At 39.2% G+C, this 263,630-nt stretch overlaps 8 protein-coding genes and 1 long non-coding RNA gene across 19 annotated transcripts; 6 read left to right on the plus strand and 3 right to left on the minus strand.

The window, feature by feature from the left end:
- Positions 1 to 3,043: 3,043 nt before the first annotated feature.
- Positions 3,044 to 46,547, plus strand: hhip (hedgehog interacting protein). The gene is made up of 13 exons (XM_066718418.1): positions 3,044 to 3,751; positions 9,741 to 9,936; positions 14,218 to 14,374; positions 16,697 to 16,898; positions 26,348 to 26,499; positions 27,436 to 27,609; positions 28,079 to 28,222; positions 28,770 to 28,891; positions 31,126 to 31,249; positions 32,524 to 32,654; positions 34,644 to 34,725; positions 41,286 to 41,434; positions 42,647 to 46,547. Exons 1-13 carry the CDS (start codon positions 3,482 to 3,484, stop codon positions 42,838 to 42,840), a joined length of 2,097 nt encoding a protein of 698 aa, XP_066574515.1. The 5' UTR covers positions 3,044 to 3,481; the 3' UTR covers positions 42,841 to 46,547.
- An 11,957-nt stretch (positions 46,548 to 58,504) lies between these two features.
- Positions 58,505 to 59,630, plus strand: LOC136764156 (uncharacterized). The gene is made up of 3 exons (XR_010821160.1): positions 58,505 to 58,595; positions 58,879 to 58,971; positions 59,573 to 59,630. It is a non-coding gene; the product is annotated as an uncharacterized LOC136764156 (long non-coding RNA).
- Positions 59,631 to 70,935: 11,305 nt separating this feature from the next.
- Positions 70,936 to 81,995, minus strand: anapc10 (anaphase promoting complex subunit 10). 4 transcript variants are annotated; one of them, XM_066718422.1, is made up of 6 exons: positions 81,808 to 81,951; positions 79,199 to 79,294; positions 78,361 to 78,475; positions 76,460 to 76,550; positions 75,674 to 75,794; positions 70,936 to 71,423 (listed from the first exon to the last, which is right to left on the minus strand). In XM_066718422.1, the coding sequence occupies exons 3-6, from the start codon at positions 78,473 to 78,475 to the stop codon at positions 71,193 to 71,195; spliced, it is 558 nt and encodes a 185-aa protein (XP_066574519.1). In that variant the 5' UTR covers positions 79,199 to 79,294; positions 81,808 to 81,951; the 3' UTR covers positions 70,936 to 71,192. The 4 variants fall into 4 exon arrangements, with proteins under 4 accessions (XP_066574519.1, XP_066574520.1, XP_066574518.1 ...); XM_066718423.1 differs by lacking the exon at positions 79,199 to 79,294 and having other exon boundaries at positions 81,905 to 81,995; XM_066718421.1 differs by lacking the exon at positions 79,199 to 79,294 and having other exon boundaries at positions 81,808 to 81,959.
- A 27-nt stretch (positions 81,996 to 82,022) lies between these two features.
- Positions 82,023 to 92,850, plus strand: abce1 (ATP-binding cassette, sub-family E (OABP), member 1). The gene is made up of 18 exons (XM_066718419.1): positions 82,023 to 82,161; positions 83,171 to 83,342; positions 83,687 to 83,772; positions 84,013 to 84,110; positions 84,446 to 84,563; positions 85,888 to 86,025; positions 86,839 to 86,908; positions 87,502 to 87,598; positions 87,748 to 87,837; positions 88,438 to 88,559; positions 88,839 to 89,060; positions 89,435 to 89,494; positions 90,872 to 90,930; positions 91,018 to 91,128; positions 91,515 to 91,657; positions 91,795 to 91,917; positions 92,045 to 92,156; positions 92,376 to 92,850. The coding sequence occupies exons 2-18, from the start codon at positions 83,240 to 83,242 to the stop codon at positions 92,421 to 92,423; spliced, it is 1,800 nt and encodes a 599-aa protein (XP_066574516.1). The 5' UTR covers positions 82,023 to 82,161; positions 83,171 to 83,239; the 3' UTR covers positions 92,424 to 92,850.
- A 1,023-nt stretch (positions 92,851 to 93,873) lies between these two features.
- Positions 93,874 to 114,269, minus strand: otud4 (OTU deubiquitinase 4). 2 transcript variants are annotated; one of them, XM_066718426.1, is made up of 22 exons: positions 113,774 to 114,267; positions 113,450 to 113,533; positions 113,304 to 113,354; positions 112,782 to 112,828; positions 111,846 to 111,918; positions 111,435 to 111,516; positions 110,703 to 110,853; positions 108,501 to 108,570; positions 107,368 to 107,470; positions 106,986 to 107,050; positions 105,147 to 105,247; positions 104,794 to 104,903; positions 104,053 to 104,236; positions 103,105 to 103,234; positions 102,573 to 102,696; positions 102,114 to 102,169; positions 101,932 to 102,027; positions 101,647 to 101,818; positions 100,533 to 100,796; positions 98,751 to 98,791; positions 98,237 to 98,474; positions 93,874 to 94,553 (listed from the first exon to the last, which is right to left on the minus strand). In XM_066718426.1, the coding sequence occupies exons 1-22, from the start codon at positions 113,918 to 113,920 to the stop codon at positions 94,333 to 94,335; spliced, it is 2,610 nt and encodes an 869-aa protein (XP_066574523.1). In that variant the 5' UTR covers positions 113,921 to 114,267; the 3' UTR covers positions 93,874 to 94,332. The 2 variants fall into 2 exon arrangements, with proteins under 2 accessions (XP_066574523.1, XP_066574522.1); XM_066718425.1 differs by having other exon boundaries at positions 94,414 to 98,474; positions 113,774 to 114,269.
- A 14,098-nt stretch (positions 114,270 to 128,367) lies between these two features.
- smad1 (SMAD family member 1) lies at positions 128,368 to 158,673 on the plus strand. 2 transcript variants are annotated; one of them, XM_066718428.1, is made up of 8 exons: positions 128,368 to 128,616; positions 137,155 to 137,827; positions 144,568 to 144,834; positions 144,972 to 145,094; positions 151,831 to 152,052; positions 152,493 to 152,749; positions 152,997 to 153,036; positions 155,562 to 158,673. In XM_066718428.1, the coding sequence occupies exons 2-8, from the start codon at positions 137,428 to 137,430 to the stop codon at positions 155,597 to 155,599; spliced, it is 1,347 nt and encodes a 448-aa protein (XP_066574525.1). In that variant the 5' UTR covers positions 128,368 to 128,616; positions 137,155 to 137,427; the 3' UTR covers positions 155,600 to 158,673. The 2 variants fall into 2 exon arrangements, with proteins under 2 accessions (XP_066574525.1, XP_066574524.1); XM_066718427.1 differs by lacking the exon at positions 152,997 to 153,036 and having other exon boundaries at positions 128,370 to 128,616.
- A 9,891-nt stretch (positions 158,674 to 168,564) lies between these two features.
- On the plus strand, positions 168,565 to 180,705 carry mmaa (metabolism of cobalamin associated A). 4 transcript variants are annotated; one of them, XM_066718432.1, is made up of 8 exons: positions 168,627 to 168,787; positions 169,935 to 170,381; positions 170,530 to 170,652; positions 172,785 to 172,955; positions 173,964 to 174,049; positions 174,584 to 174,733; positions 178,139 to 178,464; positions 180,094 to 180,705. In XM_066718432.1, the coding sequence occupies exons 2-7, from the start codon at positions 169,976 to 169,978 to the stop codon at positions 178,424 to 178,426; spliced, it is 1,224 nt and encodes a 407-aa protein (XP_066574529.1). In that variant the 5' UTR covers positions 168,627 to 168,787; positions 169,935 to 169,975; the 3' UTR covers positions 178,427 to 178,464; positions 180,094 to 180,705. The 4 variants fall into 4 exon arrangements, with proteins under 4 accessions (XP_066574528.1, XP_066574529.1, XP_066574527.1 ...); XM_066718431.1 differs by lacking the exons at positions 168,627 to 168,787; positions 180,094 to 180,705 and adding an exon at positions 168,565 to 168,620 and having other exon boundaries at positions 178,139 to 178,714; XM_066718430.1 differs by lacking the exon at positions 180,094 to 180,705 and having other exon boundaries at positions 178,139 to 178,714.
- A 7,931-nt stretch (positions 180,706 to 188,636) lies between these two features.
- LOC136764400 (uncharacterized) lies at positions 188,637 to 204,488 on the plus strand. Its single transcript, XM_066718434.1, has 7 exons — positions 188,637 to 189,129; positions 189,711 to 189,778; positions 195,188 to 195,264; positions 198,118 to 198,193; positions 200,855 to 200,949; positions 201,307 to 201,379; positions 201,990 to 204,488. Exons 1-7 carry the CDS (start codon positions 188,849 to 188,851, stop codon positions 202,175 to 202,177), a joined length of 858 nt encoding a protein of 285 aa, XP_066574531.1. The 5' UTR covers positions 188,637 to 188,848; the 3' UTR covers positions 202,178 to 204,488.
- A 299-nt stretch (positions 204,489 to 204,787) lies between these two features.
- znf827 (zinc finger protein 827) lies at positions 204,788 to 263,416 on the minus strand. Of its 3 annotated transcripts, XM_066718437.1 has the most exons (15): positions 263,166 to 263,416; positions 242,213 to 243,460; positions 240,755 to 240,927; positions 239,794 to 240,268; positions 230,896 to 231,138; positions 225,346 to 225,582; positions 224,446 to 224,500; positions 223,803 to 223,903; positions 220,937 to 221,074; positions 220,124 to 220,295; positions 219,458 to 219,624; positions 215,295 to 215,504; positions 212,254 to 212,431; positions 209,081 to 209,131; positions 208,623 to 208,754 (listed from the first exon to the last, which is right to left on the minus strand). In XM_066718437.1, the coding sequence occupies exons 1-14, from the start codon at positions 263,206 to 263,208 to the stop codon at positions 209,083 to 209,085; spliced, it is 3,489 nt and encodes a 1,162-aa protein (XP_066574534.1). In that variant the 5' UTR covers positions 263,209 to 263,416; the 3' UTR covers positions 208,623 to 208,754; positions 209,081 to 209,082. The 3 variants fall into 3 exon arrangements, with proteins under 3 accessions (XP_066574533.1, XP_066574532.1, XP_066574534.1); XM_066718436.1 differs by lacking the exon at positions 209,081 to 209,131 and having other exon boundaries at positions 204,788 to 208,754; positions 220,124 to 220,256; XM_066718435.1 differs by lacking the exon at positions 209,081 to 209,131 and having other exon boundaries at positions 204,788 to 208,754.
- Positions 263,417 to 263,630: the final 214 nt, after the last annotated feature.

Genomic DNA, 263,630 nt, shown 5'->3' on the forward strand with positions numbered 1-263,630 from the left:
GATGAGAAGGGGAGCATCAGGGATACTTGGAGCTCAGGATGGGGCAACCACCGAGGGCAATTGGAAAGGGGTCGTAACCAGCCCCAAACCAGCCTGCACTGGGATGAGTCCAGGCATCCTGGCTGTGCACAATGTGGTTAGAGGTGCCATATTCTATATAATTATCCCCGGAGAAGAGAGAAGCTTCCTTTAAATTCCCACCTCCAACCAAATGTGGGTGCAGGTGTCAATGGAAAATGGGATTAAAGGGCGATACAGTAATGCCTTTATTAAATCGGGGAGTTTTCCAGGGTTGGAAGTGGTCCCAAGACACACTTTAGTAAATCACTCTTCCAGAAGTATTTATGGCCAATCAGGAGAGATTTAGGTTATATTGTCCTAGATCATTTAAGCTTCAAGTAGAACAATACCGTACAATACTTAGCTTCTGTGTTTAATTCACAGTCCTGCACTCTGCCTTATCTGCAGACTCAACCCAGATTACACCCATATATCATTCAATGTTACGGCTAACAAAGGCCCGGGTTTACAATAAACCTCAGATTTAAAAATACTAACACAGTTGGAAAACAAACACTAAAGCCATGCAAGGTGTCAACACCCAGGCTTTTTCTCCAAAATATATTGTTAGTTTTTCCATGACAATCAATAATCAATAAAAGAACCCAACAATATACAGACAGTGCACAGCATAGCCGAGTAGCTAATGCATCTCAACTACTACATAACGTTCTCACCTGCCTTCCAACAAAATAAAGAGCCTTCCAGTAATCTCTCGCCTACTCTGACTATGCTAAAAACTTGCTGCAAATCATATACAAAGAAATGGTATAATCCTCTTGAAAAAGCATACAAATTGTATTCACACAGAACTCTATAAGGAAATCCTACATTTAAATAATTTCAAGAATACATTATACAAATCATGAGGTACAGTAGCAAGTGTGGGAAATGTAGTTCAGTTCTGGATTGTTCCTATTAACCACCTAGGCAATGAAAACTACAAGCGCAGAGATTTACATTTTTGACCCAGCGTTGTAGGGGTTAATTTGGCACCATTTCTAATAAACTAGACAAATCTAGTTTAGACAAGTCTATAAAACAATAGACTAGCTAGCATTAGCCACCTCGTCATTAAAACAAACTTACAGTAGACTGGGCACATGATCGACTGGAATGTTTATGCACAACGAGAGAAGTCTAGCACAGACTACACCGATGTTCTAGGAGGCAACTGAAGATTAAGTTCAACAGCGCTTACTTCATTGCTAAAGAGGAAATTCCATTCGTGAAGTTGTCCTCCATTTGCACTCCACCATAAAAACAATGTCGACATCAACCATACATATAACAAATCATGTCCGATGTGCCAAAATGATTGATCAGATTGCGGAATATTGCATTGAAGATTAACCAATTATGATGTGCCACACACTTTTTAATGCACCCCTACATTTTAGTATGTGCCCCTATATTGTATATATGTTGGGGCACAGTGGTCCTAAGGAAAGGTAGGTGTGGAGTCCTGTAGACCTTCAGATGCTGATCAGGGCCCCCTACCAATCGGCTAGAGCGTCTCCACACAAGCCACGTCAAAGGACTCCAGGAAACCCCAACACCTACATCATAATGATGAAAGGGGAACGAGAACACACACAACAGAAAAAATAAATGACCAAAGTGGTCCAGCAATCCCTACTGCTTCCAAGGTCCCCTTTTAAAACTGAACTCTGATTCTTCTTTCGAGGCTCAGGTGTGGGGTTGCAATCAGGGGCTATGCACCTGCAGGCTTACTCAGGGGGGAAACAAGGGCTCACACAAACAGCAGTGCAAATAATCAAGCAATTAAATACAACATCCCCACAAGTAAAGAAAAATATAATCCATAATATTTTGTCAAAACACAGTTACCCCTGTGACCCACCAGAAGAGCTACAAAGAGCAGAAATACAGCACTATACATAAATCAGTCAAGTACAATTAAACAATCAATTAACCCTCATAAAACCCTTCATCAGCCCTGTGACATTAGTATAGGCTCCACATGCTACACCTAACAGAACAGAAAAGAAACCCGACCTTCTAAAAACGACATTCTGTAACAGATTCCCTCAAAGCAAGTATTAGGGTCAGTAATATTAAATACAAAATCCGTATGGGATCATTCCTTTCTAACATAAAGAAATCGTTAGAACTATCAGTTTATACATTCAATGATTTTTACACGTCACTTTTAAATGTTCTATTTATATGAAAGAAACGGTATTAAATGTCCTATCGTGTGTTTTGATTTATTTATGTGATTGTCTATTGTGTTGCTTTGTATATGCATTTAGCTGACGTCCTTTCCATCTGGCGACTCACGATCACAATCACAATCACAATTACGGTAGACAAGGAACTCTCTTACATCCAAACTTATGGCTAGCCTACATGAACATGCTTACATGTGCAGCTCTTCCTGATATTATTAACACATGATGGTTTAGGATGAGTTAACTGTCCGTTTAAAACAACAACAACTAAAAGTGATTGCTTAGACTTGTATTTCTTGAACACACACACACATGCATAGTATTTTGTGGTGACATGCGGTTAGACGATTATTTTAGGTGCTAGATTATAACAGGCTCTATACTGAAATAGAATTTGAATAACGAACTCGACAACTACAGTGATATTTGGGGCCGGAGGGAAGACATAAAACGTTTTATTTAAAATATGAAAAAGACAACAAGTTATGCCCACTGCGGGATTCTATACACATGCATGTGTAACCTCCTGTTAGCGAAAGAAAGCACCCTGTCAAAGAATAATAATCCGAAAGTGAGATGCAAGCGGGAGACTGTGTCCGTCCCAGCCAGGATCTCAACCCTTTAACTGGGTCCGAAGCAGATCAAAGCCGCGCCGCCGCTCTGACCGCTCATCCGTCCCCAGCGTGCGCGCGCGCCGGGGCTCTGTGACGTCACGGGGCTCGCGCCTGTCCTCTCCCCGCGCGCTGGTTAAAAAGAAGCAGAAAAGACCCAAAAGAAACATGTGAGCGTGTGTGCAGAGCCAGAGAGTCAGTGCTACTGTCTCACCTAACGCACCAGCCCCTGTGCACCCACAGCAAGCAACAACGTGCAACTGACATCAACACACTGTTTTGGTTTTTTTGCATTTTTAATCTGCCAGATTTTTCTTTTTTCTTTTTTTCTTCTTCTTTATATTATGCCATCTAAGCAACAGCACTTGTCTTCATTTATTTTACAAACTAATTTTTTTTTTCTTTCAAAATATTTAATTTAGAGTTCTTTTCATGCATATGTAAATATTTTCTTAACTGATCATTGGCTTACCTCTGGACACACATTTGTCGTGGGATAAGAAAAAAAAAAAAAACCCAAAAACTTTTTCTATAATTTGTACTTTTTTTTTTTTTTTTTTTTTTTTACCGTAGTGATTATTATTTTGATTTCGTCGGTGTTTAATTTTTTTTAACATGAAACATCTGAAGTTCGTGCTGGTATTGGCAGTGGCGGTGAATGTGTGGGAATGCGGTGATGCGAAGTTTGGTGAAAAAGGTGAAATTAGTCCAAGGAGGAGGAGATGTCTGGATGGAAGCACACCGAGGCGCCTGAAAAAAAGAGAGAGAAAACTGTCACTGGACAGCAGCAGCAGCGCGGAGCTGTGTCACAGGCTGTACCCCCGGGTGTCCTGCTGTCACACCAGACGCACCGCCTATCAGAACCTGCACCTGCGGGACGCCCGGGTATGTACGGCACGCTTTGATCTGTTTGAGTCCTTATGAATGCAGACGCTAGTGTGCTGTGTTGTTAACTTATATATTGCCAGGGCATTCCCTTGAAGGAAATGCATGCATGCTCATCAGTTTTCATTCTGTACTGCTTTTACAAAGAGTCCAACTTGGTCCATTAAACCTCTGCTACTATAACCTCGTGGGACAGATGTTTAGATCGTTCCCATTTGATTATAAAGCTGCATGTTGCACAGCGCCGCAGAAGGAAACCCCGGTGCTGTTGGGAGAGGGGGCTAAATGGCAGAGGTAGGGGACCTTTCTTGTCTCGAGCGTGTCCAAAGCGTTCCACTGTTACCATGGTTATCCTTCTCTAACCTTTCACGTCCGCGCCGCGCAGAAGCTCAGCAAAGACGTGGTGCGAAGCTGGCAAGCTTGCTATGCTTCGTTTTGGACTGATTGCAAAATAATGTCATAACGATGTTACACTTTTTTTTTTTTTTTAATATATTTGCGTTTATTTGCATTCCTCCAACTCATCCTGCTGCTTATTCGAGTATATCCCAGAGGCATGCACTGCTAAAACTCAGTTTTCACATGCAACCCAGTGGCAGGTTCCTATCGCTGCCAACAGTTCATTTGTAAGCATCCTCATGATTACTTGGATTACTACTAAACAAATGTCATATAAATGCGTATTAAGCCTGCAACCATTCCAGCGGTAGAGTAGCTAATGTTAACATATCAAGACGTTATCTACTGCTGGGGTTTCAGTGGTTGGCTTTCAACGTAAGTGGGGGGGGAAAAAAAAAAAGTTTGGCTAGTGGCAGAACATCATTAAAAATCTGAGCACGTGAAATTAACCATCAGGTGTCTTTTCACTGTGGCATCAGGGCCTTTTAATGAGAATTTCCACACTTACAACACTGTAGCTGTCAAATACCGGCGGGGAATCTGGCCTTTAAACATTCTTCCGTTTTAGTCCTTCTGGCTCCAGCACTGAATCGAGTTTTCTGCTGAGTTCACGGTAGAATTCACTCTATTCTCATGTAAACAGGTTCAGCGAATCAACATATGTGTCTGGGTGGTATCTCTCACTTTGTTTTGTGACAAAAAGCCATATTGCATCATTTAATTTGCTCAAGTCATGCAAATAGGAAAAAATCAATAGGACAAAAAGGGGTCGACTTATCCTCCTCCCCACTACACTGCTGCCCACACACGGAGCCCTGTTGCTTATGGCAAAAGAATAACAACAACACCATTGTGTTTGTTAGTTGGTTCACTAATGGGTGAAACTGGAGAACATCATTCTCTCTCAGTCTTTAGCTCTGTCCAAGTGTTCATGCCTTTGAGTGAGCATTTGTCCTGCACCCCCCAACCCCCGCCAACCCCCTCACAAAGTTTTTATTCCCAGATGAGCAAAAGTGTTTTGCTTAAAGCTTTTGAGCTCCAGTGTTGGTGTTCTAGTGTGGCGAGGCATTCTGTTATGTTTTGAGAGAAACGAGAAAAATGGAACAGGGCTATCAATGGAAAGAAAATGCAATGTTCAATGGAAAATAGTGAGGGAAAATGGTCGTTTTCACTGGAAGATCACATGATAAGATATAAAATCAGTGATTCGGAAGATTGTTTTTTTAATACTAAAAAAAAGTCATTTAATTTCCTGAAATTAAATTTTACTGCAGGTATGACTTATATGACTTATAATACCCCAAATTCCTTGTAAAACATTATGTGGCTAGAATCACTTGTGATTCCTTATCCTGAGATTGTCTCAGTCAGTGCTGTCAAAGAATGGGTGACAAGTAATTGTTTTCAAGTGTGTCCTTGTACATTGATATGTTTGCTCTGGCAATTTCACAGACAAAAGCTATTGTTGTGCAGATCCAACATAACAAATAACTAATCCTGGGGTATCTTTAACAGCTGCCTCTGTACAATGAACCATTTACATATTGGTCTTTTGATAAAGGCATTGTAATGACATAATCCAGCAAGGAGCAGCACACCAAAAAATCTGTGCCTTGCTCTTCATGTTTGAGAAGTCTAATGGCAATGATACATGCCTTTGTTTCAGTCTCTTTAAATCTCCAATCTGTATACAGTTATGAACATGTTTTGGAAACAAAGAGACATTGCAATAATTCCTGCTAATATCTTTTTGATAAACATGAAACATCAACAAGGAGAAAGGATACTTAAAGTGATCTAAGTAAAACATTATGCAAGTCAAGATAAAAATGTCAAATTTCATAATTCACTGTGTACAAATAATGGACACAAGGTTCGCCCATCGGAAAAGACTTGCCTTTGACTGTGACTGCATCCAGCTACATAAACAGATTAGCATGGCATTTTATTTATTTAAAGTAAATAAAAACACAAAAAATACACTACAGTATAATTATTCTTACTGTAGGTCATTATGAATGGCCTAATTGTTTAATGTAGATATAATAACATATACATTATTACAATCTTCATCTTGTGGTTACTTTGACTTATTATTTAAAAGGGGGGTCAATCGATGGCAGACATTTTTGCCAGGTGACGTCTATTAATAAATGTCTAGCATGTATATATATTATTGTATTTGACTTTTTTTTCATATCTTGTGCCCTTTTAGTCCAAACGTACTTGCCACTTAATCTATGTGCTTTAACCTAGATCTGATTGCGCACGGTGCTCTGGTTGTTACGTTTGTATAGAATGACCGAAACTGAAACATTTGCTGCAGATGTTTTAAATTACTTAACAGCAGTCGAGCTTCTAATGTGTTACTATAATGTTATGAATTTAATTTTGAGTGTTAAGTCACAGCTTGGCAAAGTGAAGGTAGTACAATCTGTACTATATACTTTTTTTTTAAGGAATGAGTGGGTGGGGGAAATGCTTTCTATTTCCATTGTATAAAAAAGGCTTTCTAAAGTTTTAAGAGTTTCACAGCTGAGGTTTTTGTTTATTGTTGAATGAAGAAAAAGCTGTCCTTGTCTACCCAGCCAATGCGAAAGGCCGGTGTTGCAGGTTTAGCCAGGAACAGGTTTAATTGACTTCGACAGACTGTTAGTTTGTTGATACCAAAGCTGGAATGATGGCTCTATCTATCTCCAAATGGGTATTTACACTGTGGACCTCACACAGTGCAAAGTGTTACCAGCCTGCTGTGCCAGAGCAGCATGGATTTTTGAAAGAGGATAATATTGTATTTCATTTAAGTTAATTTATTGAATCTCTTTCTCCTTAATCTTTTGTTTAGTTTTGATGTGACCAACATCACATTCCAACAAATTTTGAGGACGACTTCATTCTATAGGGGTTTGTGCTTTGTGGAAAAAAAAAAAAAAAAAGTGGGGGTCTGTGTAATAAAATGAGGATGAGAACTTCACCAGATGACAGCTGCTAGGAGGATTGAAAGCCTTTTGATTTGGATTTAGTCCATATAAGCCATTTCTCCAAAGATATACAGTGACTGTATATGGGCACACAACCTTTCAGTGTACTGTTTTGATGCAGAGTTGCATCAAAAAACAAAGCAGTAGCTGGAGCCCCCCCCGACGCACACACACACACACACACACACACACACACACACACACACAAAGCTGTGGATATACAGTGAGGTCCATAAATATTTGGACAAGGAGACAATTTCCATAATTTTGGCTCTGTACGCCACCACAATGAAATTGAAAGGAAATTCCTTTAAGTGTTCTTTAAGTGTAGACTTTCATCTTTAATGTGAGGGTAGTTACATCCAAATTGGGTGAACGGTGTAGGAATTACACCCATTTTTATACGTGGTCCCCGCAATTTTACGGGCTCAAAAGTATTTGGACAAACTAACATAATCATGAATTAAATTGTGAGTTTCAATACTTGGTTGCAAATCCTTTGCAATCAATGACTGCCTGAAGTCTGGAATGCATAGACATCACCAGATGCTTTGTTTCTTCCCTGGTGATGCTCTGCCAGGCCTGCACTGCAGCTGTCTTTAGTTCCTGCTTGTTCTTGGGGTGTTTTGCCTTCAGTTTTGTCTTCAGCAAGTGAAATGTATGCTCAATTTGATTCAGGTCAGGTGATTGACTTGGCCAATGCAGAACATTCACTTCTTTGCCTAGGGTTGGGTTGGTCTTGGGTTGCTTTCGCAGTATGCTTCGGCCCATTGTCCATCTGTACTGTGAAGCAACGTCCAATGAGTTTTGAAGCATTAGGTTGAATCTGAGCCGATTAATATAACCCTAAACACTTCAGAATTAGTCCTGCTGCTTTTGTCAGCAGTCACATCATCAATAAATACAAGGGAACCAGTTCCCTTGACAGCCACACATGCCCATGCCATAACACCATTTCCACCATGCTTCACAGATGAGGTGGTATGCTTCAGATCATGAGCAGTTCCTTCCCTTCTCCATACTCTTCTCTTCCCATCATTCTGGTACAAGTTGATCTTTGTCTCATCTGTCCATAGGGTGTTGTTACAGAACTGTACAGGGTTCTTTAGATGTTTTTTGGCAAACTCTAATCTGGTCTTCCTGTTTTGGGGGCTTACCAATGGTTTACATCTTGTGGTAAACCCTCTGTATTTACTCTGGTGAAGTCTTCTCTTGATTGTTGACCTTGACACAGATACGTCTACCTCCTGGGGGGTGTTCTTGATCTGGTCAACTGTGAAGGGTTTTTTCTTCACCAGGGAAACAATTCTTCTGTCATCCACCACAGTTGTTTTCTGTGGTCTTCCGGGTCTTTTGGTGTTCCTGAGCTCACCAGTGCGTTCTTTCTTTTTAAGAATGTACCAAATAGTTGATTTGGCCACACCTAATGTTTTTGCTATCTCTCCGATTGGTTTGTTTTGATTTTTAAGGCAAAACTGAAGGCAAAACACGCCAAGAACAAGCAGGATCTAAAGACAGCTGAAGTACAGCTGGCAGAGCATCACCATGGAAGAAATCCAGCATCACACAATTTAATTCAAGATTATGTTAGTTTGTCCAAATACTTTGGACCCCCTAAAATTGGGGGAACCACATATAAAAATGGGTGTAATTCCTACACCGTTCACCCAATTTGGATGTAACTTCCCTCAAATTAAAGATGAAAGTCTACAATTAAAGAACATTTCCTTTCAAATCCAGAACCAAAATTATGACAAGTGTCTCCTTCTCCAAATATTTATGGATTTATAACTGTATGTTTGCATATATGTATACTAATCCAATCCACTCAAGATTATAAACGTAATGTAATAATAAGAATTACAAATCAATTACACAATTACATTCTGGATTAAAATTTGTTTCAGTTTATATGTATTTTAACATGGGGACATATATAATCAGAATTCTGTTTGCAACATGTTTCATATTGTTGTTCTCTAATATTCCCATGTTTATATATATTGTTTTATTTATTTATGCGTAATAGTGTTCCCTGATTACTGTGCCATGTAAGCTTTGTGTTGTGCCACAGAAGGGTGGTGAACGTTTACTAGACTCTTGCCATAATACATGCAGTATAACACAGAGTTTACTCCACCCAGGCACTGAAATTGCCTGGTTTGGGAATTCATATTTCAGTATATCCTGAAATCTGATATTTGCTGAAAACAAAACAAGATTTATGTAATAACTGGGAAGGCAACATTATAGGTACATGTGGACATATTTTGCCAAGAATTGAGGATTCTCAAAGTAAACCACAAACAGTGCTACAAGTCTGAACTGAATGAGCCAGGGAGCTGCTGGTTGTGTGTAAAGACAGGGTTTATCTCCAGAAAGGTTAGACCTTAATATGAGCATATTTAGAATGATAACTCGTGTTCCTTTGTGAAAATGTTCTAACAATTGCCTTTTTAGAGAAAACATGAATGCTCTCCAACTCAACCAGGAGAAAAGAGCAGTGAAGCCTGTTTGGCTTAGATTTTTCTCACATCTGTAGCCCCCCCTTTTTTGTTAAAATGTACACACAGTCATTTGTTTACTTGTTTCTGGTTTGTGGCTTTCAGATATTTTCTGTTACCAACAACACAGAATGTGCAAAGCTGCTGGATGAAATCAAGTGTGCACGCTGCTCTCCACATGCTCAGGTTTTATTTCATTCACCTGACGCAGAGGAAGCGCCTGACAGAGAGCCAGTTCTGCCCAAGCTGTGCAGAGATTATTGCAGAGAGTTCTACTACGCCTGCAGAGGTCACATACCAGGTAATAAACCATTTAACTGGAACTAATAATAGTTTATAAACGTTTGGGCCTTTATTAATACCAGATGATAATGATGATGCAGAATGGAGGGTGCTGCCCAAATGCTGAAATACAGTTATCTAATATGCACTTAGGGATGCTACTAAAGCCAAGAAGAAAGCTGGAAAGCTTTATAAAGCATCAAAATATCCTCAAAGTGGAAAAGTCCTGTCTTGTTGGCTTGTTTCTATACATTTCTATTTCATTTGTTATGTTTTGTTTTGTATTATATTGTATTAAATTGCTTTGCTTTACCTATGTTTTGTTTTGTTTTGTTTTGTTTGCTTCAGACAAACATGAGACCTGCATGTTGTTTGGTGTAGTGTTGATTTTTTTTTTATACAAGTTTGATTTGTGAAATAACAAACGATTTCAGTGTTTGTACACACTGGCATGTGTTCAAGAAGTAGATTATTACATTAATTAGTCCTACTTTAAGGAGCAGTTGAAAAAAACAACTAAATAAAAAGGCCCTCACCCACTCCATAGCTCAGTCTCACAACAATGTTTTTTTTTGGATGCTCATATGTATTTAGAAAAAATGATGGAACACCCCTCTAAATACATTTTTGTCTAGACATGTTCACAGGTATACAACATCAGTATTGTAATACATAATTTGAATAAAATGTGTATATGAAAGTTATATTGTACCTTGTAGTTAGCAGTGAATGAACATGGGATGTCTCAAATGGGTTTCTTTGTTAGAGACGACGCTCAATTCAGTCAATGAGAAATCAGAAATCAGAAAATGCGGGCCTGGATGCTTAGGGAACTTGTGGCAGGCTACTCCTGAGGTGTCAAAAGTTTCTTTTTTTGGCACAGAGGCAACCCCAGAAATGTTTTAAACAAGATTCTAGTGTTCGAGACATAAATGGGTGTAGAGAATCTGATTTTGATTGGCTTTTGGTAAAATGGATTTGTGCCTGTCAAAGTAAATAAAAGGTGTATTGATACTGATATATACTGAGGCATTCATGGTGGCTTAGCTCCTTGTGGAGGAAGGCAATTTGACATTGTGGTTTCTTACCTTTATCAACACAGCTACTAAACTTTGCAGACTGCAGGCCTTGTAAATTAGTGGCTTTATGACCAATGTATTCCTAACCTTCCTCGGCAGTCCCATAGGCCTGACGTCAATCCTGCTGTATGGATTGCGGATGTGTAAGAATCCTGAGTAAGGTCTAGACATGACTGACCCTGGCACCTTGCAGAACAACGAGTGGCACTATTTAAGGAGTGGTAGCTGCACCGGATGCATATCTAGACTTTATAATAGCATCAATATTATTTCTATCTATTTTTTTATTGGTGGTTACTTGAAAGATGTAAATTAATTAAATGGTCTTTGTAAACTCCATCCTCAATTTTGGTTTATTTTTTATCCAAAACCTCAAAAGAAATTGGAAATAATGTTATGGTATTGTTGGACTCAATTTCTTTTTTCTAATTCTTCAAACTAAAGTTTTCTTAGTACAGCTGTTTCTTGCTCTTTATCACATTCCCAAAAGCATTGGGTTCGTGAATTCACTTGCCAAGTCTACATGCTAAGTAGTCATAACAGATCAGATCTTTAGAGATATGCTTCTCAAATAGAATGTTTTTTTCCAAGGTATGAAACTCTCCCTACACCCAGTCCTGCTCTTCACCCCGAAAACATTTAAAATTGCATAATTCTTTAGCCCCACTAGCAATGTAAAGATGAGTACCCTCAATTAAATGATTGCTTGCCAGAGAAAAGAAAAAATAGGCAAGGAAAATGACAGCAGCTGAGATGAGAAGAGTTAAACACAGTGTACTGAAAAGAACAGGAGCTGGAGCCAGGGGAACCTCACTCCTCAGATCAACATATGTGGTGACGAATGACAAATTTATTTTTCTACAAAGTTTGTGTATATGTAAAACTGCTGAAGTGCATCAAGATGTCAAGTGCTTTGGGTGGCCACCCAGGTTGTCTTGGAAGATAACCAGATGGAAGTATAACTTTAGCACTGGGATGTGGACATAGCTTTTGGGCAGTGCGAAAAAACATGAGGGAAAAAAAAACTAAGCAGACTTGCAAGGGCCTGACTTTTTTGCCTTCTGTTTATGTTAACATTTCAATATCACATTTTAAAATTAGATATTGTTCTTTTATTTAGTATGTAGAATGCATTTTTATTGTAAAAAAAAAATCTACTCTCGTCTTTATTAAGTCAAACTATAATTATAATAATACATTATGATATATTGTTAATTGCAGTTTTGGATCAAGTCATTAGTTTAAACCATGTAATTCGTTGTTCTGTAATGATTCATGAATTGTTCTGGATTATGAACCTGAGAGGATCTCCAATCAGAACAGGCATAGCTCAAGCTAGAGTGAATACAAGAGAAAATATCCACCTGCAGGATGTATTTATATAGCGTATTATACAAATTATACATTTTATACTAAAATGATAGATGTATTGCCAGAGAAGGTCTTGGCTATTGGATTGCATTAGAATAGCAACACAATGCTGTTAATAGATAGTTAATTTTCATATGCTGAAACATAGATATTTATCTACTAAATGGTTTTGATTTAGTGAACAAAACGTTTCCTACGGGAAAGTATGTCACAGTACTGTAGGTTTTTGCAGAGTTGTGCTTCTACAATACCAATAAAGGCAGGAAGGATTGACACCAAGTCTGTGTAACTGAGGTATTCTCTGCCCAGACTGAGTGTCTCATTATATCTCAAGACCTGGTTGTCCCAAAGCAAGATTGCCTGGTTGACTGACCAGCGGATGGGTGGGTGGTTAACTGGGGAAGTTTTCACAGATAAGAAAATAAAGCTTTGCAGGTTTTAGATCATTGTGTTCTATTTACTTTTTTTGTAATGTTATCATCTTCATTTTAATAAGTCAGCCCTCTTTTCAGTGTGGGGGTTCAGCTGTGATCAAAGGGAAACCTTAGGCCATGTTTGTGTTTTTATCACTGGTATATTTGTACTCCTCCTCCAAGGGCTTAGACAGGGGAACTGATATTTAGGTGGCCAAAGCACTGAAGGTTGTTTTTATTTCATGTGGGCTTACCACATAGTTGTATATTCAAGACATGAAGGAAGATTTTTAGAGACTTTTAGAATTGTTTTAAGACTACTGAATTTGCTAATGAGGGATTGATCATTAAATGTGATAAAGTCTGTATGTTTCCAATGCTATGCACATACTAATTGTAATATTTTGCTTGAACTGTTAAAAAAAAAAACTTTAGATATAAAACAAATGACCATTTATGAGTTGTTATAACCTTATAAATGCCAGGGTGCTTTTAGAAAGCCCTTCAGGGTGACTAAGATTTATACATTAGAAGTATCTCTGTGTGAAACTCATATCTGACTTTCACCATTAAAAAGAAATACTGTTCACAAAGGACATGAACTTATATGAAGCCAAGGTGCATTTTAGGATACACTATTTATTCATGTCCAAGTTTTAAAGGACTTCATTAATTCTTGCAGTGGTTAATCTTTGGATTTGTCTTTACCACATAAATGAGATATTGCTTTCAACAAGGTTATGTGAACAGTTAAACTAAGGATGTAGTTCTTTTTCAAGCACTTTTAAACATGAGCGCTAATATATCAACTATTTAAAAAGATTTTAAGGTTGTTTTCTTGCTTACGCTTTCAAGTTTTCAACCTAATTGTTAGATGATGTATAATGCATTAAATTGTTTCTTATAATGCAGACAAATATCAGTTTTCAATATGATATGCAATTAGCAGCAAGTTTGAACCACTCCGGATGGGACACGCACGTATTTTTAATATTGGCTTCAAATAGGTTGTTATATGTTTGATAGTTGAGAAAGATATTGTCATAGGCCAACCTGAGTCTATCAGCATCTTCATTCAAACACTGGGATGTGACTTGCACATTTGCATTCTGAACAGCAGGGCTGCAGCTTACAAATGTACAGCATAGTCCCTCCTGGAGTAGAAACACAGCCCCAACTCATAACCTGAACCGTAACCTTTCTCTTACCCCCTAATTCTATCTAAAATCCTCCCTCTCAAGTTGAATGGGTGTGTATAGAGCATGGGAACTATGGATATTTTGGATACTCCTGGAGAGTTGGTTAGTTGTGACAGATCTGCATTCCTAATTTTAAAAACATGCATAACCTCTGGTAATGGTTCAGGATTTCAAAGTTCAAAATCCATCTGTAACCATTTGTTTTCTGTCCTCTCCTTCCTTTTGTTTTGTTTTTTAGAACTGTTCCAGGCTGATGTAGATGAGTTCTGCCAGTATTATGGAAGAAGAGATAACAGTTTGTGCTTTCCAGATTTTCCAAGAAAACAATCACGGGGACCAGCCTCCAACTATTTAGACCCGATGGAGGATTATGAAAAAGTAGAAGATATTAGCAGGTTCATAAAGATATATTTTTCTATCTTTTTCTGCCTTATGTTTATCAGAAAATGTCATAGTTATGAAAAAAGAAACCATACCATGCCTGGAGCTGCGCATATGTGTAGGTTTTTATGGGGAGCTCCTAGGCAGAAGGGGAGAATAATTGGTGGTGATCGCTCGGCAGTATCACAGGAACTGGTTTGGAGATTTAACTAGGAGACTCATAAGATTTCAGCCTGTTTTCTTTTCTCCATTTAAATGGGGCATTCCCAATAAAGAGGGGGAAAAAACATCAGTACAATCGCACTAAATTGCCACTGGTTCTTCATCAATCTTTCTCATAAATCTCTTGTCAACAATGTTACCATAATCTCTGTTTTATGACACTGCAAAAGTTTATATACTTTGTTGGAGTACATAAACTAGTGATAGTTTTATCATTATTCCAGGGTTTTCTCGAGCATGCACAGAACAACTTGTTTAAAGGTTCTATCCTGTGTGCTGTTATAAATATTTTTAATGAGAAACAAAATGGTTATAAAGAGTTCACATTTCCAAATCATTCAAATGGGTTGTTTCAAAACCTCTTAATTTATTTTTGAAGACTGCAATACACCATATATGGCCATATCATTTTGATTGAACAAACCTCTAGGCAGCATTAATAAAAATGGGTAGTTCTGGAAGTCACTTTACCTGCAGCTGAAGTGATAAGAAGTAAACATTACCTCATGTTCACCCCTTTAACTTCTATGGAAATGCATAATTAAGGTGAAATTAATATTTACAATTATTAAACTGATGGTTAGCTGACTTAAGTTACAGTACCCATTCCTAGTTTTTTGTTTTTTAGCTCATATCCCTGAAGTACTTGCCGATTCAGAGTGAACATAGGCAGATTTAATTAAACAATGAAAGTGCTTATACTGCGGCTCACCACCCCAGACTAGTACACTAAAGCTTTGACCTTTTGTATGAGCAATTCTGGGCTGAAATTCACGCTCTGCAGCTCAGATGAGACGCTGAACTGGATATGTGACAAGTTTCCTATCTCAATGGCAAACAGTGGGAGACTGCGTTTCTTGTTGATGGAGTTTGATGTTGGCTTCTTACTCAAAAGAAAAAGTGTGGTAATTACAAAGATCTTACGGAGTGGTCGGGTGGCTGGGTGCTGTTATAAAGCTGCTTTTGGCAGACACTGATCTAGTGGGAATCTTTGGCTGTTCTCTTCTAGCTGTGTATCTCCAAGCAGTGATCTCCTTAATGGGACACATAAAGTATAATAATGAAGAACAAAAATTCCTGTGTGTATAAAAGCACTGTATATACTGCCGTTGTGAGATAGTGAAGATACACAATAATTCTTAATCAGACCTCCCACTTCAAAAGTTTAATTCATCTGAAAGGTTAGAGAAACAGCACATCTGCTTTGAGAATTAGTTTGAATACATTTCAATCCAGTCTAGCCAGAAAACTAACTATAAATAAAGTCTGTTTCCAGTTAATCATTCCACTATCTCTCATTAGAAAATCATGGTTTGTTAAGAGTATAATCTGAGGTTTGATAGTTAGTTAGTATGTTATAAAATGCTTTAAAAAATATTATTATTAAACACAGCATTTGTTATTGATATATATTGAATATTACAGCCAGACATAGTACACCAGTACACCAGAGTGCATATATATATATATATATAGTATATTCCTCTTGTGCCTTTTAAAGACTGCAAAAGGTTTTTGCTTCTATCAAGTGCCTTATTATCCACTGATATTAATGACATTAGACAGAAGCAAGACATGTGGGTTGCGGTATTCACATCACATTTCTACTGTGGTTCCTGGAATCACAACTTCAACTTCTTGCTCCTTACCACACCAAATGAGCAATGCGGTCTTGAAGTGACATTTAAGGCTTAGCATTTCAGTAATGAGAAAACACATGTTTGAAGGCTAGAAGGCCTAAAGGTTCATGGGTTCAAAGGTTTAAAGTTAAAAAATTACAGTTGAAAAATATACATCTACGTTTTATACAATGGTTCTTAGCATGATTGAACAACCTACTATTTTATATATGCCACTTTGTTTATGGATATACTGTATACTCCATTGGTCCATCAAAAACCCCAGGGAATGCAGTGGGCTGCTAATATTTGTATTTTATTATTATTATTATTATTATTATTATTATTATTATTATTATTATTATTATTATTATTATTATTATTATTTGTATGATATTATTTAAAACGTATATATCAATGGCCTTAATGTAGATGCTCACAGTTAATGGGCATCAGGCACCTTTTGGTAACACCATGTTCTTTGTTGTTGTTTAGAAAACACAAGCACAATTGTTACTGTGCTCAGGAGGTCCTGAGGGGGCTGAGGCAGTCCGTGGGGATTGTGAACTGTGGGGATGGCTCACAGCGCCTCTTCATCCTGGAAAAGGAAGGTTTTGTGAGGATTGTCACCCACAACATGGAGCTAGTCAAAGAACCCTTCCTCAATATCCACAAATTGGTCCAGAGCGGGATAAAGGTGAGAGCATCTTGTTTTGGGAAACATTTGTAGATTGTAATTTCATCTTAACTCACAGAATACTGTTCTGCAAAAGGAAGATATATTATGTGTTGAACACATTAAGAGATTTAAATGTGCAGAGATTTAATGTGGATTATTTTGTTAAAGGCAATGTTAAGAAAAGAGCAGTAATCATAGGCTGCAAGGTTTGATTAAGTTCATATAAGACTATTAATATATTGGTTAATCAAGTGTAAAGAATTGCTGAGAAGCAAACATAGAGTTGGTATCCTGTGATTTTTTTTTAATGATTTATAATTTAATAACCGGCAGTATTACTGATAAGGGGTCTATCTAAGACATTTTTCACTCACCATTTTCGGATGGGTGACATTTGCATGAATGGGGAGAATATGCCTGTTATTCACAGAGACTTATTGCCTTGGATGTAAACTAATATGAATACACTTCACAAGACTAAAGATTAATTATGAAAAAAATTTAAAAATAGTAAAATGGAAAATGCCATAGCTTTTTTTTTTTGGTTATTACAGCAAGATCAATTATTGAGAGAGTACATTTGAGATCCTACGGAAGTCTGGGTTATATGTAAAAGTAGTTTGGTGATTCATTTTAATTTCTATTAAACTAAATTAATCATGAAATAACATTTTTTCAAATGAAGGGTTTTAATACAAACCCAGGAAGATGAATTGTCCAAGAGGTCGCTAAAAACATATACTGACAGCCAAGCTCATACAGGCTTAGCAGAATCTGGAAACATTAGTTCCCGAGAGAACACCACAATGTTATCTGAATCAGGAGGGCATCAACTGATAAACCAAAGTGGAAAACTCTGCTCAAGAACATAATGAACGCTCACAGTATTCCAAACTTAGCACACTCAGAATGCCAGAATGGACACAGAGCTGCCTTTGACAATATCCTGTCATTTGAGATTTTGTTGTTTCTGATTCTAAGGAACAGCGTTCAGATTTAGACTACATATGTTGGCTTTTCAACCAGTTATTTTGATAGCATTTTTCTGCATGATACCGTAGAGGTAAACTTGCAAAATATCCAGTGATGTTTAATCAAGTCCGCAAAACTGTACAGTGACACTGAAACTCCACAAGTGAGATTTTCTGAACATTCTCTGAGTTTGAAGGATGCCTGATAGTGAGGTTTAATAAACATTGTAAGAGGGTTGGATAAAGCATGTGACTTCAATTGAACATTCTCAAGGTTTCGGTGAGATCTGTGAAATTCTATAGTGATATTTACTGTTAACCAAAACAACATGTGAAGGACCCATTACTTAATTTGCACACACCTGTTATATATACACATTTATTATGTTCAGCCTGCAGTCCATCCATCTTTCCTTTAAATGTTCCTTTAATGCACAAAAAGGTTGTTATTATAGTTTGCTTGCAGCTGGTTGTTCTCTTGTTTTCTTTTACTAATCCTTTGGAATTTAAATATGTGGTTTTGTTGCAAACTATTCCTTTTATCCCGTCCCAGTTTGGAATGTTGAATTGTTATGAAGTCAGCTCACTGCTTCAACCGTCATACTATCACTAGACAGACATAGTTAGACACATGCTCCCCCAAAACCTGTACTGGAAAGCCATTAGCTTCTTTTCACACTGTAACTCTGTGGCACAAGAAGTAGAGCTGCAGCATTGAAGGGAGGACTAATGTAGCTTTAAATGATAACACTGCAGGCTTACAGGCATCAAGTTAGCCACAGGGGTCATTGTTGTGTGACAAGCAGAGGAAACCATATCAAATTTCAAGCCAGCCCATCCCCAACAGCACTTTGCCAAAGGTATTTGGCCCACTGGTGAATCTCAGTCTGATACAGACCCACTTCAATCTGTAATATCTGGACTGCAGAGCACAACCTGCAATCCCAGCACAAACTCTTTTTTTTGAACATTTGTGGACCATGTTTCATAGCTGCCCACAAGTGTTGAATAGAATATACTTGAACTGCTTCAGTAAAGATGAAATAATACCCGGGACTGAGAAAATATAAAGCAACACAAATGCATACAGCGAGAAGAAGTTGATTTTGATTTTACTCCATGCATACTGGTGGTTGTTGATCAGGTATTCAAAAGACAATAGCTGTAGGCCTATATATTCAAGAAACGGTGAGCCTTGAGGCAGAGGCAGAGTGACTTGGAGACAATTGTTTTGTATACAATCCAAGAAACAATTTACCTTGAGGGGGAGGCAGGGTAACATGATTTTGGTAGATTTAAAGTAGTTACCACGAAGGGGTAAATACAAGCAAATGATTGCTTCATAGACAAAACTGAAACAATTAATACTGTAATAACATGAAACAATTAATGATATAGAAATAATATACACAACATAATAAAAGTAAATTTTCCCACTACAATACATAAAATGAGCTCAATTATAAATTGTATAATTTGTTACTGAAGAAAAATATCAGTCCCTGTATAAATATAATTAAAATATTTCAACTGAATGTGTTTTGATTAAATGTTTTGTCCTTGTGCGTTTAGATGGTGTTCTCCGGATATGAGTTATGGGGGTTACAATGTTATAAAAACACTCGTGCAGACTTCTAGCACAGCCGCGGTGGTTTGATTAATGATCTCTTTGTCTTAGCATAGGCCACCTAGTGGCATCCAGAAGTAAATGTAAAACATATGCATTGAATTGGTGTTTGGGGAGCCTAATATTAATATGCTAAACTTTAGATAAGTGCATAAGAAAATACCAACTTTAATTAACATTTGTTATTTACATTCGCTCTGTTGATTTCAGATCCTTTCAACTTCTTTCTGGTTTGGTATACCCACATTTCTCCAACTTTGGGTAATTACAATGTCCAAAAAATTAGAGTAGGAAGGCAGATGTGTGTGCTGTGATGTCACTCTTTGACCAGATCTCATTTTCGCCCTTCAGACTTCATTAGCTGAAACTGTCAAGCCATTGAGCCCTGGAAGAATGAGGTCAGCCTGAGCATTCTGCAGCCTGGCCTCTCTGGGTTCCATACGGATCCCTATGTTAGGATAAGGCATATGAACTCCACACGAGTACACATAGTAAGAGCGGAAGAGCCTGGAAATGTCAGATGCATTTGTCTCAATGTGTTTATCAACAAATTACACACAAAGATCTTTTTCAATTGAAAATTCCATTTACCAATGTATTTGTGTGCATGGGTGCACTGCCCTGTTTCTAAAGACCCCTTTTTGCAACCCCTAAAGACTTCTGCAACTGTTTTTTTTTTCCTGTGTAAAGAAAAATAAATGTAATGCTGCACCATTTCAACAATGTAGCACAGGACACAATAGGCTAGTCTAGGTTTTTGAAAGAATTTGTGCCAAACCCAGATTCCCGGACTACGGTCTACCATTATCATAGAATTGTGTTTTCCACAAAACTAGATGTTGTCCTACTTTCTAAAATATATATTTCATAGCTTAGATTGGTTTGGCATAGGAATATGTGTGACTAAAAAAATAGTAAACCAAAAATTACATTTAAAATAATTGTGTTGCATGTGTATTTATATGCAGAGATATACATAGATATGGTATGGTATGCCACTATTTTTGTCACAATTATGAAGTCACCTAGAAACCTTATTAAAATAAATTTAAGAAAGGTATGTATTTCAGTATAACTAAGAGTTTTGTGCACAACAGAGCCCTTACAAAAATTACTTAAGTACACTTTAAATATGGTTATGTATACTGAACTATACTTATACTGAAATTAACTGCAGTTTTCTAATCTAAACATCATACATTTTACGATGGTTAAGATCAGGCAAGAGGGGATACCGGTGCATCAAACTCACACTGTGTTGTGTCAGTGCCTTAGAGTTACATGCATTTTAAATGCAAAAAAGTTTAAGCAGAAAAAAGTTTTTAATCGTAAAACAAATGTATGTATTAAAAATGCAAGACTGACATATCATTAGATAAGTCTCCACCCCACTGAGTTAATACTTGGTGGAAGCACCTTCAACAGCACTAACATCTGTGACTTTGTTGGGATAGGTCTCTACCAACTTGGCACACATAGACTGCGCAATATTTGATAATTCATCTATACAAAACTGTTCAAGCTCTCTCAAGTTTCTTGGGGAGCATTAATGGTCAGCAATCTTCAAGTCATGCCACACATTTTCGATTGGATTTAGATCAGGGCACTGACTGGGCCAATCAAGGACATTTATCTTTTTGTTCCTTTGCCATTCTAGTGTAGTTTTGGCTGTGTGCATCAGGGTGGTGGTCATGCTGAAAGGTGAACTGCTTTCTTGCAGGTGTTCCTCTAGGACTTTTCTATACTTTGCTCCATTCATTTTCCCTTCTGTCCTGACAAATGCCACGTTACCTGCAGATGAGAAATATCCCCATAACATGATGCTGCCACCACCATGATCCACAGTAGGGATGTTGTTCTTTGGATGATGATCTGTGTTGGGTTTCTGCCAACATAACACTTTGCATTTAGACCATGCGTGTTTTTGTTTTCTTGCATACTTCAAACCGGATTCAAGGTGGGCTTTCTTGAATACTATACAGGCCAGATTTGTGAAGTGCTTGGGACATTGTTGTCACACTTTGACGAGTGTTGGCCAAAAAGGTCTGTAGAAAAATTGCCATTAGCCTCTTGGTGGCCTTTATGATCAGTCTTGCTCAGTCATCCAGTTTGGAGGGACGGGCTGATTTGGGCAGGGTCTTGGTGATGCCATACACCAATAATACCAAGTAAAGAAAGTAAATGTAATATTTGTAATTTATTTTAGAATTCACTTCTATCAAACTAAAATATTGTTAACATACATGCTCAGAATACGTGAACATTTGCTAGTATTATTATGAGCACTATATTATTTCAAGATATGCAATTTTGCCAATTAGGTGATAGACATCTCAATGATTTTTGGATGATTTGTTTGCTTTCTGTGGATGGTACAGCAGTAAAAGTTTGAAAATGCATTGTTTATAAAGTATGCATTGTTTAGATTGTGTTCAGAAACAGGAACATATTTGGACAGGAAGTTTATGTAGTACACATGCCTCCCGCTGGCTTGTTAAGGAAAGACTGCAGTGGCTCTCGCCGACATACAGAAAGGACATGCAACAGCTCCACTGGGAAGGCTCTGCGTCTTATCATCATTAAACTTAATTGTTTGTGGATAAAATAATCATTATGACAATTATAAGTGGCTTAAGCCCAGTGCCCCTGGAGTCCTGTTCTGTGCTGCTGCCTGTACCATCGCTTCTAATGGGGTAGGGTTGCAGCAGTTGGGAAGGGGCTGCCTGTTTACTCAAATTCAGATCAACAGGACGTTATGCTTTATGCTGATTCTGGGCTGATTCCCTAGGGTTGTGGATGGCTTTGAGTGAAGAGAGGAGATAATATTTGATCATTTTACATGCACATGCTTTGATTGTAATGATCTGTGTTTCCTTCAGCAGAATCCCATGGTGCCAATTAACCTAACTTATTCCAAAACAATGCTCTGTTTTGGAAGGAATCATTTTCAGTGTGGGTGTTCCCTGCAACTGAATGCCTCCTACCCTGTTATTAGTGCGTTGTGTGCTGCGCGTTTCAGAATGCCAGGTTCTTTTTCCAGTAGGCCGCCTGTTAATTCCGAGATCACAGCCCTGTCCCACACACAGAGCCCTCCTCTGCCTCTTCTGTTTTTCCCTCAGTCTATTGCCTTTTTTTCCTTTTTCCAAAGTGTCATAATTGTTATTTAACATCAAGTAAAGCCTTTGTTTAGCCATTAACTGGTCAATTATTTTTTATTAGACTTTAATGCTGCATGGCGACAGATTTTAAACTGATACAATGTTGAGGTTCAGATGTTGTGGAACAAAGACTCTTTTACTGATAACTCCGAGGGCAGCAGACGGATTCTGATCTTGCACTTGTATTACTGTTGCCTTCACATCTGGGCACTTAGTTTACCTCTGCTCAACTTCATATGAACTCTGAAAAGACCAAAACTTTAACAACAAAGCAAACTTGTAAGCTGTTTAACAATAATCATTGTCAAATTAGATTAATTATTTATAGATTCAAATAATTAAAGGCTAGTCTTTAGTCTTCAAGTTTAAAACAATATGTGAAATATCTGGTGCATGGCTCAAGGTGCTTTTATTTGCTTTTGTATTTAAAATCTGATTACATAATACAGTCATCATTCATACAAATTCAATATCAGTTTAATAATTTGTGCTTACTCATAGTAGAAGTGCATCTGTCTTGTACAGACCATTATTGTAGTTGCCTCCAAATGCAAGCTGCGCTCGTATGATGGCATGGTGGAGTGGGGGGCCAGTTGCACAAAGAGGTCCAATTCTGATCAAATACATCTAGAAGAAGCAAGTGTTTTACAGAATGTTGTTCTTTCTGTCCCATTAGTAATACAGCTGTTACATTATTTCAGACCAGAATGGTGCCAATGTTTTTTCTTCTGTCTGTTATTAGCTTTAGAGTTAGGATAAAGTTAATAACACGTTATTAATATCACAAGTTAAATGTGCAGTGATTAAATATTAACATTAACACTCTTAAAGTAAACACAAATCCTTAATACACTTTACATTTCCTCTTCCTGTATCAGAACCAGCTTTCATTTATTAATTTGAGGAATTTGTCATTATATACAATAAGTTTTTAATAAATGTAAATGTAATTAATACAAGTGTTTAGGGTTAGGGTCTGAAAATGTAGGTTATATCTCTTACATTTCCAATTTAATCATATAATAATAAGGTTACTTAATGTACTTGACAGATGGAGAAATTATTAAAATTTGTGGTTTTACATCTTACATGTGCATGATAACACTGTTATTAGCGTGGCATTCTGGGATTGGTTTTGAGGTATAAAGACCTCTTTTACACTGAATGAGTTTTGTGGATTTGTTTTTGTTTCATTTCCTGAATAAATTTTCTGAGCATAGAGTTAATTTTTCTTTCTGTGTAACTGCATGCCACCACAGCCTCTATTTTACAGAGAGGGTCATTTCTCTTCTCCCCGTCTTACTTCATATGCATGGTGACTTTTGGATTTAAAAATGTGATTAAAACAGAAAGAACAAGACTGAAGAATGAACCATTCTCCTTCATTTAAAATAAATGATCAAATGATGCTTCCCAGCAGTTTTGAAAGTCAAACCATGTGTCCATGTGTCATATAGCCTGACAATAGCCACCTCTAGGACTGGAAACAGATTTATTTCTGTACCAGCAGCAAGTAGACCAGTTGGATTACAGGAACAAACTTCCAGTAGAATGTGATGACAATTCAGTAACAGAACGCTCACTGTTATAGCGTGAATAGAAAGTTAGCAGCAACAAGATTAAAGCTCTTGCACACTTTTACATGAAGAATCTTCTCATATGCAAGATTGAGGAAAACGTTCCTGTAGCTACTTTTATGCTAAGCATTAATGATAAAATAAATACAGCCAAATTGCTGCATATTATATAAGTGTGTGTGTGCATTTGTTTGCTTGTTTTTTTGTGTGTTCATTGTGTTTATGTACAAGGAAACTGCAGGGGTTGTTTAAGTTATGTGTGTGTGTTCATAATAAGGAACAAAATAGCAATGTCCACCTCCCAATTACCAAAATAGCATATTTCTCATTATAATATTAACTATATAATGCAACTTACAGGTGAAAGTTTTTTTTTTTTTTTTTAACAATGCCGTGCACAGACATTTATTTGAATATCATAAATTGAGTGATTAATTTAGTTAAAATCTGTTAAAAAAAATCTTTCCTTCTGTTTTCTGAATATGATTTATAGTATTTCCTTCATAAGACTATTTATTCGTTTGTAGTCTTCCTTCTTCTTTATTCTGTAAGAAGGATCTTTAGTAAAAGCTAACATCTCTGTGCGTTTCCAATTGTTTCTCGGTGGTCCTGGAGTTAAAAATGAAAGGCCTTTATCTTGACACGTTGTTTCAGTGTTTATTTTGTTACATAGGTCACTGAATCTGAAATTGAACGTACTGTACGGGGTCAAAAATAACACATTTCAAACGTAAGACCAAAAAGTCATTCAAATGGAGTAAGACGTTTTGTCTTTCAGTCAGATTATAAATAGACGTGAAAGCTACGACTTGGTTACTAGGTGTTGATGGAGAAAAACTACTCTCTCTAAATACACAACCTTCTTATTATTCTTATTTATTCCTTTGACACAGTGGGACATGCCAGGTGCTCTGTTTTTCTGAATAGTGTCTTGGCATGAGGGGTCCTTCTGCTGTCAATGATTTTCTGAGCTTAAACATAGCTGGCAGTACCAGGGCGATAATTCAGTTCTCCCTGACTTACCCTGCAGACCTCAATCGTCTGAGTAAAATGCAATTGTCTGAGCCTTCTTTTTCCCCCTGCCTTTCTATTCTGCTGTTCACATTCATTCAATTTTACTATAAAATTCCTTGTAGATTCTTTTCAAAACATATGGTACGTGGATGGAAAAGATTGTGGGGGGAGTACTCAGCTGCATGGCATGACAGCAGTGCAGACTAATTCATTCAGGGTGTTATCACTGCAGGAGACTGTTAGCTCCATTTCATAACAGATCCCAAGTTTTGTTTTATTTTGTTTTGTTTTTAATCCCTACCCTTACCTTATTTAGATCAGGGAGTGTGTTCAATGTTGTTTGTGTGTGTGTCTCTGGGGAGGGGGGGCTTGAACGTGATAAACTTCAACTGAAACAATGGCCTCGGGATCATGTTGTAAACATTCTTAGCATAAAAGCTCAGCGTTCTGTTCATTCCTTTCCTTTATTTAAAAAAAAAAATGGGAAAAGAGAAAAAAAAAAACTAAAAAAAACATGATTGCCATGCCCAGAGACTGAAACGATATAGCTGCTTATTAGAGCTAACTATGATGAACGGACCACCAGAGTAGTGACAACTGATGTAGTTGCCTCCAGGGTAAAACAAAGGTTTACGTATTACACAAGCAATTTAACTGTTTTCTAAACATGTTGCCAAGACAGTGGGAGTTGGCAGCGAACTCCATGTTTTAGGTTTTTTGGTTTCTGCATGGATTAAAAGTGACTGAAGATTCTGGACTTTTGTGTCTTCTATGAACTACAAGCAACCTAATAAATTCTTTTAGGCACTTAAACCAGTATTCATGGATACCCCCCAAAGATTACATACACAAATCACTTCACAATAGGCCTGTAAGAGGGCCTGCTCATAGATAAGCCCCGAAGACAACTGTGTGCGCCCTGGCTATGAGAGAACCTTGCCTGAAGTAAAATGTTTTATAATCATTTTTGATGCTGTAGGAGAGAAAGGAAAAGGAAAGTTTGGGCACAGATTAGCCGTAGAGAAAGAGAGAGAGCGAGAGGGAGAGGGGGGCTCTAACAGCAACACAGTAAAGAACATAATTAACTTCACGATTCTTTGTGTTTTTCATTTGACTGCAGGGAGGAGATGAAAGGGGACTTTTAAGCCTTGCATTCCATCCCAATTACAAGAAAAATGGAAAGCTCTATGTCTCTTATACCACCAACCAGGAGCGCTGGGCCATTGGACCACACGACCACATTCTTCGAGTGGTGGAATATACAGTCTCCAGGTACTGGTCAGCACTGAAAACTGTGTCATCCGCTATTATTATCTTGCTATTTGTATTATTGCTATTGATATTGCAATTATGATCCTTACGCAAAACAATTAGGATATTTAAAATAACGGTTTGCACCAGATTTTATCATCGTTATGATTAAAATTATGTATTATGATTATTATTATTATTAGTAGTAGTAGTATTATTTCACATTTTCATATTTGCATTAGGTGATATATCCCATATAATTAAATACTCCATCAAGTGGTTTGGCAACGCTCTTAGGGCGGTACGAAATGATGAAAATGATGTGTATAATATTACACTGCAGGTAAATGTGGCATTTACCTTTGGGCACACTAGAAGGTAAAATAATATGTTTTTTCATCATTATAAATGCCCTGCCCTATCACTTTACTGAAAGATGGCATTTATATGTGATATTGTAGTGGTTTTCTTCTCCATTCACTTCCCTCGGGACTTGGAAAGGCCTGAACCTAAAGTTGCCAAGCGAACTGAGTAGAAACACGTTGGTTCAGAGCCCTTGTTCTTAGTTCCAGGGCTATCTGAGCAAGACTGAGCAGTCTGTCTAGATTTGTCTTGTACTTAGAGGAAGATAAAATGCATTTTACGATTGTAATAATTTATAATACTTCTTTTAGTGTAGTTATTTTCCATATTTTGAATGCATTGGAATATATTTTCAAAAACATTCCCCTCATCTGCAACGGTCTTTTGTGCACTGTCCAATAACATAGAATACAAAAGGGTGTGAGTGATTACAATTGTTATAGATGTGTCCTAATAATAATAATAATAATAATAATAATAATAATAATAATAATAATAAAGCTAATTCTATTAATTGAAAGATGCTCTGATTAGTCATTAATTTTAAAGTTGTGTTTTACTGAGCTCATGTGTGATGACTTTCTTTTGTTTTAGGAAAAACCCCAACCAAGTAGACCCCAGGACAATGCGAGTATTGATAGAAGTTGCTGAGCTGCACAGAAAACACCTTGGAGGGCAGCTACTCTTTGGGCCTGATGGCTTCCTGTATATCTTCTTGGGAGATGGGATGATCACTCTAGATGATATGGAGGAGATGGATGGATTAAGGTAACTAGAATAGTATTCATTTGCACATAAATGCCAAAGTCAAACACCTGCATATACCTGTGGCTGCTTATCTGCACAAAATCAACTTCTTCAACACAGTAAACCAACTTGTGGTGCAACAACATCTTAACATTCTGCATCTGAGGGCAATACATTCTTGTTGCCATTTTTGTGGAACAAGGGGTGAATCAGACCAACAGAATCATGCAGCTTGACTGTGGTTTATTTTATAGTCCCTTCTTTAAAAAATTTAAGTAGCAACAGTAATCTATTCTGTAGAGTAATACTGTGGAAAAGTTGTTTAATGAAGTCTTGTCTGAAACTTCAAATATGAGAAAAAAAATCAAATGCATTTGGTAAGCGTTCTTCAGCATGAAAGGCATTGTAGGCTGATCTGTGCCACCACTGTAAATTAGGCATGATGTTTCCTGATTAAAGGTTTTATCCCTAAACCATATGTTGTTTGTAGTGATTTCACAGGCTCAATCCTGCGGGTTGACGTTGACACAGAGAGCTGCAGCGCTCCATACTCCATTCCCAGGAATAACCCCTACTTTAACAGCACTAACCAGCCTCCTGAAATTCTCGCACACGGACTGCATAACCCAGGCAGGTAAGTGGGTACGTGCTACGTTGTCTTTTAAATGGGGGGAGATGGTTGTTCAAACACATCTTGCTAGTTGAGGAGGGCTTTATCTTACAAAGAAGAAAACGAAAACGATACCCTTATACCCTTAACCAGATTTCCACTTTTCTTTGAGAGTAGCTGCAGGTCTCATCAATGGAGGTGAAGTGACTTCCCTGCTGTCCCTTTACTTACCTTCCACAGTGGTTCACACCTACCTCCCACACCTGTACTTTTTTTGTATGTGCTTTGAGTTTCAAGCTGCTCAAGTTTGTGGTTGATCTGGATCTGAGGCGAGGAGCAGGAATCGGACATTTTTAATTGGGATACGTGACATATTTATAATCCTGAAAAGACAATGTTCAGTTTTCAGATTAATTCGTAATTGCTTGTGAAGATAGTTGCAATGGATTTATTGTAGGTTTTTTATACATTCTTTATGATCAGAAATCCACTTGGTACGCCATCCAGCGAAAAGCATGTGTGAAGACGTGTCTTGCCTGTAAAGATAGTATACATTTCTGCCATTTCACAGGTGTGCCGTGGATCGCCATCACCTTGATATGAATGGCAGCCTGTTGATACTCTGCACGGACTCCAGTAGCAGGAATTCATCAACAGGAAGAATACTGCAGATTGTAAAGGGTAAAGATTATGGTAAGTTTGCCAAGAAGCTGATTTATGGATGTATGTGATTTATAATCACATTTTTGGTTTGCTTGGTTTACTACTGGAGGACAGTACTTGGCATTTTGTGTAAATCATGGACAAAAACAGATACAGTATACAGCGACTTTAACGATTTTAACAACAACCCAAGTGTCTAATTCTTCTTAAAACCATCGTCCACTTTGTACAAATGATGAGGTGAATAATAATCCTGCTATTTATACTCACAATATAGACATATAGAAGCTTAAAATGCAGAGCAAAAAACAATATGCTGTAATACACTGTACACAGCATAATACACTTCTTTGTTAGTGAAAAGGATTGAAGTTTGCAAAAGCCTCGGGTCAAAGCTTTAGGGCTTGGCTGTATGGTATATAATTATTCAAGTCAAAACTATTAATGATCTTAAAAACAATGCTTTGGCAGTGTTACAGATTAAATGGATACAATTATATTCCTCTGTGGATATTGCTGAAAAGTGAAACCAATTTAATCAAAACGTTTATTATCAGAACAATGGTGTTTCCTGTGGAAAAAAATATTAGACAGGTTACTGTTAGAATTGCTTGGTTTTAATTACAAAATAACACTGGTTTCTCACAGAGAAACTATTTGAGCCACCCCACAAACCTAGTCTAAAGCCCCTCAGCTATGATAAAAACCACTTCCCTTGTTATGCAGTCTAGGGCCTCTCCCAGAGAAACCGCAGATTGGGCCAAATTATGGAGAGCTTCATAGTAGATTTTGCTATATGGAACTGAAAGAAAAACTACCTCTCTTTGAGTATATATTATATGCCCACCAACATTTTTTTTTTTTATCTCTGGATGTATCCCATAGTGTGATTTATTTAAAGATTTTTAATTAACACAGTTTGTTTCTTATTGCAATGTGATTTGGAAGCATTTGTGAATTAAACTAGTGAAGGAAAACCTAAATGTGGGCAAGAGCAATCTAATAAATATGGTGGAACAAATGTTACACTCAAATCTGAAAAAGTTAAGTTAGATTTTTGTTAAAATAATGAAATCCTATACAATATATATGTAAACACACAACTGCCACCTTTAGTTTTAATGTCTTGACTGATCTGCCTTTGCCATAGTGTTTACCCAGTGCCTGTGTAGATCAGCTTATTTCCCAGAAAGAAAATGGAAAACATGAACTACATATGCTCAGTGTAATTTGTAAAAGAAAGGGATAATGCACTCACATTAATCTAAATTCCATTCATGTGTTTCTCACTTGTTCCATAGGTTTCAGATGAATTCATATGTCTTGAATTCAAAATGTATCAAACTGTTAAACCTCACAATGGCTTATTGCTAACCAGTGCAGATCATTAAACCCAATCTGTCCTATATTAGCACTGGAAATATGTGATCTACACTGAAATATAGCACTTCTGACTTTTGTGGGATAAGCTAAGCAACAGATCAAGATCAGGCATTGTGATCTTTTAACGTGCTCTGAGCCATCAATGCTGTCTTGGCTTTTCCTGAGCCCTTATGCAGATGTGCACACTGAAATGTTCTGGAACTGGTTTCAATATACAACCAGGGTTCGTGCAAAAACCCACAACAAACTTCTTAAATAACCCTATTCTACAGCATTATATCCCTTGTGCTAGAATCAGGCTCCAGATACATGTTAAATGACTGGATTGAAAAATGTTTCCAACATAAATGAATCACGCTATGGTGTGTTGTCTGCATATGGTGTTGCTGAATGTTTTGTTTTTTTAAGATTCACTTGTTCCAAAATTACATGTTCTCTTTCTTTTGTTTTAGTTTCTTTCTGCTGAGTGTTGCAGTTTTATTTTCCTATTTGTGTTAGAAAAAGCTCATTATAAATATTATAATAGGCATAGTTTTGTTATTCCAGACTTGCATTACAAGAAATTTCACCGAAGACCCTTGCAATTCTTGAAAATTGTTTTTTAAAGGATTTTATCAAAGTTGTAATTTCAGCTAGTTTAGTGAAATTGCAGTTGCAGTTTAATTGCAATTGCAGTGGTCCCAGTAAAATATTCTGCTAAGGATCCTTGAACATAGCATTTATGACAACTCCCAAAGATCTGAAGCCTGTCTGAAGACTGGAGCGTCCTTACTGTGTCTCCACTAACCCTCTTGTACCCTAAAACAGAATGCAGGGTAATCTAATTGTATGTGCCTAATTATCTCATATATTTTAGCTGTGTCTCCCTTTGCCTTTTACAGAAAATGAACCTTCACTCTTTGATTTGAAATCAACCAGTAGCGCACCCCCAGTTGGTGGATTTATATACAGAGGCTGCCAATCCAGAAGGCTGTATGGGAGTTTTGTCTTTGGGGACAGAAATGGGTAAGTGTGAGAAATTTAAAGGAAACACTGTCATCTCAAGGTTACCCCCAAACGGATATTATGCATTTATGGAAAGCATAAATGAAATGTAATGTGATATAAATTAGGCATTACTCTTTTTTGTTTTAAACAAAATCAGAACAAGTGTGCTCAATTACCATTAGTATTACTGTGCTGGTATTAATAGTTAAACTGTCGTTCTTTTTCTGAAATACAATAACAGGATAACAACTTAAGCTAGTGAGCTTTCATAATTGGGCTTAGAAAATGATCCAGCCATTGCTGTGAGTGCTAATGTATGTATACCAGAGTTCTGCAGATGTGAGTGTTGATATAAAACATAAGGTTTTCCTCAGAAGGCTAGTATGTGAAGATTGATTATTGATTCATTGGGTGGACTTATACCACAGTCAGCTACCTCAAGGAAATAAGACTGTGGTGTGTTTGCTACAAACTGATCATTTCTATATATGGGATATACATTGATTTTGTTTACATTTTGTGTAGCTTTGATACACATTAATTTCATTATAATATTCAGTCTCCCTATGGAATTCAATATGTGGTTCTTGTGTAAACAGAAGACAAAATCCAGAACAGAAAAATCGTCTCATTAATTCTTATCCCTTAATTTGAGGTTTAAGTCCTTCGAGTGCAGTCAGAGTGTCAGAGGAGATTATATAGGGAAAGAAGAATCAGTGTTTAGTGCTCGAATAAGTTAATTTGATTTGAAATTGTATATGCACACTGATGTCTTGTGCCTACTTCAGTCTTTACAGTTAGTATTGTTGGGCTATGAATTCATTGAATATTTACATAGAGGTTGTATAAATGAGGTATCCATTATGTTTTATACCATGACAAAGATATCAAAACAGACATGTTTCATGCTCCAAAACCAAAATGTGCTCCATTTTTCTGAAACTGTTAGACTTTAAAAGCATATTAATGGTTATTTATATATTCAGATAGACAGAAAAAGTAAGATGTTAGAGATTAAATCACTAGGACATAGTTTTGCAGAATTATCTGGAGTTCATTTGGAGTCAGAAAAACTGGATTGAATTTTGCACTGCAGCAGCCAGCTTTGGAAGTGGCCTCCGAGAGCGCATTAAATACTGCAATCTGAAGGCATCTGCGATTCCAGTGTGCTTTTCATCACCTGAAGCAGCAGGCTTGTTGCTTTTTGTTGTGGCATCACGAAGCAGCAAATTACTTTAATCAGTCTGTAATCCAGTTCATTGATGCCAGGGATGTATTGTGTATTTGTACAGGAATTTCAGAATCCTCCAGAAATCCTCAGCAGGCAGAATCTGGCAGGAGAAGGCCTTGTGTCTTGGCAGCAGCGGTTCGTGCAGCAGCTCTCTGGTGGGTCACATCTTGGGCTTTGGAGAAGATGAATTAGGTAAACCTCGTCTCTGCTACACTTGTGGAAATCCTGCGTTAGAAGCGTTTTCTTTTCAACAAACAGTATTGTAAGGAATATTTTTTAAGCGTGCTGGAAGTTTAAATTATTTTAAGAAAAAAACTGTTGAAAGTGGAAGGGCATACTGTCTTGTGATGGAACTAATCTAGAGAGCCACTAAAGAGCCACATTGAAGTCATTCAGAGCTGTATCAGAAGTAAATAGACACCCTCAATAAGAAGACAAATCTATTTTCATAAAAACACTTGTGGCTTTAATATACAATAATTGTAATAAAATGTATTGAATATAGGAAGTTGCTATTGAAACATTCACTATGGGCTTTAAATAGTACTCATTCATAAAAAATAAACATCGTCAAAAAACTGTATCATTATATAATTGTTAAGGTATGTAATTGTGGAAATTATTTTGCAAAAGTATTAAATCTCCCCTTAAGTAATTATTATTTTTACTAGTGATGGAGAGGTTGACAAAAGAGAATAAAAACAACTTCTCAAATTCAAGGTGTTGTTCAACTGAAATTCATTTCTCATTGCCAGCAGAGCAGATAATGCCTGTGAGGGGAAAGGTGATATCCTTCTGTAGCCCTGCTCTCGTTCCCAGTTAACTGTTCAAACATTTTACATTCACTTCCATAAAATGAGCATCCAAAGATGACTGTTCTCTTCTAAACACATTATGACGAATTCTAACAAAAAGGCATTGAGATGTACAACATTTTCTTGGGGCTGTTTTGGGACATTTAAAAATAAAAGAGAAAATTGCAAGGTTACGAATCATATGGCATTATGAGTCCAGATGAAGCTTTTTAAGCAAAATACATTTGATTCATGATTTTATATAGTTAACATTGTCTTTACTTTGTCAATGAGCATCAAAACTAGTCCCCCTTTAACTGTAAAGTCCCACTAATGGCACAATGAAGAGAAATAGGCAATGCGCTTGTATTTCTTTATAACTGTTCAAGTTCAACTGTTTGCTGTAGAAAAAAGAAAAAGTAGGAATGTTAACTATGGAAAGGCAAATTGCTTGTATTTGACTTGAACAGCTGTAGCAATAGTTGGGGAAGTGTATTTCACTTACTTTCTTTAAAAGCTTTGAGACACTAAAACAAATGACCTCATTACAAAAATATGAATTAGCAGATTTTACATTTTCTCATAGCATTATTTTTCATCATTCTGTGTATGTCTTCCCTATCTTTTCCTATTAATCCATAACACTTGTAACACTGGCTGAACAAAGAGCAAATAGACACATCAGAGCCACAATATTGTGTCCTCTACAATATCTGAGGCAGGTAACAACTCATCAGAGGGCACGGTGTTACCCACGTTTCAACAATGGCAATGAATTAGTGTCCCTGTATATATGTAAATACAGGCAAGGATCAAATGAGATATTAATATTGCTTGTCAACCCCCAGCAGACATTTAAATCTTTAAGTGGGGAATCAGAGCATCTGTATCTGTTGAATATAATTGGCCACTGTGTGAAGCAGTGACACAAGTCTTACCACACCAGCTGTGCTTTCGTAGACTAATTACAGCTGTGTAATACTTAATTTTCAAAGCACAGTGAATAATAAGAGCATATGATTTAGGGTTCAGTAGAGATCCTAATGCTGGCCAGATCTTTGTTTCAAAATTCAAGCTAACATTTGGTCATAATTTGCTAGTGGAAGGTAATCTGAGTTTTCATCCTGGAAGACAGAAAAATCACATGTGTTTACCATTTCCCCCCCTTTTGTGAGGGCATATGCTGTACTGCATTTACTAGACAGCTTCACTGCTGTATTTCAAAGTATTCTGATGATTCTAGTGCCAAGCATTTATTACCATGCCTAAGAAATCACCCTCCTCCATTACAATCACCCCAACATGTACACCTATAGAGACTTACCAAAATACCTATCCACCTGTCTAATCTATCATTATTAAATCATGTCATTCTTCTCTCTCACAGGTGAGGTGTACATTTTGGCAAGCAGCAAAAGCATGACCCAGTCGCACAGCGGGAAACTTTACAAGCTGGTCGACCCAAAAAGGTACGTTACCTTTATACAATATTGCGTAGGAGAGTCCAGTCTTGCCTAACAGTTGCGTGATAAAGAATAAAGCAAACCGAGCTGCCCAGCACTTGGGTTTCATTAGCTGTGTAATCGAAAGCAGGAGAGAGTAGTAGACCACTATGGAGAACGTTTCAATCTCATTAATGGTACTAACGAGAGCCTTTTGGGTGATTCCTGCGATCTGTGTTGTATTCATCCTGTACTGTTTCTGTGAAAACATTGAAACGGAGAGATATTAATTGCAAACAATTACGTAATTACACTGAAGTTAAAAGAGAAAGCAGGTTTCCACCTCAAAGCTAATTTTTCACACTTTTAATCAGGAAGTATCACTTTGCTCAATCTTTTTTTGACACTTTTTGACAATTTGATAATTAATTTCCCACAATGCATTGTGCATATGGGGTCTTATTATTCAGTATGTTCTAATACTGTATATTTGGACTCCATGTAAGCCAAAATTATAATTATTTCTGTGGGGTGGCTATCACAGGGGAATTGTGTAATTTAACCGATGTGCTTGATTCTGTTGGAGGAAAACAGATGACTGTAAGTTTGGCAAGCTTATTTAAAGCCCTCTTGCACCTTCCCAGTAACATGCCATACCTTATCCTTAAACAAAATATCCCCCAGCTGGTTCCCTCTCTCATATAAATGACAGTAATTAAAGGGTAAGCATATGATTTCAAAATGTTAGTGTAACGTGTTTCTTATACCAACATAAGTGAATGGTGAATGTTTTCTGTTCCATAGATTATTGAAGAGCACATGTGGTATATATACAACATAGCTCAAATCTCTGACAGGATTTATACACTGTGGGGAAATGAGGGCACCATTTGACAGCGATTTATAACACAAGGTGGACTGTTTTCTGTAAAGTGAAACAAACTTGAGATGTTCCCTACTTTGTGTGATGGACTACAGATATTAAGCACGTTGTCACATTCCCGTTAATTCGTAATTAACTTTAATTTGGACGGAGTGATTTCGCGATAGATTTAGAATTGTAAGAACACTTTGATTCTAAATTTAATTGTTTTGCTGCTTGTATCTTATTATCTTTAGTTTATTTTAATGTTAAGTATGGTTTGGTACCATGATTATAAATACATCTTATGATTTGTAAATATTACATTAAATTCATCCCACTGCTAAAAATGATCACGGATGACTAACAATCATACAGTCCTTCAATCTCAAGAATATATACAGTATTTTGGAGACCTTAAAAAGCATCTGCTAAATAGTTTGACTAGCACAAAAAGCTAAATGTAGATGCAGACATAAAATAACACTGTTCAAGTCAAGAATGCCAAGAGTACAAAATAAATTAAGAAATCAGCACCAAGTGAATAATTATTCCACATGCCCCCGCCAGGAGAATTATGGGAGCACTCCATTTTTGTGAGCTTTATCTGTAGTCCAGTGCTGTCAATATTAAGGTATGGATTAAAGAGTAAGGAGTGGATAAATAATTCTTCCCGGATTCTCCTCCTCTCTTCTCCACACCTCTGTGGAATGATCCCAGGAGGCAGTATTGCTGAGGTCAGTAGCTCTCACAAATTATACCTATTCAATAAAGAATAGGAGAAGGTGGACCGGGCTTCCATCTTATGATCAGCAAAGAACCATATTTAGGGCACTCCATATTTATAAAACCCTTCGGTCATTTTTTATCACATGTTCACTAGAAACAAAGGCAAGCAAGATTTATATTTGAAAAATAATGTCATACAAATATAAAACTTGAGGGGTGATCTGAAAGTGGTTAGACTTCTCATTGCTTCTACAGAGTTGTTTCACTCCAAAATGCCATAAACAAAACATGCCTTTTCAATTAGGTGTGAGCATTAATTTAAAACATTGCACTGTTTGAATCAAATGAATAAAACCACAAGGCCAATAAAAATCTATTAGTCTGCTAATTCCCTTCCCTTTTACCACAATGAATTACAGCTTTTAAATAGTGTGTAAAAATAGACATGCTTAAGAATTCACAAATGCTGCATTGAAGCCAATGGCAAGTGAGCTAAATTAAAACATACAGCTGAACAAAGTAGAGAAAACTCCTCTTTTCAAGTTTCCAAAGGGAACCTGCCCTTGTAGGGTTAAAGTGTCCCAGGCACATTTTTATTTTGGGGGGGGGGTTGTGTGTAAATTACAATAGAAATTGATCCCGTGCTAATTATTTCTAGGTGATGACAGTACCACCCAAGTCTAATGCAATTAATTAGGACACAGATGTTTCTGCCGTCCCCAGTCAAGGCCGTTGTGTTACTTTTTATTTATGTTTTCTGGCATTGCAGCATTTTCCGAGGAACAATTCTTTCCACCATCTATTGGGTTGTTTAGTCTGTTGGTCTGTGGGCCACGAGTTACTTTTACACATCGAACCCATTATTAGTATCTAATTACATGGGGGCTCACTTGTCTGACCCTGGCTTTGTGTTCCTGCTGCCTGTTCAAGTAGGGTGGTCTTTTGGTGATATACCTGAAACACTGGACCTCCCATTGTAGCGTGTATGTGTATTGTGTTGCATGTTGGGGAGGTTTGGAGGCTTACATGCACATAATGTTTTGATCATGACAACCAAGCTGGGTGCACACAGAAAAGACGAAAAAATATGACCTAAAACTTGTGGGACATTTCAGTAAACAGTTCCCACATAATTTACTTTATTTGTACTTATTTGTTTGTCAGTTGAGTAGAGCAGAATATAAATAGGCCACCATGTATGAGAAATATACGGGCCTGCATCCCATGTGTATCGCCATGTTGTGATTGTTGACATGTTGCTTTTTGTAGAAATGATTAAAATATTTAAAATGCCTTTAAGCACTGTTTGGTTAAACCCTCTGCCATGTGGGCCTGACGGCTTTTCTGAAGCTTTGCAAGGGAATTGTAGTATGTTTTGCTATAATTAGAGCAATGTAATGTCTGATTAAGACGCTGCATGCTTCATTGAAAATTCCTTATCTCAATTGCCTTGCCACACGCAGTCGCAGTCCCAAGTCAGTTATAGTAATTTACAAATAGAATTGTATTTATTCCTAGTGCTGAAACTGAATCTCGAAACGGAAAGGAGAAATCTGTTAAGCAATATCTGATGAGAAGCAGAGTAAAAAAGATAGTACTGACTAGCCAAATTGCTCTGTAAACCTTTTTTCCATGGCATATTGTAGGGATAAAACAGAAACAATGGGTAGTTTACATGAGTATCTAGGAAACTATGCATGTTCTTTCTCTAAAATATTATAAAATTTAGTCAAACCATGAATAAAAGTACACATTATCTAGTTAACTATGGTCTGAGAAAATCTATTTGAGTCACATCCCAAAATAATTGAAGATTAAAGCCAAATCATGTTTTTGTATGTACAAAAGATTATACTTGTGGCCAAAATGTGCATAGCTGAAATATATCTAAGGAATATACATACATTTATTCAGGTGCATGTCAATTATTTGTATGAACTTCAAACGGGACTAAAACTTGAAATAACTTTTCCAGGGACCTCTTTATAATATGCATGAGTTAGAGAAGTAACAAATTACATAGTCCAGTGGACTTCCAGACTTGACACTTCTGCAGTGTCAGTACAACCCCTGGACCTAGAGCCCTTATTCATCACAAAGAGTCTCTTATTTTGTAGTGTCACCTAAATCTTAAAAAAGACGGGGCACACTACTGTGTGACCCTAACAAAGCTCTATAGCACATTTACTGAATGACTCTGGTTAACAATACACAGTAAATTATTTTGTACAATTTAAACAATGGATTAAACCATAAAAAGCTTCAACAATAGAAAAGGAAAAAAGGATCAGGGGCTTTGTTATTAAGTTATTTTTTTAGCTATACTCTAGAATAAAATATAAAATAATTTCTTAGGTGCCAGTCTATGCACGCAGTGACATTTTTTCTTTGTTTCTTCATGTTTCATAAAGACCGAATAGTTATCTGCCTGGTATTCGCTAAGATTAGATTTGAATTACCGTGAAGCATTTTTCATGATAAAAGTACACTGAATTATTTAATTAGTGCTGATATCACAGGGGGTATTCTAAGACATATTCGGAGTTAGTGGATGAAAACAAAGGTGTGAAAGCACATACAATAATTATAATGTATATGAAATTAAACCTACAAAACAAATAGTATTGAATGGTTTTATTGCCTTATTTCCCATGTTAGACTTCTGAGTTCTGCAGTACACATTGGTGAAGTGTCTCCCGACTGGAACAATAGTTTTGTATGCCATCTAGCATTAGGGCAGCTGATTCCTTTCCCTCCTATTCATTTCTAGAAGAGGCATACATAGGACAGTCTTAACCTAATAAGCCAGCCCTCCTTTAATTTATCAGTCTGTGTTTCATGCAAGTGGCCTCCCGAAGTTGATCAATTCCCACAGTGCCTGTTGACCCAGCTGCTTTGTCAAGTGCTGGTACAGCAGGTGTTGTTTTCATGGCCACCCTGACAGTAATACAAACTGTTTAGTAGTTGTGTTGACCTCTGTGCTATTAACAGTGTTACAGAACTCTCTGGGGACTTTTTCTTTTTTTCTTCTTCTTTTTTTAAATGCTACATGGCCTATCACGTCGAAACCCCATTACACACAAACTGCAGTAAGTATTTATCTAAAGAAGTCATGTATGTGTGGAAAGCCAGTGGAGAGCATGGGAACTAGCCTCCTGTTCAGCCCCTCAATGAGGCTGCAGTGAAATAGCTCAGACCTCAGGTTGTCCCTCTGCTGCCAGATTTGTGTGGAAACCATGCATTCACAAAATGTATTTTTATCTCTCCCAGAATGGTAATTTGTCAAAAAAAAAGCAATAGACTGCTCTTAAAATAATCTGTTTGGGATCTTTAATATCTATTTATATATATATATATATATATATATATATATATATAATATATATAGGACAACACTAATCTGTTTTCTTTTGATAATGATAATGAGCTTCACGTATTATAAAATTACCTAACCTCAGTAATAACTCTGTTGGATTGAAATGACTATTCATTATAGACAATAAACTGTAATTTAACCTAAATTACGTCCTTGAAATGAAAGAGTTGTAGCCATATGTGAGACAAAATATGTTTGCATATGATGGAGTTTAAAAAATAAAAGGGTACCATCCAAAAGTGAATCTCATATCAAAACAAAGTTAATAACAGTGATATTTTAAGTTGATTTCATGTTAGATAGTCACGACTGTGTTTTGTTTTGAGCAGAAACATTTAATCTGCAGTGCAAGTGAAACTGATTCTGAGTCTGGAGGTTCTGACCAAGTGTTTAAAATATTATGCAGCCAGTTTTGCAAATAGATAGCGTAATCAGTTTGTTTTTTCCTTTGCTACTAAGATATACGTGCACTGCTTAACTTTCCCATGCATTTATCACAGTAACATACACAGGATGTGAACTTGTTAAGAACACTTCACTTTCCATTTCCCATATTGCTACTATTAGCTAGTCTAATTACAGTATGTGCCTGTTAGATGCATTAACAGTTCAGCAATTACAAAAACAGGGAGAACCTAGCCCTGTAGGACTTGCAGCTCATTACCCCATATATATTAATGCACTGAAGTGTGATTTTTAAGGAGTTTATTCAGCTCATAAAATATATCAAAGGGTATCACATTTTTTCTAATTGAATCCATGTGGCAGCAATTTTGCACCAGCTGAATTTCAGAAGCACTTGCTGTTATTTATCTTTAGTGTTTTTATAGTAACACAAGTATAATCATTCACTTATTTAAATAAATAAATACATAAATAAAAAAAATGTTTGTGTTGTCTGTCTAATCTAGGTCAGGTGAGTTTACAAATACTGAACTCGTTTTACACCTCTGAAAAGCATGTTTTTGTGTACTACATTCCAGGGGAGCAGGTGACCACATACTTGACATACACAGCATGACTTTGTGGATGTGATATACAAAGATGTTTGCATTATTCTAATTTTCTGTGGATGCTTTCAGTGTGTTTTGCTACTTATGGACCTAAGAGCAATGATAGTGATTCAGCCATACTATAGATTCATTCTTAAGATGATTCATTCATTCTTCATTCTCCAATCGATTGTACCAAAAATAAGATATACATCATATCTCCAGACCAAATTACATTATGTTATCAAACAAGTGTTATGAACTTAACTGTTACCTTCAGACTTATCATTTTAATCGATGTAGTTTAAAAGCAGACATTTTGATTAGATTATATGTTGTAGGTAACATCATGTTTTACTTAACTCTCTCATTATCACTGCGATGACTAGTGTAAGTGCGTTGTTTGTTAATAATAGTCTGCAACGTGGAACAATTAATCTCTTATCTCTCCTTAAAGCAAACAAGGATCACACTTTTCCAGTGATTCTCCCAAATCAACCACATCATCAAAGATTAAATAAAAATAGAATACAAATCCCGAATGCCGGGGAGAATGGGGATTGTTTTGGTGTTTGCATTCACCTCGGACATTCATTCATCCTGGGCACTGTCCTCCCGTGTCGCGCAGGCCTCTGGTCCCAGAGGAGTGCAGGCGGACGGTGCAGCCCCCCGCGCCGCTGCTGACCGAATGCTCCCGCATGTGCAAGAATGGCTACTGCACCCCAGTAGGCCGGTGCTGCTGCAGCCCCGGCTGGGAGGGTGACTTCTGCAGAGTGGGTGAGTGTCGTGCTCTCTCTCCCTCTCTCCCTCTCCTCTCTTGTCTCTGGTTGCAACTCACTCAACTACCTTCCCAACAGGGATATCAGCCACACACCTGTGCAAAGATAAACCCTACAACTCATTTCATTAGGGTGTCCACAGCCAACTTCCCAACCATTTGTTTCATAGCCGTACATGATCACTTGTTTTCTGGACATGTGTTAGTGTGTCTGTCTGGTTGGCCCTGTTGTCTGTCAATTAACTGAGGTATGTTTTTTGTGTGTTTTTTAACTGGGGAAAAAATATTGTTGGTTGTTGTGTGGGCCTGAAATACATGTAGTAAAACACAAGCACAGCTGAGAGCTAATTGGACTCAGAAATCAAATGAATCATTGGGAATCTGGAAACATAAGAAGGTTTACAGATGAGAGGAGGCCCCATCTAAATATGACATATCTTCCAGGCCTGGTATCAGTCTAGTTAAACCCCCAACCCCCCCCCCCGGACTTTTTCCAGTGCTGCAATATGCTGTAGTATTGTCACCAGAAGTGAAAAATACTACATACACACACTTCAGCTGTCTTAATATCTGCAGTGACATACAGCTATAATGGAGGCAGCAGGATTGTCTGAATAATTTAGTGGGATAGGAGATTGTTAATATCAGCTATATCTATCCACTTCACATTTTGTCCTCTGCTTTTCTTCAGCTGTCTCATTCCTCTGTTTAAGCCTTGAAACCCCTGTGTTTCAATAAGACTGAGGAAATTAGAAATACATTTTCCAAGGTTTATCTTAGGCTATACTTTCTGACATGATTCATGTGAATATTTGGATCTTACAAAGAATTATATACATATATATACTGTATGTATTTTTAAATGTCAGATATATGTCAAATGACACACTTTTCTTTGATTTAAAAAAACCTTTACAGACAAGATCAACATGTTTTCCTTCATAAATATTACATTGCAAAGCACATCCATGGTGTTACTGCATTCAATTTAAAGTGTTTAAACACATTTTTATGGATTTTCCTTTGATTTTGTTTCAAATTTGTGGCACAATCCCAATTGGAGTCACAACCCTAGGTTTTGGAACCACTGATGTAAAATGGTTTTTAAAACGAACCTGTTGTCAGAATGATGTTATTTGGTTGATTCTTACAAAACAGCTCCTGACAAAAGACCTAATGTTGCTGACTTAATGTTTGTCTGTTCTTTGCAGCCAAATGTGACCCAGCATGCCGTCATGGTGGGGTCTGCGTTAAGCCAAACAAGTGCTTCTGTAAGAAAGGCTACTCAGGAATGCAGTGTGAACAAACAGACCACAGTGTTGGACAAGAATCCAGAGAAGGAATCCTGGACCAGATCATAGACATGACATCATACCTGCTGGATCTGACTAGCTACATTGTATAGGCAAACTCAACCTGTGTTTCTTCATCCCCAAGCTGTATGAAGAAGCCTTAGTCTGATCTTTGTTCATCAACACGACTGTTCATCTGGACAGCCAGACACTATAGACCAGTGCCAGTTGCACCATGGACATTTCTACTCTAGTTGATAAGCTATGTTCTGCTGTTTTCAGAATGGACATCGCAAAATAGATTTCAGGAACCAGCAAGACGTTTGGAGGCATTGTTTTTGAAGTCCATTTTGAAGTTTGGGACATTGTTCGTATTTCCCCTTCAGGTCTCTAAACCAAGAGTCTCAGATGCTTTAACATAGATACGACATCTTTAAGGATTCAGCTGAAGGTGTTTGCTTATGCATTAAACCATTGTTTTCAGCCGACACTGTATGTTTCTTGTGGGACTTGCTAAGAACAGCCCCTTGTGTAATGTGGACAACTTCACCGAACTGCTGTGTTGGCCCAGTGTGGTCCACTAACTCTCTCGCTGAAAGCAAAAATGCTCTTTTAAAGATAAACCCTCTAAAGGTCTTGTTATTAGCTTTGCACACCTACCAAGATCATTAATGAAAAGCATGAGGATGACATTCCCAACTCATTATGACAAGTGGCCCCCGTTCCATTTTAAAGTTCATTAGAAATCAAGCAAGTTATACTTTACATTTCCATAATCTGTGAAAAAGGCTTGCTGGGTGTCCCAATGAATTCTTTATGCTTCCGTCAGAAGGAGTCTGAGCAGGTAAAAAGAGACGTGCATCCAAAACAGCATATAACAAAGCAGATGGATTATTGTCTTAGATAGTACCTTCAGAGAAGATTCATGGCAGAACTTGAAAAGGCTATTCATTGCTGTATTACATCTTGCTGTAGAGGAGTGAGAAACATAAGAGCTCTTGAATATTAATAATGCTAGACTGCTGTCTCCACATTGAAGTGCACAAAGCAGACAACCTTTTATTGTTGTGCCTTACCTGTAAACAAGGAAGAAGAAAAAAACAAGATATCAGTCCTGGGTTGAATTTTCTATTCATATTTTTGAACACTTAAGTCTTTCATAAGGGCCCAGATACAACCGAAAATTGAATGTTTCACTGCATTAAACAGGTAAGCAAAAGCAATATGGTCTTCTTAGTACTTATTAGTATTGTGTACTTAGTATACAGTATCAAATTCCACAACGTGATCCTGTTTTGGGGCAGAAACCTTTTTGTTTTGTTGTGTCTCTACTTTGTGTTATTGCGAAAGAACAAGAGTAAGCATCAGTTAAGATTGTACTAAATTATAAAGGTTGAAGTGTATTAGAACAGCAATGTGCTAAACAAGGTGTTGTATTTATTGCAATGATACAATAAAAAACAAATAGGAAATCACATATATCAAGATTTCATTCTAATATGTCTTGGTTTTGTTAGGTGTTGCTTTTCTGTATACAACATGAAATTAAGAATAGCACATCCTTGTATGAATAAAACCTTCCTAACTCTTTGATACATCACCAGTTTTTATGTTGACTGCCCCCTAAACACAGAAACTTTATCACAGACCACATAATAGCAGTCCACTTCAATGATACAGCTTCACAAAAGAGTATTGACAACAAAACAGTACAGAACTGCCAAATCCCTGGGGCTGGTATTGCATTGTAATGTGTTCAGCATTCAAAAAAAGGGAGAGTTCAGTGTGACATGTATTTCACACTGAATGAGAATACATAAAGATGGAAAGTAATTAATAATTTGTTCCATGTTTTTATTTGTAAAGGTATAATAATATATGGACGGTGGGTTGAGGTTAGAAAACTGACTTACCGTAAAGCTGTACATCCATTCACTCGCTGTTGTATTTACTTATACAGTGTATCTTTATTATATGAGACCTCCAATACATATATCATTCCTTTGTCCAGGAAATATGCTCCATGTAAATTAAACAAATGCTTGTAAACGCGAATAGTGTAACACTGAGGGCAAAGAAATGAATGACACGTTTTAACCTCTTCTGTCTTTGCTGTTGTACATCTGCACCACTAAAGAACTATTTGTATTATTTTGTATTTATGTTTTTAAGTCTTCCGTATATAGAGAGATGTATGTGCAGTGTAAGGGAAAATGCATTTTCTGAACAAGAGAGCACAGACAGAAAATATAGGCCACTCGATTTCAATGTTGGATTTAAGACAAATTTACCACATTTCGGAAACATGTTTAGGATTCCAATTCAGTGCAGAAAAATATTTGATTAGGATTCTTTGGTTGCTTTGTAAGTAAAGAACTGCTGCAAGCATCGAATGGTGTGAGATAAAGGGAACTCGATTTTGAAAGCTGCAGTGCTCTAAGCCAGTATAAATGTGATGTACTGAGGATTTATTTTATCTCGGCAACGTTAGGATCTTAAGGTCGGTGTAGTGAAATAAAAGCAACACCATTCAAACTGAACACGGTCACAACTGATTTTCATGCAGTAGTACTAAATAGACCCTTTGAAAGTGAATGTTTTCTTCTTTGACAGAAGTTTATTTATTTTATAGGAATCATGCATACTTTCATGCCCAACAGATAATTGTATACCTTTTCTTCAGTGGAGTCAAGGCATATTCTGTCCTGAAGGTACTTTTAGCAACAAGCACCATCCGTCTTGTGAGTCCCTAACTCCACTCTAAACCCAGCCCTGCCATTACTTTAACCCAAAATGTAGGAAGTTTTCAGGAAATACTTCACCCTGCGAACCACATAGCTGTCTCGTGATTTTGTTGACAGCCTCTCTTACAACACCTACTTATCACCTCGCTGAATTTTATAGCCAAGAGTCGATGTGGGACTTGGTTTATAAACTCCAGCATAAAAAAAAAAATACTTGAGGTAGAGTAAATAAAGTACTGAAATATAAGACTGATCACTAATGTAAAAATTACAAAGAGAAATATTCACAGTTAGTCTTTCTATTCACTGCGTCATTGGAATACATTTTTTTGCAATATGTTCACCTCACTTTTGAATGTCACTCACTCTCTGTTGCGAGTTTTTGGGGGTTTGCTCTTCAGAGTATGAAGTATGTTTTGAATAACCAGGTCAATAGTTTTCCTTCATTTAACCTAACACTGCCTTGGACGGTAGAAAAGCAGTGAAACTATGTACATTTTTGCATAGGTACCATTTCCAATTGGATTTTAAACTATTCTCAAGCTTTTTACACACGCTGTAATATATGTATGATTCAATTTTCTATTTGTGTTGTGAGAACAAATGTAATTTGCTCTGCGAAAATAATGCTGTAATAGTATTGTTTACAAATCTCTTCATGGGAATTCAATCTGCAGCAAAAACAAATGTATTTTATTGTTTTTGTGTTGTGTTTTGGGGATTTTTTTTATTTTTTGAGAGGGGGGTTGTTATTTCATACATGTGTGAGCTATTGATTATACCTGGTTTATTACTTAATGAATTTTATGCTGTAAGTTTAAACTCTATGTAATGTTAGCACTTAATGTGAAGCTTTTATTGGGGCTGCTGAGAAGACATTGTGTGAATAGAGCAAACTCTGTTTCATTGCTATTATTGAAATAGTTACGCAAACGTTATTTAAAGTCCTGTTTCTACATTTTGTTCATGTAAAGAATTTGATAATGTATTGTAAATAAAACTAGGGTTATTGAGACAACATCTGAGTTGGCTCTCAGAAATATCAATATGTCTATTAAAGATTAGCATGTTTTAAACCTCTGTGTCAGGTTGTTCATTGTTTAAACAGAAAAACAAGCAGGGTACAGTTGCTCTGTGGAGTGGGGTTTCCACACAGAGTGCGTTCCAGGTGCTTGAACCCCTCTCTTATGGAGAACTGGGAATTATCACTAGATTTGGCTTTAATAAAAGCAGATTAAAAGATAAAGGCACGAAGCGACAGCTGCAGTTGCCCGTGCTCCACCTTTCATAGGAGAGTTTTGTCCGGTTCACAGTCTAGAGTTGACTTTTTATTGAAACGTCACTTCACTGGTGGACCCTGTGTGTGTGTGTGTGTGTGTGTGTGTGTGTGTGTGTTAGAAAACTAAGGATCAGAGATCGTCTTCTTTCACGCTGCAACTTTGCCAGCTGTGTCACTTCATCCACCACACCTTATCAACACCTTATGTTGGGAAGGAGGAAAGGAGGGGAAAACTCCTGGCCATTGAGTGCCTTCCTGAGCTGGAATCCAAGTGAAAGAGGAAAAAAGTCTGCACCAGTCCAGTATATACTATGTTATTAGGACAACAGAGAAAATACAAAACCCAGCTGTTGATAATAGTGTCCAGGCCCACCCTTGGCCTTAATTGGCGGCTGCAATCTTTTAGATTGATGGCGGCAGGAATATTGTGCCGTTTCCCTGCCCTGTCACTGTCTCTGAGGTTTGATTTGCAGTGAAATGTGTTTGTCCAAATGTTTTTTTATTGAAAGAAAAAACAATTCTGAACTCTGAAAAGGAAATGTAATGTGAGATCCAGTGATTAACAAAAAAATGACACAGGCATAATATACATAAATAAAAGCAATCTGTAGAGAAACTGCCACACACTTTCAAGAACTTTCAGATTCTATTCAAATCATAAAGGTATATTTTACATTGGGAGTGAACACGTAAGGGACAATCTCTTCTAAATCTGACTAAAGAAGATAAATGAAATATATACCATTGATTTATTCCAGGTTTGACTTTTAAAATATGTGTGAAAATAACAAAGTGGCCCTATCTTAAAAACATATCTGGATACTTCAGTAACTGGAAGAGACTCAAGCAGAAGGCTATGATATATTAGTACCATACCACTTTTTATGTCAACACCGATTTCGAAACCTTTAAAGAAAAACACAGACTTTTACATTCCAAACGACAGCCCTGGCTGATGGCATTATTAAATTTCTTCCAGAATATCAATCTGTTTTACTGGTTGCAGTGGTAATGAAGACCACCCACTCACTTTAATTCCCTTGACTTATTTATGGTAATGCAATACTAAGTTATCTGTGCAATGTTTTGAGCCAATCAAAATTGCATAAAGTGGAACAAGGCAATTGTGCTTTAAGGTTCAGAGTACGTTTTAGTTTAAACACTATCCAGGGGCACGGATCATTACTGTTCATTAAGGATACTTTTTCCATGAAAGAACCTAGTCTGGATATCTTTAATAAACATTGTAACCTTAGAATTTGACAACACATTGAAAGTGTGTATACAGTACTGAGCATCTTCACTATACTACTTATTTAAATTGTGTATAGATAGAACTGAAATGCACAGGTTTTTTTAAATCAGATAGATAGATGAGATAGATTATGCTTTTGACATTTACATTCTGCTTACATAAAGGAAGTCTCTTAAAGACCTGAAATTCTTGAAATAATTGAAGGAAATATGCGTGACATTAGCTCATAAAGGCTGATTGGCACTGATACATCAAAGGGTTAAAGTTCAGCCCCAGAGCTAGAGTAACTGCAGGGGGGGGGGCTTTAACAGACTCTTTTGTTTCTGAGGTGCTGTTGTGAAAGACGTGTGTAAGCACTACCTGTACGAAAGGCACAGGAGGAGAGAAATCAGGTCAGTGGAACTACTGTGTATGCCAAAAGGAAAGGGTTTGGAGCACAAAGTGTGTGTGAGTGTGAGACCTGCTCCACTGCAGCTTTAATTACTGTGTGTACCATCAATAATAGCTGCCTATTGCCATCCCAGTTTCACTCAGGGTTCAAACATCATCTTGGCCTGAGCCCCATTCCCCATCCTCCTCCCGCTTAGCTGTAGTACAATGCCAACTGTAGTGTAAAAACCCGCACTCAGAGACAAGAAAAGTTGGCATTGGCTGCAAGAGATACAGATTTTAATGTTCCGTATTGCTGAGGGAATACATTATGATATTGACTTTTTGTCAGTGCCCCTGCTATCAAAGGATCACAGAGAGGAGTTGTGGAGGTTTCCTTCTGTGTATGCTATCAGTTCCAGATCTTTACACAGCTCTATGGAGCTGCTGTCGATTGAAACAGACCACCTAGGTAAATGTAGGCTCTATGGATACAGAGAGATTTTTCACAAACATTAAAATAGATGAACGGAGGTGTGTGTGGAAGTAGAATTGGGGGAGGGGGGTTTGGATGAGTTAAGTAAAGGGTTACATTTCACTTAAGATGTTATTCAAATTCCAAATAAGCGTTTCTTCACTGACATTGTACCAAAGCACGTCTGATTTAACTGATGCTGATTTGTGGCAGGTAACGCATTTTACAACTTATTCTCCAGACTCAGTGAATTGAATACCAGATATTCAGCTGTACTACCCAAGAAAACTTTGAAAACAGTATATATATATATATATATATATATATATATATATATATATATATATATATATATATATAAAGAAGAGGTAGAAAAGGAAATTAATGGAATGTGAGAACAGAACAAAATATGTATATCATGAGTGAAAATGTTAAAATGGGCCGGACACATGGCAAGAAGAACAGATCAAAGGAAGCTATCGAATGGATCCCAAGAGATTTAAAAAGACCTAGAAGAAGATCACGTAAAAGATGTGATGAAACAATATACTTTGCAGGTGTGGCAAAAATGCAAAAGCAAAGTTATAGTTCAAAGTGGGAACATCTTGGGGAGGCCTTCATCCAGCAGTGCATCAATATAGGCTAAAGATGATGATGATGATGATGTAGATATATATATATATATATATATATATATATATATATATATATATATATATATATATTAATCTGTAGAAAAAATACAACTGTTGATTAAAAAAATGATAAATAAATATAACTGACGATATTTAATGTCAGCATACATATTTTTGCAACCACCCTAGTCACGTTTGTCCATTTGCAATGGATATTTGCCTTCCAAACACCAGCACAATTTGACCGTATTCCAGTTTTACTGTGTTTTTTGGCTAATCTGAAGTTGAGCCACAACCTGCAACATCCAAATACAGTCCTCGTAGTGCGAGATGCACGCAAGCACCTTATCAGCATAAACATGTCTGTATCAAAACATATTCATGCAATCTTATCTGACAACAACAACCTCATGGCAAAGGTATCTTGTAAACTGCCACTAGTGTCCATGGAGTTGGTATCAAGTTCTTATATCACAAACAATTGGAAGCTTAATCTCTAGGAGCACTCAGGAGAAAAGCTGTCTACATCACTTGACTTTCTCCAGAATGCTCCGCAATATAAAATCTACCGCTGTACAGTCCTGGACAAGTGTTTGGACACCATGCATAAATACAGAGAAATCTGTCACTGTAGCAAACGCACAGGAAATATGAGAGGAGAACCGGCAGGCGAGAGTCAAAATACAGTGTGTTGAAATGGACAGACAACAGTTTGACAACCCTGTGCTCCAAGACTACAGTTTTCCAGACATTTATTAGAAAGCATTTAAAATATGAAGGGCAAAGTGACTCGGAGTTACAACACTGGAGAAGGCAAAGGCCCACACACAAAGCGCTGTCATCACTGGAAAAGCACCATCTTCTTACGTCTGCACTGTAATACTTATCTGAGGAATTATCGCCAGAAGTATTTCAGTCATACAATATATGTTATATTCAGTTTATTTTACACAGTATTACTTTCCATTGTGGTTTAATATGTTTTTATATCATTCTTTCCAATGTAGTTGAGTATGACCAATGCAATAATGTTTTTACCACACCAATTCTTCCATAACCATAATTGAGGTCTTATATATATATATATTCATTGTAGTGTCTGTATCAAATATGCGCTTGATTTTCAGGATAGGTCTATCCCTTGTTTGTTAGTGAAGTTTGTCTGTTCTGAATGCCATTAAAGCACAGGTTTTGATAGGTCTAGTGTAAAAAATAAAAAAAGAAACAGGAAAATGGGCACCCCCTAGTGGAGCAGTCCTGCATTTCATTCTTTAATAATAATAATAATAATAATAATAATAATAATAATAATAATAATAATAATAATAATAATAATAATAATATTGTCATGATGTGCAATACAATGAATAAACATTCCTAAATGTCAAATGCATTGCTAGTATATACAGACGTGCGGCAAATTAAAGGAAAAACCTGAATAAATGAGTAGAGGTGTCCTGCATGATAAAATTAAGCAATTAACATCCTAACATGCTCTGTGGCATGTATAAAAATGTTGAGCAGACCCAGCTGACCTCAATTTTGGATCAAGATGGCAAGAGGAAAGGATGGAAGTGACTTTGAAAGAGGGGTCATTATTATTGGGGCACGAATGGCAGGAGTTTCAGTCACACAGACGCTCAACTGGCTAGTGATCTCGACAAGTAGGCGAGTGCATGTGTGGGACACCAAGAGAACAGTACAGGCCTGACTGCTTGACCAATACAGTGAGGGGGTCCAGAGGCTCTGTTATGCTGTGGGGGGCATTTTCCTGGCATGGTTGGGGTCCACTTGTCCCCTTAGAGGGAAGGGTCACTGCAAATCATTACACAGTTATTCTGAGTGATCACCTTTATCCTATGGTGAAACATTTCTATCCTGATGGGAGTGGTCTCTTCCAGGATGATAATGCCCCCATCCACAGGGCACGAGGGCTCACTGAATGGTGTGATGAGTATGAAGATGATGTGAATCATATGCTATGGCCTTCGCAGTCACCAGATCTCATCCTAATTGGACACCTATGGGAGATTTTGGAGCGACGTGTTAGACAGCGCTCTCCACCACCATCATCAAAACACCAAATGAGGGAATATCTTTTGGAAGAATGGTGTTCATCCCTCCAGTAGAGTCCAGAGACTCGTACAATCTGTGCCAAGAGCATTGAATCTGTTCTGGTGGCTCGTGGTGGCCAACAACTTACTGAGACACTTTATGTTGGTTTTTTCTTTAATTTGTCACTCATCTGTAGCTATATGTAAAAACTTTGTTTATAACTTATGGAACATATTGATTAAATAACTAACAAAAGAAAGAAAGAAAGAAAATAAAAAATAAAAAAATGCATGTCTAAGAAACTGATATTTTAAAAATGTTAACCCATCTCCAATACATGTACTGTTTATATTCTAAGTCACAATTAGTAATCTGTCCAGTTACATCACACTTCTATTCTGAAATATCAGTATCTGCAAAATAAAAGTATCTAATTACACAAAAGTACCCTTATGTTCAACACATATTTGAAAGGTTTTTCTGCCATGCTGATTTACACGACTGTCTTCTCATAATATTGAGTGCAATTCTTAAAATTAAATCAAAAAGTAACCAAACAGATGTATTTCTCATGCACAGTAGACCACGTCTGCCTTTTATGAAAGACGCAAACCTTCCAAAACCAGGCAGGAGGTGGCAGTGCTCCCACACTCCCAGTCTCTCTGCTGTGTCTGTTCACTTCACTGGAGAGAAACACAGAGAGCCTCATATTCATAACCACTCTGCATGAATCTGCACTCTCTAAAAAATGTTTTTCTGTACACATTCACATTCACTCATTCATTTTTATTTATTTTTAACTGTGTCCAGCTTCCATGGTCTACCAGGCTACATAACGTCTGTGCTTGGCTTGCATGGTTTGTATTTTCCTCACTGCAGGAGGACAGTAAATAGGAATTTATGCAAAAGTGTTGAAAAAACATTTAAGTCTACTGACTGAGATCATCGTCAACACTTCACAGGCAATTGAGAAGGACAATGTAATAATATCTGTACACTACCACTATCATGAATGACAGATTTTGTTGGGCTGTAATTGGACTGAGTTCATCAACAAGCTCTGACAAATATTGCCCTGGGATTTTGAGAGAAATTAAAACATATATATATATATATATATATATATATATATATATATATATATATATATATATGGATATATGCACCGATCAGCCATAACATTATGACCACTGACAGGTGAAGTGAATAACACTGATAATCTCGTTATCATGGCACCTGTCAGTGGGTGGGATATATTAGGCAGCAAGTGAACATTTTGTCCTCAAATTTGATGTGTTAGAAGCAGGACAAATGGGCAAGCATAAGGATCTGAGTGACTTTGACAAGGGCCAAATTGTGATGGCTAGACGACTGGGTCAGAGCATCTCCAAAACTGCAGCTCTGGTGGGGTGTTCCCGGTCTGCAGTGGTCAGTACCTATCAAAAGTGGTCCAAGGAAGGAAAAGCAGTGAACCGGCGACAGGGTCATGGGCGGCCAAGGCTCATTGATGCACGTGGGGAGCGAAGGCTGGCCTGTGTGGTCCGATCCAACAGACGAGCTGGTAACACCATGGGAACACCATCCCTACTGTGAAGCAGCTGTAATTGCTGCCAAAGGTGATTCTACCAAGTATTGAGTCAGGGATGTATAAGTCAAAGGGGAAAATAATACAATTTTAAATGCATCAGCATTTCAGGTTGTAACACAACAGAACGAAAAAAAGTCCAAGAGGGGTGAGTTCTTCTTATAGCCACTGTATTACTATTAAAGGGGTGACATGGCAAAGGGAAGCTATAGATCAAAGCAAGTAGTAACATTTTGTGGAGGTCTGCAATCCAGAAGTGGATCGATACAGGCTAATGATGATTATAATATCAGAGTATATATATTTAATCTTATATATATATACTTACTAAAATAAATTATAATAACAATAATAATTCCTCTGAGCACATTTGTACAATAATATCTCAGACAGGATATTTGAGGTTTGCCAGGCCATAATGTTTGTGTGGCATGCCTCTCGCGGACCGCAGCAGCTGCTCTGGTTTTTCAGAAGCACATATTGCACTTGCAGGCCAGGAGAGCTGTTGGTGACTGCTTCCCCTCCACCCCAAGCTCCCACACGGCTTCCACCCCCCTCTCTACTGGCCAGGACTAGGGACCTAGCTTGCAGATGCTCCTCAGTCCCATCCTCAGACCAAGAGTCTGAGCACTGCCTGCTGGGGTTCTCGATTCAAGACACCAACTGGCCACAGAGAGTAGATGCAAGGGAAAGAGTTACAGTTTTTCTGGTCGCTTCTCTGTGGCCTCTGAGGATGTGGTTCTTGGCACTTGTGCTGATGCTGCACAGGGAGTCATGGCAGATCATTGAGGGTGGACCTGCTGTCTCAGAAATGTCCAGAAAGTCCAGAAAGTTAGCTAAGAAAAAGACAGCAGAGAGGCGCAATGTACCATACCATGAACGTGCTGCACGAACCTGCTGCACTTGCCACACACCAAGCTACACAACAAGTTACATTCCGCTTCCCGTACTCCAGCTCACAACACATTATTTTTTTAACAAGCCAGATTATGTTTAATTATATTATAATGATAAATTGGGTATGAGGTTTGGATGGCAGTCAACTCAGATCATGCAAGGCTCTGAGATGGTTTCCCCGTTGCACGTTGTGGAGAAGTGCACTTGACAAAACCACGACGGTTGGCTCTGTTTCCCCTGAAATTATTTAATCATTAAAAGATGAGAGTTGAGTCTTTGTGTGGCTCCAGTATCGCAAAGCCTCACACATGTTTCCAAAGAGGTGGATAGGGAGCTGTTTTTCAATGCAATCTGTACCCCTGGGCAACAGCACTCTCATAATTAGCACAAGGGCCTCATAAGTTGCCAAAAATGTGTCATTTAAGCCTTTGCTTGTTTCCAGGCCCTATAAATTACAGTGTTGCTTTGGAACGGCTTTCCCTTTGCTTGCTCAACAAAAGCACTGCATGTGTGTGGAGATTTGATCAACACAAAGTTCACCTGGAAGCTACTTTAACCTGGACCCAGCTGTATGACTGAAACGCAGCCCAGTCTGTGAGGTGAAGTAATGACCCCTCCGCGAATAGCTATTAATCTCTGAACAGTCTCGGAAACAAATATGATCTCTTATCTCTGCTCCCTGGTCCATTCTTGCGCTGTAATTCCTATGTGGAAATGTTCCTCTATGAGAGCCAGCTCCCCACTGGCTCTTATGGGCACCACCTATGCAGTATTGGCTTCTGGATGTTGTTGACAGCAAATCAAAAAATGTCTAAAAACTAGAGAAATACATAAGCAATGGCAACTTATTATGAGCTTATTCTTGTTATCATACACACATCGGCTGCACAGCCAAGCACAGAACTTTGTTGCATTGTGTGAAGAAATGTGTGTAGTGTGAAAAGTTGGCAACCAATTGCCTCTATACTGAGCTTCTGCCTTAAAGCCCAAACACACCCAGTACTGCTATATGCCACCACCATTATCCATCTATTTTCTGCTGCTATAGCTACTTTCACTCTGTTTACATAATACCTAGACATCTGTAGTCCCATCCAGCAAGCAAACTTCTTGTCACACTGAAATCACGTGTGCCTTACAGATATACGTTATAATTCCCCAACTGTTTCAAATAATAAAGAAGTTATGGATTAAACTAATTATTACTTCAGTTACGTGCTTCGTTAACTGAAAACTCAGCTGGCATAAGCTGAACAGTGGGTCTGCAGGACCAGGGTTGAAAATTCAAGCATGACATTTGGCATGACTGAAAAGCTCATGAAAGTGCAGCTGTTGTTGTCTCCTGACATGCGATTTTTCAGTTTCTTGTTTGGGGTCTTAATCTACATCATCAGCTATGTAAATACAATTTTAAAAAATGAACAATGTTGGCAGGTACTTTAACAGTCCTCAGTTTGGCTGTTTGAACTTCACAACCATGTCATTAATGGTAACATGAAAGATTTTAAACTCTGTGTTTTTAAATACAGACTGAGCTACTAGCTGCCTGCCATGGTGCTCAGTTTATGGGACAGGTTTTGTCAAAGAAGGGCCTTTCCCATTGGATTCCCACTGGATAGAAGACACCATTGCTATGGCCTATGACTCTGGTCTACTCTCTGCCTAAGAGAGAAAAGGGTCAAAGATCACACCAGTGGTGCACAGCATCTGTACTGAGACAATTTTTAATTTTACTATGAAAGAAACTTGCCATGACGTAAAATGTAAGAAAGTAAAAATAAAGCCTTCAACTATACTGTAGCAAAACTACTGAATACTGAATGATAATGCTTTTATGTGATGTATTCAGCTTTGACTTTCATTCAAATGACTACTTAATACTGACTTCACAGGGAATGAATACAATGCCTATAACCAAGAAAATAATACAACAGACAATAAAACATAAATAAACATCTCTTTACACAACGAATAGTTGACAGATTGGAAATAAATAAATAGGTAAATAAGGTTACTGGAGGGATATCAATGGACAGTGTCAAATTCCATTTTAATAAATCTCTCGAAGTAGGACAACTGATTTTAACAAATCAGAACAAACTCATACACGCAGCAGAACATCAAATGAATGACAAAAAGATTAAAACATGAATGTCACACCTGACTCTAATAAAATCTGAATGCGTACTAATCGTTTCTTGGAAGTGCATACATCTGTATAGTTCGAAGGTATTCAAACTGTCAGTCCACATTTCCCAGCTTAAGATTACATTTATGTTAAATTAAGAACTTTTTCCCCTACAATTAAGTCTGTACTAATACTTTACTCAAATGTATTTTGTAAATGCCTTCATGAGACATTTCCTTAAGGTATTTTCTCACTGAACACACAGTCATTGACTAAACAACAATAACAAAATACAGTATATATACATTCACACACACAGATGGGTTTTTTTTCTTTCTTAAGAGAGCCTTTTTTACTGCAACACATTTGAGCCTTAGTTAGTTCTGTTCCATTAAATTCATAAATTAATTTGATTCCTTATTGTTGGTCTGTACACCAGTCTATATGTCAGTCCTTTCCCTAGTGCAGGGCAGTTTACAGAAAGACTGAGGATTTTCATCTCCTCCGGTGCTGATGACAAAAACCTTTTTTAGTTAACATTTATGGTTAACTAACTGGAAGAATGAAAAATTAAATATAGTTCCCCCCATCTCCAATCCCAAGCACCTGCTGTCCCTGCTGCTGTTTTAAAATTAGTTTAAATTAAGATGTAAGACTCTTTTGTTTTTACATTAATTCATTTTTCCTAATACACGTATGTGTGTGTGTGTGTGTATATATGTATATATATATATATATATATATATATATATATATATTCTGTAAATCATTAACAATAAAAGATTGGACAACTCTTCACCTGTGGAATGATAAATACACCATGATAAATACAGCCTTTGCACAAAAGACTGCTATCTGACTGCTCTCCCCTACATTCAGTGTAGACAGATGAACTGTTATTTTGAAGGGTCTGTTCACCTTTCTTAACTCTTTACCATCCCAGCGATGGCCAGTCCTACCTTAAGATTCAAAACCTTAGACTTGTTACACAGCGTGTGCCAAACCGGACCCCTGCAGAGGCCCAGAGAAGCGTCTGAATCGCACAGGACAGCTGTGAAAGCACACCACTTTATTTTGCAAAGCTCAGACAGTAGCTGTAGTTTTACACTGTTGACTGCTACCTCTAAACCATGTCTCGACTGCTCACCACCTGCTATTTTCTCTTTCATTTCATAACCGTTTTTGTTGTCGCTCTCAGGATGGCTCAGCAGCCTGACAGCAGGTAAATCTAATCACTAAATATAGTATAATACAAAGCCATTGATATTTATTTTCAATGTTTCAATGTAGGCTATAGAAGATGTTTGCATTTTTTCGTACTTCCATATTATTTATTATGTAATTCATTTTGACTGAAAACGTTTAATCTTAAGCAATAATTGGAGACTTTTTTTTCCTTGTAGATTAGTAAGTTTAAAAATGCAATGCTCTTGTAATTATCATGTTGTTGTTGTTATTGCTGCTTATTCATTCTGTGTAACAGTTCATTATAGTAAGCACGCACCGTTTAATAAAAACATGTTTTGAAAGATTACACATTCATAACATCTTTGGTGGTAAAAATATTCGGTGAATAATATATGTATAATAATAATAAGCCTGTGCTCAAAGTTATTTAAAAACATATAATTTGGTGAATTTCTGTTGTTGGCAACAGTTTGTTTGGTACCTTATTATAATACCTGTGGTGAAAACTTATTAGGCTTTAATCTACTAAAATCGTTTTTTTGTTTGTTTGTTTTTGCACATGTGGGACACCTTCAGTTAGACATGACCTGGATGTCACAGAAAAGTAGCTTTCAGACGATTTTTCTACTACTTTCTCACATTAACAAAAGGCCTTTTACTAAATATTGCAGGTCTTTGCAAAGGAATCTGCAGAGCATAATTGCAACAGCTGCAAACAGATCAAATGACAAAAAAAATCCTTCTGCATTATTTTACTTCCATCCTGCCTTATCCCCATTCATATTTTTATGGTAACACGATTTGAATGTTAATTGGAGTCGGAAGCCTGTTGATCTCTCGTTTATCTGTAGATTGCTGTTAAAACCAGAAAGTCAGCAGAAACCCAAGTTCAATTTAGAATATTTTTTATTTTTATTTCATTGTGCCATACATTTGAGTTTACTCTTTAAATCGTTAGCCACAGCCACAAATTATTAAAGCAATACTTTGAAAAGAAAAATCAAGTCAACTGTTAATGTGCAAAGAGGGTGGCAAAGTGACACCATGTACGGGTGGATGGATTAGTGTTACCTTGGCAAAGCAGCTCAGTGTCAGTGCCCCCGTCCCTCGCCTCTGTCCCAATGCTGCTCTTTGTTCTGCAGGTCAGTGCAGGATGTGTCCAGGCAGCACAGCAAACAGCCTGTGGTGGGAGTGTGCACTTATGGCCAATTTGTTTCCTGCTGTTACGGCTGGAAGAATTTGAATGGAGTTTGTCAGCGTAAGTCCATAAAACACCTGGACCAGCGAAAAAGACCACAAGCCATTGCAGCTGACTTATTAGCCATTTCTAGAATATGGTGCACTGGTATGGGTGGACGTCAATTCCTGGAAAGCACGTCTTTCCATACAAATTAGGATGCTATCATGTATAGCATCTGTTCTTGTGCACTACACTACAATTTTTTAATAGTTGTTTTATTTGAAGGCATGATATTTCTTTTACTGACAGAAAAAGGATGATCTTTGGATATTTACTTCTTTGTTTCTTCTTTGCTTTGCAGCCATGTGTAAGAAACCATGTAAAAACGGGATCTGTGCTGGTCCTAACAAGTGCTCCTGTCATAAAGGGTTTATGGGAAAATACTGTGAAGAAGGTAACCACACTCACATTTCACTCTTTCACTTGTTCTTGGTTTCTTTTATGTGGGGCATGACTGCATGAAGTTTGCTCTTGAGAGTAGAGCTTCAATGGACAGCTTTGGCCAATACTCACTAGCCACAAAGTAAGAACCATTATCATCATGAGGATCACATGTGCCTCAGAAACTGTTTAAAGCAGCAGGAAAGCATGTGATTCAGCAGGCCGACTGTCCAGCCATTGACCAGCATCTTCAACCAAGGACAGAGGAAAGACTTTTGGACATTTAGTCCATTCATGAACAAAAGCCTATAGAGTGCTTTGCATAGTATGTTCCTTTTCACACAAACATGACTAGTGCAATGAGTATAATATACAAAAAAAAAAACTAAATAATTTCTGGTTAATTTTTATTCTTAATTAATTAATTTGTGTTCTTAGAATTTGAATTATTTGCCACAACTAATAGTTCATGTTTACGAGGAGTCTGTTATCTTTGACTCAGTATTACACAGGTTTCAATGCTCTGCATCAAAGGGCTGAAGGTATTGTACATTGCTAATTAAACCCCTAACCAAAAGGTTATTTCTAATATGTTGTATATGTATACATTTTAGATATAAACGAATGTGGATTCCTTCCCAGACCTTGCTCCCATACCTGTATGAATACACATGGAAGCTATCGCTGTTACTGCGACAGTGCATATTTGCTTAATGCAGATGGAAAGTCCTGTTACAGTAAGTATTTTACTCATTTTCATTAAGAGATTGTTGTCAATATTTTGATTATTGTATCCATCTGACTGTCTGGCTATCAATCTAATATTATTACTACTATGAATTGGTTTGCATTCTTTAAATCTGTGTTTTAGATTTTTAATGGCAATGTGATATTGATGTCATGTTTATGAACTACTCTTCCTCTTTAAATCTACACTTGTAGACAAAGGAAGCAACCTAGTTGTCATTACTTTTAAATACCCAGAATGAGGCCTAGAAGTCCAGTTCTCATTGGGACAGAGATCAGTGAAGGTCCATTATTGGACATAAGCTGGTAGAAGAGTGTTTGCTGAAGAGTAAAGAGTAAAGAGGCTTTCTAAACTGGTTATTGAGAAGAATTAGGGGAAAATGAAGCAACTTCTGTCACCCTGGCCTATGTATCTACTGCCAGACTGGGGTCCAATGGATTTTCAGATACCTTCAGGATTTTGTGCTCTTCATTCATCAGGGTGAGATATCTAATCAAAGACACTTCCTTAATCAATATAGGGCTGAATACAAGCTTAATGGTTCACTGAACAAAATTCCATTAGACATAATTATCAGCTCCATATCAACATTAGCTGCCAGCAGACTCATCTTTCTCTCACTGCCCAATTATGTGACACATAAGGACAGCAACCCTACTCCCAGTCTCTCAGTACTCTCTATTTCAAGAGTTTCACAGGGGCTGGGGTTGCTCATTGTGTTTATGAACACATTATGGTGACACAATCCCTCTCTGAATTCAGCAGAGTGAATAAATCTCCTATGGCGGGAGACCAGTCTCTCAGTAGAGCGGGTTTGTCACAATGAAGTTGATGCTGCTTGGTCACTAAGGAGGAGTTTTGTAAAAGTGGGGCTAATTGTGTGTGGGCGTTGTTCAAGGTGGACGGAGGACCCTGGAGCTCAAAGCAAAATGTATTCATTTGTGGGTTTCCGCCCAGAGGAAAAGCTGGAATTTAGCATTCCATATTGGAAGGGGGCAAAAAGCTGAAGTGGATTCTTACTTAATTTGAAGAAAAAAACCAAGATGGAGGTAATGAAACAAAGCACAGAGGGGATCACTTACCTAAGTGTATCTAATATCGGGTTGCTCTTTCATTATCCTGTACATTTTGAGAGGCCAGGTAAAACACTGGTGAGGACAAGACAAAAAATATAGGTGTGTTTTATTAAAAAAAAAAAAAAGCTTTTATGTTGTAGATGTGCTTTTGTCTCTCTGTGGGTCTAGAAGCCTCCATGTGCTTGGACACCCGTTGCCAGTTTGGATGCCAGGTGTTGGAGGAGGGGAGGGAGTGGTGTCTGTGTCCTCCAGGCCTAAGCTTGGCTCCTGATAACAGGACATGTGAAGGTAGGCCTATAGGACGCCTTCTGAGAAACATCACCACGTCAGGTCACCACGGTCATAAATATGACAACCGCAGTGCGAGGGGAAAATGCAGAGCTGACAAAGCCTGGGAGGGCAGGAAAAACAAATTGTCCGTTTAATTAGCGCCATTTCCAAAGTACGGTTTTCAAGTCCTTTCATTACCCTAACATGGACTTCCCACACACCGGAAAAGAAGAGTAAATTAGTATGTCAGCTAGGCCATTGCTGTGTACATAGCTGACTTACTAATTAGGTCCTCCAGTTCTGGTAAAGAAATCCAATCCAAGTTGGAGTGCCTTGATTGAAGGTTGTGCTTGAATTGGTCCCGAGTTCCCTTTAAATCTCTGTAATTAGCTTACATTACAAAATAAAACTATGCTGTGCAGTGATGGAGTGTAGACTGCACAGTAGGGATCTGTCCAGTCCTTTGTGTCACTGAGTTGCTATCCAGTAACTATCCAGATTTTCTCTGTGAGCACTTAAGATGGAAAGGCCTATTAATCACAGATGACAGATGATAGCTAGACCTATTATTTAATATCTGTTTTAATTATCTGTTTCCAACCCATTTGGGCTCTTGGTGATACACTGGTGGTGCTCATACTTTAATGATTTTCAACACAGTAATAGACTTCTATCTGTCAGAAATGTGTTGTAATCATAAACATTATTGGTATGTTTTCATTTTCAGGTCTTAAGTATCTGATGAATGAGAGATATGAAAGATGAAGCGTGATAGATGTTGATTCTGATAAACTATACTTCTAGAAGGAATGTTAAGGAATCAATAAAAAACTGTTATTTCCAAAATAATCTGTATCTCTCTATCCAGAGGGGCTCATTGTCTGGGGAGTTGAGGGAGTTAATGAAAGCTGTGGTTGTGTTTCTGGAATTGCAGACATTGATGAGTGCCAACAGGGAATGGATATCTGCACACAGAGCAGGACCTGCAGAAACACTTTTGGAAGCTTTGTGTGCGTCTGCAAGGATGGCTTTGTGATGGGAATGCTCCAGGACAAAATTAAGTGTAGAGGTATTGGTTTTAAGCTTTGTTTTATTTTACTTAGGGAGTAGACCATTACTGGGGAATTGCAACTGAGTTATATTGAGGTTATTATATTAGATGACATGAAAACCATAATGGTAAAAGATAAAAGACTTGGAACTTGAGCAGGTTAACAAATTAAATTGTTGTTGTTGTCTGTACTTCTCAATTGTATGTTCTGTTAAAATGTTTTTCATCGTATTAAACATTTGGGCACACATTTTATTGGAAACAATCTGGTGCAGAAGCTATTCGCAAAAGCCAAGAACAAAAGTCTGTTTAGTGTAAAACATTTCCAAATTAAAGGTTTACAACAGACGTTCACAAATTACTGCATACACGACAACTAAATGGCTTATATGAAGATATGTGTCTGGCACACAGAGTGCATGTGGGATCATTCAAATTGTGCTACATTGGCTCTTTTAGAAGATTATTTTTGATGTGAAATCTGCAGTTATTTTCCCCTAATTTGGAATTGCTAATTACTGAACTCAGATCACTCTGCCCGTCTAGAAGGGATGAAACAAGGCACATGTACTTTGACACAAGAGTTTATCAAAACCATCTGCTATTTTTTGCACTGCGAGTTTAGTATTGCACAGCCCTGCCATTATACCATCCGGAGGATTTGATATAGCTGCAAACTGCTAACAATTTGAAATTTGCAAGTGCTCAAGAAGCTGCAGTAGTGGGAAACTACCCTAGCATGCTGGGTGTTTCTAATTGGCTGGTCTATGCCATTGCCAGCAGGGCAGTGCACAATTGGCCAAGTGCCACTGGGAAAGGGTGGGTGAAAGCCAGCTAGGGAAACTCAGTTCTCTGCATACCAGCGACTCCGTTGACTACATCTCAGACCAGTTTTGTCTGTTCCATCTACATCAAAATGCTTACAGTGAGGGAAAAAAGTATTTGATCCCCTGCTGATTTTGTGCGTTTGCCCACTGACAAAGAAATGATCAGTCTATAATTGTAATGGTAGGTGTATTTTAACAGTGTGAGACAGAATAACAACAAAAAAATCCAGAAAAACGTATTTCAAAAAAGTTATACATTGATTTGCATGTTAATGAGGGAAATAAGTATTTGACCCCTTCGACTTAGTACTTGGTGGCAAAACCCTTGTTGGCAATCACAGAGGTCAGACGTTTCTTGTAGTTGGCCACCAGGTCTGCACACATCTCAGGAGGGATTTTGTCCCACTCCTCTTTGCAGATCCTCTCCAAGTCATTAAGGTTTCGAGGCTGACGTTTGTCAACTCGAACCTTCAGCTCCCTCCACAGATTTTCTATGGGATTAAGGTCTGGAGACTGGCTAGGCCACATGCAGGCCTGTACATGTGCTTTCTTGAGCAGGGGGACCTTGCGGGCGCTGCAGGATTTCACTCCTTCACGGCATAGTGTGTTAGCAATTGTTTTCTTGGTGACTATGGTCCCAGCTGCCTTGAGATCATTAACAAGATCCTCCCATGTAGTTCTGGGCTGATTCCTCACCGTTCTCATGATCATTGAAACTCCACGAGGTGAGATCTTGCATGGAGCCCCAGACCGAGGGAGACTGACAGTTATTTTGTGTTTCTTCCATTTGCGAATAATCGCACCAACTGTTGTCACCTTCTCACCAAGCTGCTTGGCGATGGTCTTGTAGCCCATTCCATTTGGAATCTGATTGATTGATTGCTTCTGTGGACAGGTGTCTTTTATACAGGTAACGAGCTGAGATTAGGAGCACTCCCTTTAAGAGAGTGCTCCTAATCTCAGCTCGTTACCTGTATAAAAGACACCTGGGAGCCAGAAATCTTGCTGATTGATAGGGGATCAAATACTTTTTTCCCCTCAATGTATCTCACTAGTCGTGCCTCCCTCCTGTTATTTAAACACATAATTTTGGAGGCTTTTGAAATGGTCTCTTCCAGACAATAAGGAAAGCATAATAGAAAGTGATCTTGTGACCTCTAGCACTGAATTCAAACCTGTGTTCTCTAGATTTCACCATTAAACATGAACTCTATGTAGATGCTTTTCCTGGATGAGCAACTGTGGAACAAAGGGATTCTTCCTCATACAAGTATCTATGTTCCAAGATACAGATGTAATGTACTTTAGAAAGAGGTCATCTCCTCTTGCAACTACAGTGTAACTTAAATCACGGAAAAGCATGAATACAAAAGACACAAATAACCAGAAGAAGAAATTAAAAAATACTGGAAACCAGGAGGATTCTGGTGTGCATCCATTAATGGTTGCTGAACAAAATTAAGGACTGCATCTGCCCGAGCTGTCATTATTATGTAATGTTTTTGTCTTTTTTTCCTTGAAATGTAAGTGTTTTTTGTCATGGTTTTGATATTTCAGTTATAGATTAATATGTTCAAACTGTACCTCAGTGAACTTCCTGTGTGGCGGAGCATTAACTAACATCTTTTTTGGCAAAAGCCAGTTTTGAACTCAGAAGTCACTATTTCCCATATTTTCCATAGAAATCCCAACCCTTGTTGATATACAGGGTGGAGTTGTTTCTGTTTTATCCATCAGCAAGCGTTGCTGAAATGTCCTCTGAGATATGAAACCAGACTTTGTTATGATTCATCACTACATCAAGGACAAGGCTGAATAAACTTATACTGTGAAAGCTCCTCAGTGTATAATATTTCAATGTCTTCAGGATGACTCCTCTGTTTTTCAGATCAAAATGAGTGTCTAACGGGAAGTCATCAATGCAGCCGTCACGCATACTGTCTCAACACATTGGGGTCGTACGCATGCAAGTGTCAAGAGCACTTCTTTGGTGATGGCTTCAACTGCCAGCAACAGAAGATAATCCCGTCACTAGAGTCCCTGTACTACCAATATAAACTCTCTAAAAGAAAACATCAGAAGAAACAACTGTGATACTAACATGTACAAAGTAACAGACATAGACGTGTTTTTTTTGGGTGTACGCATGTGTCCTGTTTGTTTTGTAGTTTAGAGCATGTACAAATGTAGTAATTGTCTTACTGGGCTTCTAGATAAGAACAGACTGAAAGATGAAGATATGACCGAACTGAAGGCTTTTAATTTAGTGTAAATAAATGCTAACAATTTGAGTGAGTGCTTTAAACTTGGAACAGCTTTTAACCTGTTATTGCCTTGAGATAATTACCTTTCCAAGGTCAAATACAAATACCAAAGTGCAGAAGACCCCACTAGGAATGATGCACATTGTTTTCTTGTTTGATGTTAGTCCAGGCCTTTCATTTAATGCAGACCAAAGACTATTACATGTACTGTACTTTATTATTTCCAGACAGAGGGGCAGAAACAAGTATAGCCAAAAAAAAAAAAAAAAAGCTTTAACTAAGAAAAAAGCTGCTTCAGAGTGTGCCTGATTAATCAAAGGTTGCATGCTGGTACTGATGCAGTTTTAATTTTTTCTTCTGTTTTTAAACCCGGAAGACAAATTTGCTTTCCCACCGATAATCCAGTTAGCGATCTTCAAGAGTTCTACAAGAGGATCAGTGGACAGTAAAAACAGCCATAGCTAATCCCTAAACGCTAGAAATACATTTGATGCTGCCATACTCAGCTCAGAAAACGGCCCATTTGTGGAGAAAGAGAAAGAGGAACACCACAGGTTCCGAGTCACATGGTTTATCACACTGCTGACGAAGAAAGGCCTATTCATTTGTTGTACCTGTGTGGAGTCCTAGTCTCCTGTACTTTTGAAGGTATCTGCAGTCAGAGGGCACAGTGTGTTATCTGGCACATCATGGAAGAACAGGTTCCATGGCAGTTTAATTACAATTAAAGCGACAGAGTGGCTGGATGTGTGTGGGTCAGGGTAATGAAAAAGCTGTGTCTAGACAATATTAACAGCTCAGGACCGCAGGCATCCCTTTAACATGTTAAGGGCAAAAAGTGAAATGCACAACCACTTTTACTCAAAGCTTATCAGTTTCAGCAAGTTTACCTTGATAAATGTATTATAGGATTTTTGCACTTTTAACATGGTTTTATTTTAATTTTACCATTTTAATTTAACTGCTGTGGTTTCATATTGGTTCAGAATGCTGCATGCTGTACTACACTGAACTATACCATGAAGAATACCATGATATACCATTATAAATGTTTCTAAGGGATATTAGTTATAGCACACCATATTTTCCTACTGTTCCAGTTAAGTAAAGCACAGTGAAGGCATGCAAACCTACGGTAAAACCATATTAAAAAGTACAAAAATCCTATGGTAAACCTGCATATCACAGTCCTATGAAGGCAGGTCAATTGCTGTGGTCTATGTCCAAAATGTACTTTGGTTGTAGGCGTGGTGTAGTGCTGGTAGGGCTGGTAGGGCAGGAAGGGGCTCACTTCTTGTGGGCAGGCAGAGCGACGTGTTGATGATTTTGTTTTGTTAACGTAAGAATAAAACAAAACTTGAAAATATAAAATGCCTCTGGTGTCATTCACCCTAAATCTAACACTCTTCCATGCTGTCCACACAGTCCGTCTTTCATTCCGCGCTGTTATCCTTCCCTCAGTCAAATTCTAGTTAAAAGAGACAGGGAGCAGGTACAGTGAAGGAAAAAAGTATTTGATCCCCTGATGATTTTGTACGTTTGCCCACTGACAAAGAAATGATCAGTCTATAAGTTTAATGGTAGGTGTATTTTAACAGTGACAGACAGGACCTTAATGTGCTTCTTCTTGAGCCACTCCTTTGTTGCCTTGGCTGTGTGTTTTGGGTCATTGTCATGCTGGAATACCCATCCACGACCCATTTTCAATGCCCTGGCTGAGGGAAGGAGGTTCTCACCCAAGATTTGACGGTACATGGCCCCGTCCATCGTCCCTTTGATGCGGTGCAGTTGTCCTGTCCCCTTAGCAGAAAAACACCCCCAAAGCATAATGTTTCCACCTCCATGTCTGACGGTGGGGATGGTGTTCTTGGGGTCATTCCTCCTCCTCCAAACACGGCGAGTTGAATTGAGCTCGATTTTGGTCTCCTCTGACCACAACACTTTCACCCAGTTCTCCTCTGAATCATTCAGATGTTCATTGGCAAACTTCAGACGGGCCTGTACATGTGCTTTCTTGAGCAGGGGAACCTTGCGGGTGCTGCAGGATTTCAGTCCTTCACGGCGTAGTGTGTTACCAATTGTTTTCTTGGTGACTATGGTCCCAGCTGCCTTGAGATCATTAACAAGATCCTCCCGTGTAGTTCTGGGCTGATTCCTCACCGTTCTCATGATCATTGAAACTCCACGAGGTGAGATCTTGCATGGAGCCCCAGACCGAGGGAGACTGACAGTTATTTTGTGTTTCTTCCATTTGCGAATAATCGCACCAACTGTTGTCACCTTCTCACCAAGCTGCTTGGCGATGGTCTTGTAGCCCATTCCAGCCTTGTGTAGGTCTACAATCTTGTCCCTGACATCCTTGGACAGCTCTTTGGTCTTGGCCATGGTGGAGAGTTTGTAATCTGATTGATTGATGGCTTCTGTGGACAGGTGTCTTTTATACAGGTAACGAGCTGAGATTAGGAGCACTCCCTTTAAGAGAGTGCTCCTAATCTCAGCTCGTTACCTGTATAAAAGACACCTGTGAGCCAGAAATCTTGCTGATTGATAGGGGATCAAATACTTATTTCCCTCATTAACATGCAAATCAATTTATAACTTTTTTGAAATGCGTTTTTCTGGATTGTTTTGTTGTTATTCTGTCTCTCACTGTTAAAATACACCTACCATTAACATTATAGACTGATCATTTCTTTGTCAGTGGGCAAACGTACAAAATCAGCAGGGGATCAAATATTTTTTTCCCTCACTGTATATAGTACCACCACGGGTTGGAGCAGGGGTGGCCAACGCTGTTCCTGGAGAGCTGCAATGCTGCAGGTTTTCCTGGTCTTTCTACCAAACACTGGATACCTTGAACACAGGAAATTGTTGCCTAATTAAGCAGTTAACAATCCGGATAGAACAAAAACCTGTAGGCCCTGTGGCTCTCCAGGACCAGGAGTTCAGCACACTTAAAAGACTGTCATGTATATAACAGTGAACATCTTACACTTCAGACAATAGTAAATTACTTTAGGAAAGTAGTGTATGAATACTTGTTAAGACAATTACTGTATACACACGTACACAAGAGTTTAATCTATCTGAAAATAGTTTTCAAAATCCAAAGGTACAAAATCTGAAGTGCAATGCATCAAGGTTTGATCACATTCTTGCAGTTTTTCAATGTGTATTACCTTGCAAAAACTGACAGGCCCTTCTCGGACTTCTTCAGGTTATTACTAGATGAACAGTGTTGATATTGGAATTGGCTTAGTTACATTCTCGACACATCACTATTAAAATAATGCAGTTTAATAGTGGATAAGCATAGGAATTATGAAAACAGGCATTTCTCGATTTATTTACTTATACTGTATATGAATGGGTTTTGGTCTAGTGTCTTGTATACTATTACTTTAGAGTAATACTGCAAAACCAGATTGTCTGAATTTGTAATCGTAGAGCTTTCAAATATGGTACTACAGTAGTCAGATAAACTGCATTACTGTATGGGGAAATGGGTGAGGGGGACAGATAAATAGCGACCCTTCACTTCATTTCACAGAAAAAGCACTACAGCACTGATAACAAGGAATAGGAATCTTTGCCAAAGGAGGTGTAGAAGGTAGGAATAACAGTGTATCCAATGTAATTTAAATGTAGTGTCTAGTACTCATCTCTAAAGGCCTAATAATGCCAGTTTACAGTCCTGGTGATCAGGAATACATGGATTGAGAAGTCTGATCAATGCTTTGCAGTTTTTAAATTATTTTAACAAATAAGCCAAAGGATTCTTCATTATATCCCCGCTGAATTTGAATTCCAAGGTTTTTGTTTAATTCCATTTTGTGTCTCCTTGTTCCTTGTCCTCAGAGACAACAAATACTTGAAACACAGGGGAATACAGGGTACAGGTTTGGGGCCCAAGTCCAGAAAAATTGTATACATATATAAATTGAATAATTAAGGCAGCTACAGAAAGAGCACATCACAATTTCTAGAGTGTCTTATTCAGCTGTGATAAACGCTCTGCATAATTAATCAAATAAGTCACCTTAGAGCATCACTTGTCCAAAGCAGCAGCTGACAGTGAGGATCAAGGAAAAAGAAACAGGGGGACAGTGGTGCTAAAATGCCGAACATTTATCAGTCGTCTTCAATTAAAATATAATGGACAGATTTGCTGGGAATCCAGATGCTAAGTTTCAAATGTTCTTTCTGGGGAGAACAGACGTCTTGGCTTGAGGTATGAGTGGCATAGTTCTTAATTCAAGCAATAAGTCAGCAATTAGACAGATTATGGCCTTTAGATCATATTTCAGCCCTTTTGAAAGCCAAACATACCATGCACTGTAATACCTAGGAATAGGGCCTGCTAGGTCTAATAATCTTCTTCATGCTTTGCAGTTGCTGTGTGGTTCTCATGGGACGCTGATCTCTGGAAGAAGACTGCGCTTGTGAAAGAATACACAGAATCGGAGCCAATGTGTCTGTCCACCTGTTCTAAATCCCCAGCTTTGGTCTCATTGATACAGCCGGACTTGTTCATTAAATTGAGCTTCATCCAAGTGTTTGGAACAACCTGTAAATGATTTCACTTCTCAACAGCATCAAAGCCAGCACTGTGTTAATCTTCTGCAATACTAGTTATTTTGTCAGACCTCTGTATATACAGCCTAAGAAATAAGTATAAGACAACTTCTAAATATCTGTGTACTACTAGATAACACAGATACAAATCTATTTATAAATATGTTAAAAATATATATATTCCATCATATTCTTTTTTTAAAAGGGTCTTGATTTTTGCACAGACTTGTTCCCTTCCTCAGTCAATTAAGTTTGTTCTGCTTTTTGTTGTACCATTCTGATCAAGAATTCAGATGAACTCTCGAAAAACACTGATCAGTAAAAAAATATTCTGTGTCACTATTCCTCATCTGTAGGCTTTTAAATAAAATAACTAAATACTACTATTGAGAGAGAGGGGAGAGTTTTGCCATTTAAAATCTGGATTTTCAAGCATTTACAGATATTTATTGAAGAAACATGTATGGGCTCTTAGCTAATTGTACTTATATTGGGACTGAAGTTGTATATTGTATGTTCTTGTTCACTGAATGCTTTGTGACAATTAACTTGACCTGGGTAAGGACAGTTGCAAAGACTTAAACAGCAATCCTTGAGTTTTAATCGTTTTTTATCATGACATGCTCTATTACAAATGAATGAATACATCTAAATAAAAGTAGTTTTTCATTTTCTGTTGTAAGGTTGTAAGCATGTTAATTCATCTACAAAGGAACTGTTAGGATGAATAATAAGTATCTGTATTGAATTTCTCCGGCCATTTCATTTCTCTGTAGCTTAGAATTGAATATTTTTTAACCTAAGCCATCCATTTCTTTCATTTGATGAAGAATGCTCACCGACACAAGCAGTCTAAAGCTAAAATAAAACATGTCAAATTGCTCTTCCCGTTAAACTGATCGACTCTGGAACAAAGCCAGACTGAAGGCAGCACTTGGTAGATTTTTTTTTTTTTTAATAGAATAGACTGACCTCTGCTGGCCAAATAAAGTAGTACCATAACCTTTTACGCCTAACATTTTAAATGGATAGCTGGTTTAATGACATATTTAATGTACGTATTCCTTATTCTTAATTGAGCAAGCCGTCATTATACACTTGTGATGAAGAAAGAATTAATGGATCATATAAATTCCCAGCAAGAAGCCACTTATGCAAGGTAAGCATCTGTGGGGAGGTCGTTTATTAAAGCATTACCAACCTGCTCAGATCACAGTCAGTTCTGATAAGACACATGCGTAGACACACAGGATCCCCATTGTTTGGTATCACGCTGTTATAGGCCATATCTGGAGATTCTGTATTAGTCTTCTTGAAAGGAAAACCTACAACCTGTGCCAAGGAGGCTTGAATAAAATCACTCCAACGATCAATGATGGTCTTTCTAAGATCTTGTCGGGGGGGGGGGGGGGGGGAGGGTCAATCATCTGATTGTGCGGTACATCATGAAGTCCACTGTGGTGCATCTTGGGAATTTGCCTATGGAGCTTTCCTCCACTGGCGTATACACCTTGATCTGTCTCATGTGTGTGTCTCTGCCGTTCTGGTGGTTAGCCAGCACTGCAATCTGGATCATGAAGGTGCGAATGGGGTTATTGACAATGTCCAGGAGAGGAATGTGTATCCACCCACTGGGCTCCACCAGCTCCAACTGCTGTAAAGGGAAATATAAACGACATTCAACACAAAATTCGGCATTAGATAAATAATACAAATGAAATTAATACATCAGAGATCATTATTTACCAGCATTAAAGGAGAAATAACAAAAGGCTTGGCAGACAAGCTTTTGGACAAAAGCAAAAAACAAAATTCTCCATGAGAAATGTATTATACTCTTTCAACATGCTAATCAGGTACCTGATACTCTGATCACTTGAGGCATTTCGAAATATGCTTCTTTGTGAATAACGTTTATAGCTCTATCAAAGTGGATGATAAAATGAGGAGTACAGACAAGCCACATGTAAGTACTGTAAATCATTGCAAGGCATTTTAAGAGGTCAGTCTGTGACAAAATAATGCTTTAAATCTCAGTCCATTAGCAAAAGATGGAATAAATGTTGGGAGTTTCTGGACCTCAGCCTCCCTTGGCTTCAGCCCTGATATGTATGGCAGAGGGGAGAATGCATTCTCCCCACAGAAAAAAAAACCAGCGCTGGTTTATCAGCTGTTTCTGAACAGCCAGCTTTGGCACTGAGTGGCAGGGTCTGGAGCGTGAACTCGCAGCTGCTACAGCCCTGCTACTGACCCCATTCATCCCCACAGCAGGTGTCAGATACACGCCAGCACTGGCTTCACACACTCAGAATGGGAAAGGGGATACAAACAAGAGAAACCTGGAACTACTTATGAGAAGAAAAAAGAAAAAAAAAATATGCAGTTTTTTTTTTTTCAAATGAATGTTACCACAATGCTAAAAAAAAAAACAAGAAAAAAAAAAACACAGCTCCAGAAAAGGGAGAAACCGGATTTCTTTCTTATAACACAAGGTTGAAGTTTTCTTACAAAAGCACAAACAGAAAACATTTTTTTTTTTTTAAAGGATAAAAGGTTCCAGATCCCTTTTATAAAAGGACCTCACACTAAGTTGTGTGTAATTCTTACCAGAAACCAGTTTATTTACCAAAAAATAATAAGATTTAAAGCCAAAGACTGTGGTACAAATAAAGGGCAACAGGAGAAAAAAGAAAATAATGACAATATGGAAAGTTTTTCAGTTGTGCTTGTTATTTTATTTTCTTCTATTTACATGACACACTTTCAGGATTTAAGTTGTGGTTAGAAAAAGACCAAGACGTAAGGTTTCTAGTGGACTGCAATGAGAAAGAAAACGATAAATATGTAAATCTAATTTAGAAATTTGCAATTACAACTCCTCTTCGCCTATTTGGGAATTCAACACGGATCTCAGCTTTCATTATAAAACAATATTAACATTTTCCAAGCGGCTGAATGATGACTCTGGCAAGTGTGAAGAGCCAACTACAATACACGAGATGGTAGTATAACCTGCCACCCACGTTGCTGAAAGAACAGCTTTCAAACACATGCACTGAACTGCAAAACCACTAAATCCTGTATTACCCATAATGTCGTTTTCACTTAAGGTGAAATAAACCATCCTTTCTTCCCCTCAGATCCGCACAGCTTTCCACTGCAAGTCGACATTATTCTTAACCAGGCATTGCTTTGACACAGAATGGTTTTAAAAAAAGTGCTCTTGTGAATGAATTGCAATTATTAATACCCAATTCATCAGATAAGTTGGTTAGCAAGGACTGCATTTTAATTGAATTCATCTTCATTTTACCTTCCAACAAACAATACATATATGAATCATTAAACCTTTTCATAACATGGGTTTTTAATTAAAGCATCTATTCATTCTACAGAAGAAAGAAGGACATTTTCTATACCATTCCCAATATTGAGCCTGTACTTTCAGTCTACATACTTACTCTGTAGGTTACATTATACATAATTCCACCTGGAGATGAACAGGGTAAAAGTCCTTTATGCAGCAGCTTATGTTCAACAGAACTCAAAGATCCTAATGAAGTTCCCAACTAATATGTATTTTTAAATTGTATCCTGTCTAAGTGTATACAAATAATACCCACAAAAGGATATACACCAACTAGTAAAATGACCATGGCCTTTATTAACTTTAGATGTTTAGACTTGTGCCTTAAGAAGTTGTTGTCTTCCTTACAGTGCTAGTGCTCTGGAATCTGGGAATGAAATAGTAATTCAAGGTAATCGCTTTGTGAAAGGTGCAGCTATGCGGTAGGTGAAGCTGGGGAACTTAATTAAAAAGAACGCTCAGACTATGCAGAACTTCAAGCTTCTTAAAACGGCACCAAGAGCACGTAGACCTTCAACAATCACAAGTGTAGCTCTCTGACTCAAAGTTCAAACCACTTCACTTCTTTGAACACTATGCTCTTCCAGTCTAAAGTATTAGTTTAACCTCAATTTGTAATGTATTAGTTTAATTTATTTTGTTATGTTCTCATTTTAAAGAGATTTTCTTTCTTCTAAAAAATAAAGTTATGCACACATTAACAAATGTGTAAAGTTCAAAGAAGTACCATGGTACAGTACATTTAAATCATGTCAAACTACTCTTTGCACAAGCTGGCCTATTTTGAGGATTTGGAGGATTATCCACAGAGAGCAGGAAAGGTTTAAAGCTAATCTATACAGGAATGTCATTCGAAAAACAAATGCTGAAAAATAAATTTTGACCTAGAACTGTGTAAGGTAATCGTGGCACACGGAGCACGCACACACATATATATATTTTGTCATATAAAAGGAACAGTCAAAATTAAACTCAAGCGAAGTTAAATGACAAGAGGATTTAAAGAATACGTTAAGAATGTGGTTAGTTTTTATTTTTGACCTTAAAGACTATAAATAAAATGCATGTTTTCATGAGAATAACAGTCTCTGTCTATCCTCATTTGGGATTGATTAAATTAGAATTACATTAATAGGAAAGGGGGGAAGCGGCTTGTCAATAATGCAATACAAATCTATTCCAGAAGTATCAGCTCAGTGATAATAAAGATGCTGGAGGTTTTACGAGCAGAAGTGGAAATTGTAATGTTGGCCAGGCTCAGCTTCAATTAGTACCATATTCAGTATGAAAAGCTGGGAATGTTCAGTGCAGTGTAGGGCTGACTTTTTGGTTGCTCTGGTGGCTAGAGATATAGCAGTTGGCTTATTTTGAGATGTGGTCTGGATCCTGCCGTTGCTAGTTTTAACTCTTTTAGAGATTCTTCAATTTCCATATTATTTAACTTTGTAATGATGCCATTTCTGTGTTTAAAATGATAAGTAGGAAACAGGAATGGTCTTTTGAAGTCAGCTAAAGCTCACTGGTAATTGATATAAATGAATCTGAAAAGAAAGATGGCCTAGACCAAATCAACACTTTGGCCTACACGGAAACCACAAATTACAAACCTGTACCCTATTGCGTTTTAATATCCAAGTAGCAGAAAGGGGCTTTAATAAGTTTGTAATTTGCGATTACCTGGTAGTTAGGTGTAATTTCAGTTATAAAATATAGTATATAGGATTCTATGTTGTGTAAACTGTACAAGTGAAAGTTTATGCAATATTGCATCTTGAGTTCTCCATCTCTTAGTTACAACTGTGACAATTCAAGCAATTATCCAGCACTGACAATTCTACTGCATTGTATTAGGGTTAAATCTGGAAAAACTGTTTACTGTGAAGTGAATACCTTCAGAAAAGATGTCCCAAGTTGTGTCCTGCATGCCTGCTTGTCTGTAATAATTGTATCACCTAATTAAAGTGACACATTGCAAAATAACTAATGACTGGATCATTCAATTTGTTATATTATAGATGGAAATGGAATATTACATTTGTTCTACTAGTTGCAGTAAGTAAGTTTCAATAACCAGCAATACAAAACCATAGTAAATGATCTACAGCAATGGTGACATCTAGTGTCCACAAGAAGCTGTTACTTCCTGTACTGTGAGAAAGCAGAGGAATGTGAATCAGGAGTGGTCAGACCCCGAGCCTAGGCCTGGAGAGCTACAGGATGTTCTGGATTTCATTGAAACCAACTCACCATGGCAATGGAACCACTTGTGGCTTAAATAGACAATATTCATAGTTTATTTTATATATTTTAGACATATATTATATATACTTAGAAAACTGGAAGGATTGGACCACTCAAGGATGGGGAACAGCAATCAATGATTTAATTTTGATATCCATTAAATGTGATATTCTGGCTTGTTTTTAATGTGAAGGACCCAATATCATAAGCATGTATTTGACTGTTTAGCCACTGCCACTGTGGTCAATATTGAGCTTCTTATTGCTGTGATTTAGATTGCTGTGAAAGATTCCTACCCTTATCTCCTGAAGATTGTGGAAGTTATTCCCCACTCGGACAGAGATCTTGCTGGGGGTGTAACTCTCATCTGATTTGTAATCTGCGTAAATGCAGAGCATCTTTACTGTTGTTTTTCTTCTGCAAAATATAAAATAAAAATGGAAGCGTATCAAACAACTTTAAGCTTGGATATTAAGGAAGAAAGTTCGCTATGATCCCATACAGAAATCTCTCCTTCCCTTCCCCAGAGTAAAACACTGTAAAATGCTATTCTACCCTACTTTCTCATAGGATCGCTATATTCTGTTTGAACAAAATTAAGAAACAAAACATCAAAACTATTCATTGCCTCTGGTGCGCTGCTCCTACAGCATTTTTTCTTATTGCAAACTGTTATCATTATAGCTGTTCTTAAACAGTTCTGAACCTGTGGTTTATCTGAAAACTATTAAACGCCCTTTGTTTTTTTCATTTCTGAAATTGTTTGGTTTGGTTCAACCGATTTTGGCTGAAGGCAAAACAAATGCCTATTAATTACTCATTTAAAAGAAGCCCTGAACGGAGGATGAAAAGAAGTTCAAATTCACACTGTTGATCCAGCATGATTAATGTTGTCCTGCCTTAAATTTTGGAAAATAACGAAAAATACACAAGTTAGAGAAATGTTCCACAGCAGTAAAGTATATTAACTCTGCTATGATGTTAATGGCAATGGAGATAGAATGCGATCCTTAATCATTTAAGAGTGTGACAGAAGTACTGTAACTGCAGATTCAGTTTTGGGGGAGTTCTCTGTACACTACCTGAACTGAATGTTGACTAGGTGCGGTTGAGATCCGTCTGACTGCCAATATGTTTCCAGGTTATCATCCCGAAGCTGATCAACTCCAAAACCTGAGGAATAAAAAACACTGTAAGATATCCAATTGGCAAGACTGAAGGACACTCAGTGGTAAAATGATACAATGTCCCACTCACTTCAATATTACCTAAATTTTTACATTGCCAATTGTTCATAAATCATCATGTTGCTAATTTGTTCCCAGAAACTGTCCAAATGTGTCACTCCAAAGAAGAACACAGAACTGTTCTGGGCCAACCATTTCTGCCACATCAAATTCAATGGAAATTCATTTTCATTTCCTTAATACAGTAAGGGAAAAAAGTATTTGATCCCCTGCTGATTTTGTATGTTTGTCCACTGACAAAGAAATGATCAGTCTATAATTTTAATGGTAGGTGTATTTTAACAGTGAGAGACAAAATAACAAAAAAATAAAGAAAAACGCATTTCAAAAAAGTTATAAATTGATGTTGCATGTTAATGAGTGAAATAAGTATTTGATCCCCTATCAATCAGCAAGATTTCTGGCTCCCAGGTGTCTTTTATACAGGTAACGAGCTGAGATTAGGAGCACTCTCTTAAAGGGAGTGCTCCTAATCTCAGCTCGTTACCTGTATAAAAGACACCTGTCTACAGAAGCAATCAATCAATCAGATTCCAAACTCTCCACCATGGCCAAGACCAAAGAGCTGTCCAAGGATGTCAGGGACAAGATTGTAGACCTACACAAGGCTGGAATGGGCTACAAGACCATCGCCAAGCAGCTTGGTGAGAAGGTGACAACAGTTGGTGCGATTATTCGCAAATGGAAGAAACACAAAATAACTGTCAGTCTCCCTCGGTCTGGGGCTCCATGCAAGATCTCACCTCGTGGAGTTTCAATGATCATGAGAACGGTGAGGAATCAGCCCAGAACTACACGGGAGGATCTTGTTAATGATCTCAAGGCAGCTGGGACCATAGTCACCAAGAAAACAATTGGTAACACACTACGCCGTGAAGGACTGAAATCCTGCAGCACCCGCAAGGTCCCCCTGCTCAAGAAAGCACATGTACAGGCCCGTCTGAAGTTTGCATTGAAAATGGGTCGTGGATGGGTATTCCAGCATGACAATGACCCAAAACACACAGCCAAGGCAACAAAGGAGTGGCTCAAGAAGAAGCACATTAAGGTCCTGGAGTGGCCTAGCCAGTCTCCAGACCTTAATCCCATAGAAAATCTGTGGAGGGAGCTGAAGGTTCGAGTTGCCAAACGTCAGCCTCAAAACCTTAATGACTTGGAGAGGATCTGCAAAGAGGAGTGGGACAAAATCCCTCCTGAGATGTGTGCAAACCTGGTGGCCAACTACAAGAAACGTCTGACCTCTGTGATTGCCAACAAGGGTTTTGCCACCAAGTACTAAGTCGAAGGGGTCAAATACTTATTTCCCTCATTAACATGCAAATCAATTTTTAACTTTTTTGAAATGCGTTTTTCTGGATTTTGTTGTTGTTATTCTGTCTCTCACTGTTAAAACACACCCATCATTAAAATTATAGACTGATCATTTCTTTGTCAGTGGGCAAAAATAGTAGGAATGTATTTTTTACAGATTTTAAAGGGGAAATTTAAAAATAAAATATTAGCAAAGCAGTGACATTTAAACAATATTAGGTCATGGCTTTAAACTGGTTTAGTCACATACAATCAAACTCAGCACTGTAGGCATAGGAGGGGGGGGGATTAAGGGTCTTTTGCAGGTTTTGTAAATCAGCTAAGAGAGGGAGGAATTGCTATAACAGTCTGGCTGAATGTCAAAACTGAAAACCTGAGTAGCTCCAAGAATGGCCACTGGAGCACCGAGCTCCACAAATACTCACCAGGCTTACAGGATGACAGGGACCACACGGCCTGTGAGCCGATCTCTCTCACTGTGCCCGTCCGCTCCAGCTGCTTGGGGTCTGCGCCAGGGGGAGTTTTGCTTGCTGTAGCCATCTTCAATAAGAACAAAAATATTAGTTTTACAAAGTTACACTTTACAGTTGTAAAAACATTACTGGTTGATCTTTTGCTTCAGGCAATCATATGTTGCCAGACACAGCAAGGTGTTGTGTGTACAGGAACCTATTTTTTTTTTTTCATTTTGGCCAACCAAGTACTGCACAGAGATATGCTACTCAAGAATCTTTCAATGCTGTAGTTCACATGTGAAAAGTTTACAGATTTAACCCATCAGATCAGAGTCCCTTATTACCTAATAACATAACTTAATGGCATTGATCCCAGGAGGACAGGGTTTAGATCAAACCAGTTATGTCTGTCCCCATCTAGCATTTCCCTAGAGGAAGTAACGTGGTCAAAGGTAGCACATACAAAATCCTAATTTTTAAAGCATTATGAAACTGTAAAAAGAGGCCAGGAAATACCTGAAAATATTAAAAGTGTAGAATTTAAACTCCAGAAAGTAAGATAAGTCATGATTAAACTTTAATATGCACTATTTAGACCTAATCAGGAATACTGTATTCAATTTCAGTCGACACAAATTATGAAAGTAATCACTATATAGAGGCAGTTCAAAGGAAATGAACCGTTCTAATTACAGGTCTGAAGAGAATGTTGTGCCTGGACAGATTAAGGGGATTGACATTTCTGGACTGAAACAGAGAAGAATACATGGGGGATTAAAATCATTAAAGGGATTGACCATGTCAATACCTGCTCAAGATCAAGAATGATACAGAACCCAGAGCCACAAATGGACTTCAGAACAGAGAACAGGAAATGTTTCTTCACACAAGAGTTGTGGAGATCCTGGAATTAAATCATCAGACACACTGTTGATGACGATTTCAAAAACAGAACGGGTGTTATTCCTGTGTCATAAAAAATTATGATTCCCCTACTCAGGGTCGGTGTAGGACCCCAATTGCAGATTTTGCAATTTTAATTATAAAATGAATGGATATGCTACTATTATTTACAAATGTACCTGCTATTGCAATTTGCGTAGAAATTAACTAACTAAAACTAGACCTAAATTAAAATTGAACATTTGGCCTAAATGTAAAGTGTTAGCCTATTTTTGGTGCAAACCCAATACACCGCATCACCAAAAAAAAAAAAAAAAAACACCCCTACTGTAAAGCATGGTGGTGGCAGCACCGTCATATGGGGATTTCTCTTGATCGAGTAGTAGGGAAAATGAATGTAGCAAAGTACAGGAAAGTCCTTGAGGAAAACCTGCTGTCCTCCGCAAGAAGGCTGAATCTGGACAGAAATTAGCTTTTCAGAAGGACCATGTCTGAAGTAAACAGCCAAAACTACACTAGAGTCATTGAGGAACAAAAATATGTTCTTGAGAGGGCCACTTAGAGCACCAACTACAAAAAGATGTTCTTAGAGGGCCACTTAGAGCCCCAACTGCTGTTCATCAATGCTCCCCAAGGATGTTGACATAGATTGAATGGTTGTGTAAAGAAAAATTGTCAAATATCACCAGATCTAGGCGTAGAGTCCTTTGGTAAAGGCCTATGCCAACAGACTCACAGCGGTCATTTCTGCCAAAGGTGCTTCCACCAAGTATTAACTCTAGGGGGTGGAGACTTATCCAATGATCATATTACAGTTTTGTGTTTTTCATTTATATATAATTTTTCCGCAATAACTATTTCCATGTAGCAGTGTGGAGTATGGTGTAAAGATAGTGGAACAAATACTTGTTTAAATGCATGAAACTCTGAGACACTGACAACAAAATGTGAAAAAAGTTCAAGGGGGTGTAAACTTTCTATAGCCACTGTATGCATTAATAGGCAAATTGATTAGGGCAGATTATCAGTAGTTAGTACTGAAAAGATCAAACTTTGGGGAACTAATGCTTTACAGAGGCCTCTCTCTGACAGGAGCATGTTGCCAGCTCTGAATACCCATACCATCCAGATACAATGCAGACTCACATGGGTAATCCTGAAAGGGAAATGCTGAGTCTGCAAATTAATTTACTGTCATGTCTTTACAACCTAGTCCTCATCATCCCCCCATTGCCTAATGCAGTTTAAAGATACATAACTGTGTCTCATTCATAAACCATCTAATCTATTTTAAGGAATAAATGTTCATTTTATGCACAACACCAGAAGGGTTGCAAAGGAAATTAGGTCATAGTTTACCTATAGAACAATCTGAAGAAGGTCATTAGAAGGTGACACTGAATTCAAAGCACATTGGATATGAAGTCATAAAGTTGTATACTTGATAATTTCATAACTGTAATGTCGACAGGTTCCTACTGTGTAGTGATGTAAAACTGTACAACAGCGCCCCCTTTATGAAAAAAATAATTAAAAATTAGGAAAGTTGTTTTGTTATTGACTACAAAAGACTACACCTATGTCTGCTGGTAGAAACAACTGAAAGCTGAGCTGAAACCAATGGACAAGGTTGAAATAACACAATTAGATCATCTAACAGCTTCTTGGGAACCATTGGTCTACACAGCTTCCAAAAGGCTGTAAAGTCTCACCTTTAACAGAGGAAAAAGAAAACACCAGATACTCATAATTGTAAACATATTGAAATAAATCATGTTTTACAATTTTAATAATTTAATTTTAATCATTAAAAAAAATACAATTTGGTTTGAAATTCGGCTACAGCATATCTGTATGAATTGGGACATTTACTTATATAGCCCTAAATATCTATACATAGATGTATTGGCCATTGTAAAGTAAGTAATCAGATAACCTTGTTAGACATAGTATGCATGTATTGTAGGTTATATAGATATAATTCACATATTGCTTTATATTGGGTATATAAGATTCATATATTGCTTTACACTGGGTACGTGTGTGTCTATTATATCATACATTGTGGGAGATAGCCTATACAGTGTAAAGATTATACAGTATTTTGATTAAATAATTTGATGGAATAATGCTGTACAGATAGAAACAGGATAGACGTTTAGCCACAGTTTATATTGCAGATATTGTGAACCCATGAACAAGGAACACGATTCCCAGAATCACGACCATTTACAGAAGGTTCATTCAAATAAATTGTGATTCCCACATTCAAAAAAATACAACAACGTACCTAGATATTAAACTATATCGGCTGCTACTGGACTTCAAGCAGGGTTTGCTTACGAAACGTACCGCGATTAAATATGATTTAAGGCAACTGTTTAAATACATCATTATGTACTTTTGTTGAGTGCCAGTTAGAAATTACAAACTAAAAAACATCAACATTGCACTGATTCCACTCATATTACTCCCGTATATAAATATACAAAGGTAAGCAACATAAATGTCAACCTGTTACTTGGATAGTCTCCTGTCCGTCTTGCTGGAGTTATATGAGAGTTTCGGGATGCGGTTTAAAGACTCATAGTTGAATTTAAATTAACATTACATTTCAAAAAACAGCACCGCAGTCACTTCGAATCTCCCACCCGCCCGGCCAGCGTCCGTCGCGTTTGATGACGTCAACAGGAGCGGCGCTCTGAACTGCCTCTGAGCATGCGCAGTGGAGCGCCATCTTTCTTCCCCGGCTTTCTCTCTCCCGAGGAGCACACGTTGGACGAAAAGGGAGAAAAAAAGCCAGAGAAGCACAGATTGCCATTGAAATCCACAGTCTGGGAAACAGAAAACGCAGGAGATCTGTCCAGGGTGAGTTGCTCTAACACATGGCAGTGTCGATGGTCTCCAGTTGTAATTGTGTGTGGAAATTTAGATGAAGTTGCGGCCGTGGTGGCGAGTTATTTGGTCGGCCCATGTGTATGCTGTGTCTGTACCTAGTCCGCTTGTGGGTTCGGGCCCAAGGCCTAATGTATTTTATTTTCAGATGCAAGTAAGAGTTTATCAGTCGATTTATTTTGTGCGGCATTTCCTAATATAGAAATATTAATAACACGTTTGATAACGGTTATCGTGACCAATCGATCTGTGTACGAACGACAGGCCTCAGCAGAATTAATATCGTTACTGTCGTCATCATTCCGTGTGTATTCTGTGCTGCCGGCCGATTACGTCTCCGTTTTATGGAATAAATGTCATGTTTTACACGCAGTTTGTCGACACCTAATCAGCCAGCTTAAGTATAAAGGCTTCGAGTATTTTGCATGCAGTTGCATGCATCTCATCAGTTTAATGTACGTGTTAGCAGTAACTACAAACTACAGTTGATTCGCCTGATTTTGACAGGTACCATGGCTGACACGTGTCCTGTGTAGATTTAATGTATATATATATATAATTTTTCTGTATGTATAAAGTGTGTACGTTTGCTTTAAAATGATCGTCGAGAGTTAAGATGGTTCTGCTGTTGGGCGATCATTAGCTGAGCTCGTTTTTTAAATCTATTGATCTAACAGTGTGTGTGTGTGGTGCACCAGCATCAATCAAGAATGATAACATTTCATGCTGAAATAAGCAGATGCTATGTATTTTCCTCACTTTTAATTTGACCCTATTCGTGTGGATTAATTAATCGTTGTTTACGTTTTTGTTTAAATCAGCAGGTGCATGTTTCATAATGACGATTTTGTCAATAACTATATAGTTCAGTCCCATCTGTTAACTAGCCGTGACTGTTCGTTCTGCAGTATAAACCCAGGGGAGGGTGTTGCTTGGCCAGTGTCTCAGACTGTGCATTATGCTCTCTGTTATCTCTCTGTAGCTCGGGTGTGGCCTGCCGTTTTGGGGAAATAAGATCTGTTCTGCCCGGGTGTAAGAAGAGGCAGGCAGAATGTCAGAGAAGCCGACCAGGATCGCCATTGTCAATCATGACAAGTGCAAGCCCAAGAAATGCAGGCAGGAGTGCAAGAAGAGCTGTCCCGTGGTGCGAATGGGTAAGGACCAGTTGATAGCAAATTAACCATGAGCTGTTCGACCATTGCTGACAAGCCACCAGTTTCAGTTTTTTGCCAGCTTTACCTAAATGATTGCAGATCTGTCTAGGGACTACTTGGCTGAAGTCCTCCTGGGAGCAATCGGGAAAAGAAACGCATTACCTGCCCAGTGCATGAACATGAACGAGAACATACATTCAATTCTAAACATAAGATTGTCATTTTTCCACGCAATATAAAGAATATCATGCTAATTTCACATTCTCAGAACAATGTTGCTTTACTTGCTGCTATTGAGGAAAGTTGCAGTTGTTTTACTTTCTTTCCATTGGCTTTTTTTCCAGGGAAACTGTGTATAGAGGTCACATCACAGAGCAAAATTGTATGGATCTCTGAATCTCTTTGCATTGGATGTGGTATCTGCATCAAAGTAAGCCATTTCTTTCTGCACTGTTAATACATACATTAAAAGCTTTAGAAAACAAACACCTATATGCACAGTACATACATGACTGCTGCTACCCTGTCATTGAATGTAAATGTATATATATTTCAATTTGAACAGAACTGTGGAGGGATGGTAATATTACACTTAATTGATATAGGATGTGTATTTGGAAGACTTTCAGTAGGAAGAATACTGGCATCTAAAGTTTTGGGTACTTTTCAGAAATGTCCTTTTGGGGCTCTGTCCATCGTTAACCTGCCAAGCAACCTGGAGAAAGAGACCACCCATAGATACTGCGCCAACTCCTTCAAGCTTCATAGGTATGTTCACCTGGATGGTTTTCTTAGTAGTCCATTGTACCCTAATTAGTGGCAAAATTATATACACACTTGTCATTGTTGTATTGCTTTGACTGTCTAAATTGTTGGAAAGCTATTCTATCACTAATATATGTGTATATAATCTTATCAGTCGACTGGTAGCCAATGTTTTTTCCAGGATTTCCAGCTTCCTGACATGTGAGATTAGTAGTCTAGGTAGATCTTTAATGTAGTTTGTATTTGCAGTGAAAAAACAAACTGGACAATGCAGAGAAATGTCTGACTCCTGTCTACGGCTCTCTGAGGAGGCTTATTGCTCTCGCTCTGTGTTTCAGGTTGCCTATTCCCCGACCTGGTGAGGTTCTGGGTCTGGTCGGAACCAACGGTATTGGGAAATCAACAGCTCTGAAAATCCTAGCAGGGAAACAGAAACCAAACTTGGGAAAGTTTGATGTGAGTCTTACTGCAGGAAACAGTGTTGTTGATTTCATTACTCATTATTGAGTGCATTACTCATGTTGACATGTAGGTCATTAATTGTAGATAAAATAAATTGATAAGTTGTTATAATGCTATCTTCTTTTGGTAAAAAAAAAAAACGATTTATTTCCCTATATTATACCCTGTATTATATTCAGTCCACTTAAGATATTGAAATATCTTTATATAATATCACCTCTAAAGTCATTAGGCAGATAATCCTATAGAGAATAGGTTTCTATAGATTATGCAGTGTAAAACATGCAGCCTTGTAAGAGTAGAGCTCAGGACATACCAGCGCATGTCAAGATTTCTCCCAGAGCAGTTTTTGACGTGACGCTTGAGAGATGCATGGCTCTCGACCAATGGCAGTCCAAATATAGTGGTGACATCAATCAGAGTGTTGTACATTATGGCACAGATGTATTAAGTAGTTTATATTATTATTATTATTATTATTAACTGTTTTTTTTAAGTTGCCTATGGGGTTTGAATCCAATGTCTCCTTCATATTAGGAAAGGAAGTTGATCCATATTGCCTGTAATTAATACATATCCCTTCTCCACATCCACCTTAAGTTAACAAGGTAAACTGTATTATTAAACTGTATAATCGCCGATCGGCCGGGAGATTTGTTTTAACCGGGAGGTGAGTCCAGATCAAAACAGGACATAAAGCACACACAAACAAAAAAATAACTTATCCATGTTTAAATACACATAATATGAATGATTATTAAACTAAGGTAAATGTTCTTTATTTAAAAAGTCAATTTCCCAACCCTGTGGCTCCATCTCCTCCTCATCTGTTGATGATTCAGTGGGGTCTTCCCAAAATGATGACATTTACTTTTACTTTTAACTGTAAAATATAGTTCTGTAATTGTATTGTTTTGCGCAAAATGGAATCTCTTCCTTTTGACACTTGGGAGACGCGTTGGTGTGGCACTGTCCGCGGAGCGTCAAGTTTGAAGCGAAGCGACGTGCTGGTGTGTCCTGGGCTTAAAAATAAATCTTGAAGCTGATTATTTTTCCAGTGGGGGAAAAAATAATTATGCAGTCCCTTAAGTCCCATAGAAGCAATTTATTGTTGAAGCTAGAATTTACATGGGACCTGCATGATCAAATTAATGTTTATTGATTTACAAGAGGAATACTTCCCTCAAGAGTTTATCATTTGTGCTGATAGTGATCGGTCATATGTTTCAGAACCACTCAATATATTGAATACTTGATGATTTTTAATATAAATACATTTTTAGTTAAATTAACTTACAGCGTTGCTCCCAACTCTCAGGCTCCACCAGACTGGCAGGAAATCCTCACCTACTTCCGAGGTTCTGAGCTGCAGAACTACTTCACAAAAATCCTGGAGGATGACCTGAAGGCCATTGTCAAGCCCCAGTATGTGGACCAGATACCCAAGACAGTCAAGGTTAGTGCTGCTCAAGCAGAACAACAGGGCAATACAACCAGGCTGTGTGGCACCAGTTTGTGCTGTTATATGCTTTTGTGTGCTTAGTGTGTTGAAGCTTAAAGTTTTTGTTTGACATTGTAAAGCAAAATATAAAGTGAGAGTTTCCTTTGTGCCATCAGTCAGATAACTGACCTATGGACATTTCCTCAGTTGTATTTCATTTAATCATAGGATTTGGCAACTTTTTCAACCAAAAAAAAAAAAATGAAAAAGAGGGAGTATAAATATGTTTTAATGTTTGGCTTAATAAAAGGGGTCAGTCTGGGCTTAATGATGTGCCAAGACTAGTCATTCAGACTTGCTGAATTCTAGTGCCCTGATTTGAATAAGTTCTGATAGTTTTCTGTAAAATGCAAGTTAATTAATCCAGTTGCTTGTGTAGTGTGATATAGGGTAAATGCATACATGTGTGCAATATTTATCCAGTAGTTTGTCTTAATCTATCAAGTATAAAGTAAATAATAAAAATAAACTACCTTCTGACTTAAACACAATCATACACTTCTTATTATTGTGGTTCAGTATTTGTCCTATGACAAGTTTACATAGTTCAGTAATGAGAGAGTCAGAATAATATACAAGCTACATTAGGGCCTGTTTGTAGGTACATAGCATTACATTGAGATTTCAAATCCAGAATAGTTGTGAAAGTTAAATACGTTAACAATGGGTTGGACTATAAATACGAATTGTAAAGTTATTTTCTTTTCTGACTATGAAGGTGGGGAAGGCACTTCAGTTTGTAAGAAACATTTTTGCTTCTGTCAACAGGGTACTGTGGGTTCTATTTTGAGCAGGAAAGATGACACCAAGACAGAGGATATTGTTTGTGCTCAGCTTGGTATGTGCTTTTATTATAATAATTATATAATACAAAACATCTAATTCCATAACTGATTTATCTGAATATTCACCATGAGCTTGTAATACGAAGAGCTATAAATAACCAATCCTAGAGCATATAATTAGTCCAGAAAATTCACTGCACTTTTCAATGAAATTCACAAACGGTCTTGGAGAAAAACAGTAGAATTACAGTGCGTCATGGTAACATTTATTTTTAATTAAAAGTATTAAAAGGATATTTTTGTAGGTCATGAACATTAACACATACCAAAGGCACGTTCAGAACTGAAACATTTTAACATCCCTAAAAGTAGTTTGTAAGGTTGGAAATTACAATTCAGACGATGTTTTTAAATGTATTGAACGATCGATGAAATATTTAATTATACCTTAAACCTATTAATCCTCCAATCTTAAAACACGAAAGACACTCAGTATTGACACTGTATTAAATAAATTAATTCAGCGACGTGTTTGAATTTGAAGTGAAACCAGGGGTTTTATCCAGTGTCAAAGAAGAGACATTTAAATCAAGTTGTTGTGAATTAAAAAAATAATAATAATCCTTTGTGCCTTCCTCCAAACCAGACTTGACCCATCTCAGGGAGAGGAATGTGGAGGACCTGTCCGGAGGGGAGCTGCAGCGTTTTGCGTGTGCTGTGGTGTGTATCCAGAGAGCGGACATGTAAGTCATGGTCATGTTCTCCATCCTTGTTTTAATTCTTATATCCACCCCCACCTTTGCCTGACTTATGTACGAAGGCCTCTACACAATGTCTGTTTCATTGCAGCTATTCGGAGGCTTGAACCTTTCCTTTGCTCTTGTTTTTGCAGTTTTATGTTTGACGAGCCATCCAGTTACTTGGATGTGAAGCAGCGCTTGAAGGCTGCCATCACCATTCGCTCCCTCATCACCCCAGACAGGTGCGTCACAGCAGGCTATAAGGTTTGGTTTTGCCCCAACCCCGAGGTGAAACTCCATCTTAACCTTTGACTTAACCTTAGCATTGTCAAGAGGATGGTGACGTTTCCAAAGACGAGCATTTGAAATGAAAGAGGGAGGAAAGAAATGCACACACTTGCAAATGGCATGTTTGTGATAATGACAAAAGCATACAATTGATTAGATTTTTTACTAAACCTGAATTATTAGTACTTGTGAATGAGGAAGAAGTGTTTATTTTATTTAGCAACCTGAACATTCCAACGAGCTAACAAGTGTTATATCCTAATTGCTTATGCCTCAATAGTATAGAAAATGGCTATTATTCCCCACAAACTCTGCTTTTGTGACCAGGACAGTAATATTTTGAAATGTACCTATTTCCAATGAGAAAACGGGCGAATTTGTGTCTTTTCGTTCACATGAAGTCAGGAAAAACATGTATTTATACTAAAGTAATACAAAAATGACTACAAAAGATTTAGAAGTGAGTGGTTTTTTGAGATTTACAATTATACTGTAATTTACAGTGCATGTGTGTTTCAGAGTTTAATTTATTTGTATTTGTTTGTGCTGTTCAGGTATATTATAGTAGTTGAACATGACTTGAGTGTGTTGGACTACCTGTCTGACTTCATCTGCTGCCTGTATGGAGTGCCAAGCGCATATGGAGTGGTGACCATGCCTTTCAGTGTTAGGGAAGGTACAGCTGTTTTTTTATTTTGTTTGTTTTAAGACCTGTTTTTATTTGGTGTTTTTTGTTATATATATAAATAACCCAAATGCCCAACTTGTAACAGGAATTGGACCTTTTTAGGTCAAATGTTAATTTTAAAAGCTATTTTGAGGAAATGCACAGCTTTTAAAACCTACAATTAATCTTACTGCTGCACAGTGCATATCTCTGACATTAAACCTCAGTACTTGCGATGGGAGTGATTTTTACAGCTGAGTTACAATCTCTCTCTTTCCTCTGTTCTAGGAATCAACATTTTCCTGGACGGCTATGTGCCAACGGAGAACCTGAGGTTCCGGGAGACCTCGCTGGTGTTCAAGGTGGCAGAGACCGCCAACGAGGAGGAAATCAAAAAGATGTGCAGATACCAGTACCCCCACATGAAGAAGGCCATGGGGGACTTCGAGCTGGAGATCGTGGAGGGAGAGTTCACTGATTCTGAGATCATGGTCATGCTTGGAGAGAATGGTGAGTGCTCCATGCAATTTCAAAAAATCATCACCACCGTGGTTTCCAATGAACTACTGCATGTTTGAAGTATAGCAGCAGATGAGCGATTGGCATAGAAATTAGCTTTTTTCACATTTTAACTTTATATCCCTGATCCCCCCACCCCCCCACACACACACAATATTTTGAAACTGATATTTTATATTTTTAGTATATGTTGAAGGTTCAACAAAGATTTAAGAGCAGTTGCAAATTGAAATTCAAGGTTTTAATTGTCCATTCATGTCTAGCTATATTCACAGTAAACCTAAAATGTGTTCTCCAGACCACATGTTCATTAGTCATCTTGTCATTGGATAAGGATAGATTGCTTAAGACTATCTGTTTTTCAGGAACTGGTAAAACCACATTCATCAGAATGCTAGCTGGACGTCTTAAGCCTGATGAAGGAGGTAATTCTTACATTTATTTTCCTGTTTTTATATCCAAATATAAAATATAAAATATCTGTGCTACCTAGGGCTGGGCGATATGACTTAAAAATTGTATTTATTTTTTTTTTGGAAGTTTGGGCGATACACGATATATACCTCGATATGCCTTGTTTTTATCAAATCAAGCTACCAAATAAGACCAAAGACATTTAAACAAGTCTTTATTTAATCATTAAATATGCAAAACTAACAAATATTACATGCAGGCTGTCATGGTAAATATATGCAGAATGCAATATATAACAGTGCAAGTGGTGTGTGATTACTATTACGTGTGTTATGTTATGGGATATATGTATATATACATGTGTGTGTGTGTGTGTGTATATATATATATATATATATATATATACATGATTTAAATACTAAATAGTTTTATTATTATTATTATTATTAATATTAATAATAAAAGCTGTTATACCACTTCACCATCTAATGAAACTTTCTGCATCTGTTTGCATTGCTTTCCAATTTATTAAAATGCAAACAAACTATTATTCTTTAATTTTATACAAATTATATTCGTCTAAATTAGTGGGGGTGGGGGTGCGATCGTGTATTGTCGTGGGTGCTACTTGCAGATCGAGTTTAGCCCGGCGAGGAGAGCAGTGCGGACCGTGTGCGCTTGTGCATTAAAGTATCTCTTGGTTGTGTTGGTTATTGTTTGTCAGTTCACTCTCCTCATGTCTGTCTGTGTTTCTGATGCCCATTTCTTGCCGCACTCGGCACAAGTGGAAGAACCGGGAAGAACGCAAAGCGTCGAAATGACTTAAAGAGTGCGATTTGCGACACCACGATATAAACGATAGAGCATAATATGAAATGATAGACGTTTTTCTATCGTCATACGATATATATCGTCATATCGCACAGCCCTAGTGCTACCCCAATTCTAATGCACAGATTATTTCTGAGATCTAGTATTGAGTTACTGCCCTTGCAAGTGTCCTAGGTGTAAATACAGAGCACACTATTGTAATATCAGCTCCCACCTCTGCCCCTTGTCTCTTTTCTAACTATGTCTGTTCAGTTTCTTGATCTGTGAACCCCATGAACAAGTATCAGTGTCAGAATTATTTTATTTCAATGACCTGGCCACTGATGCATCAATTCAGACAACCATTTTAAATCATTCCTAATAAATCTACATATGTCCATGCTGGCTGTGGGCTACCCTTACAGCCCTGACTCTTGGGAGGCCAAATTCTATAGTGCATCTGTACAGTTAAACCTCATATCGGTGACCCAGAAAGAAAGCTACCACCTCCCCTTATCTTGTTTTAGTCTGTCCGTCCGTCCCGGTTTGAGACTCACATTGTTGAAACTCTACCACAGGTGATGTTCCCGTCCTAAATGTCAGCTACAAACCTCAGAAGATCAGCCCCAAATTCAAGGTGGGTCCCGAAGTCGTTGCCGCTCTAATCATGGAAGAAGCCTTCTGATCTTCTGTGAAATAAATACGTGTTGTTCCTCTGCTTTAGGGAAGTGTACGCCAGCTACTCCACGAGAAGATCAGAGATGCTTACACCCACCCGCAGTTTGTTACTGACGTCATGAAACCCATGCAGATCGACAGCATTATTGATCAAGATGTAAGTCTGGAGAATAGTGTGATGGTATTTGTGACCATTTCCCAGTTTAAAGTTGTAACAGTATATTAAATGGCTTAGACACAAGGCACTATGAGGTACTTAAGATTTATTTTATCGTGTATTCTGCACTCAATTCATATTTTTTTGAGTACTTGGTACCAAATGAAAAGTCTGACCTTCCTTCAAATGGCCTTTCTTCAAAAGTTTGTACCCAAATTATTGTTTTTATTTGAAAGCAGTGACAAATTAGAGAGAGAGTGAGTTTGTGGGTAGGTCAGTTTTGATTTGGACTAGGTCTTAATTATGCACGTCTCACCGTCCTAATGTACCGGTGTTTCATGAGCGCAGACGAACATTTTCATAATTGGCTTATGGTGATGTTACAGGTCCAGAACCTGTCTGGAGGTGAGCTGCAGCGAGTCGCTCTGGCTCTGTGCTTGGGGAAGCCAGCCGACGTCTACCTGATCGACGAGCCCTCGGCCTACCTGGACTCTGAGCAGCGTCTCATGGCTGCCAGGGTCATCAAACGGTGAGAGAGCTCAAGTTATACATGGTTTCGTTGCTCTATTGAAGTCTGCAAAAGTCGCTGCCGTTTTGGAGACTCGTTCCTGTCTAGTGTTTAATGCTGAAAACCATTCGCATAACGACACAATGTTTCTCTTCTAGTTTCATCCTACATGCTAAGAAGACTGCCTTTGTGGTGGAGCACGATTTCATCATGGCCACCTACCTGGCCGATCGGGTCATCGTGTTCGATGGTATTCCATCCAGAAGTACACTTGCCAACACGTGAGTAAGATCTGCGTAAGGGATCTGGAAAGAGATCCCCTCCCCCCGGCAAAGAGAAGATTTTGAGTGCTGTTCTGGTCTGTAGATAATGTGGAGCTAATGTTTGGTTTGCGCCGGTTCCTTTCAGGCCACAGACACTACTTGCTGGAATGAATAAGTTCTTAGCCCAGCTGGAGATCACCTTCAGAAGAGACCCCAACAACTTCCGACCAAGAATCAACAAGATGAATTCCATTAAGGTAAAAAGCTGCTTATGCTGTTGGCTACCAAAGAAAACATCAAATCAATCATGTACATATAATTGTCTCATATCTGACCGAATTAATTCCAGTGTACACAATCTGGCAAATTTGGAGCCCATTGGCAGGATGAATCTTCTGTGCTAATCCCAGTACTTGTATTTATTTTTTTATTTTACATCCTTCATTTTGAATGCCTTTCTTCTTCTCTTGAAACAGGATGTGGAGCAGAAGAAGAGCGGGAACTACTTTTTCTTGGATGACTAGATGAGTTCCTGATGTCAGAAACATTTGTCATATTGCATACTACATGTTTATAAGCAGAACAAGTCCAGCAAAGCAAATCCAGCTTCATTGACCTTAAAATTGGGGCATTATAGCACCTCCTTTCCTCTGGACTGGATGGTAGAGTAACTGAAATCCCATCTTCATACACCCCACACCTTTCCTGGTTTGCAGTTAGTTACAGGGTCCACTACTAGATTTTGTGTAAATGACTGCAATGTACCATGGGTATTTTGGAAATGGACATAACTGATCTTTTTTTAAACTCATAAGTCTCTAGTTTAAGGATTTGGTAGGTTGCTCATTTAATATCATTTGTAAATTGCTGAATACTATTTTAATTTAAGAGTTTCTATGTATACCCCACAGTTTACCAGTATGGAATAAAGAGGAGTTTTGCTTATGGAAACCGAGTTGTGCCTGTGTGTAGTATGATTTGGAGGGTCCGCAAGAAGCATAACCAGCCATTTATTTTTGACTCATTATCTGTTGGTGAATAAAACATCAATTTTAAATGAGTGTCTTGTAGTTCATTGATTATTCCATTTACCAATTTTCCTTTTTTGAATGATAATTTTACCTAAATTTATCTAAATGAATATGGTTAGTCTTCTATATTGATCTGACAAACTTAAAACGGTCCAGCAGTCTACTTTAGCCAGCTGAATGATATATTTGGGACTTAATACAGCTTATCTATAGATGGTGGTGAAAAGAGTATGCAAAGCTGCATCTAAAGGTTAAACTTCTCCTGCTTGATGCATATCCATGTATTTGTACAATTTCCATGCAAGATTTAGAGCAATTGCCAACCCAATACATGTATTATGTGCACAGTATCACTGAAGGTATTTAAATGTGCCAATTAATAACCAAATTCAGTGTCTTGTATTCCTTCTGAGAAAACGCTGGTTAAGGACCACACAAATTAACAAAATGACTAGTCACACAGACTATAACTTGTGGGAACTATACTGCTCAAAAAAATTAAGGGAACACTTAACATTGATTTCTGAACTTGGGAGTGTTGCAGTATAGTGCCTTCCTGGGCACTAGTTGCAAACATTAAATATTCAAGTAAATGCCCTTTATCATTTATGGAACAATAGCAGTTTCCAGTTTCTTATCTTATATTCAGTAAAACGTATGTGCATTACCCTTTAATTATCACCACTGCGTTGCCCAAAAACACCATCCACCTCAAAGATGGGTATTCACATGTTCGGGGAAAATATGCAGCATCATTTTGATGACCGCCACTAGATTGACCATTTAAGAATATTCACATAAATCTACTGCAGTAGAGGTCTAGCCAATATAGCTCACTGTCAAATTGTAAAACGAGACCTGTTCTGCAAACCTTGTAGTCTGAGTGTGGTATCAACACCATTTTAATACCCCAAAACTCCAAGTGAAGTAGAATATACATGAACAAAAAAAAAAAAAACTTTATTGAAATCAAGCTACCAACATAATAAACGTTACAATCTCTCATGAACAGTAGTTTCACAGACAAAATGATAAAGCAAACAAAAGCATTATTTATACTAAACAAAAATGGTCATTCTTCAAAAAGGAAACAAAACATTCTACACTACTGTATTTACACATTTTATTTATTGCACAAAATGCTTTCACCCATTACATTTAGGTGTCCTTGAGTATTTTATATTATTTTATACCTGCTTCTAAGTAATTAAGAGGTATTTCCTTAAATACAAAAAGCACACCAAAAACACAGAAACCAAAGTGCACCAAATCAAGATACCATCACCAACAAAAACATTCAAACTGCTTCTGTGGAGTACCAGTACAGTTCGTTTTTTGTTCACTATCAAGTGTCAAATTGATTCTTGCTCAAAGGGATACTTTTGGTTTCTTTGGATAGCAACTAGGCAGTGCCTTGCATACAGTAGTGCCCTGTCTGAAGAGCAGATGGACACCAGGTCTGATACATCCGGTTAGGGTTTGGTAAAACATAATGCCAAAGTATGGTGTGTTGACAACTGGGACCAGGAGAAGTGCTAAAGGAATCAAGGTTCTGCAGAGGAGCCTGCATGCAGGGGGCAGAGACACGTGCAGGGAAGGGAGGTTCTCCCCAGAAGCAAGGACCTACAAGCAACGTGAAAAGCAGCTGGTTAGTCTAGTCTAGCTCTGCCTAGAGAGACTCCTGCACACGCATGTTCAGCTCCTCTGTACAATTCCACATCCATTAAACTATCTACAGGAGGGAGGCAATTGAGGCAGGAGAAATACAGAGCTTTGTCAACATTAAAACAAAACATGGTATCTAAAAATCACTGATTTCTAAGCTGTAATGAATTATGGTTAGATTTCATGGACGTGGATCTGATCTGGAGACCCTCAACTGATCCAGGTATACAATTTTAATTGCAGCCAAAATATGTGCATCTATTCCTTAGTGTAGTTTTTATGCATTCATATACATTTTAGCTGGTTACCTGGGAATTACAATCTGGTACATGCAACATGAATTTTGTAATACATATAAACCCATGTAATTGAACATAAATCTATATGTAACACTGATATTACAGAAATAAAAAAATTCAACCTGGTGCAACATAAAACCCACCCTAAAATTAAGCAAACAGATTATAGCTTTAAAAATTTGCATTCAGTGAGTATACAAATCAAGACGACAAAAAAAAAAAAATCCCAATGCAATGGTTTTGAAAACATTCAGAACTATTATTTCAAATTAAAGCAATTGAGCACAACTTAGAAATAACATTTAGCAGTAGCACATTCAATACTTTTAGGACAATGAAGGCACTTGTGCTTCTTAAAGCATTTTCTTGAATAAGGTCAGAGGTAGTGCTTACAAGTATAATCTATATGCATGCATTGTATTTTTTTCCTTTACAACACCCAAAGTAGAACAATGGTTTAAATAACCTGGGTGTCAAATATTTAAACCTATGAAACTTTAAAAGCATAAAAACCAATTTAGAAAATCATTAAAAAATAAATGTACACAGTCAAACCTATTCAAACATGCAACGATTATGAAACATAACTATACTAGAAAAAAGTTGCCATGAAGTTAGTTAAAAACCAAATAAAAAAATTGCACTTTAGAACTTAAGTTGAGAAGTTAAGAATGGAGATACCTGGTGGTTTCAACAGATTTCCCACACTCACAGCAGGACATTTCACCTCATCCAATAAAGTGAAGTAATAGGAGTAACAGTCCAATGCACAAAATACATTAAGAGATTCAAGGCAAAGTGTATCTGAAGGCATAGAATTCAACCTAACAAATTCAACAGAATTACAAATGCTCACTCAGTGCTTATTTCTTTCCTATTTTCCAACAAATGTACTCTCCCCAATTAAGGGTAGCGTGTAGCAGTTTTCAGACAAGGGTTAATTTGGTCAAATTCAAAGAAAAACAAAGGTTCACTTCCAGAAAATGTAATTCCTTATATTCAATGTTATCCGATAATAGTGTGATATTTGCAATTGATACTGTGCTGTGAGAAATTGAAATAAAATAGAAAAACAATTTAAATCGAGAAAATGGTACTCCTAGGTTGCCAAGGAAAGAGTAAAAACATTCAGTGCTGTAATATAGCTACAGTTCATCAGAACCTCATCCTAAAGTTTTTGTTTGGTTTTTGACAGTGCCACTAAAACGAAGTGTAAACATTATGACCCGTTTCTTCTGTGCTGTATTAGTTTTCAGAATACCCTACATATGAAGCTCTGCAGTCTTGACTTCAATTTGATTATTGTAGCAACATGAAGATCACTGCAAAGATCACCGTTTTGTCCCTAAGTGCCTAATCTTCATTCCAGTAATTCAAACTGAGCCAAAGTAATTTGGTAGATAAGAGAATCACACAAGAAATACACACCAGAAGAGAGAAACTACGCCTTTTCCGCAAGGCCCTCAATGAGGATTGTCAATCAAGAATGACCTTTTGGTACCATTCTAAAGACTGTGCCGGAGAAAACCTAGATTTCTCAAAATCCACAAGAGTGCTGGGTGTCTAAAGTATTCCTGTACAGTAATCACCTTTAATACAATGGTGGCCAACCCTGCAGTTCTTTCATTTAAACCTAGGGAAAGTGTAAAACTTGATCTGTTAAGGAAATGATTAACTAAATTAGGTTAATAGGAGCTCAGTTGGTTTATTCCTGGATTCAAGCAGCCATCAGAAGAAAAAGGGGCATGTCCAAGCCACAACACTAAGGTTCATATCTTTTAGTTAGGTATTTCCACATCATAAGAAATTAAATAAACTTGCTCATTTATTTTGAAATAGCCCAAGGAACCTGCCAAATGATCATTCTACAGCACAACAATAATACCAACAACAAAAGGAAGATGCTCAACCCTTGCTGTACTCGTGGCATCTTCCCCTGGGTCAGCAGTTACCAAAACTTGTTAACACAGCTGCCCAGCAATTTGCAGTATTAAAGTATCGCAGACCATCCCCAACACGAACTACACATTTAACATTTTTATGGCATTTAAAACATGCACCCGTAGAAAGGAAATGAAAAAGTAATTCCAAATACAGAACAACTGAAGCATTTGGAATTTCTAAATAGTTTGGTGAACGTTTTTCATTTGAATTTGAGATCACAGATTGGGTTATGCTACGGAAGTACGCTACGGCACTACGGATTGGTGTCTGGGGACCACTGCTCTGGGTGCCCCCTAGTGTAACCAGCCTCTCGATCGCTAGCCTGCTGATTGTGCCTTCTCCCTCCTCTGCTCCTGCTAGGTGCACCTCTAAAATGGCTACTCTTCTCTCCATGTACACTAGTCTGGTGATCCCACTTCTCTCTATACTTCCTCTCTCCATACTTCCCCTCCCTGTAGTTGTATTCTCGCCCATCATCTGACTCTCTCCACCTGCGAGACCCCCTTCCCTGACCCCTTGATCTAGTCTCCCGAAAGCCCTGCCCGTCGTCAAAGCCTCTCTTCCCCCTGTAGGAGCGGCCATAGTAGGACCTGCCCCTCCTCGGCATGGTATCGCTGATCTCGTATTCCCCCACATCCTCTCCGGGCAGATGTGCGACGCCAGAGGACTTCTCAGTGCCCTGCTCAGACCATTGACTCGCCTCCTCAGTCTCTCTGGGATTCTCGAGTTCCCTGTCGATACCCACTGCCTCATGGACATTGCTAACCCTGATCGCACTTGCCTCATGGCGATTATCTAAACTTAAACTGTTGCCTTCCTTGCAAAGTGGCCTTTGTGCACTCTGTTTCAACCCTGCGGCAGATACCTCTTCAGCCAGAAGCTGTGGAGGTGTTGCCATCTCAGCCCCAGCTCCAGCCCCTACAGTACCATCTCCGAATGTCTCATCCTCGGCAGCCTTTTCTGTGATATCAACCTCTGCGGCAGAGGATTTCAGGGTCATAATCATATTTGGATCGGTATACGGTTCCATGTTAGCCGCTGTGGTGGGCACACTGGAAACCCTTTCACTGAAGCCCAGACTCCCGGTTTTACCCTCCTGGGAATTGGCAGGGTTGATCTGCGGGGGTTCAGCTATGGCAGAGTTTCCACTAGGAAACTGCGGGACTTGGCATCTCAAAGGGATAGGGGAAAAGAGTGGAGTGGGAGCCGTGTAGCCCCCCATGTACTGACTGTGCCCTTGCCCTGGCCATGGCAGCCTCCCTAGGTGTACAACTGGGAGTGGCATACTAGGCTGTTGGACATATTTAGGACCTGGCATGCAGTCAGGTCTGTGAACGGTCTCTGTAGAGGAAGGTCTTGTGCATGGTTGTATGGTGCCATGTGGTAGTTCAAACTGACCCAGAGCTCTCACACCAGCTGGACCAGGGAGGTTATAGCCAGGGTTCTCCTGCATCGGCATGGTGTTGGCTGGGGGGGCAGAGTTCACACGATGGGCGGCAGCAGGAGTCTCTGGGAACCATGGCGGGGTGTAAGAGGCAGGATCCGGCACCTTGGGCTGCATTGCACAGACATTCAGATAAGCCTGGTGCAGGGGGAGGATGTAGGAATGGGGTGGCCACATGGGACAGGTATACGCCTGTTAAAAAAAAAAGTCAACAGAAGTGAAAAAGCAGCAGAATACAACCTTTTATTATATAACAGACGCAGTTAGTTTTCCAAATATCAGGGAACTAAGCCAGTGAATCGTTAACCATCAAAGAGGGGAAAGGAGTTGAAACTGAAGCCATGTATGCAACTTGAATGAAAGTACAAATGCAAAAAATAAACCAAAATACAGCACAAGTAACATTGAAGCGTTACATTCTTATTGATCTTCAAGCTGAACTTTTCACAAAGTAAAATAAAAACCTACCTTTAAACCCAGATTAAAAAAGAATCGCAGGATGCATTTATCTGTTAAAACAAAATGATTTTTCAAATTAGGGATGAAAAGGAATTTAAAAAAATTAAAAAGGATAGCACGCAAGTCCTACTTGCCAACTGTCCATCCCAATGTTCGGAAAACCTTAAGTTATAGCTCAATTATGTTTTTCTTATAACATTTTAAACCTGTATATTCTACACTCACCTAAAGGATTATTAGGAACACCATACTAATACTGTGTTTGACCCCCTTTCGCCTTCAGAACTGCCTTAATTCTACGTGGCATTGATTCAACAAGGTGCTGAAAGCATTCTTTAGAAATGTTGGCCCATATTGATAGGATAGCATCTTGCAGTTGATGGAGATTTGTGGGATGCACATCCAGGGCACGAAGCTCCCGTTCCACCACATCCCAAAGATGCTCTATTGGGTTGAGATCTGGTGACTGTGGGGGCCAGTTTAGTACAGTGAACTCATTGTCATGTTCAAGAAACCAATTTGAAATGATTGGACCTTTGTGACATGGTGCATTATCCTGCTGGAAGTAGCCATCAGAGGATGGGTACATGGTGGTCATAAAGGGATGGACATGGTCAGAAACAATGCTCAGGTAGGCCGTGGCATTTAAAACTATGCCCAATTGGCACTAAGGGGCCTAAAGTGTGCCAAGAAAACATCCCCCACACCATTACACCACCACCACCAGCCTGCACAGTGGTAACAAGGCATGATGGATCCATGTTCTCATTCTGTTTATGCCAAATTCTGACAGAAATCGAGACTCATCAGACCAGGCAACATTTTTCCAGTCTTCAACTGTCCAATTTTGGTGAGCTTGTGCAAATTGTAACCTCTTTTTCCTATTTGTAGTGGAGATGAGTGGTACCCGGTGGGGTCTTCTGCTGTTGTAGCCCATCCGCCTCAAGGTTGTACGTGTTGTGGCTTCACAAATGCTTTGCTGCATACCTCGGTTGTAACGAGTGGTTATTTCAGTCAAAGTTGCTCTTCTATCAGCTTGAATCAGTCGGCCCATTCTCCTCTGACCTCTAGCATCAACAAGGCATTTTCGCCCACAGGACTGCCGCATACTGGATGTTTTTCCCTTTTCACACCATTCTTTGTAAACCCTAGAAATGGTTGTGCGTGAAAATCCCAGTAACTGAGCAGATTGTGAAATACTCAGACCGGCCCGTCTGGCACCAACAACCATGCCACGCTCAAAATTGCTTAAATCACCTTTCTTTCCCATTCAGACATTGAGTTTGGAGTTCAGGAGATTGTCTTGACCAGGACCACACCCCTAAATGCATTGAAGCAACTGCCATGTGATTGGTTGGTTAGATAATTGCATTAATGAGAAATTGAACAGGTGTTCCTAATAATCCTTTAGGTGAGTGTATATCGGTAATGTTACACTTATCTACACTACATTAAATAGATTTGTATCTTTTTGACCAAGGAACCAGGTCATTATTCACAAGGTATTATACATCCTGGGAAACATATCCAGGACAAATAAGAAGTTCACTCTTAACAACTGATCTACATAAAAAGCTGGATCTTAAAAACATTATCTACTCTTAGAATCTCATTATCTTCCCCCCACTTATCACCAACTCGGCTTTCAGACTTTCATGGTGCTTCAGGAGGGATGGAGGAATGAGAGGAGGCATGATTCTACCTATGTATACATGCTGCCCAAACCTTCAGTCATGTCCTTTTATTAATATACATTTCTATGCATTCTAGATATACATGTGGTCACCTCACCTCTGGGAAGATCGTCCCCATTTCTACAATAGGAGTATGATGGTGCTGCAACGATCTCGTCCTTCTCATTCAAAGGGAACCCAGGATACAGAGGGTCCTGGTAGGGGAACTGCATCTGGGGAAAGGGCATCGATGGCTGGCTGACAGGAGGCAGATGGACGGGAGGTGGGGGCATGGGGGAGACATTCACCCGAGCCGGTGAGATGAGCTCTGCCATGGCAGGTGGGGGAGGCACTGATGAAATACCCATCGGAGGCATCACACCTATGGGACATCAAAACAGATCCACTAGAAGATTATCCGAACCGATGGTTGAACTTACCACTCTATTCTCTATTATTGGCAGAATTACAACAGTTAAAATGATGATTCTACCCAAAATTAACTCTTCACTATGGTCCCAGTACAATCTACAACCAATTGGTTCCAAAATGTAGATTCAATAATTACTAAATTTGACCTGGCTAACCAACTACAATATATTACAAAATGGCTATACTCAAATAAACAATCAATCTGTGGATAGAAATTTGAACAGTTTGTACGCAAAGAAATTTCAATTAACGACTTACCTTTCATAAGACCAACTGGTAAACATCATAACTGCTTTAAAAACACTAATCTCCACAACCCCTGACAGCTTGGTGGAAAATTAACAAAATCACTCATTCTACAATGACACCCTGCAAATTCATCCCAATATTGTCTAATCCTAATACCCTGATTAATAAAAACGCCAATAGTCTTCAGCATTTGGAAAAGGAAAGGTATCACACATATATTTGAAAATAACCTCCTTGCATTCAATGATTTGGAACAGAAGTTTGGTATCAGGAAAGAACAATATCTCCAATTAAAAAATGCTATCAAATCAAAAATGTATATAAATCAATAACAATCTACAACCACCCCCACCCCCCTTTTATGGAAAAAAAAAAATTGACAAATTAACCCTCTCCAAGAAACCATTATCAAAATTATATAATCTCTTATCCAAAAATGACTCATCCCTTCCAATTTTCGACCGGGAAAAAGATCTAACAATCCAGATCCACTATATTTCCCAAACTGGAATGTAAAGCCTGATTTTGTCAGCAAAGCAGTGCCTGTGTACCTGCAGGGCAGCTGGTGGCAGTCTCGTATGGTGGTGGATCAGCTGGCAGGGCCGGTGGGGTGAGGCTACTGGGTGGGGTGGCAGTCTGAGGGCCAGCAGAAGCAGGAGGAGATGGGGTAGGTGTGGGGTCTGAGCTAGGTAGTCCTGGGGAGTACAAGGGCTGGACTAGACCCTGGAAAAGTCCAGACAGTAAACAATAATATACTGGAAGGCAGGTTACATTTCCATATGCATTAGAAAAGGTAAATCAGCCATCCAACACTGTGAGAGTCATAGAAAAGCTACCTGCTGGGGAGAGACTGGGTTTTGTACACTTGGCTTCTGCTCAGGGGGAGGAGGTGAAAGCATCTTCTTCTGGCACGATTCCCCAGTGTTTTTAGCCTGAAAATAGTCAAAACAAAACACAGACGTTAAACCCCTTGAAATACACAGGCAGAAAAATATATATTCAGAGTTCAGAAACTTACCAAAGGTTTATTCTTCTCAACTTTCCTGACACATGCATGAGATGGCGTTTTTGATTCTGTATGCAGGAAAAAATAAAGGTCAGTGTTAAACTATTTTAAAATATTGCTACAAGCCAAACAGGTGACATGGATTAATCTGTGTAAACCGCTAGTGTATTTTTTTTCCCACAATAACAAAAAGATGAAGTCTAGCTCAATGGTTTTAAATCATATTTCACAAAGACCCGAATAGATCTTTAAGAAACATTTTTACACAGTATAAAGATGGTGTTACAGGGGAATTACAGAGAAAATACACAAACTAAAAATGTGCATTGTGTAAAGGCTGTAAGGTACCATGGAGAATAACAGTTGTTTTGTTGTGAATGAAATACAGTGCAATATAACCACAATGCCTCCAAGTTGCAGTGTTGTTGCTCGAGTCTGGCTGCACTGGTGTAAAATGTGACAGAGGCTCACCGCTCTCCCTGGGCTGCTCCTGTGCCTCCATCCGTCGTCTGGAGCCCTTTCTGTCACTGGTTTGAGGGTTCACATTCTTCTGGCCCGCACTGGTCTGAGTGGCAGCCAGGCAAACCTTCTGGCTCTGCTCGTTACAAAATGTAAATGGCTGTACTGAATTCCTGCTTTCATGTAATCTTTGCTTTGTTCAGTTATTGTTTTTGGAACCAAAGAAACAATTAAGGCCTTCCAAAAGCCTGGTCTTCTTTTTTTAACCAAACAATCAACAGCCCAGACTGGGACAAAGGTTTCCTGTGCCTCTTTGTATTTTTGGAACCAGTAAATCAAGTGACTCTTACTTTCCATACTATTGGTACTTAAGTCTCAAGCTGCAAATTTGAAAGAAACCAAAACACATCAGCGAAGGGATTAAATCATCAGGAGCCAGTGCTTATACCACATGATCTGCCAGGGATATTTAAAAATAGAACCCCTATTTCCACCACCCACTTAACATGCAATTGTTGTATGCATCCATCTTGAACAGACTTACGCTGAGGGCTGGGAAGTTTTCCTCGTCCTTTTGCAAAATGTCAAACTGAGCCTGAGACTCCTGTTCTGCCTCTTTAGCCATGCGCTCATCTGTCAGGCCTTTAGGACAGGGAAGTCCCAGATCACACTTCCTGCAAAAGCAGCAGTAACTGTCAGTCAGATCACTGGACAGATTAGGGGAGGAGTGCGGTGTGCTCTAGATTTCAGATCAGCTGTCCCAATAGTTTATTTTTTGGTAAACTTTTCCCATCTTGTACATCACAAGCCCTAAAAGGATGCATCACCACTCCCCCCACTGTGAGTCTGTATTGCTCATTTAGAATTTGTAGAAATAGCACCTTTGCATTTAAAATTTAATCTGCAAAAGCCAATCCCGAAGACGGTTTCAGCCTTGTTTTGATTTGCCAATTCAGTTCTCAGGAATGAGACACTTTTGTCCAAGTTCTTCAGATCAGCACAAACTCAGTGTAAGCAAAACTACCACGAGGATTTAACAATGTAAAACTGACAAACATATTCCAAACGCCTAGGTGCACCCTCTTCCCAGGAGTATGAAGATTTACCTCCAGCCCAGTGCATGTACCCAACACCAGTGCATTGAGAAGTTTTATATACCTAAATCTACCCTTAAAAGTATACTGTTTTGGTCTCTTCAAGCCGAAGCCTGACGCAGGTCTGGTATAAGTATATCTGCTTCTCCATAAAGGCACAGATTCGGGGGATCTAGACCGCAACAAGCAAATGGCACGTCAAAGCAGAACCACAAACTTGGGATTTTTTTTACAGTAGCACCTCACTAAACCTTGAGTTTGCAGCTCATTTTATTGAAAGTGGCCCATATCAACCACAGAGGCATAAACCCCAGATCACTAACATCTACAGAACACTCAATTCACAGTTTGATGGTGGGCTTCAAAAGGGAAATGCATAGCAGTGGAGAGGAGCTGACCTGGTGGAGAAGGCTTTGCCTCCTGCTCTGTCTTCTGGAGGGGATTGCTGGGACTGGACTAGGGGCCAGGGTGGCAGCTGCTGCTGAGCTCTGCTTTGACCAGCTGGTTGAATATAGGTGGAAGGTGCCAGTGGAGATTTTGCAGTTGCTTTTGTCAACTTCCTTGTTCCTCGACTGTCTCGGTCTGTTGCAGATAAAGTTGATGAAAACTGTAATGACCCATGTACTATAGTGTTATGTGCTTGTATTAGCATATCTAAAGGGTGTTCTCTTTGATTTTCCATTTATTATGCTTATTAAAAAAAGAAAACTTGTTAGCATACACTGGTTTAATTACATTGCTTTAAAATAATTTGCACAATTGAGTCACTCAGATTTTTGTACTTTGTCGTTTCCTTACACACGTCATTGTTCACAGATCTTCCCTTGATTTCGAGTATATGTGGTTACACAGTGTAATTGTCAGGTCGGAGGTTGGCCCTTATTCTCAGAGAGGAAGTATATGAAATAAATCCATATACTACAGTGTTAATGCTCAAATAAGCATATCTAATACCTCCCATTATCTTCTATGCATGTCTTCAACCTTTTGCTAGACTTTGAGGTAATGGGTCTGTGAAAGGACCTGAAATTGTGATGTTTGGAGAGTTAATATAGCTCTATAGCAGAACACTTATTTTCATCTTCAATGCTCCCATTTTATAATTATATGGAAGGCATATTCCAGAAAGAGTCCCTTACCCGTCCCGTGTCCGTTGACCGTGCTGGCCCTCTTTCCCTTCTCTGCCACGGTGCTCCAGGGCAGGGGCTCCTCTGAGGAAGGCCTGATGTTCCTCAGTGAAATGGAGCGCCTTTGAAAAGTGTGTGTGTGGTGAGGAGGGGTTAAAAGACATCCGACTACTCTACTTAGGTCATCCAGATAATAAATTGATCTATACACAAATACAGAGCTTCTGCATTTAGAGAAGGTTTCTACTAAATACACTATTGCATAACACTCCCACAAACATGTATACAAAATCACTTGTCAAAGAAAGTAAAAAAAAAAAAAAAAATGTAGCCAACAACATTGCTTGTTGATTAATGACACTCACTTTTCTGCAAGTTCTTCCACGAACACCACCACAGGGCCATTGTTGGGCAAAACCTCTTGAATATATGCGTTATAGAATTTACCACTGTGATCCAGGGACACCTGAAACAAGCATGGGTGTCATATTAAACCCACTTGGACAAAGATTCATGCAAACTATAAATAAACCAATATAAGCATGTTGGAACCACTGAATATATTCTGAAATGCAGTATTTCCCCTTAAATAGTTGGATTACTCAGATGTATAGGTTACACAGTGGAGTTCAATGATACGGTGCATTTGACTGGAGCCTCTCACATCAACACACAGCTGCAATTATTTGGAAATGGGGAAGATCATTAAAACCGTTAAATAAATGAACAAGTTTAAAATGTGAAAGTGCAACTTTTACACGGTGGTTTATGCAAGCTTTTAGTTTTCACGTCGTCAATATTATGAGAACAATATTGACGATGTACTGAAAATATTATTTACATTGTGGCTGTATTAACCTTTTAAATGCGCAAATCAATAAAATGATGTTTGTACAATTCACTGATTATTAAACACCTAAAACGAAACGGCACTATATATAGCAGGCGACTTCGCAATGAGTCGTAAATCGTTAATAATAACTGTTTAAGTTAATTGTGGTCTAAAAGTCACACTGGGGAGAAAAAACAACACGTGTAAAACAACTGGAGTAATTATGTTAACAACCAAAACACGAAAAACAAGCCGTGCCTCTCACCTGATAAATGTCCTACTTATTCCTAGCCCGGTCAATTAAAAACAAAACAGATAGTAAAAACCGAAACTTGGTTTTATTGGTTGTTTGTGAGTTTCGACATCAAGCAACCAACACAATGAACGAAACTAGGTCGCGTTTCTGTACGCGAATTTGCAGTTCAGCGCAGATCTGCACACTTCCACCGATCTCATTGGTGCAGCCGCGCACGTCTGCGCAAATCTGCGCCACACGACCGCGACCCTTACACATCTCACCCTAAACCGAGGCTCGGTGCGCAGCCGCAGCTACAGGGTCGCCACTGCGTTTTCTCCCCTTACCTGAGCAAGTCAAGGAAAGCAGCTCCAGATTTCAACCCCATACAAATATGCATCGTCACGTTCTTCACTTTATTTTTGGCATAGGGCCGCGTGTAGTTCAATACATTTCTACTTTATATAGAAAAAAGCAAAATATGCAATACTGTAAATGTGGCGCTATGTAATCCTATACTGATACTCTCGAGTTCAGTGTTCATTTAAAAGCACAGCTGTAGCCTTTTATCTATTATTTCACAGAAAAGTGTTTTAGCAGGAACAGCTTCTAACCATTGCTTGAGTTACTGGTTACAAACATGACAAGGTATGCATTAAACATTTCAACGCTGTTATAAGATTGTACATCAACTTATTGTTTGTAGTATATGGTGGTAATAGGGTGTCCCAAATGCAGAACAAATGTAATATGAATTCAGCAAAAATACATAAAGATTAAAATATATACACTTCAAATAGTTATCAAGAATGTATTGATTTATTTTAAGCTAGTGGGAGAAGTGCTTTACATGATGGAGCATCCTTACCTAACCATTAGTAGCAGGTTGTCACAAACATTACAGGCTTGGAAACACATTATTATCCCAATTTACTAGGTCTCCTTTAAATCATAAAAAGCCTGCTATACGCAATAGTTATAATGATACTTATACAAATACAAAGAAAGTAAACGTACATGTAAATCAAATTGTTAATGTTATCATTTGAAACGTGAGCAAGTTCAAACTGAGTATTACTATAGGACTACATAAAATAATTTAAGATGGACAATTTCCTATCTTTTGTAATTCCCCACCTTGCATTTGTCTCCAATGTGGAATTGCATTCCTGCAGCAATGCAGTAATCCATATTTTGCTGGGCTGAGGAAAGAAACAAAAAACAATACTAGAAAAACAAGTAATTACGCATTTTAATACAGAGGTTACTTGGTTCTAAATCTCAAATTATTAATTTTTCATCCTTTCAGGCTTTTCATGAGAGGAAGTTTCATTTATAAAGTCAAAAATCAAATGCATTGGTTGTAAAATTAGCAAACCAAGAACCCACATTCCTTAAAACAACAAATACATGCTAAATTGCTCCTAATATTTACTTTAATTGTTCAATTATTATTCAGATTATTTTTCACTAGCTTTGATGGTTTTCATTGAAGAAAACCCATAAAGTGAAGCAGTACCTTTTTTAGACCTCTGCCAGACATCATACTCAACATTTCTGAAGAAGGAGGGGTTGAGTGACTTCAGGACTCTCTGGGGCAAGTGGAAACCAGAATGATGTGGCTTTTGAACAGAAAGAACAAAATAAATCACAAAAGGAATACCAACTTAATATTTAACTGCAGCTTGCATAGGTCTTCCAGGGAAGTGCATTTTCTAAGATTTTTGCATTAACGGTGTCACCTACCTAACAGAAGAGTGCAACAAATACACAAAACTCAAACTAAAATTAGGTATTGAACAAAATAGCACATAATATAGATACAGCAAAAGATGTAAGGCAATCAAATATGCTTTTGTCGGTCTTCTTCATGGCAGAAACCCTCAACTATTTACACAAGACAGATTAGATCAAAATCTACATGAAGCTCATATCTATAGGTTATTGATTCCATTCCATTCAGACATTTGATGTAATTAAATACACACATTTGTGGAAGGACACCCATTTATTTTGGAACCATGCACAGCTCCAAAAAAGTCCTGTGATTAATATTTGCAGCTCATAAAACCTGAAATGTATTCAGCTGCTTGTGTCCATCCCTGCAGCACTACAAAGTAACATACCACTGACAAGTTACATTCAGGCTTTCAGAACAGGTGCTATTCCTAAACTATTATAATCTATTATTTGTATACCCAACAGTATTATAGGCATCTTACAGACCTTCCACTTTGATAGTTTACTGTACATTAACACTCAAGTTAATCATTTAATTACAAAGTCCTGAACCATATGATCCAGTACAGTCCCAATCCAGTAAAACGGTCACCCTGAATCAGTGTCTAACTAATAAAAACAGATGTAATGTATTGCTAATTAAGCAATCAAATAGAGAACCACTGTTCTGAAAGGTTTCAGGTTCAAATGATCTAGTCCAAATTACTGTGGCTTACAAAATACCTACTTAATGGATCAAACATGTCTCCAATTCTTCATAAATTGATGACTTTTAAAACCTACTTGGTTGACGCTCTCTAGGACCAACATTTGGAGACCCCTGGCCTAAAGGAATTGGAAATCCGACAAGTAGAAGTTTGGAGTCGCACACTATGCCATTAACAATCAACTTAAGAGACTGTTTTCAATTACCTTGTGAACTTTATCACCTTGAAATGACCTGAATTTGTTCATCTCAGTGATATCATCTTCTCCGTCAGCCCTGTCAATAAAGGGAAGAGAGAATAATAATACACATGATAGAACCAAGTAGTCAGAATTATTCCGAATTTGTCTTCAGTTTGTTCTTTGTCTAAACACACCTCACTTAGCTATGCAATCAAACGCTTCTTGGGGATGCATCGATCTTATGCAAATAAAGTGTAGTTTACCATCTATGCAACTTTATTAGCAAACCATGACAATGAAATCTAGAAAACATAATTAAAGCACACTAGACTGGGGGGGCTTTGAAATCCAGAACAGTGTAATAGTCAGGATGGAACCTGTGCAATCATTAATCATTTGCCACACATTAAAACTTCAATACAATGTGCCTTCAGCAGGCAACCCCTCGTGAAACCAAGTTACAACTGCAAACCCAGAGTAAATTACTCACTCTGAAGCATTTAAACTCCAAGCATTTACTTACCTTAATGTTTGCATATATACAATTAAAAAAGGAACAAAAATGTATGTTGAGAAAAAACAAAACAAATAAAACTGCAGACTGGAACCAATTCAAATCAAACTAGAGAGAAAGCACCAGATCTTATCAGCTGCTATTTATTAACTACCCTTGCATGCACTCATCCCCCATCGTTGCTTATGATGAGAAACACCTGTCTTTTTATCCTGTTATCATGGCAACACAGCTCTCCCAGGTAACCACCAGAAATCCCCTTACTTTCTTAGCAGTGTCCCTTTGGGATTGAGGTAAATTGCTCCACAAAATGATGCAGTTTCTCACACCACTGGCTTCAAAGTAGGACAATTTGACATTGACTTATATAAAAAGATGTATTCCGTTGTTCCTGAAATGCATGAGTTAATACATTTTGTGCACATCTTAGAATGGCAATTGTGGACAATGTTTATAAATACAGTATTCAGCTGTATTTACCCACAGTTACACTGAATTATTTTATTATCCTCCACACTACTGGATAGTAATACAAACCAACACATTATTAGTTTAAACCAGAAAGTTAATCTCTGTTTTAGTTTAAACTAATTGAAACTAAACTTCAAACTAAAACAAAGTGAACATTTCAGTGCATTGTGTGCATAACAAATCACTTCACGAACAGGACCACTACTCAGAGTAAACTTCAAGAACAACTTTCTAACCGGTTATTAGAGTAATCTGTTAACACATTCACAGGGATGAGGTGCAAATGGAACTACAGCACATGATCCATAGATCTGTAAATACATAAGCCAAGAGAGGTGGTTGAAACTGTACAAAGATGTTCGAAGACATTTCTCAAGGGCCAGAGCACTTCTGGATTTTCATTCCGTCTCTTAATTAGTCTAATTTACTAATTATTCACACCACTGAACCAAATTTACCCCTGCACTATGTCTAATGTAGGTTGATAATTTAAAGAGATCTATGAAAGTCAAGGATTGGATTTGAAGAACATTGCTTTGCAAAGCCCTAGTGCAGGGGTTCTCAGCCCTGGGCCTGAGGGCACACCCTCCTGCCCATTAAGGCTTTCAATTATTTAACTGAACTCAATTTTATTATGATTTTAAACCGATTTCAAGTGAAGCATTAAGGGCTGGTTTCACAGACCCAGATTACAACTAGTCTAAAACTAGACAGTCATTTTAGGATGTGTGTAATCCAAGACTAAACCTAATCTAGCTCTGTGAAACCAGTTATATAGAAGACACCTGAATTCTAAGTTTTGTAAAGCCAATGACATAATTGAGCACTCAGTTGGAACAAAACCCAGCAGTACAGCATGGCCCCAGGACCAGGGCAGAGAACAACTGCGTTAGCTCGAATCAAAGCGAAATGCCAATCCATTCCACTGCAAGAGTCTTAAACAGCTGCTTATCGGTTTAAGAAACAACTCCAGCGAGGAGCTGACTGTACCAAAGACCAAGAGGATTTAAAATGAAAAATCAAAACAAAATCTGTTTATTTTATAAGCTAACACAAACATGCTAAATAACAAGGAAGGCAGAAGTCCAGGAGTACTAATTGTACAGACTACAATTCAAAAGAAGGAAGAGACGAGCAGTACTGGAACAATATAAGTGTGTGAACAGGAACAGATCGGAGGCATCAATACCTTGGTTACTCCTCTGCACAAGCACATGTTTATTACACCCCCCTGTTCTTACCAGTAGGCCTCCTCTCCATCTAAATCCGACTCATCACTGTCCTCCCTCTCAGTGAAATCCTCGTCCGTCCCATTAGAGCTCTGCAGACTGGAGGCCAATGTCTCGTGATCCACCCCAAAGACCTTCTCGTAAAGCAGCTCGTACAGAATGGCTAAAAAAAAGAAGACATTAGCTCAGACAATCCACTTTATCAATGGGTTGTGTACTTTGTACCAAACATAATCGAAACATTATGCCATACAACATATTATTAGTCCTGAATTGGTCATTTACGTGAAAGGGAATTGTGTGCATGCATGTGTGTTACATACATATGATGAATCAGTACTAGTTAAGCACTATTTACGCTACATCATCAAAATGTGTCCCAGTGGCCTGTACAGGTACAAGGTACTAATCTATGAAGATCCAACAGAGCAACCAGGCCAGAGACACAGTGTAAGCTGAAATGAAAGTTCGAACAGGAACTCGCTGTAAGGTAAACCGTGATGCACTGTTGGCTGCGGTGCCTAATGAATTTAAAAGCAGTAGATCTCAGTGAAAAAAATCCATATGACTAAGAAAGTAACAAGTTCAAACAGAACAGTTATTGCTTTCATTTCATTGTAGAGCTTGCCGTTTTAGGACAGCCATTTTTGAAGTAATATCCAGTAGACAAGATAATAAGCGAGTAAAAAATAATGCCCACTGTTAAATTAGTTCCTTTGTTTTATAGCCTCAAAGGGCACTTACACTGGCAAAGGGCTGCATCTTGCACAAATTCTTTTGGGTAGATACTGTCATAATGATTCCCATTTAAGAAGCACAGCTGCACCTAATAGAGACACAAATACATAAAAGGTATAAAAACAATAATTAGTTTCTTCCGACTTCATTTTTTATATAAGGAATACCTCTGTATTCTATTTCCACCCACCACTAATATAAAACAGTATGGGGTTATAGGTTATATCAGTGGTTCCCAACCGTGCTGTTTCTTGTTCCAGTCTTTTTGACCTTTCTAACCATTGACATAATGGTAGTTATTTCTTAGCGTTTCTTAACCACAGTTGCAAAAGGCCAGTAGAAGTGATCATGAGATATCTAGAGGAAAGAAGCCCGCTATATCCTATCAACACTATTCTATACAATATTTTACTGTACCTTGTCAGGAAAATTGTTTTCAGTTATATTAACTGGTGGTTTTCCAGGTTCCTGAAAGATAACAAAATCATGCCTGGATAGAAAAGAAACAGATGAAAGGTTAGTATTCAATAACTTCCAGTATTCTGCATTAAGGTTTATTTAAACGTTCAAGAATACTGCTGTTCAGAGTCCATGAAACTAACCACATGTATTCAGATTATAGCCTACATTTGATAAAGTGTAGTTTCACTTAAACCACATTTAAGAAGTGGAAATTACCTTTCACAGACTACTCTTTGAAGTTTTTCGCTGGCATCATACCATAGCTTTTAATGGTTTTATATAGTACAATTTGGTAAGCTATCATGCTGCGATAGTATTTACAGGGCTCATCGGATTAAATGTTCTTTAGAAAGTAGTCGGGAAACTCCATTAAAATATTAAAATGAACTACAAATAATTAACTTAAACTGTAACTCAAAATAAGTGTTCACAGGTTAAATTGAATCAAATACCCCAACAGCCACTAAACTGCTGACTGAAACAGCAACTAAAATACTTGAATTACTCCCTTGGGGAATATCTCTTTTGTGTAACTTTTATTATGTTTACCATTTTAATTTTTACTTGCCATGCAATCTAATTTGTATTTATGCAGCCAGCCTATATTGTGCATTATTGTCCTACTTGTTCGTCTATTCCAGAAACATAATACCAGCCTCCGAGAGGAATATGTGAGGCTGAAAGTAAGGGCAGTAGGTCAGTAGGAGTAGACAGTAGGAAGTAGGTCAGTCTTTAAGTCTGAACTACAGTTTTCAAATGGTCTTCTGTGCTGTGAAACACTGACTCCCGCATCTCAATTCATGCCATTGCTGCTCTAAACCACTAGTAGTTAGCAGAAATCTATAGGTTATATCACCATAACACTGTCTTGATGTATAAAAACCTACTTACTTGTATATGAGAGCCAGAGCACTTATTTCAACCTCTCCAACCCAGTTCTAAAAGGAGAGCAGAAGCAGATCATTGAAACTATTCTACCCATTAATCACCAATCACAAAACAAAATACAACTAAATAATGTCCAAATCCAAATTAGTGTATTATTTCATAAATCAGGATTATCTGAATGCAACCATTTTAAAATGTAAAAACAAAATAAAAATGAAGTTATAATAATTATGATAGATCAACATAAAACATAAAATGTTTGACATGTTAGCTCCAGTAACAAGGTGCAGAAAAGTTCCCTGAGCTGACAGTTGAATTAACTTGGTTTACCGTGTGTGCACAACTTATCTTACCAACTTAACTGCATTATTAAAGAGCAGAAACCAAATGCAAGCCCCCCAATACTCACAGTCATCCTATCAAAATGGCAGTCAAAACGAGAAGAAAAAGGAGTTTGCTTTATTTTGAACATCAGAAGCAGACCCACGAACACTTCCACCCATCAGTCACACTGCATAGTCTTACCTGTGGATTCTCCAGCCTTTGCAAATACTCTTCAAAACTCCCTTCAATGAACTGCAATGCAAACAAATCATTGTACACCTAAATATTGACACAGACAACCGCGGGACAATTGAAACAAACACAGAAAGGCAGGTGGGGGGACTTACCGCTTCATATTTCTGTCTGTTCTCTGCCAAATAATCGACGCAGGTACGCCTCACTTCCAGATGTCGGCTCTGACTCAGTAAAACCTTAAAACGAAACAGAAACAGAAACATGCATGAATGCACACATTAAAATGGGCTGGGGGGGGCTATCTTATGTCCATTCCGCATAAAATGGATCATATTTAGCAACGCAGCTGCAGAGTTGCGTGCACTGCGACCAGATCACTATCGCATGCGCACACGTGGTCTGCTCTCAATGTGGGTTTCACTCGCGTCTCACCAAACGCTTAAAAACACACCTAGGAAATATTAGCACTGACTTACCTGCTCGGCCACCGCTCGGAACAAGCAGGACCCGTCTTTGGCGATCTTCTTTCGGCACAGCCCCAGAGCCTGCAGGTATTCATCCATGAACTTTTCGGCGTTGCTGCTGCTGCGCTGCTCGTCTTGTTGTGGTGTCCTCCCTGCCATTTTGGTCGCCCTGGTGTTTTTTCTCCCCCCTGGCAGCAGCTCACACGGCGGTTTACACGGTGCGACGGGCAATCCAGGAAATCTTCATGCCCTTAAAACGAGTTTGTTTCGCTTTTCAAACACAAACGCGGGCGCACAGACTTCTGCGCGCGTCTGCATCGCGGTACTTCCCCGCACCTTAATGGTAAACCTGTTCCAATCTGCGCAATAACTTCTACTATATAATATTGATATCCCGCAGCCCCGGCGTCTGAGCCCGGCTCTCACTTTCCCTCATGATTTGCCTTGTTTGGTAGGTTTGTGCGGGATTTGACAGTTTATTTGCGGGTGCGATTGCCGCGGTGGCTGCTGGGGGTTGTAGTACCACCAAGTTATAGAACACACGAGAACTCCATTTCCCAGAACACACCGCGGCTGAAACTTCTTTAATAAAACTATTTGTCGAGCCTTGATTCTATAATAATTTCGGAGAGTGCACAGTTTATTGAGACACGTGTGCTGGAAAATATTATGATTAGATATTCTATGTATCCTGTAGCAGATACCACCATATTGTTTGGTGGTGTTATCCGATCCATCGCATGTTTATTGGCAGTACCTTTAAGTTTCGGGTGGGTTTGAAAACGTTTAGAAAACTGCCTGTTTTTCCGTTAGCTAAGCTTTGTCCATTATCATGTTATAAAGGTCGATAAAAAATCGTCTTATTGCTAAAGCATTGTCTAAACTTTCGCCAGGCTATTGCAATAATATTATCAGAGCCGGTGACGTCTTTGTTTTTATGCACACACAAGTCACTGTAGCATTTGCTTCATTGACCTTACAAATGTGTAAATTAATTTCAAATTAAGAAGTTACCTATCACAGAAACATATAGTATTAACTTGATTGTTTTAAGGGTGTGTGTACTGGAGGTAAGACCTCTCGTTTGTTTTGACTGGACAACAGGTCATGTGAGTTCTCGCCCTGTGTAAGGACTAGATGGCGCTCCAGGCTTGCAATATATTTCTGTTTATGCATTTACGAAATGCAATTATACACCCCTTCTGAAAAGTTGCTTGGTTCAATTAAGTAATTGAGGGCTCGGTTGGAACAAAACCCAGCAGGGTAAGGGGTCCCCCAGGCCCAGGTTTGGGAACCACTGATGTAGGGCATTTGAGGAGCTATGTCCTACAATAATCAGAGATATCTTTAGGGCTTTTAGAGCAGGGATATCTTACGCAGCTCCTGGGGAGGCATCAGTTTCTGCTTGATTTTGTGCCAACCCAGCTCTGAGCTACTTAATTGGTTGAATGGTATAGTTAACTGGGTGATTAAATCTCTAGGCTTCAGAAGATCCTGTGGCTACTATATCTTGAGTCAACAGCATTAATAAATGAAATAAATACAATAGAAAGGTAACACTCTCCCTTCAAAACTGGCTTTCCAAGAATCGAGTTTGACATCCAGTCCTGCTTAAGAAGAACATACTTTGACAAGCCTTGTATTTGTGTAGTATGAAAAGATGAAGAGGCTGTATAACACAGAAAAGTTTTTGGAAAAAGATTATTTTTACAAAATGTAAATATCAGCTGTAGGAAAATTCAACTTCTCCGCTAGCCCAGGTGTAACTTCTGCTTTTATCAACTGCTGTCTTTACAGTTCCTAATTTCCTTCATACAGTGGAGTTTTCCTATCCTTCATTTCCATTCACTTCAGCAGCTCAACAACAACGCCAAACCATAACAACTTAGCAACTTTCTCTACAAAGAGTTTCATCCCTACTTGTATAGCTAGCTTGAGGAACCTCCTCTCAACTAAATTCCACACATATGTCCATATCAAGAGAATTCTAGCTTTGTCTACGAGTCAGTGAAACTATAGCTAAAAGCACTTGCTGAATATGTATGAGCTCTGGAGACTTTTATGATTGAAAGTAATAGGATACATTGAAAACCCATAGAAAAAAGAACTAAAGAACAGTCTAGAACTTTCTGTTACTGAAATGCAATGCTGTTCATCTAACTACACATTTCTGGAGTTTTCTGATATTGAAAACCAGGAAAATGCACATACACGCCACAATATTAATTGACAGCAGCTGTTTCATCAAACTTGATTACATTTGAACTGTATCCACATAGAAGTACATAGAAGATGCTTATATCACTTGTGAGTTTACGTTAGCTGTAATCACAATTTCCAAGTGTTTCCCTGACAGCATTGTCACCTGGCATGGCACTGACTGGCCTTAAAGAGTACATTTGTACTGCTATGTATGTGAAGTGTGAAATGTATATAGTTAAAGATACATTGATCAGCCATAACATAATGACCACTGACAGGTGAAGTGAATAACACTGATAATCTCATTATCATGGCACCTGTCAGTGGGTGGGATATACAGTGAGGGAAAAAAGTATTTTATCCCCTGCTGATTTTGTACGTTTGCCCACTCACAAAGAAATGATCAGTCTATAATTTTAATGGTAGGTGTATTTTAACAGTGAGAAACAGAATAGCAACACAAAAATCAAGAAAAATACATTTCAAAAAAGTTATACATTGATTTGGATGTTAATGAGTGAAATAAGTATTTGACCCCTTCGACTTAGTACTTGGTGGCAAAACCATTGTTGGCAATCACAGAGGTCAGACGTTTCTTTTAGTTGGCCACCAGGTTTGCACACATCTCAGGAGGGATTTTGTCCCACTCCTCTTTGCAGATCCTTATTAATTAAGGTTAAGGTTTCGAGGCTGACGTTTGTCAACTCGAACCTTCAGCTCCCTCCACAGATTTTCTATGGGATTAAGGTCTGGAGACTGGCTAGGCCACTCCAGGACCTTAATGTGCTTCTTCTTGAGCCACTCCTTTGTTGCCTTGGCTGTGTGTTTTGGGTCATTGTCATGCTGGAATACCCATCCACAACCCATTTTCAATGCCCTGGCTGAGGGAAGGAGGTTCTCACCCAAGATTTGATGGTACATGGCCCCGTCCATCGTCCCTTTGATGCGGTGCAGTTGTCCTGTCCCCTTAGCAGAAAAACACCCCCAAAGCATAATGTTTCCACCTCCATGTTTGACGGTGGGGATGGTGTTCTTGGGGTCATTGGCAGCATTCCTCCTCCTCCAAGCACGGCGAGTTGAGATGATGCCAAAGAGCTTGATTTTGGTCTCCTCTGACCACAACACTTTCACCCAGTTCTCCTCTGAATCATTCAGATGTTCATTGGCAAACTTCAGACGGGCCTGTACATGTGCTTTCTTGAGCAGGGGGACCTTGCGGGCGCTGCAGGATTTCAGTCCTTCACGGCATAGTGTGTTACCAATTGTTTTCTTGGTGACTATGGTCCCAGCTGCCTTGAGATCATTAACAAGATTTCTTCCATTTGCGAATAATCGCACCAACTGTTGTCACCTTCTCACCAAGCTGCTTGGCGATGGTCTTGTAGGTCTACAATCTTGTCCCTGACATCCTTGGACAGCTCTTTGGTCTTGGCCATGGTGGAGAGTTTGGAATCTGATTGATTGATTGCTTCTGTGGACAGGTGTCTTTTATACAGGTAACGAGCTGAGATTAGGAGCACTCCCTTTAAGAGAGTGCTCCTAATCTCAGCTCGTTACCTGTATAAAAGACACCTGGGAGCCAGAAATCTTGCTGATTGATAGGGGATCAAATACTTATTTCACTCTAACATGCAAATCAATGTATAACTTTTTTGAAATGCATTTTTCTGGATTTTTTTGTTGTTATTCTGTCTCTCACTGTTAAAATAACCTACCATTAAAATTATAGACTGATCATTTCTTTGTCAGTGGGCAAACGTACAAAATCAGCAGGGGATCAAATACTTTTTTCCCTCACTGTATTAGGCAGCAAGTGAACATTTTGTCCTCAAAGTTGATGTGTTTAGAAGCAGGAAAAATGGGCAAGCGTAAGGATCTGAGTGACTTTGACAAGGGCCAAATTGTTATGGCTAGACGACTGGGTCCGAGCATCTCCAAAACTGCAGCTCGAAAGCGCCTACAATGGGCACATGAGCATCAGAACTGGACCATGGAGCAATGGAAGAAGGTGGCCTGGTCTGATGAATCATGAGTTCAAGGTGTTGACTTGGCCTCCAAATTCCTCAATCCAATCGAGCATCTGTGGGATGTGCTGGACAAACAAGTCTGATCCATGGAGGCCCCACCTGGCAACTTACAGGACTTAAAGGATCTGCTGCTAATGTCTTGGTGCCAGATACCACAGCACACCGTCAGAGGTCTAGTGGACTCCATGCCTCGATGGGTCAGGGCTGTTTTGGTGGCAAAAGGGGGACCTACACAATATTAGGCAGGTGGTCATAATGTTATGGCTGATCGGTGTATAGACATACACAGAGCTGGATGTGTTCTTTGGTTGGAAATGATAACAACTTTGATCCACCCCCACCGCAACCACTTACACATCACACACAATCCATATTTGTCACAAGGCAAGTAAGTGTTTACACAGAGTTTCCACGGTGAATGTGCCAGTAGGTGTGGAGGGACTCTGTGGAAGTCATCTTTCCTGACAATGGAGAGTACACTGAGAAATCTGATTTGGGACACTGGCATGGCGCCATAGTGCAGATGTTTTGGCGCATATAAGTATTATACAATGACCGAATAGCAAGGATTTTGAATTAGTATGAATTGACCCTTGAAGTTAATAACAGTTAAAATCATGTATGATGTTATGTTTTCAGTTGATGGTTGACCACATTCAAAATAAACAGACATTCTAACAAAATCCCTGGGGGTAGCTGTTTTATTCTTTAGCTTTTCCTGTTGTTCATCTGCATTTTGTCTTAATACCAACAAGAAATCTATTATAGGTGTAAAGATCAGTTTTATATGAACAGTCCCACACATTTTTCTTTTTGGAAAATATTCTGTGAAGAGAAACAATCCCAGCTGACTGATTCTGGGTATTGTCGTGGGAATGTACAGTACAGGCGAAAAACACCGCCGAGCTCTCCCGAGAGAGGATTGAACCCATCAGTAGATATCAGATGCTCTCTCGCAGGAATTGTAAAGTGATATATAAGGTTATCTAAGGTCAAATGCTTGTAGCTGGTGTAGTGCAGCCCCAGTGTCTTGAAAGTGCAGTTGTTAATTGGCACTGATCAATGGTCTGCTCGCAGCAGGTCACCGTCTGAGACTCTCTAGGGAGGGGGGTAGGGGTAATGATGTTACAGAGAGCAGGGGTGGCTTTGTGGATGATGTGGGAACATGGGAGACCTGGAGACTAACACTGTACGACCAAAACCTCAGTTGCAGCCGGATTTGACATATGGTCACATTGCTTCTGCCCAGTCAATATCATACTTCCATAACATTCTTGGTTTTAATGCTGGAGGTGCGCAACTCAGTCTAGACACACTTCAGATTTACAAAGCCCAACAACAACAACAATCAGATCTCAGTGCAAGGCCTACCAGCCCCCCACACACACGCACAAACTTAATGTTCGATGGTTCATTGAAGCGATCTTACTTATCAGGCTGTTTTTGGTACACCATCAGTTTTTTCACTGTATATGTCAACATAGATAAAACAGTTTTATAACACTTGGTTATTTGTGCATAAAAGCCACTGGTGTACTCCAGTTAAGTTTCCCTTTATTTCACAACAGGGCTCGAATGAGATTGTAGGCTACAGTGTGACAGTACATGGTCTGAAGGTCACTGGTACCAAATAGGTGCAGTTTGTAGTGTTTTTTGGTTTGTTTGTGTTTTGTTTTTAATTTGTTAGTTACATGCATAGTTCAAGTTTTTAAGCTGTCATGTAATCTTCTGGCAAGTAAGGACCACATGCATAGTGATAATATATTATACTAGAATAGATAGGTATTGTTTGTAGTGTTATTTTCTTTTAATTGAAAATACTTTTTGAAAAAGTGATGTATTCTAATTATAGGATTTATTTACAGACTGCCTTTTTGGATTTCAAAGATGGAGGTCTCAGTGTATCACGTGGGTGGGACATACCACATTTTACCCTTTACTAAATGCTCATATCTCCCTTTCTATTACTTTTAGCAGGGTATAACAGGGGAGTAAAGTATTGTAAGTAAGTCAGAGTTAAGCAAAGTGCACTAAAAGACAAAGCTCTATAGAGTCTAGGCTGTATGACAGAAATAAACCTTTGTGTCTCACTGTACCTAGATGAATGTCCTAGTAGGTTAGTTTATTTGAAAGTGAATTACCACTAAAATGTCTTCGGGCAGGGTTCTTTGATGTGTCAGGAGCAGCACTCTGTTACTTCCATTCCTACTGTAGGCGAAATAGGTGTGAATGTTTTCACTCTTCTCCACGGTCAAATACTTTCTCAGGCACTCAGTGTGTTTCTTCCTGGACACGTCCCTTCCTCTGTAACAGAATTATCATTTTATGTGCTTCAGATTCCAGTTGCCAGAGACTTCACTGCACTGTCACATCAGAAATATACAACACTGTGTCCCAATTCAAGGCTCATTAGGTTTGGTTCACCTCATTATTATATTGTGCCGGAAGATATGGTTGCAGTTATAAACATTAAGGGCTTGATTTATGATGCGATACACAGGTGTAAATCAATAGAAAGTCGATTGAGTTTTTGGGCTAGCATACTTTTCTTTTATTCATCCATTAGTAAAATAATGAGAAAAGAGAAGAAAAAAGAGCTATTGGGTAATTCAGGATAAAACATATAATACAAATAATAATAATAGATGTATTTTTTGTTTATTACATCTGTAAAAAAATGGTCTGTTTGTAAAAAGTAAGTAATGTCTGCCTTGACTTGTTGTGGTTCATATTTTTTTAAGTTGAAATACAAAGTAAAGCCAAGGCATAAGAAGCTTTTGTTTCTAGCCTTCTACAATGGCAACATAACTAAACATTATCCCTCTAAGAGATATTTGAAATGGGTCTGATATTATTGCATACTTCTGAAATGAATCATGACAGGGTTTTGAAGTTCTCTGCATTTGCATCTTGTTTAAATTATCCTTTTTTATAGTACATCTCAACCCTTTTGGCACCCTTTTGTGTTTGTATCCTTTTTTAATGTATCTTACCCCATTAAATGGCTGATGTAATATTCTAGACTTTTCTAATTGACTGAAATGCGGTATTTCTTAAATCTCCCTTTCCCTCTCCTCTCTCAAACAAGATTAATTTAGAACGGTCACTAGCTTTGTTTGGGCTGGATCTATTTTTTGCCCCTAGGAGCGTTGTCAACACTATAAAGGAAAAAAGGTGATGTCATGATCCTATCACTTACAGTACTTGCTCTCTCCCTGATGTGTAATTCTCTGGAGTGGGGATGATCTCACTGGTTAGTTTTTAAATAACATCTGTTTGATATAACATACTGCTGATGGGGCTTCTTTCAGAATACCAAAAATGTATAACTGTGAAGAGCATCCTCAGCTAGGGTTTGTCCACAGCTCTGTTTCCTCACTTCTTTTTGTTAATACAGAATAGAATTTAATTGTACCATTCACAGAACAAGAAAACATTTTCATTGTGCATGTTAAGTATGCAGAGCAATTCCCTGGTTATTGGCTTCAGTAAATAAATGAATAACTATTTGTGTTGCCTTTCAGCTACCTTTGTGGAAAGGCTTGGGAACCTATGACCTTTCATCTCTGTGAATTATTCAATGCTCCCCTCAAGCCAACAGAGGTCAGGGACAGAGGGCGTCTGACCTGAAACTCATCTCAGCACAAAGCTTGTTTAAATAAAATGAAGAGCAAACAGAATAAATTAAAAATGAAACAAGCAAATAATTGCATTCTGAAGTAACAATATATCTGAGTCTTTGCTGTTGGTACCAAAAACTATATAACCATTAAATTGGTGATGTTGTTATCCAGTTTTGATTGTTAGTACAGTGACATCACATAATTTAATGTTTTGACAAAAAGCTTTGACATACAATGTTTAGCACTGAAAATAGGAGGTACATGTTTACACAAAGAGTTATGGGGTTCTCATCCACCCTCACCAATAATATTGTCTCATTTCCTTGAAGAACAACCGACTGACATGTTTCTGCTGCTCACACATTTCCCACTTTCATGTGCCAATCTAAGGTTGTTTGATCCTGCAACAGACAACATGCAGGTAATTCAATCTCGCATATATTGTTTAGATTTCTAATCACATTACACGTTCCTTCCACTCACTTGGTTATATATATTTTTTGTAGCAATATTCCTCAATATGTATATTTAGAGGGGGATCTAATTATCTAAAGACACAGATATTTAGTTTTTCATTTAACTAAATCAGAGGTTAGGAGGGGAAGACTGATACTTAGGTTTGAAAGTTTAGCTCGTAATTACATGTTAATAGTTAATGGTAAATATATATATATATATAATCATACATACACATACACACAAATATATATATATACACTATGTATCAACATACATAGATATATATAATCTTTTAAATCCCTTCAGATCTTTTTGCCGTCTTATGGTATAAATTCCATTTCCCCTCTTTCAACCACAGTTGTTGCATATTTGCTCCAGGACTGAAAATGATAAAACATGTCTGTTATATTTCCAAAGACAATTCAATGAAAAATACTCAGGTATCACACTGGTACTCATAGAGCACAAAATGTCTTAGTCTTTTGCAAAAAAGGGAATGAACAAAACTGAAAGAAATCATTATTAAATCTACCTTCATTGAGACCTCCTTGTGTTTGAAGACAGGGAGCCAATGCTATTTATGTGTGTATATAGTGTCTAAAGTGTTTCAATTATATGCCACTGAATTTTTCCAGTTGGATAGAGATGGAGTGTTATGGGAGTCTGACTGACAGGCCTGCAGACTGAAACTATCTATTCTATTTATTCTGTGAAAGTGTCCACAGCAGCTGTGCGGGCCTCCCCAGGCACAGCTCCACAAATGTGGCCACATACCTCGGCCCTACCCTTGTGGGAACAGACCACCCTCCTTGCTGCTCTAGGGATCACTAGCAAAAAAGAAGTGTACAGTCCTGAAGGTGATTTTTAGATCCAGACAATGGTCTGTGGGGAACTGGGGCAATACCAAGAGCTCTCATTTTACATAGGTCTGGTTTACAAATAGCACACTCTTCATTTAAACAAATGCCAATCAATCTTGACTTGTGGGAAATCAAAAGGTTAATGAGTTGGATTTCCTATTTCACATCCAGTGTGTCCTCTAACATTGCAGTCCCTACTCCCTGCTCCTGGGCTTTTTCCATAGGACAGAAATAGGGTTTTCCAGTAAAGGAAAAGTAAGTAGAAACCTTAAAACGTTCACCACAAACTCAAACATTAGTATTTATTTTGATAAAAACAAATGACATAAACCAGTTTACTGTAAGTGTTCCAGAAAGGTTTCATTCAGCTGCTAAGGAGATGTGATCTCTCACTGTGAGGGCCACAGAGTAATTCACCTGCACCCAAACCCTAAGAATCAATTATCAAAGTATCATTCAGGTGTTCGTTTCCATTGCAGGCAAACTGCCCATCTCCCAGTAAAGCAAGGAGGTGGGTAATTTGCCCACAGTGGAAAATTGAGCTTCATCCTCTTCAGAGATTGATTTGTTACAACATGAAGTATCATATGTTTTCCACACCATGGAAGGCTGCATTAGATATATTTTCATCAAATGTCAGGGCACTTCTGCAAGCATACTGGTTGTGCTTGAATGCAATACTTTAATATGATACAGGGATGCTGGCCTATATTGACTCCAATGCTTCCTACAGTTGTGTCCAGTTGGCTGGTAGTGGATCTCTACTCCAAATAGCTCTTCCCATCTCATCCCGCAGATGATCAAGTGGATTGGAATCTGGTGACTGAGCAGGCCACTGCAGTGAGCTGAATTCACTGTCATGTTCGTGGAACCATTCCTGGACAATCCTTGCCTAGTCCTCCCATCACCATGAAGCGGCAGGAACCAGGAATCATCAGACCAGGTAACGTGTCTCCAATCCTCCATTGTCCAGTGTTTTCATTCCTTATCCCACTGTAACTGCAGTTTTCAGTTTTGCTGAAAGAACTGGAACTCTGTTAGGTCGTCAGAAGCCATACCCCATTCATGTCAAGGTACGGCGAGTTATTTTATGGGTCTTTCAGCACCAATGTTATACTGCACAATTAATGTCTGTTTAAACTGTCAAAAACTAAGCAGTGTTGCAGTTCTTGACACACTCAAACTACCACACCCCTTTCAAAGGCACTTACCTCTTTTGTCTTCCCCATTTACCCTCTGAATGGCATACATACACAATCCATGTCTCAATTGTGTTGAAGCTTAACCATTCTTCTTTAACCTGTCTCCTCACTTTCATCTACATTGATTGAAGTGGATTTAACAGGTTACATCAATAAGGGATCATAAATTTCAACTGGATTTATCTCCTCAGTCTATGGACAGAGCAAGTGTACCTAATGTTTTGAACACTCAGTGTGTGTGTGTGTGTGTATATATAATCAGACATTTTATATATATATTAAATGACCATTACTCGAGTTCAACTAGTATTAATTACATTTGAACAACAGAGATTTCAAACATCATTAACTCTAAACAGGTCCAATGTCTGTAAACGATGGATGATATATATATATATATATATATATATATATATATATATATATATATCTCACAATAACAATAAATCAATTAAATCACCTCCTCAAGGTGGCTGACTGACCCTTTCCACACTCAAAAACTGGAATGAGTGTCACTGGGTGGGTCTGTTTCACATAATATTTGGCAATTAAATAATCAAGATTTTTAGTTCTAAACATGTGTTTTGTCCAATATATGCAATGTAGTACCAATGAAACATGCACTGAAAATGAATAAACATTAACTTTGAAAAACACCACAGCACAGAATGTATACCACACTTGTGGCAAGCTTAAGGTCATGTCAACTAATCACCAAAGCATTTGTGTGTGTGTGTGTGTGTGTTTTACTACAACCTATAGGTGCAATTAACATAAAATGAATACATTAATGTCTTAGTCTTTTGGATCCGATGTAACCCCTTACGCATCTGATATTAAGTCTAGCTGATGTGTTCAAATATTTGCATTACTGCATCCACAAATGAATGAAAGATACAGAACGCAAAATGCATGATCTAAGCCACTAGATGAAAACACGATCACCTCCGGCACATCACGCACACAGACGCCGTGTGACAGTAAACACAGCCACTCCCGCACACCCGCAGGAAAAGACCCCCCCCCCGCATGTGCACCCCCCTGCGCACGCTCCCGGCTCGCGCTGTTTTCCCAGCTCCCGCATTCACGTGCAGCCGAGCGCTCGCGCCTCTCACTCAGACATTCTGTCGCCAGGGCCCGTGACGTCACCGCGCCGGAGGGCCGTCCTCCGCCGGCGCGGAGGGAAAATAGTGCCGCCGCTCAGTTGTTGCTTGTTTGGATAAATGGCGTACACAACTTAATAGCCCTATTGTAGCAAAACTAAAATAAGTCGGACATATGCGGATATATGAAAACGACGACGGAGTCGTCGTTTTCATATATCCGCATATGTCCGACTTATTTTAGTTTTGCTACAATAGGGCTATTAAGTTGTGCGATCACGTCAGTAAGCACGTCAGTATATATATCCAATATATTCGTCTGTAATAATATCTAAGAAGAAGCAAAAGAAAGACTTTAATTTGCAACAACCGTATCACAACAACGGCTATTTTATTTTTTAGCAAACACGAGCACAGATAGCAGCTATACAACAGGTGGTTTTATTAACTTTTATGTTTAATGTCAGTCTATCCTGCTTCAATATGCCAGAAACCCCTCCTTCAGATGTCTCTCTCATATATTACAAGTAGAAACAGTAATGAAAGAATGTCCATTTACACGCATATAACTATAGTTATATATAAATAAAGTATTTTAGATATTGGATTTTATTTAAAAAGTGTACTAATTGCAATGATACGAATTAAATAAAGGAGGGCATGTTACCTGTTAATCGAAGTAAATCGCATGCATTACATTACAATTTAGTGAAAGCAATTAACTGTGTATAAGTTAATTCCTCCGTATTGATCAAAAGTATACAAAAAAAAAATGGCATGCTCTACTAAGTATAGTATGGAAACCTTTTAGTCAATTTCCCAAGCAGTCCAAACATTTGTACTAAATTGATGTGTTTGAAATGTTTAATTTGAGGGTTTTCTAGAAAAAAATAATTGAAAAGCTGACCTACTGAAAATAATTGTGTGGGAAGGTCACATCCACTGAGAAACTGCACTTGACTGACAGCCTAGCCGAGAGATTGCAAATGCATGAAGACACATCAGCTGCCTGGACAGCCAGTAAAAGGGTTGCTTAAATACGGTGGTTTCATAAATTAAGATGCAGATCATGTTCCGTTTTCATTCCCACAGATATCTGGTGTTATACTGTCCACATTGCATTGAATATATACATTTATTTATTCTAAATGGGATGTTTTTTAATAGGCTTCCTTAACGCAATTAAATGTGTTGCGTTGCACAGATCAGCCTTTCATTTGCTGTTCTACTGTACGTGTTGCCTGTAGCCTGGGCTTTTCTTTGTCACTAACTTTTCTTAAAAGGATCGCATGTTGGCTTTGCGTTTATACACACATTTACATTAAAGAAACAGGAAAAATCGATTGCACTGAAGATGCTTATAGTTTGTCTTCGTGCATTGAACAAGTCCCAATCTCTGGTGACCTTTTCAATGGTATTGATATCCACCAAATGAGTGTGATATATCTGACAGCTTAAAAAAATATTAAAAGTTGGTTCTATGTTCTAAGTGTGATTCCCCTTGATCAATGGCTGGTACAAAAGAAAGTGGGTTTTTTTTCTGGTCTAGAATGTAGTTTCTCCAATATAAGCGGTAGAGCTGTGGATAATTGGAGAAATGGGGGTTCAATTCCCCTGAACAAGGCTTTTAAACCAGATGTCTCCAGGGGGAGAAGCCCAACTGTATTCATTTATATGAAAAGTAAACAATAACTGAATGAGCACAGGGGTTTAAAATTGTATTATTATTATTATTATTATTATTATTATTATTATTATTATTATTATTTCTTGGCAGACGCCCTTATCCAGAGTGACTTACAACATAAGTGCAAAACAAAGTGCAACATTGTATTTGTGGGGTCTGGGAGATGCATTGACCACACAAAAAAAAAAGAATTGCAGCAAATTAGGAAGCAGACAACAATTATTACAGCCCTGTCTTGCAGCAGTGGTCACATACAGGGGGAATCACCTTAGGAAGGAATCCGAGGGGCAGCTGCCTCCCCCGGGTGCACCCAGGTACCCCAGATATCACAGTTTAATAGGCAAGTAAAACATTTTTAAGAAAGGCACCAAAATGCCTGCTCAACCCCCCACCGCCCCGCCCCCCAACATCTTAAATCTAACTAAAGTCTAACTAAAAAGACAATTAGTTCACATATTCATTTAGTACTCCAGGGCTTTGCATGAACTGAATTTGATACCCCCCCCCTGCTCTAAACTGGAAGTATTGTCTTTTTTTAATGCTTTGTACTTTTAATAAAGACACACAACAATCAACATACATAATTCTACCAATTATTAAAGTTAAACTGTTTTGTTCTACAAACTCAAGTGGGGAATAGAGCTCAGTTTAGAGGAGGAGGCCATGTTCGTTGTTCACCTGGAATAAATAAGGGGAACAAAATATTGGCGTATATACAAGAATATGAGTAATGGTTAAAATATAGACTGAGAAATTGACCTATAGGCACTAGTGGTGGTGATTGTACTGTTTTGCTGATTTATGTATGTATGACAATAGTACCATATATTTAATTTAGTATGTAGGAACTTTTATAAAAGGAAAACATGATAAAAAAAAAAGTAAGTTAAGAACAATACCACATAAATGCTCATGCAATTACAAATCATATCAAACCCATTTTATTCCTGGAAAAACATAAATAAAGTCAATTATTCATTATGTGTCCAATATGCATACAGTGTCTGAGTCTGTGTTAGCATGTGTGGACCTGTGGACACCTGTGGACTGTGTGCTTCTGGACTCCCAAGCATTAGAGGGAGCTTGTGTATAAAACTATACTTTGCAGCAAGACTCTTCATACACAGACATGCTCGGGATCAGTGAAAGCCTTTGCGTCTCATCCGTCCATCTGTCCTATATCATACACTGTCGGAGACAGGAAGTGATGGCAGGACATAGAGCAAACAGCATGCATGGAAGCAGCAGCAGCTACAGTGCCTTCTCTCCGCCCCTACATTACAATATGTTTCAAATCACATGCATCTGAAGAGCTGTCTTGCCCGTGTAAAAGCGTGCAGGCACGGCAGGGGCAGCAGAGAGCGACCGCCCCCCAGCTCTGCCCCGGCGGCAGGATACGCATCGCGGGGCGGAGGGTGCGGCGGCTCCCGACTCGCTGACGCCAGAGAGGCCGGATCAATCCGGGCAGCTGTGCGCCGGGCGGGGAGCCGGGCAGACGGGCGGGATGGGGCAACTTTCTTCCGCTTGAACGACGCGAGAGACGGACACAACCTGCAGCCCTTTCGCTTCACTTTCAGGCGGGGGAAGCAACTTTCGTAACGAGAGGTTTGAGTTGTGGTTTGTTGCTGGTTTGGGGGGTTTTGGGAGTTTGCGAAACTTCCCCCCCACCACGACCGAACTGCTCTAACTAAGGTACAGTGAACTGTTTGAACATTTGCACGCATTGTCAGCTTTAATATTGAAACGAGTTTGCTGATGAAGACCCACACACAACAGGAGTATGTTCTGGTTAGCTGTGAATGTGTGCTATCCTTACCTGTTGTCCATCTTCTTGGGTGTTTCGTTGATGGCTGATTTGATAATCTGATATTTGTTGGTCATCTTGCGTTTGTGCATAATATAATGTTCCGAGATGATCCGACAGATACAAAAGTTATTCATATGAGCTTTGTGTAGATGTGTGTGCCAAAAAAAAGCCCGAGGTTGTCAGTCTTTCAAAAATGAAGAGCAATTAATAGTTGCACAAAAAACAGTCGTGACTTAATACCAGTATCAAATTAAAATCTGTGCATGAGGAAGTCCTATATATTGGACTTATTCCTGACATATCTTTGGATTTGTCTCTGCTTTATTAGACTGGGTGCATCTTACTATTGAGCACATGTGTTGTTGCTGCTGCAAACTAATGCTGTCAAGGTGTGAGAATTGGTTAGTACTGGGTTTTGTAGCATCTTTATTACAAGTAAGTGGAGCTATTATGATTACTGTATTTGGAAAGTAAAATATTTATATTTAAACATTGCAATATATATGCACACGTGTTTACTTTGAGTTGCAGCATTTGACAGCAGTCAGCACCGTGCAGCAGATGCCCCAAAGGACAGGGAGTCGTCCTTGGGTTGCATTTAAATTGTATTTGGTTGTTTCTTTGCTTACATGCTTGAGATAGTTGATCATCTTTCATGGTTTCTAATGATTTGAGCTTTGAACGTTCAACTCTTGAATTACATGGACAAGCTTGGACAGTTGGGTCCTCTGTTATCATTGGTGACCCACGATGATGATTTATATTATTTATTATTTGTCATATCAATTTTCTTTTTAATCTGATTAGTTATGTGTTGTCTGTCCAATTTATGTTTCCATAATAGTTTGCTCAAAAAGTTTGTTAAGATTGCTTGACCAGGATTCGTTTTATACGATTTTGATGCAGTCACACAATTCTGTGGATTCAGCAAACATAACTACAAAGATAGCAATCAAAATTAAACTAAAGACTGCATGTAAGATTTGTGTATCTTTTGGAGTGCATGATACATTTATTGAATACCTGCTATTGTTTTGTATAACCAGTACTATCATTGTTCACTGTTAATAAAGGGCTTTTGACAGGTTTGTCTTGTAGAGCTGGACTAACCCTGATGCTTGATCAAGATGCTTGTTCTAGGACTACAATGTAGTGCAACATGTATTTTACACTTCATTGTTCAAGATGCATAGCTGAGCTTGTGGGTTTCATGATGTCACGATAAGATTCGTTACACTTCACCTTATAGGACATCCCTGTTCCCATCTCTCATAAGAAAAGTACTATGGTCAAAATCCAAACCCAAACACCTGATGATCTGTGATCTGAGTTGGCACAATTAGTCATTTAGCTGAATGAATAGCTGTGTACCACCCCCCCCCCACCCAAATCCCATGCCCCCGCCTCACCTCCTCCTCATTCCAGTGCTACACTCCCAGACTATGAATATAAAATGCATGCCAGTCTGCTGAGTTTTTCCTGTCCTGTTGCACGCCGATGAGACAGACCGTGTTTGCCTGGCACAGTGCTGAGGTGCATTTCAGCTGTGCGTTTGGTCATGAGATGGTGTCTAGATAGAAGCTGGTGTTAAAATCCCACAGTATGAAACACTGTGAAGATATGCTGGGGGATGTATTTTTGGAATTTGTGAGTTTGAGTTACAGAGGAACATCTGACTCACAAATGTGGAAGTTTATCTTCAGTTTGTCATCTCCCATATGAAAAACAATACATATGCTACAAAAATGTACCTGGGGAAGTAACTTCACAGGAGGGACATGCCAATTGCCGTTTATGCAAAGCAGTAGTGTAACGCAGAGTGGTTTCCTATCTTAAACAACATTTTCGTGTACTTCAGCTCGATTTATAGGGAAGTGCTCATTTGTGCAGAGACTAATGGAGGCACCATCTAGCATTTATAAATAATGTAACTTCTGTATAATGCAGAGTCCCCAGAGACTGCAGAGAGAGCATCATTACTGCCTCCTCAACATACAGGAGATCCTAAATTGATTTACAGCACTGAACCAGTGCAAAATGATACATGGAGATGACATAGGGGTCAGCTTGTCAAAGTCGTATGATCCAGCCCTGGTGCTCAAGCCTGGTCATTAGACCACAAGCACGTGAAAAGACCAGGAAATCACATGTGGATGGCAGGGGGCTGCTGCTGTTTTGTATTATTTCTTGATTCTGTCTCTTGTTCTTTTTACATTCAACAAGGAAGTAGAATACTTCTGTAAAAGTAGTGGTCTTATTAGGCTATTTACGTCTTGTTGACTTTTATCTTGACCAACGCAGAACCGTGGAGTGTGTGTGAAAAAAGAGGTTGAAGCATGCGATATGCACACTGGTGCCGATAACTTAATTTGTAGTTGTGTTATTTACAGTCAAGTGTTTAATGACTTCCACAGAAAAATCATCATTACTATGTAAGTACAGATTAATCTTGTTACATTGTCCCAGGAGAGGTCACTTAACGTTATTATTTTTTTAAATTATTTTTTGTGGGGAGAGAGTGGGGTTGTGACCCAATAATGGGGTAACTTGATTATCTAAACGAATCGACGGGGCAAAAAAATTGCCTTTGAATGTGAGTTCGGTACAATACCCCAATTTTGTGGAAGATGTACTCTAATTGTAACTGTATTTTTACTGCTGTCTTGACGTGTTTTGTATTAGGGCCATTTTTATAGTTTATAAATGTATGTATTAGTTTCTAGAAACAATATGTCATACTAATATAAAAAATATATTTATCTGATCTGAAGTTACATCTGGAATTGGTCGTATCTTTAAAAAACAAAACAAAAAAACTTAGCAGGATAAATATGGCCTCTGACAGGAAAGAAAAAATAGTATGCACTCGTAATAGTATTATTACTCTATACAGTTGTTTAGACTTAAAGGCTCCTCAGCTTGTTTTTGTGGTTATTCCTAATTCAAGTGTTAGGCACTATCTCTTCATAATACAGGAAACTGGGAGCGCAGTTCATTTTATATTGTGTTTTATTGCTTTTTAAAATAGTTTCAGTAGACACAATAAGTCTCGCTGTCTTTTTCAGATTAGATTGTACAAGAATGGTCTGGAAAACCATGAGTGTTCAGAATTTGTTAATACTACAATGCTGTTATGACAAATATTTTGGTGCTTTGCAAGTTGGTCCCCCAGCACCACAGCACCATTGGTTCTGATCTAGATTTCACTTTATATTCATCGTTGAGCTTGATTGTACTTATTTACTTGAAAGAGGTTTATTATTAGTAGAAGTAGTAGTAAGAGTCATAGCAGTAGTATTTTTCTTTAATCTGCTTTAACTGGTCATTCACATTGAAAAGGTTCTATATGATTTATGATACTTCACTGTATTTGTATGTATTATGATAAGTCACAGGGATCACAAGACAGTAATGGTTTGTAGAGATACAAAGGTAACACTTCAAAATCAGACTGAAGAACCAGTCTACAAGATAGTGGAATGATGTGTCCTTCTGTGTAGAAGGCAGAATTGTACATTGAAAGTTGAATTGATTTCCCAGTGGGGAAAAGTAATGACCGGAAGGGATTTTGCCTACTGCTTGTGACTGATAATCGCCATCCATAGGGGTTTGGTCTGTGGTCTCTTGTGTTTCTCGGTACATTAGGCTTCCAACTCTGAACTTCCCTCACATGAGGACACAGGTTCTGTGTTGTTCCTTCAGATCTGCTGCAGCAGTTTGAATTTACAGTGTGCGATGGATGTTGATTGAAAGAGAGGTGACACAGAGGGCCTTTGTTGTGGCTGTGGTATTATGAGGTATTCCAAATTAACTGAAAGTGTTTGACGAGCTTAGAGACTCAGTGAGTTGTCCGTTACATTTGAAGAGCACTCTCCTGTCACGGGTCATTTCCAGCTCCTGCTTTAGCGATGGGGGTCAATGACTTGGATATAACTGGCTCTTCCCCAGGAAGAATGTAAACTCTCTTATTCAAAACTTGATGGGTATCAGGAGAAGTTCTTTGCTGTGTTTTTTTGTGTTTACGTGTTGTTTTTAAATCTCTACACTCAATGTGCACTATTTATAAATTCTTCTAAAATAAATGTTACTAAATGTTGGTAACGAAGAAGAGGGTTTTAGCAAAATCCAATGTCCACCTTGAAAGTGCTCTGTGATTACTTGAATGGCCTGTATATTATTTACCCACGGCCAATGTCAATCTCTCACAAAATGCACAAACCTTTTTATTCATAAGACACATTTCTAATATTTGACTGACTTCCATGGTGAATGAGTTAAAACCTGAAGGCTTTTCTTTCAGAGGCTAATGGGGGCATATGGGACATGTGGTGATGAAGCGAAGGTCTGTGTGTGATGACAACCTGCTATCTGCTACAGACGGCAATCTTGCATGACTTCAATTTCCTAGCTGTATTTAAACACTTAAACCTTCAGGATACTTAATTTGTCATATAATATAATACCTTACCTACGCAGTATTAAAACACAAAGAAATACTGTAGGTTAATGTAAAGACCAGTCCAGATGTTAAACCATGAGCCATACTGACCTCTCTCCTCATAGGCTATGGTAGTTGAATGTGATGTCACTGATTGGCATCTGGGTCATTTCCTGACAATTTAGTAGACGTGAAATACAGCACTGTCACAGATTTGAAGGATGCTCTTTATTTGTAGTGTTTTAAATTCGGGCTTGATTAAATCAGGATTTCTGGTTCAAAGGTTTAGGTTTCAGTCATTCAGATTGTTTTATGTCAGGTTTTGCTCTCAAAATAGCTTGGTCTGTTAAAATTAAAAGTTGCCATAAATTGATTGGGTTTATAGTGGACATCACATTAAACCTGAAATTGTTATGTAATGTTACTGATAATATAACTCATAATAAAATATAAGCCAGGCTATATGCATAGTAGTAGGTAGTTAAAATGACAGTTAAAACAATAGCAAATTATTTTGGAGAATAAAAAGTGAAAATGAATGACAGAATATTCAATTTTGAAAAGATACTGCAAATGACATGTATTTGCCAGCAGGCTGCATGATTGATGTCCGTGCTTTAGAGTAGACTATCACCTTTGGCCCACTTGAAAGACTTTCACCAGACAGGGAGAACACACAAGCCCTGGACTGCTGACAGGGGAAGTGGAAAGGAAAACAGTGTGTGCAGGGAGGTGTTTGTGTGAGTCTGATTCTGCTTATGTGTGGCAGACGTAATCTACTAGGAACCCTTTATGAAGTATTTAGCATTGAAAGCTTCACTTTGCTAGAATTTCAAATATTTGATGCAGCGTGCTGAGTGTAAGATTTCTGCTGGGTAGAGCGTCTCACATTTATACGTTATCTCTGCTAACTCTGCTGCTGTGTAGAAGTGCCCACCAGAATATATGAGAGAGCAGTGTCCAGGCTTGTGCACTACTGCCCAGGATTCTGGTTATTTCCCTATAAAAAAAGCAAAGATCAACAAAAAGGTTAAGGGTAACTCCACAAAGCAATCATACTTGAATTTAATTTCACTTCTCCAGATTTAATTATCCTCCTGCAGAGATTTATATGAATAGTCTATTTGCCCTGTGTTTACTAGTCTGTCATTTTTAACAAAGAAAAAATATTTGTTGATATTGTTTATTACTCATAAATACCGGAGAATTAAGACTCTTCAGGTTTCAGTGGGGAATTATTTGTATCATAGGTTTGGATTTCATTTCATTGTATTAGGAACAGAACTAGGAATAATACAGTTATCCATTACATTAGAACCAGATTTTTGAGCACAGCCTCTAAATACAAAAATCGAATTTGAGAGGAATGTTTTTAATGAGACATTAACAATTTGTTCCAATAGTATTTGGAAAAAATGAATTTAACAGTGGTTAATACAAAAAAAAAAAAGAATCTGTTTGTGGGTTGCCTTTGTGGAAACAAATCTGTCTGTTTTAACTTTGTTGCAAAGACACGCTTAAAAGAAATGTCCCAGAAAAGTGAACAACTTTATTGGGCCACTGAAATTGTTCTTGTGGTCATAGCTGTTTTGTCTCCACCCACTGTACCCTAGATTAAATTAACCTCTTGTCCTGAAATCCCGATTCCCAGTAAAAGAAAGAACACGGTGACCTAGTTTCCTTCCCTTCTACTGTTTTACCCCCCGGTTTGTTCATGAAGGGGTTAAGCTCGATGCTGATGTTGCTGCTCCTCAGAGTGAGGAAATGGTCAGGCACTCTTGGTTAAGTTGATTGTTCCACTGGTTCCACAGCCACCCAGTTCCTGTCGTCCACCTGTAGAGTCCGTTTTTTTTTTTCTTTCAGTAATAAAAAGAAATAAATCCCCTGCTTTTCCCAGAGGAATTAGACAACAATGTGGAAAGTTGCATGGGAGTGCGCATTGGTCGCTTTAAGGATATCTCCTCTAAAGATGTTTCCTTTGATGCTGCTCTTGGATATGAATGTGTTTCCGTTACAGAAGGTCCCCTTGATTTTAAATTAGCCATTAGAGCGGGATTGGGAGCAGGAGTAGGAGTGGGGGCTAGCTTCAGGGGGCTAAATATAGGAGGGCCCTTCTGTTTTCCTGTGCCTGTGATTCATGATAGCGATGGCTTCTCTCCTCCGGCCTGTTGTAAACAGCACCTGTTTTTATATAATGTTGACATAGGTCTGCAGAGTTTGGGGATAAACGAAACCAAAAATAATTCTCAACTCTTAATTGGTGAGTGTCCAGTGACTTGGAATATTGGAAAGGAAAAAAACGACTTGTGAAAACTCAGTCATTGCAATGGGGTAACTGTTGGTGTCTTTGTCATGAGAGAAAACTGAATTGTGCAGTGATTGCTGTCAGAGATCTACTGCGATAAGACTTCAAGCACATGGATGACATTCATTTTCGGCAATATTTAATTTGAAATCAAACACGAGTAGATTGACTTTGCAATGTTGGTCTGATAAATTAGCATTGTAACTGACTCGTGACTCCTGAGCTTCACATTTTCAGTTTTCATGGTTGGCAATAAGCTTGAATTAAACAAACACATTGCAAGTCTGCCTTGACAAAACCAACGTTTTCTTCTTTGTTTTGGGGGTAGGGGCTTGTTGTTTAGGAAGATCACTTTTCCTCAAAAGCCTGAAGATGAGTAATGACGTGCAGTGATCTGAGGTCTAATATAAAAAGTACCCTTTAAAACTCTCGAGGATTGAATGTGTTCTATGAATCACTCAAAGGACTAGGTCACTGTATTATATATTTTTTCTTTCAGTGTTTAGCCAAACATAAAGCAAGTCTCTCTCATGCACAAAAGTGCATTCCACTTTTCTCACATCCCTCCAAGAATATTTCAGATTCACAGAATGTGCTTTTGACCAGCAATTACAGCTGATCGAAGCATGTTCATGCAGTAACATAATTCTTACGATATGCCATTGCTTCCTTGGCTGTATGAGCTAAATTAAATGCATTGCACCTATAATTGCTAGTGCAGTACATATGAACTTCCCTCCCTAAAAAAATATTGTGACTGGGAAGTAGCAGAAATGTACATATTCATTTTTCTTTAACATTTCATATCTCATTTCCTTATATTTAAGGCAGTCATACTTTACCTATAATAGGAATATTGTGGAATGTAAATTATGCTCATTACATGTGACAGTATTCATTTAGTTTCTATTTTCCTGTATGTGATCCCTCACATTCATTGACATTTGTGTCTCATGACAAAACACAACAATAATCAATGTGTTGAAAAAATGTATTTATTGTTTTGTTTTGTCGTTATATCTACTGTATCATATAGCAATGATTAAGTAGTCATTTAGGGATTTAGAACTAAAGGCTTTATAAACACAGCCTTCAGTGAAGCAATTGAGCAAACAAAATATGTTTTATAGAATAACACAATTGGGGTGACCAGCCAAACCAGAATGTAAGTACATAGTGAATAAGTCAATATCTTAAATCTATAGCTGTAAAAGAAACCTAATTTGATATTAGAAAAAGATCTGGAGGAACATTTAAACTGTTTATGGAATCGTTTTTTGTCAATGATTAGGAAATATCGTCCAACTTGTTCTCAGATGCGATGAATATGTACTCTAGGAGATTTGGTGTCGGGGGCTCTAGTTTTCAGAGCCATGTAAGGTGTTCAGTTACTGCCTTGGCTGGCTGCGTGTGAACAGGGCAATGGTTTGACCACTCTGACTCTAGTGTCGTTGATTCCGAGAAGCTGTAATAAAATGACTTCATTCCTCCCCGAGACCAGGATGTTCTGCCAATTTTAACTTTTGCTTCCTGCACTGGGTTCCCTTCCGGGTGGGTGTGCTGCTATTTTGCTTGAGACCATCAGGTTAGAACAGAACGTATAGGAACTGTCTAACTTCTTTGACAAAAGCCTTCCTGTCAGCAATTGCTATTTCAGACTTCTCTCTTTATGGTTTTCAGGTGCATTTATGGCTGAGCTCAGGAGCTGTCGTGAGAACTGAGGACAACACGGTTTATCATTTGTTTCTTCCACCGGGCTGCTAAAAGAAACCAATAATAATAATAAAAAAAAAGTAATCCTTTGAAAGGACAGAAGGCAAACCACTTCAAGAGGGACTGTTATTTTTCTTTCCTTTCCTGCCTCTCACATTTGGGGAAAACACACGAACTCCCGGAGACCTGCAGGTGTGTGGCTGTGTCCACGGCACGGGGCAGCAGAGAGGGCTGCAGGAGATGAACGTCACCAGCCTGTTCTCCTTCACCAGCCCGGCGGTGAAACGACTGCTGGGCTGGAAGCAGGGCGATGAGGAGGAGAAGTGGGCCGAGAAGGCGGTGGACGCGCTGGTCAAGAAACTCAAGAAGAAGAAGGGGGCTATGGAGGAGCTGGAGAAGGCTCTCAGCTGCCCAGGACAACCCAGCAACTGTGTCACCATCCCACGCTCGCTGGACGGCCGGCTCCAGGTGTCGCACCGCAAGGGCCTGCCCCACGTAATCTACTGCCGCGTGTGGCGCTGGCCTGACCTGCAGAGCCACCACGAGCTCAAGCCCCTGGAGTGCTGCGAGTACCCCTTTGGCTCCAAGCAGAAGGAGGTCTGCATCAACCCCTACCACTACAAGCGAGTGGACAGTCCTGGTAAGCGAACACCCCGGGGATATGTGCGTTTGATCCTGATGGACCTTGTGATTTTTTTGCATGGGTTGTTCATCACATATTTGGCCATAGACATAACACTTTTGCCATTGAGCAGGAAAGTGTCAGATGGCTAAATTATGTTTAAAACTGCAAATTGGATGTTTCCTTTTTTTTTTTCTCCCCCATCAGTTCTAAAATGGATGATGATGTATTTGTTTGACTGGCTCATTTATAGGTAAAATATTAGGCACTTGCCATCTTTAGTGTATAGCTGAAGTATACTTCCTTCACAGCTACTGTTAATTCTCTTGGAGTGCACTTCTGATGAGTACAACAATTGATACAACACTGTTGAATTCAGAGATGTCTTTCTACAGAATCAAAACATTGTGTACTTTGCGAGGATTAGTCTCTGTATCCCACAGGTGCCACAAAAAACTTTAATCCAAGAATGACAATTGAGAATGAATTCTGAGATCAAATTAAGATACTCATTTTGTGAGTCCCTCTGCCTCTACAGAAATGTGATAAAGATAGTGAACGTTCAGATTTATACAAAACTAAACCTTTTCAGAAGTGCCTTAATTTTTACTTTTTATGGTTCAGCAAAACATAAGGGCAGCTTACATACAAAGAAAAGCAAGTAGTTTTCTTTAAAGCTGATTTGGGTTAACGAGCAGAATAATATCGACATGAGAGATGCAAGTGTTTTGTTGATGCCATTTGTTATCCTTTTTTATAAAGGTATATTAATGTTTTAAGTATAATAGTGGATAAGTAATCACAAATTCATTTTCTTTTGTTATTGGAATGAACCTAGTTTAATGTTCATGCCATCTTGTTTTCACCCTTATACCATACTTAGTGAGAAATACTGATATGGGCTAGACAAGGTTTGCAAGCCCATCTTGCCTAAGGCTGTGGTAGTGAGAACATTTAACATATCCACACCAAAGGACTATTTTACAAAGGGAAATTTGACTTCACTTCTACCATATTTGCACTGTAACTACTTTTAAAGTAAAACTGTTATGAATAGTGTTAAGTTGAAAAAGGACTTGCCATTAGATTGCAGCTTAAAACATGCCTATGACCCATATGGCTAGTTTGCCTGATTGTAGATTATAGGAAGATGGTAAAGGGGCCAGCTGTGTTTTATATCAGCATTAAGAATTGCATTTTACTCAGATGAACAGCTTCTTATTAAATTCTTAGTTTATGCAACACTAAATTATAATTGCAGTTCATTCCCCAAAGTACTTGGCTGCTTAACCATCCACACTGGACAACACCATTTCACATGACTTATAACCTTCCTGTTTTCCTCAGTAGGGAAGTGACTGGGATTTGACAGCCGTGTGCTGGCAAATAAATAATAAAAAAGGAAAAATAATCAATAACAACCAACAGTTTCCTGTCTTCCAATGCTCCATCTATTGTGCTATAAATGTCCCTTTAACAATGCAGAGCACATATATTATGTTTATTTTGAAATTAACCTTGTGAAGACAATGTCTGCAGTGAACTAAATATTTTTGCAAGGTTGATTTACTGAGCTCTAGGAGAAGTTTGCTTCACCTTCTTGTATGAAGCAGTTAAGGATTTGGGATGCTTCGGATTCTGAGAAAGACAGGGCTGAGAATATCCAGGGTGAACTAAGCAGGATGGTGTAAATCACCATTATTTCTGTTAGATTGCAGGGAATTACTAGTTTAACTCCCTTCTCCAAAAAAAATAAAAACATAAATAAAAATGTTTATTAAAAATGTATGAATAGATATAAATAAATTAACCTAAATAACTTAAATAAATAAATATATTATAGGTCAATTAAAAATTGTTTTTCACCCCCAAAATGTTCAAACTGTGTCTAAGCATGTTCCACTTGGTTTATAAAGGAAAAAAGTAATACATGGCTGGAATCAGTTTAAGCCCTTCCTTCTTCTTAAACTGATGGTGATGTAAACAGAGCTATTAAAACCTGCTGGACTTTTGCCCTTGAGAACTGGACTTGAATACCACTGTTCAGAGAATATATCCAAAAAAGTACACTTTTCCCTTAAAAAGATAAATCAGTTTAATGTGATGTATCTGCTTGCAATAAAATTGCTTTGACCAGAAATATACAATTTGTATTACATGTTGATATCGAGCTAGTTGATTTGTATCACCAGATTTAGTGGTAAAATTAAGAATAAAGGACTGATTACACAGGAAGGTTGGAGCAGAAACTGAAAAACAGGAACCGCATGGTTTTCCATATTACACAGCTTATAGAAGTTTAGTATTTTAGAAGTTCAATGAGAAGTCTAGAATCACAGATGTGATTTATCCAAAATACACAGATTGTGATTTTGGCAACATGTGTAGCCTCCTTCATGACTATAAATTGCAGAAACCCCATGCTATAAACTTAATGGAGCAAACCGGGAGGGTGGCATCCGTGCTGAGACCGGATTTTTCGGGTTTTTCGGGTAGCCAGCAGCCACTCCAAATAAACAGATCAAATGCAAGATCAGTTCAAGGATTGTTTCGTGTCTGCAGCCGGTGAGGTTAGCTACCAGTGAGATGCTTGTTTTGGAATTACAGCAAGAATGAACGATATCACCAAGGACTGTCAGTACTGAACAAAGAGTGGGGAACATATGTTATCCTTTTATGAAATTTTAAGAACAAAGGTGATCGATCACAGAACTGAGAAAAACGAAGGATTTCACATTTCATATTGGAGTCGGAAAAGCCAATAAAATAATAATGCTGCAGAAGATTGATTGTAGTATTTTATATCAATACATTTTACTAGGCCTACTTAATTCACTGCTTATGTATTATACTGTAGTAAATGTGAAAAGTACTTAAGACTGCCAGTTGCTGTACATGGTTTTATTATAGCTGTCTGTGTACCTGCATGATGTAATTTACTGAAGGTAATTAAAGCAGTACTTACTACTATTATTACTATAGTTGTCTAATTTACTTTCACCGTCAGTTCCCAGTATAATTGTTGTACTATTACTCTACTCTGAAGAACAATATAGCTAACTATTAGTGTTTTCTGTAGTTGGATATGGATATTTTGCTGTAGTGAATAGTTATATATTAAGTTTTATAAATCAAAACAAATATTTTTTTGAGGAAAACACAATGTATTAAATACAAATGTATTATATATTATTAATTTAACCCTGGATAAGGGTGTCTGCCAATAAAGAAATATTAATAATTTAACCTAACTGCAGAGAGACATTGTTGTTTACAGGCAATCAGTGATTATGTCATCCAGAAAAAAAACTCTAAATCTGACTGTGTGGTTCATTATTCTAAAACTTATTTGGCTAAATAATGTCTTTCTTAATGTGTACACTTAATTATTTATGTATTTATTTAACCAAGATACCATACAATCAGATAATATGACTTGCCTCAGGCCCAGATTAAACCAGAACATCAATCCTCACACCAGTAAGACAAATTCTAGATGCATCACTTTGGTAGACAAGTTTTCTTTTGTCTATCAATTGGAAAGCCATCAAGCTGTGGTTCTGGAATTTTATGGGTGGATCAAAGCTATGAGTTTATTAAGTCTTTAGTATGCTTCATGCCAAACATATTTCTTATGACATGCATACACATTGTCAGCTGTTTGGGGTCTATGGACTTTAAGTTGTAATTGTCTGACATGTAGGCTATTCATTAAACATAAAAAAATACTTAACATAAAGAAACACAGACAAGGAAAAGATCATTTGAAACATGAATGTAATGAACTGTACAGTTATACTAATTATTGCAATACTGTTTAAGTGCATATGGTATGTGGATGGATTTTTTTTTGATCAAAAACTAAAATACTCTACTTTTGTTAGGTAAGCACTAGGTTAGGGTCAGCTGACTAGACAGGAACAGCTGTATGTCGGACGATTGGTGAGGGGGCTGGAAGAGTGAGCAGGAAATTCCAGCAGTGGAGAATAAAAGCTTTGTCTTGGGCATGCTCTGCATATACGGCTGCAGAAAACATGCGGCCACTTTGAGGATCAGTGACATTTGTCATATTGCCTGTCTGCTCACACAATTGTAGGAAAGAGCATTGCTTGGTTTACCCTTTGTTTTGTGTGATCTTGAGACCCAGAGCACCTGCCTTTCTATAGCTTACTCATCTCCTGCTGCCCACAGTGGATTTACTGACAGTGAGATTGTGCTGTTAAATTAACTATCTAGGCTTTCACGTGCTCTGGCAGCACTTTGAACCAGAAAGCTGAGCAATTGATTTCCATAACAACCTACAGTGCATATCTCTTTGCTAGCTAAAATAAAAAATAAAAAGCATGCCAATATATCTCTCAAGGTCACCAGCTCTAATGGATCCAATAATGTTTTGACTAGCAGCATGTGTAAGTTATTTCATTAAGTTCATTCAGTGGGTTCTTCCTCTTTTTTAAATGAATGCATTAGAAACCAGTGCAATACAAATGTGGTTTGCTTGATAGCTGATTTAGAATTTTCTTGCTCCAGTTAATATCCTTTTCTCTGGTAACAGATGATAAATTTAGGGGTGGTGTGGTATTATTATAGTAATACTACTGCTAATAATGAACATATCAGAAGTTAATTGTAAACCACACCTAATCTTTCTCACCATAGATGAGTTGGAGACAACAACATTTTCTAAAAACAAACCAAAAAGAAAAAGAACATGAGATTTCAGTATAAGCTTTCATCAGAACATAAACCTAAACTAAACTAGGCAGTATCAATGCTGTAGTGTGCTGTGTTGCTTACTAGGCACACTGGTATAACTGTTGTTGTGTGTGTGAGCCCTCGGCAGTGGTGTGTAGCTGGAAGCGTGCATGGGAAAGCTTGGCGCAGTGGTGAGAGACCGTCCTTTGTTCCCGCTGCTCTGCAGGATACTAGCCCTGACTTGCACCAGCATTGAAACCTAAAACTGCTGGGTTTCCCCGTCCCTTGGGAGCCCCATGCTGGAACTGCAGAGGGAGGGACGCAATGCAGTCCTGCTACCGTCTAAACAAACTTTGCCTGTAGCAAAACCTGTACTTGAGAAACATTGAAATCGGCTGGAACTTTTGTACTTACAATGCTTAGCTGAAGTAAAATACTTAAGTTTGTAGAAAATAGAACGAACATGAATGTAGACTGTGATTCCAGTGGCAGTGCTTGGAAAATACAGAAGACAAGACAAGTCTATAATTTTAATGTTAGGTGTACTTTAACAGTGAGAGACAGAATAACAACAAAAAAATCTAGAAAAACGCATTTCAAAAAAGTTATAAATTGATTTGCATGTTAATGAGGGAAATAAGTATTTGATCCCCTATCAATCAGCAAGATTTCTGGCTCCCAGGTGTCTTTTATACAGGTAACGAGCTGAGATTAGGAGCACTCTCTTAAAGGGAGTGCTCCTAATCTCAGCTCGTTACCTGTATAAAAGACACCTGTCCACAGAAGCAATCAATCAATCAGATTCCAAACTCTCCACCATGGCCAAGACCAAAGAGCTGTCCAAGGATGTCAGGGACAAGATTGTAGACCTACACAAGGCTGGAATGGCCTACAAGACCATCGCCAAGCAGCTTGTTGAGAAGGTGACAACAGTTGGTGCGATTATTCGCAAATGGAAGAAACGCAAAATAACTGTCAGTCTCCCTCGGTCTGGGGCTCCATGCAAGATCTCACCTCGTGGAGTTTCAATGATCATGAGAACGGTGAGGAATCAGCCCAGAACTACACGGGGCCAAGAAAATACGTGATCATTTCTTTGTCAGTGGGCAAACGTACAAAATCAGCAGGGGATCAAATACTTTTTTCCCTCACTGTACTTTATGTGATGAAATATGATGAGTGCTTGAGTAAAGCCGTAATATGCCTCAATCATTCTCATATACTCTATTTACCCTATAGTTAACACAGCCTTGCAAGTCATGTATGACCAAAGGCACAGCTGATTTAGTGCTGCATCATATAAAATAAACCCATTAAATAGTTTGTGTATCTAATTGTGATCCATATTTTCTGGAATTCATAGAGTTCAGCTAATAGTCGAATAACAAAAGAAAAATCGCAGCCGGTTAAGGTGCTTTTTATTGAAAAAATCACAATTGTAATACAAATATAGACAAGTATAGATCTGTCTACAAGTGAAGTAAGAACTTGAATTCTGGTCTATAATAAAATGAAAGGTGAAATGCCAGGCTGATTGTTTTCTCTCAATAACCTGTTTAATCATTTACATTCGCTTTTTCTTTAGATCATCTGTTATGTTTCCCCCCAGAAATATTAGAAACTCGGAAAGGGAATGCAAGATCATTGAGAGCAGAATGTTTGGCATTATGGCAAAATGCCTCTGAAATATCAATTTTGAGGCTTTAATTCCAAGAATGTAGAATTATCTGCAGCCAGCTGAGACAGGAACATTTGTGCAGCAATTAAAATCCTGCTCGTTGTGGTTCAGATTCACCATCTCTTTTCAGCCTGATTGTTTTGGGGGCTTACAGACATAAAGACACACATACTTCTGAGGACATCACAAATGCATCAGGAGGGTGAAATATTTTATTAAGATGTTGCTTAAATTTGCTGTAAATGTATTCACAGGATCCTTTGAAAGGATGATCTTAACATGACTTGTAGAGACCGCATGATCAGCTTCCTGTGATGTACACAATGTTTGTTTGTTTTTGTTCTTTTCGTACTAATTTGTCCCCCCCCTCCAACTTCCCCTTCAGTGCTTCCTCCAGTTCTGGTGCCAAGAAACAGCGAGTTCAACTCCAAGCACAGCCTCCTGCCACGGTTCCGCAACCCCATCCAGAATGATCCGCACATGCCGCACAACGCCACCTTCCCGGACTCGTTTCCCCAAGCCAACACCCACCCTTTCCCCCACTCCCCCAACAGCAGCTACCCCAATTCACCAGGCAGCGGCAGTGGCAGCGGCGGCACCTTCCCACACTCTCCGGCCAGCTCCGACCCCGGGAGCCCATTCCAGATACCAGGTGAGCGCCCCGCCTGGACTCCATCTCCTGTGTTTTTCCTTTTCTGTCTGTTGAATGATGACACTTTTGTTTTCAAACTGGGATATTCAGTTGAACTACCTGGAGTTTGTCTTAGATATGATTTCTCTCTCCTTTAGCTGAAACTCCTCCGCCTGCATACATGCCCCCCGAGGATCAGATGACTCAGGATTGCTCCCAGCCAATGGACACTACAAACTTGATGGTTCCTCAACTGCCTCTTGAAATCAGCAACAGACCAGGTCAGTTGGGAACACTGTGCCTAGGGCCAGATTAAAACTTTGACCCACCAGCTATTGGCAAACAACAAGCCTGTACTTTGACAGTGGTTATATTTATAAGTAAAACATAAATGAAGCCAACACTGAGGAGAAGTTTGTAGTAGGGCTTGGCGATATACCGAGATTTTGTGAAATGCAAAATACATGTATCGCGAGTTTCTCGTTTTTATGAGTGTTTTCTTTATAATTTCTTCAAATGAGGCATCTCGCACCTCTATAGAGAGTCTGTGAGCCTATAATCAATTGTGCACCAGTTGCATCACAGCACAACATTTTCAAATGTCATAGGTAGAGCCATCGTTAGAACCCCGTCATTGTAAAATCACATGGAAATTGTCAAGCACGTTCACTTTGCGTTTTGGAGGCTATATACAGTGAGGGGAAAAAAGTATTTGATCCCCTGCTGATTTTGTACGTTTGCCCACTGACAAAGAAATGACCAGTCTATAATTTTAATGGTAGGTGTATTTTAACAGTGAGAGACAGAATAACAACAAAAAAAATCCAGAAAAACGCATTTCAAAAAAGTTATAAATTGATTTGCATGTTAATGAGGGAAATAAGTATTTGATCCCCTATCAATCAGCAAGATTTCTGGCTCACAGGTGTCTTTTATACAGGTAACGAGCTGAGAGTAGGAGCACTCTCTTAAAGGGAGTGCTCCTAATCTCAGCTCGTTACCTGTATAAAAGACACCTGTCCACAGAAGCAATCAATCAATCAGATTCCAAACTCTCCACCATGGCCAAGACCAAAGAGCTGTCCAAGGATGTCAGGGACAAGATTGTAGACCTACACAAGGCTGGAATGGGCTACAAGACCATCGCCAAGCAGCTTGGTGAGAAGGTGACAACAGTTGGTGCGATTATTCGCAAATGGAAGAAACACAAAATAACTGTCAGTCTCCCTCGGTCTGGGGCTCCATGCAAGATCTCACCTCGTGGAGTTTCAATGATCATGAGAACGGTGAGGAATCAGCCCAGAACTACACGGGAGGATCTTGTTAATGATCTCAAGGCAGCTGGGACCATAGTCATCAAGAAAACAATTGGTAACACACTACGCCATGAAGGACTGAAATCCTGCAGCGCCCGCAAGGTCCCCCTGCTCAAGAAAGCACATGTACAGGCCCGTCTGAAGTTTGCCAATGAACATCTGAATGATTCAGAGGAGAACTGGGTGAAAGTGTTGTGGTCAGATGAGACCAAAATCGAGCTCTTTGGCATCAACTCAACTCGCCGTGTTTGGAGGAGGAGGAATGCTGCCAATGACCCCAAGAACACCATCCCCACCGTCAAACATGGAGGTGGAAACGTTATGCTTTGGGGGTGTTTTTCTGTTAAGGGGACAGGAGAACTGCACCGCATCAAAGGGACGATGGACAGGGCCATGTACCGTCAAATCTGGGGTGAGAACCTCCTTCCCTCAGCCAGGGCATTGAAAATGGGTCGTGGATGGGTATTCCAGCATGAAAATGACCCAAAACACACAGCCAAGGCAACAAAGGAGTGGCTCAAGAAGAAGCACATTAAGGTCCTGGAGTGGCCTAGCCAGTCTCCAGACCTTAATCCCATAGAAAATCTGTGGAGGGAGCTGAAGGTTCGAGTTGCCAAACGTCAGCCTCGAAACCTTAATGACTTGGAGAGGATCTGCAAAGAGGAGTGGGACAAAATCCCTCCTGAGATGTGTGCAAACCTGGTGGCCAACTAAAAGAAACGTCTGACCTCTGTGATTGCCAACAAGGGTTTTGCCACCAAGTACTAATTACTTACAAATACTTATTTCCCTCATTAACATGCAAATCAATTTTATAACTTTTTTGAAATGCGTTTTTCTGGATTTTTTTGTTGTTATTCTGTCTCTCACTATTAAAATACACCTACCATTAAAATGATAGACTGATCATTTCTTTGTGAGTGGGCAAACGTACAAAATCAGCAGGGGATCAAATACTTTTTTCCCTCACTGTATATATATATGTTCGCTACCCTCCTGGAACACATTTTTAGACACTCCTATTAAAGGCATATGACCCTGTAGTAGGGCTGGGCGATATGACTTAAAAATAATATCTCGATATTTTTAGAAGTTTGGGCGAGACACGATATACATCTCTATTTCTTGTTTTTATCCAATCAAGCCACAAAATAAGACCAAATACATTCAAACTACAAGTATTTCGTTAATCCTCCAATAAGCAAAACTAACAACTACTACATGCAGGCTGTCATGGTAAATATATGCAGAATGCAACACATTACAGGGCAAGTGTTGTGTGATTACTATTGCGTGTGTTATGTTGTTATATGATATATATACACACATATACACTCACCTAAAGGATTATTAGGAACACCATACTAATACTGTGTTTGACCCCCTTTCGCCTTCAGAACTGCCTTAATTCTACGTGGCATTGATTCAACAAGGTGCTGAAAGCATTCTTTAGAAATGTTGGCCCATATTGATAGGATAGCATCTTGCAGTTGATGGAGATTTGTGGGATGCACATCCAGGGCACGAAGCTCCCGTTCCACCACATCCCAAAGATGCTCTATTGGGTTGAGATCTGGTGACTGTGGGGGCCAGTTTAGTACAGTGAACTCATTGTCATGTTCAAGAAACCAATTTGAAATGATTGGACCTTTGTGACATGGTGCATTATCCTGCTGGAAGTAGCCATCAGAGGATGGGTACATGGTGGTCATAAAGGGATGGACATGGTCAGAAACAATGCTCAGGTAGGCCGTGGCATTTAAACGATGCCCAATTGGCACTAAGGGGCCTAAAGTGTGCCAAGAAAACATCCCCCACACCATTACACCACCACCACCAGCCTGCACAGTGGTAACAAGGCATGATGGATCCATGTTCTCATTCTGTTTACGCCAAATTCTGACTCTACCATCTGAATGTCTCAACAGAAATCGAGACTCATCAGACCAGGCAACATTTTTCCAGTCTTCAACTGTCCAATTTTGGTGAGCTTGTGCAAATTGTAGCCTCTTTTTCCTATTTGTAGTGGAGATGAGTGGTACCCGGTGGGGTCTTCTGCTGTTGTAGCCCATCCGCCTCAAGGTTGTACGTGTTGTGGCTTCACAAATGCTTTGCTGCATACCTCGGTTGTAACGAGTGGTTATTTCAGTCAAAGTTGCTCTTCTATCAGCTTGAATCAGTCGGCCCATTCTCCTCTGACCTCTAGCATCAACAAGGCATTTTGGCCCACAGGACTGCCGCATACTGGATGTTTTTCCCTTTTCACACCATTCTTTGTAAACCCTAGAAATGGTTGTGCGTGAAAATCCCAGTAACTGAGCAGATTGTGAAATACTCAGACCGGCCCGTCTGGCACCAACAACCATGCCCCGCTCAAAATTGCTTAAATCACCTTTCTTTCCCATTCAGACATTCAATTTGGAGTTCAGGAGATTGTCTTGACCAGGACCACACCCCTAAATGCATTGAAGCAACTGCCATGTGATTGGTTGGTTAGATAATTGCATTAATGAGAAATTGAACAGGTGTTCCTAATAATCCTTTAGGTGAGTGTATATATATAAGTTTAAAAATAGCTGGCGTTACAATAGTTTTAATACATCTGAAATGCGGGGTGCCTTATCCCAGGGATTTTATATAGAACAATTATCCGGTCAAGGAAGGAAGGACAGCAGCTCCCATCTAAAAACAGTCCATATTCATCGATGTCTCAAAAATTATTTATTAGAGAAAAAGTGAACATCATAATGCTTATGCGTTTCGACTTCTCTTCCTCAGAGCACATATATAAATATACACAGTATGATTTACTGTCACATAACAATAACACAAGTAATAGTGATCACGCAACACATGAACTGTAAAAGGTACAGATTCAGATAGATTTAGCACAGCCGGGTTTATAGTGGCGCATTAACATCTGCTAGACAGAGACATTTCTCCTCTGACTGTCGCGTTTCAATTCTACAATTTTATACAAATGATATCAGTCTAAATTAGCGGTGGTGGGGGTGCCTGCAGATCGAGTTTAACCCGGCGATGAGAGCGGGGCGGACCGTGTGCGCTTGCGCATTAAAGAATCTCTTGGTTGTGTTGGTTATTTTGTCACTTCTCTCTTCTCATGTCTGTCTGTGTTTCTGATGCTCATTTCTTGCCGCATCCGACACGTGTGGAAGAACGCAAAGCGTCCTAATGACGAAACATACTGCTGTAAAAACTGCAATTTGCGACACCATGATATAAACGATATAGCATAATATGAAACGATAGACGTTTTTCTATCGTCATACGATATATATCGTCATATCGCACAGCCCTACCCTGTAGTAAACTAAAGCAAAGGATACCAACCGAAACAAAATAATAGTAATCCAGTTTTAATGAAATGTTTCAATTAAACACTAAATACAGAAGTGAATACGGATTGTGGTTATATAATATAATTTGTATAATTTTGTTATTTTGCACATTGTTCTTAAAGGAATACTAGAGGGGTTTTCAATTATCATTTTTGATTTATTGAATTACTCATTTAAAGACAGTTGAAACAAAAATATTTATAAAGACAGCCTGGCAAGTTGTATTGTTTGTAGGTTTTGCATGTTTCATGGTTTAAAGAAAGATTTGTTGTTTGAATTATGATGTTTCATGTTTAGATTGTCTGGAGAAAACAATAAATATTGAGAATATTGTGTATCGTCCAAAAATATATAGAGATTATATTTAGGTCATATTGCCTGGTCCTAGTTTGTAATTACTTTTATTAGTGGGGGGTAGGTGAGAATTTGATTTAATCCCAGCCCTTGTCTGGTAAAATTGTCTATATAAGTCTATATTTCAAACTTTTTTATGCATGGTTTTCATTATCTCTGTTACTAGTGGTATTCCTTTTTGGTCATTTTGAATTTTGCTTTTACTTAGGCTTAGATAAAAGTTAGAAATCTTTTTTAATAGCAGAAGTTTTCATAATTAAATGGTGTACAGATCATTTATTGAAGGAAATATGTCCTAAATGTCTAATAAAAATATCAGAACATTTGGATGGGATCATATTGAAGCATAAACTCAACATTCATTTTATTGTGTATAATTATGAAGGGTTTCATCTGTTAAGCTTTTTATCTTTGAGGTTTTTTTTTTTTATGAGCTCCTAAAACCTCTGCCTGATGCCAATTTTTCATGTGGCCAAAAAAAGGCTTGTAATGTATTGTATACACTAATTTCAGTTATTATAAAGGACTTATGTGTGCACTTTAGCATTTCCACAGCTTTGCCAAATACATTAAATGTGCTTAGGAGCTGCAGTAATTATTCTTAAAGTATATGGTTACTCTGTATCCATTCTGGAAACCTCTGTATGGAGTATCTTCAACCCTTTGTGTATAAAACCAGGGCTGTTCACTGAGGCAGTATGCAAGGACAGGCATGTGCAGAATGATGCATTTACAAATGACTTTGACCTCCCCACGAATCGCAAAGTACAAATCTGTACGCTTTAATTTATTGTTTGAAGCCTCTATACTATTTAAAAATTGAAATGCGTTAGGGAACTACTTTGTAATTTGAAATTCAATGGTAGGGTCAATGTTTCGATTTTGGTCTATCCCTAGGTTACGCTAAGAATGTGTTAAATAAAGAGATGTATACAGAAAGCAAGCTATAAAGGAAGATGCAGTTCCATTGCATCCTACATGTTGTATATACCTTACAATTTGGTTTCAGATTTTGAATTTGGAAGAGGTACACTGTCTTCCTGGCTTTAAACTCCCAAGATCATGTACTCTATATGTGAGAAAAACCTCAATGATGGTTAAACAATCATTCTCCTATTTATTATTATATTCCTGTAAACTCTAACAATTTGCAGCCCCAGTTTGCAAAGGAACTGAAGGCTGATGTTGAAATATTTGTTGGAAGTTGCCTTCAGAGATTAGACTCAACAAGCTGCATCCTGTGTAGTATGGCAGTTTCCATTGTTAGTCTTTTCTGGGAAGGAGAGTCAAAACACACCTGCTCACCACTGCTTCACTGTAAAGGAAGTGTGCACGAAATATGTGTAAGATAAACATTATTTATTCTCCAGAGCTGGCCAGCTGGCATGACTTCTGTCAGCAGCCAAGAAGTGGGCATCGTTTTTAGCAGGGTTATTTAATAACCGATTACAAAAGAAGAGACGTTACAAAATCACGTCTTGCTTTTTATTTTTTTAAATAAGGCTCATTAAACCACTCATAAAACACACAATGCAGTGATGTGGAGTACGGTGGTGAAGCTTAATACAGTACATCTTTACTCAACAGTGTTGTTGTTAAAAACATGATGATTGTGTGTGGGATGTACATTTGTAGATTGCGTTCACACACTTCATTATTGTGTACTGTATGGGATACAATATGACAATGCACAAATCAGGCTCCATGATGATATTTAAATATATTTTGACTTTGGCAAGTAATGGCAACTGCTGACTTCAGCGATGTTGTGCATAACCAGAGTGGAAATGCAGGTGCACAAACGGTGCACAAACTACAACAAAGTAAAGCCTTTCCTGGCACATGTGGACAACTTTATGAAAAGAGTCTACAAAGTGATTCCTTTGTAAAATGCTGTGGCCTGTCATGTTAACTGGACTATAACGGGAGCTCTTTGCTAGTGACTCGAGAAGCTTTTTTTTTTTTTAACGTGTGTATTTCCTTTGCAGATGTGCAGCCAGTATCCTATGAGGAGCCTAAACACTGGTGCTCTATTGTCTACTATGAGCTCAACAACCGTGTGGGAGAGGCCTTCCACGCCTCCTCCACCAGTGTGCTGGTGGACGGCTTCACTGATCCCTCCAACAACAGGAACCGCTTCTGCCTGGGGCTCCTGTCCAACGTCAACCGCAACTCCACCATTGAGAACACCAGGCGGCATATTGGGAAAGGTTAGTTCTTCCGTTATGGATCAGTGCTGATGTATATTATAACATATTTGTATCTCTCTTAGGCTACTTATTTTGTCTTGCTTGCCACTTAAAAAAATGTAAAGTTAGTGTTTATCTAACTTTAATAAGTAACTTAAGAATAAATTGCCAATTAAATGCAAATAAGTGTATTTTATTGTGAGTATAGATTCCCTATGAGGTGTGAAAAACAAATGGTAAAGTGTTAATTGGGCTTTTATTCAGTTATGTTGAATATGCGTAAATAGTAAAGGGTCATCCAATAATCTGTTCCCTGATTAAGACTCTTGCAATTTAGAAATATATCCAAGGGGGAAAGCGTTTTTAAAAGCCATGCAAGCAATATGTTAAAGGACTGGATGTTAATGATAAAGATTCCCGTGCTTCAGTGGTGGTTAAACCTGTGCATGCTTTCTTCTCAGGCGTCCACCTGTACTACGTCGGGGGTGAAGTGTACGCTGAGTGCCTCAGCGACAGCAGCATTTTTGTGCAGAGTCGGAACTGCAACTACCACCACGGCTTCCACCCCTCCACGGTCTGCAAGATCCCCAGCGGCTGCAGCCTGAAGATCTTCAACAACCAGGAGTTTGCAGAGCTCCTTGCCCAGTCTGTCAACCACGGCTTTGAGGCGGTCTACGAGCTCACCAAGATGTGCACCATCCGCATGAGCTTCGTCAAGGTAGGCAAAACACGGTGCACTGGGGGAGGAAAAAGCTGTGCAGTACAACTGGTATAATATCATACAATACACGCATGAAATAACTTGAGTATGGAGCATCACATGTTCAGGTGCTTTGTGCAAAACCCTTGAACTCAGGGAACACTCCCCTATTGTTTTTTTACCCAACTGGTCACTGATATATTGACTGAGTTACGAATGAAAATGAAAGTGTGTAATGCTTGTCTGCTGCACGTTTGTATTGCAGGATTTCCCCTCTGGACAGCTCTTGCCTAACAGTTGCACAGGTAGTTGGCAGAGTGCGTTAATCAAATTGGGTGATAAGGGAGAAATGCATGGGACTACAGGTGTAGCGCTGAACTGGAAGCAATCAATAAGGATTTCAATTAAATCGTCCCGTCTCACTATTTGATGGTTAACGTGTAGAATGTACAGTTGGAGTTAAAAGCATGCACACCCTTCATTTCAAATTAATTCAGTTGAATTAGTGTAAATTAAAGTATATTTTCAAACAATTCTGATTCTGGTGATATGTGTAATTGAAACTACTTATTAATCAGTAGTATCTCTCGAGAGTTTGATTCAGCAGACAGAGTTGATTGAATAGAGATTTCTATGCAGTTTCATATGAAGGGTGTAGAAACTGATATGATCCTTAATCTAATTAATACGAACTAAAAACATATTTAAATTAATCAAAAATTATCTCTTCAATACAGTTATATTAGTACAATATAAAATTACTAAAATCTTTATTATAACCTAACTGAAAGACGACTGCAGGCAAAATCTTATTATAATGAGAACTTATTATATTCTGTCTGCACTATTTGAGGCCTAAATTAACTTGGAATTGAAGAAAACTGGTATACATATAGTGAGGGAAAAAAGTATTTGATTCCCTGCTGATTTTTTACGTTTGCCCACTGACAAAGAAATGACCAGTCTATAATTTTAATGTTAGGTGTATTTTAACAGTGAGAGACAGAATAACATCAAAAAATCCAGAAAAACGCATTTCAAAAAAGTTATAAATTGATTTTCATGTTAATGAGGGAAATAAGTATTTGATCCCCTATCAATCAGCAAGATTTCTGGCTCACAGGTGTCTTTTATACAGGTAACGAGCTGAGATTAGGAGCACTCTCTTAAAGGGAGTGCTCCTAATCTCAGCTCGTTACCTGTATAAAAGACACCTGTCCACAGAAGCAATCAATCAATCAGATTCCAAACTCTCCACCATGGCCAAGACCAAAGAGCTGTCCAAGGATGTCAGGGACAAGATTGTAGACCTACACAAGGCTGGAATGGGCTACAAGACCATCGCCAAGCAGCTTGGTGAGAAGGTGACAACAGTTGGTGTGATTATTCGCAAATGGAAGAAACACAAAATAACTGTCAGTCTCCCTCGGTCTGGGGCTCCATGCAAGATCTCACCTTGTGGAGTTTCAATGATCATGAGAACGGTGAGGAATCAGCCCAGAACTACACGGGAGGATCTTGTTAATGATCTCAAGGCAGCTGGGACCATAGTCACCAAGAAAACAATTGGTAACGCACTACGCTGTGAAGGACTGAATTCCTGCAGCACCCGCAAGGCCCCCCTGCTCAAGAAAGCACATGTACAGGCCCGTCTGAAGTTTGCCAATGAACATCTGAATGATTCAGAGGAGAACTGGGTGAAAGTGTTGTGGTCAGATGAGACCAAAATCGAGCTCAATTCAACTCGCCGTGTTTGGAGGAGGAGGAATGACCCCAAGAACACCATCCCCACCGTCAAACATGGAGGTGGAAACGTTATGCTTTGGGGGTGTTTTTCTGCTAAGGGGACAGGACAACTGCACCGCATCAAAGGGACGATGGACGGGGCCATGTACCATCAAATCTTGGGTGAGAACCTCCTTCCCTCAGCCAGGGCATTAAAAATGGGTCGTGGATGGGTATTCCAGCATGACAATGACCCAAAACACACAGCCAAGGCAACAAAGGAGTGGCTCAAGAAGATGCACATTAAGGTCCTGGAGTGGCCTAGCCAGTCTCCAGACCTTAATCCCATAGAAAATCTGTGGAGGGAGCTGAAGGTTCGAGTTGACAAACGTCAGCCTCGAAACCTTAATGACTTGGAGAGGATCTGCAAAGAGGAGTGGGACAAAATCCCTCCTGAGATGTGTGCAAACCTGGTGGCCAACTACAAGAAACGTCTGACCTCTGTGATTGCCAACAAGGGTTTTGCCACCAAGTACTAAGTCGAAGGGGTCAAATACTTATTTCACTCATTAACATCCAAATCAATTTATAACTCTTTTGAAATGCGTTTTTCTGGATTTTGTTGTTGTTATTCTGTCTCTGACTGTTAAGATACACCTACCATTAAAATTATAGACTGATCATTTCTTTGTCAGTGGGCAAACGTACAAAATCAGCAGGGGATCAAATACTTTTTTCCCCTCACTGTAAAAATGAGCAGTATATTGAAGCAGATGACACATTTGCTCAAATTGGAAGTGTCGTAATACAAGGACAGTTATTTTGAATGCGATGATGCAACGGGAGGGGAAAAACATCTGTATGATTTAAGTATGGGGCGGTTTTGTTGTCATCCCAGTGGGTTTTGGAAACAGTTTTTATTATGTTATTGTCAACTTCTACAGCACAGAATGAGAACCAGCCCAATCACTCATTTAACTTGGCCTCAGTGCAAAGGGAGCAAGGCACAATAGTGTTATTGATTTATCTTCTGTTTTCATCTGAGACGGGTGGATTCTGATTTGTTGTTGTTGTTGTTGTTGTTGTTGTTGTTGTCCATTTCCAGGGCTGGGGTGCAGAGTATCACCGCCAGGATGTCACTAGCACCCCCTGCTGGATTGAGATTCACTTGCATGGTCCTCTGCAGTGGCTGGATAAAGTTCTTACTCAGATGGGATCCCCCCACAATCCTATTTCATCAGTGTCCTAGACAGAACTGCTTATTTGCCCGGCCCTGTTGAAAACAAGGGCTGGAGTTCGAGGAGAGGGAGGGGGTTACACTTTACTTGAAGGATGTCTGAATTGGGCACATTGCAGAATGGCACAGGGGTGGGTTGGCATCTGGAAGATACTTGATCTTTGTGACCAACTGTAATAATCAGACCATCATACTCATTAAAAGTATCCACGCTGGTCTTGTTTAATTTTTTTTCTTTGTTTCTAGTTTACATTGCAGTATTCCATTGTATACCCAAGCAGTCTCATGGGTTGTTACATTAATATTAAGGAAAAGAGGATGAATTAAAGGTGGAAGGTGACCAATTGAAAAAGAAAAAACAAAAACTATTGTAAGGTCCTGTTTTAGCTGAATGTATTAGCTAATTACTGTATTATGATGTTAAGGATCAGCATTTCAAAAATAAATAAAATAAATCTCCCAGACACTTAGCTACAGTGAGGGAAAAAAGTATTTGATCCCCTACTGATTTTGTACATTTGCCCACTGACAAAGAAATGATCAGTCTATCATTTTAATGGTAGGTGTATTTTAATAGTGAGAGACAGAATAACAAAAAAAAATCCAGAAAAACGTATTTCAAAAAAGTTATACATTGATTTGCATGTTAATGAGGGAAATAAGTATTTGACCCCTTCGACTTAGTACTTGGTGGCAAAACCCTTGTTGGCAATCACAGAGGTCAGACGTTTCTTGTAGTTGTCTACCAGGTTTGCACACATCTCAGGAGGGATTTTGTCCCACTCCTCTTTGCAGATCCTCTCCAAGTCATTAAGGTTTCGAGGCTGACGTTTGTCAACTCGAACCTTCAGCTCCCTCCACAGATTTTCTATGGGATTAAGGTCTGGAGACTGGCTAGGCCACTCCAGGACCTTAATGTGCTTCTTCTTGAGCCACTCCTTTGTTGCCTTGGCTGTGTGTTAAGGGTCATTGTCATGCCGGAATACCCATCCATGACCCATTTTCAATGCCCTGGCTGAGGGAAGGAGGTTCTCACCCCAGATTTGATGGTACATGGCCCCGTCCATCGTCCCTTTGATGCGGTGCAGTTGTCCTGTCCCCTTAGCACCCCCAAAGCATAATGTTTCTACCTCCATGTTTGACGGTGGGGATGGTGTTCTTGGGGTCATTCCTCCTCCTCCAAACACGGCGAGTTGAATTGAGCTCGATTTTGGTCTCATCTGACCACAACACTTTCACCCTTTTCTCCTCTGAATCATTCAGATGTTCATTGGCAAACTGCAGACGGGCCTGTACATGTGCTTTCTTGAGCAGGGGGACCTTGCGGGCGCTGCAGGATTTCAGTCCTTCACGGCGTAGTGCGTTACCAATTGTTTTCTTGGTGACTATGGTCCCAGCTGCCTTGAGATCATTAACAAGATCCTCCCGTGTAGTTCTGGGCTGATTCCTCACCGTTCTCATGATCATTGAAACTCCACGAGGTGAGATCTTGCATGGAGCCCCAGACCGAGGGAGACTGACAGTTATTTTGCGTTTCTTCCATTTGCGAATAATCGCACCAACTGTTGTCACCTTCTCACCAAGCTGCTTGGCGATGGTCTTGTAGCCCATTCCAGCCTTGTGTAGGTCTACAATCTTGTCCCTGACATCCTTGGACAGCTCTTTGGTCTTGGCCATGGTGGAGAGTTTGGAATCTGATTGATTGATTGCTTCTGTGGACAGGTGTCTTTTATACAGGTAACGAGCTGAGATTAGGAGCAGTCCCTTTAAGAGAGTGCTCCTAATCTCAGCTCATTACCTGTATAAAAGACACTTGGGAGCCAGAAATCTTGCTGATTGATAGGGGATCAAATACTTATTTCCCTCATTAACATGCAAATCAATTTTATAACTTTTTTGAAATGCGTTTTTCTGGATTGTTTTGTTGTTATTCTGTCTCTCACTGTTAAAATACACCTACCATTAAAATTATAGACTGATCATTTCTTTGTCAGTGGGCAAACGTACAAAATCAGCAGGGAATCAAATACTTTTTCCCCCACTGTATGTCCTCCTATAGGATCAGATGTTGCACAGATGGGGGAAGACAAAACAATGCAAGAGTTCCCTTGATTACATTGGAAGAGTTTCCTATAGATGCAGTTAAAACACGGTAGGTCTGTGGGGATACATTTTGACGTGGGAAGATAAATCATAGGTTTGCATAGTCTTTCTCTACTTGTGTTACAATCTTCTAAGTGTTAAATTGAATTAAATTAGTGTTAGACATATTCCGCATTAGAGTAAGCCCTGCAAAATGCTGTGCAGTCAATTTGGAAGTGTAGACTGGTTAGATTAGCGTGCAGGATTTTGCAGGTAGTTTATGATGTGATGATAGAAGATGGGATAAGCGGAGATGAGCACAGTTCCAGATGTACATGCCCCGGCTGTGCATGGTACAGCTAATGTGTTTCTTGCTGCGTTGCATTGAATATCTATATTTTTTTGTTTGTTTTAGTTTTGTTTTTTTGCTTTTACCTGAGCTGCAGTAGCTCTGTGGGACTGCTACATGACTGTCAAATTCAGTTTTTGCCTGAGCCTCTTTTGTAGCCAAGCATCTTTCAGTATATTTTGTTTCTCCAAGTTGTGGACAGAAAATCAAAAAACAAAAAGAGACTTTGTGTTAAATAAATAACCCTATAATGTCATTATTAAAAATGTAGAATTATGGTGTCATACTTGTATTTGGGAAGCTTAGGAAGGCCCAGAAGCTATCAAAATGTTTTACAGACTGAATTAATTTTACTTTTTTTTATTGTATTATAATTTTAATTTCAAAAAATGTTTTCTGCTGTTTCTTGTATCTGCACTTTTACAGAATGCCCCTCATGTTTTCTTTTGTGTTTTTGCTGGTTTTGCTGAGTAGTGTTTCTAGAAAGCAGTTTTATTCCATGAATATCAAGTCTCTACTGGAAGTTTCAATAAAAAGGTTTCATTACCACTGGTTTCTTCTTCTTTCCTCAAAGTGTCATCTTTTATCTAGAACTGTTTTCTCCCCATTAAAAGCAAAGATTAACTGTGCATGTGTTCATAAAATGCTCCATCTCTGCATTTATATACGTGTGGATTTAGCCTAAGGATCTATTTGTTTACCTTTATGTATCCATAAATAGTACATACACAAGAAGTTACCCCAAAGTCCACAGTTACAAACCATTCTTCAGATGAATGGAACAAAAATAGAAATGTAAAATAAAAACCATAATAATGTCTGACACATCCTTCTGTTTCTTTGGATTAATATCCTTGCAGTTCGCTGGCGTTCCCCACATTTTGGGAATTAAGTACAATATTCCTCTAGCTCTAGTGGAGGGAATTGCATTGTGACCTTTTCTATACTCTGAACAATGTAGAGATATGTTGCAATTTCCTAGAGGTTTACAACAGTAGTTGTAGAAATTATATACAAAAAACTCAGGTGGAACAAAAATAGAAAGACGCTATAGCCCTCGAGGTTTCAAGTTCACCATTAACGCTTTTAGCCACATATGCAAGAACTTTAAATGACTACTGTATCAATTAATTTATATTTCCAGATCATTTAATAAATAGTCTATTACATGTGTAACAAATGTACTTAAAAAGACAAAACTGCCCTTTAAGACCGAAGAGTCGGCAGCCCTGGTCTTGAAATTCAATTTTGCCTCTTGTTATCAACAATGCCAGTTAATGTGTTTCTTAATTTTCTGGATGATATATTTGGACATAGAAGAAAGCCCTTCTGTACATTGTTTCATCTTTACTACTTGATTATGGGTTTGGATGTTTTAAGTAGTGTCTTTGCTATCTGATATATACAATGTTTGTCATTTTTCCTCTATAGAGCATGGCAGAATGTTTATTGATTTATAAATGATTGCAGGCAGATATTATTTGTCCTAATTAGGAGATTAATGCACCCTTTTATAAGTTAATTAAGTTTCCACACAAAAATATGAAAATGTTTTCAGAGATACGTGAGGAATGACAATTCTCTGAGCAATTCAACCACTAAGGTCCTTTTCTGGAACATTTAGAAATATCGTTTCAAAAATGTTTAGTTTTGTAATTACTGTGTACATGTGTGTGTAAAAGGTCTGGAAAATCTGTTAAAAATGTATTTTTCTTCTGTTATATCGGTTAGCCTTAATTAGAATAGCCTTAATTGCAACTCATTATTAGAAGGCGACTGTGACGGTTTACAAATTGATTTCAGCAGGCTTTCCAAATTCATTCAAAATCCATCTTAGAAACAAATCAATTCCCTTTTCAACAGCTGGAACATTTTCACATTTTCATGTTAACAATTGGGTTCCATTTCATGGTTTCTGTGGAATTTGCAGATTCGGACTGGGATTTTTTGGATACACTGTGGTTAGCCAGTAACTAATGTCTCAATTGCTAATTTAGGTTATTATTCAGGAGGAAGAGCGGGTGAACTGAGACCATGGGATTTTGCAGGGTCTCCGTTGTAACACACAGAGGTTGGCAGTAACACTCAGAGCTGTCAACAACTAAATGATCAAGTGACACTAGATGGTAATGGCAATGTGAGGCACATCACTCAATAATATGTGAAATCTAGATAGCATGTGGTAGAGCTAGTTTTCAATAAAATTAAACTTAAAATGAACCTTACAAACCCACAATGCCCCTGTGGCAAAGGAAATCATAAAACCCAACTGAATGCCCTCTATAAGGTCCACCAGAGAAAGTGAATGGTCAATGTCTGTGTATCAAATATGACCAAAGGCCAGGGGCTTTTAAAATATTATGCTAAGCCTGAGAACTGATGATATTAACTGTCTGTCCAGGACCAGGTTTCACAGAACCCTGTCCTAAGGGCAAACAAAGCAATTTATTAATTTCAACCAACTGAGCCACAAACAAATGTCTCTTGATGTCGCTTGGTGAAATCTTTGAATCATTTCAACATGGGGGCTGCTGAGAGATTTGAAAGCAAGGTGCAGACAGATGGAGCTCCTCGGAAGGGTAATCAGCTCTAGGCATCGGGGAAATGTTTTCAAATTCAGAGTTCATGTTCATGGATTATTATAGCACATGATATTTAAGCCATTGTATCTTGGTAGCTTTGCCAGAGGTTAGGTAAACAGGAACTGTGCAGAACACCTGTGAGTTACTTCATCGTTTGACTAAATAGGTAGCAGCAGAGAGGAATAAAGGATCTCTTTCTTTTACTGGGCTGCTGTAGGCCATCTGTCTGCAGTTTATGAAGTGTAGCTGTGTAACCTGCCTGGGGAGCTGTGCTAATAATACTGACGTGAAAGGAGATTGTTCCTGCCGCTCCTGGGCTTGTTAGCAGTACCTGACAGAGAATGAACAGAGTAGTGGATGAATGTTAATAATTTCAATAAATTACAATAATTTCCTTGTGAGTAATCGTTGTTTTCTGGGTTCAAGTTCACATATGCAAGGCTCTCTGAACAACATCCCTTACGAAAAAGGTTTAGTTGTAGAAATATCCCGGCAAGATTGCAGTTACATTGCAGCAACCCAAAAAGGTTGCGAGAATGGATCTACCTAGCAGCAAGGTAGCAGATAACTGCAGACTTGCTGTAAGTTAGCAGAAAGGTTGTAAAGAAGATTCTGGTTAATATGTTAGCAGGAAGGTAGCAGTGTAGAGCACTATTTTACTTCTTCATACTGTACTGCAATGCACCTCACTATACTGCGCTATGCTGTACTTTACTGCACTGAACGGTGAACGGTGTAGGAATTACATCAATTTTTATATGTGATCCCCCCAATTTTAGGGACTCAAAAGTATTTGGACAAACTAACATAATCATGAATTAAATTGTGAGTTTCAATACTTGACTGCCTGAAGTCTGGAACCCATAGACATCACCAGATGCTGGGTTTCTTCCCTGGTGATGCTCTGCCAGACCTGCACTGCAGCTGTCTTTAGTTCCTGCTTGTTCTTGGGGTGTTTTGCCTTCAGTTTTGCAGGGTGTGAATCATTAGGTGTGGCCAAATCAACTATTTGGTGCATTCTTAAAAAGAAAGAAGGCTCTGGTGAGCTCAGGAACACCAAAAGGCCCGGAAGAATACGGAAAACAACTGTGGTGGATGACAGAAAAATTATTTCCCTGGTGAAGAAAAACCCCTTCACAACAGTTGGCCAGATCAAGAACACCCTCCAGGAGGTAGATGTATCTGTGTCTACAATCAAGAGAAGACTTCACCAGAGTAAATACAGAGGGTTTACCACAAGATGTAACCAGGAAACAGGAAGACCAGATTAGAGTTTGCCAAGAAAACATTTAATGAACCCTGTACAGTTCTGGCACAACATCCTATGGACAGATGAGACAAAGATCAACTTGTACCAGAATGATGGGAAGAGAAGAGTATGGAGAAGGGAAGGACCTGCTCATGATCCGAAGCAAACCATCTCATCTGTGAAGCATGTTGAATTTGGATGTAACTACCCTCAAATTGAAGATGAAAATCTATATTTACAGCACATCTTGATTGTTTCCTTTCAAATCCACTGTGGTGGCGTACAGAGCCAAAATGATGACAATTGTGTCACTGTCCAAATATTTATGGACCTAACTGTACATACATTCAGGGGTGCATGCACTGCCAATAGTATGCTGTTTTTGTTTTTTAATAACTACTGTATTGCCTGTGTTAGTAGTGTTTTCAGTTATTTGCTGGGAGCAGCACTGCAAGATCTGCTACAGAACAATTAGAATATGACTTTGCTTTCCATGAGACACATGAGGAAATAGAAGCTCCACTTTATTGGTGGAATTGAAATTGAGTGAAACTCAGTTCCACTAAATCTACCCCATCCTTGCTGTTTTTGAAAAAAAGTGTCCTTTGCATTTCAGCATCCAGTTGCTCTTCTGAATTCTGCACATCTGTATTTATTTGCAGTCCTAGGCGAAACCGTCTCATCCACGAGTAAATTAACATGCTTGTACTCCTTGCAAAGAATTTCTAGTTAAGTTGTAAATTCAGGTAAAGAAAATCATAGTTTGCTGCAACTAGTCTTTTTACTAGTTACTACTAGTAACTTATGTACATTTTGAATACACATAACCATTCAAACATGTCTATTAATTGTCCTAAAATCAAGTGCTAAGCAAGCATAGAATCTAGGGCTGCCTTGATTAATCACCTTTCATTTCTCAGAGTTTGCTCAGTTTTCACACTTCAACCACTGTCCTTTTTTTCATTATTTCAGTAGAAGTGAAAACATTGAAAAAATAGAAATTGCACACCACATACTTCAATTTATATTCTACAGAAAATATACAAATTAAAATATGTTAAACCATTCCCCCCCATCAATGCAAGTTAGTAGCTGCATTACTTTGTTATTGTGAATTACATTTATATTATACCCCAAGTCTGAGGGTTGAAAATGGAAAGGTAAAATATTTGTATGACATGATATTTTGCAAAATCACATTAAAGCTTTAAATGTTTGGGGGATAATGCAATCTAACAGTCTGGGTATCAGGTTTAAAATGATATCAGACTCTTGAAAGGATGTTAAAATATTGCTGATAAATAAATAAGTAATCCATGTGATTATGGATTTATTTTCTTGTTGACTTTGATGTTTATCAAATTATAATCCAGCAGAATTTATGATTCCATCAGTCTTTTTTGAGAAGCGCAAATACGATTAAAAAATATATGGGGTGGAGGATGTTGTCACAGCCACAGTCCAGCACTTCTCCCAGCTCCCTTCATTCAATCATCCATTCAACATTCCTGAACACCTTGTGCACTTGTCACTCACTCTCTGCTACCATTCGCCCTGCACCTCCCAACTTGGTGCTTCCCTCAGCGAGTGGTGTATGGCCTTACTTAACTGTGGAGCATGAGGTAAGTCTCGTTCACACAATTGATAAGTTACACTTAGTGTATATGTCTGCTTAGATTAATTATATTTTGTGATTATTGTGTGTAATTAGGTTTAAGCTTAGATGGAGTGTTAAACTTTTAAATGGAATCGAAATGTTGGTCTTAAATTCTAATCTACACTCACCTAAAGGATTATTAGGAACACCTGTTCAATTTCTCATTAATGCAATTATCTAACCAACCAATCACATGGCAGTTGCTTCAATGCATTTAGGGGTGTGGTCCTGGTCAAGACAATCTCCTGAACTCCAAACTGAATGTCTGAATGGGAAAGAAAGGTGATTTAAGCAATTTTGAGCGTGGCATGCTTGTTGGTGCCAGACGGGCCGGTCTGAGTATTTCACAATCTGCTCAGTTACTGGGATTTTCACGCACAACCATTTCTAGGGTTTACAAAGAATGGTGTGAAAAGGGAAAAACATCCAGTATGCGGCAGTCCTGTGGGCCAAAATGCCTTGTTGATGCTAGAGGTCAGAGGAGAATGGGCCGACTGATTCAAGCTGATAGAAGAGCAACTTTGACTGAAATAACCACTCGTTACAACCGAGGTATGCAGCAAAGCATTTGTGAAGCCACAACACGTACAACCTTGAGGCGGATGGGCTACAACAGCAGAAGACCCCACCGGGTACCACTCATCTCCACTACAAATAGGAAAAAGAGGCTACAATTTGCACAAGCTCACCAAAATTGGACAGTTGAAGACTGGAAAAATGTTGCCTGGTCTGATGAGTCTCGATTTCTGTTGAGACATTCAGATGGTAGAGTCAGAATTTGGCGTAAACAGAATGAGAACATGGATCCATCATGCCTTGTTACCACTGTGCAGGCTGGTGGTGGTGGTGTAATGGTGTGGGGGATGTTTTCTTGGCACACTTTAGGCCCCTTAGTGCCAATTGGGCATCGTTTAAATGCCACGGCCTACCTGAGCATTGTTTCTGACCATGTCCATCCCTTTATGACCACCATGTACCCATCCTCTGATGGCTACTTCCAGCAGGATAATGCACCATGTCACAAAGGTCGAATCATTTCAAATTGGTTTCTTGAACATGACAATGAGTTCACTGTACTAAACTGGCCCCCACAGTCACCAGATCTCAACCCAATAGAGCATCTTTGGGATGTGGTGGAACGGGAGCTTCGTGCCCTGGATGTGCATCCCACAAATCTCCATCAACTGCAAGATGCTATCCTATCAATATGGGCCAACATTTCTAAAGAATGCTTTCAGCACCTTGTTGAATCAATGCCACGTAGAATTAAGGCAGTTCTGAAGGCGAAAGGGGGTCAAACACAGTATTAGTCTGGTGTTCCTAATAATCCTTTAGGTGAGTGTATATCTAACAGAACATTTGCTAAATATTAATTTGCTTAAACCTTATTTATGTATTGTATAGATTAACATTAAAAACATATGATTTATAACTGCCACATGCACATATTTGTCACTGAAAACATAAATGCATTTGATAGTTTTAAGTTATTCATAAAGAAGCAACCACAATAGTATTTTAAGTGCTGAATGCCACTTTCTTTGTCTAGATTATTGTTTTTTGTTGTATAGAAACTGTTCTATTAATGTACTACTACTACTATCCAAATACTCCTATGCTATATTAATGTGCCTTTTCAATGCCCACTGTCCTCTTTTTGAGCTTTGTAATTCTGTCATTTGTAATATATTTTATACTGGCTCTTGGAATGTGAATGGGATGTGTTTTATTCTAGTACTTTTGGTAATTGTGTAGGGTTATTTTGTATCATTGTAGTCACAAATACATCCATGAATCTGCCATCTGTGCTCCATTTCAACATTTCAGATATTTCGATTCTGTCGCATGTCTGTAGATGGTTGAGTTATGAGTGCATTCACATTATGGCCCTGTTGTTACTGCACATCTGCACTACGAAAGGCCAGATGTCACTCTTACAGTTGTGACTGCTTTCTTGTTGAGTTCATTTTGTAAATTGGTTTTAAGTATAGATACATTATACACAATTCCTGGATGTTATTCTGATCAGTGCTCCTGTCTTGTCCTCCCCCCCACCACTCTCCCTGACTCTGGGAAAAGTGTTCCCATTGGGCAGCAGCCCTGTGAGCAGCAGTGGGGCTCCAGCCTGAGGCACGATATGGAGCGCACAGCTACTGAAGACAAAAAGAGTCTGTCTGAGCAGCACGGGAGCAGACAGTGACATGGAGCTCAGTGCACTGGAATCTGGCCACATGGCAGAGCAACAGACTGTGGGTTTAACACAGGGACTGATATCTGAGTGTGGACCCAGTGCAGCTGGTGCTGATCCAGACTCTACAAGTACACCGTATGAACCCAGCGTGTGATCACATCAAGACCGAGGACAGTGAACTGGAGTCAGAGATGCATAAGGTTTTGAAAGATGACCACTGTAATCTTAGAATAGAGCATATTACAGGAGGCCTCTGTAGACTTGGACTGTGCGATGCTGACCCTGGTGCCTTGAGGACGGGGCTCAGTGGAGGCAGTGACAGTACAGTGAGGGGTGAGAGCCCATCTTTACAATGCAGACAGCCATGTCCTGGACCCTCCAGCTCTGACTCTCCCCCCTCAAATGCAACTAGGAAACATCAGGGCTGCCATGGCTGCCCCCAGTGTAAGAAAACATATAGGGACTCTGGAAGCTGAAAAAAACACCAATGCATTCTTACAGGGAAAAGAGTGCACTGCTGCGCCCTCGGTGGGAAAAGCCTCAATTGTGCAACAAGTCTGACCAGCCCATTCACATGGGTGAGAAACCGTATAGCTGCTTCCAGTGTGGAAAGAGCTTCAATCAAGCACAACACCTTAGAAAACATCTGCACATTCACACAGGTGAGGCTCCATGTTTCTTTGGTTTGTTCACTGTACAATTAAAGGGCACATCCCTGCCACTGTGTTCCTTAAACATGTCTAAGAGCCCTGGCAGTGCTGCATCTACCCCCCCACTGTCACACATACATACATATACTCTATACACACATTTTCTGTGCTGTATGAAGCTCAGAGGAAGACTATTTGGATGGACGAGAGTTAGTCTTTTTCCTTCTGCATCACTTGTAAAATAGTATGTATTTATATTTTAACGTTTTAGTGTGTATGTGCCTTCATTTGTGATGTGAGAGTTGGGAGTTGTTGTTGTCTTATTGATGATGATGATTTTTGTGTAACAAACATGTATTTTATGTGAGGTTTATCTGTTTAAACATTTATTGTATGGTGTAATAGGATGCCATGGATAACTATATAAGGGACTCTATAAATCGGAAGTTTCAACCTTTTAAACTGCATTGCAACACCTGATTTGTATTGTGTTCATAAATGTTTGCAGGTGCAGAGTTAATTTAGACCATTAGGAGCTCATTTCTTTGTTTTGGTTCTGGCTTATACAGGGTGTCCCATAAGTCTGGAATCATAGCAAAAATAATACAAATGGCAATACTAATGCCTTTATTCACAGAACGTGCTCAGTGTGTCTACCATTGTTCCTGATTCACAAATTCAGATAAGATACCCAGTCAGCAAGCACACGGTGAATGATGTCCGTAGTAATGGTGTTAATATGAATTAATCATTTTTCCCTATGATTCCAGACTGATGGGACACCCTGTATAGGCCGTGTTGCAGAGAGTGGCTGCGTCTCATTGACGTTTATGGAACAGAAGTGAGAGTATTGATTCACCGTACTGTACACATTGAACTAATAACTAATAAACAGCTTAGGTAAAAAACACCCACACCCAAAATACTAATTAATGAAAAGATTATATTGCACTGGCACTATATGGCACAGTGCACATTGAAAAACAATATCAAATAGAAATTGAAATGTTACCATGTGCATATTGAAATAGTGGATTCTGCTATGCAATAAAACTATGTTATTATCTGATATGAATTTTAAGGAGTCGACTGTAACAATAATAAATAGTTACAGTAACACAATTTCAATATTGCAAGAAACAAAAAAAAAAAAAACATCCACATAAAAACATACAATAATTGCACATGTAGTAATGGACCACTCCGCTCTGAGTCTGCATATTGTGCACAGCGCAAAAGCCTTTGGTCAGAACGTTTTGTTGTTAAAAATTGTCATATTTTAGGGGGCTTTTGGTATTCTGGGGCCCTAGGTGACTGCCTATAGCCTACTGTGGTGAAGTGAATAGTGAATGCTGTCATCAAGGGAATAGTTTTGGTTGTTTCCCAACCTCCTCCTTCTTCATCATATTCTTCTTCTTCTTTTGCACAGAAGATAGATTTCAGATTATTCAGTAATTACATTCAGTCCCAGAACATCCATTATTGTCCATACCTGGAGAGGCTTTGTCTTCAAACAATTCTCCCATATCACTGTGGCCCTTAAAAAACAGTGCTTCAGAGTCCCTTACAGGCACAACTTCCAACAGGGAACATTGTATGATGTAGCAGCTGGGCTCACCACTGGCTGATGTTGGCACAGCTGGTATTATTATTATTTCTCTACAATGTTATGAGGTCTCTCAATTGACAAAATATAGGTTTGTTTTCTGAAAAGAGAAAATCATATCAGTTCACAAAGCACATTAACACAGGCGATGATTTTATTATCACAAGGAAAGGCTGCCACCTCCTGGTCTGTGAGTGTGACAGTGGACACAGTACAGAGCTGCACTCCGCTGCTGTGCTTTAATCCCCGGACAGACCCTGACACCTCCATGCTGCTGCTGCACCCCAGTCACATCGAAACACAAGAAACATGAATACAAATGAAAACAAAACAAACTATATATATATATATGAAGGGGTTACTTAAGTATAATCTCTCAGTATTTAGGTCGCGTTGTTGTAGCACAGAGCTGCAGAATTCCGCCGATCTCATTGGTGGAGCAGCGCAGACCTGCGGACATCTGCGCAACACGGACGCGGCCTTTCATTTGTTGGACTGAGGGGGCGTTCCCAACGTGACAGGAAGTAGGAAGTAGCGTGATGAGCGGCTCGCTGCACTGAGGTCAGGCTGCCAGTTCATTTTCCCGTTTGAAAATGTGGTGCTGTAAATTAATCTGCAAAGTTAAACAATGGTGATAAAAGGGTGGAGAAATATCTTTACACCGAAACATATGGGCTGCTATAAAAATGCTTATGTTTTTACGAATTATCAATTGGCGCAACAGCAAGGTAAGATACAGTTATTGATTGCAGGTGTCTTCTGGCTGAAAACACTAGAAATTACTGGCAAGGAATATACATTTTGTTTTGTATAAAATGTAAATATCTCTTGCTGTACTTTTCAGGTTAATCTCAATGTAAGAACGAAACAAACGAGGTCATGTGCGTCGTGTTTCTAGTGTAAACAGTGTAGAAATTGCTTATGACAAGTTAATGTAGCAATAATTTGAGGGTATTTACATCCATAAACCATGAACGTGTAGGAACTACAGCTCTTTTTAAAGAGAGTCCCCCCATCCCCCCCATTTTAGGATCAAAAGTAATTGGATAAATAATCTTAAAGTCAGTACAGTATTTAGTACTTGGTTGCAAATCCTTTGCATTCAATGACTGCCTGAAGTTATCAATTTTTAAGAATTTATTCACAATTTTTCTTTAACTTTACTTCACTGTCTAGAAATAGCCATTATTCAGAACTTCTCTATACGGGAGCAGAACACACAGCATTCTCAGCTCCTCTTAAGAACATAAGAAAGTTTACAATCAAGAGGAGGCCATTCGACCCATCGTGCTCATTTGGTGTCCATTAATAACTAAGTGATCCAAGGATCCTATCCAGTCTATTTTTAAATGTTCCCACATTTTCAGGTTCAACCACATCGCTGGGGAGTTTGTTCCAGATTGTGACAACTCTGTGTGAAGAAGTGTCTCCTGTTTTCTGTTTTGAATGCCTTGAAGCCCAATTTCCATTTGTGTCCCCGGGTGCGTGTGTCCCTGCTGAAATCTTGAAATCAGTTTTTGGTACCACGAGTTTATTAGTGTGAGCTAATCAGAAAGTCTGGTCTCTGACTGCGGCCACTGGAAAATGTAATTTAGCGTTTGTCAGATCCTCAGCAATTCAGAAAGGCATCCCCCCACCCCCAGTTGGACTGACTAGCTACATTTCACCAAATAGTTGGAGAAATGGCTCATCTAAGAACAATGAGGAATATTGATGTTAAGATGGGTTTACCCGACAACTATGAATCAGATCAGATATATTATATCTGATGTGCCACTGATTTTGTGATCCCTCAACAAGCCCACTTTTATAATAAGCATATAGAATACAGATGCAAACTCCTGCTGCTAATGCTGATCCTCATGTTTTCCTCAGGCCTGTTTCCAGTGAATGAGTGAAGAAGGCCACTCTGAGAAATGGGATTGGTCGGTATCTTCTCGCGCGTTTGTACGTTCACCTCCTTCAGCAGGGCCTGCTGTGTTTATGCCTCTTCCCGCTGCACCGATGCATCACGTTTCCAGCGTGTGTTTCCGGCAGGCCGGGCGGCGGTGGCTTCCGGGCAGCAGAGGAGAAGGTACTGTCTTGGGGCGGTTTTGAACCAGAACCTGGAGGAGCTGACGAACCGGGAGAGGAGGCTGCTTGAACGGCTGTATGAAGGCCTGATCCAGGGCCAGAGGGCCTCCCTGGCAGAGTGCATCACCCTGGTGGAGTCCCAACACCCCCGCAAGAAGGAGCTGGCACAAGTGCTCCTGCAGCAAGTCTTGGCTTACAGGAGACACCAGGAAGAGCTCAATGGAGGAAAACCCCTGGCTTTCAGAGTGGGTCAGTGTAGTGACTTGGGTTGTCCTAGGCCTTGTGACCAGTTGCATAAAACAGTTATACTCAGTTTTAAACGTCTTTGTCTATGTAACATTGTTTGTTAAGTGTTTGTACATGTCTCGCCGCTCCTATAACCCTTTGTTGTGCGCAGGGCTATCTGGTCCCCCTGGTGCTGGGAAGTCCTCCTTCATCGAGGTTGTTGGGAAGATGCTGACGGGAAGGGGCCACAAGGTGTCGGTCCTGGCAGTTGATCCCTCCTCCTGCACCACTGGCGGTAAGGCTTGTTGATGCTTATGTACAGGTGTTCACATAGTTTAGGTTGACCATATAACTCCATGGTTTCTCCACAGGATTTAAAAAATGCCTTGAAATGGAAAGACATTTATTTTGAAATCAGCCCTTACAGACGGAATACTGCTGGTCAACAATAAAATGAAGGCGAATAATGGCTGATAACATCTTTCTATTACTAAGTATCCATCTTATTTATTTTGTGTCATTTGCTGTTTTTTGTACATTGAAGTCATCTATCTCCGACTAGCTTGTCAAGATTATACTAATTATTAATCAGCTGCAGGTATAGTGAATACCTAGGGGTGACACAATCATGTATCGAGGAATTGCTAATCTTCTCATTTACACCATACATTTACAATACAATACACCATTCATAAATCATGCTTCACAATATGTTTAAAGTGCTTTTAAAATAATAATTTTGAAACTGTCAATCATGAGAAATAATATTTTTTATGTATCATGAGAAATGGAAACTTGACAATTTTGATATAGGCTACTTTTTTGTGAATATATAATTATTGACTAGATTTTACAACTTCATGCAGAAAACAAATAGTGTATATACACCGATCAGCCATAACATTATGACCACTGACAGGTGAAGTGAATAACACTGATAATCTCGTTATCATGGCACCTGTCAGTGGGTGGGATATATTAGGCAGCAAGTGACCATTTTGACCCCTGTCCACTGCCGAAAGCGCCTACAATGGGCACGTGAGCATCAGAACTGGACCACGGAGCAATGGAAGAAGGTGGCCTGGTCTGATGAATCACGAGTTCAAGGTGTTGACTTGGCCTCCAATCGAGCATCTGTGGGATGTGCTGGACAAACAATTCTGATCCATGGAGGTCCCACCTCGCAACTTACAGGACTTAAAGGATCTGCTGCTAATGTCTTGGTGCCGGATACCACAGCACACCTTCAGAGGTCTAGTGGAGTCCATGCCTCGACGGGTCAGGGCTGTTTTTGCGGCAAAAGGGGGACCAACACAATATTAGGCAGGTGGTCATAATGTTATGGCTGATCGGTGTATTTACATATAGTACTTTATATTTTTTCAGAATTAACTTGTAATATCTAGTCAGTAGTTATATATTCACAAAAAAGTACCCTGCATCAAAGAGTTTTGCATGCTGTATTGTGATGCATGTGGTATCGTGATTTAGTGTATCATCACACCCCTGTTAATATCTGATCTGTGTTACCTGTTTGCCGCTCATAGTAAATAGTCTCTATCATGGAAAAGGTATAATGCATCATTTACATGTGAATTTTAAGGGCCACTTTCAAATCCTGTCCTGTCCCGTCCAGTTATCTAGTCACCCAGACATGATATGAACTGAAAATCTCTCGTGCACCTGCAGAAACTACGTGGAGTGCGTCCTCATTTCTAAATCGCACATTTTGTGCTGTAGAAACAATTGGAACCTTATTCTCATTCTCTCGCTGTCTCAAACGTCCTACGAGCATTTCTGTACACTAGCAGAAAGATTCATTTTAATTGAAACATGTTTGTATTAAGTATTCATTAGAACTTTTCATAGATGATCACAATGTATCTTCTGTTAATTAGAACTGAATTAGAACAGATGCTCACCATAATGGAACCCCCATATTTATCATTAAAGGGCTAATGCTTAATTTCCATGTTCATTTCTTTCATAAGGACATTTTTGAACCCTGTCCTTCTCAAAATGCCTGGTGTCTGTGAAGTCATCTTATGCTTTTGGGGATGTAGGGAACTTGCGTATATCTGAAGGACTGCTTGGACACTTCCTGCTTCATACTCCCAAATTTGAGTTTAAGTGTTAATTCCTTGTTTTGAATGATCTCTGCTGTCCAGAATTATAGATGTAGTTATTTGCATCACATTATTTCTTCATAGCTAACTACTCGACCAAGCTTTTAATCACTGTAACTGTCTTTCAGAGATTTAAAATGCTAGTTTTGTCAGTAACTGATAGCTTAGTAGGTTAAAGGGTACTAAGAAAATATTTCCTGCTGTGGCAATGTATGTGCCAATGAATGTCTGGTCAATGCTTACATTCAGTACAGGTTTCGAATGTGTTGGCATACTGTGTGTTTTTTGTTTTTGTCTTTAGGGTCTCTTATGGGTGACAAAACTCGCATGACAGAGCTGTCCAGGGATATGAGGGCTTTCATTCGGCCCTCCCCTACCTCCGGCACCCTGGGGGGAGTGACCAGGACCACCAATGAGGCGATAGTGCTGTGTGAGGGAGCGGGCTATGATATCGTTCTAGTGGAGACAGTAGGTAAGATGTTTGGCATAAGTTGCTGCTACAATTAATAATAATAATATTATTCTAAAATGTAATTATACAGAATGTAGTACTTAGGAAAATCTTAGTTAGGAATACTATTTGATCAGGTCAGAAATACATTAGATTGTGGAATGTAAAATAGGTTTAAACAGAACCTTAAAATGTTTGATGAAGCTTTAACTGGTATGGATTATTTTTTGTTAGTGAAGCAGAATAAAGAACAGTAAAAGTTACAAATGAGATCAGGCCTTTCTGCTCTCCATGCTTGTGGATCTGTTGATGTATAGACCTCATTGCATTAAGTAGCCCTGCCGAGACAGATGCTGTAACAGCCTGATAAGTGTCTTCCACAAACATCTGCCCTCCTGTGTGTGAAGAGGGGCCTCCTGTCTTTGAGGATTAATTTGCTGTCACTTCAGTGCCAGCTCTGCCCACTTGTCCTGACCTTTGTAACTAGCTGATATTCTTCAGGGTTTTGAGGTCTAGACCCACACTTATTTTCTTCCAGGATGAACAGGTTCAGTTCCATTGATGACCCTTTTCAGCAGATTTTAAAGTGACCGTATGACTCTACAATAAGTGGGACAATTTGAGAAAAGACAGGGTTTTAGAGATGCCTTTAAACTGAAAGTCATTAACATATAAATGAGGCATCGCACCGTACTAATGCTTAATTAATGTGCTGAGCAAAACCAATGACTGTTCCTGCAGATGAGTAGATGAAGAGATTGGGAAATCACTTGCATGCTTTTACATTAGTTATTATGAATTATCACAAGTTAAGTAGTTATAAATGACTGTAAACAACACAAAATAATGAACAAGAATTCTTAAGAATGCAAATATCTTATCAGCTTTTAGGCCTATTTGTTATTGTTATTGATGTGCTGGGAAATAAAGCAACATTGCCAATGGGATGTGCGTATTGCTGAATTTAGATGTTAATGTCTTACATTTTTTAAATATTGTGACTGCTCATTTTGGTATTGCTCTTCTCAGGCGTTGGACAGTCCGAGTTTGCTGTGGCTGACATGGTGGATATGTTTGTGTTACTGATTCCGCCAGCAGGGGGCGATGAGCTGCAGGTGAGTGTTAGGAGAAGCAGAATATTTTCAGGGTGGTGTGCATAATACACTGACGCCTGAATTCATCTCTTTTAACTGTGGACTTGGAGTTTCAGATCCCAAAGTGTCCAATAACATTTCCCAAGCCTGCTTTTATATTTTGGCTGCCGAGAGTTCCCTTGGGACATCTTAAAACTGGAAATAGTTTGGTTGAGGATTTTATTCTCTTAATGACATAATCATAAAAATAAACCTCATACATTCTGAGACTTTACAGGTCTCTCTTGCATTTCTTGAGAGCATAATGTCTTCGAGATACTGTATTTGATATTGTTTGATGGAATTCAATATACATCTTCTAAGTATTCTTAGTGACATGGATTTGTTTTTCATGTAGTTCCAAGCAAGATTGAATGATTTGTGTTTCCCAGTCCATTAGTCCAGCATAAAATTTTCTTCTTAATGCATTTCAAATGATCTGAATAAACAATCACATTAGAAAAGGAGGTAATATGTCTGTCTGCTTTGCTAATGTTGATGAATGTACCTGCACAGGGAATCAAGAGGGGCATCATCGAGATGGCTGACTTGGTCGTTGTGACTAAAGCAGACGGAGACTTGCTTGTCCCTGCTAGGAGAATACAAGCCGAATACACAAGCGCTATGAAACTGCTCAGGAAAAAGTCCAAGATATGGAAACCGAAGGTGAGTACATTGAGTTTTTCTTTAATTGAACGTCATTGTTGCTAACCTTCGTTTATATTTTGTAAGTCGCCCTGGATAAGGGTGTCTGCTAAGACATAAATAATAATTATAATAACCTATCATTTCACTGACCAACTGCACAGACTTCTGAAAGTACTTGGCTAAACAGCCGACAAATCTTATCTGCTGTTGAAAGTATGATTTAATTGTTTAGTGCGAGTGAAGATCACTTCGACAGAAGCAATCAGAAACTTGTATTGGTTGTTTTCACTCAAGCAATAACGGTAGCCACAGTAGCAAGTATGAAGTGGCGTGAATGATGGCTGAAAGGTTTTGTCATGCATTCCCATGGTGTGCATTTCTTGAAGCTTCTTGTTAATCACCGTGCTATTACACTGTTTTAACAAAAACAAATAGTTTAAACTGACTTTGTTGTAATGTGTTTGAGGGCCTGATTCAGTTTTTTCATGATTCTGTCAGTGTTCTCAGTAACGTGCATTTCATAGGGCCCTATGGGTGCAGGGGATGCTGGAAGCTGGACATTGCTGTCAGTAGAGGGGGCAGTGGACAGTGGGTTAAATGGGGTGGATTTGTTTTCTAGTGTTCTCAATCCCTTCTGGGTGTACATTTGTCTGTCCACCGTTGCTGTGGTGGCAAATGCATGTCACAGCCTCTGTCCCTCCCCCCTCTGTCTGCGTCTCAGTTTTAGCTTATAAGTCTGTCCTTATAAGAAAATGACATAATAAGGATAAGTATTTTATCAATTTTAGTACCCAAAGGGAGGCCATTCCCCCTCATCCCCCCTCACTTTGAGCCCTCTCTAACAAGGTGAACGATTTAGCAATTTCGAGCAGAGTGTAATATCATAGCTCAGGTTCAAGTTGGGGAATGTCGGGCTCATCCTGCACTCAAAGCAGAGGCTTTTAGATTAATTTACTTTACACGTTAACAAGGCTTCCATCCTCGAATGACCAAGTATTGTAAACAATCGTGTTAAACTCTGGGAAAGAGCCGGGCCTCCCACTGTTCCTATGGATATAGCCAAGTGTAATTGCCATCACATAACCATGTGTTCATGTTCCTGGAGGATTTGTCTCCACCTACTGGTGTAATCAAGGTCTGTTTCAAAACACTACTGCTGTGAATCTTGTTGTTCTCCATGTTTTATTTGGTTAATATTAGACAAAAGTAGTTAAAATACTTTTAGCTGTTATCAAATACACTCACCTAAAGGATTATTAGGAACACCTGTTCAATTTCTCATTAATGCAATTATCTAACCAACCAATCACATGGCAGTTGCTTCAATGCATTTAGGGGTGTGGTCCTGGTCAAGACAATCTCCTGAACTCCAAACTGAATGTCTGAATGGGAAAGAAAGGTGATTTAAGCAATTTTGAGCGTGGCATGGTTGTTGGTGCCAGACGGGCCGGTCTGAGTATTTCACAATCTGCTCAGTTACTGGGATTTTCACGCACAACCATTTCTAGGGTTTACAAAGAATGGTGTGAAAAGGGAAAAACATCCAGTATGCGGCAGTCCTGTGGGCGAAAATGCCTTGTTGATGCTAGAGGTCAGAGGAGAATGGGCCGACTGATTCAAGCTGATAGAAGAGCAACTTTGACTGAAATAACTACTCGTTACAACCGAGGTATGCAGCAAAGCATTTGTGAAGCCACAACACGTACAACCTTGAGGCGGATGGGCTACAACAGCAGAAGACCTCACCGGGTACCACTCATCTCCACTACAAATAGGAAAAAGAGGCTACAATTTGCACAAGCTCACCAAAATTGGACAGTTGAAGACTGTTGAAGAAATCTACTGCATTTGCAACCTACTGCATTTGTCCTATGTGTAGGGTACTCTTTTCAGCTTGGTCCTCTGGTGGGCATAGAATGTTTTTGTTTAACCAGCTCAGAAATGTGTGATGACCTACATAGGTTAAGACAAACACTGTTCTTCAGTGGGTCTAATGCAGAATAGCTACCATAGACAAAAGTCTGGAACTACGTTCTGGTCTTTATTTTATATTAATTCAAAATATTATTATTTTAAATGGGGTTTAAAAAAAAAAACTACCCTGTGCACAGCCATCCAGAAGTTGCAGTAGAGATGTACTGTGTTGGGATTCAGAATAGCAAGATAACTACTCTGCAGGAACGCCAAAGAGTGTGAAGGAGGTCATTTTTGTCATATGTACTTTCTACTTTGAAGACGGACCATGTACATGCCACTGCCATGTAGGGGATAACCACATAGAACTAAGCAACATGTTTCATACCTTATATAGGACACTGTAAAATGCCAAGGAATTGATTACATACAGTACACATGCTTGGCCACCATATCCTTTTTTAGTTTATCCACTCCACCCCTAGGTTTAATAGCTGGGCAGGAGTGTTGCTCATGTTTTCAACCAAAGGATTGTTACCTCAATAGTTCCTGCAAAGATGCTCTGGATCTTGAAATGTGTCCTCATCTAGTTTACTGCCGTGATGAAAAGCCTGTGTCTTGCCTCAGTAAATCAGCGTATTATTCCAGGTCTGCAAGAGGCCGCGCTGATTTTAAATCTTCCTTGTGTTTTTGTTTCTGACACTTCTGCAGTATATACAGAGACATCATACAGACAGGTTGAGAACTCAGCATTTTCTGGAGTGTATTGCAAGCATTTCACAAAGGCGGTGTGCATCACGCATACTGTATTCATTGGCGACCTGATCAGACATGGAGCCAAACACATTTTAATGCAAATGACTCCAGGCTGAAATTTCCCAAACGAATACAAATACCCTCCTGTGTTAGAACAGACGATATTGGATGTTTGGTCTATACAAACACTAGTGCAATTTGTAGAAATTATCATTCATTCGGCAGAGGTCTTTATCCAAGGAGATGTTCAAGGAATACGGTTTTATACAATAGCAACATGAACAGAATAGTCATATAGTTAATAATATGCATACTTTAAAGGTTAAGAAAACCCAGGAGCAGCTGGGTTTCCACTGTGGTAGGTGGTAGAGCTGTGATTTGCAGGTCTACTTGATTGAATAGGGGTTACACACAGGCAGATTCAACATTTGCATATTACTGAGCAGTATTTTGCAATGCATTTAAACCAGTGTGTCTAATTCAGAATTAGCTTGTGTAATACAACATTTGAAACCACTCTAAAAAATTGACTTTTCATTTGATTTGCTAAATGATTGTACTATTTTCCCAGGCTTTTGAAGATTTTTTTATATACTTAATTTATATATGAAGAGAGTACCCACAACATATTTTGGAGCCTGGAGAGAAGTAGTAAATGTATCCAGTTAATCACGTCCTTGAGGGATTTAAATAGCTTTGAGCTCTGTTTGGAACAAAATCCAGAAGCACTGACCTGTCACTGTCCTGTGCTAGGTGCTACGCGTGTCCTCACAGACGGGAGAGGGGGTCCCAGAGCTCTGGGCGAAGATGGCGGACTTCCAGGAGGCCATGCTGCAGAGCGGGGAGCTGGTGTCCCGCCGGCAGAGCCAGCAGCGGGTGTGGATGTGGAGTTTGATCCAGGAGAGTGTGCTGAGACATTTTCAGGAGCACCCAGCTGTGAGGGAAGAGATTTCCAGGCTGGAGCGCAAGGTAACCAGTGGGGCCATCTCTCCTGGACTGGCTGCAGATCTGCTCCTCAAGGCTTTCGCAGAGAAGCGCTGACACGCACTGGACTGGACTCGACGCACAACTTCAGCCTGGTATGCACTCTGGGCAGCTATCTTGTTAAAACTTGGTTACAACAGACTGGCTTCAACCCCAGTGGAAGCCCATCTTTCGTATTGATGTCCTTTTATCATCCAAGGGCAAATGGCTTAGGAAAAGAAAAATGGACATCTAAAAGGGAAGAATACCTTGTTTTTCATTTTTTGTTTGTTTAACGTTTGGGTTTTCCATTGCAAATAAGAAAAGTGTAAAAAATTCAAACTAAACATGTCAGGAAAACCAGAACCTTCACATTCTCCTTGCTGTTTATTCTTCTATAAATATCTCCACTAGCACACTGACCATTTTGAAAAGAAAAACTTACCCTGTAGCACAGTACTGATGTATTTCCAAGTCCACAAAATGATAATTCATGCATTTTTCTTTTCCCTCACTCAGTCCTTGGACAAGTATCAAATATCACTCAGTGTTAGTTTATCATCGGTCTGGCACCAGAAGGTTAGACCCATAAAGTATTTTTTTCTCTGCAACTTTGCTAGATGTTGGGAGAATCTGTTATTGGTCTTGTTGGCTTGCTTGTCTTTTGAGAGAGTCCCTGAGGGCTCTTCAGTTCTTTAAGTAGGACACTATTGTGTTAATCAAGTGCGTGTGTGTGTTTCACTCAGACAACAGAGACCACATTCTGTCATTCCGGTTCTCATTTGGATATTTAGCTTTTCAAGTCAGTGTGGTTTCATTTTGTCAGATGGCCCTGCAACCACAAAGTGTGAGACCACCCGGCCCCCTCAAACACACACTGTAGGACTTGCTCATTTTCTTTGCAGGTGCCAACATGGGCTGGCATTTAACTGAATAATTAAACCGGAGAACACCAGCTCTCCCCTGATGATCCACGAGCTAACTGCCTAAAGGTGTTAACATGTGATGAACCAGATTTAATGAACTGTAGCAGCATTGTCCTTTCAAATCGTGCACTTTGGGTGCGAGTAGGAAAGGAGTAAATTCCACTTCCGTGCTCGCTTCTCCCACCTCTGCAGTTAGCACATGACTTTACAGTGAGGATAATTATACATTTTTGGTAAAATCAGTTTGCGTAAGTGTCGTTTTTCAAGCACCTTGGGCATGGATTTAAAAGCCACCAGCTTGCTACGTTGCATCTGTTGAAGCAGAGGGTGATGTATGCATTTATACCTATATATGAGTAGAGTTCCCAAATAAAGATGTCGGAAGCTTAAACTTTTGGGTTTGTTTCTTGCGATGTGCGTATATCTAAATCTGAGGTGTGATAAATCCTCTTTAGCGGTCTCGCAAATTATACTTTTCTATAGCCTCTCAACAATTATACATTTTTTTTTTCCCCTTTTATACTTCCACTGACAATCTCAACTAAGAAAAGGGTGAGTTTTCATTATACACACTGGAAAAAGCCACATTACAGATGCACCCCAGGAGACTTTAGAGCCTTTCATAAAACCACTGAGGAAATTAATTTTCCTTAAACATTGACTCTGTTTGCCATCCGCCATTTGCTTGCTTGTCTGTTTTAGGGCTGCATAGTAACAAAAATGAGCTCTTTAGTTAACTGGAGTTGAGCATGATGGGGGAACTTGACTGACCTCTGTTAATGGAGTGATGTGACTAATTAGAGACTTTTTTTTTTTTAGGCTGTTTTTGGACAATTATATCAGGGCAAATCCAACACGATGACTCACTGCCACAGGAAAGGTGGCTGCCAGCTTCTGAGAAATGAAATCCGTCTGCTCCTGCGGTGACACTCTCGCTTGGCAAGCTGCTCTGGAGGGGAGGCAGGGATATCCCCCGCAGCCCTTAGAAACTGCATGCCTGTGTGCAGATCAGCCCACAACACAAACAATTCAGGGCCCTCTCTCTCAATGTGACTTGGATTCACTTTCTCTTGAAATGCACTGTCCAAAGTTCCCAACACAGTCTTTCCACCTCCCACAATCCTCGGGAATTAACTCGGATGGGGTTCTTCTCCTCTCCTCCTAGAGGCAGACAATTGAATCTGTTTAATCCAAAGCTAAATTGCTTGAGCTGTCTCACTAACTGGATGCAACAGTTTAATTACAGGAGACCGAGATTGTATCTTGAGAGGATTGAAATAAGATTCTGCTGGCTGCAAATTTCAAACTTAAACAAAATTAACTTAAGCACTCTGGAAGACATGCCAGAAAACATACGCTGACGCATTTAGTTGGAATTTTAACATTTTAACATAAAATAAAAGGCAAATAAATTCTTATAATAGTATCATACCTTGCATTGAAATGTTACTGTTCATTCACAAGGATCCTAAAGCACTTTTAAAGGTAGAAGGGGACAGGTATAGTGTGTGGCATCAAGTCGTTTATGTAGGCCAAATGCAGCAGCCCTGAATTAGAACTTAACGGTGTCAATGGAGTTAGCGTCTCTATTCTTTACATATTACCATGGGGTCTCTCCCAGCCAAAGATATTACAAACCCCAGTTTAATGTCTAAAGCACTTATTATGCACGGTATCCCCATATCCTACACCATGTTGCTGTTTTAGAAATTGTATTAGCCTGTGGTCTGCCAGCATCGTTCCCATCAACTTCCTGATTTACCTTAGATGTGTCCCATTCTAGCACTGGGCTACCCAAAACTTGCTTAGTTTCTCATGACTGCTGCCAAATCAACAGTCCAGCTCTGAATGAGGGAAGCAATCTTCAAATCAAGCCAAATCGACTCCAGAAGGACTTTGAATTCAGACAGGCAGCACTTTTGAGTCATGATTATACAATGTCTAGCTCTGTGGAAAGATTAATACAACTTCAGCAAAACCGTTGATTTTGACTAGTCAAATCGTGAAGTATTTTTGAAAAGTAATTTCCTGACGCTGTTTATGTAGTGAACACACCCACCTGTATCTTGCCAAACCAACTCTCTAGCAGTTAGTTCAAATGTGAAGTTTACATATAACTGACTTAAGGAAAAAAAAAAAAAAAAAAAAGAACTAAAGCTTAACATAAATATATTTACTTTGAACCTGTTGGTAATTGTGTTGCCGTACATCTGATAGTTACTATGTTGTGTTTTGCTTTGTGATTTATTTTCCTTGTGTGTAACCTGAGAAAAAGCCCTTCTCTTAGGCTAAAGAAACCTGAGTTGTCTTTTTGCCCCTAGATTCAAGTGGGCATGGAAAAAAATATAGGCCTGTGTGTTTTCTGGGATTTTCAAGATGACCTCTTTTCCTTTGCCCGTTATTTCCACATGCTTTCTTCCTCCTTGGGCAGGAGTCCAGATGGCCTTGTTTGGCCAGAAAGCCCAGCTGTCTGCGGATACAGGATGCATCTGGCTGCCTTGTTCTCTCCTCAACTTCCATACCTGTTGCTGCTCTTCTCCGCAGTGTCAAGTTGGGGTCAGTGATTCTGGTGCAGAGAAAAAGCACTTCCTGCTTCAGTAACATTACCACTGTAACTATGAGTGGTGCAAAACTGTGAGCAGTTTCCTGTTTACCCATTAAGTATTTTTCTTCAGGGAGAAGTAAACACACAAGAGAATATATTATGACATTTCTTAGCAGTTCTTATCCAGGGCAACTTACAATATATCACATTATTTGTATTTACAATTACCAATTCATACAGCTGGGTTTTTACTGGAGCATTCTAGGTAAACTACCTTGCTCAAGGGTACAAGCCATGTGCCCCACCTGGGTTGAACCCACAACCCTCTGCTCAGGAGTCCAGAGCCCTGACCGTTACTCCACACTGCCGCCCCATTAGGTAAAGGAGGACATTCATAATTCTAATCTATACTTGCCCTGAGCAAGGTTTGCTCAAAAGGTTGTGTATGTGCGTTCCTAATAAACTACCCAAGAATAACTTCTCAAATTGGCCGCATTGATCAGTATTCAAGACATGTGTAATGGTAAATAGTGAAAGAAATCTGCTTTATGCTGTAAATGAGTTGGATTGGCCTTTTTGCCTTTTTTTTTTCTTTTTTTTTTAATTATTATTCCTTCATTCACTGGAACAGAATCCCTTTGAGCATACATGCTTGATAGAAGGCCGTGTCGCCACACCAGATTGATGTTTAGAGGAATTTTGCCAGAGTGTGGCAGTTTCTCACCGCGTTTCTCGTACGACAAGTGCCACGGGAACGCTGGTGTCAGCACAGCAGATGGGCAGCCACTTTAACATCTCAAGCACAAGGCCGCTGTCCTGGCAGCGGTGCCCGCTCCGGCTCTGCTCTGGGCCAGTGGCAGCGGGAGGCAGGTCCAGGTTTCCTCCCTGAAGCAGCCAGCTGAGAGACGGAGAGAGTGCTAATGATTGCCTCAGCTTGCTCAACACACACAGAGGGGTAGGATCTTATCTCCATGGACTGAATGCTTCTCATAGATCCCTTCCAATTAACATGTTTATTCATTTAGACAGACAGGGAACAACTTTAAGCCATTGTTGTATTCATTTAAAACCGAAGCTGTTGGCATGCTTTTTCATTATTATGTTGTGGTCAGTAATGTAACGGTCCTTGAAAATACTGAAATGCACTGTATATGACCCTGAAATACCTTTACAAGTGCAGGCATGGATGTGACCTTTGAAATGGAGGAGCAATTTACTCGCGTTCTCCCATTACTGGAGTTTTTGGGGATTCTCCAAGGGAAGTGTTCAAACAAATGACAAATCAAATGTGTCTTTTGCTAAAGATATTCAATTTCTGTATATTTAGGGTACAGGTCAAACTCAAGGTGATCTAGGGGGAAAACAGGTAAAGAAAATATTACAGAGACTCACAAATTGAGATGATGCCTCTATTATAGGAATGCTTTCTCTGCCAAAAGTCCATTTAAGGACACATTCTGGCCAGTAACTTATTCTATTGCAGTAGGGTTTAGTTTTAATAGTGTAATACATCTGATTTTATATACACTCACCTAAAGGATTATTAGGAACACCTGTTCAATTTCTCATTAATGCAATTATCTAACCAACCAATCACATGGCAGTTGCTTCAATGCATTCAAAATGCCTTGTTGATGCTAGAGGTCAGAGGAGAATGGGCCGACTGATTCAAGCTGATAGAAGAGCAACTTTGACTGAAATAACCACTCGTTACAACCGAGGTATGCAGCAAAGCATTTGTGAAGCCACAACACGTACAACCTTGAAGCGGATGGGCTACAACAGCAGAAGACCCCACCGGGTACCACTCACCTCCACTACAAATAGGAAAAAGAGGCTACAATTTGCACAAGCTCACCAAAATTGGACAGTTGAAGACTGTAAAAATGTTGCCTGGTCTGATGAGTCTCGATTTCTGTTGAGACATTCAGATGGTAGAGTCAGAATTTGGCGTAAACAGAATGAGAACATGGATCCATCATGCCTTGTTACCACTGTGCAGGCTGGTGGTGGTGGTGTAATGGTGTGGGGGATGTTTTCTTGGCACACTTTAGGCCCCTTAGTGCCAATTGGGCATCGTTTAAATGCCACGGCCTACCTGAGCATTGTTTCTGACCATGTCCATCCCTTTATGACCACCATGTACCCATCCTCTGATGGCTACTTCCAGCAGGATAATGCACCATGTCACAAAGGTCCAATCATTTCAAATTTGTTTCTTGAACATGACAATGAGTTCACTGTACTAAACTGGCCCCCACAGTCACCAGATCTCAACCCAATAGAGCATCTTTGGGATGTGGTGGAACGGGAGCTTCGTGCCCTGGATGTGCATCCCACAAATCTCCATCAACTGCAAGATGCTATCCTATCAATATGGGCCAACATTTCTAAAGAATGCTTTCAGCACCTTGTTGAATCAATGCCACGTAGAATTAAGGCAGTTCTGAAGGCGAAAGGGGGTCAAACACAGTATTAGTATGGTGTTTCTAATAATCCTTTATAATCTTATACATTTCATACTTATTTATTTATTAGGGTAAAAAGTGGATGAGTCTTCATTTGCATTCCTGCTCTTCTGGATGGGGTGACTAGTCCACTGTATTTTCTACAACCTTTTTGTAATACAATGGGAAGGACTCTTGACTTTCTTTTTATTTAGAAATAATGTGTGTGGAACAGTTACTACCTGGAAAGGTATGATCGCTTCAGATACATTGTGAAAACAATCACCAGAACAGAGTGGAAAGGTTTATCACCAGGCTTTCTTATAATGAACATATTATAATGTAATCAATTTCAAATGGGTGCACAGGGTTGAATTGTGAGTACAGTAATCAAATCTTATTCAGATTGTAAACAACATCTTTTTGGTTGTTGAAGATGTTCTTTGTTTGAGATATACTCTTATCACAGAGTCGACACTCCTATCCAACACTAATTAGCAGTGTTGTCTAGGATCGAACATATCGTAAACAGAATTGTTTTTCTTGGATTAAACGTCTTATGACAAAGAATCCTTGCTTGTGGGGGATTTACTGCACATATTCTCTGTTGCTGTTCAAGCATAAATTGTATCTCGAATCCATGATGATTTAAGTCAATGCTGTATAACTGAGGTTGTATGGTGGGGGCTTCCCTTCTGCACACTCAATAAAAAGCCGATGTCTAATAGAAAATACCCCACATCAAAAATAAATTGTGACTCCAAGCATTTGAGGTAGTTATAAATGTGTGGGAAACATGAAAATGTCTAGTTTAATTACATACATTGTTGTTGCAATTACATGAATTGTTGCTTTGGATAAATGTGTAGTTGAATGTTTCCCACTTAACTCCACATTATATAATGGAATCACAGAGTTTAGAGAGAAGGCAATGGAGCTTTGTCCTGATAAATCTGCTGCATTGTAGACATTAGCAGTGGCACCCTGTGTCTTACAATAATTATGTTCTGGCAAATTTATAAACGCATTCCAAGACTAAACTTACAAGAAACATCACTGAGACGAACTTAAACACTGTTTATAACTAATTCCAGACTTGAGACTGCATTCCAGATCATGGACGGTCGTGCAGAGCGCTGATCGCAAGAAGTCACTCATCACTGGAAGTGGAAGTGTTGCTGGTAGATAATGGCAAAACATAGAGGATTTCCCAGAAAGACATGCGAGTCATTTAGGCAGCATTCCTTCAATTGAAATGGCCATGCGTTAGGTGCCCAGTTTCGGTTTCCCAGCCAATGACCTGCTGAAGTCAATAACTGGTTTGAGGAGAACATGAGTGGATACAGTTTGAAAGACTCAATACTGGTGAAGACTCCTAATTGGTCTCCATCATCTTCCCAATTTTTACACTTCTGTGCTTTGCGTGAATGGGAAATAAACTGTGCACGTGAGTGTTGAAATTAGGCTCCTGGCCTGTGTTTATTTTTGTATAGCTTAGTGATTGTATATTTATCATAAAGAACAACTAAAAATTAAGAGTACACAAAAAAAAACCATCTAAAAATGTTTGCTGTAAGAGAAACCATGGAATATAGAGGTTAATATTGAAACATATCAGCTAAAATATAAAACACAAAGGCACACAAGCTTCATCAACGTTAATGAGCAGAGAGCAAATCTGTTTTTGACCCAAGAAATGCCAGGAGAGTGCGAATGCTGTCCCCCTTTACCAGAGATGATGCAGTCGAGATTCCCACATTTGGGAAATTTGCAGGGCGTAAAGGGTGGGATATATTTTGAACTACGCCTTTGTATTACAAATATTCTCTTAATAAGAATTGAATTATTGTTCATCACCCGTATTGATGTAATAGTGTCCTTCATTTATGAAAAAGATTAGTCAACATTTATTATTACACTCGGTCATGTGAGAGTAGCAGATATCTACTGCTCAATTAAATATTTAGTTTTTTACAATGGGTATACTTTAATAAATTATAGAAGGGTATATGCAAAATCTCCCCAAATTAAGTTGCTAATTTGGTTTTGCTATTTTGGTTGCTAAGAAGTTTAATCATTCAAGAACCTCATCAAGACCATTCTTGAAGTTTGCTAGGGAATACAGAGTCTCTTGTTTTCTCAGCTGAAGGCTCCTAAACTGAATGTAGTAGTCGCGTCCCTGGTGCTTGCATTGTTGTCGATCACAGAAGTGTCCCCTGATTAACTTGGTCAAGAGCTTTAATGATTCTGAATACCCGAATCAAATCCTGCTCCAGACTTAAGTGATTCATTTATCTTAATCTGTCATGACATTTATTTCAAACCATGAATTAGACTGGTGGCTCTTTTTTCATACTCCTTCTATAGTAAATCGTCCCTCTTGAAGTGTCAAGGACAAAACTGAACACAACATCCAGCAATTATTATTATTACTTCTACTTAATGAAATAATAAAAGCATCCCACTAAACAAGAAACAAGTGGCCTGTTTTACAAGGTAATAAACTCTATCTCTTTTGCTAGAAGCAACTACAGATAACACAACAGCCAACAACCAACACAGCACTATTATTACAAATAATTGTTGTCTATTAAATAAATAGTCATGGCAGCGGAAAAGATATTCAAATATTAGGATTTAGTGATCACACCCAATCACACTGCACTAAGCTGAGAACACCTGTCAGTTTCCTTCTGTGTTTGTACTATCCTTGAGCTCTGGGAAATGATGAGACACTGAGGGCTGGATGGGAGCCATAGTGCCATAGTTGGGCTATTTGTGTTCTTCCTAGTACTAGGGGCAACAGCGTTTGGTCGCAAATAAGCACCGCATCCATACTGCCTTATAACAGACTCGCCAGCATAAAGATCAGTCTCATGAAGGACAAGGGCTGTGAGTGTTTTAAAAATACACAAATAACTGTATTGTACTCGTCGTGTGGAAGCCAAGTGTTTTTCCACCCCTCACCCGACAGAGGAAAGCAAATCCTTGAGATTTCTGGGAAATGAAATGAAAGGGAGGGAGCAACTGAGGCATTTCACATTTACATATAAAAGAAAGCGAAATCTACAAAACATACATATTTATATATTTTTAAAAAGCATAGTAAGTGGCTTCAAAAGAAAAGGGTTGGGAGGCCATTTGCCATCAGTGTGTTTATTCCCCTCACGCATATTACTGCTTTTAGATGTCAGCTTCTTCCAGGCAGCTGCTTTTTTTTCCTGAGTGAGGGTCAAATGAGTATCTGAACACCTTGGCAACAATCGCTGTGCTGCTCCTCTAGATACTCTGAACTATCTGATCTCTAGCTTTCACAAGTCCGTTGTGTAGGATCTGTTTGCTTGCTTGAAGTACTGCTGATGTGGGTGTAGATTTCGTCAATTGGGCTCAGCTGGGTGCACTCGCGTTAGCAAAGGATCTGCATCTGTACATGTAGAAAGCACAGCACTGTGGGTCCTGGTCCTGTAGATGTCAAGGAGAGAGGTTAAAACGGGTACTGATGATTTCTTCGGACACGAAAGATGTTTGCTTGCATAATAGATGCAACCAGGACTGACCAGGCATGTGTATGTAAGGGAACTGTTTCATTGTTTCATCACCCCTGACAGGTAAAACTTCAATCAGCACTGCACTTGTCTGTCACATGTAAAAAAAAAATACCTCACTACAAGATATTTACAATCATAACAAAAAAGTTTTAAGAATACTGTATAGTCTTGTTTTTAAAGGCCATGGTTTTCTTCAATTGTAATATGCTCAAGAGGCAAAATCATATTTATGTTTAAGTTTTAATTTGGTTGAAAACTATTGTTAAACTGAAATGTAGTAAATGTATAATATTGTACAAATATGTCCACGAGGTGGCACTACAAAACATAATGTGCTGTCTACATGCTGGGACACTCGTAACTAAATCTGTGACAACTATGTCTCCTATTACACTAGGCTGTTTTTCTAAAAGTAACACAAAGAACACTATCTCACTTTTTTCAAATATATTTCTCAGAAGATGAGAAATGGGAAGGCTGGCCCGTGTGGTCCGATCCAACAGACGAGCTACTGTAGCTCAAATTGCTGAAAAAGTTAATGCTGGTTCTGATAGAAAGGTGTCAGAACACACAGTGCACCTTTCTATCTTGTTGCTGAAGAAAGTGAAGTGTAGCTGTGGAGTACAGCTCTTGCTCTTCACTTCGGATTGCCCCACTACTGACTGGACTCAAATTGATTAAGATTAAGATTAAGATTACTACTATTCACAATGCAATAATAAAAAAAAGGAAGAATATGTGCAAAACGCACATTTAATCGATCCATGTAGGCTAATGTGTTAAGAGTGTGCTTCAGTTCACTAAAGACTAGGATGAAACAGAAACAAACTTAAGAAACACCCAGCCACCCCTCCCAGCTCAAAGGCAGCGGGCTGTGCGACTCTGTTGCCTAGCGTTCATCAACACAGGGCTCACACGGGCTTTACTGGCCAGCACAGGGCTCTGCTGCTGCAAATCTGCATCCCACACACATCCACACAGACAGCAACGAGCCAACAGCACCTGCACTGCAGCCGGGGTCACTCTGGACAGCAATGGCAGGTGATCAGACCCCTGCTCGCCCAGGACGGGACACCTTCAGGAAGAGATGGGTCGACACGGAGGACTGGCGGGTCCCTCAGAGGCCCCTGGACCTGCAGCGCTTCGAGGGGATCCGCAGAGCCGCCCGGTCGGCGTGGGAGGACGACGCCCGAAAATGGGGAGAAAGTGCCACGACCTACAGGGGGCAGCACTGCACCAAGACCCTGGACGAGCCGACCCAGCGCCGGGTCCGTCCCAGCTCTCCGACCCGGAGGATGAGGCCTCATCCGCCAGAGTAAGTACCCGTATTGCAGCGGTTATCCGTGTTGTTTTAACGTTATGAACTGGTTTCACACCCAAATTAGCAACAGCCAGTGCTATTGGTAGTCCAAACCTAGTGCTAACCAACTTAAACCAGTTGCAATACATATAATTGTGTTAATCAATGTATCTGTGCCACTGATACTTTATCAGTTCTTTATCAACACTACTAAATTCAAATAGTTTCTGTTTCCCAATAAAGCTCAGTGATGTGATGGTGGGTTACATTATTAATGCACAGGTTTAAATGAAGATATGAAAACATTGCCTGAATACATTGACAACATAAGGTATTCCTGATAAAAAGGAAAGGAAAAATGCATGCTCAACAAGGTCTGCCATTACAGAACTTAACTGCATGTCCTTTTTTCTTTTCTCAATACAACAAGCTATTCTTCATTTTATTTCCCCTCCCTCTCCCCTCTTCCTCTCCCTAAAATGACTTCTGTTTTACAAGAAAAAACAAACCAAAACGATTAAACAAACAAATGAACAACCAAACCATGTCAATTGTCTGAAAGCTCGGAGTGATGCAGGGCTCTCTCTATATTCTAGGGTATTTTTAGTGACCAAACTTCATTCTGTCTCAGGATACTTCAACAGTGCAGCTGAAAACCCCAGAGGTAAGAGCTATGTGTAGAAGTAGTGAAATCACTTCAGACTTTGGGACAGTTACAATTTAAATGATGTACAGCAGTTTTTGGTGTATAGAATTATAATATTTTGTTCATTTTCTCCATGCTTTAGGAAAATGATATAATGGAATAAACAAAGTCAAGTAGGCAGGTATCCTGTATATTGTGTATAAGCAATTGTATATTGTTTCGGTCATAAGGCCTGCAGGGTCTCATGTTTATTGAATTTAGACATTTTAAGGAATGGCATAATTATATTAAAAATGTCACTGTAATTCAATGATCAATTGTACAAATTACAGAATTGTAATCGATCCCAGGTCTCCAGTGATTTTCAGACAGTGTATTTTCTCTTGTAAGGGTAACAAATACTGGTTTGCTCAAAGTGATTTGCATACTGTTTTGTGCTGAAGTTTGACTGTTTTTGTACAATTTTTATGAACTGCTTTGTGATTTTACCAAAAAAAAAAAAAACGCTGTGTTTTGCAAACAAATAAAATCTGCTTTCATAAATACACTAGCCTGTTTAAACACTATTTGGTTTCAGCCTTGAGGTGAATATGTCATATTTTAATTTCAGCCTTTTGAACTGCATTTAGTTTCCTTAAAGTTTGCCATGGCAAGGTTGGTGAAGTTAGTAGAATCTGTTGTATAATTAACTTACAGGTTCTTGTGGTGCATTGTGTTGAAAAACTCAGGATATCACATTTATCCAGTTGTAGCACAAACATAGACGGTTCTGGTAATTCTGCTGACAAAAGTCAAATGCCAGATGCGGGTTCAGATTTGCAAAACCAAACATTTGGATTACACTTGTGAATCCGACGAGGTAGCACTTGCTTTTCTCAGTGTTCAATTTCGAAGGGGAAGCTCATGACCACAGTGATCCTAGGAGGAACGTCAGTATCTGAGGAGAGAAGTACATCAGCTCACATCCCAGCAAGTCTGTTTACAGTTCTTTATAGATTTTTCACAGCTTTTTGAAACCACAGAGGGCACCTCAAATAGACCCACTTAAATAGGAGCAAGGTGTGTCTCTGTACCGGCCCTAATCACAGACAGATTAACTGAAATGACCACCTGGATGGATGCAACCTTAGCTAAATTAATCTGGTCTTATTCTGTCATTTTATAATTAATTTTACAGTTCTAAATGAATGATACATAGACAAGGCAACATAGCAGTAGATCACAAATGTATTCCAAGCAGATTTTTGTTTTCGAATTGATGAATAAATCTGTGTTGGTTTGTTTTGTTTTGTTTGTCAAGTGTGATTGTAAAGGTGGTCTCTGATAAAGAGGCAGTGTTTGTTTGTTTGTTTGTATTCATTAGCATAACATAAAAGTGAAATGCTCTTTCTGTCTGAAAATAGCTCGTCTGCTTGGAAATGAATAGAAGCCCATACTTTAGTCTAGAGCAGAGCTGAGAACCAATTTAGTCTAATCAATTTTTATTTTAAAGAGTGCCTTTTTGATAGTCAGACATCTTAAAGCTCTTGACACAACATCTTGTTTGTATAAATCGACTCCAGAGGCTGTGATAAGTAAGTGTAATTGAATTCTGACCAAAGTTTTTTTTTGGATCAATTATCCATTCATTAGGTTGTGCAGTTAACAGTAGCTCTGGTGTAAATATATAACGGAATCCATCTGTGACGAATAACACATTTAAGTTGTTTGCATATGAAGAGGGGCCACATGCTTTATCAAGCAGCTTGGCAGGTCTGTCTAAACAGGTGCGGCAGGTGGGAATGTTGTTCAGTTCACATGGTGGGCAAACGGGAGATTAATGACTTTGCAGGGTTTGGGATTGAAGGAATGCTTGTAGCCCAGCTGTCACTAAGAAAAAGTGAAAGCACTTAAACAAAGAAAAGATGTGGGAACGCTTTCAATTGAGTCAGTCTTCAAGGTCGAGCAGTTAAAAAAAAAAAAAAAGGCTTGGGGGAAACATATCGTGGCTAATTGAACTCTGGACACAAGAGAAGGACAGCTGAAACTGGCTTTGCTGGAATGTAGCCACACGGAGCAACAGATGTGCAAATCATAGACCGCAACACTGTATCAAAATCACAATGAAAAATTCAATTCCATTCTGCAGGCTAGGAGTCATTCAAGACACTATTATTAGGTCGTTTTGGTCAGTTTTGGACCATTAAGTATGATGAGGTGGGCAGAATGTGTTATACTGTACTTCAGCACATGATTGTATGTACCGTGGAGAGTTTTGTGAGCTGCAGGAAATATATGTTTTATAAATGTTTTTGGGTGTTCTGTTCACAAACCTCACAAGCATGTGCACTCCAGCGGTGGAAATCTGTGTGCATATATTATTGAGTTTAACGGGGCCTGTTTTGTCTTGGGGAAACCAGGCATTTCCTGTGTCAATAAAAGTAGAAGGCCGGTAATGTAATTTCCTCCTAATGTAGTTTGGCCATATTTCTCAAATAGGAGGAAAGAGGCACTTAAACCAGATTGCAACCACGATTGACCTTGTAATTGTGCATCTAAAAGGTATCCCATCAGCGTTTAAGGAATAACAACACCGAATAAGAAAATGAAAATCGAAACACTAAGAAAACGTCAAACGTTAGTTCTTTCAGAGTGTATCTATCATTCAGTTAAATCTCTGCTCTGACAGCAATGGGCGTTTTCAGTGAGGGCTGTGATCTGTCTTGTAAAGGAACATAGGATTTGCTTCATTTACATGTAAGTTTCAGTATTGCAGAATGCCATACTATAAGTGACAAATTTAAATTGGTAAGGCTGAATTACAATGGTGGCGTTACACGGACCATTTTTGTCCAGATTTGCTTGCCATAGTGCTCTGAGTATGGGTTAGCCTCCAAGTAGAAACGACTGATCTGCTTTGAACAGTCCTACTCCTACAAATAATTATATTTGAAAACACAGAATAAAAACATAATGACACATAATATATGATGAGAATTTTCCTTTCATCTCCTTGTGCATGTGTGCAGTGCTGCTTTGTTTTAGGTGGTTTTGAAATGACATTTTAATTGTGCCGCTTGAAGCTCATATTAAGAGCAACCCACATGGCAAAGGCAGTGCTCGGATGGTGACGAAGTCCCTAAATAATACAGAAAGCCCATTTGGACAAAAGTGGTAAAGACTTATGTATGTCACTGCTGTTGTAATTCAGCCAAATTAGCACTGCGTTCTGCTGAAAAAAAATGGAAGAGGTCCAAAATCTCACGGCTGCTGGGAGACTCCACCGCTATTCAGTATTATCATTCTGTCTCCTTTCTCCCCTTCCTCTCTAAAACCCTCAAGAGGGCTTTTCACCATCCGATGTACTCCGATTTGCACATGCTGCTCCCCTCTCCAATCCCTTCACTGTCTCCCAATCTCAGCTCGCCTCCAGTTCAAGGCTTTGACTCTTACCTACTGTTGTCTCGATCAGACTGCACCTAGACCCTCATCTCTCCTTACACTCCCTCCAGACCTCTGTAGTCTTACTGCACCAGAAGACTCACTTTACCACCTCTCTGCTCCCCTTCCTCCAGAGCCGCTCCTTTTCAACCCCTGGCCCCTAAATTGTGGAACGACCTTCCCACCGAGGTCAGGAACTCACAGTCCATGACCACCTTCCTCCGATTACACAACACACATCTGTTTAGACTTGACCTGTAATACAGCAGGCTACTCTCCTGAGCTGTCCGGCATTCTCGCTATTATTTATTTTATTTAACTTATGCTCCTGTGTACTTGATTATTGTTAGCACTTTTATTGTTTTACTTCAACTAATAATAATAATAATAATAATAATAATAATAATAATAATAATAATAATAATAATAATAACTCAAAGCATGAAAAGTAGCACAACCAAATCTCCACCATTGTTTGCATTATTGTCTCACATATGTCTTGAAAATGCATAGGTATGCAAGAAATGTGTGTTGTCTACCTCTCTCCCAGGCTGGTAAATGAGGATTCTGTGAACATGCTGGGCTGAATAATTGTATCAAATACTGCATTATATAAGGGAAAAACATTATTAATAATATCCCACACAATATTTAATCATTTTGCATTAGGAAGAAATCTGTATTTGTTTAAATTTTCTGTTCCTTCAGTTGCATTTTCAGACCACCTCATCAGTGGTTGGGTCTTATTAGAATAATTTATAGTTTCATTTTTCACATTGTCTGTGGTAGGCCATTATTATTGACTTTGTGCTGTATGCTTAGAAGAAAAAGAAATGGACAGATTTATCAAGGGCTGCAGTGAAGTTGCTTTCTGAGGTCATTACCAAGGGGTGTGATTATAACATTAGCAAAAATAACTGATTTGTTAAGAGACAGGACTCTGAAGGTTAAATTCAACGTTAAAGCCCCTGTTACAAAATATAAATCGAACTCTTTCCAAAACACAAATGACTGGTGATTGCTTGGCTGCATTTGTAGAAAATATGCATTACATTTCTGTCTTCATTTTGAAATAGAATGTGTATATTATATGTAAACATTATTTTTTTAACCCCAAGCCCAAGAGTATGTTTTAGTTTTTTTCAATCTTGTTATCCGTGATAGAAGTGTACTAAGAGGATGTTGTGGATAAGCACACATCCTCTCTGTAGATATAATATGTTGATTCTCCCCCACTTGTCATATGAGTATATAGGTCACACTCGGTCTGAGTTTGGGTTTGAGCAGAGCAACTCCATGACTTTGTTTCATATGTCATATTACACATATAGTATATGTATAATTTTCTATCTCTCTATTATATTTCTAGAATTCGGGTGGTTCTGAAATGCAAGATTGAATACTAGGTGACAAGCAAATCATACAAAACATATATTGTCTTTAGGCTTAGAAATACATCAGAATTGTATTACAAAAATCCACCATTGAACACTGTTCAAGAGTATCGCCCTGGCTGGTCAGTGTTAAAATCCTGGTTGTTTGATTGTATCGGGCAGTCCAAATCCCTTGGCACAGAAGCATCATAGTCTGAGCAATGATCTTTCTTGTACTGTATCTTGTTAATTGAACTGTGTGCTCCAGTTTACATGGCACGAAGTAGCCTTTTAGTGTACAAGCGAGCCCAGTGTACATCTCAATTACAGCAGAAAGGCGCAAGACACAAAGAAGCCAAACTGCACTGCACTGGGAGTAGACAGAGGCCATACAGAAGTCATCATTGCAGACACTCCATGGACTGATGTGCTGTGTTCCCTTCCGTCCGTTTTTGGCAGAGCTGTTGGACTTGTCTTTTGTGTGAAGTCTGAGACACTGTTTGATGAAGACACATGTAAAATGAATAGCAGTAGGAATTAAAGCAACCAGAGCTCATAATGTTTATTTTCCTTTCTCTCCTTCTCCCTGTCTTGTGTTTTTGGCAATTGCGTGAATTCTTCTTAAACTCCACAGGCAGAAGCAATAAATATGCAGGACCAAGTACCAGCTGCAGGAAACCTCGCAATAGCCAGAGAGCCATAAACAAAGAGGTATGGCTCATGCATTGATTTAATTTGTTGTACCATACTTATCAGTTATTCAGTGCCTTTCAAATATGAGCGGCCCGCTTGCTTAGCATGTGTCAGTTTGATGCCGAGCACTGCAGTCATATTCCATTTACACAGAAGGCTTATGTCAACAGTGAGGATTGTGAAACAGGAAGAGTCTTTTTCAGAGGTTTATCAAGCACTCTTGAGTATCTGGGACACTGAAGACCATAATCATTCATCAGAGATTGAGTCTCACCTGGAACGTATTCTGAAGACAATAGGAGACAATCGTGATCTTTCGGTTATGACTGGAATGATAATAAAATGGTTCCCTTATAATAAAATGAAAACATATTTGTCCAATTAAGCATGCTTTTTAAGGATGTTGAGTTTAATAACTTTAGTAGTATAGAATTGTGTAATTTTGTATTCTTATCTGTTTTCCTGCTGACTGAAATAATTGAATAGTGCCACAGAGATTGCAGAAAACATCAGTTGCTCTGCATAAAGGGAATGCTAGGGAAAATTAAGAACGTGACTGAAATTGGAATGAATCTCAGATTTTACCATATATATTTCTACCCATTTTCCTCAACATACCTCAAATATACAATTTATTGTCTGTGTGGAGGACAAGAATTTAAGTTGCATATTTTTAAAATAACTTTTACTTACTAAAACCACATAATTTCTTAATCCTGGTGTTTATTTCTCATCGTTCACAAGGAAACAAACTAACAAAAAACTGTTAAGTATATGTTTGAATACAGAATGTTCAAATGTATTCATACCCCGGCAATCTGTAGATTGTGAATTCATCTGTGGTTTTGCCAACATGGAGGTGGATGTTCCTGTAAGCCTTAAAAAGTTTTAGCTTCTCAGGAGGCATATTCAACCACTTCAGGTTCAACTGCTCCAGGTTGTGTGGCTTGTGCCTGCTGTGGACTGATTTTTTTCAGGTCATAACACAGGTTTCCCATTGAGTTGTGGTCTGGAGATTGTGATGGCCAATCGAGAAGATTGATTATGTGCTCCCTTAACAATTTGGTGGCAGACTTGGATGTGTGCCTCGTATTTTCTTTTGCAATCAAGCTGGAATTTCTTGACAGAGGGTGTTCCAGGTTTTTGGCTTAAATATTCGGGTATATTTTGGAATCCATCTGTCCCTCAATTCTAACAAGGGCACCAGGACCGGAGGATAAAAAAAAAAAAAACAGCCCCAAAGCAACATATCTGCCTTCATGCTCTCACAGTGGGAAAAACTGTCTTCTCAACATACGCTTCAATTTCTGTGCCAAGTATACCACCGATCTGTCTACATATAAAGATGAGGCTTGAACTTGGCAATAAAAACATCTAAATTACTATCAAGTCAGTTGTGATGTTTCATGATCAGATTAAACAAAAAATGAAATTTTTGGACACACTAACCAGAGTCAAGCTTGTGTTGAGTGGAGAGACACACACCCTGTAAAGCATAGATGTGGATCTGTTTTGTTTAGGAGTTATTTCTTCATCCTTCGATACTGATGCCCTAGTTAGCACTGTAGAAAGGATCGATTCCAAAATAGACCAGGATATTTACGGTAGAAACTTGCATTTTGAACTGAAAAAGCAGTCCATGAGGGACTGGATATCCCTCCTGAGAAGTTAGAAAATGAAAGGCTACAGGAAGCACCTTTTACACGTCATCAAACAGAAAGATGGATTGAAAAGGTACAGATTATGAGTATGACAATATTTAAATATCACATATTTAGATGCCATTGATATCTAGAATATTGATAGTTATACAATTCATTACGGTTTGGTTTGTTTGTGTCCAGAAATATTGTGTGCACTTGCATTTTCTTGCAAAATCAACTTTGAATTACACTTCAACAAGGGTATTGTTATATATATTGTATTACATAATATTAATACTATTATTTACAGTTACTCCTTACAGCATATTTTTTTATAACTAGCCCTGGTGTCAGCAATGGCTTATTTAATATCATCCTTTTTTTCCGCTTGTCAAGTGTCAGTAGTGATATAATAAGACAGTTATCGTGATGGCTATTGTAATTTTAATTCGCTTTGAGATTATCCAGACCTATGGAGACCAAACAACCCCTGTGATTGGTTGATATTGCGAAGTATCCGTGGAAACCTTTCATTTAAAGCAAAGCTCATGCTGTGTGGCTAAGGGAAATCTTATTTTTTCTTGTACCTTGACAGTTTGATTTGGCTAGCTTTGTGCCTTCAGATACACTTCACCTCTTTCTGTTTGTTAATGAATTATTGTATACTTTCCCCCAATGAATGACAATATTTTTCCATTAGATTTTAACATTAAACAATACTGTACTGTTTTAGCACCTAGATGTAAAGTACTATACTATATTTTTGGTGTATTAAATAGAGAAACTCTCATCATCACATTTCTGATTGTGCACTGCCTCACTACATACATCTATACCTGTTGAATTCTGGAACACAGTAGACCTAACACGATGTAATAGTTTATTAGCCAGGGGGGTCACTGTTGCACAAACTTGGGAAACTCATATTGACTCACAAAAATCAGCAGGGCTTGGCCAGTTGCATACCAGCATGTGGAGAATCCTGGTCACAATCAGCTGTATCATAATCTGAGTCACAGTCAAGCATGTAGGGCTTTTACCCAATAATCTGCTTGCCAGCCCAAAACAGTTATAACAAAAAAAGGGTTTTCAGGTAGCTTTTGGGAAACAAACTCATGAAACTTCTGCAATAAATTGCATGCAGACCCTTTTCAGATGAAAGGAACGGACATATATAGATAACATCACTAAGAGAATAACTAAAGAGGTCACGGTGTTTGTGTTGTAGGTTCTTGAGACAGTGTTTGCGAATTCACAGCTGGCTCAAGCTGCCAAAGCGTGGATGGAGCTGGCTCCTGACATTGGTGAGTATTTGCTTTTTAATTTTTGTTTTATGTTTCAACTCACAGAGTTCAAAACGTTATGGTACAGCACATTATTAATAGTCACCAATGTTTAAAAATCTATCTTGTTCTCTTTATTAGCCTACTCTGTGAATGCAATATCAATGGAATTTGTGCACACCCTGATCTCAGTTCATACTATTTGAAGCTCTGTTGTAAACTGTCAATTTTATGGAGCTGTGTGGTTTGCTGTATTTCCTGTACAATGGGAATTTATAATTCACCCATCAAGCCAAGGTTATCCAGTTACATTTTATTTGGGTTTGTGTATCACATGCTCTGTATTTTCTTCATTGTTTTAGGCACTGTTCTCACTGCTAACTTGTGCCACACTATTCCTCCCAGCTTTCTGAACAAGACTACAACATATCATTATGACATGGCTCAGAGCTACACAATCGCAGAGGCATTTCAGCTCACAGATTCTTGCCTACTTCCTCTAAGTTAATTGGTTCCAGATTTTCATCTGAGTGGATTTTGAATGATCCTAGTGAAATAGAATGACCTTATATAACTTTTCTTATGTCTGTTTTGTTGTTGTTGATTTTGTTCAGTTTTATGTCCTGAATCTGCATCCACAGGTTTGAGTTGCTCATTTCAAAGGAAAGACCAAGGTGTAATCTGATGGTATGAGCTTTCACACCAAGATGCTTTTCTCAAACCAAAGCTGTGAAGAACAGGAAGTCCTTCTATCTTTATTCCTGGACACACACACACACACACACACACAGTTTAAGCAGCTTTATCTTGCTGGCCAGGTCAGTAGAGGTCAGTGTGGGATTACAGTTTTGGCAAACAAAGAAGAGCTCCTCTCGTAAATCTGCAGACTATTCCCTTACGACCTGAACCAGCTGTAATAAGCCAAGACTGAGTGAACTTACAAACAAAAAGCTAACACACTATTGATCTGTAAGGGCTAACTTTATGAAGGTGCTGTCAAAGGTACAGGCTGTGTAGAGAACTTGAGCCAGAGGAAAGGAAATTGTGGTGTGAAAAAACAATAACTATTATGTGTACAATGAGAGAGAAAACTCTCCAGTTACAGAGTTTTGTCAATCACATATTTAGGCAGAACTTCAAAGCAAACAGGTTTTGCTCCACGAAGTCTTCATATAGTTTTATTGAATAGAATTAATGATTGAGTAAAAGTAAGCCCCTTTCGAACCCATGCAGCCTTGCTCTCTATCTTGGGCAAAAGAAATGACCTAACTAAACATCTACTTATACAGATTTCTTTAAAGCTAGCTTGAGAAAATGCCTCTCTGCCCATGTATCCATATACAATTCCAGTGTTTCCTACATACAAGTCAATGGAGTTAAAGCCAAACCCACTTGCTGAATATGTATGAGCTCCATAAGCTTTTATTATTGAAAGTTATAGGAGACAATGAAAACCACAGAAAAGGACTAAAGAACAATCCAGAACATTATATTACAGAGATAATAAGATTGGAGAATATCCAGAATGATCTATTATTGCTAAGTAATGCTTTTAATCTAAATACTCATCTCTAGAATGTTCTAATATAGAAAATAACCAAAGTACACATATACACCATATACCACAGGAAGGCTTTGTTTTTTTCTGCCTGTTTATTAGTTTAGTGTTTAGTCTTTTTTTGGTATCAAATACAAATTGGAGAATGCATTGGAGTGAAATTGTGGTCAGAGAATTTACTATATTGTATTTACTGTATTGGGCAGGGCCCAGTGATTATGAAATGTAGAGTTCCCTGTGTAAAATCTTATTTACTGTAGAGATTTATAATTCTGACAGCATCTAGTGCTCAATAAATGTATCTTCTTTTACCTCGAACAAATCTGGAAGATTGTGAGACAACAGAGGCCTACAGTTCATGCCATTGCTTGTAAACTCCCAAGGAAAGTACTTGTTGAGAACATCCACTATTGATTTCTCATTTATCACTAGTTTTTTTTTTTTTTTGTGCTTTTACCCAACTGGATAATGACATCTAAGACATGTTCTTGCCCCGCCCTCCTGCATTTCCATTGTGCTTTTCATTGAGACATTTCTTTCCCATTAAATATATATCTAAAATATGGTTCACAGCAAGCTAATTTAAAGTAAGTTACCAGTAATACTTTCATTAGGAATATTATGATGTAATTAATTCAATCTAGAGCTTAAAAAAATGACACAATTGTGGGAGAACAATCTCTGCTAACGCAGCTAAGAAGTGCTAACTTGACAAATCAAAATGCACTCTGTAATTATGTTTTTTTATTTCAAATTAGATATTATTTTGCTGATTGGAAATGGCACTTGAAGTGAGTAATTATTTGAGATGATTGCTAGGCTGTAGCTATATTGATTCTTATTATACATTTTAAAGACGAGAAACATGATTGTCAAGTGTGCTGACATGATGCAAAGAAATTCAGAATTGTGTTCGTCGAACTGAATTTTAACTCAGAATTCTTAAGGAAATGTACAAAACTCTTCTTCTATCTAAAGAAAAGAAGGAAAAGGAAAGAAGGGTCCTGTCTGTTATAAAATGTCAAAGTGTACATCTTGGCCTTCTGTTTACTAAAGCCTCACTAAGAATATTTTAATAATGTTTGTTATTTTTTGTTTGTTTATCGCATGCTTGTTGTCTGTAGACCGCAGAGCTGTCCAGGACTTTGCCGAGAGCTTGCTGAAGTTGCATGGTAGATCGCTTCAGGGAGGCCCTCCTGAGAAGAGCTACATCAGCCAGGTAAACATGACCCGAGGGCCCATGATGGACACTAACCAAGGAACACATTTCTTAATCATTGCTTTTAGTTCCTGGGGGTTAGCCAGGGTTGTAGCTAAAAACAGCATAAACTACATTTTGAATCGATTCCAAAGTTAATTAAGCTACTTTAACCACTGTAGATGGATGTATTTATATAAAAAAGTAAATATAATAACAAGACTAGTCATATTGTTTGGGAGACGACACTATAAGTGAAATTTGATGTTGCTGATGTGTGCTTCATTATTGTCTACATTGCGGTTTCTTATCCTTCTACAACAAAAGCACGCAATGCTGTAAAGAATATCGAAGTTCTAATTATACGTTTGTCAACAGGCCCTGTCCAAACACATTAAGCCTGACTGTATTGTACCAATGAATCAATGGCTGAGAAGAGCAGGAAATAAAGGTAAAGTTTGGATAATTGAGCTCAAACTAATTCTAGCTAATTCAGCTCTTATAGATCTCTGTGAATCACCAGCACCTTCAGAAATGGAAAAAGTTGTTAAATTACTCTAATGCGGTGTTCCTCATTATATGTCCTGTGGGCCACAAATGTCCTTCTGAGACCCAAGTAGTGGCCCCTCAGCTGCCTCTGTATAACCCATACATTGTGTTTTGCATATATTTAATTTATATTTTCAAATCCCACATTATTTGAATTCATTCATTTCCAAAGTTTGAGTACAAAAAAAAAACAGCAATATTGTGTTTATTATTGAGGGATTAAACAGGACTGCCAAAAATCACAGGACGGTTTCTGATGTGGTCCCCAACAGTATATTAATGGGGAACACTTCAATGAAAGCCTGAAGAATCCATAGTCCTCCATACCTGCAGTTTCGCAGTGTGGGTGTAGTGCAAAGTCTTAAAGGGATGGTTAGCAAACATGTGAAGGGCCTTATACAGCAGGACAACAGGAAACTGTACATTTGTGTAAAGGGCACAAAACATGGCAGTATTCTTGGTTTTAGATGTCTTTCTCTATCTCTCTCTCACTGCTTGTTCATTTTTTGCAGAAACAATGGCATTGGAAAGCCTGTTAAAAACCCTGTCTACTGCCCTCCTAGGAGCGCAGCATGCTGGTCTGTACTCCCATGACTCGCTGGGGGGTAAACCCTGGAAACAGAGAATCGCTGAATACCAGATCCACCCCGAGTGGGTGACTCAGCCCTGGCACACTGAGTACCACTACAGTGCCCAGTGACGCAGTGGCACAGTGTCTTGGTTTAATTACAAAAAGCTAGCAAATTCCCAGTTGATAGGTGCATTAATATAGGAGGTATGCATTGTTTTTTGATTGCATGATTGACCCAGTGATTTTGAGATTATTGTAGACCACAGATGGCCAAACTGCAGCTATTTGTGCGGCTCATGGTGAAAAAACGGAAAACACATGCTTTGTGATTCACTTTGAAAGTAACCCACACCGGTTTTTCATCTGAAAATCCTCCTGAATCTGAACCGAGGGAAAAAGGTAGCCTCTTTAAAATCACGTCTCGGCAGCCAGCAAGTGCTGTTATCAGCATTTAGCATAGAAGCCGATGTTTTTAAAAGCTAAACTTATCTAGGCTATATTATGATTTTGATCTGTGGTTCTTCAGTTCATGAGGTTTGGCTCTGAGGGAATAAAATGCTTACTCCTCTCATTCTGTTTCAAATTATTGATGGTGAAATGTGTGATCCAGCCATATACCCGTGGTTGGCCTTTTTATTTCCCATACACAAGTTGATTTAAGAAATGTTGTTATTGGAATCTTAAAATTATGTTAATGCACAATACTTCAAATTAAATTATATATTGTATAGCATACGTAATTATTAATAGTCATGATATTTAGGTTGTGTGCAACGGTGTTGAAAACCTTGAGGAAGATCACTGTGATAGAAACTTGTCGTTTTGTTTGCCATTGTATGAAATTAACAGATTGGTTTGACTCTTTAAAATTAAGACTGGTAGGAGACACAGTACAGGGCTTACAGTAAGATCATTCTGAATAAAACGTTTAGGTTTCTGTGAGGTTTACAGATCCTATAATGGTTAATCTTGCCCCTTGGAATGAATGGACAGCTCAAGATGATCTCGGACAATTTCATTTTACAGATCTAATACTCGACAATGGGTTTCACACTGGTAGAAGAAACGTTTCAGGCAGAATTAGGACCCCATTGTCAGGTGGTTCTGTTATTATTATTATTATTATTATTTTTACTTCATTTGGGCAGTAGACCCTTTTCCATTCCGAATACTACCAATACATCTTTGAAAACATTATTGGATTTGTATCAACATCTACCCTACAACCTTAACACAGACTTTGGTATGGATCCCAAAAATGCATCTGATCTTGACAAGGTATGCTCTTCAATGTAGGCAACAATGCGTCACTCAGTTGATGCAAAATGTGTTTGCTGAATATCACACTAATGTCATTCAGAGGATATTGAATTAGGAATTCAAATTGCTAGGATGCTTTGATGACCAATAATCTGGAAGACTTCCCACAATACCGATTCTCTTATATTGAACCATGTGCTGCACATGAATGTAAGGCTTCTTTTTTGCAGGATCTTTAGCTTTTCCTGTGTATGGTACATTGTTAGCTATTCTGAATCACTAGATGAGGGTAATGCCAATTCCAAGGCAACAGGCACACAGATACCATATACACAAGATTAACAGCAAGCTTTCTACGGTTTCTGACCATGAAATAAACATTAGTCAGCTATTGGATGAACCTTTGTTCAACCACACCGCTTAGTGAACTGTATAAGTTGATTTTAGCCGAGGTCACTGGGCACAGTTTTCACATCTGTATCCAGGGATCAGTAAAGTTGCCTTTAAGCAAATATGTTGGTGTGCCTTACAGAGACATTATGAATAATGATGTGTAGTCTATATTAAATAATCACTGTTAAATATGATGGAGTGGATTGAGGTAAACCACTTTCACTAGTGACAATACAAGCCTTGATATATTGAATAATCTCTACCCCCATTTTGGGGTCATGTGAATTGCATGAACAAGTGGATTATGTTTTTTGTGTACCTCAGAGAAATGCATACCTGCATTACAGCCCTTTGAAAATAGGTTTCCATTTGACAAACCAAACACTCAGGTTCAACATGTGACTGTTAAACAGAAGCATCCACACTGGTGCGCTGAGAGCAGCCATTCTTTATACTAGACTATTCATAACAAAGTAGTCCTGGGTTGATCTCTTGTAACCTTTTTAATTGCTTCATTATGGACCAAACCATTAGTTAACCATGACTGGAGAAGGGGAAGGGCAAGGAGAGGAATGCTGTCACAGATATTGTATGAAGTTTGAGCAGCCTCTGTAACACTGCTCAAACTAAGGGAACCACACACCAAAGTCTTCTTTGACTCAAAGCTAACAGTGATAAATGGGTCTCTTAAAAGTCTGCAAATAACTGATCTGTTTCATCTGTTTTCATACAAAGGCCTGGCCTTTGCTTGGGTGAGAACAAGTGGCTGCATACGATACAATTAAAAAGAAAAAGAAAAAAGGGATGTCATGTCTTTTTCTATTTGTATCCCACCATTTCATGGTCTTTTTGGACTGTGCTTTTAATTTTTGTGCTATATTCTTTCAATTATAACTGGATGGTTTTATTGGTACTTACTCACTGTCTCACAATTAAATTTCATAGTGCTAAACACCACCTCCACTCCACCAGAAACCGTCATCACAGGAAACAAAATGAAATACTGCTCCTTGAAGGAAAATATTTGAAACACCAGTGATAAAAAAAAATATTTCAACAGATCACAGAAGACAAAACGAGAAAATGTAATAGCTGGAGTAAGCTTTACTTCCAAATCCTGTTACATTGAGAACTGGCAATCTGAACATAAAAATAATGCAGAAAACAACAAAACAAAACCAAAAAAGTACAAAAAGATCTAATTACCAGTTACTGTCACAAACAACCCTGTACAGCCTTAAAGATGAAGTAATAAAAAAAAACTTTATACAGTACATAACATTTTTACTGTGTGCCAAAATAAAAACCTAAAAAACAAAAGGAAAACCAAGCAAAACAAATTGAGCTTTGAGTAACAAAATACAGCAAAAATAAAGCTATACATGGACTGAAGAGAGTGCAGAGAAATAACTGCATGACTAAATGCAAACCAAAAATAAAAAGTCAGTCTTAAGGAGCGAAAAAAAAGTGCTAAGAACTAGAGTTTGCAATTTCATGCATCTTCCGAAGTGCTAAAGGTAGTCACGCAATAACTTTAAATCACTGTGCTGCTTACATTTAGGCAAATAATAGCTGAATCAAGTGCTTAGAAATACTGGTATCGAAAGGACAGACCAATTTCCTGTCAGGTTTTCCCATTGAACACTGTACGAAAGTGCAGTCGTTTTAGATAACATGATATATTCAAAGGCAGACAAAAAAACAACAAAAAATGGTGTCAGTCAGCTGACACGCGTCTCAGCGTTGACACTGAAAATCAGTTTGACTCATTCTCAGGTATTTCAGGCTGTTCCCTTCCACCAAGTGGCACTAGAGTATAAAAGATAATGCAAATTTATAGGGAGTTCTTCACTTAGCTTTGCGGGAGCACCCCCTATTGAAATAATGTAGCACCAGGACTGAATGCTGTACTTGTACATAGCAAACCCTCCAGGGGGTGCAACTGAAGACTGATACCCTCATATTCAGAAACGCACAAACGCACTCCTAATGGCGCAGTCCGTTTCCTGTGTGGATTTTATTGGTCTTTAAAACCTGCCTTTAAAAAGTTTTTTTTTTTTTTCATTTCAGAGAGAATTTAAAAATCTAAAATCAAACATAGACACGTGTGAAATAAAACTGGTGTGAATTCAAAATCCCTTTACAAATAAGAAAGAAAAAAAAAGACCACTTAGGAAATGCAAGTGCCAAATGTAGGCCCTCCTTCCCATCTACAAATGTAAATTAAAGAAGTGATTTTGCCTTTTTCCGTAAGCATACGTAGATAACGCCATGTATGCCTTCCTTAAATTTGTAGGAATTTGTATTCTTAATGACAAATATAAAATAGTGCAAGACTAAAGCACTGTGCAAAACTGCCTGTTTTCATTTAGCCTGAGCATTTTTGCCCAGGTTCCAACCTCTACCATCTATTTATCGCATAATCAAACAACAGAGGACTTTATGTACATGGTATTTCTTCATTCCATAGAGGGTTAGACACATAGGAACCACTGCACTACCGGAAAGGTACGTGTACAAAGTAACGTTTAGTTTTTTCAATACAAAAAAAGACATACATGTGATTGTGTGTGATGCTTTATAAGACTACCTTTTAGGTAAAATCAAATGTACTGTACAGAACAGCAAACCCAGGTTCTTGTATTTTTATACAATATGTAAAGGGAATATTAAGTGCATTTTATTTTAGACTTGATGATATTAAGTGCAATTGTCTTAATGAAAGTTAAAAGTCAAAATACCCAAGAGGATACAGAAATCTGCATTGCAAACATCCTTAAAAACAAGATTTAATGATATGTATTATGTATATACATGTATGTATATATCTGGAGGCTACTGCAAATATATATACACACACACACACATATACATACATATCTACATATAAAGGAATGGACATTTTACCGCTGCACCCATGGGCCAGTTTCAGGCTGCGTTTTGAATCCGACGTCATGATAGGATATCTAAAGTTATTAAAATGCTAATAAATAAAATCATAGTTCACACAAACACAGAAGGCCACCAAAATGCTATGATTTTGATCAAATCTTAACCAGACTCAAAACGGCACACCTACCCCCGCCTCTGCATTTAAAAAACAAATACATTCAACAAAGTCATTTTGGAACAATTATTAAAAAGAATTAAAAAAACAACTCCAAAATGGACACCAAGAAGCTGGATTCCAGGAGGACAAGGCCATGTTAAGCAAACCTATCGCCCGTTGTGTTACCTCTGTAACGAGTGTATCGTACACTGTCCTCCGAGAAACCTTACATCCAGATACCGGGAGGACAGAGCGCATTGGAAAAGACTGGCACATGATTGCAATTGCCCGAGTGAAAATCTCACCTCTTTTTTTTACTGCTGTAGCACACAGGCACTCGTTTTGTTTGGCGCGTGTGGTTGGGTCTAGGGTATAATTTTGCAATTCAAAAGGAGCATTCTAACTCGGTCAAGGTCTTAAAAAAAACGAAGACACACTTCAGAGGGAGTAGTGCTTCATAAGTCAAATGAGTTGACATACAATATGTATATTAGATGTTCACAAGTGTCGGGAAATAGTCCAAATGGGGGCAAGATAGTTTAAGACTTCATGCAATGCCACCTTTAAGCAAAGCCAGAGGGAGACACTACAAAACAATATGACTGATAAGGGCTTGAGGTGCTTTGGAAACAGTTTATAACAGTTCAGCGTAACTGGCTGTGGAGTTTTTTTTCGTTTTTTTTTTTTTCTTCAGAGCATCAAGGAACCACCTTGTTATAGTTTTCCATCTCATTTTAAGCCCATATTAACACCTAGACAAGTCCGAACACTTAGAAAAGCATGCTTTCTAATGCTTTGAGAAAGACAATCCCTACTCGAATGTATGCAACACTATCAAACTCCGCCCCTTTCCTCCTTTGTTTTTCTTGTTCATATCAAACTTCTTTTTGTCCCATTTATTTTTTTCAGGTAATGCAGTGGGTTCCTGTTTGTAAAAAAAGAAAGGTAAGTAAACTAAAAGTATTATAACTGAATATAAAGCAGCTTTGATATAAATGCATTAAGCACAAACAGCCTTAATTTTTATTTTTTCTACCTCGACTACGTTTATATCCAGCACGTTATGATAACTCGGTGGGAGAGGTCCTATTGCAGCGGGCACAGCTTGCCTCGCGACTGTCCAGGGAGGGTGTGAGGCAGCTTCACACGGTCTTCGCCTTCTCGGTGAGTCCCAGGTAGGCGAGGAAGGAGTGTTTGAGAGAGTCTGGAGAGAGGGAGGGCGAGGGACAGGAGGCAGCGGGGCGCAGTCTGGAGGAGGAGGAGGAGGAGGAGGAAGGGTGGAATGTGCCGTCTCCCACGTACTGGCTTGGGGGGAACAGGGTGGGGAGGGGGATGAGGTGGGCCAGGTCGCAGTTCCTGTACTTCTCGTAATGCGAGGAGAGAGACATGCCGTTCGCCGCAAGGTAGTGGAGAACCGGTTTGGCGTCCTTCTGCTTCCCGGTGAAGGACAGAGCCACGGACTGCAGCGCCTGGGAGGCGGACAGGGTGAGCAGGGGGCTGCTGCTCCCGCTGCTGCTGCTGCTGCCGCCACTGCCTACGAGGAAGGCCTCCTTCCCCCTCCGCGACTGGGGGTGCGGGTCCTCGTCAGGGCACTCGCCGTTTTGGTGCTTCTTGACGTGGCGGCTGAAAACGAAGGGGTGCGTGGTGGTGAAGGAGCACTCGGCGCAGCTGAAGGTCTGCCGGGGCGCGTGCTTCAGCTTCTTGTGCAGGTTGAGGTTGTCCTTGCGCTTGCAGCTGTAGCTGCACTGGTCGCAGTGGAAGGGCCGCTCGCCCGTGTGCACACGCACGTGCTCGATCAGCTTGTTGGCCGTCTTGGACAGGTAGCCGCACTGCTCGCACTTGTAGTGGTTGCCCAGCCGGTGCTCACGGATGTGCATCTCCAGCTCCAGCTGGTTGGACTTGACCTTCTGGCAGATGCGGCACTTGTACTCCATCTTGTAGTGCGTCTTCAGGTGGCACTCCATCGCCGTGGGCCGGTTGGTGGAGTAGATGCAGAAGGGGCACCTGTGGTGGGAGGTTGGGGGGGGAGGAGGAGTAGAGCGACACAGAGAGATGTGGGGATTAGACTGGAAAGGGAAGAGAGATTTTGAAAATGCAGAAACGCAGAATGGGTCGTCTTATAAAATGCATTAAACAAACACACTCCCTAATGCGTGGCCAATGCGGGAATAGCTGGCAACTGAATACACATTCTCTTACCCTAGTGTCATTTTTAAGCTTAGGTGTGTGTGTGTGTGTGTGTGTGTGTGTGTGTTTGTTTTCCTGCAGATATTTTACATCTCCAGGCTTTTAAATTAAGGTAGGTAAATTAATAAATGAATGACACTTACATTTATATAGCCCCTTTCATCTGCTCAGGACCCCAAAGCGCTTCACAAACCCTGCAGAACAGAATCACCTCAGAAACCAATGGTGACGCCCTTTATTCTGCACCCCCCTACACCGTGGAGGATGAACTCTGCACCCCTCTGACCTGTTCACTTCCTGTGCATCACTGACTACAATCTCACCTGTCACCGCAGAGTGCTGAGTACAGCACCGGGAGAAAAGGCCACAGGGGGCATAACCTATGGAGGATATTTATCTTTTACCTGAAAGAGAGAGTAAAATGTGTAACATAAACCAACTGGAATTGAAAGAAAATGCATCTGAGTGGCACTACATTTTAAAATGTAGGTTCTTCTTCAACCTCTAAGAGATGTCTACCAAACTGGGAAAACAGGCAGAATAGTCAACTACAATAACAATTCCCTCCAAATGAAAAATATATAAGCTTAAAAGACAATTTAAGCACTTTTGTGACCACACTTGCAATCCAGTTTATTTCAATGTCTTCCTGTTCATTTATTCTTTACAGATGTATTTAAAGCTATCCACATCTCAATTTACAACAAGCTACTTGTTTACATTTTATCCAGGAATAACTGACATTCCTAAAGTCTGTTGAAACAAACATAATTATGTCCAGTTTATACTGTGCAGAACGGTCTACTCTACACAAAAAGGACGTCTCGCTCATCCACTCGTACCCAGCACGTCAACGACTGGGCCAGTCTCTTGGTCGCTCAAATCAAATGCATCTCGACATCTTAACAGTTAGAAAAAGAACGAGCAAAAGAGCCAAGTCTACTGCAAATCAATGAGCTGACCCAGGTCAAGGTCACCGATAGTTGTGTTGAAATGGCAATGCAATAAAGGGACGCTGTGCTTCTCTCTCACTCCCGTTTTTGGAGAAAACGCAAAACCCAGTTTTCATACTGTCTGGACAGAAGCCCTTTCTGATACCTCTCTCATCATTCATTGCATCATCAATTATTCATACTGCACTACCTGAGTGTGTTCTCTCTGAAACAATGGTGGAGTTTACATACATGTTCAAATCATACTTGAGACACCCATCCCTCTTGGGGTTACCATGAGTTCATTTTACTTAGAAAGAGCTGTTGTTAACCTGACACTATGCAAATGATGCTGAAAAGACAGTGCACATGCAAATTACGCACGTCTATAGCTCTCACGCTGTTGTCACACAAGACTGTTGGAAAGGTTGCTTTACATGTGCAGAGACGAGTGCCTTGAGCAATGGTTGGCATGTGACATCTCGTTCCTCTGCAGAACTGGAAACCATACTACCAAATGTCCCATGCTCTTTTTATGGTGATCATCATATTTGCATATAAAATGCATTTGCATGTGTAAGTGGGTGCAGATTTTAAAATTTCATAATTCTTTCCTTAATGGTTGAATCATTTTCTCGTATTTTGTGCTTAACCCCATCCTTCCCTGTATGCAAACCCAATCCTGCCATGTTTTTGCCACAAATGTGCATCCTCACTTCAAGAGTCAAAAACACTGCATGTAAGCTCTCCCATCGTCAGATGTTTTTCAAGGGTTCTGCTCTGACAGAAGTGACATGAGAGCAGACCCCTCCTCCCAGAGTTTCGGGGGGACCGTCTTTGTTCTGACCCTGAAAGGAATCTGAATTCTGGAGGCTGGAATGCCGAGTGACTTTTCCTTTAACTGTTTTCTCCACTTACTTCCTACACTACGAGAATGCCGGCCTTCCACATGAACACATATGAATTAGGACTGCAAAAAGCTTTACAAACCCTTACAATATATATGTCAGGTGTTCTTATATTTTGTTGTCTTGAGATTGTCAGTTGTGTATTTGTTAGTTCCTCATCTGTAACTAGATCCTGCTGTACTGAATGGATGGAATCAGGATTGCCCCTTCAATTAACATAGTCCAGTTTTAGTATAGCTTCCATTAACACTTCATTTAAACCATGCACTGTAAGTTATTAGTTCAAAGTAGAGTCAATATAAATACAAATGGTTAACATTAAAGGTCAACTGAACAGAGAGAGAGAGCGAGAGATGTGGTCCGGCTAAAATGCTCTATTCTACTCCCGGGTGTGATGCGTCTTCAGTCACACTTCTGCAGGCCGGAAATTTGAAAAACAATTAAATTAAATCGTTAAAAGTACAGCTACAGAACTTGTTGAAACATGCTACTAATGCTACATAATACAGGCAGAGGAAATCAAATGTAATTAATTTATTATAAGAAATAATATATATATATATATATATTTTTTAGCATTAAATATAATCTATAAGACCTGAATGGAAAGATTAGATATTTACTGGGAATATTATGAATAATACTATATATTGTATATTGAACATTTGTTGTTATATGTATTGTCACACACATGTAACTATAATGTGGTAATATGGCAGCAGATTATATTTAATATGAAGATTACCTGTTAAATAAGAAATAATTATAATAGAAGCATGCAGGATGACAGTGAAATATGATCATTTCAGGTAATGCATGCTTTTTTTTTTTTTTTTTCAATCATTTGCTAACATATACAATTATTATTATTTCTAACAATGGCTCTGAGCACTGGATGAGAACAAAAACAAACCCCAGCTTGTTGTCTGTTGTGTTGCTGCAGGACAGATATCCACTATAACCTCTGGGAAAGTGATAGCTGTCACTTTTAGTTTTCCTCTTTATCCTCCGTGACCAAAAATGATTACACCAGCAGATGTAAAATGTACTTAAATTGTTTTAAAACCTATTAGGTTCTGTAATGAGTAAGAATCTGGTAACTGTAATGGATTTCTTTTTAAAAGTAACCTCCACCAGACTACATCTACACTGTAGCTCATATTTATCCATTACTTAATCTTATTGGCGATTTATTTTTGTAATATGCAAGTTTGCATTATTTGGGGTTAAACTCCAACTAATCTATATAATTCCAGAGCTCTTCAGTACATATCCCCATTTCTTCTCTCACCACTGCTTTTTACATATTGATTGTCAATAAGATTTGTAATTTGATAAATACAATCCTTATAAAACTCATGGTGCTACCCTGGTTGAACCGCCAATGAAATTCTAGACGGAGATCGACAGAGAGGAAATGCACTGGCTCTTCGGGACGAATCAATAAGTAACCTCTGTTGTACTTGCTTTCCTTACTTGAGCCCTCCAGTGGGGACGGTGTGGCATTTCTTGTGCTCCAGCAGCTGCTCGGGGGTCTTCATGAACTTGTGGCACACATCGCACTCGAACATCCGCGTGATCAAGTGGATCTGCAGGTGGCGCTCGTACATCATTTTTGTCTTGCAGACGAAGTTGCAGAACACGCACTCAAAACCTGGAGAGAACAAACACCATTTGTTTCAGAGGGAAGGCAGGGCGTGATGGAAAAAACAACACGACCAAGACCAAAAACAAACAACCAAAGAGGCATTGAGGTTCCGATTCAATATTTAACAATTTTTCAACTCCTAAAGAAACAACTATTAGGTTACGATAACAGGATATAAACATGTTATCTGGCACTCAACTAAGTGGCTAGCTCAACTAACCGTAAAAACGTGACTCCCTGAAACCTATCCACATCTGACTAAACTAAACCCATATGTAAAAGCTAATGATTCAGTCTAATGCGACGCTTGGTGAGCGTCAGAGTCTTCCGTCATGTGTAAGTTGTGACAGCGGTCATACACATTGCTCTGTGCTGCAATGAGGTTTTGTACCACAGTATTTGCTTTTATTTGGAAACGAATAGAAGAAAAAATGTACATGTTTTTACTTTGTTTATACTCTTATCTACCATTTTGTACCCATGTTTGGCTCATCTTGATGTTGGTTTTACTTATATTTGAATTGTACAAAGTCATCCCATCTAATATTTTTGATGCCTTGTACTTCTCTGTATTTTTGCACTGATGTTGTAAGTCGCCCTGGATAAGGGCGTCTGCCAAGAAATAAAAATAATAATAGTAATAATATTTTGCACCCATCTCTCACCGGTTTAATTCAGCACAATTCCAACAAATATATAGCTATGTTATTTATACATTATGTATCATATATGAGAGAGAGATGGAGATTAGAGCTCTATATTATAAAAATGTGTACATTAATTTGAAAAACACTCACATGTACTGCATTGCTAATAATCTAAGGTTTCATTTCAACACTAATGGAGACACACTGATGTTTTCATTTTGCTTATTTTTCACTTCACCCTACCATTATATTGATAGATTACATTGCAAAATAAGAAAATGTAAAACAGGTTTATTTACAGTGTTTTTAAAATATCGCCTTATCCATTTCTTGCGATCGCATTAGTTTATGAAATTGAAAAAATAGTTAAAGTGCCTTAACATATTTTTATGCTTACAACACAGAATACAAGTTAGAACATTTTCAACAAATATATAAGGTTATGTACACTACTGCGTTTGATCACACGGTTTTAATACATTTCAAAACCTTGTGTTTTAAACTTATTTAATAATTTTATACACGTGTAGTCTATGCATAATTTACATCTTACGTAACTGAAAAATAATGTTTTTAAGTGTTTTCTGCTCTTTAAATTGCGTTTTTTTTGGCTATAATAATGATGTGCTAAAACAAATGTAGAAATCTTCAAACAAGATTTTAAAATTAAATATTTCAATATTTTCAATATTAAAATAATATTTTAGTTTTAAAAATGTGCTGGTTTACAATTTTGTAAAAATAAATTGAAAAAGAAACTATGTAATTTCAGATAGATCTGGATTAGTGACATAGCCCAAGAAATACAGTGAACAGTGCTAATTTAATACACTAAAAATGAATACAATTTTCATATGAAATGATCAACATAACATTAAAAACCAGTAAAGTAACAAAGCTGTGTTTAGAAGTCCAATAAACCAGGAATTGAGAACATGGCATTTAGTATATAATGTGCTTATATTATTTTGAGAGCCTAACATTATGATAATTCACATAGGAAGATGTAAACTCCTACTGTTATTTGAAGCTGCATATTATATTCTCTGTATGTTTATATGTCACAGCACAGAGGAAGAAGGGAGAAAGACGAGGACAAATGGCAGCCTGCCCAATTTGCTGTTAAATGGAAATTAAATTTTAAAGTTAAAGCAACCTTAGATACTGTTTAAGTGTATGTTAAATGTAATGTCACCCTGGGTACAGGATCTGCTAAACATTTAATTAATTAAACAAATCATTTGTGACATTTATTTTCTGATGTGTTAAAAGTACAATTCCTCCTTTAGGTTCAGAGGCAACTTCTCAGATAAGGAATATAAAGGTGGTTTATGATGCCCCAAAAAGTGTTACGTTTATATTTGCACAGATGGATGATCCACGACATCCCTAACTACCCAGTACTGAAGTTATGCTCTAAAATATGTGGGGAAAAGTATGAATTTAGTGATTCTCTGGAGTGTGCTGCAGTCCCAGTCCCATAAGAGGGTCTGAACTGCATGCAGGGAAAGATAAACACGTTTCATTCTGACGCTAATTTCACAATGTATAATGGAGTATCTAGGAGCAGTGGATAAACAGGCAGATTCCCTTTTAAGCTCCCCAGAGGAGCTTTATTGTACTTTCCCTACCCAGCACACTCCTACTGCAAGACATTATATAAACTTGCAGGCTTACTTTTAAATCTTTATTATGATTACTACTACTTTTTACCAGTTTCCCAATTGTTATTCCATTTTTAATACCCTTGTAAGACACTAACATGTACATTTTACTTGTCATGCATGGCATAATTGATTGCATAATTATAGTTGTTATTATTATTAGTTGTGCTATTCTATTACGTTTATACAGTTTATACAGTACTTTTTATCCCCACGGATTCACACAGGTACCACACAGGTACCACACAGGTAGGAGGGAATTTGTTTCACCCTACACTGAAGTGCAGTCCACACGAGATCATTTTAAAATGGACTCATCTGTTCCCTATGACAGGGGATCTCAGTATCTCTGTATGAGCTCTTGATCTCTTCGTTTAATCAAATGCTTTATTTGACCTATTTTTACAAAGCCCTTCAGATAATTTGACATTGGAATATAGAATTAACCCTTTACCAAATGCTGTCTCTTATTTAGGGGAGCTGTTTAGGGTCAGGTGGGTAGGTGCAAAAAACTCAGGCAATGCGGTGCACGGGCTGGTGGGGGGTGGGGTGGGGTACCTTTTTCAGACTTTTCTTCTGTTCCGGATCCCGAGTGGCTGCCTGAGCTTGATTGGCTGCCTGCCGATGAGGGCGGAGCTAGCAGGCTCTTCAGCTCCTCGTTGCCATGGGCGATCTCACTGCTCTCCGAGCCGTTGATGGAGTCACTGAGGACGGACAGCGAGGAGGACGTGCTCTTAGTCTCGCTGAGGGGACTTTTAGAGTTGAGGCCTAAGCATGGTGAAATAAAAATAAATATACATGTAAATATCTCCACAATGAGTTTTTGGACTCCAGACATTTTGGGTCAGTTTTACTTTAAATTAAAAGTGCCTTCTCCATCCAAAAACACAATCTAGTAGAATTCAACAATAAAAGCACATTGTGCAAAAAATCATTATCTCGCTGAAGAGCTTAACCTTTGTCTGATATGAGCTGTATTAAAATGAAAGTAATTTAAAATGTGTCAGAAAATTTGTTTTTTTGCACACTTTAATCCTCTAACTTTTAAAACAGAATTGTGTTAACAGTTAGGAGGTCTTTAGAAGATGTATTTGTCTATTTCACTTTAAATACCAACAGGTCAAGACATTTTGAAAGCCATATCAATTCTATACAGAGAAGAGGCTATTTAACCCTTTTTGCTTGTTTGGTTTCTAGTAATTGACTCATCCTTTCTGAAGGAGCCCAGCTTCAGCTATGTAGATTGGTAGTTTGTTACAGATCCCCACAACTCTTTGTGTAAAGAAAGTCATGTAATATGAACAAATGCCAAAGTATTATTTGGTAAACACTCCATTTAGGTAAACACAAAGGCCCAAGGAGTTTCGATAAGCAACAGTTAATGCGAAGCACAAGTTGCTCCATTCCAAGCCTTTTTGTTTTGTTAAACTTACTTAAATGTTTCTTTATTGCTGTTGCTTATTTGGCAGGGTTCTGCCTTTCTCCCCAATTTAGCACAAGCTGAATCATATCAAAAGAGGCTGCTTGCCGTTTTTCCTTTTGTTTCTTCTCAACCAAAATGATAAAAAAAAACAGCTTCATGATGAAGTTATTCAAAGCTTTGGAACAGCCAGAGAAGGAAAACTGGAGTATTCCAAGGGTTTTAAGGTTATGAGTCATAGTGATAGGTTAAGTGCTTATTTTTAGCCTTGAACACTGAAGGTTTGAAAGAAATTTGACTCAAGCCTTTAACATCACAGAGGCAGGTTAACAAAGTCCAATTGTCACTTCTTCACAGTTCAATTTCCAGAACTGGGGGAGTGCAGGCAGATTTGCAACACAAAATAGTAGGGCATCTTAATCTTATCTGGTGTATGTGGAAGATATACATTTATATAAGGTCCTTCAGTATCCTTCAGAACAACTACCTGAAGTTCTGGGTACAACCTCAGTACTTGATTATAACTTTAATTTCCCTTTAGGGCTGATGTGAGGGAAGTGTGATTTGGTTTTTCTCAGTTGATCCTTTAACATTACAGTCTTTAATCACAAATGTCCAGCTCCTATATGGCCATGACAAGAGAAATTAATTTGAAAACACACCTTGAAGTACAAAGGGCTTACTCAGCCATATAAGTAAAAGAATATGAGTTGATATTTTAATTATTTGATGAGGGGGATCATGCGCATATATATATATATATATATAGCTCTGGAAAAATTAAGAGACCACTGCAGATTTTTCTTAAATCAGCATCTCTACATGTATGGCAGCCATTCCATTCCATTCATATTTTTATTTGGAATTTGGGAGAAATGTTGTCAGTAGTTTATAGAATAAAACAAAAATGTTCATTTTACCCAAACACATACCTATAAATAGTTAAAGCAGAGAAACTGATAATTTTGCAGTGGTCTCTTAACTCTTTCCAGAGCTGTATATATTGGGCTCCTTTGTTTCATCTGTCTTCCAGTTACTTATTTATGAGAGAGAACTTTTAGTGTTGCTTTTGTGATTTTAAGTATCTCCATATGTCAATTCAGGAGTTTAGACAACCCCAATAGACGTATACTGAGTGGTCCCTCTATTAGGTACACTTTGCCTTTCAATGAAATAGACTGCACAGTCAGTGACAGCAACACGTAATCGATTCTGCTATGTGAAGCAGGTAGGCCGGTACTAGGGATTCTGTGTATGTGCAATTCAGAGGGAGAATGGGCAAGACAAAAGATTTGAATGGGGCATGGTAGTTGGCGCCAGATGCTCTGGTATGAGCATGAACAGCAACCCTGCTGGGGTTTTCATGCACGACAGTGTCAGGGGGGTATCTAAAATGTTCCACCACCGAAAAAACATCCAGCCAACAGCGGTTTTGTGGTCTGAAACAGCTTGTTGATGAAAGAGGCCGACATAGACTGACACGTCAACAGTCAATCAAATAACAGCCGAGTACAACAGTGGTGCCGAAAGAGGCATAGACTTGCTTGACTAAGTAAACGATGACTTGGCCGTGAGGACAAGACCATTGGAACCCCACCCAACCCCCCCCACTAGGCAGACTGGCGGTATTGGTGTGGAGGAAGATGCTGGAAAAGTATGTTTATTGCCGGATACTGATGCTTGCTAAGGCACTAGTCAGGTGTGAGATTGGGGTTGTCCTCCTCCTGAACTTCAGTTTAAATCTCAATTATAGCTAAACACATTAATTGAACAATGGCCACAGGTGACCATCATTATTAGGGGATACTTGATCATTAGTCAGCAGTAAATAGTAGGAAATTGGATGATCGAGTTAAGTGAAGGTCTAATCGCATCCTTTGGTGTGCCATTAAAGAGAAATTTAACACAGTGTCATCTATGCATCACTAGATGGATTCAAACCATCAAATGGATTTAAAAATTAAGTTGTTAAAGAATACGGTTTCCTAAGAGGTGCTTCTGGTAAACAGTGCACCTGAAGAGACCCGAATCCCTCAGTCTGTTGACAGGCTCTGTAGGCCTGTCTGTCACAAGGTCTAAACCCTACCCAGGAGAAATCATCCCTACGAGTGCCACTGCAGCAGAGGACAGCTTAGCAGTACAGGCTGCATGTTATGTGCCTTTCCAGGGAGATGTACCACTGATGGATTTAAATCGCCACTGACAAATAAACGGGCCCTTTCCCTTATCCCTGGCTGTGTTTTTTCCTTGTTAAAAGGTCATTTCCACAATTGTGGCTTTACACCTGAATGCCAGGATTATTGAGGTACTGGGCGAGATTCTTTGGCAGGTTGCAACCTATTGCTAACTGAAATGCTGTACAAGAGTGGAAACTGCCTGCTCCACAGTATCGATTTACTCAAGTCTTAATCACAACAAAGCCATAATCATCAATACCAGCCCTCTGCGAGAATGTCACATGTCTGTACCAGGCAATCTCACCAGATGGGGTGAGGAACACCACAAACCAGCAAGGAGTTCACAGAGGAAAAAAAATTACACCACTTAGCCAATAAGACAAAACGTAACACTAGGGTACAATTCACACCTGATATTCACTCGCAAGACAGACAGGCATCATACTATGGACTTCTGTACATCACCGCACACCGTGACATTAAGACATGCAAAATTGCCAGATACTATGTTGAACAGAACTATTTTATGCATTTCATATACATTTTATATTGATTTATTTATGAATTAATACATTATATCTCAGAGTGTGTGTTCAACCTCTCAATTTAATTCCCCATCTGGCCAATTGCAAACAACTCACACACGTGCGTGCACACACACACACAAAAAACTAACAAAAAAATAAATAAAAATGAATGCATTTTCCATATTTCTAAACAGGCTTCCAGCAGTGCCTACATGTCGTGTGCATGATTGCAATCTAGTTCTATAACATACCAGTATGATACATTTAGAAAGTTGGGTAGTTAATTTTTTTTACCTTTATGAAATTACTGTGTAAAATGTATTTAGAAAGAGAAGCATTACACACAGCCTAAGATGGGCTTTAATGTCTTCTCGTCAGCTGTGTGGCAATTAATTATATAGGAGGGAATTTTCAGAGCATTATTTGCCATTCCATCAAATTATGCATGCAATCTTAAATGGGTAGAACAGGAAGGAAGGAAAGAAAATGTCAAATTCATCACAAAGAGAAAGGCAGAAGGAGGGAAGGGAAACAGGAGAGACTTGAGCAGTCAAAGCAGGAATCCAGCGGGCTATCTCGCCCTCACCCTTGGCTTACCTGCGTGGCCTGTATTTACATGCGTCTTCATCTCGGTCTCCTCGCTGCACACAAACTCACAAGTGCTGCAGCAGATAGAGAACATCCACTGCTCCTTATCTACGTGAAGAGACATGTGACTGACAAACTGGGCATTGAGCTCCGTCTCAAACCCACACACATGGCAGCTGCAGGAAGCACAGACAGCATTCAAACCATCAGTAACACAACCTTGCACTGGACAGCTACTGACACAAACTGACAATCTCTGCTTTGGATCAAACTGAAGTGGACAGACGCCACTTTGTAATCAGAGGCAGGTATTTATTAGACAGGACGTTGTTTTTCATAACACAATTAACTTTCCCTCACTAGAAACTGAAGTACACCTAGTCATTTAAGGAGAAAAAGCTTGCCTCTATGGATAGGATTAGTAGTCATGTAAAGCAAAGTGTCTTAATATTTAATCAAATGAGAATGATTTGTTAGCTTATGTCTATATTCTTGGATTAGTCATCTTTTTTTTCTCCACAAACTATGAGTGATATTAGCCAGTTTAGTTGCAGTGACTTAGGTAGTTCAGTGTGTGGTTGTGCTTGTCAGATTAGTTACGAGTAATAGCAAACTCAGTATGTGTGCAAAGTTAGATATCAGGGCAGGTCCAGAGTTAAGTGGGAGGTCAGCTACCTGTAGTAGTAAGGGCAGTTCTTGCGGTCGCTGCTTTCTGCAGAAACGGCGCTGACGATCTGCTCGGCGTTCGTGCTGACCAGTTTGACGGAGTGGATGGTGAGGTGCTGGTTGAGATTTGCACGGCACTTGGCTGCGTAAGGACACAGGTGACACTTGTACTTTCTCTCCTCTGCAATGGCAAACAGAGTAAAACTGTGCAGGGAGGCCATACAGAGAAGAGTGTGTTGCTTTCTGTTCTAAGCATTCTGCAAAGCTTGCTCGGCCTTTTGGGTTTTGGGGGAAGAGGTGTATTGGCAACGACCAAAGCAGCGATTTAACGGGCCAAGGAAAGTTTCGGAAAAAGCTGCAGAGGAAGTGAAATGAAACTGGCGGGTGGTGGGTCTCAACTTCTGTCATCTTGGGTGCAGTCAAAACTCTTGGTGCCAAACGGTTTCTTTTCAATTACTACAGATGGAGAGCGTGAGGGTGAAGTTAAAAGTTAAAGCCATTTTCAAGGCCTTTTCCATCAAAACAAACAAACAAACAAAAACTCACATCCATCAGACCTGCGTTAGCGGTTGTTAGATCTCTATAAGCTAGAAGACATCACATTTTTGTGACACCTGATGACAACTGTGGGTGGAAGGGGTACCTGGACCTTAACATTTGCACAAAGTTGACATAACATCTGACAATTAGACAAAGCCAACTGAAAACCTGGCTAAAATCTCAATGCCACCTAGGATGGTACGCCTTCCTTCCTTTCTTTCTTTCTTTCTTTCTTTCTTTATTTTTGGCACCCTCCTTTCTCGCTTCAGCATCCATGCTTACCAGTGTGCAGAGAGAGATGCCGAGAGAGTGTCTGCTGCCTCCCAAAAACCTTGCCGCACACGCTGCAGGGAAAGAGCTGCTCGTTCAGCCTCCACTGGGGCATTCCGTTCCCAGGCTCCAGGCCGGCCTTCTCCGAGTCTGCAACACACAGCCAGCAAACCCTTCAGCCAATCCTAATCACTGCACTCCTGCTCTCCCACAGATAAGGAGCTATTCTCTGTAAAACCATGGCTTTTTTTTTTTTTTTCTTATCAACATTTTCTCCTCCTCTCTGGTTCTCAAAAGGTGAGGATGGGTAATAAGCAAAAGACAAGAGCCGCTTCTAAATTAACCTCCTCACGACATTGGATACTGCTACCAAATGAACATTCCCAATGCCGCCTTACAGCACACAAAAAACAAAAAGGTCCATTTGCATTTCCAACCTTGCACAACAGTTAGAGAAGTGGAATACTGGCCAAACTTCAACCTGCCACCTTTATCCTTACATTGATCATGGAGGACATCAAAGACAGTAAATAAAAATAATCCATATAGTGCTTACAAGGGACGTTAATAGTATCACGAAAATGTATCAACATTGTCTACTGAACAGAAATGTGACCATAATCCTTTATGGACTAGGAGGCACTTTATCTGTGGTAAGCAGTAGGAAAATATAAGGTTGACTAGCCAATGTGTGTCTTGGCTTTCTACGTATTGAAGAAATGAAAAAATTAAATACTTTGGCTTCTCAACATAAGAATTTACCACACATTTTTGGTATGGTAATAAAAGAAGCACATTTCTTCCCCAGATTGTCATGACCAGGACTGGGAGATTTGATTCACACATGTAGGAAATAAAAGGCAAGCATTTAAAAAAATAAAAAAATGCATATTTTGGTGTATACCAATACGTTTAATAAGATATATTAAAGACCAGATGTATACAATCCATAGACAGAACCTGAAGGACATTCCTATGGGTTTCTGGTTCATTCCTTATACTGACAGAAAAATGAAGGCTTTTTTTTCTCAATATCTTGGATTAAATACCTGTCAAGCATGTCAGGCAATTGGAAAACTCAGTTCTGTGTCAGCAAAGTAGAAAAAAGTTGTTAAAACTAGTCTTGCTTTATTCTGAGGTTGTTACCCTGAAATTTGAAGCAGAAAGCAGCGAGACATGTTTTACTTGGGCAATGATTGTCAACAGGCAGCCCTGATCTTGTGAAGCCAAGCTGTAGAGCTCCATGTACTGATGGGACATTCCCTCTTACTACTGAAGTACTTGCAGGATTATTAATCTTATCATCGTTTTTTTATTTTGGGCTACCACACCCAACTTTAATTTATTTTCATTAATGATCAATGAAGGTCTTGGTTTGATTTTACAGAAGAGTCCCTTTACCTCATCTATCACTTTCACACTCTCGGAGCACACCGAAAATCACCCATTGTAACAATACGACGGTGAAGTGAAAAATGTACTCTGGCAAGTGTGATTTGATCTCCTGCACTTCTTCACCTGGCAGATCTGTCAATCAAAGAATCCTCATTTTGTGTGGACTCAGTTACATGTGGTCACATGCATGCAAGTCCTGAGACACAAGGTAAGTAGCTGGAGATGTCTAGACAAACTGACTGAGAGGATCATTACCACTGACTGTAACGGGCATATTCAAACACCATGAATTAAAAAAAACAAAATTTTACCCAAATAAACTGAGCCTTGTTACTCCTTCAACTAGTTTGGTTCACAGCTTCAATATTTACAAACGTCAGATTCAGGAGAAGGTCACTGAAGTCTAGGTCATTGCTCCAACAATGGCCTAAGTATCGAATTCATCTAATTAAGTGTTCAGCCAGGCCTTGAAGTAGTTAATAGTTTAATTGCTCTTATTAAAGCTGGAGTGCTGTGATCCCTCAAGGCCTGAATGTTCCTGCCCCAGAGTGGAAGGGGAAGGTCAAGGGTCACAAAAGAGCCGGCACACAGCGAAAGCCCTGCTCATCCTGCTCAAGCCCCTTGACCTCCCTGTCGGCACTGCTTCTCAAGAAAGGAAAAAATAAAATAAAAACTCCCACAATGTAAGTGTGAAAAATTAATACTCTGGCTATTGAGAACACTTTTAGGAGCTCTGGTGTTGCACACCACAACAAATGACATTAATCTCACTTTCTGCTAGCTCTTCCAAACATGTACTGATTTAAAAAAAAAGAAATCAAATGGTGGAAATTGCAAACTGAATTGAATTCAAAGGTAATTAACTTTTCTGAAAGTCTGCTTTCATCACTAAGACAATTATCAGCAATTATTAAAGTTCTGTGGCAGCTCTGTGAAACACTAAAGATAAAACATTAACTCTCTAAGCCATTTGAACAGTTTTTACCTCAAAGTACAGAAGGGAGAAAGAAAAGCCTTGCAATGCTTCAGTTTTCCAATAAAGATCAACAGGAAGCGAGAGGAGTCTGGGGTTTCAGAGGCAGGGTCTACGGCAGCAACTGCACTCAAGAAAAGCATTAGGCAAATAACTTTTAGGACACCCTTGACATGCAGAAAGCAATAATTTTTTAATTAACTCGGGACACCAGAATGGGAAACGCTAATTGCCCTTTGCATCATAGCAGCACTTACCACTTTGAGATGAGAAGTGAAGGTTTCATTAGGCAGTGCGAGGCAGGGGACTAAAGCGACTGTAGCTCAGTGCAGATACCCAGAAGCATTACACGGCTGTCGTTCGCACCCTCATTATGAACCTGTCCCTGGGAGTCAAGTGTTTGCAATGTGATAATGAGGCAGCTGGGACAGTGTGAGGAGGTTTCTCCAGAGTCTGGGTGGTGGAGGCTATTGTAGTGAGTGAGGGATGCTGTGGCCGACCGGGTCTTACCTTGCATTGCGGCTCTTGCCGATGAGCCGGGTTCGCTGGGGACAGCATCCTTAGAGCAGGAGTTAAAGGGTGATTGTCTGAAGCGGTCTTCAAGGAATGGGCTAGAGAGGATCATAAACATGAAAGACCATTTTTATTTCTCCACTTCCTTTACTTGGCCGCACCTCTAATCAAATGAAATTACACAGGCTTGGAAACTAAAAACTACGTCATTTGGAGGGGGCAGGTACAGACATGGAAATAAATAGGCTCATGAAAGATGGGCGTTTCTCTCATTTGGAGGACAGCAGCAATATCTGTGTTTTGTGGGCTGCCCGAGAGTCTGGTTCAAAATATACCCCTTGGCTTTGGTTCTGCCGTTAGTCTCTGCTGAGCGCATTCATGGTTAAAACATGCAGATGGCCTAATAATGCACATTTTGGAAGACATGTTCTTTGTCTTCATCCGCCCTGTGCGGTCATAACGGCTTGGAAGCACAGTTTAAAACATGTATATCTATCTATTATGATGTTTCTTCATTTTGAGTTTTTCATATGCACAAGTTATCGAAAAGCACGTCATTATAAAATCTAATTGGTGATTTGAAGTGATTAACAACTTGATGTTCACAAAAATCACAAATCCATATAAAGTAAGGACTCACCTGTTCATATTTAGGACACAATTATCTTTGTGGTCATTAGCTTTGCTAACTTTTTCTGAAAGAGAAAGACATTAAATAAAATATATTACACATAGGCATAAGGGGGTCATTCATTTACTATCTATGTATTAACTCTTTAAGGGAGATAATTATTTCATTAATTTAATATAATCATTATATAATGGAAACGTGTATTTCCTCATTAATCGTCAGTGTACAAACATCAATATTCACAACTTTTCATTTCATTTCATTTTTCATTTTCTTTTTCTGACAGTTACATTTCATTATTTCACTGCAGTCAAGGTGCATCAGATATGCCAGTTTGGGAAACACTGAATTACTTGTAATCAATATTAGACATCAATTCAGGGCTGGGCTTCATGCATACTTTCTCTCACTACAGTAATGACTTCATTTCACAGTCAGTGCTCCCTTGGTAGTACTTGAAGGCGCAACACCCCTCGTCTTAAAGCGTGCCACCGCTACAGCAAAGGGCAACACTGAGGATGAAGTTCGGAGTGTGTTGCCATGACAATCTCAAATGGGGGGAAAAAGTGCAACTGAGTATGGTTAATGCTGCATACTTAAAATCATATATATTATAAGGAACTGCTGGAGAAGCTGCTATTATTAGGGTGCCTTGAAACATGCTACTTTTATTAAATACATGCATATGTCAAACTTGACAGCTGGCTCCCCCTTTGTAAACAAAGTGTCGGTACAGTTCCAGCCAACCAGCTTTAGAATTTCACTACTACTTGCAGCCAATCTTGACATTGTAGTTAAAAAGTAATGAAGGTTATCTAGCAAAATAAATTAAATGTGCTTGAAGGGAAATTCTGGCTGGGGTATGCACAGAAAACGTACTCCCAGTGTAACCTGTCACGCACTGTGTACCTGACAGTTTGTAGAGCAGCTCGGAGGCCATTTTAACCGATATGTCCTGGGAGAAGAGCGGCTTCTGAGGGCAGGCCAAGGCCTCCGAGATGCTGGGCAGTGGCTCGGTCTTTTCCCGTGCTGGTAAATTGCCGAAACCAAGCAGGTGAGCTGAGGAAGGGAGATCATCGGGGCTGTCCACCTCCATCGGCTCTGCCTTCACCGTGGCCTTCTGGATGCTTGCTTCCTTGTTGTTCTCTGTTGACAGCGAGTGACAGTACGAATCAGCAAACAGCTGAACGGCACCCACTCAAAACAAGTCGCTCTAGACGCAATGCCACCTCTAAAGTCATGGACAGGTTAAGGGTTTCAGATTAAGCAACAAACACACTTCAAACTGCTGCACCTGTGCCCAAGTCTAGAAACACAAGTTTGCAGCTTCATTTTTTTTTTTTTTATGTCTTTCACTAAACAGGAGGAAACAATGAAAGAATTCAGAAAATATAAGAATGGAGCACAAAACTATTTATAGCCCCATATTTGCACTGGCTAATTCACAGGAGGTTCCAGAGGGCACAAGCAGCAACACATTCGCAGTGTTTCTTAAAGCTCCTTTCAACCTGTTCCAGCTTACTGAAGCATTCTGGAAACACAACCTCTATTAAAAACCCAGAAAAGATATCGTCAGAGACGGATAAAAACACATTTCAATAATGGAGGGCTAAAAGAAAGTATATGATGGCTGGTGTATGGGATTATATGTTAAAAAAAATGAAAAAATAGTTTGGACACATCTGAATTGAATATGAAACCGTTCGAGCTTCATTTCATTGTTAATACTTCAGATGAGCACGACTGCACATTGGCAGTGAAAATGGTTGGGTCATGTCTAAATCCTACTCCAAAGCAACAAGGAAATAGATCATGTGAACTGATTTATATGTAAGTGATTAACATTCAAATTAAATGTAGTGATGGTCAGGAAAATTGTATTTGTTTCTGTCCCAAGCTACCTTTTCTACATAGCTAGCAGTTTTTCCTATAACCACAGATTGTGGTCTATATGCCATTATGTGAAACGGGCACTTTTCTTGTTTCTCTCACAGAACACCCTTTGTTGTAATGGGGTATTATACATACCGGATCGTTACATTTAATTTCCTGCCTTGTAGCCATGTCATTATACTCATAGTTTCAGGGAGTAGCCGAGATAAAATGCTAGTAAAATGTATCCACAGCCATATGTCCTTGTCCAAATGAATATTAACCTTTTAAATCAACATTGTAAGTACAATTTTCTGTTCTTGCCAAGATGTTGTTACTATTTCCAGGTTACCCAATCATTGTGACTGCTAGTGTGTGAGTAAATGGATGTGCATTCCTTAGCAAAGCACAAAACAGCCCTAGCTCTGTATCTCTGGGTGAGGAGCTCATGTTGCCTGGAGCCGACCTACATTGTGTACTCTTGGGTGCAAATGTCAGATCTGTCCACAGTAGAGCCACACCAGGACAGTGACAACTAGCAGACCCATAATCCCTTAATAAGGAGCCTACAGTCAACACACAGCTGTGAAAACCACAAGAGTCGTGAAAGGGAAACAGATCCCCACACTAGATAATGCAACACAAGTGCTCCATAAGTATCATTATCATGGGCTGAAATTCCAAAAGGACTTATGGAAACATTGCTTAGTCAAAAAGTAATACGGCGCCTGCCCTGCACTAATGAAAGTGGTTTTGTCAATCTGCCTCTTTGTTTTTGCTACCTATCATTGGTACCTTTTTACATTTTACTAGCCGTTAAAATTTAACCAAATCAAATTCCAGCACTTTTCCTTGATCCAGAGACACTACAGCATACGTTCTCAAGCCGTAAAAAGCAGCACTTAAGGCATTTCCACGTTTTTATTCCTTTTGGAAGTGTTTGTATTGCTCTCCACAAATTGCCACTGCAGTGTAGACCAAAACAAGGCCCTGTCTTGCAGTTTAGATATCCCCCGGGATCCGAATTAACCTTTCCTTGCAAAGGTGGGGTATAGTGGCTCTAATGTATCACAAAGGAGACAGCCTGCTCCGCTGTTCATTTAACAGCCACTGTGTGGGCTTTATCGTGTTGGAATTCAGAGAGCACGCACACAATACATGCAATTTCTAACCGTCTTTTTTTTCCCCCCACTCACTATCCAAGTTTAATCAAATCGAAGCCAGATTTTGGTGACCTGATATAAAAAAAAAAAAAAAAAAAAAAAGGACTGAAAGTTGGTTCTGCTCAAAGAACACAAGAGAACCCTTCTGATGCCTCTCAAGAGACATCTGCCCAGATTATAAAATCAACGATGCGACTTCCAATTATACCCTCATGTTTGCACCAACGTTTTTCAGTTGTTACGAATAATTTTAACTTGCATTCAAGGTTCTATACTATACTCTACCATGAATGAGCCACAGTCTATCACAGTAAACATGCCTTTGAAATAGGTATATCCTGGTATTACATAGGAAACCACTGTAAAACAGCAGAACCATAGTAAATGCACATTAAAGCGCAAACATCCAATGGTATATTTACCAGGGTAAACTTACAGAAGGCACATTTCAGGCATGTCATTCTGTTGATGGTTTTCCATTTATCAGAGGCTTGTTTGCTTCTACCCAATGGAAGGCTACCATGGAACATTAAGTTTGGAACTTACGACTGGCGATGTGGGTGGATATTTTTTATTTAACCCACGGCCACTGCCCTTGTGTGCAAACTGGGCTTCAGTAGCTTACCGCTCTGCAGGTTTCACGGGTATAATTAAAAGCATACACCACCTGTCAAGGTGCTGTCATGTCTTAAATTGGTTCGGCTTAATTATCAAGGGCATGGCTGGCGAGAGGGCCTGCTCTGACAGGGCTCCTCCTGACAGAGGGTACTACTCATATTGAAGGCACATGTAAAGTGCAGGATGCTCTGCAGCAGGTCAGCCCAGACAAACTGAACTCATTCCCTGCATGCGAGTTACACTGTACTAATGTATATACAGCGGCTAAGGTAGCCACATATAACACCCACTATCAGAAAGATTGTTTATGTTTTTTAATTAGCCCCAGGACAGTTATAGATGAAATAGATGTAGCTAGTAGAAGGTGAAAAAGCCTAACCATCATAAATATATACATACATAGGCAGTGACTTTTCTCAATGCATTTATTTAAAAAAAAAAAAAAAAAACTACTACATACATTAGTCCAACTTCAATAATGGAACACTTGTTTCTGGAGGGTGATGAAGCTGCAATAATACATCAAACACGACTGCGATTGCTTGCAAGATAAGAACATTGTGAAAAATTAATCAAATAACATGTTGATGAACACAGGGTATAGGGGTTGCTATACAGGAAATAATGCATAGCAATACAGTCAATGACTATGATATGCTGCTTCACTCCTGGCCAAGAACAGCTTCTGGTTGTCATGCAGTGATTGATGATGCTGATGCAGACATTTGAGGTTTGTCCCAGAGGCGTTCAATTAGTACCATATTGGTAGGCGGGCCGGGGAAATACTGGGCTAGTCCATCACTCTAGTGCTGTAACACACACACTAGTCACATATGCTCGTGCCCCTTTGTACTGGAAGGTGTTCAAAAGTGGATGGCATCTAAGAAACCGTTCCAGTCAAAACTTGGTCTAGGCAGACCCGTACATGTGTCCTAAAGGTATGAAGGGGTGTCCGTTTATAGTAGCCTGTACTGCCATACCACTCCAATCACGAATGTAGTCTTCAAGTTCGTGTTAGAAGGATGACTTGAGTGGAGACTTGAGTGCCTGCTGGTGATACTCAGACAACATCTTAAAATGGATGCTTCAGCTGGGAGATTTTCTCAGTTATCAGTCTTCGCATGTTCTGTATGCCACATCCTATGTTAAAATGACTCCTCCAGTAAATCACTATGCCCTGAAACAGTGTTCATCAAATGCAGTGCTTGAGGAATAGAGAGCTTCTGGTTTTAATTCCATCCTGAGCTCATAATTAGTTAACTCAACTAATTATTCTCTGAATTGAACCTATTTAACCCCTGTCCTTGGTCAAATGCAGGTGATGATTTAACTATAAAGCTTGCTTGAGTCTAGCCCTGGGAATATCGGATTTGAAGACCACTGCCCTAAGATCCATCGGTCACCCAATGACCTGAATTGTGTGCATTCGAATGTACAGAACATTCTACCACCACACACGTCTATGACCCACATCTTGTATTTTTATGAAACAGGGATGAACAGTGAAAGAAAACAATCTCTAATCTTGGCAATAATACATGGAGAAATATATTCGGATTTGAGTGGTGGATAATTAACATTAAGGTCGGTATACAAAGCATCACCGTCCATGAGAACTTGAGTTGAACGTGTGACTGAGAAACTCATGAACCAGAATAAAACCTTGAGTGCTAAATTAAGACATAACTTGTTTATAAGACATTCTTGTTCACTGTAAAAGCACAAATGATAAACTATGACAATACTGCATAGTTACACAATAGTATTTTTATATTCTATAGAATTTACTCCAACAAAAGATAATAAAACATAATGGATAGCCATCCAGTAAAAGCCTGGATCTGGCACTTTGACCCAGGCAGTGAATAGGGACCTGTGAAGCACATATACAGACTCAAGTGAGTTAATACCAGCTACATTTGTAATCCGTAGGTTTCCATGGCAACTGCATGCCAGACAATAACACTAGTGGTGACTGAATGTCTCTCTAAGTTGCACTCTATGTCTCAAAGCCAACCAAGAACCTCACAAAGCCCTGTCATATAATATGTTCTTCGGCTTGACAATAAACGGGCTAATTAATTCAGCCCCTGGCCCTGCTGCTTAAAAGCCGGTTAAAAATATCCTAAAGGTACAGAAAAAAATGCACATGACACACTGTATCAGTAGCCAGACACCAACGCTTACTCTCTCTCTCTCTCACATACTTTGGAGATCTGACCTGCAGGCAGCCAGTCAAACAGCACACGTGTAAAACACTGCGCACATGAAATCGCAAGAAATCAGGGATAGACTGAGGCAAGGCGATGCCAAGCTGCTTTATGTTTCAGTCAGAGAGATTGTGGCCCGGGAGAAGGAGTATTCATATGAATTACCTTCACTCTCCATCTTCCATATAGAATTCCATTACATCTACATAGCTAGGTGCAACCTTTAATAAAAAATGCGTTTTGCTATTGCCCTTAGCCTCAGACTGATCATGAGTATACTTTACAATGTAATCATATGCAGCAAAGCGCATAAGTGAATTTTAAACAGGAGCCAAATAACAGACAGAGAGAAAGCAAGAGAGAGGAGGGGGAATTAAAAATAAATCAAGCCAGGTGCTCCTATTAGATTGCACAAAGTCAAAAAATAAACTGCACATAATTCAGGGTACAGGACACATTGTTTCCCAATACAGATTAAAACTTTTTTTTTGTTTACAGTTATTTTTCTTGTCATTCTATACTTTCCTACAATGGCATCACAACACAGTGTAAGAAAACAAATCAGAACAAGCAAAGGCCCTGCAGAAAGGCAGTACCTGAGAGCTTCATCAGCAGCTCTGACGCCACCTTCACATTGATGTCTTGGCTCAGCAGGCCGCTCTTGGCTAGAGGGCTGCCCTCGCTGCTCTTCATGGGCCGCTCGGGCGTCCCTGTGGGCCCCTCCTGACAGAAAACGTAGTTGGGCTGGCTCTGTGGTAGCCTGGGGCTCAGAGGCTCCGCTGCCTGGGGCTCCTCCTTCACAGAGAACTGGGGCTTGAGCACTTCCTTCTGATTTGCAACTGAAGAGGGAGAAAGAGAGGAATATATATATTAAAAAAGGATTGCTTTTCCCACTTGCACTCACTCTCACCCCGAAACCACATGGTAATGCCTTGCTGCCAGGTCACAAGGCTATAAAGACACGTATTTGTACATGGTGTGTGTTTGTTTTGCCTCTTATGTCCGGTACTCAGTGTCAGATTACATACTGTATGTAACGCACTCGCCTAACTGTAAACTGTGCTCCCCTTTTAGGAATTAAAATAAAGAAGGGATATTTTTCTCAGTTCTACTTATGTATACTGGGCTAAATGTGTCTCTCTGAAGAATACAGCTGTTTCTACCAGCAGAATCCAACAGCTTGGGCTGAAGCAATCTCTCTGGGAAAGGACACTTGGAATTGTACCCTTTAGTTAAGTTTCAGGGCTCTCCTTTTCTCACCTACCCTCATACTGGCTTGTGATGCACAGAAGAGATACACTGAAAATGAACCCAAAACTCCCCCTTCACCGATTCTTTACCCAGTTCAGAGCCTGGCATAAGATTGAAGTATGCAAATCAAATAAAATCCAACTCAACCAAATCCAATCCAGAGGCAAACAGTCTTTCCCCTCGGGACCCTCTGATTACATGTCATTCTAGTCCTTGTTCTAGTTGTTATTTTAACTCAGAACTACGTTGAAAAACAATCACTGAAAGACAACAGGGGTTCACGTAATTTCAAGTGATAGGATGAGATACAGACAGTAGAACTGGTTTCTCGGTAGAATTGGAATGTGATTTTGAACTAGATTTCTCTAACTCCTGGGCTGTAAAACGGATGAGCGGAAGAGAACAATGACAAGACAGTCATGAAAATGAAATACAACCCAGGGGTTTGGGGATTAGAATTCTTTCATAAATCTGCTCCCTCTCTGTAGGTCTTCTCCTACTAGGAACATACAAAAGGGAGAAGGTTAATCTAACTAGGGGTTCTGATTTTACAGTTTTACACAATTTAACCCAAGTATATTTTTTTCCAACTCAATTTTCATACTGAGTAACTAGTTAGCTATAGTTAATTTCTGAATAGTAGTTATTTTAAACATAAAAACAGATTTCAACCCAAATATGTATCCTTTCTTGGCCATATATAGATAGATGGATGGATAGATGGAAACATGCACATCAATCACAATGATTTGAAATCTCAAAACAAGATTTAAAATAATTTACATTTTCACCTCCCTAATCAATGCCCCCATTGCTAGTTCTTCTTTTGGGAAAACTTCCAAAAATGTACACTTTTGCTCAAAAAACAATATGAAAACGAATCTCAGAAAATCAAAATGCATCTCTTGCAAAATGTCGTTTTACAGTCCTGTGAAGATTCTTCACATTTTCTAAATATAAAAGGTCGCTCCCCCACCATGCCATTCTATAAAACCCTGTTGTCAGGAAAATATTGCACACGTTTTGACATGTTTAAATTGTTAATGATAATATGCAAGAAGTGTATTTTAGGTATTTAGACCAGAATACTGAATGATACTGAACTTTAAATACACGGTACATATACTACACTATTTACATATAACATACTACTCATATAATACCAAAATGAACACTTTTTGGAAAACAATTCCATTCTAACTTTATAATCTCATTATCTATGCTCGTTTCCGTAATAACAATAATTAAGATACAACTTCACATACTATTGATACGTTATGAATTATACATTTTCCCTATTAAAGCAGTTGTGCAAAAGCATATCTCGGTCAAAGCAACTATAACAATTCTTGTGCATGTATAGAACAGAAAAAAGGAAAAGGGATGTCTTTATCAAGTGCAGGTGGCCCCGACCTTGTGAATGAAATACAACTCGGGTTATTACTATGAAGCCCCTCGAGACCAATCCAGCCTTTCTTATGGTGACATCATCCTTCCAGGTTGACTCTTTAGGTACAACACAATTACCCTGCGAGAGGTTGTGTAGCTAAACAGCTCTGGCGTTGACTCACGGGTCTTTCCTGAGCTTTGCCCCCTTGTCTGGAGGCTGGGTTATACATAACAACGTCAGGGACCAGAGTTGGCAAGCCAGAGCCTTCTTATTATAACCCTGAGTAAATCGATGAAACTGACTGCTGGAGAGATGCAAACACTTAGTTTGCCCTTGTCCGCCTACAGCCTCCACAGTTGAACCAGATTAAATTAACCTGGGTCTTTAGAGCAGCCCAGGGTAACCCCTGATTGAAAGGCTCCTTTTCCTTTACAACAGACAGCTGGCACCCCTTCACACGCAGAACCTTTAAGTTCATTCACCACGTTCTGGTCTCAGCTTGTTTTAGACGTCACACTTAAAACTGACCACATCGTTTGCCCGATGTTCTCAGTATGGGATCCACTATGTTTACTTGATTCTAGGTGAACACCAAGTGCGTTTGCTTCCCCAAATTGTTGCTGCCCTCCCATGATGATTTGTGAAAATGGGTCATATTTCAACTGGTTTATATAAAGAATAAATAATTAAACGCATAAAAACTTACGATCGCTGCCAAGAAAAGAACAAAATGTGCCACTGCCTCTCTGCAGCCCATATTTAATAGTCGCGCTCAGCAGACACCAGAGGTTATCACTTTCTGGCTGAGTGATGTTCCAGATGAGGGTACGGCAGCCACAATCCGTTCTGGCCTGACCTCCTACCACTTCTGACAGAACTCCTACGGCCAGAACTAGACAACCATGTCATCAATCCGCAAAGCCACCTTGCGCTGATTTATGATGATGTATGTTAGTCCACGTGGTTTAGGACCTAGCCACAGTGACAGAGCTGGGAAACTCCTGGAGCAGGGAGACCAACGAAGAAGGCCTCAGACTGAAAACGATGTCATGGGCTGATTTTCACATCTGTGTCTGCTCTGAAGTGGTGTTGTTCACAGATCAGTCAGCTGTCAGGATCCAAGGTAGGGAATTAGAGGGTCAGTAAGGTGCAGCAATGTGTTCTTCTAATTGAAATCATTCACCATTTTGTCAGGTAAGAAAATAGCAATGGCAAAGGTTTTTGTTCAATATATTAAATTGTCTGGTCTGGTAAACGGACATCAACGATACATTTGGCACCTAAAAGATGAAGATCATGTTTAAATGAACATCATCCCCCGTGTGAAACACAGAGCTGGATCTGTTTTTTCTTTGGGGTGGTTTTACTGTGGTACTGGTACGCTTGTTAGACTCAAGAAAAAGATGGATTCGATTAAATACCAGGACAATTTGGCCAAAAACCTGGTTAGCTCTGCTAAGAAGCTCAAGCTTGGTTGAAAGTGGATATCCCAGCATGACAATGATCAAAAGCAAAGAAATGTGTAAGTGAACATAAAATCAATGTATTCAAATGTGCATTGCAATCTCCAAACCTAAATCCGATAAAACATTTGTTTTGAACTCAAAAAAGCAGTTCACAAGCCAAGAAATCTCAAGGAGCTGGAGAAATTATGATAGTTAAAAAATCCCACATGAGAAGTGACAGAACCTTATAAAGACTACAGGAAGCATCTTCTCAGAGCCAAAGTCAAAGGAGGATGCACAAAACACTGATTGAATGGATGGGAATACATGAGATCACTGTCATTTGAAAAACATGCCATTATTTGTCAAACATGATCCTGCTCTGTGCAGCGATGACAGTATGGCTCATTTATTTGAGCAACAGAATGACTGCACACTTGCATTTTGTCCATTTAATAATTTTTGTTACAATTTCTCAAGGGTATGAATACATATGGAGGCCACTTTAAATCACCATACTTGATTTTCTTGACTATCATTCCAGATGTACAATATGACTATGTGAAAAGGAAAATGTTTTGAATGATTTTATAGAACAGAAGGTCAGCCCCATTGAACTAATGAACTTCTTTAATTAGACAAGACAGCTCTTCAATTCACATAAGGAAACCTTCTCAGAGCCATTAAGTCCAAGGTGTTTGTAGAAAATTATTATAAAGTTGTTTTGTTATTTGGATTATTGATCTGGACCTTTAAATACTGTAAGACCTGTGGAGCTAACTTCATTAGCTATCCACCTAGGTCACAGAGTCCTGCCTTTTCATTGAGAATGAGCTCCAGTTTTCAGGGACAGTTGGAAAATGCCGTTCCTAGACTGTACTTGTGTGTTGCAAGCAGAACCATCTCTCAAGATTCTTGCATTTGTAATAATGAGTAATCCATGGCTAAACTCAAAAGTCTGATGAACCTGGCTTTCAGTTAATATCCTCTAAATGTCAATTAAACCACACCAATAACAATGATATGAAGAAGAATAAATTGATCTTCACCTCAATGCATCTATTGCCTAAGAAAATGGTCCCCCTCCATTTCTTGGGGAGGGGGTTCATTACTTTCATTATTCTTTCGATTCCTTTCATCTAAGCGACTTGATTCACATTCTGAGGATTGGGATTGAACAGCAGTTTAGTCGGTTGTTTCAATTCACCTGTAAATTCACAGGGCCTTATTAATAAATAACTACAACAGTTGGTAGTGACATCTAATTTAAAACCTGGATTAGACAAAGCCATCTTAATTATAAATTCATTGCAAACTCACTTTAAACTGCCTTGACACTGCTTTATATCTGTATTGGACAAGGAGATTGGTTTATTGAAGGCTGACAGATATTGTACTTTTGAAAGCATAGTGCCACTAACCTTATATACCATTGTGTCAAGAAACTGAAATCAAAACGATGATATTCTTCATAATAAATGTTTCAAGGACAATCATCTTATTTTTGATCTGAAGTTTGAATGAATGCTAACTAAAAGGAATATAATTATATATAAAATAACCTTATCAGATACAATTTTTTCTCATACCGTAACTTAGAAACGTCTTGTGCTTTTTATATGAGCATTATCAAAATATAATTAAGCTTTCTTCTAGTTCATTGGCACTTGTGATCTCTTGCCAATTTACAAGTTGTTTTCTACCAGCTGAAGGATGCTAACACCACAGCAATGCGTGCAAAGTACAAATATACAGAAAAGGCAAGGCTCAGATGTAATATTTTTCTGCTTACAAAACTTCTATCACCACACAAATGATCATAAATGATCCAAACACACGTCTTCAATGCAGATTAAATGCAATATAATATAATAGTATACAGTAAAGTATGCTTTTGGGTTAAGGGGCAGAGGTTAGAATAATTAATTGCCCTGTATTGAGCTGCTCTCTATCACCACTTCACAGAAACAAAGGTCACATGACCATCCTGACATTTGAGAGTTTTGTTTGCATAGTACACAGTTTTAAATCAAGCGCAATAAATAGTTTAGTCTTTATGCCAGGAGGACTAAATAGGAGAAGCCAGGAAAAAAAAAAAATCTATTGAACCAGCAATGGAGTAAAGTTCAGACTACTGTTTTGCCTGAGGAAGTTTTAAAGAACTAAAAATGCACCTCTGTTCATCACTGGACCTTACCCACACAAACACACTTCCTGCATGCCCTTATGGGAATGCTTTAATAAATTTATCCACTAAAAGCCAAAAGGAATGAGATGCTACTTACTCACTTAGCTCCATTTTTGTTGGCACTAATGCTGACAAGAACCACACTGTGCATTAATATGTCTAAATGGGATTCTCTCCCAGCCTCTTACCCCGCCCCCCCTAGAGCCACTTTCCCACCTTAGGGGTCCAAGCTCGGCTGCAGGTCAAACTGAATGGTACATTTCAAGAGTTTTGACTGGAGGCAGCATGCTTTTCTTCTGCATCAGTACAGTTTCACACTTTAAAGTCTCGGGAGGAGGCTATCGTTTCCTTGCTAGTAATGCATCTTGCTTATTTTCCCAGGCCAGGCATAAGAAATTGAATTTTTAAAAACGTGCTTTGTGTGTTCTAAAAGGGAGACTGCTCGAAGTGACACAGCTCCATCAAAGCTGAGGTTTCACTTTTGAGGAATGGAGCACATGGAAGCAGAAGGGCATCGAACCCCAAAGTGACCTATACATTTACACTAATGACAATAATGATTATAATAATATTATTAATATAGATCCACCCCTTCATATACTCCAAATTCACCTCCTTAAACTCCTGAACAATGCCCATTGAAAAACTGAAATCAAGAAACACTAGGACAAACAAAACTCTCCAGTATCAAAAATGTGCTCATGAGCACTGGTCTCTTTAAGCATTACTGACATTTTTAGAATTCACCCCCTGAAGGCTAGTCCTGAGAGTAATTTATATTTGATTATGAGTCTGGGAGAGAAGCTAAATTATTACAGCAGGCTAATTTAAAGAAGCTCTGTCAGGATGAGGTTGTAGAAATCAGTGTAACCAAGGATATTTGAAGCCAGTTGTTCCCAAGCATGGGTCAAATGAGGGGCCTGAGAATCTTCATAATTTTTAATTATGAATTAATTTTTAATTATAAATTATGCATGCAATTTTAATTAACCTAATGTTCAGCTTCTTGGCAGATTTTTTTTCCCCCTCAATTTCATTTCAATTCACAACTCTATACCTGATTGAAATAGCAGCAGGTCTGTTCTTTAAAAATTGTCTTCGGAGTAGTCAACTATTCCAAATCGATTTCCTAACAAAATTGTGGTACAATCTGACTGTTAACAGCTTAATTAGTTGTTATTTAACTCAGGTACATAATAAAGAGGGTAGAAATCTAAAGAATAAAATGGATAACTGATGCTTGAGCCTCAGCTCTATGGACAAATAATAATAAGAAACATTTACCTGTGTATGCAACCCTAAGAACACAGCCAGAAGCAGACCCTCGTGGGCCCACATGGACAGTTCTCTTGGACAGAGAACCATAAGGGACAATAAGCAGAATCTACGCTAGCCCTGGCAAACTGTTCCCAAATGCGCTGGACAACCTGCAGATGAAGGCACCACTCAGAGGACAGGGAACATCATCTGGAGAAAAGGTCTGCTGCTGGATTAGTCAGCCACGGGAGGTATGTTTAAAGGACAAAGCGGAGGGACCTGTGAGCCTCCTTGTGGCGCATGGGAGTGCATGAAAGGAGGCTTGATCAGCACGTTCTCTCAGCGCAGTAACGGACTGGGACAGGGAACCCTGCCTGCTGTAGACAACCCTGCAAGTCACCAAGGGGGATGTGAATGCGGCACAGGCTGTCCTTGTTAGAGATGCTGCGTGGGATGACTATGTGGACCAGGAATTGCAGTCTGGTGCCAAAAAACTTGCACCATCTGCCAAGACTGGTGGCTCCCTGGTGGCTGCGTTATAATGGGAGCATCCAAAATACTGTGTCCTGTTGTCTGGCCTGAGAAAGACAAAGCTGCCATTTGGCAGCAAACAAAGCTGCTAAGGAGTGTCCCAAGAACCTTGCGCTTAGTCCACTGCAGCACTAGGTTCCCTCTTGACCTGAATGGTGTCACCGTCCCCAAGTACTCTCTCCACCAGCTGTGCAGTGTACAGTGACAGGAGGCTACTGGAGTTGATCAATCTGATGACCTGGGCCTTGGCCACAAATGCGTTACGTAAAAGCACCTCCATGAGTCTACACTGTCTGTTAGGGCAGGAGAAGTCCTGCGGCTTGGCTGAGATCATCGTCGCAATGGAGAGATACAGTACTGAAAAGGCTGCCAGACCAGCAGCCTCTGCTCCTTGAATGTGCGCCAACTCCAAGGTCCTCCTCCGGAGTGAAGGCACATCCGCAAGCCACGGTGGTGAACGCTCACCCTCACCTGAGCTGGGGTGGAAGGTACAGACACGAAAGCAGATGAGCCAGCTGGCTGTATGGGTGGAGGTGTCTTGGATGAAGCATCTGGAGCTTGATGAGGCACACACATCAGAGTCCCTGCTCCAATGGCACAGGCTCCGGTAGTAGCCACTGTGGTAATGAGGAGGTGGAGAGTGAGAACGCATGGATGAGCATGACGGATGACGTTTGCATGCCTTGTAGGCTTTCCTGAGGAGCACAAGGCTGCAGAGGACACCGGTGACAGGAAGGAAGAGCGTTTCAAAAGGAGATGTATAGCAATGTAAAGCAAATCAGTCCTCAAATACAAAACGTCTTCCCTCAGGGAACGGCAAAAGAGAAAGTGCGTCTCGATGAGCAGTGGCTAGGAGGGCTCATCTGAGTGACGGCGCACAGAGTTCTATTGGCAGCTTTGTTATGAGTTGTGTGCACTGCCCATTGCGTGCAGCAATGTCCAATAGTCCCTTTGGGATCCATTTTCGACTTGAAAGATAACACCTAAAAAATACCTGGCTCTCTATAGTAATGAAATTCATTTTTCTGAGAGTATTCGTACTTTGATCTGCCTCATGTTAGCAACTTCCATTGAAGGTAAAACCTATAAAGAGGTTCCCTGTGAGAACCTTTACCCAGAGCTGAAAAGTTTCACACTTTTATCTTACCTCAGCAATGGTCTAATGGTGTGTCTTTGGTGAACTGCAGAATTCTCTTACACATAAAATAAATCTATCAATATTTTATCAAACATACCTTTGTTTGCTTGACAGGATTCATCAATGATTTAATGATGATTTGATCGCTTTCTAAAAATATTTCTAGTATAGTACACATTTCCCCTTAATTTTTGCATCCATAGCCTATTCACTCAGTCCTGCGCATTTCAAATACAAAACGAATGACTGAGTTATAGTGTGAAGGCGTCACCAGGGCCCCTGGAGCTTCCCTACCTGAGAGCTTAATGAGGAAGTCGGTGGCTGTCTTAGTGGTGATGTCAGGGCTGAAGAGGGAAGCGGCGGTGGGGTGGCTGGGCTTCACTCCTCCGGGCTCCAGAGGCTTAGCGCTACTGTTGATTGGGGTCTCCCTGCAGAGGGGGAATGGCAGCAGCAAAGACACATCCCTCTCCTGGGGTTCCTCCTTGATGTGGATGTGATTGGTGGAGTCTGCGGGCGAGGCTCCCAACCTGGCATCCTGGGGCATCGGGGAGCTCCGGCTGGCCCCCTTGAGTTCCCCCGGACCAGCCGAGTCGCCCAGCACTGAGCCCTCGCCCTCGGTGTCTGTCGTGACCTCCTCCTTGACCTTGACCTCGGTGCGAGGGAAGTGCTGGTGACAGCGCATGTGCAGCTTGAGGCTGAAGTGGCGGGAGGAGGTGAAGGGGCAGAGCTCGCACTGGAAGGTCTCCCCTCGGTCCTGATGCTGGTGGACCTGTTGGGCAAACGGGAAGCTCAGCCAGGATGGACACAGGTACTCTTTCAAAACACCTGATCTTCCTAGATTCCTTGCGTGTCTATATATATCTGCCACTCCTTCGATATAATATGTAGTTGTCTAAATGTTAACTTGCTTCAGTCAACTGGAATCTTTCCCACTACTCTCTAAAATGAATGCACACAATGTCATTGATAGTTTAACAAACCATATTTAACTAAATTCATCAGTAAGTAGCATTTCCCATGAAGACTGCCAATATAATCATCCGTTTTTTGTTTTTTTTCTGGCTTTTCCTATTTAGTCCTCCTAGCATAAACTTGAATTCAGCTAAAAGACAGCAAAAGATGCCAAGTTTATATGGAACTATGTTACCTGCACTGTTAAAACTTTACTTGACTAACAGTACTTTAAACCTGCGGGGAAATGTTAAAGGAACTTTCCCTCCTTTGAATTGTAGACACTGTACAGCCAGTGCCCTACCTTCATATGTGATTTGAGATTGTCTTTGCGAGCACAGCGGAAAGGGCAGAGAGGGCACTGGTGACTCTTGAGGCCGGTGTGAATCACCATGTGTCGCTTCCAGTAGCTCTTCCTCTTAATGACCAGGCCACACACAGGGCACTGAAAGGGTTTTCCCCCGTCCTCAGGAGAAGCTGTGGAGAACAGACAGAGAGAGATAGATCATGTCAGAGGCAGTGGGGTTGTTCCTCAGCGTCAAGGGAGGGGACTGAGTTTTTCTTCAATGTTACAGCTATCAAATCAAATGATCAGATGTACAGTACAACCTACTAGTACATATAATATGAATTACATTTAAAGCTAAATATTAAGCACAGCTAAATAAAATATAAACTTTACAAGTGCTTATAAATATCATGCATCAGCGCGTCAAATTGATGGTTTAACAGGCAATGCCATTAATTTGAAAAAGAATGCTGTTTTTCAAGCGGTTGCAGTAACGCAAAGTAATTCAGTTAATCTAAAATATATCAGATTAAATGTAGGATTGTGGCAAAATTGGATTTCATTAAACTCTAGCATAGCATGTTCACAAAAATTGTCAGCTAGTTGAGTAATGATGTCAGTCTCTCCTTTTGTCAAAGTTATTACAAAGGTATTAACATACTTTAAAACATAGAAAAGCACATTTAATATTCAACATTAAGCAATTGGTTTACAATGTATATTTATTCTTATTACTCATATTCTTATTAGTCTGTCTGTAAACTATGGGTGTGTTTACAATCAGGTACAACACACAAGCAGCAGCAATCTGTTCAAAGCAGATTGATTTAAACTTCTATTTATTATATTGTTCAGGTGAAACTGAAAAACGTGATTACATTTATAAGTAGCATTGTATGCCATGACAGTAGGGTCATGAGAAAGTTCACCTCCCACTGAACAGACCATTTTCTATCCAACATCACTGGGTTGAAGTGGAGGTCACTACCCATTTATCTTGGGCAGGTAGTACACTGTGAGGAGTTTATTTTCCTTTTCAAATGTATGTCTTTTTCAGATGGCTAACTACTATTGCAAAATAACACAAAAATAAAACCAAGGCTTCACAGTGGAACAACAAACTAGTAAAGCTCATCAACAACATTTAAGAATAAAGCTTGACATTATAGATGCAAGTTTTTATTTATTGATTATAACAAATATAATGGTGAATGTGGATGGATTCATAGATTAAAACAACCAGATCTACATTGCTTAAATATCTCCTACAGTATTTTTTAAAAAGGGTAGATTTTGCTTACATTAAAATAACTAAAATACATACATTTTACACAGAAACACTGATAAACTGTAATAAATGAGCTCTTCTGCCGTTGCACTCAATGACTAAGAACCATTGCGACAACAGATTGTTTTTGAATATATTAAGAAATAAACTGCATACTTTAGTCATGCAGAGAAAGGCTACTGTACCTCCTTGACTGCTGGCTTTAGTTCTTCCCTTTGTAGGTGATGGCAGTAGCAGCTCCAGCGTCTGAGAGGGTGTGTGGATTTTCTGGTTCTTGTCCAGGAGGGGCTTGACATCCTCTGGGGGTCCTGGAACCAGCGGCGGCTCCTTCTTGTCCGCCAGGAGGTTCCCCGCTGCCCGGGCCGCCACCTCCTTGAGCAGCGCTGCCGAGGAGGTCATGGAGACCAGCGAGAGGAAGGAGCTGGCTGGGGGCTGGTGGTCCACCTGGCCCCCACCGCACAGCCCCCTCTCACTGACCTTTTTGGACAGGGCGGCTAGCGTGGAGCTGGCTGACTGCGGGCTGAATGGGGAGGCGAAGGCATCGAAGCGCACCGCCTCCTCAGGCCTCCCCCCTACAGCTGCAGCGGAGGAGGAGGACGAGGAGGAAGAGGAGGAAGAGGAAGAGGAGGAGGAGGAGGAGGACGTTGATGATGCAACCGCGCTCTTGTCCTGAAGCACCGCGTTCGCTGCCGCTTTCAGCTTCTGGATGGCAGAGTCCGGGGAGAGGCTGCTGCTGCCGCTGTTGGGCGCTGAACAGCTAGCGGGGGGCCATTTCTCTGGGCCGCCCACCCACACGAAGCTGCCTCCGCAAGTGCTGCCCCCAGCGCTGCTGCTGCTGCTCATGCTGGGGGCGAAAGGGTCGCATGGCTCCTGTTTGATGGGGTTCGCGGGTGCTGTGGAGGCTGGGGAGGCAGCGCTGGAGGTGGTGTTGGCCAGTTTCCGGGCAAGGGCACTTAACTGCTGAGCATGATGGGAAGAGGGCGAGAGGGTCAAGGTGGAGGCCAAGTTGACAGGAGGCGAATCCCCTCCTCGTCCTCTGGCGGCCAGGTCACCTGCGTCCAACTTGAGAGAGCCTGCTTCTAGGAGGCGCCTCAGATTGCTACTCAGTGGCTTCCCCAGAGCCTGAGATGCGTCCGCATACAACGAGGACACCACGGAGGACAGTGGGTCCTTGGCAGAGAAGCTCCCAGGCTTAAAGGGCTCACTGTCCAACCCCAGGAGCTCCAGCGAGTTCCCATGGACTGGAGTGGGGCAGCCTATGGAGCTTTCCGCAGATGTGTCCTGTTCCTGCTGGTGCTCATCAGGAGAGATCCTGAGCTCGTCCTGCACGTCCCCAAAGGATGACTCAGAGGGAGTGTCCGAAGCATTCCCAAACCAGCCATCTTCTTCCACATTCTCCTCTTCTGCCTCCTCTTCTTCTACTCTGTCTACATCTGCGGGGCAAGAGAGGGGAAATTAGGCGGCTGAAAGACATTCCAAACAGGCACTTTATAAATAAAAGAACAAAGGCTCTGGATAAATGAAAAATGTGAAGCACCATCTGATTGAAAATTACAAACCATGTACTCCACGGCACCTTTTTGTTTCTCAGAAGCTACATGTTTCTACCATCTACCAAGTGGATTTTAAGCAGGTCTAGGCTGAATATAATACTCTCTGTTCTATCCTCACGATACCCCCCCTGCAAATAATAACTATGGTAAAAGAACAAAAGCATAACACTGAACAATTTACAATGGGAATTTCATCTCAAAACCTATTCGCGATATCCCTGTCATAACATTTTCAAGGAGTCGTCCCAAAGCAACAAATGATGGCAAACCTAATTCTCCATGCTGAAATCATTCTTGACAGTAACATCCAGGTGTGTCAGGAACAGTTATCAATGAGCACAGAGATAAAGCTTTGAATTTACAGAGAGAACTAAAACATTAGACATTTCAACAGAACTTTTTGGTTAAATCCAAATTAAATTTGACTCACATCTCACTTTACAGTCGGATTTGTATTTTGTTTTGGTACAGAAGGCATCACATCTGCATTTGCTAATTCACAGTTTCTACAACATTAAGTTACATTTAAATATATTTGACCCCACTTCAATTTGTTTCTCTTTCCTTTAGGCATTTACTCTGGTTAATGAATAAGTACATTATTCATGAAACAGAGACAAGAACTCCACATCAGCAACATAGAAAACACGAACAGATCAGAAAATGGAAATTATCATTAATACACTTTTATGGTTTTGAAGTCTGACACACAACAAATAACAATAACTTCATTCTGTTTATTTTATATCAAACATCAATAAAACCTACAGGAATATTTCTGTTCAGGATTATTTTCTGCAATAAAATATACCTTCCTAGTGCTACATTACACTAAACTGTTTAGTTATCCTCTTCAACACAAAAAAATTGGTTTGTGTTCTTTGGAAGGAACTAGCATTAAGAATTAAGCCATCTGTTTATCAAAGCTTTGTGCAAAGGGCACTAGATTCAGGTGCATCAAAGCGATCTACTGTCCTGTGAGAGAAAATGCTGGGGGTGTTAAAGAAGCTGCTATACCACCCTGAGCCTGTTCTTAAAGGCTCAATACATCTGCACCTGGTTATTTTTTGGCTATAATGATTTAGGGATAGGATGATCAGTTTTTTGTTTTCAGGGAGTATTGACGTGTGCATATCAACCTACAAATGTAATATTAAATACCTTTGCTTATTTATCAGGATTTCCAAATGACTGAATAAGATTTGATGTGTTTTCCCACAAGAACATTTAAACTATTTTTAAGTATCAAAATATGCCTGTAATTTCAAAAGCAAAACTTGGTCATCCTGAAAGTACCAACAGAATCACAGGCAGTGACCTCAAGCACACGCCTACAAAGTCTAATTAAACAGCTTTGAGGAACAAAAATACATCAATTATGATGATTATTACCGATGTTGAAGGTAATTTGAAGAGAGCTATCTTAATATAAAGATTTGTTGCGTTACTTTCAGGAAGAGCAAGCTTTGATAACCTGACAATGTTTAAACTGGCCGGCAAATAGCAGGTTTTATTGAATAATTTGGGTCCCGACAAATCCTGACAAGTAAGCTAAGAAATCTAATGTTAAATTGAAAGGTCTACATATGAACAATTTACCTCCATATTTTATTTACTTTATTATATTTTTTCACCAATATTTAGTGGACATATTTTTCCAATACGTTTTCATCATTGTTACATCATTGTGTGTACAATTATTTTACAGTCCTGGAACATTACACATCACATTTAATCATGAAAAGAGAAGGACATAAGAGATTTTTGATTGAAAGCAGCAAATGATAATCTCACCCTTACTGAAAAAAAGCTAATCTTTCCGTTTTCATACTGGAAAATAATAAACGGGCCTTAAATAAATAAAAAACACCCTTGTATTTTAAGGTATTAGCTTTATTATTTTTCTAATGTGGAATTGTACTTGACACAACTAGTACAGTATAACTAGCACTATCTTGTTCTCAGCTTGTTTTTAACCATATTTTTCCCAGGGTTTAAAACAGTTTAATAAAGGGGTAACCATGGTGACAAGCCCTTCTGGGAGGCTAGACAGCAAAGATTAGGGTAATGGAGGTTACAGAGCTAGATTAATATTCATGAGCCTGCAGTTACCACCAGGGAGGCAATAAGGATAGGGTTAAGGTCTCTGTGGGTCATTAATATACACTTCATATATCAATATTCATAAGGCTCAGATAGCTGCCTGCCAGACAAGGGCGAATGAAGAAAGTGAATATTCTTGATAACCTATTAATATTCACAAACCTAAGAAAACATGTTGTCAAAGCAACAGGGCCTGTATATTGTCTCGGCCACACCTCAAACTTTGTAACCTGAATTTGAAGGGAGACCTCTTCACTGCTTTACTATGCAATATTTACAAATCACTAAGCAACAAAATATTAAGGAGGACTATTTCCACATCTCTGGGAAAGCTTATTTTCAGTTTTACTCAAATATTGGCATATTGGTTCGTAGGGCTATATTTTTGTGGATATTACACCTTGAATTAAAGCTCAATTTTAACCCCTTTCTGTAAATTAAGGTTAATTTCACGACAGAAACCCTGATGTGAACTGTGCTTGCCTTCTTGTTGCTTTCTGTTCCTCAAAAGAAGCAGCAAAATTGGTTGCCAAGCAACTGAACCTGGCTGGCCCACAGGGTTCGGCGTGGCCCCTCCACTGCAGGCCAGCAGGGGTCACTGTGGCCTGTCGAGGTGGGATTTAAAGCCTCAAGGACAAAACACTGAATGACACCATACAAAGAGCTACGTTTGGGCCAGAACTGCATCTTGTGACAAATGATTAAGAACAACTGAACAGTACCCACAGTATGTAAATAACATGAGGGTTTTTGGCAGTAATTTGTTAAAAGACCAGATAGAGCAAATACATTTACTGCATATGTATAGCTACCAAATGTTAGTAGTACAGTATTACTATTATTTATTCCTTAACAGGCAACCGTACCCAGATGCCCTTGCTGTTGACATGTCTTCTTCAGTGCTATAAATCATTTAACAAAAAATATTTCAAGTAATGGACAAAAAAGAATCAACATAAGTGAAGTCTTCATATGACTGGGAAATTCAATGTCAACCACATCAGTCTGAATTTCAAAGACATTTGGGCCTTATATGCTGAGGAAGCATACGTAAGCTTTCTGGATCATGGGATGTGTGTAAACTGTAAATATCAGACAGTAATCTCCCTCTCTGTGTGAATTAGGTCCCCAGCTACAGCTTCCATGTTTGCAAGCCAGTCTGTGGGATGCATTCAGTGAACAAGGGTTTTCTCACGAACTGCTGCACAGCAGAGTTCACAGAACGACTGCTGGAAAGCCCATGTGCCTTTGGGATTCAAGCGTGGTATCCATGTATACCAAAATTAGACACTCACTATAGGACGTTTCTTCCCACCTCACAGTAGAATTACTGGAGGGAACACTTGTTAAAATGCTGATATGCTAGTTTCTGGAGGCTACAAAAGCTCTTCAGTTTGTTCACACCTCGGCATACATCAATACATTGTCACCAGAGTTTAGGATTTTGGTGCAGAACATAATAAAATAAAAATAAAAATCGCCTAATAATGGATGTTTGTGGATGGTGGCATTCTGAACCTGAGGTTTCCTGCACACTTCATCTGAGCTCTCTCTGTGGTATAGCTCTCCAGATGCTGTGTCGCTTGTGACACAGACAGCATTTGGCAGGCTGACTCGCATTTTCACAAGGTCACAGCTCCAGACCAAACTCCAGAGGAGATCTGCTCTGCCTGAGGTGCGCTGGTTCTATTTTGAACCCCACAACCAAAGACTCCTTCTCAGTTTCTTCCAATGTCATTCATACCCATCCAGTCAAGAAATGACCTGAGATAAGCTCATTTAAACACAACACTGTCAGGAAATATTTAGAAAAACATCAATTTTCAAGAAAAACGTTGGCAACAGACAATGCATATCTTTTTTTGGTACTATCAGGTACTATCACTTCAATGCATCTCAAAACCAGAACTTCTAACACAATTAATAAAACGAAATGCAACCCCGGTTATCTGTAAAAGGAAGCACTGCGCAAGGGGGAGGGGTTTCTGCGCACTTCCACAGGAACCCGATGGAAAGTCACTCAATCAAAGCTACCATTGGCCCCTGCACTTGTCACTCAGAACAGGTCCCTTCCCACATCCTGTTCTATAAAACATGACGTCAGCGCAGGTTCATCCTCTTTTGCCGGGAGCTAGGACTCCCGCGCGACCTTGCAACCCTTGGGCAGTGCTTCCTTTTTCAGATAACCGGGGTTGCATACGCAACCTATCATCATCTGTCAAGTCGGAAGCACCGCCGAAGGGGGAGGGGTTACTGTATAACAAAACTGTCGCAAGGGAGGAGGCAGTGAGCTGATAAGGGAGCCTGCCCCGAGGTGCACCACTAGGGGGCCTCAGCAACAACTCCAGAGTTACCTCAGGGGCCCCATAGCGCATTATCATGGCAGTGAACTCAAGATCCAATAGGACCGGAGCCACAGACCCAATGAAAAAACAACAGAATACATAGCTGGCTAGTGAACAGAGTAGCTGAGCTGAACAACAATATACAATATATACATATCGCGTGATAGCAAGACCTTCATGCTGTCAGCGCGCAGCACAGGAGCATCCAACTCAACTGAATAGTACAGAGTGGAAGAGCTCCACTGTGCTGACAACTTAGATTTTGTACAAACGAACTATATATACCACGGGGTGCAGGAACGAACTCATGTGCCGCCCATGGAACACAGGAGTAGTTGCAGGGCTCTACAGTGTGAGCATTTTACTCGCATTTGCGAATAAAAATAATGTTGTGTGAGTGTGAAATACAATTTGGGCGCACAGTGCGAATACAATTTTTGAACTCTATAAGGAAAGACTACATTGAAATGATTATGATAATAACGATATTTTATACAAATCATTATTACGGTAGCAAATGTGGGAAATGTAGTTCGGCTGTGGATTGTCCCAATTAACCGAAGTTTCAGTTTCTTGAACTGGTGTGCGTCTCGCAAGCTACACCCGTTTCTTTACCTCCTCAACTACATTATTATACATTGTATTTATAACACGCTCTTATTATACCCACACGCTACACTCAAGCAAGAGTCAAAACAGACACAGCAAAGACAGGCAATCCAGCAGTACAGTACATACAGACAAAGTAAGCAAGAAAACAAGCAGCTAGGTTAGCCAATAAAGGGGAGCAAGGAATAAAAAGGCTGAAAAGATTATTTTAAAACTTGTAACTAACAGAGTTCCTTAACTTTTTCAAAAAGGTGATTAAGACATTTCTTTAAACCATCCTGTATAGGGGCGCTTCTCAGAGCCTCTGGAAGTGCACTGCACAGCCGTGGTGCATTATTACAGAAGGCTCGGACTATATGATCAAACTAGTGGCACAAATATTGAATTCAAAATATAAACGTATATCATAATCGGAAAACGTTTGAGTTTCGTTTTGAGTTTGCAATGGTGCTGCTGTGTGTGCATATATTTACACAGAGAGGTGCAGAACAGGGTGGGGGGTAAGGGTTGCATGAGCCACTGCCTCTTTTCTTTCCCCCAATTGCCCTATATGCCCCCCCCCCCCGCCCCGCCCCGTAAGCTATAAATCGCCGGTGTTCTGACAAACTGAGCTTCCTTATCAGGATGAGCTGACTGGTAGTCTGAAAAAAAATGGGCTACCGCTTGGAATGAGCTGCCCTGACTGAAAACACGAAGAAGCTCATCCTGTCAGTCAGAAAGCATCTGTCAGAATGGGCTTCGTGTGATTCTGAACCTTTTCCCGAGTGAGAACAAACCAGCCAGTCATCTAGATAATTGAGGATGCGGACCCCCTGGCAACTTGAAAAAAGTGCGTGGGGCAAGCGACAGGCCGAAGGAAAGAACAGCAAACTTGAATGCTCGGCCCTCGAAAGCTAAGTGGAGAAACTTCCTGTGCGCCTGCGCAATAGGGATGTGAAAGTAAGCATCTTTCAGATCCATCGTGGTGAACCAGTCGCCAAGGTTGATGGCCTGGGACATGGTGCGCAGGTTGAGCATCTTGAAACGCAACACCTTGAGGTGGCGGTTCAGGCCCCTCAGATCCAAGATGGGGCGGAAACCACCATCTTTCTTTGGCACAATGGGGAATAGAATCCCTCGTGCTGCCACGGAGGGGGCACTTCGCAGATTGCTCGTTTCTACAGGAGAGCGGCGATATTGACGCGAAGCGCTGTACACTGCAACAGGTCCCACACTCGTGTCCACACCATGCCTTGGAAAGGGTGTGGACGGGTTTGAAATTGCAGGGAGAAGCCAACTGATATAATTTGGAGCACCCAAGAGTCCTGGGCTCGAAGAGGAAAGGAACTTACTTACCCTAACTGTTATGCATGTGAATAACATATAAATTCAGATGAAGTGCATGACATATTCATGTGTTAATCCTGTGGAAGCCATACATTAATTTATGAGGAATCACACCAACTTATTTTAAAGTGTGACTGAATTTTGTATAATAATAAAAAATAATGTAGAGAGGTGGTAAATTAATGTAAAATCAAAGTAAATTTGATTTGTATTGCTACGACTGTCTAGGACTACCTTCACTACAAGTAGAATGTTATCCTTTGCAATTGTAAGAAGGCCCTGTTAACATAAAACAAGATAATGCAAATGCAGTATAATTACATTAGAAAGGTTACAATTGAGGAGGCCATTTTGCACTTTTGGTTGAACAGAACTAATCTCATACAGACATTTCTTGAAGGTACCAGATTCAGACACAAATGCAACTCTATTGCCGAGTGGTTTGTTCCAGATTCCCATGAATGTTTGTGTAAAGAAGTGCCTCTTAATTTCAGAAATAAATGCACACTGTGATCACAGATCCTTGTTCAATGCTGAGCTTGAAGTAGTGGTGCTACCCAAGCTGATTTAGATCAAACCAAATGTGATGCTGATGCACACAAACAATATATATTCAGCGTCAAACTGTTGTGCTACTGTTCCTTTTGTTTCGGACTGAAATATTGCTCCATGACACTATTGCCATATACCATAAATAGACCCAGGTAAATGTTTTTCCTTCTCCATTGTACTTTATAAAGATGGAGATAGCTTTGTCACCCAAAATGTCAAGTGTGTTTTGAGTGTTGTGCAACTGAGAATCAAACAAAATAATATTAAGATTAAACATTTACTTTACTGCATGGGTGGGCACATGCAGGGTTTGTTGTTGTTGTTGCTGGTTTTACGAAGTCTGCTGCAAAACTCAAAATGCTCAGCTAATCAGGTTAAGGTCTTTTGGTAAGGATTGCATTAGAAAAGTTGAATTCCAAGCATTAAATGATATAGTATAAGAAAATGAAATACAGCAAACAATGACTATACAGCAATAAAACAGTAGGTAATGTACATTCCAGTGTCTGCAATTCAGCTGGTCTGTATTGGATAAAAAGGAAAGGCCTCCAAGATGTTGGCGTGTCCAGCTCTGACTGTAACAGTTAGTGCGAGTCCCTTTCAAGAGCCCCCGCTAATGTTAACCATACACTACTATTAAAGGTTTTAAAAAGGCACATAGAATCCAATTAAATCAGCAAGGGAGACTGAGGTTGCTCTGCAGGTCAGCCCCCACATGATTCAAGTTAGGTTCCCTACCAATGCTATTGTGTAACTTATCCAGACATAACATCTCTGACCCCAAGATAGGTAAAATGGCCAGAACCATGAAACCATGTGAAAGGGACAGAGAGAGATAAACAAACAAGCAGGAAAATGTCTATAGGGTTTGGTCAAAGCAGTGTAACAAGTTAGCAAGGAAAAGATCACCTATAGTCTTTTTTTACCCTCTAAAAACAAATGTACCAGTACAACTACCAGCTTATACCAGCAAAACGCATCTTGAGGATATGACAATAATGAGAAGGTTGGGCACCCCACGATAAGAAAAAAAAATAATGTTAATTAAGTGTCCATGACAAGGCTGCAGGCTATTCTAATGAGCGCATGCACTGGTCTGTCTTTCTTGTTAATGCACAATGGACAATATGTTGGGTACGCAGCAGCTTGGCTGGGTGCGTGTCTCTGTAAATGACAAACAGTAAACTATGGCAGGAAGGTAATTCCATTAATTGGGGCACTCTCAGGATCTCATTCTCTCCTGTTAAAACACCCATCTAAATATATCCAGCTGTCTGAACCCGCAGTTATAAATTTGGCCTCTCATGATTTTATAGTCCATCAATCTGTTAAGTGGATTGTCTTTTTTCTTTTTTTTCCCCTTTTTTCTTTTTGCCTCACCAAGCAACGTAATCGCAATGTAAATTGATCGTAATACATCCATTTCAGAATGCATGTTTCTTTATTTCATTGAATTATTTCATATCTATCATGTGTCTTCATGTTGCACATTTTTCTTTCTATTTTTAGTCAAACGTATCAGAGATGTAATTTATTCATACGTTAGAGCCTACAGGCATTATGCCCAATATTTCATTTTAAAACAACTGACACTCAGAAACACCCCTTGTTTTAGAGTACAGTATCTTTACAGGATTTCTGTTACCGGAAATATTTGTATAGAGACTGGGTAGGATGGATGCAGAGCATCTGAACATTGACTATATTCATTTGAAAGGCTGGGGAAATGGTTGATTAATTCTAAAATAACAATGGAAAAGTTGCAAATCAATATATGTCTCAGGAAGACATAAGGCCACCTTCTGGATTTTCTGGTTAAAAGCTATATACTGACATCAACTCAAGAAGCCCTAGAAATCCAGTTCCTAGGTCTTCTCCAGAGGAGTCATAACTACTCTTATTCTGCAAGGACTGAGCTCCATTATGGGATGAAGCAATAATAACACTGCAAGATCTTAATACTAACAAGAAACTGCATGGTTAAAGTAAATATCTCAAATCTCTTTTCTTTTTTTTCCCTTTTTTCTTTTTGCCTCACCAAGCAACGTAATCGCAATGTAAATTGATCGTAATACATCCATTTCAGAATGCATGTTTCTTTATTTCATTTAATTATTTCATATCTATCATGCATCTTCATGTTGGGTTGTCAGGTGCCCTTCAAGTAATGTACCTCCATGAAGAACCTGTGCGCCACTGCTTGACAGAGCTGAGCTTCGAGGGGTGCTTGTGGAGTCGTCTAGATATTACAAGAGGTTTTGGTGTACTATTACGTAGGCCTAATTATTCTGTGAAAAACTAGTCTAAAGCATCTTTCTCTTTTTGCAAGGTTTACATTTTGCAGTTTCTAAATAAAACTGTAAACCTATATATAGCTGTTAGTAGCGGCCTTGTAATATAAACCCGCTCTAGAGTTAAATTGCTTTAAAACCGTTGTACAATACTACTGTTAACCTAGCAATGGAGAAGCTAATAGGGGCATGACAGATGATTTCAGTTCCCATGAATGTGGAGTGAGAACGTTGTCTGAAATTGTAGTGCCTATATCATGGCAGTTTTGTTGTAATAAAATGTATTACTTATTACCCGCTGTACATTTCAACTATTGCCTAGGAAGTTTGTGGACAGCCAAGCCACTTAAGGCAATTTGCCAGAGGTGAAACAGGAAGGAGATGTTTTGTTGTAGGCAGCAGAAAGACATAACTCACCCACGTTTTTCTGTTAGTTATACAGACAGTCATAGCTTTCTTTACTTACTGTTTTTATTTTTTAAAATATATATATATGCTAATATCATTTTAGTTGCAAATGTGACATCCACATCTTTCAAGTAGCAGCTTTGATATTCAAAATATCAAATATACAGGAAACTAGATTGTTTTCAAGAAGAAAATGTTTTGTTTTTCTTCTTCAGTGAAACATATGCCTACTGTTATGTTAACTAGACTTACACTAACAAATAAAAACTGAATATGGATCATTATGTGCCAACAGAAATACAAATGGGGCATTTTGCTGACTAACCATCACTGATTTTGCTAGAATCATCCACGTGGAGGAGGCTTTTGAACTGGCGGAGTTAAATTTTTTTAGAAAAAAAATATTAAAAAAAAGATTCTCACAAATGTCAAGTGAATAATGGTTGTGAAAAAGGACCTTTACCAGAATAATCACCCTGCTCACAACTAGGGCACTACTTTCATGTGTAGCAGTTTTTTCAACTTGTAAAGAATAAGATTTTCAAAAAACAGAATAGGAGATGTGTCCATCACATTTTTGACATTTGTTGGGTTGTTTTTTGATGGATGCACACCCCATCAATGTTTTCACTAGATCCCAGACCAGGCAATGCACAAATTCTGTTTTTTTATTTTATTCCTTTACATATCAAGAAAAGAAAAAACAATTAGAAAATGGAGCAAGAAATTTGACAATCCAACCCAAATCCAGACATTACAGTGGACTTGTGGAAAGCAGAAGCGATCTACAGTACAGTAAACATACCAGGGACTTATCTCAGAGAATACAGCAAGGCTTGACTGCACTGAATAATAGCCCAGTCACCCGAAAAGATGGCTTTTTAAAGTAGTATCAGGATGACAGGAGTTTGGCATAACAGCCTGCAGCCATGCCTCTTTGGATCTGATCCTGTCGTTTCGAAGACACTAACCTGGATTGGTCCTGATCACTCTTGAAATGGGGAACCACTTTGTGGGAATTAAAATCACAGCACTGCAGAAGAATCCCTCCTACATTTTTAAAAATGATTTTGAGCTTACAACTTTGTCACATCCCCATTAAGTACCGGCATACATGTTACATCTATGCAGCATTGAACGGCTTAACATATCCTCTGCTGTAACTGATGCCGTCAATGTTGGCATCCAGTCACACTTCTGCTTGAGAAAGGTTTGCAATGAGGACCATAATTTCTCACACAATAAGGAAGAAAACAGCATCACCAAGTTCAATGTTCAATACCTACAATGATTAATTCAAGTTACGACACTGTTAAGAATGTATTATTCAGTAAATTACACAATTAGCTTACCTTTGAAGTACAACTGTTAGATCTAAAACCTGTAATTAAAACTTTCACCCACCTGCCAATCACAAATTAAATACTCAGTATTGGATGGTGGGTTTGCATTATTAAAAAGGTAAATACACTGTCAAATAACAATCCTAAATTGAGTAGAGTGACCATGTGTTTGTAATAGACAGCTCAAGTCCACCTGACTTGAACTAGCAATCGAGTTACTCTAATAGACCACTACTCTATTTGCAGATTTTCAAATATCAATTTCTCCCTGTCTGTGTGCGCTCAGCCACAGATATTCCATTTCTTTAAACCCTTGATTTGACTAAATAGGAAGTATGGCTACACAAACATGAGGGAACTCTCTAATTTATATTTTTCTTGAGGTAGCAACATTTTTATGTCATGTGAACTTTTAGTAACAGAAACAAAATTGTGTAAAAATGCATACATATCTCATAAGTAAATAGATAGACAGACAAATATAATTTGAAAATATTTGTATGTACTATGTGCCTGTATGTAGCATAGCCACAATCTGGCTCACACTTTTTAAGATTACATCATCTCATTCATGCACCCAAGTGGAATATCATCCTTATATCACTGGCCAGAGAACAACACATGCTGGCTTCCTTTTACTCAGTGAAAATTAAGTTCCCAATATGACTTCTTTTTCCCTTGGAAAAAGACAATATTTGAGAAAAGCTATTTTCTGTAGAGCCATTAGGGCAAATGTTATCATGAAAAACCTTGGTTTGGAAAGCTGGAAATGTTTTAAGTTTTCAGGAGATGGTCAAAATGTATGATAATTAACTATCACTGATCACAATAATGTTATCAACATAAAATGTAATTTTAATGTGACTTGTTGGAAAAATCCCAATCAAATTTCAACCTAAATAAAGTGTCTGAATCAAAGGGTACTTGAAATGTAGCAATGTTGAAAATGATCGGGTCTGCCAAAAACACCAAAAACCCTACTGTTGTAATGATCGTCTTGATTTGCCACAGAATTCAACTTACATCAAATTTTGATACAAGAATACACGACTGGAAAGAATTCAATGCTACATTTCCAGGAACACTAACGGTGACTATATTAAATGAATGATAATGTGCAAACTACTGCCTATAATGAGGGTGTAATTCCAGGCAGAATTGCATGCAGCAGTTAACTAGGCAAAAGCAAATGACACACTCTGGCCTGACAAACAGATCTTGAGCAGTGTGCCAAATTATGTTTTAAATGTTTTTGTAGAAGTGTAAACCCTTGCTAGAAAACATTATGAAGGAAATGTAAATGTCCATACACTACTGCCCCTTTCCTAACAATTAATGAAATAGCATGGTATGTAGCCAAGAGCTAGGGAAAGCAAATTGTTTTCCTTTTTAAAGATGGCAACTGAAATTCTATAATTAACATCATATTGCCACATTGGTATTGAAAAATATGTTGTCATGATTTTCCCTCTCATTGTGATTCACAATAGTCTTTTCTGTGCAGTTCCTAGAAATTGCTTGACCTTCACAGTGCTTTTAGTACACTCAGCTGCACTTTGTTATGCTTTTAGCACAGATTCTGCACACTTTTAACTTTGTTAATGTAATACACAGGTATAATTTTCGCCATCGTTATTTCTTCCCTATGAAAGAGCTTTCGAGCCATCAAGTATGATGTGAGATATTTAGAGCAGACCGAGACAGATGGGTGACCAAAACACATCCTAAAACCAAGTCAAAAATTGGATTGTACCAGACATCAAACCAGACTGTCATCTAACAGGAAAAATATGACTTGAAATCATAACCTTGTTCAGTGTTGATTAAGTGAAAATGTGCTTCCTAAATAAATAGGGCACTTGATTTAAATCAATTAGTGGCCATTGCCAAATAAGGGATGCCTATAAAATGAAAGTGTTCTGGTAAAAAATATTTTTAAAATTCTCCCCTCAAATTATTATATTCCCATCAGGTTCAACATTGGTGGGGGGCCATTAGGGCTTGGCTCCCCTCCACCCAAGCACAGTAGTGGACAATAATGCACATGAAACAGTTGCAGCAAACCACAACTGATTTTAATTCCAGGTTAGTAAAGCTCAGAGACTGCTAGTTGCCCAACCTCATGTGTAACACCATAAACAGCTTAAGGACACTTGGGTTGCAGACACACAGATGCAGCTCCAGCATGTGAAATTCAAACATCCTTCATTCACTGTCATTAATGGAGCTTTGCGATTTCAAACTGCAACCCATGCTGCCACCTTTTCATAATCCACAGTTTCCCCCCAAAGGAATCAGCTGTCTGCACCACCGGATGCATCGGCTCTGTTCAACGCCTGGCAGCAATTCTTCCTCAGTTCTGCCCAAGACCAGAAGCTTCAACACAACATTATCCTCACGGAAAACGGTGGAAACACCAAAATATCAGCCTTTGTAGTGGTATTACATGCTTTCTGGAAAAGTAAATGTGGTGGCCTTGAAAAGCACGTGTGTCCTGTTGAACACATTAAGAGTTTCTCTGCTTCGTGGTGGTATAAATGCAAATTGTGATCTACTTAAAGGCCTGTGGTTTTGAGTTTCTGTGCTTCCTGGATTCACCAGGAGGCACAGTGTCTGAAGGCCTTGTGCCTCCAACCACCCAGGAAGTCAGGTGGTTTCACAACTATTATACAATGCAATATAAAGTGTGTTACTATGTCAATGAAAGCACAGGAGGAAAAGCAATAACATTCCCTGCACACTTCAGTGTTTTGCTTTCAAGACCCGACTTTTTTTAACTCAATATCATACCACTGGGTTGGAAGGAAACGGATGAACAGAATTCCACTAGGAAACTACTATTAAGCTAATTATAAATGTATTATAAGCCTGAACAGATTGGTTTTATTTTTGGAGCACTTCTGAATTAATGGTTTCAACAATCAGTGACTTTACATGATTATCTTTCCTCTTCTATTCTTCGAGTCCTAAACTGCTGTTCAGGCCAATTTGCCTGTGCTCTCTCTCACAGTTCCAGAAGAAGCGGAGAAACTCATGTGTGTTGTCCCAATGGAGCTGCTGGGTCACTCAGCTTTCTGAGCTTTGGCTGTGCAAGGGGGAGCTGTTGAGAAGCTCTGACTAGTACCCCAAGTGGATCCTATCTCAGTCACTTCTTAACTCTGGGATTTAGGCTTTTAGCAGGTATGCCACTTGAGATAGTCCACAGAATTAACATCCCGCCGTGCTAGCAGCTTGCAGTGGATGAACAACATTAGCTTGAATGCAAAATAAGTTCCAAATTGGAAGGCAAGCAATTACCAAACAAATAAAAAATACTAAAATTAAAACAAAGACACAATCAGGATGCACTGATTGCCTAAATTTCATAAAATCAAATACATAAATCAGCATTATTAAATATAATCCCTTTTCTCAACTGTTCAGGCTGAAATGAACTCCTAGTTGGTGAATCACATGCATTTTAGTTCTGCTGTTTAGCAACTGGATAGCACAGGCTCCCCCAGCTTGCACTGTGCTCCTTCCCTCGTGCCGCCAGGGGTTAAATGCCTGCTACAGCAGGGACAGAGGCACTTGTGTGGTACAGCACCACAACACAGAAAACGCCCAGAGCTGTTTGTAGCTTCCCCCCTTCCCGGCTGAAATACTGAGTCTTTCCCTATGAATTGCTGCCAACAGTATGTCTGCTGCTCCTGTGAGATCCTTATTACTCAGTGTAAAGCACAGTAGCCAAAGGGCTGCTCTCAGTGCTGTAGATCTTAATGTTGTGGCTTGTCAAAATGCTTAAAATCTCTAGGAGAAGCACACCTATTTCAATCTGGGATTTTAATGAAGAACTTTGTGCTGACTGGACTAATGAAATGTCTCATTGTGGTGGCAGACACCACTAAATGCAAGGAAAGGAGAATTTCTGAATAACATTTTTATCTTTAAATTAGAACTCTAAGCTGTAAGGATAGATCTCTATACACCTGCATATCTGTGAATGAACAGATTGAAAATTCTTCTCTTACTTTAGATTTATTATCATTATTAAAACAACTTATTTTCAAGCCCTTGCACAGAAGCATACGATTAAACCTAGCTCTTATTGACCCCATTAGCCAGTATTTTGTGTAATTAATTTGGGAAATCTGCAATCTCTCTCCACACACACACGCGCACACACACACACACACAAATTGCCACAGATATAAACAGATGTAGCGGAAAACAATAAGATATCTCACAGGTAATGATCCGTCATATTAAGCACTTATTAAATGATGCATTTCAATCGAGGATCGATTTAGAAGGAGCAACAGAGTTACTTTATTACAGTTCCAATATTGAACCTGCTGAACTTCAGAGCAGCGCAGTGCTTTGAGATGATTTTATCACTCATGACGCCTCATAACCTTTAATTGTATTTCTCTGTATTGCACATGTTGGAGAAAACTGAAGGCGTTTAACCAGTTGCATCTGAACACCTCTATGCATGGGATCCGATTGGCTGTATTGAGATCTATGCTACTGTATGTCCCCCACTCTGCTGTTGCCTTGGAAAAAAGAAAAGGTCTGTATTGTGAGTCATTTCACCTCAGCTCAGCAGATACTCTGTGACAGCTCGACCAACTTGGTTTTGGCTGAAATTCTGCACAAATCAGGTGCCAAGATTGAGATGGAAAACCCCTCATGTTTTCCTTTTCCCTTAATGCAAAGTTTCCAGGCCCTAGGCCAGCCGAGGTCATAACAGTCACTGCAGGGGGAAGAGTCACAATCACTCACCACTGAAGAGAGATACTGCACCATTCAGTCAATTTTTATTGACTGGCACAGTTCAGGAGAAAACTGGCCCCTTTGCTAATACTGTACATAAATACAATGTCCTAAAGTAAAATAGAGAAATGCAAAAAAAGGCCTCTTAAAAACTAGCTTTAAAAGAAAGGTTTGACAGTCTGATTGTCGAAGTGAAATGTTATCCTCAAGGGAGAAGATTATGTCCACTTAATTGAACAAGAACGTATGCTTTTACAATCCTGCTATTCTTCAGTCCACGATATTCAATATCCGAAACTCGGCTGAGACAGCGTGATGTAAACAGCAGAAATAGACATAGCAGGCATGTTGACCTTACATAACCTCTCACCTTACCGTGCACATGAAAGAAAGGTCTGAATGTGCCTGACTAATTTACCAAATGAATATGAAGGCGTTTCAGAAATGAGTTCCATTTAGTTTCAGGTTAAAAGCTGCTGGAGGAAAACACCGCTGTATTCACAATGAACAGGAAACAGTCTATTGGTACAAAATTCACTGTGCTTTACTTAAAAAAAAAAAGTATAGCAACAGAAATGGGAAAATAAAAACATCACTGTTTCATATGCAGTAGATTTACTGTGGTGAAAATGTAGGCCTACAAAAAGGGACAATGCTGTAATAGGTCAGAGCTCTTTCGAGTAGAACAATGTGTCAGTTTAAATAGTTTGGCCACTTAACTATTTAAAGCCTAGGGCCTAATCCGTGTCTAAAGTAGGGATGTATAATCAAAACAAGTTGTTCATTAATCCATGCAGTATATTTTTCTTTTTAACATTTTATACACACTTGCAGAGGAAACATTTCTAATAAAATTGCAAGGCAATTTTCCAGCTCAGTGTGCTGTTATAGGCTATATTTCAATAATTTCATAGTACACCTTTTATACTTTTCTGATTTCTGAAAATAACAAAAAAGAGAAGAAAGAATACACTGCAGAAATGAAATTAAAATCATGCAAATACAGTATATTTAGTAACAAAACCATTCACCTAATTTAAAGTGTACAGTATCTGGCCTGCTAGAAAAGGTGCAGCCCTTATGAGCACTTCAAAGACATGTTGGGATTTTCCCCCCTCTCCTTGTCTTGGCTGGTGCTGGAGTTTTTGGAAGTCAAACTGAACAATTACCAAATCATTTAAAAATAGCTGCTCTGTAGTTCAGATGCTCTGTTCTTCCAAACGTATACAGGGCAACATCCAAATATAACCAAACCTACTGAAAGCACACCAAAGGCTATGCAGACACACACACAAGGAAGCTTTTGCTTTGAATTTAGGACAATAAAGGTTCCCTTTTAATGTATTTGTAAATGTAATTGTCAGACCACCATGTGCTGGGGTTGTCCTTAGAGGTAAAAGTTGACTACCACAAGAAAGGTCTCAGATGGTTACCTTTAACACACTCTTTGTGACTGGGAAGCACAGAACTGCAGACAATGATATGAGCGTCTGTGAATTCTTATTCTGACATCAAATAAATCTAAAACAGCACAAAGAACACGGAGCATACTAACAAGAGAAAAGCCACAGACACTGAAAAATCGATCTGCAATAAGTACATGTGGACTAAATCTAAAATTGAAGTCTGCCTTATTGTACCCTTATGAGAGAGTGCGATTTCCAATAAGATTGTTGACTACCAAAAAAAAAAAAAGCCCAAAGGTCTCTGCGTTGTCCACAGGCCGAATTTCATGTGCTCATGCAGGTAGATTAATTTTCAGGAAACAAAAGGCAGATTTGCGATTATATTTGCTTGATAACCAGTTTAAAATATGATAAAGTGTGCACCTTGCTCAAACCTACAGATGTGTATATTTTCAGACTAATAAACTAAATGCATATCAAATAATCAGTAGCTTGAGGTTTAACACTTAAATTTAACATTCAAAGACTGTTGTTCATTTTCCTAATAATACTTAATATAAAAGGAGAATATTGGAAGGAGTACAATCATGTTATCCTATAGTCTACAGAGATAGTATAAAGCCATGCACTTTACATTATATCGTATAAGATAACTTACAGTCTTAAGATTAGTGGTAGCATTTTCTTTACAACAGGACGGTGCAAAACAAGTCCTGGAGGAGCAGAGACGCCTGGATTTCATTCCACCTGTGCTCTCAATTACCTAATATAGCTAGCGGATCCTGTAACTGAACAAAGTGAACATCTATCTATTTCGTGTTACTTGTAAACCATGCTTCTCTTCAGCCTTTTAAGACTTGTGTGTTGCTTAATGCTTCCACACTACCTCTACAGTTCAATACAGACCATGTGTGAGAGAAATACAGTTTTGATTAAAACACAAACCAAAAATAAATAAATAAATACATAAAACCAGCTTCACATTCACAAGGCAATGTTTAACACATAACACGACTCTATAATTAGTACTGATTTCACATCAAATCAACCTTGTTTAACCTTACTGTTGCTTTAGGGACGCTATTCTTTGAAGGCTGCACAAGAAGATCCTTGGGTGGGATTCAAGTCTTGGCTTTGTCAGTGCTTCAATCTCTGCGTTGCATATGCGGTGTATTAATGAGATGTACACATGCATAACCCAAGTACAATTCAACACAACTTCATATATATCAAGTTAGTCACATATTAATAGGAAGAAAGGCTTGATGTGCCCACACGGTGTGCAATCATTTAGATGCATGTTACTCCCTCTGAATACCAGATCCAATTGAAACATACCAAATGCATTGCGCATACATGATGCATATGGATGGATGTGTGTGTTTGCTGGCTTGATCATTATTCTAGCACTAACATTACACATTTTGTCGCGCTTGTGGCTCTACAATGATGCTGTTGTGCAATACATTACACACTGAAGTCTTTGGATCAATGGGTTCAGATCCACCTACGGGAACCTCTAGTGGACAGACAGTGCAATTGCATTTTTATTTTATTTTTTCATTTGACTGGTAAAAGCACAACCTAAACACCGTACGCAGGGTCAAATGAACACCAAATAACGATTGCTAGCCCCTCCGTAGCCAACTTCAGCGCATTGCTAACCACAAAGGCTCAGTCCCCTGCCTCTCCTGCAGTCGGGGGAAGTGCCATCTTGCCTGCATGCCTGCGTTATTGATCGCAGTCTGTCTGCAATGAATGGCTGCAAAGAGGGGGGAGAGAGAGAAGAGGAGAGAGAGAAAAAACCCTGAACTTCAGGTGACCGACCATGGCTTTGACACAGGCAGCCTGCAGACATGAACCCTTCTGCACTGGGAGGGGTGGAAGAAAACACGGCTGGCAAAACAGCCCCGTCGCCCCGCTTTAACACAACCGCAAGTAAAAGCGCCCGATCGGGGGGGAAGAAAGTTAGATGTTTTACACTGAAAGAGGAAATAAGTTGCGCCGGATCGCACTATCGCCGGGGCAGGGAAGCCGGAGTCTAGCCTGGCTCGTCTGATCCGACTGACCCTTCATTTTATTGCGGCCAGATCCTCAGATCCTCCCCTTTCCCTTGCAGGAGGGAGAGAGAGACACTTCCACGGACAGATTCACAAAAACCGCTCAGCCATGATGCCGTTTACTGTCAACACACACGCCGACTGACCGCAACCTTTAGGAGAAACGGGACCTTTATCGACCGTGCGGCATGAAAAGACAGTTTATAACGCACTCGCTCGCTCCTCATCGCCAACATGGCTGCCTAGCACAGACCTCCAAAGGGGGAAAAAAAGAAGCAGAAATAACCTCCGCCGTGTCTTTGTCCGTTTCACCTCTTTAACCCTAAACTACTGCGGAAAACACGGCGAGAGCCATTTCCAACCGTACAAAAGCCGAGATCGACTTACGTGAAGGCAGGCGCTTGGGTTGCTCCTGCTTCCTCCTGGGCATTTTCCCCCCTTTTTCACATTCTCCTCCTTGTTTAGGGATAAGAAGAAAACATGATTTCTCCCATTGAAATGGTGTGCGAGTGCGGTGGCAGGGACTGGCCGTGCACCTGGCTGTCCCCGGCTCGCAGTGGCTGGGAGGAGGAGGCGGCGGTGTTGTTGTTGCCGTGTCTTGACTATGGCTGCTCTCTGTGTATGTGTGTCTCGCAGCCCCTAACTAACACTAATGCCGGGATCAAAGGGCAGCACAGCGGAGCGGCTCGGCGCCTCGCAGGCAGGCAAACGCACAAGGTGCCCCCAAGCTTTCAGGGTGTCCTACTGACTGTTGCAACTTAAACGTGGTGTGATGTGCACCCTTCTATACATATTGCAGTTCTAACATGTGCATTATAGCATATTCCCGTTTTAAAACATTTGCGGTTTATT

The sequence above is a fragment of the Amia ocellicauda genome, chromosome 12 (genome assembly GCF_036373705.1).
Source record: "Amia ocellicauda isolate fAmiCal2 chromosome 12, fAmiCal2.hap1, whole genome shotgun sequence".
In the NCBI taxonomy this organism is placed as follows: Eukaryota; Metazoa; Chordata; class Actinopteri; order Amiiformes; family Amiidae; genus Amia; species Amia ocellicauda.

What these genes read in the sequence shown, in the direction of transcription:
- hhip (XM_066718418.1), top strand. Translation starts at nt 3,482, where the DNA reads ATGAAACATCTGAAGTTCGTGCTGGTATTGGCAGTGGCGGTGAATGTG. An exon ending in TGGTCCAGAGCGGGATAAAG is followed by an intron (nt 16,899 to 26,347) that starts GTGAGAGCATCT and finishes ATTTGACTGCAG; the next exon opens with GGAGGAGATGAAAGGGGACT. An exon ending in GGACTGCATAACCCAGGCAG is followed by an intron (nt 28,223 to 28,769) that starts GTAAGTGGGTAC and finishes GCCATTTCACAG; the next exon opens with GTGTGCCGTGGATCGCCATC.
- anapc10 (XM_066718423.1), bottom strand. Translation starts at nt 78,475, where the DNA reads ATGGCTACAGCAAGCAAAACTCCCCCTGGCGCAGACCCCAAGCAGCTG. An exon ending in CCTGTCATCCTGTAAGCCTG is followed by an intron (nt 76,551 to 78,360) that starts GTGAGTATTTGT and finishes TTTATTCCTCAG; the next exon opens with GTTTTGGAGTTGATCAGCTT. An exon ending in CTAGTCAACATTCAGTTCAG is followed by an intron (nt 75,795 to 76,459) that starts GTAGTGTACAGA and finishes TATATTTTGCAG; the next exon opens with AAGAAAAACAACAGTAAAGA.
- abce1 (XM_066718419.1), top strand. Translation starts at nt 83,240, where the DNA reads ATGTCAGAGAAGCCGACCAGGATCGCCATTGTCAATCATGACAAGTGC. An exon ending in CTGTCCCGTGGTGCGAATGG is followed by an intron (nt 83,343 to 83,686) that starts GTAAGGACCAGT and finishes CTTTTTTTCCAG; the next exon opens with GGAAACTGTGTATAGAGGTC. An exon ending in TCCCTCATCACCCCAGACAG is followed by an intron (nt 87,838 to 88,437) that starts GTGCGTCACAGC and finishes TGTGCTGTTCAG; the next exon opens with GTATATTATAGTAGTTGAAC.
- otud4 (XM_066718425.1), bottom strand. Translation starts at nt 113,920, where the DNA reads ATGGCAGGGAGGACACCACAACAAGACGAGCAGCGCAGCAGCAGCAAC. An exon ending in ACAGACAGAAATATGAAGCG is followed by an intron (nt 113,355 to 113,449) that starts GTAAGTCCCCCC and finishes TTTGCATTGCAG; the next exon opens with TTCATTGAAGGGAGTTTTGA. An exon ending in GCTCTGGCTCTCATATACAA is followed by an intron (nt 111,919 to 112,781) that starts GTAAGTAGGTTT and finishes TTTTCTATCCAG; the next exon opens with GCATGATTTTGTTATCTTTC.
- smad1 (XM_066718427.1), top strand. Translation starts at nt 137,428, where the DNA reads ATGAACGTCACCAGCCTGTTCTCCTTCACCAGCCCGGCGGTGAAACGA. An exon ending in CAAGCGAGTGGACAGTCCTG is followed by an intron (nt 137,828 to 144,567) that starts GTAAGCGAACAC and finishes CTTCCCCTTCAG; the next exon opens with TGCTTCCTCCAGTTCTGGTG. An exon ending in TCCGCATGAGCTTCGTCAAG is followed by an intron (nt 152,750 to 155,561) that starts GTAGGCAAAACA and finishes GTCCATTTCCAG; the next exon opens with GGCTGGGGTGCAGAGTATCA.
- mmaa (XM_066718431.1), top strand. Translation starts at nt 169,976, where the DNA reads ATGGGATTGGTCGGTATCTTCTCGCGCGTTTGTACGTTCACCTCCTTC. An exon ending in ACCCCTGGCTTTCAGAGTGG is followed by an intron (nt 170,382 to 170,529) that starts GTCAGTGTAGTG and finishes TGTTGTGCGCAG; the next exon opens with GGCTATCTGGTCCCCCTGGT. An exon ending in CGTTCTAGTGGAGACAGTAG is followed by an intron (nt 172,956 to 173,963) that starts GTAAGATGTTTG and finishes TGCTCTTCTCAG; the next exon opens with GCGTTGGACAGTCCGAGTTT.
- LOC136764400 (XM_066718434.1), top strand. Translation starts at nt 188,849, where the DNA reads ATGGCAGGTGATCAGACCCCTGCTCGCCCAGGACGGGACACCTTCAGG. An exon ending in GGAGCTGGCTCCTGACATTG is followed by an intron (nt 198,194 to 200,854) that starts GTGAGTATTTGC and finishes TGTTGTCTGTAG; the next exon opens with ACCGCAGAGCTGTCCAGGAC. An exon ending in AGAAGAGCTACATCAGCCAG is followed by an intron (nt 200,950 to 201,306) that starts GTAAACATGACC and finishes GTTTGTCAACAG; the next exon opens with GCCCTGTCCAAACACATTAA.
- znf827 (XM_066718435.1), bottom strand. Translation starts at nt 263,208, where the DNA reads ATGCCCAGGAGGAAGCAGGAGCAACCCAAGCGCCTGCCTTCAC. An exon ending in GCTGCTCTACAAACTGTCAG is followed by an intron (nt 224,501 to 225,345) that starts GTACACAGTGCG and finishes TTTCTCTTTCAG; the next exon opens with AAAAAGTTAGCAAAGCTAAT. An exon ending in GGCAAGAGCCGCAATGCAAG is followed by an intron (nt 221,075 to 223,802) that starts GTAAGACCCGGT and finishes TGTGTGTTGCAG; the next exon opens with ACTCGGAGAAGGCCGGCCTG.